Source organism: Pinus tabuliformis, chromosome J (assembly GCF_031772625.1).
Source record: "Pinus tabuliformis cultivar Carrire ecotype Pingquan chromosome J, CPIR1, whole genome shotgun sequence".
NCBI lineage: Eukaryota > Viridiplantae > Streptophyta > Pinopsida > Pinales > Pinaceae > Pinus > Pinus tabuliformis.
In genome coordinates this window covers 936,564,528-936,852,885 of record NC_142295.1, presented here as the reverse complement: position 1 = coordinate 936,852,885, position 288,358 = coordinate 936,564,528, and the positions used below count along the sequence as shown (strand labels likewise).

General features: G+C 38.1%; 1 protein-coding gene and 1 pseudogene across 1 annotated transcript; both read right to left on the bottom strand.

The window, feature by feature from the left end:
- Positions 1 to 48,474: 48,474 nt before the first annotated feature.
- Positions 48,475 to 49,783, bottom strand: LOC149229853 (uncharacterized). The gene is made up of 2 exons (XM_089381143.1): positions 49,038 to 49,783; positions 48,475 to 48,913 (listed from the first exon to the last, which is right to left on the bottom strand). The coding sequence occupies exons 1-2, from the start codon at positions 49,778 to 49,780 to the stop codon at positions 48,475 to 48,477; spliced, it is 1,182 nt and encodes a 393-aa protein (XP_089237269.1). The 5' UTR covers positions 49,781 to 49,783.
- Positions 49,784 to 50,633: 850 nt separating this feature from the next.
- LOC149229852 (protein CONSERVED ONLY IN THE GREEN LINEAGE 160, chloroplastic pseudogene) lies at positions 50,634 to 166,870 on the bottom strand (annotated as a pseudogene).
- Positions 166,871 to 288,358: the final 121,488 nt, after the last annotated feature.

Below are 288,358 nucleotides of genomic sequence, written 5' to 3'. Positions count from 1 at the left end.
AACAGGTTCCTCTGCAACTGCTTCTTCTTTCTTATTCATTTTTGCTGAAAATTCTTAGCCTTAATAACTGTAAATTTGTTTCATAGTGCCGATTTTCTCTCTTGAAATTTGGAGTGGCTGTAATTTTTTTCGCTTAACTATCCATTCAAAACATTCTATTATCCTTTCTTGAGATTCAAAAATTACCATTCCATTCATGCTCTAACACTTCAAATTATTTCATTATGGGAGCCTTTAAACCTTGTAATATCACCATTATGTTATTTCAGAGCTTTTGCCTCATCGAAAATTTACTTCAGAAACACTAAAATGACAACCAAATTTGATTTTTCCCTTGGCCCTTTGGTGCTTAGCTTTTTCTTGTATTTCTTCACATAGGACCAAGGGTTGTGACCTAGTTCTATGCATTAAGGTGCTAAGGCTTTTATTTTATGTCGGGATTATTTTTTTCCCTTTATAAATTGTCTTGGCGCTTGAGCTCTTCAAACTAAAAAAAAAAATGTGCCAAACCCGATATTAGAACTTTCAATCAAAGGTTTTATTTGTGTGCCACTTTATATTATGCGGGGTGTGAAATCTCCGATGTGACTAGACTTTGGGGCTCAGGTGAAAACTTAGGGTTGAAGCTACTTTGAGTGTTAAAACACTTTGGTTAGGAAGGGGGCCGATTCTTTGAAATGTCGAATTATAAAAAATTCCCCCATAGGACCAAACATATGCACCTAGGCTCTTTAGGATACCAAAACATCGCAATCAGAAATTTCCTAGTACTATAATTGTTCTCTCCACCCAAAACTTGCGATCGCTAATGTGCGACGTAGCTCGATTTCACGTAGAAAAAGGAAAGGGATCAAGACTCACGCGAAGGTTTCAACATATAAAACCCTGTTAAACCTTTTCCACCCCATTCATATTTTTTCCTTTGCAATTTCTGATATGTGATAGTCCTTATTCCTCTGAGTCTTCACATGACCACACTCCATCCCTTATCAGAGCTCCTCTCCCGACGATTTCCAATCAGTGGTCTCATTTGGTGTACACATTTCATTTTCACCAATTGTAAATGCCAATCACATTTTCTATTTAGCATTTGGTCTTGTGGCTCCCTCATCACCATAAGCCATCCCTTGTATTGAAGCCCGTCAATAGGAGAGTTCCAAGTGGTGATTCCATTATAATGCAAAACACACCTCCACCTCTAATCACTGATCTTCGATACGTGGCGTCACCACTGCCATCTGTCACCCTGTGAGTGGTGACACATGTCACCTCTTTTGGCCTCTTTTGACTCTTGAAAATGCCAAATATACCTACCACATACATGTCCACCATATGACCACATCATTGGTGACATGATATGCCACATGGCATAATCAGAACCAATCACTAATTGCCACGCGTCCCTTATCGGATCCAACTGTTGTTCGTCACGCGTCCTTTATCGAATCCAATTGATGTTTTCCATTTGTATTGTATCAAATCCAATCTCTTGCTAATACACATCCCTTTGGGAGGAGAGAGAAAAGGCCAAAGCTCCATCAAATTTTCTAGGAAATCCTTTGTAAAATTGTTTTGGCCTTCCCTGACATTTTAACACTGAAGGACTTTTCCCAACATTTTAATTACGTATCACAAGTTTCAAAATCTGTCACTCTCCTCCACTTCAGAAATTCATTGATTTCTAATTACGATATGACCCATACCCTCGCTGACTACTGAGTTTGCCGATCTGCCGATTGCTGACCTAGGATATCACAACCCCACATATCAGCTCTTTAAAAAATGTAAACCCCCTATCCTTGCTCGTAAAACGCTAATTGACAACCCTATCTATATCTTGTTCTATTCACACTGTGCATCAGACCTTCGATCACAGATATGTCATATCAGTGATCATTGATCACAAATTTTTCTTGGATCTCTGCTACCTTTCTCTACATACCTTTGATATGGGGGGTTCAAGACCCATACTTAGGCATATTTTCTTGTTTTCAAGCCTTTGAGGAAGAATTCTCTTTTTTCCATAACTTTTGATTCCGAGGTCCTTTTGAGGAGATCTATAGCTCATTGGAAAGAGGCTTACGAGTATGTTATTATGAAAATATCTTCTATATCATCTACATAATATTGAAAAGAAAAAAGCCTCACCATCTTAAGATTGAGTTGATCACAAGACTTCAAGGACTACATAGCTTCTTTGATAAGTAAATCTTTAGGCTATGACACCTAGGGACTCATAGGCTAAACTTGACAAGCAGATTCCTAAAATAAATAACTGGACATAGACTATAATTACCTATATTTATAGGACCCTAAGATTGGATCCAATGGGGATGGAATCCTCCTTATGTGGTGTCAAGAACACCATAGATCAGTAGCCTTCTCTCTTGGGTAATGGGGTCAAAACTAAAAACCAACTAACTGCAAACTGACTTACATAACTACATTTTTTAAAGGAAATAAGTAAATTTTGGCAGCACATCACCAAATTCTTAGGGCCTTTTCCTTGGGCTTCAAACCATGATGATAACTGTCCACACCTGCTGAAAATATATACACTAGGTGATCTCTTCTCTCCAATATAGTTAGTAAATAAAATGGCTACTTCACTGAGTTCTACCCACAATTACCTGGAGAAGATAGAAGAAGAAAAATAATGGCAGCTAAGGATTCAACTAACTCTGAAAACCAAGATTGGTAAAGAGTACAAGCTTCCAAAAACACTACAACACACTGGCCATTGGATGACAGTCACCTTCTTTTGACAGTTTCAAGAGGGCAACAAAAGAATATTCAAAAAAATAATTGGTTACCTTCACCTAATGATCGGTAATAGGAATTTGTTCAAGAGAAATGGGATCACTTAGTTCATTAACCCTTCCCTCTCCAATTAAGGCATCTAACCTATTCACAACAATAATGTGTACCTTCATAGGATCTGAGACAACCTGTTCTTCTTCAATAGGCTCCTCATTATCTGAATCTGGAGGCAGATCTTCAATTGAGGTCTCCATATCTTGAATAAAAAGAAAGTCTACACTCATGGGCTCTAGAACACCCTATTATTCTTCATAGTTACCCTGAATAATTTCATTGATAAGAATCTTTGTGCATGTGGCTTCATGAATTTCCTCTTCAAAAATTTCTGAATTAATCTTAAAGGAACAAACTTGTTGCATATTATTGCTGAAGATAATGGATGAATCATGAATTTCTTGAGTTTTTATGCTAGCAAACTCAGAATTCCAGGTTTTAGATTTTTTTTCCTAAATCAGAAACTCGGGAGAAAAGGGGAATGCAAGGCAACTAGAATGATCATTTTCATTTTTGAAAATCTGAGAATATTGCTACAAACTATCATTTGTAAGCTTTGTTTCTTCATTACAACTGGGCTGCTTGTTCTCTTGTTCTTCTGAAGTGTATAAAGGTTGTGAAATGTCATCAACATGTTTAAGAGAAAACAATTAGTTGAAACACATTTGTTTCATTTTCAACCATGGGAGAAATAACTACTTGCTGAATTTTTTCTTGAGTGTCATAACAGCCATATTCTACATCTTCTTCATGTTTGAAAGGTCCCTCATGGATAGCCTCAATAATCTCATGATCCATAAGTTCATAATCTTCATAAAAATATTCCAAATCCTCAATAAATTTGTCAAAATGTGTGCAACAATCTTTGACCACTAAAAAAGAAGGATGATGTTCTTTATGTCTCTCATAAAATACTCTATGAAAATATCTACGAGAATATAAACAATTATTTGGCAAGCTTTCATACCATGATTGTGCATTTCCCTCCAAGGACACCGTGAATATCCTCATAAGACAATCTTCATGAAATTTAACTTTAAAATTACAGATATGAATATGAAATTTAATCAGATGCAAGGAAATGTCATCCCCTTTTTTATCTTTGAATGTAGGTAAATAAGTATTCCAAATTACACTAGGCATGCGATTTGGAAAACTTGGAATATGAATGCGATGCATAGGAGCATACCTTATAGATTGAGAACTCATGTTGATTTCTAGATCCCACTATGAGTGGAGTCTTTAGATCAGTTTGAAACTATTTGGAGTCGCGGGTGAATGTTTTTAGCCTTCTTGTCTCTAATCACTGTCCACCATCAGCAATCAGATATGAAACTTAATAGTATTTCATGGGGGATATTAAACCTTTCTTACCAAGTATGGTCACTAGAATGTTATCACTCCGTAATTTCCCTAGGTTGAGGAGAGAAACCTAGAGGTAACCAAAAACCACTTTAAAATATGGGATCTAGCCCTCCTAGCTTTAGAGAGGAATCCATCAATATGTTTTAGATTTCTATTTAAGATTTCATTATGAAAGTTTGAGGTGAAATTTTTCAAAGGTTTGGTTGAAATATGCAGGGAAAGTCCATTGGGAATGGTTTCATGAAACTTTTAGGCAATCAAAACAAAATAAAAAAGTAGCTGTAAAAAGGAAGGATAAGAAAGCTTTTGTATCTTATAGAGTGTTTGTGGAGTGAAAAAGATGAATATGACTAAGACTCAATTAAATATAGAACATACTGAGATGAATTTTATATTCAACATCAGACAGAAAACATTGATATTTTTTACAAGCCAAAGCATAGTACAATTAAGTAAATTTAGCCCTTAATCTTCTTGAAACAATAAAGAGAGACAACATATGGAAAACAAAGAGAAAAAATAAATTCACAAGAGAATATACATCACCAATTTCTTGACATGGGAATCCTAGAACAAAGCTCTCTGTATTACTGCAAATTGATCCCTTTCAGTATAATGCACAACTTGCATCAATGTACAACCTTTCTTCATACAAGTTCCAACCCTTATTACATATTTAGAAACTGTTTAAAAAAATCTTGACATAAAAATTTTGCAAAATAATCACTCTAACTTAATTACATAAACATATATAAATTAAACATCTCTCAAATTCATGAATGCAAAGATGAACTAAGAGATTTTGTATGTCCTAGAATAGTTATGAGAATTTTTATATTATTCAAGAAACAAAAAATAGGTGAGTTGCTTCCTTGAAAATAGGACAGGTCCCTCTATGAATTAAGTATTTCCTCTTATCAAAATAGGTCCCTCTGCAACTGCTTCTTCTTTCTTATTTGTTTTCCCTGAAAATTCTTAGCCTTAATAACTGTAAACTTGTTTCATAGTGCTGATTCTCTCTCTTGAAATTTGGAGTGGTTGTATTTGTTTTCGCTTGACTATCCATTCAATACATTCTATTATCCTTTCCCAAGATTAAACAATTTCCAATCCATTCATGCTCTAACATTTCAAATTATTTCATCATGGGAGCCTTTAAACCCTGTAATATCACCATTATTCTATTTTGGAGCTTTTACCTCATCAAAAGTTTACTTAAGAAACACTAAAATGACCGCGGAATTTGATTTTACCTTGGCCCTTTTGTGTTTAGTTCTTTCTTTTATTTCTTCACATAGGACCAAGGGATATGACCTGGTGCTATGCCTTAAGGTGATAAGTCTTTTATTCGCTGCCGACACTGGTTTTTTTTTTCCTTTAAAATCTATCTTGGTGCTTGAGCTCTTCAAACTAGAAAAGAAGTGTGCCAAACATGATATCAGAACTTTCAATCAAAGGTTTTCTTTGTGTGCCACCTTATATTATGCGGGGTGTGAAATATTCAACGTGCCTAACCTCCAGGGCTCAGGTGAAAACTTAGGGCCAAAGTTACTTTGTGTGTTAAAACTCTTTGCCTAGGAAGGGAGCAAACTCTTTGAAATGTTGCATTATAAAACATTCCCACATAGGACCAAACATATGCCCCTGGGCTCTTTATGATATCAGAACATTGCAATCGGTGATATCATAACACTGTAATTATTCACTCCACCCAAAACTTTCGATCGCCAATGTGTGATGTAGCTCGATTTCACGTAGAGAAAGAAAAGGGAGGGCTCACACAAAGCTTTCAACATATAAACCTTGTTAAACCTTTTTGTCCCCATTTCATACTACCTCCTTTGCAATTTCCAACATGTGATAGCCCTTAGTCCTCTAATTCATCACATGACCACAATCCAACCCTTATCAGAGCTCCTCTCATGACAATTTCTAGTTAGTGGTCTCATTTGGTGCACACATTTTATTTTCACTGATTCTGAATGTCGATCGCCTTTTCTATTTAGCGTCTGGTCTTGTGGCTCCCCTCGTGTCCATAAGACAACCCCCATATCAGAGCCCCTCAATCAGTGAATTCTAATTGACGATTCCATTATAATGCACAACACACCTCAAACTCTGATAATTGATCTCTGATACGTGACATAATCACTGCCATGTGTAATCTCTTTTGGCCTCTTCTAACTCTTGGAAATGCCGGATTCAGCTGCCATGTGTCCACCATACTTCCACATCATTTATAACGTAAAATACCATGTGGCATAATCAGAACCAATCACTAACTACCATGTGCCCCTTATTAGATCCAATCATTGTTTGCCACACATCCTTTATCGGATCCAACTATTGGATTCCATGTGTACAATATCGGATCCATTCTCTTACTGACATGCATCCCTTTGGGAGGAGAGAGAAAAGGCCCAAGCTCCATTGATTTTTCAAGCCAATCCTTTGCAAAATTGTTTTGGCCTTCCCTAACATTTTAACACTAAAGGATTTTTCTCAGTGGCTTAATCACATATCACGAGTTTTGAAATCTGTCACTCTACTCTCCTTTAGAAATTCATTGATTTCTGATTGGAATATTACACATACCCCCACCAAATACCACATTCGCCAATCTACCAACTTTCAACCACAGATTTCACAATCCCACATATCGTATTTTTTGAAATGTAAACACCTTGTCCTTCCTCATAAAACACCAATTGACAAACTCGCCAATATTTTGTTCTATTCATGTTGTGCATCAAACCTCTGATCACCAATATGTGATATTGGCGATCACTGATCACAAATTTTACTTGGACCTCCGATGCCTTTCTCTACAGTCCTTTGATATGTGGGATCTAGGATCAAGCCTTTGAGGAAGGATTCTCTTTTTTCCATAATTTTTGAATCTGAGGTCCTTTTGAGGAGATATATAGCTCATTAGAAAGATGCCTCTGAGGAATTTATTATGAAAATTCCTTGTAGATCAGTTTGAGAAGAAAAATTCATCCTCATCCTAAGACTGATTTGATCATAGGACTTCAAGGACTAAATAAATTCTTTGACAAGTAAATCTTTAGACTATGACTTGACAAGAAGATTCCTGAAATAAATAACTGGACACGGATTATAATTACCTATATTGACAAGACCCTAACATTGGCCAATGGGGATAAGCACATCCTTGTGAGGTGTCAAGAACACCGTAGATCAATATCCTTATCTCTTGGGCAATGGGGTCGAAAATAAAAACCAACTAACTCCAAAATGACTTACATAACTGAAACATTTAAAGGAAATAAGTCAATTTTGACAGCACATCACCAAACTCTTAGGGTATTTTGCTTGGGCTTCAAACCATGATGATAACTGTCCACACTTGCTAAAAATATATACACTATGTGATCTCTTCTCTCCAGTATAGCTAGTTAAGTAAATGGCTACTTGACTGAGTTCTACTCACAATTACCTTGAGCAAACAGAAGAAGAAAAAGAATGGAAACTCAGGATTCAACTGGCTTTGAAAACCAAAATTGGTAAAGAGTACAAGCTTCCAAAAATACCGCAACAGACTGGCCATGGGATGAAAATAACGTTCTTTTGATGGTTTCAAGAGGGAAACAAAAGAATCTTCAAAATATAATTGGTAGCTTCACCTGATGATCAGTAAGAGGACTCTGTTCTAGAGAAATGGGAGCACTTAGTTCATTAATATTTCCCTCTTCAATTGAGGCATCCAACCTATTCACAACAATAATGTGTACATTCATAGGATCTGGGACAACTTGTTCTTCCTCAGTAAACTCTTTATTATTTTAATTTGGAGGCAAACCTTCAATTGAGGTAGCCATATCTTGAATAACAAGAAATTCTACAACCTATTGGGCGTGGAGCCTGATTATCTTCTGTATTCAAATTGTTAGCCAAATGTATACCCTAAGGAAGACTGTACACCCTTCCACGCGAGGGGGTGCGGGGGGGCTAATCCCCCCTAGCTGGGGGGTCCGGGGGCCAGTGGTCCCCCGATGGGGGTTTGGGGGCAGCACCCCTGAAGCCAAAAAATAGATGTAAAATTGCCTTGTAAAAGTCTAGTAATTTCTAGTCAATCTAGGCCATTCATTAGGTGGAAGATCTGACGGTAGAAGTTATGTTTAATTTAGTGTTTTTTGCCCTAGAAGGAAACCCCTCACTATATATGATGGAATTGTATTGCGTCTGTGGACATCTGTATTTTGAGTGAGGAAGAGAGAGGAGATTGAGAGCGAAGAGGGTGTTACAGCGGATCTGATGTAGGTTGCATCTCTTCAGTTTGCTAGATAATATAATAAAGAAGGATTGGCTATTTCTCCGTGGATGTAGCCCAAACTAGGTGAACCACGTATATCTATGTCTCTCTTGTTTTATGTGTTTTCTGTGTTTATATTTCTGCAATATTTTATGTGTTCCATTTCTCTATAATATATAATTTTCTAACAACTGGTATGAGAGCCAAAGGTCTATTTGGCTGATAAACTCGCAGGAGAGAAGGGTTCCTAGTTCGAGTGGGAGCAATGGAAGAAGATGGTAGGTTTAGGGTCGAAAAATTCAACGGCCAAAGCTACCAGCTGTGGAAGATGTAGATGGAAGATTATCTATATTAGAGAGATATGTACCTACCATTGAGCGGAAAGACAAAGAAGCCAACGAATATGACATACACAGAATGGGATATTCTTGATAGAAAGGCACTTGGAACAATACAGTTGTGCCTAGCGGCGTCAGTAGCATTTAATATTTTAAAGGAAATGACGACACAGGGTTTAATGTCAACATTAGCCAAACTATATGAAAAACCCTCAGCGTCAAATAAGGTATTTCTTATGAAGTGTTTATTTAATATGAATATGTTAGAGGGTGGATTTGTTGTTGATCATTTAAATGCTTTTAACACAGTTACAAGTCAGTTAAGTTCTCTAGGGGTAAATTTTGATGATGAAGTTAGGGCTCTGTTATTTCTTTGCTCATTGCCAAAAAGTTGGAATGGTTTAGTTATGGCCATTAGTAACTCTGTCTTTGGATCTAATACTTTAAAGTTTGATGATGTTGTCAGTGCACTCCTTATCAAGGAAATGTGACGGAAAAGCACCGGTGAGACATTAGGTAATGCTTTTACTACAGAGACTAGGGGAAGAAAAATGGAAAGAGGAAAGAGCCCCAGATATCGCAGTAAGTCAAGAAAAGGCATATCCAAGTCTAGATCGGGGATAGTTTGTTGGAAATGCGGGAAGAAAGGACACCTGAAGAAATATTGCAAGTCTCAGAAGGGAAAAGAAGGAGATGCGTAGCAAGAAACTAATCATGAAGTGAATGTAACAGGTGATGTGTTGCAAGATGCTTTGATTCTTTCATTAGAAAATATTATTGATGCTTGGGTGGTAGATTTAGGGGCCTCATTCCATGCCACACCTGATAAGAAACATTTTCATGATTATGTTCAAGGAGATTTTGGACAAGTTCGATTGGGTGATGATAAACCCTGTAAAATTGTTGGAATGGGTACAGTTTTTATAAAACAACAAAATGGAAATCAGTGGCTATTGAAGAAGGTAAGGCATGTTCCAGATCTGAAGATTTTTTTTTTTTCAACAGGGCAGTTAGGAGGTGAAGGTTGTGTAAGTACTTTCACAGATAAAACCTAGAAGGTCACTAGAGGATCCTTGGTAATAGCGAAAGGAGGAAAGGTTGGTACATTGTATTTATGAAATGGTATTTCTAATTCTGTTAATGCTTTAACCTCTACAAGAGAAGATACGACATTGTGGCATCATAGGCTTGGGAACATGAGTGAGAAGGGGATGCAGATTCTTCACTCAAGAAATTTGTTGCCAGGTTTGAAGTATGTTGATTTAAAATTTTGTGAGAATTATGTTTATGGAAAACAGAAGAGAGTCAGATTCCTTAGAGTTGGGAAAGAAAAGAAGAGTGAAAAATTATAGCTTGTGCATATTGATGTATGGGGACTTGCTCAGGTATCATATCTTAGTGGCTCTTGTTATTATGTTACTTTTATTGATGATGCAACCAGAAAAACCTAGATTTATTGTATTTGAAATAAATCTGATGTATTTGATACTTTCAAGAAATGGAAAGCTTTGGTTGAAAATGAGACAGGGAAAAGGTTGAAGTGTCTCAGATAAGATAAAGGAGGTGAATACTACAGCAAAGAGTTTGATAGGTACTATTCAGAGAATGGAATTCGCAGAGAGAAGACAGTTCCAGGAACACCACAAGAAAATGGTGTGTCAGAAAGGATGAACATGACAATCATGGAGCGTGCAAGGTGCATGAGATTGCATGCAGGATTTCCTTTACAATTTTGGGTAGATGTTGTAGACACCATTGTTTATCTAATAAATAGAGGGCCTTCAAGTTCCTTGGATGGTGGTATTCCAGAGGAAGTGTGGATAGGTAAAAATGTAAACTACTCATTTTTAAAGACTTTTGGTTGTGAAGCTTTTGTCCACATTAACAAAGAAAATAGAACAAATCTTGAGGCAAAATCAAAGAAATGTACCTTTATTGGATATGGTGTTAATGATTTTGGTTATTTCTTATATGATTATGAAAATCACAAAATCATTAGGAGCAGAGATGTAATATTCAATGAAAAGGTCTTGTATAAGAATTAGTTGCAGGAAAAGAAACAAGAAAAAGAAAACATAGAATACACAGTGCTTGATGATATCATAGGAAAAGTGATGGTGCCTGAAAATCATAATGATCAACAGCCAGAACAACAACCACAACATCAACAAGCACTTAAAACACCTGAAAGTGGTGTTAGAATATCTACCAGGATAAGTATACCCCCTGAACGATACTCTCCTTCATTATATTATGTATTGTTGACTGATTCTGGTGAACCAGAATGTTATGAAGAAGAAGTGCAGGTAGAAACCAAGAAGAAGTGGGAGCAAGCCATGAAAGAAGAGATGGAATCCTTAGCACATAACCAGACTTGGGACTTAGTCAAGTTTCCTGTAGGTAAAACAACATTGCAAAATAAATGGGTTTACACGCTGAAGGAAGAAGATGGAGGAAAATAGAGGTACAAAGCTAGACTTTTGGTGAAGGGGTTTGCACAGAAGAAAGGTATTGATTTTGATGAAATATTTTCTCCTGTTGTTAAAATGACTTCAATCAGAACTATTTTAAGTCTAGTAGCAGCTGAAGATTTACATCTTGAGCAGTTAGATGTAAAGACAACCTTTCTCCATGGGGATTTGGAAGAAGAGATATATATGCAGTAACCACAAGGATATGAGGTAAAAGGGAAGGAGAAACTAGTGTGCAGGTTGAAGAAGAGCTTGTATGGCTTAAAACAGGCTCCAAGGCAGTGGTATCTAAAATTTGACAGGTTCATGTCTGAACAAGGTTATACTAGATGTCACTTTAATCATTGTGTTTATCTCAAAAGGAAAAATGATGGTAGATATATTATATTGTTATTGTATGTAGATGATATGCTTGTTGCAGGTTCTAACATGTAGGAAATAAATGTGCTCAAAAGGAAATTGGCAAACTCATTTGCAATGAAGGAATTGGGTGCTGCAAAATAAATCCTTGGTATGAGAATAACTAGAGACAGGAGGAATCACAAATTAACATTGTCTCAAACTGAGTACATAGAAAAGGTGTTGAAAAGGTTTAATATGCAGAATGCGAAACCAGTTGGTATACCTTTGGCTAGCCATTTCAAATTAATTAAGGAGGTGTGTCCCAAGACTCAGGAAGAAATGGCTCATATGTCTAAAGTTCCATATGCATCAGCAATTGGAAGCTTAATGTATGCAATGGTCTGCACAAAGACTGATATTGCACATGCAGTGGGAGTTGTAGGCATGTACATGAACAATCCAAGAAAATAACATTGGATGGCAGTGAAGTGGATTCTCATGTATTTGAGAGGTACCACAAATCAAGCATTATGCTTTGGTGGTTCAAACATTGCTCTACAGGGATATGTTGATGCAAATATGGCAAGTGACAGAGGTAATAGGAGGAGCACTACAGGATATGTATTTACTGTAGGTGGAACAACTGTTAGTTGGGTTTCAAAAATCCAAAGTGTTGTTGCACTTTCAACAACAGAAGCAGAGTATGTTGCTGCTACAGAGGCTAGTAAAGAAATGATTTGATTACAAATATTTCTGGATGAATTGGGTAAGAAGCAAGAATTGGGCAGGTTATACAGTGACAGCCAGAGTGCCATACATCTTGCAAAGAACTCTGCATTTCATTCCAAGACTAAACATATACAGTTCAAGTACCATTTCATACGATCAACATTGGAAGATGGACATTTGAAGCTGGAAAAGATACACACTAGCCAGAATCCTGGAGATATGCTAACAAAAGTTGTAACCAGGGAGAAACTGAGAATATGATCAGTTTCAATTGGTCTTCAAGTATGATGAAGAAGGTGAGAAGCAGCCAGGTCCAAAGTGGAATCATTTTCTAGCAAATGAAGCAGCAGTGGAGTTGCTATAATCAATCTCCAAGTGGGAGATTGTTGGGTGTGGAGCCTGATTATCTTCTGTATTCAAATGTCTCAGCCGGATGTATACCCCAGGAAGACTGTACACTCCACGCAGGGGGGTGGGGGGAGGACTTGTCCCCCTCCCGTGGGGGTCTAGGGGGGCTAATCCCCCCCGGCTGGGGGGTCCGTGGGCCAGCGGTCCCCCAGCGGGGGTTTGGGGGCAACACCCCCGAAGCTAAAAAATAGATGTAATTGCCTTGTAAAAGTCTAGTAATTTCTAGTCAATTTGGGCTGTTTATTAGGTGGATGATCTGACAGTAGAAGTTATGTTTAATTTAGGTTTTTTTCCCTAGAAGGCAACCCCTCACTATATATGAGGGAATTGTATTGTGTCTATGGACCTCTGTATTCTAAGTGAGGAAGAGAGAGGAGATTGAGAGCAAAGAGGGTGTTACAGTGGATCTATTGTAGGTTGTATCTCTTCAGTTTGCTGGATAATATAATAAAGAAGGACTGGTTGTTTCTCCGTTGATGTAGCCCAAACTAGGTGAACCACGTATATCTGTGTCTCTTGTTTTATGTGTTTTCTGTGTTTATATTTTTGCAATATTTTATGTGTTCCATTTCTTTGTAATATACAATTTTCTAACACACCCATGGGCTCTAGAGCAACCGCCTCTTCTTCATAATTATCCTGAATAATTTCATTGATAAGAATCTTTGTGCATGTGGCTTCATGAATCTGCTCTTCAGAAATTTCCTGAATTAAGCTTAAAGGCACAAACTTGATCCATATTATTGTTGAATATAATGGACGAATCATGAATTTCTTGAGTTTTTATGCTAGCAAACTCATAATTTTGACTTTTAGAATTTTTTTCTTGAATCAGAAACTCAGGAGAAAAAGGAAATGTAAGGCAACTACAATGATCATTTTTATTTTTGAAAATATGAGAAGATTTCTACAAATTATCATCTGTAAGCCTTGTTTCTTCATTACAACTAGGCTTCTTATTCTCTTGTTCTTCTGAAGTGTCTAAAGGCTATGAAATTTCATCAACAAGTTTAGGAGAAAACAATTCATTGAAACACAAATTTATTTCATTTTCATCCATGGGAGAAATAACTACTTGCTGAAATTTTTGTTGAGGGTCATAACAACCATCTTATACATATTCTTCATGGTTGAAAGGTCCCTTGTGAATAACCTCTATAATCTCATGATCCATAAATTTATCATCTTCATAAAAAAATTCCAAATCCTCAATAAATTTGTCAAATGTGTGCAACAATATTTGACCAGTAACAAAGAAGGATGATGTTCTTTTTATCTCTCATAAAATACTGTATAAAAATCTCTAAGAAAATATAAACAATTATTTGGAAATATTTCATACTATGATTGTGCATTTCCCTCCAAGGACACCATGAATATATTCATAAGACAATCTTCATAAAATTTAACTTTAAACTTATGGATGTAACCCCCTCCTCCTAGGCCTACCCAAAGTAACCATGACATCAGGGGTAAACATGAGACGCGAGGCTACTATGATCAGATTCAACCTCCTATGTGACCTTAAGGAGGTGGAATCAAAGGAACATCACATACAATCATCCAACATCATCAACATAACCCTAAAGGGACAAGTCAACCACTCAAACAAAATGTTCCTGGGTCCCACTACTGTTTTGGACCTCTTAGGCCATAGTCTCTCTCCTGCTATGGGCAAGGGAGCGACCATAAACCCAAAGTCGCTCTCATAGGCCTGCCTTCAAGTGATTGTGGACAAAAATTTCCTATTCTATGCCAACAACCCTAGGATTTAAACCATTTTTCAACCCTAGAGCCTAGGCCACTGCCCAGAATGGAATGATATCTTAAAATCAGGAGATGTATAGGGAAACAATGACGCAAAAGAAATATATAGGTTTATAAAGACCTTAACCAGACCCCTACTAGCCATGACATGCATTTCATCAAACATATTGTGAACATGTAACCTACAAGTGTAAACAACAAAATTAAGTGTAGGGATCTCATACTTATATGAGAATCACTATGAACCATTTTTCCCTCATGCCATTTGTTTCATTATCATCTATTAGGTCATAGACACATTATGCATTATTGTAGAAGTAAAAACATGTTAATAGTCGTACGTAGATGCTATCACAAAATGTACATATAACCAACATAATAGGAACAGAAATACCATAAACATATTAGCCATCAAAATCCATATATACATCAGTACATTTTCCCATGAAAATCAATGGAATTAATTTCTCATTAATGAATGTAATAAAACAACTGTAGATAGGACTACCACATTCCACCTTACCATAGAATGGTTGAACCAAATATCTCTTCATCCGTTCACCCCCATGCCATATTTGAAGCATGAATGTGGGATCTCATATAACACATCAATCAAAACTCATGCAGGGTTTCTAGAGGCCATCCACCTCAACCCATCAAACAGTGATACCGCCTCATGGTCAAACATCGCAAAACCATCATTAGATTGGTCTCCATCCAATCCTTCTAGGGCTTCCAAAGAATTTTTCCAACCAAAGCATCTAGAACTAGTGACTCAACCCACAACTTATACATGGATTTTAAAGTGTTTGTCCAACTAGGGCTTTCTTGTTTTGGAGAATTTAGCATCTACGGATAAATACTAATTCCCTAGATAAGTAGCTGTATCTAGAACAACATTTTAAAGTGTTTTAGACTTTTCCTATAAACAATAGATAAGACGAGAATATAGAAGACCTACCTATAGTTCCGCTTTCCTCTCATCTCCCTTGTACTGATTCCATCACTTCTTCCCTGTAAACACAATAGAAGAGAAAAACTGATCAAAGCATACGATCCATTGAATATAAGTGAAAGGAATCAAATACAATTCACACATATAAGCATTATGAAAAAATACAAACATATGGGAAAAAGGTTCAAACATTTTATTAGATAGAAGAATGAATTACAACCATTGGTGTTTGATTCAAAGCCATTCCTCCAGCTTGGATCCCATTCACATCACATCAAAAGCATGACAAACTTGTAGCATCACAACACTTGCTTCAAAGCCAAATCTCATAGTAGCATTATCTCCTTACAATTCAACATAGCCCAGTCCTTGATCACTTAGATGAGAGGTCAATTTATAGGAGGATGAAGGAGTTTTTGTCATTAATGGTGGCATTAAATGACCTTACATACATAGAATTAGTTCCATGGGGGAAGGGATGAGAGGATAGGATGCACCTTAACTCATTCCTCATCCATTTTTGAGCTCATAGGAGTTGATAAAATAGGGAAACTTCTAGATGACTCCAAAAGATAAGAATATTCCCCAAACCCTATGTGAATTTCACTCATTCTCACCCAGCGCAGGTGAAAGGAAGCCTAAGTGCTCTGTAGAGAACCCTGGCAGTGGACTTAACTGCTCTATAGTGCACCTTCATAAGGGCTTACCTATGCTGGTCCCTCTAGAGGTTATTTCTGGATGTCTTCAAGTCATGAAACTATCTGGGAAGGAGGAATTCAAAAGTGTGACTTGTTTAGGGCATGAAGAAACTGAAATTAGGGTTTGATGAGCCCTAAAACATTGATTTGAATGTTGGGATTTTATGTGCCTAAGTGGATCTGTAATAGCTACCCCCTAAAGCATGAAGTTGGAAAAATGCCAATGTCGAAGGAAATGCTTTACGATATGATGAGGAGGTATCAAAGTGGAAGGTGACCTGCATCAATTACAATACATATATCATGATATTTGATTTTAAATGAATTGTTGAGGGAAGGCATACCCATGCTCAACTTATAAACTTTCATTACATGTACATAAATAGTCGTCTATAGATATAGACCCATGATCAGAATGACCATCAATATATAGCCATTGTACATATGATTTAGTACTCCTGAAATCGCAGCTTGGATGGATGAAACTAGATCTGGGGTCTTCAATCTCGTTCAACCGTTCGCTCAAGTACGAGTCTAACCATGTGAATATGTGATTTGAGGTTGAACATGGGAAAACACCATTTTATTACCAGCCAATGATGTAAGTTGTTAACAGATGCGAGAGAAATCACTAATAATGATAATGATCCTCAAGGTACTGCAATACATTATGCATGGTGCGAATTGTAGGTTTTAACCCCGTACAGAAATTACTTGCATACGAATTCTATAACACAGAAAATAAACAATGCGAGAGCATAACACATAAAACACATATACACAAAGATTTTCCCCTGGATCCAAAAACTGGGACTACTAGCCTGATTTTTCATTATGTTCCTTTCATGTTACAATACATATTTATACATGCCGAAGCATCCAATACCATGGACCAAAAATCATTATGTCAAAAACCATGGACCAAAAACCATCGCGTCCAAAACCATGTGTGAAAATCATTCACAAAACCATAGGTGGGTCCGCCCAACCTAACATAGGGTCCAAAACGAAAATTTTCTAGGGCACTGCCCTGGACCCCATAGAGTGGGGTTACTTGCACCCCTCAAACCCCTTGTGACCCCCCTGCTACGCAATTGGTGCAACGAAGGGGGGCTTTGCCCCCCCTCTAACCCCCTAGTTAACTACATGGGCTAGTTTTGGAAAGAATATAACACAACCCAACATTCTCCCACTTGTTCTTTTCTTTCCACAGGGGGGCACAAGAGAGCTTAGTCATTTATCCAGCCCTGCAATGCCCATTGTTTCTCTACACCAAGAGAACTTCTCAGAGCTCACAAATTTTGTCAATGCATCTATAGTATTCTTCAAAGTGTCCACCTTTACCAGCAACACCTTTTTGTCTTCTATCATATCCCTCACAAAGTGATACTGAACATCAATGTGCTTTGTCTTTAAATGATATGCAGGGTTCTTTGCCAAGAAATTTTCACTTTGGTTGTCACAGTCTATCCTTATAGCTCCCTATACTAACCCCATACTTAAACACAATCTCTGCAACTGAATTGCTTCCTTGTTTGCATGAGTGGCTGCCATGTATTCTGCCTCTGTAGTTGATAGTGCCACTACAGATTGTTTCTTACTCATCCAACTGACTGCACCTACAAATAGGTTAAACACATACCCATTTGTAGATCTTCTTTGATCCAGATCTCCAGCCCAATCTGCATCAAAAAAGCCACAAATATCCAACACTCTATCCAATCCTGGTCTTCCTTGGTAGCACAAACCATAACCACTAGTGCCATGAAAATACCCGAAAACCCGCTTCACTGTTGTACAATGCTCCTTTCCTGGTTTTGACATAAACCTGCTCAATACTCCCATTGCATGTGAAATGGCTGCTCTAGTACAGACCATTGCATACATTAGGCTACCAACTGCACTTGCATATGGAACATAGGACATGTCTTCTTCCTCTTATTGTGTCTTGGGACACTGTTCAGCAGATAACTTTACACCTATAGGAATAGGAACCTTCACTAGTTTACTATCTTGCATATTAAACCTCTGCAGTATTGTCTCAACATACTTCCTCTGGTTTAACCAGAGTTTCCTCTTCTCCCAGTCTCTTTTAATTTCCATGCCCAAAATATAGTTTGCAGCACCAAGATCTTTCATGTCGAATTTGGAGGACAAATGGGTCTTCAAACCTTGGATAATTTCTTTGTCATTTCCAACCAGTAACATATCATCCACATACAAGACTAGATAAATAACACGGTCACCAATTAATTTAAAATACATACAGTGATTTTCTTTGCTTCTGGTGAAGCCAAGTCCCCGTATAAATGTATCAAATTTCTAATACCACATCCTTGGTGACTGTTTTAACCCATACAGAGACTTATTTAACTTGCATACCAGTTCTTTCTTAGCCTTCACCACAAAAACTTCAAGTTGCTTCATGTAGATCTCCTCTTCCAGATCCCTGTGAAGAAATGTTGTCTTCACATCCATCTGTTCTACCTCAAAATAAAAAGAAACAACAACAAATAAAAGTAATCTAATAGAATTTACCTTGGTAACAGGAGAAAAAATATCACCAAAATCAATTCCTAACACCTGGGAATAACCTTTTTCTACCAACCAAGCTTTGTATTTCTCCACCTTTCCTTCTGCATTTGTCTTCTTCTTGAACACCCATTTGCTACCAATGGGTTTCCTTCCAGTTGGAAACTCCACCAGATCCCAAGCCTCATTTTTGTGAAAAGATACCATTTCATCAACCATGGCCTCTTTCTAGCATTTTCCATCCTCTGAATCTACTACTTCCTTCACAGTTCTAGGATCATCATCAGTAATAGATAAAGAAAAATTTGAACAGAAAGCATATGGACTATACCTTTTTGGCTGCTTTCTTTCTCAAACTGATCTTCTCACACCCAGAGTTTGTGGCTCTTCATCTTTTGATTCCTCCTCTACTATAGAGTCTGATTCTTCCTCCTTTAGCTCAAACTCTATCTTCTCAGGTTCCTTTGGTTGGACTTCATGTTTAATAACATCTTCAACCTCTCTGAACACCACATTTTGGATGTACACAACCTTCCTTGTTACTGTGTTCCAAATATTATATCCATTTAAACCATCCTTATACCCAATAAAGATGCACTTTTTAGATTTACTATCCAACTTTGTTCTTTTCTCGTTTGTAACATGTACATATGCATCACATCCAAATACCCTCAGATGTGAAAGAGAGGGTTTCTTACCAGTCCATATCTCTTGTGGAGTCTTATCCTCCAATGCTGATGAAGGTGACCTGTTGACCAAGTAACATGCAGTCTCCACCGCCTCTGCCCAGAATTCATGTCCTAACCCGACACCATTGAGCATGCTTCTTGCCCTTTCCATCAACGTCTTGTTCAATTTTTCTACAACTCCATTTTGCTGAGGTGTATATGGAGTAGTCTTTTACCATGCTATACCACACTTCTTATAGAATTCTTCAAATTCTTTACTACAAAACTCTCCACCGTTATCTATCCTTAGCACCTCTATCTTCTTCTCTATTTAGTTTTCCACCAGAGCCTTAAATTATTTAAACCTATCAAAGACTTCATATTTCTTCTTAAGGAAATATATCCATGTATTCCTTGAGAAGTCATCTATAAATGATACATAGTATACAGACTTACCCAGTGATGGAACCTTCGCAGGTCCAAACACATCACTGTGCACAAGCTCTAATATCTATATTGCCCACTTACCACTCGAGGGGAAACTCACCCGATTCTGCTTCCCATATACACAATTTTCACAGAAATCAAAATCTAGAGAGCTATTACTCATACCTTTACCATGAAGTATTCAAATTCCCTTCTCTCCAATATGTTGAAGCCTTTGATGCCACATCATGGTCTTCTCTCTAGAGACCACTATATTTTCTACTCCACTTTTAGGAACCACAGAATTATTGCACCCATCAACAATCATGCTACCTTGTAGCTTGTACAGAGTTCCAATCTAAACTTCCCGCATCAATACCAGTGCTCCCTGAACCATCTTGCAGGTATCCTTCTCAAACACTGTTTTTACACCTACATCATCCAGCTTGCTTACAGAAATTAGATTTCTAGCCAATGCAAGAATATGAAGAACACCCGGAAGTGTTCTAACCCTTCCACCTTGCAACTTCAACTTTACTTTTCTGCGACCAATGATTCTAGCCTTCCTATCATCCCCTAAGAAGACATCACCACCATCGTATTTCTCATACTCGCAGAACCACTCTCTATGGGGAGTGAAGTGAAAGGATGCACCTAAGTCAATCAACCATGCCTCATGATCTAGATGTGTACTTGAAGAAGCGAAGTACACAACCCCACCTTCATCTAAGGTGGTTTTCGCTTCTGCAGAAGGATCATCGTCAGATCCCTTTCCTTCATCAGGAGCTTTAGATTTACAGTCCCTTTTGTAGTGCCCTTCCTTTCCGCATTTCCAGCACACCATCTTTACAGGTTTTCTTGGAGATTTAGATCTCCCTCTAGATTTAGATCTCCCACTCGATGAATTTTTTTTTTTCTGTTCTATGACCGTCCTTGTATAGACAAGACATCACCATTTTGGCTCTCCATATTTTTCCATCTCATCTCCTCCATCAGCAAGGATAAGGCTATTTCATCAAATGCAAGGCAATTTCATTACTACCTATTGCAATAACCAGACTATCCCACGAATCTTGTAGAGAACACAACAAACTGATGCACTTATCTTCATATGGAATTTTAATATCAACAGATGCTAATTGACTTACCACAGTATTAAATGCATTCAGATGCTCTGTCACTAAATCTCCATCTTTCATCCTTAGGTTATACATCTTTTTCCATAGGAGCAGTTTATTCACCAGAGACATAGATTAGTACAAAGTCCCTAACTTGTCCCACAAAGCCTTCGTCATAGCTTCCCTTGATACATTCAGCAATACTGAATCTAAGACACACAATTTTATTATGCTCTTTGCCTTTCGATCCAACTTCTTCCATTCTTCATCGGACACTCCCATTGGTTTAGCACCCAGATCTACCATGATCCACTGATCTTTATCCACCAACAGATCTTCCATCTTGAGTTTCCACAACTCAAAACTCTGACCATTAATTTTCTCGATCTCTATCTTTCCACTAATCGCCATCTTCTTTCACCACCAGAATCGATCTCGCAGATCTCCCACTAAATAGGCTCTACCACAAGCCTGAGCAAAACCCCTCAGCAACAAAGGCATCTCCTTGAAGCCAAAATAACTCTCATACCAAATGTAGGCTTTAAATTCGTACAAAAATTACTTGCATATGAATTCTAAAACACAAAAAATAAACAATGTGAGACCATAACACATAAAACACATATACACGAAGATTTTCCCCTGGATCCCAAAACCAAGACTACCAACCTGATTTTTCATTATGTTCCTTTCAATGTTACAATACATATTTATACATGCTGAAGCATCCAATACCTTAGACCGAAAACTATCGCGTCCAAAACCATGGACTGAAAACCATCGCGTCCAAAACCATGTGCGAAAATCATGCACAAAACGATAGGTGGGTATGCTGAACCTAACATAGGGTCTAAAACCAAAATTTTCTGGGGCGCTGCCCCAGACCCCATAGAGTGGGGTTACTTGCACCCCTCAAACCCCTGGTGACCCCCCCCGCTATGCAATCGGTGCAACAAAGGGGGGGTTTTGCCCCCCCTTCTAACCCCCCGATTAACTACGTGGGCTAGTTGTGGAAAGAATATAACACAACCCAACATGAATGGATGATTTGATATCGAGCACCATACAAAGTCTTTCAGTCGAAGGCCATTGATGTATGCCTATCATCAGAAGCGAGAAACCTGCCATTGATGCATACAAGCTTCAAGGTACTAAATGGGTGTTTCTAAGTCAACTTCTTGGATAATGTGTTGATGTCGACAAGAAGCGACTCGTCGCAGGAGGGCCTTGATGTATCCCGCATCAATGACATGAAACAAGTGTAGTGATCTTAGAGATGGAATTTCACTGATGACACAAGGTTCATGAATGGCGGTCATGAAAATGAAGGCTTATGGTATTGCAAAAGATGAATTTTGACTAGATGACTTCTCTTGAACATGTCGGCGACACTAAAGTGAATTGGTAGCGTTGACCCAAAACAAAGTGATGGATGGTATGATAGACCAATGGTGTGATAACCATCAAGCTAATAATCCAACCCAAATAGTCATGGTGATGGAGTGAAAGTGTCATGTTCATGAGCGACTTGCTACCATAAAGTGATTTTCCATTTTTCCCATTTTCCCCAGTCATTGCTGACCAGTACCTCTTTATTTTTATCAAGCTTGAGGAGGATAACATATGCTTGTTGTATAATTTCACCCTTCGGGTGAATCCATCAATATTTGATGTTTTAATGAGTCTAGCGAAGGTGAAAATCGGTCTTATCTAGATGCTCAAGTTTGTTGCTATTTGATGTTTTAACGAGTTTAACGACAAAGATAACTCGATCCTTTTCATGTTTAGAGAGTTTGAAAAGGAACAAAAAGAAAACTCCACAAGTTCTCTTTCGTAAATTAATCTCTCAAGTCCAAAAAAGTGTAAAATAATATAAGAGAGATATCATTTCTAATCCGTTAACGAGCTGGAAAGGACAAGTGCTCGACAATCTTTTCATATTTAGAGAGTCTAGAAAGAGCTTAAAGAGAACTCCAAAGGGGTTGCTTTTTCATTTTTAATAGAGCTCGAAAAAGAGATAAAAGTGTGCTCTGTGGTCAAAGGTTCAACTTACAATTGAGCATGTTGAATTCTTGTAAATTAGTTGCAAAACCTGCTCAAGGCATCACCAAATGGATTAAAAATATCTGTTTCATAGGCAAAAATAGGTAAGAAATAATGTTTAATCAATTAATAAACATGAAATAAACATAAAACAAGTTTTTACCATGACATTTTACCATTTGGAACTTACCATTCAGTTTTGTGCTCTGAGCTTAGTTTCTTACCTCGATATTCACCAGCTGATTGTGAAAGATTCTGCAGACCATTTCTTGAGTTGTCTGGACTAGGTAGGAGCTAAACCTCTCTACTTTCTTTTCAAGTCATTCTTTTGTCATTTCACGCAAGTTTTAGGGTTTTTTGGGGTCCTTGGGGTTTCATTTTTTTTCCTTGGGATCAGTGTAGGCTTTCACATCAAAAACTACGCTGAAGAGCACCTAGATAGAAGGCTTCATGCTCTATAGTGCACTGTCTCTGTGTCTAGGCTACGCTGGGTTCATTTCCCAAGTTTTTTTTTAGCTGTTTTCTCCAAAATTTGCCCTATTTTTTGCATGGAAAGGATCCTAATTTAGCTTATGATTGTGTTTCAGGCTTTCATCAAATTAGAATGTCAATTGCATGGCAAGAAAGAGAGCACGAAGAACAAGACATGGTTGCCCTAAACAATCCGGGTATAGTTGAGGCCCTCAGAAATTGCAGGTTACTCAAATACTTTAAGTTGTCCGGAATGAAGAAACAAATAGAACTATTGTAGTTCCTTGTTCATGCATGAGATCCAACAGATTAGACTTTTCACATTAGGGACAAGATGGTCCCTATTACCATTGAGGATATTTACTTTCTTACCGAACTGTCAAGGTGAGGTGCCCCCATCTCACTTTTTGGATGTGCTCGTGGAGGTGAATTAGTGAGAGATTATATCAGATAGTTTTGTTAGCCAGGTACACAACCTAGCAAGGATGGGAAGATAAATATCAAGGATGTAGGTGATTTGCCTTTAAGAACAATCCTCTTCACAATCGCAAAATTGGCTGGCAGTGTGACACTCCATCTAGCGAACAAATCTTATATGCAGTATGCAATGGAGTGTCTAGAACCAAAAGTTTTCAACTGGTGCAAGGTTGTGCTTTCTTTGCTAAAAGAACAACTGACTAATGTAAAAAATGGTAAGACAAAGAATTTCCGCTATGGTTCAGTCTTAATTTCTTTTGCCTTAGAGAGAAACCCATTGATGCAACCACAACATATATCTTTGGGTGTGGCTGGTCCTAGAGATCCACATATGCAGAGATGGGTTGAACTGATGGCTCAACATGCTGGTCAGTCAACAATAATTTTCTCCCCTGCATTTCTCAGCTAGCTTCAACGACAACATGTTGTTATTGAGAAGCATCCATACTCAGGGATGGATTATCGTGGAGATCCAGATTGATTCTACCAGTTGGAGCATAATGTGGTGTTATGGCTAAGTTGTTTGACCAAAGTGTTTTTTGATTTTCCAAGTTTCTACATGCTTTTTGTGTTTTTCAAAGTTTCCAAGACTAAACTAAAATTACTCTTATGCATGTAGATGTGGGTACTATTCGACCTGCGGGACACCAATAGGTTGCAGGTGGGCCAACGCAAAGAAACATCAGGAGAGTAGTTCTCCAGGACTTAGATTTGGCTAAAACCTTAGCAGCGTTGCAGGATCACATAGAGGGATTAACCCTTGGTATTCTGGATATCTGGATCGAGGAGTTACCTATGAGGCTGTAGTGCCACACTATTGGTGTTCCTAACTGTTGGGCTAGGCTTTTACGCATGATAACATAGGCTGTGACCTATTACCATGAGCACCACTAAATCTAATTAGGATGTTTAGTATGCATTTTTTAGGCTTTGGGTCAGATGACCAAATGTGTCTTGGGCACAAATTTTGTAAAAACTTTTAAAACACCTATCTATTTTACTTTCAGAGTTTTTTATGGTTATATGCAATCCTATTCAATTGATGATGTGAATTGAAAATACTATTTTTACATGTGTCGCAAATCTCTATTTAACACATAATTTGCTAGAGAGTTTGTTAATGTGTTAAGATTTCTAGAAATATGTTGATATTGAATGTGTTCAAAACGTCTTTCCAAAATACGAACTCTAAGGAACATTCGAAAAATTGTTGGATTTTGGACAGTATAAATGTTTTTTAGTTGTAGTACAACGAGTTGCGAGTCTAGCCTAATGATGATTCAGTGAATGCCAAGTGAAATGGCATCAGAGAGCAGTTCAATCAATGCGTTATACACAGTGATATTGTTTGTTGATCGACTGATACAAATCCCTTGGAAACTTACTAACTTGCCACTTGGAGCGAAAATAGCCCATGCTGTAGAAGACAAATTCTGTGTACCACGACTAGCACCATTGGCACAACCAAAAAAATGTTTGGAAGATTCCAACATCTACAAAAAATGCAAAGTGGATTACTAACTAGATAAAACTCTCTAAAAGGAACAAACACACATGCAATGAAAGCATATATACAATGAGCTTTACTACAGTAATCAAGCATAGTAACATTTGAGGTACAGCCTGTTTTGGGGCTACGACAATGGAATTCCATCATAATCTACTAACTCGTAGACACCTTTTGCCAGAACACGCTTGAAAACATAAGGGCCCATCCACATTGGTTCAAATTTTCCTGCTCCAAGTTTATCAGCTTGCTAATTGTAAAGCAAGACCAGGTCTCCTTCTGAGAAGATAAGAGGCTTGACATTTCTATCATATTATGCCTTAATACGTTTCTTAAGTGCTTCATTAGCCAATGCGGCATCATGATGGGTTTCATCCAAATGGATTAATTCCAAGAAATGTGCTTCCTCTTCAGAAGTGTCGGGTAACAGGTCAATCACAAGTTTGAGCGATGAAATTGGTAAGAATGCTTCCAAACCATACACCAATTGAAAGGGTGTAAATCCAGTGGAATTTCTCACCGAGGTTTAATATGCCCACAAGGTAGAGTACAGGATTAAGTGCTAGTTTCTTTTATGAACCCCTTTCATTCTTTACAACATCCACTTCAGGACTTTATTGATGGCCTCAACTTGTCCATTCACTTGCGGGTAATATGGGGTAGAACTATCATGTGATAGTCCCAACTTAGCAGTCAATTCAACCATCATGTGATTATGAAAATGCAACCCATGATCTATAACTATGGCTTGTGGTACACCAAACCAAGTAACCACATGGTTAAAAAAGAAAAGAGCAGTTGTTTCGCCACCAGGGAAAATTTTAAGAACCCCCCCCTAAATTTATAAATATAATAAATGGGCGAATCTCCATGGTATATAGGAAAAATGGAAGGCGATTTTATCAATAATATAATATGTATATATAATTTTTTGGCGAATCTCTCACCAGGCATGGCGAATATTTTACTCAATTATAAAATCTTGTAAGATCTTGGCGAGTCTTTCACTAAATAATAAAATTGTGTAAAGTCCTAGTGAATCTTAGCATAGGCTACATGCTAGTTTAATTCCCCCATTTAAATAGGCTACATTCCAGGTGAATACCATGGGTCAATACCATGTGCCATTTTGGTGAATACCATGGGTCAATACCATGTGCCATTTTGGTGAATACCATGGGTCAATACCATGTGCCATTTTTATTTTTATTAATTCTAATATTAGGGTTAATAATGGTTTTTTGCATGGTATTAATAACAATCTAGTCCATTGTATTTGTCCCATAGTATTTTCGCCATAGGTTTCACCTAAATATAACCCATTTTTTGAGTGTTCGTAAATATAAGGTGACTTATGGAGTAAATATAAAAAAATATTTTATTTGTTTACCATACCTCTCATTTATTTATATTTTTATTAATTTACCATACCTCTTTTACAAATATGGTATTTGGCCCATAGGATTCACTTAAATAAAACCTCTTTCTTGAGCCTTCATAAATAGAACGAGGGTTATGGACTAAATATAAAAAGAGGTTTTATTTATTTACGATACGTCTAGTTTATTTATATTTTTATTTATTTACCATACCTTTTGAGTAAGTATAAAAAGACGTTTTATTTATTTACCATACCTCCACTTTACTTATATTTTTATTTGTTTACACCCTTACATGTATATAAGGTGACTTATGGAGTAAATATAAAAAATGTTTTATTTATTTACCATACCTCTCATTTATTTATATTTTTATTAATTTACCATACCTCTTTTATAAATATGGTATTTGGCCCATAGGATTCACTTAAATAAAACCTATTCTTGAAAATGGGCGAATGGAAGATTGTAAGTCCTAATTTCAAGGGCTAAATTTACTTTTTTTACCCTCTCCCTTAAAATAAGGTGGGCTATTTGAGGTGATTTGTAAAAATGTACTATGATACAAAATATTCGCCCACTAAAAATTTAAAACCCCTTAATTTCGCCAAAGGGCGAACATTCGCCCCTAAAAAATTATCCTTGTTCGCCACTGTTGTTCAATGTTGGCATTACCTCCGCCCATTTTGTAAAATAGTCAACGGTGACTATAATATACCCATGCCCCCAGCCGAGGTGGGGTTACATGTCATAAATTCAATGCCCCATTTGGCGAATGGGCCAATAGCAATGACTGGATGCAGTGGTGCAGGTGATAATCTAGGTTTTCAGGTCATATATCTGGCATGCATGACTGCTTCTGGTAGCAATAATACAATCTTTAAATATAGTTGTCCAGAAGTAACTAGCATGGAGAATTCTTTGTGCAGTTGCATATCCAGATAAGTGTCCACCACAGGCATCAGAATGGTAATCATTCAATGCTTTCTAGGCTTCCTCATGTGTGAGGCACCTTCGTAAAACCGTATCAATACCACATAAGTAAAGTGTGTCGCTAATGATCAAATAATCTTTGGTTTGGTAACAAATATGCCACTATTGCGAGCGAGAGGTATCTTGCTAGAAAGTTTGGGTCTGGAGATAGATCATTATATCTCCATACCATGTGTCAGATGACGAAATTAGAAACAAAGACTCATCCAATATTGATGGTTCAAATGTTGAATTAATGGAGGTAGAGGGTAGGTCACATAGTAACTCTACGAAAACTAGTGATTTCTTTAATATGGACTTGATGAATTCCAAATCAAACTCTTGTAAAATAAATATCCATTTAGAGTATTTGTCCCCCAGCAATTGACGTGACAAAATGTATGTCATAGGGTTGCAATTTGAAATGACAGTTGCTTTTCGTAACAAAATATAGTGGCAAAATCTTTGAACAGCTTACACAGCTGCCAAAGCTAGTTTTTCTATATAAGAGTACTTACTTTTTGTGTCGTTGAGATTACAGCTTAAGTAATAAATCAGATGTTCAATCCCATTTTTTTCCTGGATTAAAACCACGCCAATGGTTGTATCAGCAATGGCGAGATACAGGTAATAGTCATTTTGGTAATTTGGAGAATACATTAATGAAGCTCTAATCAAGGTATCTTTAATAACATCAAAGGAAGCTTGCGCGGCCTGATCCTAATGAAAGGGTATCTCCTTTTTCAAAATACGTGTAAAACCTTTAGCCATCTCAGCATAATTAGGAATGAACCTCCTCAGAAAGTTTGCTTTCCCTTGGAGTCTCTATAACTCTAAAAGATTTGAAGGTGGAGGCAAATCCAAAATTACCTGAGCCTTTAATGGATCAAGTCGAATCCCCTCTATAGACACTACAAATCTAAGCAATCAACCAGAACCAATGCAAAACACACATTTGTGTGGATTGAGTCGTATCATGTAGTGTCAGCACCGTAAAAATATTGCTCTCAAATGTTGCGGGTGATCAGTCTACTTTTGTGAATGAGCAGGTAAATCGTCAAGGTAAGGTTGAACAATGTGCTTGATGTCATGGAAGGCATAATTCATTGCCCTTTGAAGAGTTGCCCCAACATTCTTCAAACCAAAGGGGATTTTCCTATAGGTGAATGTGCCCCATGGACAAATAAAATTTGTTTTCAATTGGTCCTGTGGGTGTATATTGATTTGATTGTAGCCGAAAAAACCATCCATAAACGAAAATATTTTGCATATGGCACATACGTCAATAATTTGGTCAATAAAGGGAGTATGATAATTGTCTTTTGTACATGCCTAATTTACATCCCTATAATCGACGCACACTCGTATTGTTCCTTATTTCTTCATGACAGCAACAATCTTGGAAACCCAGTCAGTAAGAGGAACAAGGTAAATGAAACCAACCCGCAAAAGTTTTTCAACTTCTGCTTTAATTGTAGTGGATTTCTTTGGATGAATAGGTTGAAGCCGCTATCGAACTGGCTTGACATTAGGGTACATTTTGATTTCATGTTCAACAATACTTGAGTCAATGCCTGGCATCTCCTCATAAGACCATGCAAAGATATATCTAAATTCACGAAAGAGAGTATGCTAATTATTGACTTCTGATGCAGAACAAGATTAGCCGACATGAATATTCTCTAGAATATTAGGCTTGGTCGAAATATTAATAGAAATTGTTTCTTCAATATTTGACAGATTTTTCTTAGACTCTATTGTGTCTATGAAAACTGAATTCGATAATAAATCAATGACTGATGGGTGTTTGAGTTCATTTGAATAATCTTTGATGTCATCTGGAAGATGGGAACGCTGATAATAATCTTCCCATGGTTCTTCTCCTATCATCATTGATTGGATGATTCCTTCATCCGTAGAATGTGTACATGAAAAAGGATCCAAAGAAGTACCATATTCTAATGAATGGTCTACCCATACAATTGTTGAGTGTGGATTTAGCTTTTCCACACAAGCCCAAAAAATTGATTGCTATGATGATTCAATGGGGCTTAACGGCATCACCTCAATATTACTATCAAATTCAACCTTATTGGTGATTCTCCTTAAATTAGATGAGGTGGAGGAAATCATATTACAAGTCTCTGCTCTTGCCACTTCTGCCAAATCAGATGGTGACGGTAGGGTAAAAGTACCCATTAGGGAAGGATCTTTAAAGAGACCTACTCCAACATTTTGAAGTAACAGCAGGGGTCCGTGTACCAACGGAATGCTTCTCGTAGCCTGTGAACTATTGACAAAGAAGGCTAGCTGATCAATTACTGTGATTCCACCCTTAAAAAGGAATGCAATAGTACGGAAGTACGTGGAAACCACAATAGCCATAGTGTATACCCACAACCTTCCTAGAAAAATGTTGTAATCGAGGGGTCTGTCAACTACCTCAACCTCAACAGTAACTGTTTTGCACCCTAGTTCGATTTGTAGGTTACTCAAAATCCCACAAGGAGTATATGTTCTTCCATTAAAAGCTTTCAACATGGTTGGTGATCATGACAATAGCAATCAAACAAGTGTTTTCTAGCATCTCATTGACATAATGCAAGTAGATGCCCCCTCATCAATAATAGTTCTGTTAACATTATTATCGAGAGATTTTACTTGAATTAGGAAAGCTAACTGCGCTGGTAACTGTGGTGTATATCCCGCATGGTTAAAAACCACAAGATTAGAATACATAGGATCTATCCCGCCTATTACTAACAGTAAAGCCTGCTTCTGGGAGGGACAATTTTGTAACACCTCGAGTGTTGACATAGCAGAAGGTGATTGAGCAAGATCTTCCACGATGTTATAATTTTGAGCTGCTTGAGCTCGAGGGTTAAATGTCGATTTATGCACAACTCCCTTTGGTGGTTTTATTTTCAATTCGGGTACAATAGGCGGGACATTTTTAGATGCAGTCGAAGTCAAAGGATGAGGTTGATTAGTGGCCTGATTATTCAACAATGATAGTGGACTTCCATAATCTTTGTTTCTCATTGACACCAAAACTTCGTTTTGTGGCTTTCTGACAGATAACATGAGTACTTGGGATGTGGAAGCATGGTCTATTGCAACCAAATGAGTCTTCAAGTTTGGAAACAGATCAGTCAATGCTGCCGATGTGTTTGAAGTTTTTAAAAGTTTAGAGACCTCAGAGTGGTGTGGACAATCTCTTGTAAAATGATCGTCATTACATATTAGACATATATAACGAGGTTTCCTTGCTGAAGCAGAGGAATCAAATGATTTCTCTGGAGGGGAATTATCTTACTTCTTCTTGTTTTTTCCCTTTTTCTTGTTTCTCGGTTGCTTTGGATTTTTTCCTTTGCCAGATGACACGACATTAACTTCAGAAGCAAGAGTATTTTCTAATGTATTGGTATTTTGATTGTTAATGACAAGGATTTGACTAGATGGTCTTCCCGCTGTTTGCGTGCTCGAAGAACCAATCACACCATCGCTGGCATGAGAGTCCTTACTCAATTGTGGAGGAGGAGGAATAGTGAAAGCTGGTCAGGGTGCATTGGGAATTTTATAATAAAGCATGCTGAATTGTGTGTAAATCAAATCCAAGTATTGGGCATGAGCAATTACTTGCTATTCTTTGACAACTCCACCTTTTGCCACATCCTCGGTGATTGATGGCAACAAGGATTTTATGAACTACTCAGCTAACAACTGATCAGGAACAAATGTCTTAACCATTCGACAACGAAGCCACCACCCATGAATATGATCTGATATATGGGTAGCATTCATCTGTTTAAAGTTGGTTAGGAGTTCTTTTCTAGTCTCATATTTGATGGGCAACTAGAAGTGGGTCAAAAATATAGGTGGCTAAAGTAGTGAAATTGTTGAAAGAAGCTCTTAATAACTCAATGTACCATTTAGTAGCCAGACCAGTAAGTGTTCTTTGGAAAAGACAAAGTCTAATGGAATCATCATTTAAGGAGTTTGATGAACACCACAAATGAAAGGTCATGACATGATTTGATGGGTCTTCTCCAGGATTTCCATTAAAATTCAGAATGTCGTATGGTAGCTTATGTAGAATTATCGGCCACCAAGGTGCATATAAAATTGGATCATTAGTGTGTCGATTTAAATCTGGTAATTCTAAATTTGCTAAAAATGGAAATTGTCGATTCAAGTCAGGTTGAGCATACTTGGGACATGATGGAATTTCCTGAGCAATAGGTCTTTGCATACCAACATAGGGCATCTGAATTTGGTAAGCTTGGTATGGTTGTTGTTGAAAAAAACCTGCATAAGGTGGTTGTTGATAACCAGTTTGAATGTGTGGTTGTCCATAACCTACAAAGCCTTGCTGACCAGAACCTTGGTAAGCTTGATATTGACCAAACCTAGGTTGAGCTTGCTAAGCAAGTCCAAATTGGGGTTGGATTTGCTGGAATTGGGGTTTTTGAAATTGAGGCTGCCACGATTGTTGAATCAATTGTTGTTGTTGTTGATACAATTGGTGTTGATTTAATGGTTGTTGTTACCCAGCAATGAAAGGCTTGCCAGGTTGTGAATAAACTATACCAATGTAAGCTTCGGTCAACCCAAATAAGGGTATACTAACCTGAGGTTGCCGCTGAACCTCATAAAAAAGTGGTTGGTGTATAGAAACTTGAAGGATTTGAACTTCTTGACCTAAAACCTGTGGTTGCAAGGTAGAAGAATCAATTTGTACCGGTTGAGATACAACAGTTTGAACTTATGACTATGGTACAATAGTAACAACAAGTGTAGTAGGAATAGCTGACACAGTTTGCATTGGTTGTGTTGGATACACAAGCCTAGGTTTAACTGGCATTATTGGTTGCATTGATAAACTCTAATTCCAAATTGACTTGAATACTGCGGGATATTACCATATGATGGTCCTATAGAATAAGGAGGATACAGTGAATAAGCATATTGCTCTCCATATGGTGGCAATCCAGTATTTAATGGATACATAGGTCTTTGTTGACCAGATTTCCCAACTTGATATTGATATGCAAGATCAAATTATTGAGTTCCCGTTAGAGACAAACTAGGTAAAATTCCAATTGAGGACATGGGTGATGACCATGGTGGAGAAGCAACCCCTGAGTGTGTTCCAGATAAAGATTGGTAACCAATCGGGACAGACAGTTCACCATATAGGTGTGACTTAGGTGTGGTAGAAAACATCAAAGAGGTTGCAACAAAAGATTTTGTTGTAGCTGCATCAGATGATACAGTCTGAGATGCTGATGGTTGTTCAGCCATAGTTAACTAACCCAAAAGTTGTCCTAAAGATTCGATGAGCACTTGAAAATAAGCAAGATCAAATAGAGTAGTAAAATGAGTAGTATGAGGATAAAGATAAAGCCCAACTCCAAAATGGAAAGGGGTTCCTAGTGTAGAATCTTCTTCTAATTCTTCCTCTATAGCAGTTAGACCTGGTGGAAGAACTTCACCATCGGGTCAGTAAAATATTTCTAGTGTTGATAAAGTTTAAGTTTCAATAGTTACTAATGTTTGAGGGGTAACCAGCTGATCATCCTTTGGTAAAGTAACAACTTCTGAATGTTCAATTTTGAAGTCCAGATGTTCAGGTAAATGAACAACAGTTTTAGTAAGAGGTTCCTAAACAATTTCAAGTTTAGATGTAACTTACATTTGAATTGGGATAGGTTCTGGATTAACTTCTGGTTGAACTAATTCAAATTTAGAAGTACTTTCTTGTTGAGCAACTTCAATTTGAGGATTAGCTTGTTGTTGAACAACTTTGGTTACTATTTCACTAGGATCAGTGCTAGTGTCCTCAGGTAATTGTGAAACTTCTTCTTCAGGAACAAATGTACCAGAAATTGTTGGAGTAATTGGAGTCTCTGTACTTATTGAAATAGATGATTTAGGTAATTCAAATGAAGAACTAGGAGATCTTGATGTACTAGAATCAGTTAAGCGAGACTGCTTTGTCTAAATAGGTGTCGCTTTGGGTGGAAAAGGTGGTTTTCTCACTGTTCTACGTGAATGTCGAGGTAAGGGTTGATATTCCTTCATGATTGGTGATTAATTTATTATCAAAAAAGAAATAAACAAAAAGGGGTATACTAGGCAAAAGGTTTACGAAGCAATTGTGAACTGCAGAATACCTCCTAGCGAACCAAGAAGTATGGGCATGCAATATCCTTGAATGTTGTGTTCGGTGTATCACAGTTTACAAGGTGGCCGACTCGATTACTTAAGGATGGATAGAAACCTAGAGTTGTCCTCCCATATATACCCGAAGGTACGTGGAGTCCTAGTCCGTATAAGCGTTGTCTAATGCAAAACCGCACAGTGAGAGCATTCCCATATACTTTACATACTATAACACCGCCCTAGATACCTGAAGGTACGTGGACGAGCTATGATATACTCACGTACATGCAATGAGGTATCACACTCGGGATATATTTCTAACAAGCTAGCGACATCTACTTTGTTTTACGGTGCTGGAACACGTCACTAGCCTAGAACCACTAAATGTTCTCATTAATGACAATGCTCCATTAGGTAAATTGATGTTAATTTTAAGTTGATCTTTCTTAGGAATTTTCCTTTCAATTCACCACGTGATGTATTCTGAAATTCCTAGGAATGCAACTATCATTATAAGCATTCTTTCCATTCAATTTAACGATGAAAATCCCAACTACTTAGGGATAGAGAAATCAAATTTATTTTGATCAAACAGAAAAAAGCACAATCTAAATGCAATTTCCTTACACTATTCTTATGAGCACAGACAAACTTTTCAATGCATCATGCATGTATTTATTTTCGATTTCCTTAATGTGAATATGAACAAAATTAAATATGCACATACAATCAATCAATCTTTCATAAGAACAAAGACTTTTATGAAAGTTCTAATTCAAAGTAAGATAAGACTTTACGACACTTTCTTTTGAATGAAGATTAATCAATTATATCCTAACTTTGATTATTGATCGATAATGAAAAAGAAAACATGAAGCAACATTAATAAATCCAATCAAATTCAAGCTAGACCAGGAGATAACAACTCATTTTCTGAGACATAACATTCACTGATTGATCAACAAATAATAAAACAGAGAAAATTTGGCAAAAAACTCTTTCCAAAGGTGGGAAACTGATCCTAGGAGGATCAATGCAGCCCAGAGTGGGAGACAGTCCACTTCACAGTGATGTCCCTAAGCGAGGGGTGCTGTGCAGTGCACTGTGTCCCTCACAAGCTTGCGCTGGTGACAATAAGCCATTTCAAGACGCAACTTGACATAGTTTTGACCAATCTTTCAATGTAAATAGTTGAATTAAAATCTATGAACACAAGTGAGGTTTACAAGGATGTCTTAGGAGGTCGATAGGCCACTAGGAAAGAGGATTCTTCCCCAGCAAAGTTGCCAATTTGTTTTTGAGAATTTAGCATCTATGGATAAATACTAATTCCCTAGATAAGTAGTTGTATCTAGAGCAACAGTTTAAAGTGTTTTAGACTTTTTCTATAAACAATAGATAAGATGAGAATATAGAAGACCTACCTGTAGTTTCACTTTCCTCTCGTCTCCCTTGTATTGATTTCTTTGCTCCTTCCCGTACTTAATCTGCTTGAGAAGTACCACGTAAACACAACAGAAGACAAAAACCGATCAAATAATATGATCATTGAATATAAGTGAAAGGAATCAGATACAATTCACACATATAAGCATTATGAAACAATACAAACATATGGGAAAAAGGTTCAAACACTTTATTAGATAGAAGAAGGAAATACAACCATTGGTGTCTGATTCAAAGCCATTCCTCCAGCTTGCATACCATCCACATCACATAAAAAGCATGACAAACTTGTAGCATCACAACACTTGCTTCAAAGCCAAATCTCATAGTAGCATTATCTCCTTATAATTCAACATAGTCCAGCCCCTAGTCACTTAGGTGAGTGGTCAATTTATAGGAGGATGAAGGAGGTTTTGTCATTGATGGTGGCATTGAATGGCCTTCCATACTTAGAATTAGTTCCATGGAGGAAGGGATGAGAGGATAGGATGCACCTTAACTCATTCCTCATCCATTTTCGAGCTCATAGGATTTGATAAGTCATGGAAAATTCTAGATGACTCGAAAAGATAAGAATATTCCCCAAACCCTATGTTAATTTCACTCATTCTCACCCAACGCAGGTGAAAGGAAGCCTAAGTGCTCTACAGAGCACCCTGGTAGTGGACTTAACTGCTCTCCAGCGTACCTTCATAATACCTGTGCTGGTCCCTCTAGATGCTATTTCTAGATGTCTTCAAGTCATGAGACTTTTTGGGAAGGAGGCATTCAAAGGGGTGACTTGTTTAGGGCGTGAAGCAACTGAAATTAGGGTTTGATAAGACCTAAAACAATGATTTGAATGTTGGGATTTGATGTGCCCAAATGGATCTATAACATTCCTGGACTAATAACTCAACCCACCTAGGGCTTCCAGAGCATTTCTCCAACCAAGGATTCCAAGACTATTAACTCAACCCAAGCATTTACAGAGCTTCCAGAGCATTTGCTCAACTAGGGCTTCCAGGACTAATAACTCAACCCAAGCTAAGGAACATGAGAACCAACCAAAAACAAAACCATGAAAGTAAACCCACAATCATCATGGTTATCTAGGAAATGGAAAGGCTAGGAAATCCACTGTCGATCCAGGCAATCCTCCATGCCAATGACATATCACAACCAAGAAACCACATGCATGTTCCATGCAACCCAGTGAATAAATCATACATGCAAATCGGTACCTGCAAGCAAATTTGATGTAGTTGTTGATCCCAATGCCCTCTTGTGCTTTCCTTCTCTTCCTTTGCCTTCTTGCTCCAAGAATCCAAGTATGCCACACCCTCCAAGAGTGTTCCAAGAAACTATAATTCTCCAAGAGTATGCAAGAGAGAGAGAGCTCCAACACTGAATTGACCAAGTCTTTCCCACTGATCCTCCGAAGCCTTTTTATTAATGATGTCTCTATTTTCTTCATTTTCCATTATTTTCCTTCAATTTCCTCCTCACATGCAACCTGTGACCTTTCACCTTCCTTTTCTTCTAATTTCCATTATTTTGATAAATAAATGTGCCAAAATACCTTTTTCTTCTTTAATGGCTTAGTCATTGCCTTTTCTTATTTCCTTATCCATAAACAACCAAATGAACACCCACTAGGATGTCCTGCCTGCCATTCAACTTGGAATAGGTGTCCCATCATCCACGGTATTTATATATTTTTACATGGAATTTTCACCAAAGTTATTACAGAACCTTCCCCTTGTGGGAATACTGTCCTCAGTGTTCAATGACACCTATAACCAGCAAGACCACAGAAAACAAAACTTACTGCCCATGGAGCTTTATAGAATAGTGCATTGTAGCATTTACAATGACTACTCTTGAAACATGAAAACCATACCATTTACTGGAGCTTTATCATGCAATTCATTATGGTATTTACAATCCACATATACACATATGCAAATTTTCTAAACCAACAAATAAAGGACACAATGTTCGTATCAATCATTAAGGGAATCTAGAGGCTCACACCTCCACCCTCAAAGTATTACCAAGATTTACCTCCTTCCCAAGAAGTCCAGTATCTACTGCCACAGTCAAAGGTGCATCCAATGTCTAGCAATGCAATCCTACACCACTTGTCCTCTCAGTTAATAGTTGCTGGCTTATTATTCCATAACACACTTCCAATGTTCATATGATTCCATCTGTCAATGATCATGACTAAAACAAATCTATCCTCGAGCTTCCCTTCTCTGCTACACAGTCTCTCAAGAAATTCAATCAACCCTTCTGTGAAGTCACTCAGCTTCCAAGTTTTGTTGGCACCCCCATCTTGGGTAGTCCATCCCTTGGCAAGGCTTCCTCGCATCGGAAGATACAAAAACCAAGGCATGTCCCTACGTCAAAATTATTATACCGATCATAGCATGCTCATGGAAATCAATGAACATTATTGGGTACTAGTGTCCCACAATGACCCCGTTCCTGAAGTGCTTTACCAACATACTGCTACATATTCCAATTCTTTTCACTGCTGCTACTGATTCTTGTAGATGGTTTTAACCACCCAACCAAGCATTTTTGTGCTTCTTGTACCAAGAACATAACTTCCATTAGATTCAAAATAAATTTTAATAACTTCAAATCATACCTCATTGGTAGCTTGTTAATAAGATACACTTGCAATCATGTTTACTTCCTGTTACGACAAGTCAAACTAGCATCATGTAAAAAAACATCACATCGGGTTAGTTCAAAACATAACTATCATAGATCAAAATCATAAATCACATGTAACCATCATAAACCAGAATCATAGATCACATGTAATCATCATATACTAGAATCATAAATCATATGCAAAGTAAAACTGAAATACAATACTGATACTTAACCTTCACTGATCCTTACTTCTACCTTTGTTCTTTTGTAAACACAATGGGTCGATTGCCACACCCAAAAAAACATCCAGTGCCTTCTCCTCCACCAAGTGCACATATGCATAGTGTGAATCACACACATACAACCATACATGCCATACAACACCATGCAACACATGTATCTATACCTGACATACAACACATACACCTACACCCAGTGTAAGTATGTATATGTGCACAATGTACATCAAAAGACATTCATCTGCACACAATGTGTGCCACCATAAAATTCATACATTTACACCCGTTATACAACACAACTCATACAACTACACTGAGTGTACAACACAAACACTAGTACAAAATGACTAATTTGCTTCTACAAAACAACTAAAATTTGCATATAAATGACCATTTTTTAGTCGGTGACCAATAGTGGCTAATTTACACTATCTTAACATGACCAATTTTTAGTCATATTTAGCTTAGTCATTAATTGGTTGTTTCAATTTTATCGTCTATTAGTATATTTAGTCATAAATTTGATCATTAATTTAGTCATTAATTTCCACAATTAATGACCAAATACACAACAAAGTATGATACTACATGATCACCTGAGAAAACCAATTAATGAGCAAAGAAATATGACCAAAATGTTGGTCACGTTATAAGATACTTTAAATTAGCTACTAATAGTCATATATATGAAAATTTTAGTCATTATTTAAAATCAATTAATCACCGAAGAAATATGAGTAAATTTTGGTCATGTTATAAGATACTGTAAATTAGCTACTAATAGTCATATATATGTAAAATTTAGTTGTCATTTGTAATGAGAAATTTATCATTTACAATAGTCATTTATCCCTTTTTGTAGCTTCATATTAATTATATAAATGCTTTATATAGTAGTTTATATTCATTTCATTTACTTTCATTAATAATCATTATAAATGACTAATTTAGTTATAGTATATAATTTTATTTGTGCTCATCATTAATCAATATAAACTACTAACTTGGTCATTTTAGATTGATTTTATGTGTTCAATATTAGTATAATATTGTGACTAAATTAGTAAATGTAATACAACGCACTTGTTTATCTAATATGAAAACACAAAGTTACATATGTTAATTACATTACTGAATAATATCAAGTACAACTATAAACAATTTCAACCACATAAATTATATTATATGAAATCTTACAATATGAGTTTCCAACTTATTATTAGTTGGACTACAATTTACAAATGTTATATTGTTTCAACACTTCAAAACATTATCATTGTGTTGCTAAGGCATTGGAGGTGAATTCATCTACTCCAAAGACTTGACCATCAGTTTGTATGTGTGCGTCTCATGCAGGATATTGGCTTTAAGGGTATCACGAGACTTGTTCCCTTCACACTCTCTTTCTCCATTTGTCTCTCCGGTGTTATTGTTCTCCTGTTTCTTCAATTCTTTCTTCTTGCCATCAATATTGAGTTCTTCTTCTGAAAATGAAAGAAGATACAATATAGAGTATAATACATAAAAGATGATGAACACTCAAATATAAAATAAAGTAGACTATAAATCATTTATATGACACATACCTTAACATCAACAATGTTAATGTCATTTCTCCCCAGAAAACAAGTTTTCTTCCGTTGGGTGATAGTGGCCACTATGTGGGCATATGACCTGTATAAACTAAGCAAATAAAATGCCACCATAGAAAAGAACATCTTAGTAACATCATATATAAAAAAAACTCAAAATTGCATCATGAAAAAAGATATAAACAAAGAAAATAAAACATCACCAAAGAAAAGAACACCATAGTAACATCATATATATAAAAAGTTTAAAATTGCAACATGAAAAAAGAAATCAACATAAAAAAAACAAAAAAAGTTGGAAAAAATGTCTAATAATAAACGGGGCACCAAGCTTCCTACGAAGCTTACAAATAAAAAATGGAATAGTCCAAAGTGATGCCCATCAAAATTTGAAAATGACAAGAACCCATATGTATAGAGAGTTGCTTATTAAAAATTGGAAGGATATCAGAAAGCAGGTAAACCTAAAGAAAATGAACACAATTGTAGTTAGTTATATTTCCCTGTCGCAAGAAAAATAGCCTTGTAAAAGACAAGATCAAATAATACACAATTGAAGTTGTTTATATTTACCTCTTTTAGGGAAAATAGTTTTTTAAAGGACAAAATCAATAAATACTGGAAGTTCAAACTTAAAATTTCAATAACCATCTATTTACATATAGCCATGTCCATGTCACTTGTTCTAAGAAAAATCCACTAGACAGATAATATCCAACGACATTTTTAGTCAAATATCCCTACCCTAGTGTGAATGAGAAATCAGTTCAAGCTTATATCATAAAAATCATCTTTTACTATAAAGTAACAGGATATTTTTTAATAATTAAAATAACATTAGCTTGGGATGAGAATATAGTGTGTAATGATATATGCAACAAAGGGAGAGGAAGAGGCAAACTATGGTAATTAAAATATTGCTATAACAAATTAGTATAGGTTGAAGGTTTCGTTGCCAATTTAGAGGCATCTATCAAGAAAAATGTGCCACAAGTGGTCCTATAAAGGGGCACTAAGATTTTTATTAAATAAATTCAAAAAAATTGCAAATAAAAAATTCTCTAATATAAAATATTAAAAAATAAAAGAATGACAGAAGGCAACAACACTAGAGAAAATTTAATAATATGGCAACCAAACTACCATGGGAAACCTGAGTGAAAGATAAATTCATGAAACATTACGAAATTTATAGAACATTGTGAATAGATGTCAATAAAACCAACATGTCTCAAATGCAGGAAACATTCCCAAGCGTTGCAAGAATCAAAACCATTGACTTCATAAATTTAACGTGATTGTATTGTCAAAACCATTGACTTCATAAATTTAACGTGATTGTACTGTTGTAAGTGTCTCGATGTATTTTCTCAAAGAGTGTTTAGATATATGGTATTATGCTATATTTTATTAGTGTTTGGATATTTTCTTTTAAATATAGGCCAATAAAACCAACATCTCTCAAATGCAGATAATATTCCCTACGGTTGGCCAAATGAAAACTAATGACTTCATAAATTTGAAGTAATTGTAGCACTGTAAATTTATTCTTGTATTTTCTCAAAAAGCATGTGGATATCTGCTTTTGGTGTTAAAATGGGATGGTGGACCCTGTGGCCTGTATGTATGCATGGAGATTTTGGTGCATGTATATGTGTGAGAGAGAATATAGATAAGAAATGCCTAGAAAAGATTCATGTAATCAACTGAGGTCAATCGAATGTTGCGGGATGTGAGCATTACAATGAGATTTTAGTTTGCAGTAGTTCCATGTCTTATACTATGGGTAAGAGGCACTGAAAGTGGATTAATAGTCTTAATGTGAGTTGGAAACTCAAAAAGGTATAAAAAGTTCTATTGTGGGAAAGGTTGCACAATATCTAAACATGATACCATTACTGAGATAGGTCCTACTATATATTGGGAAAATAACACAAGGCTGGTAGACTTCAGATAAGGGAAAGACTAACAAAAAACTGTGATACAATAATATGCTTTCTGCAAATGTAAGTGATTTCCAACAAATTTTGTGCAACTTGCTAGAAATTTTTCTTTGTTATAATCAAATCAAAAGCCTTTATGAAGGGAATTTTAGTGAAAAACATGTTAATATACAAAAATTTTAAACATTCAAATAACCAAATATTTTAACCATTCAAATAACCTAAGTGTTGAACTCAAATATAAGCATCCATCACATGTAGAAAATTCATTTTGTAGAAGCCCTAAAAATTCAAGATAAAAATCATGGAAATGAAATTGGAACCTTCTTTTAAACAAATTTGTTAACGACATGACGAGTCGATGGAAGCATTACTTGCCAAGTTAAATACATAATGTCATACCATTTGAAGAAAGGGTGAAACTATTGCAGCCTATGTTGAAATTTCCAGTCTTAAAAATGGCAAAGATTAATTTACCGAGCAAACATACCTTACAAAAAATGAAACCTCTCCCAAATTCTGCAAAACCCTGACAATAACTAGACTAATCTACCCTCAAAACCATTATACTACTAGTTACAACAAAGTCTTCCCAAGTAACTTGATTAGTTTCCCCTTGTAATCATTGTGTCACTCATTACAACAAAGGATGGCAAAACAAACTCATAAATACTCATATTCGAATGATTTTGCTAAAATAACAAAGTATTTCATTCAAACTGCAACAACACCAATAATACATGGAATGCAGGCATAATCAAAGAACAAATACATCAACAATGTAGCAACAAATATCATTTTTACTTGTGGGAAAATATAATACAATATCCTGACATGTATCTCTAAAATATGGGGCAGGTTGAGCTCTAATATGTTATATCTACCACCCATGTGAATTTATAAAAAAATATCATTAAATGGGCAACAACTAAACCCTAGTTGATATTGAACTGCCACCAAATTTTGAACCCTTTAGTCCCATACGTACATGGATCTAGTCTAAGTTGGGAAATGCAACACCCTCCACACCCCCCATGTTACTGGATCCACAAGGTCTTGATGCTAGATCCACGTATCCTCGTTTCAGATACAAATAAGAATATGGATCCACCTAGATCCATGTAGGATCCACCACATAAAAGGATCCTTCAAACCAAGAAATGGATCCCATGCTAGTGAATGGATCCTGTGCCAACTAGCACTCACACGACGGATCCCAAGTATATAACATTAGAATATATATATAGATATATATATATACCACCTGTTTGAAACCTTAAGAAATAAATATTTTATTTAGATTTTTGGTTAGATTACTTGTTACTAATCTATAGGCTATATAGATGAAGAAGTATGTTATAAATTACCTATAGGCTGCATAGCACATGATAATGCTAGCAGGAAAAGTCTAAATTTTAATTTTCAATTTTTAACAATACTAAAAGGAAAGCTTTGAAACAATACATAGATAAAAATATATAATGCACAAAGGATGGTTATGTTATTAACAATTTAATTAGATAATCATGTAGACCCAATTTTGGACATTTATTTAGACATTCTACATCCTTATATCAATAGAGTGATCATTGATGAGACACTCAATTTTGTATTTCCAGTTATCCTTGTATAACACATGATGCATCATGCTTTCAATATTCAGATTTATGAATCATCTAATGATTTCATTTCTAATGTTGTGAATCATGAATGGTTTTGATTTTTAATTTTAAGTATGTTTTTTAAAATTTAAAATTATATTGTGTTTTTTGTACATGATATTTCCCCACCATATCAGGGTCCTAGCTTTTGAAAATTCTTGTGGATCCATATATGTTTATTTTTCTTGGTAACTTAGCCCCCCACCCCCTTGCAACAGTGTTGAAGATGTTCAAGAAGCAGTGTTTCAGGCCCTCATTACATATCTTACAAAACCATCTCTGAAGCCAATTCCTTTAAAAATTTGTAGAAAATTTGTACTTGATTCCATAAGTTACTCTTTCGGCCTTAAACTCCAAGACACTGGCTTTGGCACTGTCCAAAAGAGGATTCAATGAGAATTTCAATAGAATCTGGCCCTACCAAGAAATATGGACGTCTGGATGAATAAAAACTAGGTCACCCTAATGAAAGAAAACTAGAACTTTTTCTGCAGAGGGGGGTTTTGTGCATTTTTATCTCAAATCAAGGTGAATCATGGAACCAGGGAGTGTATCTGAATCATTGGACAAAAAATTTTGATCAGAGCTAGATGTTCTTTCTGCTATCCTATTCTGAATCTGATAGCCTCACCTAACACTGCATTTCCAGAATGAAGAAAGTATAAGATCTTGTTGTGGTGGCTGCAACACCCTCTAAAATTTTGGCCTGCATCCAATTTCAGAGCCTTCCTTGGGTTTTTCTTTGATGTTTGCAAGCACTTGGGCTCATCCCATGAACTCATAGCGAGTCTTTGCACCCTCCTCACCGGACCATTCAACGAACATCTTTTTGCATGTTGGTTACAATGACATGCTTGCAGTCATGTTCTGGTCACACATAAGGTCCTGCTTCATGTGCACACGTTGTATTCGCTATGTAAACATCTGTTGCACTTACACACGAAGTTGTTTGCACTATCGCACAAGCATCATTACAGGTGTTCAATGATCTATCACAAGTGTCACTCTTGTTGCTCGCATTGTCGGTCAGTCACATTGAGTATATATTGTCTTGATCGTTTGAGGTGTCTTGTCATTAAGTCATGTTGAGTGTGTATTCACAAGGTTACGTATGCACAAATTCACTAGCTCACAAACTTAGTTATTTTGTTGAAGTTCTGACAACCAAATCACCCTCCAACAACCAGATCTCCACCCTAGAATTGACTCAACTAGCTGTCACCTAGAACAGCACAGATGTGTCCAACAAGCCATTTCAATTTGTGTTGCTTGCAAGCTAATCAACCAACCCTCCTGCTGGTCAACTGGAGAGCTTGACCGGTCAATGACCTTGGTACTCACTCCCCTCAAAAATTTCACAAAAGATGTAGATCTTGCCGACTCTACTGACAGAGGAAACTGCACAGATAGGCTAGATAAACAACTAGTGTTTATCCCTGTCTCCCTCGAAAAATTGTGCAATTTTTCCATCCAGCCACCCAGTTAGCCGGTCGAATGCTCACCCAAAAAATTGCACAGATTTGATGAGGAGTCCCTCAACTCCCCAGCAACCCACTCATCTTAGAAACTACGTAGAGGTGTTCAGCAGGCCAGCCTCCCAAAAATTGAGTATTTTTTGTCACCAAAAATCCTGCAGACCATTGCCAGCTCCCCTGAGGAATTGCGCATTTTTTTTTGCAAACCCATCATCTGCTACCTACACTGCTTCTCTTAAGAAATTGCACAAATCTGCTCTCCAGCTGAGCCAGATCTCACAAACAGTCACTGTTGATCTAGATTGTCCACCTCAGTCTCCTAGTGACTTCTATGTAATTTTCATCGATAGTGCTTAGAGCCCACATCCCAGCTTGAAATATGCCTTGCACAGTTTCATAGCCTTGTCCTCTCTCCTAGTCACCTACATCCGAAACTGAACAACTATGCATCATGGTAGACTAGGAGTTTTATGGATTTGATTTCATCTCGTCATGAGTGATTGCAAATACAGGTACATGGATGAGACATGAAGTGATGAAAAATAGGATGAACAAGGAGAGCACATGCAAGGAGATATTTTCATGAACAGATGAAGGAATGATGCATGTGAGGATATTTTATCGTGAATGGACAATGCATGCGAGGAGATTTTTTGTGAATGGATGAACATGTGAAGCATGCCAAAGTACAAACAAAGGAGCGACATGCACATGCAACATCAAGTGAACACCAAGGCCATCAAAGACTCTGCACACCTTGCCATGTGGAAGTGAAGCTATGATACACCAAGAGCATATCCATCATTCAGCAAGACTGCAGCTGGAAATGCACACCAACAACAACATGAACATACCAGCATTGTCGTGTCAAGTCGGGTCATGAGTCATGTCAGCCACATCACCACTGTGGTCCATACTAATGTAAATCAATGTAATGTAAGGTGGAAGTCCAAGAGACCCACAGGTCATATCAAGAGTCATGTGAAGATGAAGAGCCAAATAATTCAAACATTCATGAGGGAAGTCGAACAATCACAAGGGCTAGTTTAACCCTTGGCTATAAATACCCCTTCATTTATACATGCAAAGGAATTTTCACCTTGACTCCTCCTACATAGCCTTGAGAGTCTGTAATCTTTTCTTTGAGGAGATAGTAGTGGCTCCAATGCCCCTTTCATGGGGTTAGTGATGTATGGTGTATCAATGTGTCTTGGAACTTTTGCTAAATTCGGAAGCTTCATAACAGGCCAACAATTTTTCACACATGTATTGTAACTGTTTGTAAGACTAATCTTGAACACTTTTAATGCATGTTGCTTTAACCTGTGTTAAACAATTGAACCCTTTCAGTTGCTCTAATACATATATTGATGAAAATGTGTTGTATAAGTTATTAATGACATCCTACGCACATGGGTTGCCTCACTGGAAATCATACAAAACCTTTCCCAAAAACTTGTTATAATGACCATTGCACTCACGTGGACTACTCCATTGGTTGTTGTATGTGCTATATTCTCTTGTGTGTTGTGACTTCTGCATTCATGCGGACATCTCCTCTGGAAGATGTGCATGTCTGATTGTGTTGTGTGTCTCTGAAAGAGTTGGGACTCTTTCCCTATCGAGTAGATGCTCACTTCCACCCTCTCTCTCTCTACAGTGAAAGAACCTTGACACAAGTAACACTTGCACTCACGAGGTACGTGAACCTCAAAGACAAAGCATACCACTCTCATGTGTTGATAAGAAAGAGATAAGGCAAACATTTAAGATAATGGCAACCGGGCCATCATATCGGATGTAACTCCTACACCAAATGGTGTGAGGTCTAGTTGGGACTTCATACCGAGGAGATCCCCTAAATGTTGGCAGGTCCAGCAAATAAAATAGCACACACTCAATATATTCTATATTATTTTAATGAGGAAATTTACACACATATTTATATAAGCAATAGTCTCAAGATAGGAATTCTATCTTAGACGTACAGTAGTGTGGTTGAGAGATTCTCTCAACCACACACTAAGCTAGAAGAAACTAAATTCCTATTATGTAGGAACAAACTCCTCAAATGGAGAATTACAACCATAGACAAGTAGGAATTAATTATTTCTAACTCCCCCCCTTAATGACTACTTGTCATGATAGTCAAATCCACCACCATCAGGTGAATTGCATGTACAGAACCTCCAAAACACAATCTGCCTCCCTCGGACAGATCCACAACTTCTTTGATTTGCCTCCTCTCGCAAATCGTCAAACGAAGATGAGGATTCCCGCGGATCCCCTTGAAGGTGAATTGGCGCGATATTTCCGTAAAATTCTGCACCAGTTTGGTATTTTGGTGTGGTGGCGCTATTAATGGCCTAATAGACGCGCCAGTTGCACGTCCTGGCACGACTGTCAGCGCGAAAAGCGCGCCAATCCCCTTCTACTCAGAAAATTAAAAATCATCTAAGTCCGAGCCAGGTGTTCTGCAGTCCACCTGCTCAATTGAGCACAAAGCTCTCGTGTACACCCGGCCACAAAGGCACCTCAAGCCACAGAGGCGATTCTGCCACAAAGGCAAGCTGGTCACAAAAGCACTTCAGCCACAAAGACTCTATAGATGGTTTCTGGCTCACCACCAACCCTCACTTTACAATGACAAAAGATGGTTTCAGGCTGACCATAAACCATTACAAAGTGGTTTTGAGATCACCACGAACTTTCAGATGCCTTTAAAACTTACATTTCATTCCACATTTTGGAGTTTTCGGGTACATACAATGACCATTACAACAACTAATCTTGCTTATAACATGCTAGGGAGTCTATTCCACAAACCACACTAATTCAAACAAACATCTACTTTGTTGTCCACCATAAACGTTGTCACTGCTGCTTTGCCTCATCTGTTCATTGTTCACATCTTGGGTATCCTTTTCTGTTCAAATAACTTCTTGGAACTCCATGCTTAACCTATCATTTGTTAGAGTTGCAAATTCTAACAAAATAACTTTGCCTACATTGAGTTAGCTAGGCTCAATAAGGCTCAATAATATTTAAACATGATTCCACGAAAATACAACATAAGCTCTTCAAATTTAATTTCTCTACCTCTGCCCAAATATGATTATTTCCCAAACATAGCAGCAACCATTTTTCACCAACGATACCTGTGAGGGGTCTACTGATAAAGAAACTGATTGACGACCTTTCACCTGGACTCAATACAGTGCACTCAAACACTGATGATCCAGACATAGGCACACAGCCATACGAAGAGAACACAATTTTCCTTTCAAAATAATAATCCAGGACTCCATGGTCTAGTCCTCTATCGCATTCAAGGTCAATCTGGATTCCCGGATCTCTCCGATCCCTATTCCTGCAAATTTTGTCAAATGTGGAAGAAACTCTGGTCCATCTCTCTGAACAGCCTACGACTGTCCCTCACTGGATGCCTACGATACATAGGACTTGCAAACTGATCACCGTCACAACCATCTGCGGCTCTGCCATACCGACCACTTCGAATGGGGCTGGAATATCCGCCTCTTCTATCACTATCCTTCAATTTGTACAGCCACACCTTGTAATCCCCCCAAGGTTCCTATATCACATCTGTGACTCCTAGAACCTTTGATGTCGACCGTTGTGCAAAGAAAACTTCGAAACTCTACAACATCCAATGCCCAGCGACGAGCCACAGGTGGGACTACAGCATCCACAAGCCCCAAATCACTAGCCTCTTCAGATTTGATCGGTTTCGACAAAAGTATCATTTCAAGTGCCTTTGAAAGGCCCACTAGGCGTGGAAGCCGCTGCATACCACCAAAACCATGGATAACTCCAAGTTGGAGTTCAGGCAACCAAAGTTGAGCCTGTGGTGCAGCTATGTGTCCATGGCAAGCCATTGCAATCTCAAGTCCACCACCAAGCACAAGACCATCAATAGCAGCAACCGACGGTTTCTTTGCATCTTCAAACAATTCGGTTATGATTCTGACTGAAACTTCTGTCAGTGTAAACTATTCTCATTCACGAGATTGATTTACGAAATGGATCACTCCATATGATAAATTGCTACGCGAAATAGAGAGAGGTGAGCCCGCACCGCCTGAAGTACATTTGCTTCTTCAACTTCACTTGCCCAATGCAAGAAACCTTGATAATCCCAATGTCAGAAATATCTGCAACATGAGTGCCTCCACACGGACAACCCAAATTATCTCCTAACATCACGATTCTAGGAGTTGTATCCTTGGGAATATACTCAGGAAGCTCCCCACCACATAAAGCAGCAGCAGATTCATATGGCAAAATAGCAGCAGATACCTTCCCTCCAATAGCAACTAAACGTTCTGCTTCCTTCTCCAACGCCTCCCTTTTGCTTTCCAAATCATTGGCTGGAATCTTTCCTTTATATTCAACAAAAGCACCATCAGGAAAATGGTGACCCTTTCCATCTTTAAAAGATGCCAGACCTATGTTGCGCATGCAAATATCTAATAGATGCCCTGCTGAATGTAGCCTTGAATTGAGACCTCGTCGATGCTCATCAACAGATAAGATAACTTCTTGTCCTTTTTGAAAGGTACCTTGATCAGATAAAGGAGAGTAAAAATGCCCATAGTGGAAAACCACCCCATTTCTAGAGCGAACGTCTTGAACACGGAACCTGAGCCTTCCATCCAAGTCATGGATGAAGCCACTATCTGCAGGTTGCCCGCCTCCTTGTGGATACAGAATGCTATTGTCCACGATCACAGCTAGTCTCCCCCCATCCGCCACCATTGATATGAAAGTATCTCTCGACTGCAGCTGCCAAATATCATCAAAGTATGCCAATTTTGTGGCTGGATAGTCCATGGAGTCTGCCGTAGATCTTGGAACCAAAAAGGGTATGTGGCTCCTGCTACTGCTACCAAGGTCCTATGCGCAACCACGGTCAAAGGAGGTCTCAGTAGCCTACTCCCTCAGATCCAGAACCTCACTAGTCGCCAAACCCTTTTGAGAAGCAACCACGTCACAAAAAAATTAACAGTGCCCAGATGCCCGATCCATCAACCGCTCATGGCCACCATGAACGTGCACAATCGGTCCACACCACAACAGGTCCACAGGGCTTTCACCACGATGAGATCCACGACCTTTATCAACAGACTCACAGAAAGTTCTGTTATTTAAAAGTCATAACAGCATGCTACTGGCCTAGAGCTTTCAACACAGCCAATGATCTCAGCAGCGATTCTCTCCGAACCAGTAGAGCTCATGATCTCATGATACCAGCGTTGATCGCAAGAGTCACAACTCGCCGCCACGCTGACTGTCTCTCAATCATTTCCTTTGCAAATTCAGGATCAACCAATAGACTGAACAGATCTGGATTCGTGTCATAGGCCTTCTTGATCCGATCGAGGAAAATCGCACGAATGATGCAACCACCCTTCCAGATCCGGGCGAGGTCTCCCAGTTTCAAATCCCATCCCTTTTCTATGCTCTTCGCACGGATCAGATTCATTCCTTGGGCATAACTACATATCTTAGATGCATACAGAGCCTGCCTCACATCATCAATAAGCTTAGTCTTATCCAAATCTGGCACAGTACCCACATCTACATTCTTGAACACCTTGGATGCCTCCACAGCATATGCGACTTTAGCCACATCGGCCCCTGTGGCCTCGCAGAGGGCGGACATGGCATTCACGGATGAAATCCTCTACGCCAGAAGGCCATCGCGGCGCTGAAGGTGGTTTATGCCCACTGGGTACCGGAGGACCGAATCGTAACCATGAATCTCTGGTCCGCCGAGCTCTCGAAGCTGGCTGCAAATGATAAATATCAAGTATAAGGAAATTAGAAACATCCTCTACCTGAATTGATCCCTCCAATGCATAGCATTCTCAAATGGCAGCCCAACACATAGACTCACGTAGCCCCGAACACTGGGTTCTCCTCCTTCTCCCGGCAGACGCACTAGTAGCTGAATTCTTGCACCTCCTAACTGTGACCTCCTCCAGGTGTACGAATCAAGATCAGCACCACTCTGGCAGATCGCTCATTACCCACACAACTGTCGATGGACAAACAAATAATGAAATCATACACTCAATTATTTTCCCTCAGCCCAAGAGGGGCCAGGCCCTCACAGGCTCTGATACCAAGATAAAATAGCACACACTCAATATATTCTATATTATTTTAATGAGGAAATTTACACACATATTTATACAAGCAATAGTCTCAAGATAGGAATTCTATCTTAGACGTACAGTAGTGTGGTTGAGAGATTCTCTCAACCACACACTAAACTAGGAGAAACTAAATTCCTATTATGTAGGAACAAACTCCTCAAATGGAGAATTACAACCATAGACAAGTAGGAATTAATTATTTCTAACTCCAGCACCATCAACATTTCTCATGCTAGAAGGAGGAATGCTAGTTTTTTATGGCTGAATGTCCTCTCACACCCACTCATCAATCATCTGGTCAAGGAAGTGACTCGCACTCCCTCTCACCTATGTGCGACTCTGAAGTTGGTTACTCTTCACCTCCCAGACATGAACACAAAATTTCATCTTAGCACCTCTGCTTCGTCTGTCCCATCACCTGTCAGTTTGCGAAAGTAGTTAGAATGACTCCAGGATTACAACATCTTCCATATGCATCAAGAAAGCCAAAAATCAGTACTCCCAGAGGGGTTGTTGTATCATTGGTGGAAGAAGAAGTTCTTGCCACACTTGAAGGTCTAGAAATTTTTTTTGAGAATGGAGAGGGACCTCGGTTGTCCAACAAGGAGAACGAGACACCCTTGTGATCTTGGGCTCAGATTCTGGTACAAGAGGTGGAGGGGAAGGCAACAAAGGAGGTGGAGGTAGAAACGAACCAACATACTTAGAGACGGAACCATCAAATTCTGAAGAAGAGGAGGAGGACAAAGAAGAAGGAGACATGGCTGACCAAAAATTAGAATGGATGACTCAGGGACCATTGGCTCTCTCAGGTGCTTTGCACAAGATGCTGAAGTGATCAGAGAGAATGCTCACAAAGTTTGACCCTGACAACACAGTGAAGGCAGAAGATCACTTGGACAACTTCTACCTACAACTGTAGACACTTGAGGTACGATACAATGATGTTGCATGTAGACTATTCCCATTCACCTCGGATGTGTTAGAGCCTAGATTTGTCTCAAGCTGAAAAGACAAGGTTCTAGGTCCACATCAAACCACGCTCAGCCTCGTAGCTAGCCCTACGAGGACAGGAGAGGGCTCTCTCCGGGCCAATCTCGGCAAAAATTAATCGATGAGGCTTGAGATGACTAAATTGGCAATTGATCTTAGGCTAGGTATGAAGTACAAGGAGTTTGAGGTTGATCTTTGAGGTTTTTGTTGAATCAAAGGGAAAGGCAATTTTGGGTGCGGGGATGAGACACAGTTTTTGCAGAGGTCTATTTGGGGCAAGGTAGGTGATCGTATTGATGCTTTTAAAGAGAATAAATGGGTATATCTGGCTGGTGAGAAGCTAAGGAGAGCAAGAAGCTTTCAAGGATTCTCCTTAAACAGATGAAAACATGGAAAATCAAACAAATTCAAAGGCAGAGCATAACAATCTATGGATTCTACCTTAACACTTCATTTGTTCAATTGCAGAAGATGAGAGAAGGAAAATGATACACATAACAACTTACAATTACTGAAAGAAGCACACCATCAACACATAAAACCACATGGATCCCAAACAGTGCTGCAAAACCCTGGTCTTTCCTTTGCCAAAAATGCAGAAGTGAATGTACAATAGAGTGTCAAGATTTTCCCAAGAGTCCAACCATGAAAATGACTTAGAAATTACATAATATAGGCAAGCCAACCTCTTCCCTTGCCTCTAGGGGTCGAGCTCATCATTCTAGGAGCTGTTTCAACCAATTCTAAACAAAGCACTAAAATCTAGGCAGTCAAAACAACTTGCCTCTATAAGGTAGGAAACTGATTCATTCATTAAATTTTCACTCTTTGGTGAATGAATCTTCTAGAACAAGTAACTAAGTGTCAAAATTACATCATGTTCAATCAATTACATCAAGAGAAGTCAAAAATTACATCACAAAGCAAAACTAGTCAAACTGGCCGAATTTCTGAGCTGAAAGATGAAAAATTGGGCAAAAAATCTATATGCGTCGCGCTGATTTCTATATGCGCCGTGCTACTTTGCTGCTGATTTTGAGGCACTTTCTGAAGTCCAAATTGAGCTTAGGTTGGCTTGTTGGAAAGCCTTGCCTGTCTACTTTCCAACCCAAGTGGAATTTTCCAATTTGGTGTCCATTTGCCCCTCCAAAAGTGCATTCTCCCAAGACTGCTTCCTGTGTGTCAAAATAGGGGCAGTGAGGTCATTTTTTGCATGTTTTTTGACCTTTTGGGAACCCAGAACGTGCCCAAATTTCTTGTCCAAGTACCAAAATTCATGATTTCTCATGACAAATCCAAAACTGCAAGCCATTTGTAATTTGGAGCTCCCAATCCTAAGCGCCGCGCATCTTATAGAGAAAAACCCTGTTTTTTGTGCCAAAAATTTCAAAATTGACAAAATTTTCTCCAAATTTCTTGAAATTTGGGCTGGGGGTCCCCAATCAAGTACCATGCTCAGCCAAAGAGGCTTCAGCCAAGATTTGGAGTTGATCATGCACTTTTTTCCTCTTTTTCTTTTTGATTGCCTTCTTCAATTTCACCTTTAGATTCTTTATCCGTGCCTTGCAGACCTTGTTCCACGCCATGTAGTGGAAAGCCATGTGTCTCAGCAATGCTTTGTCCCTATCGGCCTTGTTCAGTAGTCTCTTTAACCTCATATCACTCATCTCACTTTGTAGAGTGCCTAGCAAACTTTTCTGGCCTAAAGGCTGTCCTTGAAAGATGAGTGTGCTTGTTGTGTGAATTGAGTAAGAAATTGGTTATTACATGTGAACCAGATGGAGATTGCATTTGATTGCCTGATTGTGTTTGCATCAAGCTTTGATTTCGTGCCTCAAACTGATTTCTTAGCTGTACATGCAACTGATTCGTGGCTGAAGGTGCCTTTGTCAACAATGGATCATTGCCTTGAAGAACAGAGGATGGTGTTTGATTAAAATTGATTTCCTTGCTTCATTGGCAGAGACAGCCTTGATGTCATTTTTGGATATGGGGAACAAGGGGTTTAAGGAATAGTATTTAGATTTTGGGATAACGATTAGGGTTTAGGAATGTGTAGCTAGGGTTTGGGAATTTGCATGTGGAATTTTGAGAAATGAGATTTGGGATATGGGATTAGCGAACTTTTGGGGATATGTGAGTTTAGGGATAGGGAAATCAAGAGAAAAATGGAATAAGGGAGTGGTGAGGGAATAAAGGATGGACTTGGTAACAAAACAACAGTTTGAAACCCTAAGCAGCAATTTTCTTTGAGAAATTTCAAAGGTAGGGTTTGGTTTCCTTTTGAACACTCACCATACACAAACACCATCAAACCACCATCAAATTTGGATAAAAAGCAATAACAGAGGGTTAACCTACTTGAACAAGTGATGATCCACAGGTTTCAGGCGATTTGGAGCAAGTTTTTGAAGTTTTTGATGGCACGGTGCACAGGGAAGGCGCAGCGCATATAGCTTCATTTCTCAGTGCAAAAATACACTGGCGCGACACATATGGAAGGCGCGACGCATATAGCCTGTGCGTAGCACCTTTTTGTAGGAGACTTTTGGAGGCCTTCCCGGTGTTGAAATCAGGCGCAGGATAGCTCGTTGGAAAGGTATTTGAGTCTACTTTCCAACCCAATTATAATTTTTCAATTTGGAGTTTATTTACCCTATCAAAAATCAAATATCCCAAGACTGGTCAAAATGTGCCAAATGAGGCTGCCTCAAGGCAGAGTGCTGTTACAGTCAACTTTTGAATGCCTTACTCAACTCCAAATTGAGCTCATGATAGCTCATTAAAAAGATATTTGTATCTAGTTATCATTTGAAACATCAAGAAAGTCATTTGGCCAACCAAGCTAGGAGAAAACTTGATTTTTGCAAGGTCACTTCAGGGTGCATTCAATTCTCCTGAGGCAACGGTATTTTTGACATTTCTATAAAACCATGACACCTGTGTAAAACATGAAGGAGGTTTTTCTTCATTGGCTTCTTTTGGACAAAAACCTCTCTCATTTTTCTAAAATTCATCTTTTATTGCTCAGAAACATCATTTGAGTGAAACCTATCCCGATGTGTGGAACAAGGGAATTGTCGAAATGAAGCGAAATGAAGGGGATAAGGGGCTTCTAAATTCTTGAGGAAATTTTGGGAAGTAGGGAGGGATGTTAGGAAGTAGGGGAAAGTGGAATCTTAGAAATTGAGTGAGGGGAAGGGGTCCAAAAGGGCAAAACACAGGCCCAACCTAGAAAATTGCCAAATTGTAGCAAGAAACTAGGGTTTGTGCGAAAATGAGGAATTTGGGGGATCTCAGTGTTGGGAAGTGTTTGATAAGGTACTTTAAGGATAGGGTAAGGTTTATGAACATCAGGATACAATTTTTGCTGATGATTTGACCATTCAAGAGAAATTGCCTTCAAAACCCTAGGAGAGGGAAATGAACCTTGCCTAGGTGCAACTGAAGCATGAACAAGGTGTAAAATGACCCAATGGAACCTGACATGATAAAGACAACCCTTTGAATGATGGTACACTCAGCTGAATGATGACATGGACCGAAATTTGGACAACTTTTGAAGGAGTGAAAGCAAACCATAGACCTAATGCCTAGTGACCAAATTTTGCTTGAAGACTCACTGAAATGACAAAATTTGACCTTGACACTCTGAGACCACTTTGTAAGAGCATATTTGATCACTGGAGGAAGGCTGGAAAGACTGACACTAACAGGATGGTCATGCAATAGTATGGTATCAAAACCTTCCTGTCAACTCCATTTATAACTGGGGTACATTCAAATGCATGTTTTTAGAAATGTTTGTTGATGACAAGACCCCAGCCATGTTACTCAAAGAATTGTGAAGCCTGAAGATGGAGGGGAAAGAAAAGGTAAAAGATTTCAATCAAAGGTTTTTGTCCATATTGAATAATTTTGGAGTGGACATGAAGCCTCATGACTCCATCCCTGTCGACTAGTACACGTCCACACTGCTTACCAGCATTGCGTAGTTAGTTAAGTGAGCTATGAAACCAACATTGTTAGAAAACTATGAAGAGGAAATCGTTGTTGAGAAAGACATGTGCATGATTGGAGTGATCAAGCATGATGAACCAACAAAGGACTCCAGAGATGCAAGCATGAAGCCCCAGGCTACAGCGTGCAATGGAAAAGACAAGGAAACTAGTGATATCGAAACCCTTACTCACCTTGTGAAGAACTTGACAACAAAAGTGTCTAAGCTCAAATGACGAACAATCAACACATTTGTGAGCAACCAGCCACCTAGAAAACAATAAGGAAGCATGTCAAGAGGCAACAACCATTTCCCAGCTAAAACTACGCAAAGCTATAGCTTAGTGTTCCAGTTAGAATGGTGCATGAACGATGAATTTTGCTCATTCCATGAAGATGAGAACTCGGAAGGGTCTTGTTCGGACTGGAAGCGAGTTGTAGGCTCAATATGCAACCGCGCACTAGATGTAGTGAGAAGTATGCAGGGACAGCTAAGAGATACAAACGATGATGAAGATGTTGCGCTTGATGAGGCATCAAGCACTGGGCAGGTGGTGAACATGTATCAGTGCTCACAAGAAGCATAGAAGACAAACACCGAGAAGCAGCCCCAAAATAAAAATGGTCGTTACAATCTCAGAAGTCAAGGGGCTCCCCCTACACTTGGGGAAATGAAACAAAAGCTTGAACTATTGAGGAAGGTCGATCCACCAACCATCCAAAAGAAAAAAAACAAAGCAAGCCCAGGAAGACAGTAAAGGACAAGAGTATGTCCATGAGAAGTAAGCTGCAGAACACTGCACTGGACAACACGAACACCAGTCTTACCCCGGACATCTCGATGAGTCTACCCACTCTGGATTACAACATTGTGGAAGACATGAAGAAAACTTGCACAAACATCATTTTGTTCGATTTGGCTAAGATCCAGAGTTAGTGGGACATCCTTTTATGCGCAATGGGGCAAACATCAATGGACAGTGTAGCCTCTACTAGCAAGGAAGTAAGCACACCTCCCAGATCACTTTCAACTATGATAAACACAATTTAGATGGAAGAAGAAAGCTCGGTTTTCCCTCCTTTCTTGCTTTCTTTTGAAATATTTAACTGTAATGTTCACAACTATTTAGTTTATTCTGGTGCAACAGCCAACATCATGCCACTCTTCATTGCTAAAAAGATCAATGTGCAATGGATCAAGACATCAATGCATATCATCCAACTTGATTGGACATCTGTAAGAGCCACTGGTGAACTTTGGGATGTGATCATTCAACTATCTCATGACGGCCGAGTTCACCAGTGCATAAAAATTATTGTTGGGGACATACCAGAAGCGTATGACTTACTAATAAGTAGAGACTGGTCTAGCAAGATGAATGGGTATTTTGCTACAGACTGGTCACACATCTAGCTTTTGTACAAGGGAAAAAATAAGAAAATCCAAGTGTTATTCGAGAGATACATGAGTCACAATGTCACTCCCATCAATGACGAGAATGAATTGTTGGCCTTCACTGAGCTCATGTTCAGCAATTGACTCTTGGAAACAACCCTGGAGTGTTATCCCACACGGTCAGCTCCAACCCCACCAGACACGTAGTTGGGTCTCCTTCCTTTCCCAATAGATGGAAATGAAACATGTATATTGCATTGTAACATTAGTAGCAGTAGCTGTAACGATAACAGTAGCAATATTACAAGCGCGTCAAATGGTTTGTGTTCAGAAGAGATATGGACCATGTATTTTGATGGATCAAAGACACAGGATGGCTCTAGAGTTGGGTGTGCCTTGATTGACCTAAAGCATAGGAAAAAATTGATCTCGAGTCTCTTGGATTTCGAGTGCACAAACAACATGGTTGAATATGAAGCACTCATGTTGGGATTGTAAAAGGCCATTAGCCTCGATGTTGTTGCGCTCAAAGTGGTAGGTGATACATAAATCATGATATGACAAGTATGTAACACCATACACTGTTTATCACCTCATCTCAAAAGTTACCAAGAAGAGGTATGGTGACTAATCTCTAACTTCCAAGCATTCAATATCATTGTTGTGCCAAAGACGTGCAATGCAACTGTTGATACCTTAGCAAACATAGCTGCTAGCATGTCACTGCTTAGGGATAGATTTGACATTTTGTATAAGCCTTCTATTCCTGATAATATAACTAACTATGTTCTTTTGGTGATGATCAATATATACTGCACTTCATGGACAATGCTATTGCCTTCAAGGATGCAACAGCTGATGATGATGAGCATCAACAATCCTTGCAAGCTACAATTGATTGCAAGAAAGGCAACCTCATCCCTAAGGGTGTGGTTTCTCTCAACAAGCTCTATGACTTGTAGAACCACCTTCAAGGGGAAAGAAATAAAAAAACCCATGGTTCCACAATGAGGAATGAATAGATCAACCTGGGAGTGGCAAGTTTTTGTCCGCTTTCTCAAACAGTACCAAGATGTGCTTGCATGGGCATATGATGACCTAAGTACATGTGACATACGTATAATCCAACACAATATTCCAATCAAAGAATGAGTCAAGCCATTGCAACAAAAACTGGGTAACTTGAACCCCTTTTACAGAGAGAACTGACTAAGTTGTTGGACGTTTGGATCACTGACAAAGTTCATTATGTTACATGGGTTTCTAATTTAAGTTATGTACATAAGAAATCTGGGGAAATCTACTTATGCATTGATTTATGAAACTTGAACTGCTCCTGGAACAAAAACAACTACCCTGTGCCATCATCGGAGCCTATGATACATGCAGTATCTGAAGCAGGAATGTTGTCTTCACCTAATGGTCTTTCGGGATACCACCAGGTTTCGATAGTGGAACCTAATAGTCTGATACTAGTTCACGATAAGCTTGGACCTCACACATACTATCTACAATCACTTGATGGGAGGATTGATAACCTTCCTGTCAATGGCTAAGATCTCAAGCTCTGTTTTTAGTAGGGCGGGCTGCGCCTTGCCCGTGTACATAGTGTGTCTTCTACTTATTGTTTTGTTTGATTTGCTTACTATTTTTGTTTTGTTTTTTTTGTCTTGTTTGTTTAGTGTCCTGCTAATTTTAGTTCTGTAAATAAGTGCTACCCTCTACTGAGTTTTGGCTTTTGAATGAGTATGTGGTTGATATCTAAAGAGTCTTGTGACACTGCAACACTTGGCTAGTCATGTGTCCATACTCTCTATGCTTGGTTATAACCTTCTGCCGATGAATTATTGATGGAAAATACAAACTGTCTGTAAGGGAGTATTTGGTCCAACCATGAACCTGTGTCCACATTGGGAAACTCCATGCCTATACTCAGCCTTCTGCTCTGTATAATCAAGCTCATCCAACTAGTAGAAATGAAGAAGGGGGAAATCTAAACGAGCAAACCTATGTCATAGGTCTTACATGCTTATATGAAGGAACAACCTCTTTTACTCTCAATAAGTCGAGATCCCTCTTCCGCCCCAAAAATAAATAAGTATCGATGCATAGTCCTCTTTAAAAAATACAAAGGAAAAAGAAGAGAAAGGATTCCTACGTAGAGAGGTGAAGCATGCAACTCCACCAAGGTACTGACCAGGCTCGGTGGTAATGGAGAAATGTGTGTGTTCTTATGTGACTCCACTGGGTATTTTCTAGGCCTGCTGGCAGTGGAGCAACACCAGAGATGAAAAATTATACTCTAAAATTTTTGAACTCGCAAGCCAAACTACCCTTCCTGATTTCGAAACACTGTGATGAACCTGAAACTTATTGTTGTGTTCAACTGAGTTGGACAAAGGTGAACCATGTCTCTCCATGGGGTAAGTGGGGAGGCCGAAGCAACTCACACAGTGATTGAATAATCCCTAAAAGACCAAGACCTTGTGCTTTAAATAGAACAAAACAGAGGATCTGGGTTCAACCAGTGTGTCGCCAAGTGTTGTAGAGGGTGAAACACCCTCCAAAATTTTGGCCCGCATCCAATTTTAGAGCCTTCCTTGGGTTTTCTTTGATTTTTGCAAGAACTTGGGCTCATCCCGTGAGCTCGTAGTGAGTCTTTGCACCCTCCTCACTTTACCATTCAACGAACATTTTTTTTCATGTTGGTTACAATGTCATGCCTGCAGTCATGTTCTGGCCACACACAAGGTCCTAATTCATGTGCACAAGTTGTATTCACTATGTAATCATCCGTCACACTTACACAAGAATTTGTGTGCATTATCTCTCAAGAATCTTCACGGTAATTCAACGATCTATCACAAGTGTCGCGCTTGTTGTTCACACCGACGGTTAGTCACATTGATTATATGTTGTCCTGACGGTTAGAGGCATCTTGTCGTCAAGTCATGTTGAGTGTGTGTTCACAAGGTCGCATATGCACAAATTCACTCATTCACACACTTAATCAATTTGCTGAAGTTCTGAAAATCGGATCACCCTCCAACAAATGAAACTCCACCCTAAAATTGACTCGACCCTAGAACAACAGAGAAGTGTCCAACAACCCATTTCAATATGTGCTACCCACAAGCTAATCAACCAACCCTCCTGCTGGTCAACTGGAGAGTTTGACCAGGAAATGACCCTGAGACTCACTCCTCTAAAAAATTTCACAAAAGCTACAGGCCTTTCTCACTCTGTTGATTGCGGAAATTGCACAAAGATGCTAGAGAGACACATAGTGTCCGTCCTTGTCTCCCTCAAAAAATTGCATAGTTTTTCTAGCCAACGGCCTAGTCAGCTGGTCGGCTGCTCACCTAGAAAATTGCACAACTTTTATGAGCAGTCCCTCTGTTGCCCATCATCCCACTCAGCTCAGAAACTACGCATAGGTGTTCAGGAGGTCAGCCTCCTAGAAATTGCATAGTTTTTTTCACCAGCAATCCCACAACCTACTGCCAGCTCCCAAAAAAAATGCACATTTTTCCTAGCAAGCCTCCCGCAACCCGTTGCCACCTCTCCTGAGGAATTGTGTAGTTTTTGATACCAAACCCTCCTCTACTGCCTTCACTGCTTCCCTAAAGAAATTACACAGATCTTTCCTCTAGTCGAACCAGATCCCATGGACAGGTAGTTCTCAGAGCCCGCACCCCAGCTTGAAATATACCTTGCGCAGTTTCATAGCCTTATCCTCTCTCTCAGTCACCTGCATATGAAAGTGAATGACAATGCATCATGGTAGACTATGAGATTTATGGATTTGATGTCAACTTGTCATGAGTGATTGCAGATATAGGTACATGGATGAGACATGATGTGACGACAAACATGATGAACAAGGAGAGCACAAGCAAGGAGATCTATTCGTGAACGAATGAACGAATGATGCATCCGAGGAGATTTCCATGCAAATGGACAATGCATGCGAGGATAATTTTTTGCGAACGAATGAACATGTGAAGCATGCTAAAGTATAAGAAAAGGAGCGATGTGCACATGAAAAATCAAGTGAACACCAAACCATCGAACACTTTGTACACCTTGCCATGCTAAGGTGAAGCTATGATACACCAAGAGCATATCCATCACTCAGCCCCACTGCAGCTCGACATGCACACTAGCAGTAGAATGAACATACCACCACTATCGTGTCGAGTCATGTCATGAGTCATATCATCCACATCACCACTGTGGGCCATGTTATTGTAAATTAATGTAATGTAACGTGGTAGTCCAAGAGACCCACATGTCATATGAAGAGTTATGTAAAGCTCAAGAGTCAAATAAGTCAAATAGTCATGAGGGAAGTCGAATAGTCACAAGGGTTAGTTTCACCCTTTGTTATAAATACCCCCTCATTTATACATGCAAAGTACTTTTCACCTTGGCTCCTCCTAGATAGCCTTGAGAGATTGTAGTCTTTTCTTTGAGGAGCGAGCAGTGGCTCCAATGCCCCTTTCACGAGGTTAGTGATGTATGGTGTATCGATGTGACTTGGAACTTTCACTTAATTCAGAAGCCTGATAACAGGCCAACACATTCTCAGACATGTATTGTAATTGTTTGTAAGACTAATCTTGAACACTTGCGATGCATGTTTCTTTAACCTGTGTTAAACAATTGAACTCTTTCAGTTGCTCTAATACATATATTGATGAAAATTTGTTTTATAAGTTGTTAATGTTGTCCTTCCCATGTGGGTTTCCTCACTAGACATCAAATAGAACCTTTCCCATAAACTTGTTATAATGATCATCGCACTCACATGGATTTCTCTGCTAGGTGTTGTTTGTGCTATCTTCTCTTGTGTGTTGTGACTTCCGCATCCATGTGGACTGCTCCTCTAGAATTTGTGCATGTCTTGTTGTGTTGTGTGTATTTGACAGAGTTTGGACGCTTTCCCTATCAACTAGAGGCTCACTTGCACCCTCTCTCTCTGCAGTGAAAGAACCTTGACACAAGTAACATTAGCACTCACCAAGCACACGAACCTTGAAGACAAAGCAGACCACTCTCATGTGCTGACAAGCAAGAGATAAGGCAAACATTTAAGATAATGGTAGTGAGGCCATCATATAGGATTAGATTTCTACACCAAATGGTGTGAGGTCTAGTTGGGACTTCATACTGGGGAGATCCCCTGAATGTTGTTGGGTCCAGCACTGCAAAAAAATCCATTAGCAGCTCAATAGGGAAACAAAATGATAAATCAAAGACAAAAGTTGGTTTGTTTTCATAAGAAATAATTTGTGTTCAAGTTTATCTCTAAAAGGGCTTCCTCCCAAAAAATATCCTTCTAAATCTGGTAAACTATAAGCACATCCAAAAATTAGATTATGAACTATTGTCATTCATGTGCAATTCATACCACAAATATTGTGGTTTCATCAATGACAAAAAAAGAGGACCTAGTGCAAACTCTAGTTGAAAAGTAAGTGCGAGGGAAAATTATTAAGAAGAATATTGGTCAACATCAAGGACATGCACCTACCAAAATAAACTCTATTAGAGACAAAAATCAAATCAAGGCCAAACATTTGCATTAGCTGTTCAAAAAAAGAAAAACTAGAAACTCAACTGATCACTATGACATCTTGTACCACAAAGATTCTTAACCTTCCCCATAGTTTATTGATTTCAATTTTAGATACATCGAGTGGAAAATTAAACAAAGGGAAAATCAAATATAGATGGAACATCAATGCTTAGTAAATACAACGCATTTCTAAAATTTTGCAATTTCTAGGCTTTTCAAATTGGAGCTCCTTCAAGTATCTGAAAAAATGATAACATTAAGCCACCTATCATCCCTTGTTTATAACTTTATTGAGTAATATTAAAAATAAAATGATTTCCTGCAGTTCTCAGTGATTAAACCTGACTAACAGAGTAGTGCTCATAAAATCTCTCCTTTCCTCTCTTCCTCTATATCAATTCTTAGTTCTTTTACAAAGAGATTATAAATTTTATGTCTCAAAGCAGAAAATATAACTCTAAAAAATTTCATCATCAAACCTAGAACATGATCCAAGCTTTGAAGGACAATGACAATTTGGAAATCAAGGATCTTGCTCTCATTAATATTTCTCTTGGTGCAAACGTCCTCTGGTGGCTTGTCTTTGGGATCCACAAATAAAATAATAGTCACAAAAATATTTTTTCCCTAGTAGAAAAAGGTCTTGATAAGACTCTCTTAGAGGAACGAGGGTCTCCAATTTGGTGATTGTAAAGAAGTATCCCCCCTATTACAATGGTTTGAAATGGATTCAGGGTAATAGAAAATTGATAAATATATGGGAGGATAGAGTAATGGGGAGAACCACTGGTTAAGAAAAAACATGAGTTAATGGAATTAAGAAATTAGATGATGGATCAAGGAATCAAAACTATTTCTGATCACTCAATATGGGATGAAGAAGATGAAGCCATATGGTTGGGATGGAGAACTGTTTCCTTCAAATACACTTCTACCTCAATTGGTTGTTTTCCAAATGTAATTAAATGGTATAGCTCATGTAGACAAACTCACTCTTGAAATCCATGGACGGGATAAATTGTACTAACTACATTGTAAAACTGGGTTACATTGCTCTAATTTCAAAGACGTTGTCGCTTCCTTGTACCAAGATACATAATTACATATAGAAAAATGATGGTTTTCCAAAGGTGAATATTTTAACTGACCATATTTCATAACCAACTGTTAACAACAAAGAATTTATAGAAACATGATATCCAATACCCCTCCAGATGTGTCTTGCATAAAAATCTGGAAGAGAATCAAATATGCCTCTTTGATTGTGACTTCACCATTCAAATTTGGTATTATGATTTTGAAGAGATTGGTATCAAAAGGAAATTCCTTCAACATGGGAAAATATGTTCACTTCATGGCATAAAAAATACGAACAAAATTTTGTTAACAAATCCAATTCTAAAACATGCCTCGCAAGACATACCTAAATTCATATGTCTGCAACTGTGGCTAGCTAGAAATAAAGTTTTCATCCATCAAGAAAATAATATGTCAAAACAGTAGTAGCAAAAGTTTAGGGATGTTGATGGGAACAATACAAGTTAATGGAATGAAGAGGAAGAATATCCAGATGCCAAAGCAGAAGGAAAAGAGTTGGATCAAAGATCTATTGCCAAGAGAGATGATGCATCCAAAATGTATCCTCAAGAAACCCAGATCAATGGAGATGTGGAAAATTTGAATGGACTAGGATGAATCCCAAAGATGAAATATCTCAGAAAAAGATACTCTTTCTCAACAATGCCTCAAAGGGAAATTAAGAATTATCCAATGTGTGTGCAAGGGGGAATGTGCTTGATCTTGGAGGGAAAATAGAAATAGTTATGGGTGGAGTCTAGCGAGGCATCAAAAGATTCTTCTCTTATTATGAGATACATGCAAAATTTATCCAATTTAGTGGTTCTTAATCTTGCAAGAATAATCTCAAGTATCAAATGAAAAAAAAAGTTTCATTCCATTGATTTCTACCATGTTCTAAGAGGACTAAACCAGAAGGTAGATCACTCAACAAATGCAACATCTTGCATGGAAGATAGAAAACTAGTTACAAATGGAAGGAACATCACTCCTCACTGTCCCTATCCCTTTATCTCTTAAATATGATTTATTCGAAGTTTAATGTGGAATACAGAAAACCAATATCATAGTTCATATGTCAAGACAAGAAGAGGCATGCAATCTTGTGGCAAGGATGAGCATCAATATTCTTGTATACAAAAGGGTGTAACCATCAAATACTGGAGAAGATTGATGTTAACATTCCAGTTAGATCCATAATGGAAAATGTAGATGGAATTGACCTATTGAATGGGTTTTTTCATTGTCATTTCTAAAGATTCTACAACTCTTCCTGTTGGGAAATATATGGTAGGAAGTATGTCAGATCCTTGACCTTCCTTCTCTAGGGATTGGTGTCAAACCTCAAGCAAGTATATTCATAGGGAAATGACCACTCTGTATTTTAATGGGTGGAAGATAAAGCATAAGACATAAGGAAACTCATCAAGATCCATTCCTTCAACTTCAAAATGACAATCCAATTGATCTTACAAAAGAAGACTCAGTGATTGGTACACATAGAGATGTTAGAAATAGTAAAATTACAAAAAACCCAAAATACTCAGCTACATAAATATCTGCTATCGGATTGTTATGAAAAAATATTGTGCCTTATTGAAAAATGTTTCACAAGGGGCTAACAAAATGTAACATGGGAATACTACCACTATCATGTAAGTAATCACTTCCTCCTTTTAGTGAAATATAAATCCAACAAGGGAGGCTTCCCTAGGAGCCTCAAGGAATCGTTAGGCAAGAAACAGGCAAGTCTAGGCCTTCTATAATAAAAACTTATTACTACCACTAAACTATAACATTCAAGGTAAGGAATCAAATGGTTTGTGAGGGGATTTTGCATATTTTAGCATATGAACATTCTAAGACAATTTTGGGATGTTTATGAAATTAGCATAAGTCAAAGAGTAAACCAAAAACACTACAAATGAAGAAAAATATTGGTTGTTGCAAAACTTTCAATTAAGATAGTATATTTAGAACACAAGTTATCACAACAACAAATAAATCGGCCCTTGAACTTGAATGCCAATTAAAAATAGGGCTCAAAAGAAAAATTAGACTATATTTTAATTAACACACAAATTTTGAAAGTAAAAAGGCATATAAAAGCCCTAAAATGCAAAATGTCTAGCCCTATAAAAGCTGTAAAAGAAATCAATAATACAAGATATAATGAAGGAGTCCATTTTTAACCATACAAATTCTCGTAAACCCTAGACATATAGCTATTCTATGACTGAAAATAAAATTTTAGTTTTCATAAACTCTAATTTAATCTTAAAATAAAAAAAAGAGAAATTTTAAATATTATGAAAATTTTGGATTTTATGATTGAATATTGGGAGAAAGATTAGTATCTAGTTATTTTTAGGGCATATGGGATTAACGAAGGACTCCTTTGAGAGAGTAATATGATCTAGAAAGATATCTAGGTTTGTCCACTACTAACCTTATAATATCTAACTAGTAACTTACAAAACCTAAGAATTTTAATGGAAATTTTCTGGACTAGAAAGCTTCCTAGGGTTTTAAAGAAGGGATTTTCTCAAAAGAAACCAAGTGAACACACCTTTTGCACTAGACAAATACAATTTATAAAGAGCAAAATTTTGAATTTTATGGTTGGCTAATAGGAGAAATATTAATACCTACTTATTTTTGGAGCATAAGGGTTAATGAAGGACTCCCATGGGAGAGTAAGATGATCTAGAAAGATATCTATGGTTGTCCACTTTTGACATTCATCACACAATTCCCATCCCACTTTTGGTTTTTCAAACTATCCCTCTATGTTCTCATCACAATTCCTAACTCTACTCATAATCATGTTTTCTCCTTATTGACACCACTTGAAAATGTCCTCTCCAACTACGTTATTCTTGCAACCTACCACTCTATGTCTCTATAACCATTTGTTTTCTAATGAAATATTCTCTATGATGTCGTGACTAAAATTTGAAAGTTTATGTTTTGCATCACAATTCATTTGCACACTTTAGGATATTTGCACCATCTACATAGGTGAGGCAACATCAATGGAAGAATTTGATTGAATTTTCATTCCATCCAATTGTTGTTCTAAAAGAGTTAGTACGATTGTTACTTGACCAACTACATAAACCTTCACCTGGTTTATTATTATTCTATAAATAATTCTCCAAACATTTTTGCATAGTGCACACACTGACTTTTAACATATGATAATTTTTTGTAGCTAATATTGTTCTTTTTCAAACAATTTTCCTCTTCCTCTCATGTATACTTCTCAGTGCTCATCAATTCAGTTTATTGGTTGCTCCACTGATTTTTTAACATTTTTCCTTGCTTGGATTTTACCATATAGAAACATACTTTCAAATCCCTCTATTTCAAATGATACATGTTGAACAATCTTCTTTTCAACAAATATTTTGAAATATTACAAATTGGAAAACTAATGGTTTGCCTCCAAATTTCAGAGTTTGGTTTGAGTATTTTATTAACATATTCCTTTAATCATTTGGTTTACACTTCATTGTAGGTGCCCTATATGGTTTTAGTCATATAAACAATGCCCTCAACATTACATGTACCAACCAACTTCCAAGAAATAAAAAAATATGCATTCATTGTATGCACTCAGAAATTCATAAATACGTTGATATATGATAAGGCAGCCCATACAATAATTTTTCTCATTGGAATCAAGGCATATAAGGAAGTAATAGGTAGCATGGAACTTAACATTAGAAGCCAACCATTAAAAGGGAAACACACAAAAATTATAACTCATCTGAAATGACCACTGCAGACTTTATTTAAGAGGAACACTGCACATAAATGGAAGCACAGGTCAACATGAGATGGCTGCCTTGCTTGACACTTATTTCTTCAAATCTAGATTGATATAATAAGTAGGTCCTTACAACAACTATCCCAAGTAACCAAATGACCCACGGTCACTTCAAATCTGCTCCAAGAACTAATGGGAAAGATTAGAAATTAAATATGACACCCCTGAGAATAAGATTCCACCTATAATAGCTCATACAGTTTAGCCTCTGAGTGAGATGCAGCCCAAGTTGGATAGAGAACTGAACACACAGTGAGACTAGCTGGGGAAACTTGTTGGGTGATTGAACTATCTGCTGGATGAAGGGAATTTCCTTTAGGAAGTGTTGGAATTAATGTTTCCATGTCATGTGTAGTTGTTTTCATGAGTCCCTAGGTGTCAATCTAGAAACTGTTGATTCCAATGCATGAGTTGGATTCACGATCTAGATGTATCAAAATGACTAATCTATGTCCTATATATTTGTATTGATGGTGATTAATAATAATATTAAGTGTGATTTGTTGTGTGCAATCAATCGCTTTCTGATCTATCTCTATTTTCTATCATGGTAACAGAGTTGGTATCGGCTTGACTCCCTCAAGGGAGGGTCACGAAGATGTGAGGGATCCTAAGTGTTATTATTTATATACAAATATTAGTATATGTGTGTGAAGTGTTTTCTTATGTAGATATGTGGATTTGTGTACTTAGTTATCTAGATATATATGCAACAAGCGAGCCCTAAACTGAAGATCCAAAAGGTGACGACCTTGAGGTCAAGGTCGCACGAGGATGTGAACAAGATGGTGTAGTCCATTATCGACAACAACGATGTGAACTTCCCATGTTTACATTCTCGACCTCGGTGTTGTGGTGTTTTTGTGGCACAAATTATATTGCCATCCTCTCTGATTTCTCTATTTTTGTATTATATTTCCATAAATTCACGTGGCACTACAATTTATTTAATTATCCTAGTCTCTGTGATAGTGACTTCAACTTATATGATGAATCAGGATGGTAGGAGACCTTCCCAAAAGTGTGCCTATTTTATGCCAAACTCAGATCCAATGCTATTGTCGGCCTTGGTCATGCTTGGTTCTGGATTCGACTATGCTAATCAGGTGGAAATCGAGGCACATCTCGCCCAATCATGCAAATATATTCAAGACAGACAAAACTCTGTGAATCAGAAATTTGTAGAAATATTTCAAGATCAAGAACGTTCGTGCAAAATAGTGATTAGATCTAGAGCCATCGTAGAATTGTTTTTATGAGATTCCCTCATTGTTACACCATCTCTGATCTTTTGCTTATTCACCGCATGGGTGAAGTTTTGTTTAAATGAAAACAATTTGGAGGAAATGGCTCTCTATAGGATTTTCAAAGAGGCATTATAGGAGAATTAATCACATGTACTTCTTAATAAGGTCATGCTGGTGTGACCCATCGTGCTCTAGGAGCATCAGTACAAGTTATTTTATAAGGTGAAGTTGTAGAATTGTCTATTGAAGACATTATGTACCCAAAATGCTATCCTAGATAACTGGTGAATATAGAGGAAGGCCATATATTCAACAGATGGTGGTAGTTCCATAGGATGGTTTAGTATTGAGACTAACCTGTTGTGCTCTGGGAGGTTGAGAAGTGTCAATTCTGCAAAGTACATCAACGACGGTAAGAGGCAGTTATGTTTTAAATGGATTTCAAGTGACAGCTCAAAAATATGGTGGTGAAAAAAGAGTGGTGTTTGTGAGATTTCAGAGTGGATGTGAGTGTTGATGAATACCAGTCAAACATATATCATATTCTTGTTGTAATATGTGTTTTTAATGTTTTCCATGTAAGCATTAAGGGAGGGTGTTGGAAGTAATGCTTCAATGTCATGTGTAGTTGTCTTCATGAGTTCCTAGCATCAATATAGAAACTGTTGATCAATCACTCTCTGATCTCTCTCTATTTTCTATCAGGAATCCACCACAAAGGGAATAGGCCCTACAAATGCCATAGTCAACCTCCAATAATAGTGGAACCTCTGTTTTGTCACCACAACTGTATCATTGATTCCTTAAAGTGCAAACTTATAGAACAGTAAGGAATTTTATCTGTGGTAAAGGAACTCATTGCTTTTGAGATGTTTCTCACAAATAGCTAACCATTTTCATCTACATTTAAAATCCTTCATTAGATTTGTAAATTTTATTTCCTTCGTTGCATATCGGTACTCTTTTATGTTTTCTTCCATTTACTTTTCTTCATTTTTTTCACAGCAATTTCACCCTAGAGCATATTTTCACTTCCTACTCTAACTTTTGCAACATCTAGAGCATATAGAAACTTTGATTTCTCTTTCAATTTCCCTTTTGTCTTTGCTTTCCTTTTCCATAATTCTTGTTGTCCAAATATTCCAGTAGGATTGACATGTAAGGTTGTTGCAATCATATGATGCAATTCATTGTCCCTGTATTTAGTTCTACTGGTATCTAAAGTGTCCACGCTCTAAATTATGTTGGATCCTTGACCTTCCTTCTCTAGGGATTGGTGTCAGACCTCAAGCATGTCAAAATGTAGGCACGCATTGGGAGGTCTCCACTCGCTCACATTCTAAGCATAATTGATAGGAAGGTTTTTGTACTTTGACCAGTCATTGAGCGTCTATCTCAAATAAATAAGCTTAGCCTTCAGTCCTTCGCAACAGTTAGCATGCATTGTGAAAACATCATCTGAGTATTGGTTTCTTTGGTAGAAGCCACCAAAGTACTAAGTGCTAAGGAAGATGAACTTCATCCCTCTCTGACCAAAGCCTCTTGTAAACTTGACAATGTTTAAAACTTCCTACTCATTTTACCCAGGAAATAGTCTTCTCGATAAATACCAATATTTGTAAAAGATGATGGTTTTCTCGTTGGAACAAACATACTTGTAGCCTCCATTGGGAATATTATGGACATTAAATGGCCTACCAATATATTGGTAGGAGGCAATTTGAATATTTGCATCTGGGGAGAACCTTGTGAAGGGGTTTGGTAACCACATTATATCAACATCCTATGTCACATACACATATCTTACTATGATTATGAGAAATTATTATTTCTATGATTAGACTATTGTTATTTATATACATAGATAGATCCATCTTAACCTAGAATAATCAATACCTCATACTACTATAAATAGAGAGATAAAGAAAATTCGAAAGGCCAACCTCAATGTTTTTGCTATGCCCACAATCATTAAAAGCTATTTCCCTATGTGAAAAAATAATGTATTTGGGTGCTAACTATAGCATTACATTTAAAGATCCTTAAAGTCTAGAGTCGACCAAGGGATCTTCCTAGGTTGAGTCTTCCCATCTTAGAATGGCATAGTAGATATAATCTAATATGTGCCCATTTTGTAAGGACTTGATAATTAGAGTAAAATATCTACAGAAATTAAATTAATGTTAAAGTTAAAATAAGTTCCTAAAGCATCTTGGGAAATACTTTTATTCACAATAGAAATATGCATATTTACACTTTGTATTACACCCTTAAGAGTAAATCCTAGTAAACAACAATGAGACAATGTTATGTTAAAGGGATTGGTTGTAATAAAATCCTATATTAATTAACACTCTTGTTCAAAATGGATGTTTAAGGAATTTCATGTTATTACATTTTCGCAAACCTATCTAAAATGAAGTCTGAGATGCACCTCAAAGTCAGAAAGCACAAGGCTATATATCTTGAGTTACAGTATCTAATATTTACAACCTAGAGGTGCATATCAAGACCATAATTTCAATGAGTGTACCAAAACACAAACACATGTGCACACATGAAATGGATATCCCTGACCCAGCTAGGACATGAGTGCTTTTGATCAATATAATATATCTTGAGCATTTTGTAGTTTATTTGAAAATACAATCTCCCACTAGTGGTATTGATGGTCACTAAACTATCATGTTTTTATTTGTGCATAAGAATTAGTGGTAAAGTTGTTTTTGAACTCCATAAGCCTTAAGGTTTTTGTTCTTTGTCAGTTCAAAACAACTTGAAAAAACAATTGAGATTTTCATGACATAAATAATAGACACATACAAGAATAACATTTGGATAGAAGCATAGATGATGTGAAATAAAAGAAGTTGCACATCCACAATAACAGAAGCTTGATGAGTCAAATTCTGTAGGTATTTCTTCAAATAAAGTTTGAAGGTAAAACAAGATTCCAAGTGACAGAAAATTGTGTTGTATTTTATGTGACAATATATCACTGGTTAATGCTTGACAGAATGGAGGTGAATGCAACTTGGATAATATATCCCTACCTTGGTGTGAGGAGTTCTTCAGAAGCATGGCATAAAGAATGTTACATAGGCTTGCCAAACATTTTCATGCATCACATGATGGGATACTTACCCAAATCTATAAAAATATGTTATTTCACTATTTCAGACTCTAGAATAGTAGCACAAGGAATAATACATAATGTCAATTTATAAATAATATGGCAAGGGAAATCACCAATAATCAATAAATTTGGACAAACCAGGTTCTTACACACTTTAAGTGACAAATATTCTTTAGTAAAATTCAACATATACCACAAGTATTGGTAATAAACAAAATGCCAATGTCTTGGAGAACATTCAGTGTTAGTGTGCAAAGTAACCTACAAAAGGCATCCAATATGATCACTCCATTAAAATGAAAAAACCCTTCTGATTCAAGATCTTGACAAGCAACAATGGTTTGGAACCCCAGATTTTTACAAGGGCAAGGGTGTAGAACATACTACCAATTTTCGTATCTATATTCACACTAAAAGAATGTGGCTTCTGGTCAGTGTTTTTTCCTCGCTTATAAGCTCAATAACAGACTTAGAAACTATAGAGGAAAGATTTCTTATAATGGGCACTTAATCTTTGTGTAAACAATATGAATAACTGCCAAGAAATGGCATGGAAGATGTCCAAAATGAAATATATGTAGGGACATTGGAATATTTGTGAGTATTATCCTGGCCACTAAAAGTCTTTGTACTCTCACCAGACCATGTGTTCTATCGTTTTCTTTCAATGGTCACTTTGAAAAGGAAAATAAAAAGATCACATCACTAATGACTTTGTCCTGCTATGCAATGTATTTTAGTAAGCCATTTTCTTTTTAATATAATTAAAATATGGTTACCTCATAGAGGGTTACTATTATGTAATCATGTCTCTCTACATATTGAGGTATGTGTTGGCATTATGGCACAGGTTTGGCACTATGGCACAGGTGTTGTCCTTGATGGCAACTCACTCAAAAGCCAGATCATAGTTCAGGCTCTCAGAATGAAAGAAAATGAGGTATACGCAGGTTCATCTTGACAAAGTCGCGTATATATGCAGGTCTACTGATCAGAAGGCGTGTATAAGTATGCATGCAATTTCATGCAAAGAAAAGCACGTACATGTGGGAAAACTTATGGTTGGTCCATGGTATTTAGTCCGCCATATTTGAACCTATGGTTTTGGTCCTTGGTAGTGCATTTAAAGTGTTAAACCTAACTTTTGGGTCCCTAGTATTGGATCTCTATGGTTTTGGACCATGGTTTGAGTAAGGCCTAGACTATAAAAAGGGAAGGAGATCATTTGGCAAGGGCATCAACTTATGCATTGAATATCTGAAGAGGAGCAAGATATGGAAGATTGGTGATTGGTTGGTGAGACATAGCTGAACCTAAATCAAGGAGGAACCTGAGCATTACAAGATGGTTAAGTTCTATTGATGGGTCAAGATCTTAAGACTTGAATAGTAGTATCATTGTGTGATTTTGATCTATTATATTTGGCTCATGATTAGATCTATAAAACTGATAATCTGGGTATAATTGACGTCTGATTAAGTAAAAGGATAAGTTATCTTTATAGATCTATACACAGGTTTAGCACAGCAGAGGCGCGTACACACGTAGGTTAAGCAAGTGAATACTGCATATACGCTAGTTTTTTTTGGCATAGCTGTGTATGTACGCAGGTTTATATTGGTGAAGTAGTGTACATCTCTTAAAATAAGTTTTAGCTACTTGTTTATTGCTACAGTGTTCTGGGTTCAAAATTGGGGTCTGGTTACTAGTACTATTTTCTGGTTACAACATTCAGAGAATTTATTGGTTGATTCAGTATTTGTACAAAGGAGATTGGTTGTTGCAGATCTACTTGATGTTTGTTTGATATTCATGGATCCAGTCTGAAAATTTATGAAAATGGTCCCTGGAAGAAAAGAGAAGGTTGTAGCCTTCTGTAGGTTGAAGCCGGCGTACTGGTATAAGTCTGCACCAGTACAGAAACATTGTAAAAAGAAGTTTCTAATTGAAAGAAGATAGAGACGCATTACAGCAAGTGGTTTTCACCCACATTGGGTTTCCACCTTATATTTGGTGTTCTTATGTGTGAATTCCTGTTCTGTTTTACTGTTCTTGGTTACTGTTCATATGTTTTGATGCATAGATTAATGATCAACATCTGAAGAATAATCTAACTTACAAGTCTACTCATATACGCTTGTTTCCTTAACTGAAGTTGCGTACATACGCGGTATTTTCTAACTGAAGTAGCGTATACAATTTGACTGTAAAATAAAGAATAATTGACCTGATAATACTGATTCACCCCCCCCCCCCCCCCCTCAGTATTATCTTCAACAATTGGTATCAGAGCAGGTCCTACTGAAGAATCTTGATCACTTGAAGGAAGATCTATCATCATGAGCAACTACGAAAGAGAAGCATCAATCAGGTCACCGATTTTTGATGGAAGCAACTTCGTTTATTGGAAGGTAAGAATCACTGCTTATCTTCAATATCTTGGTACAGAAGTTTGGGATATTGTGGAAACAGGATACACTTTTCCATCAACAATTCCTACAGATACGGCTGGTAAGAAGTAGTATGAAACAAATGCAAAGGCTATCAATACTCTATTCGGGAGCCTATCTCAATCAAAATTTGTCAAGGTTATGCAGCTTAAAACTGCAAAAGAAATATGGGACAAGATTGTTTTGAGCTATGAAGGATATGAACAGGTAAAATGAGAAAAACTAAAAACTCTTAGAATTCAATATGAACATATCAGAATGTACAATGATGAAAGTGTGGCTAACTATTTCCTACGTATAGATGAGATTGTCAATTGTATGAAAAATTTGGGTGAAGAATAAAAGAAGTTGTTTTGGTTGAAAAAGTTCTAAGATCTTTGTCTTCTAAGTTTGAATCAAAAGTTTTCACCATAGAAGAAAAACAAAATCTACAGAGCCTTACCATGTCACAGCTACATGGAATCCTAACCGTTTACGAAATGAGAAAAGGGGGACCATCAGACAAGAGAGAAGCCGCATTCAAGCCTCGGGGAAAGGTGAGTACAATGACTCAGGGCATATGTCAGAAGAAGAAGAAGAATCAAATTTTGTCAAGAACCTTCAACGGGGTTCTGGAAGATTCAGAGGTAAGCTACCTTTCAAATGTTTTGCTTGTGGAAGAGTTAGTCACTATGCTACAAAGTGTCCCCATAAAGATAAGATTGACATTGGTAGGGAACTAGTTAGATGGAACAAAAAACAGAATGTAAGTAAGAAGAGCTATTATACACATGAAGACAGTGATGGAATTTCAAATAGCGATGAAGATGAACAAGGTAATGATTATAGACTTTTGATGGCTTTTGAAGATGATGATTTATTGAATGCTATAGATGAAGAAAGTCTTTATGAAGAAATTTCTAAACTCAAAATTTTCTTAGAGGAGAAGAGCATGATTATTTTTACTCTGACATCCCAACTTGTTGAGATGGAGAAACACAATGAAAAGTTAGAATGTGAAATTGTGAGACTTAGAAAGGAGATTGAAAAAACGAAAGCTCTTAATCTTAGATTTTCTAAAGGATCTGAAACTTTAGATCAAATTATCAAAGACAACGTTCTCCTCTAATCAAGACAGATCTTGGGTATACCAAAGAAGCATCTCAAGCACAGAAGCCATCTACCTCCAAAAGTTATCTTGAAGCTGCAAGGAGAAGTGAGCAGGTTGATAATTGACAGCAAAGACCCAATGGAGATCACCAGGGAAATCAGGGATGTTAAGATATTCCAACACATAGGGAATAGTTAAGTATAACTTGGTCTAGTGTAGATTTAGGTAAAGTGTGTTTCTTTACTATGTACTTTTGTAACTTACAATCCGATGGTCACGATATGTAGTGATCTGACAGTTCATTCTCTCCTCGGTATTACCGACAGTTGATCCGTGGCTTAACAACCGATTGGTCCATGATCTCTATTTAAAGAGCATGGAGGGTCATTTGTAGGTTAACTATTCATGAGAGAAGCTTATGTAAAATTTCATTCTTTTATTAATAAATTTCCTGAAGTGGCCATGTTGGCTCAGGCCGTGGACTGTTTCCCTCTTTGAGGGTTTTAACCACGTCAAAATACTGGCGTATTGATCTATGATCTGTTTGTGAGCGGTGTCCTTTTGTGTTCTATTTGAGGAACTTACCCTGTAAATTCCTACATGGTATCAAAGCTATTTGAGGGCCGCGTCTGTTGGTGATCCAAATCTGAAGCCGGTAGAACTGCATCCGACTGTCGTTTCCTAGATCTAATGTTTCTGACTACTTTTGGGCCGAGAGGACTGCTCTATTGTGTTAGGAGCATCTGTTCCAGTGAGGAACCCCTTTTGTTTCATGAGAAAAGGTTTCTGGTAGCCCTAGCTACGTCATTTTTAAGATCTGGAGGTATACAGTGTTTATTTGCAGTTTACAGTTATTTTCTCTCTGTTTATTTCGGTTTCGGATTATTTAGCCTTTTGTTTTTTTATTACCGGATCTATACCTTTCATTTTTGCGTATGCTCTTTGCCCCATGACTCTGTGCGATCTAGGCAAATCAGAAACAAAATGGAAGGATTTTTCTCATGCGTATGCTCTTTTCCGCTGCGCCTTAGTGTGATCTCGGAAAATCAGAAACATTGTGGAAAATATCTAGTTTCCGGCAAAAGCTAACTTCGAGCCATAAGGTTCGTTTTTTTTTTGTATGTTCGTGTTGGGTTTTGTGTTTTTTGGTTTTGTAGGGAAAAATAGCTTTCTCAAGTAAGCACGCAGCCCAAAGCTTCAGTGACTAAAAAAAAAAAAACACAAACCCCCCCTTCCTCTTTTCCAAAAATTACTAAACTTTTAGTTTAGCTCACTTGGTCCAAAGCTACTTTATGAGAGTAGAGATCTTGAGTTCAAGTCTTATTTTTGTTGAGCTAATTAGATTAAGTTTGGAAAGAGGTCTGTTTTTTTTTATATAACATTATCATTCATTCCACACATTCCCGCACTTCGTCGGCATCTTCATCAAATTTTCTTCAAAAAGCCATAACTTCTTCATCCGGAAGCCGTTTTCAGAGCCGTTTTTTTTTAACCAGCCTAATTTTTTGAGATCTTTCCATTGGAACACTTAGTTTCAGCATATATAGCTTTATTTTCTATTAAAATGGAAAGTCCATGCCAAGTTATTCTTGACAGCACCAACTACTTCCAATGGTGGTCCTACATTGTGGATTTACTTAGAAGTAAAGGTCTCTACAGAATAGCCTCAGGCCAAGAAACCAAACCGAAAGATGAAGATAAGGTAGCTAAATGGGAAAATAGGCAAGATCAAGCAGGAGGGTTGATAGGGATGTCTATTTCTCCAGATCTTAGATTCCATATTGCAGAACTTGATACTCCTGATGAAGCAATGAAATAGATTACTAAAGTTTTTGGAATTAAAAATGAACTTAAAGCCCATCAAATAAAAAATGAGTTGCTTACATTGGACCCCAATAATTTTTCTTGCATTGAAGATTTTTTGTCCAAGTTCAAGACCCTTAGACTTCTCTTAGAAGGTGTTAAGGTTAAGAAAGAAGATAGTAACCTTATCTATTCCATTCTTACTAAGTTGGGACCAGCCTACTCTGTGTTTTTTCCACCTTCCATTCTACAAGAGAAGCCTTCATTTCTCAAGGACAAGCCTACAAGTCCCCTTCCTTTGATTCTTTTTGTGACTCTTTAATAAGAGAACAAGAAAAACTCTTACACCTTGGTCTTCTTAATCTTCGAAACTCTTCTAAGAAAGCGTTAGCCGCCCAGCAGCAACCAAATTAAAAGAATGCTAAGAAGTTGTATCCTAAAAGGAATGGTCCTAAACCAAACAAGGGTCCTAAGCACTTTCAGCCTCAAAATGAAAAATCATTTCAACAAAATGATAAGACAAATAAAAACAAAGGGAAGAAGACTGATAGACATTGCAACTTTTGTAATCGAGATGGCCACTTAGAATCCAAATGCTTTAAGAAGATGGAGGCCTTGGAAGCAGCAATGAAGAAGCATAACATCCATTTGGAGCACTCTTCAACTTCAACTTCATCTTCAGGAATAACACTTTCTGCATGTGGTTGTTAAGCATCTCGGTCTGGCTATGCACTAAAATGTATCTTCTTCTTCTCATTCTCATGAGTGGCTCATTGATTCTGGAGCTTCTTATCACATGGCCAAAAACAAAGCCATGTTTTCTTCTTTAAATGATTGTAACACCAAAAATATATATGTTGGTGATGATAGATCTCTTATTGTTGTAGGGACTGGAACTGTTCATATAGACAATGGTCAATTTAATGATGTATTATGTTTTCCAACCTTATCCTGCAACCTTCTATCTGTATATCAGATAACTCATTCAGGTGAAGGTAAAATCATTGAATTTTCACCTCACGATGTTGTCATTAAGGACCTAAGAGATCCTAGATAGATTTTAGCTACTGGCATTGCTGATGATTCTACAAGGTTGTATAAGTTTCACAACTTTGGGTCATCAAATCTTCCCTCGATATTTTTGCTCATAACGATGAAGTGAGCAAATTTTGGCATGAGCGATTTGGTCACTTAAACTATCGCTCCCTTCAGAATCTATGTAAAGAAAATATGGTGACAATTCTTCCAATGGTATCTTGCAGAGATGGTGTTTGTTCCGGATGTGTACTCGGAAAACATCATCGGGATAGTTTTGAAAAACGTGCCTCTTGGCACGCCTCAGCCCCTTTACAGTCTGTGCATAGTGATTTATGTGGTCCACTTCCAGTTGTTTCATTCTCTGGCTACAAGTATTTCTTAGCTTTCATTGATGATTTCTCCAGACGCACTCGGGTATACTTCTTAAAACTCAAGAGTGAAGTATTTAACATGTTCTTGGCCTTTAAGGCCTTTGTTGAAAAACAATCTGGACATCAAATTCTTAAGCTAAGATGATAATGGCAGAGAATATGTTAACAACAAATTCATCAACTTTTGCACTGAGAATGGAATTCAAATGCAACATACTGTTCCATATACTCCACAACAAAATGGTGTAGTTGAAAGGAAGAATCGCACCTTAAAGGAAATGGCTAATTGTATGCTTCAATCTAAAGGACTTGGTCTTAATTTTTGGGCAGAAGCAATTAACTGTGCAAATTACATAATAAATCGCACTCCTACTAAGGTTTTAAAGAATATCACTCTAGAAGAAGCATGGAGCTCAATTAAACCAGATGTAAGTCACTTTCGTGTTTTTGGAAGTGAAGCATGGGCCCATATTCCAGATGAGAAACATAAAGCTTTAGAACCTAAGAGTGAAAAATGTATTTTTGTTGGATATTCTGAAGATGTCAAAGGATATAGACTTATTCCACTTAAGTCCAAGAATGTTATCATTAGAAGAGATGTAAAGTTTGTTGAAAATAAATTGGTCTAAGAGCCTAGTTCAGTGGATGTGCCACCTCTCCCTATCTCTTCTACTTTTGAAAATATTTCTTCTTCAGATGATGAAAGTGAGGATGAAAATCCTCCCCCACCTTCTCAAGATCCTCCTTCAGCTCCTCAGCTTCCAAAATGGGTCCGTGTTACTCGGGATGCAGCAGGTGATCTTGTCGGTGATCCTACAGATCAGCGACGTACACGTTCTCAGTTCAATAGAGCCTCTTCTTTACTGGCTCAGACTTCAGCGAATTATGATCCTGACACCTTTGTAGAAGCTTCAGGCCATCCAGATTGGGAAGCAGCTATGAATGAAGAATATCATTCATTATTGGCAAATGATACATGGGATCTTGTTCCTCTACCAAAGGGACGAAAACTTGTTAGATGCAAATGGGTTTACAGAACCAAGTATGGACCAGATGGGAAAGTTGATAAACATAAAGCTCGTCTTGTTGCTAAGGGTTTTTCACAAGTTGAAGGCATTGACTATACTGAAACCTTCTCCCCTATTGCCAAAATGAACTCTATCTGCCTTGTTCTTTCCCTTGTTGCCTCCTTCAAATGGGAAGTCCATCAGATGGATGTTAAATCTGCCTTCTTGCATGGGGACTTGCATGAAGAAATCTATATGGAACAACCTATTGGCTTTATACAAACAGACTGCAGCCTTGTATGTCGACTTAAGAAATCCCTTTATGGTCTCAAGCAAGCTCCTCGGGCTTGGTATGCCAAAATGGATAGCTTTCTTTTAGAATCTAGCTTTTCTAGGTGTCATTCTGACAATACTGTCTACACCAAGAAAGTGGGCAAGAGTCTTATCATTCTTGTTCTTTATTTTGATGATCTTATCCTCACTGGTAGTGATCCCAACCTTATAAACCATGTGAAGTCTAGCCTTAAAAGGAAGTTTGAAATGACAGACTTAGGACACTTACATTATTTTCTTGGTCTTCAAGTCTTGCAATCCAAGGAAGGTATTTCCCTTTCCCAGTCCAAGAATGCCTGTGATATTCTACGCCATTTTCACATGGAAGACTGTAAGCCAGCCCCTTCTCCCTTTTAGTCTGGAGTCAAACTTTCAGTCACTTGTACTTATCCTGAAGTTGATGCTACCTTATACCGTCAACTTGTAGGAAAAATTTTGTATCTAACCCATACTCATCCTGACCTTTCCTTTGCTGTTGGCCTTGTTGCTCGGTTTATGCAAAACCCACATGAAAGTCATTGGAAAGCAGCTAAAAGAATACTTCGTTATGTTTGAGGTACAGTTCAGTTTGGGATTCATTACAGTGCCAAAGCAGCTCCTCTATTGGTTGGTTTCACTGATTCCGATTGGGCTGGTGACCCTGATGATCGAAAGTCTACTGCAGGTTATGTGTTCACTCTTGGTTCAGGACCTATTACATGGGCTTGCAAGAAACAAGGTGCCATTTCTCTTTCTTCAGCAAAAGCAGAGTATCGTGGTGCCATAGAAGCTAGTAAGGAAGCCTTGTGGCTTTGTCAGATCCTGTCAGAGTTTGGCTTTCAGCAGCAACATCCGACTACACTTTGGTGTGATAATCAAAGTGCCATTCAACTATGCAAAGATCCAGTCCAACATCAGCGTAGCAAACACATTGAATTGCACATGCACTTCATCAGAAAGCTCATTCACGACCATTTTCTTGAAGTGCAATATTGTTCAACCAATGATCAAGTTGCAGACATCTTCACAAAGGCCCTCACAGAGGCGAAGTTTACTAAACTTCGATTTATGGTTGGAGTTCAGGAAGTTGTCACTAAGGGGGGATAGGCTCTAGTGCCTCCTTCCTTCTCCTATTGTGTCATATTTGTAAATCCTTCAATCCTATCCCAAGTTGTTCTTAAGGGGGGATGTTAGGATATTCCGACACATAGGAAATAGTTAAGTATAACTTGGTCTAGTGTAGAGTTAGGTAAAGTGTGTTTCTTTACTATGTACTTTTGTAACTTACAATCCGACAGTCACAATATGTAGTGATCTGACGGTTCATTCTCTCCTCGGTATTACCGACACTTGATCCATGGCTTAACACCCGATTGGTCCATGATCTCTATTTAAAGAGCATGGATGGTCATTTGTAGGTTAACTGTTCATGAGAGAAGCTTATGTAAAATTTTATTCTTTTATTAATAAATTGTCTGAAGTGGCCGCGTTGGCTCAGGCCGTGGACTGTTTCCCTCTTTGAGGGTTTTAACCATGTCAAAATACTGGTGTATTGATCTGTGATCTGTTTGTGAGCGGTGTCCTTTGGTGTTCTTTCTGAGGAACTTACCCTGTAAATTCCTACAAGGGACAATTTACCTCAAGAATGAACAAAGACTACCAGGTAAATCGGGGGAAATCTGCTTCAAGGATAAACAAAAGCTACAACCAACCACAGGTAAATCATTCTCAATTTACCTCAAGAATGGATGTCAATAGAAACTACAATCAATTGGTTGGTAGATTTGATAATCGCAGGAGTTTCTTCAATGGCCAATGTTTCTCTTCTCATAACTTTGGTCACAAAGCAGCTCAATGTGTTGCCTACAAGACAATCATGACTAGAGAAGCTCAAAAACAAAGGACTATGACTGGGGTCATGAAAAGGACCTATAATAACTTTTTTTCTCTTGAGAATGAAATAAAATGTTCTATTTGTAACAACTTTGGTTATGAATATTCTAAATGCAGGAGTAGGTTTTGACAAATAACTCAGAAGGAGCAAGCTTCATTAAGTCCCAGGAACATGGAAAAAGAAAGAACCGCTACTAGAAAGATGTGGGATAGCCTTATATGCAAAAGGATAGGAAAATCAATGGTACATCGACAGTGGATGCTCAAAACATATGACAGGTGATAAAGATAAACTTCAATCATATAGTGCCTTAGAAAAAGAAAAGAAGGTCTCATTTGGAAATGACACCCCTGCACTCATAAAAGGTAAAGGTTCTGTTCTTTTGAAAGAAAAGGTCAAGGATGGAAATGTTATGTATGTTGATGGCTTAAAGCATAATTTATTAAGTGTCAATCAAATGTGTGATCAAGGAAATGAAGTAATATTTCGATCAAATGGATGCATTGTTCGTGAGCTTGATATAGGAGAAACAGTGATCAAAGGCATAAGAACTCCAAATAATTTATATATACTCAAGGGAGGACAACAACAATGTTATCTAAGCAAGACTGATGAACACTAGCTTTGGCACAGAAGATTGGGGCATCTAAGCTTCTCACAGATAAGGAAAGCATGCAAATATCAGGCGGTTCATGATTTACCTGACATCAAAATTCCAGACAATAAAAATATGCAAATCATGTCAATTTGTTAAGCAAACCAGAAATAATTTCCCTGAGAAGGAAGAATTAGCTAACAGGCCACTTGAACTTGTCCATACCGATGTATGTGGTCCATCTAGGAAAAGGTCACCTCGAGGAGAAGAATACTTTATATTGTTCATTGACGACTTTTCCAAGATGTGTTGGATAGAACTTATGAAGCATAAAGATGAGGCTTTCAAAAAGTTCAAATCATTCAAAGCCTTGGTGGAAAATGAATCATATCGTAGAATCAAATGCCTCAGGTCCAATCGAGGAGGGGAATTCACCTCGAATGAGTTTTTCGATTTTTGTGAAGAACATGGAATAAGAAGGGAATTCTCTACTGCAAGGACTCCTCAGCAAAATGGAGTAGTGGAAAGGATGAACAGAATGGTTCAACAAATGGCTCGTGCTATGCTTGATGAGTCTGGAACTCCCGTAACTTTCTGGGGTGAAGCCGCATTTGCTGCAGTTACTATTCTCAACAAGACAAACATCCGGGTAAATAGCACTCAGACTCCTCATGAACTATGGTATGGTAAGACTCCCACGGTAAAATACTTCAAAATTTTTGGGAGCAAATGCTACATCAAGAAGACTGATGAAAATCTTGGCAAGTTTGAACCTAGAGCAGATGAAGGCATTCTCCTTGGTTACTCTCCCCACAACAAAGCATACAAGTGTTACAATAAAAGACTTCGAAGAATTGTTGAAAGTATTGATGTAGTGGTTGATGAAGAAGGAAACACTCCTAGGAAGGTAAAATCTAAAGATTTCGAAGATGATGAGGATTATCCATCAAATCAGATTCATGATAAAGAAACCCATGAGGCACCAGAAGAACAAATAAGGATAGAAGAAAAGACTCCATCCAGGTACGTTCAGAAGAATCATCCAGAAACTCAAATTTTGGGGCAAAAGGAGGCAGGTGTACAAACTAGAAGAACCATTTCAAAGCTTTAAGTTATCTAGCATTACTCTCCTCCATTGAACCACAAAATGTAAGAGAGACATGCAAAGATGAATGCTGGGTAAAGGCCATGGAGGAAGAACTTGAGCAGATTGAAAAGAATAGCACTTGGGAGTTGGTTCCTAGACCAAAAGATAAGAATGTCATAGGAACAAAATGGATATTCAAAAATAAGCTAAATGAAAATGGAGATGTGATTAGGAACAAGGCTAGACTTATTTGCAAAGGGTATGCTCAACAAGAAGGGATAGACTTTGAAGAAACTTTTGCACCAGTTGCTAGACTTGAGGCCATAAGGATGTTCCTTGCTCTTTCTAGCTTTCAGAAGTTCAAAATATTTCAAATGGACGTGAAGTCTGCTTTTCTAAATGAAGACTTGGATGAAGAAGTATATATTTAGCAACCAAATGGGTTTATCCTTGGAAATGATCCAAAGCTTGTATGCAGACTCAAAAAGGCTCTCTATGGCCTTAAACAGGCTCCAAGGGCTTGGTATTATTGCTTGGATAAGTACCTCCATCAACAAGGTTTTACAAAAGGATCCACAGATAACAATCTATATATAAAAGTTGACAATGATAAGTTGCTAATACTTGTTGTGTGTGTTGATGATATCATCTTTGGTAGCAACGAAGAAGACATGAGTCAAAATTTTACTTTGGTGATGCAAAAAGAGTTTGAAATGTCTATGCTTGGTGAGCTCACATATTTTCTTGGTTTACAAGTCCAAAAAAACAAAGACAGCATTTTTCTATCACAAACCAAGTATCTCAAGTAGATCTTGAAGAAATATGGGATGGAGGATTCGAAACCAGTATGTACCCCTATGGTAACAGGATGCAGCCTCAGTGCAAATGATGAATCAGCAGCAGTACATCAGCCAACCTATAGATCCATGATTGGTAGTTTGCTCTATCTAACAGGTACCCGACCAGATATTATGCATGGAGTGGGAATAGTTGGAAGGTTTCAGGAATAAAGAGAATTTTTAAGTATCTTCAAGGAACTCAAAACTATGGCTTATGGTATCCTAGAGGTATAGATCTCACACTTCATGCATATACAGATGCGGATTGGGCAGGAAGCATGGATGACAGAAAAAGCACTAGTGGTGGTGCATTCTTCATGGGTCCTAGATTAGTATCTTGGTTTAGCAAGAAACAGAGTTCTATTGCATTATCTATTGCTGAAGCAGAATATGTAGCTATTGCATCTTGCTACACACAACTCCTTTGGATGATGCAAACATTGCAAGACCTTCAAATCACTTGTACTCCACCTATCTCCATTTTTTGTGATAATACAAGTGCAATCAATATCTCAAAGAATCCTGTCTTGCATTCAAAGACTAAGCACATACCGATCAAGTATCATTTTCTCCGGGAATAAGTGCTTGAACAAAAGATCAAATTGGAGTATGTTCCCTCTAAGGAACAAGTTGTTGATATCCTCACCAAATCACTACCCAGGGAGACATTTGAATACCTCAGACAGAAGCTGGGGGTAGTTGATGCATCATATCTCTATTGAATCTTGTCTATTTAAGAGAAAAGTAGTTGTACGCGAGTTGAATAAGGAGGATCCGCGTACATACACCGATTTATTAAGGTACAGTCGCGTATATGTTGGTTTGAAGAAAAGCAGTGGGGCCAGGCTCAGGATGAAAAGAGTCTGATATGGGTCTGACAGAGACCATCTGGCACAGGTTCAGGGGGAGCATATATTCTTCTAATAATGCATTGTTGGCATTATCTTGGTTCAATTTCAGTTGGTTTGATTTCAGGTGGAACAGGTGCAGAAGGAGAACATGGGTGCTGGTCTGAATAATGATTGACAAATGCTGCTGATATCTGTCAGAGTCTTGCTGTAGATATTTTGTCTCTATGTCTTATATTTCTTTTATCAAGGTCATGTAATGGCCTATGTTGGTTTCCCCACTATGCCTGGGATGAATGATGTAATGTACTTATTTGTCATGTGTAATCTTCTGGTGTATCCCCACTTGGTTGGGTGGATGAGTCAATTCTGGTATATCCCCATTTGGTTGGGAGATGGATGTATGTATGAGTCTTTGGTGATAGGAAGGTCAGTTATAATGTATAAAGTCATGTTTTTTGTGTAGATCATCTTCTTGCAGACCTTGCCTATAGTCAGTGGGAGCTTGGACAGCACAGCAAAGCAGAGGATTCAACATGTATTCAGGGGGAGCACATCCCTTTGCCCTTGATGTCAAAGGGGGAGAATGTTTTTGAGTGAATTGGGGTTGCCATCAAGTCCAAAGGGGGATATTGTTGGCATTATGGCATAAGTTTGGCACTATGGCACAGGTGTTGTCCTTGATGGCAACTCACTCAAAAGGCAGATCACAGTTCAGGCTCTCAGAATGAAAGAAAATGAGGTATACGTAGGTTCATCTTGAAAAGTCACGTATACACACCGGTCTACCGATCAGAAGGTGCGTATACGTATGCACACACTTTCATGCAAAGAAAAGCGCGTACATGTGGGAAAACTTATGGTTGGTCCATGGTATTTAGTCCGACATATTTGAACCTATGGTTTTGGTCCTTGGTAGTGCATTTAAAGTGTTAAACCTAAGTTTTGGGTCCCTAGTATTGGATCTCTATGGTTTTGGACCATGGTTTGAGTAAGGCCTAGACTATAAAAAGGGAAGGAGATCATTTGGCAAGGGCATCAGCTTATGCATTGAATATCTGAAGAGAAGCAAGATCTGGAAGACTGGTGATTGGTTGGTGAGACATAGCTGAACCTGAATCAAGGAGGAACCTGAGCATTACAAGATGGTTAAGTTCTATTGATGGGTCAAGATCTCAAGACTTGAATAGTAGTATCATTGTGTGACTTTGATCTATTATATTTGGCGCATGATTAGATCTATAAAACTGATAATCTGGGTATAACTGACGTCTGATTAAGTAAAAGGATAAATTATCTTTATAGATCTATACACAGGTTCGGCACGGCAGAGGCGCGTACACACGTAGGTTAAGCAAGTGAATACTACGTATATGCTGGTTTATTTTGGCATAGCTGCGTATGTATGTAGGTTTATATTGGTGAAGTAGTGTACATCTCTTAAAATCAGTTTTAGCTGCTTCTGTTTATTGCTGCAGTGTTCTGGGTTCAGAATTGGTGTCTGGTTACTGGTACTTTTTTTTGGTTACAGCATTCAGAGAAGTTATTGGTTGATTCAGTATTTGTACAAAGGAGATTGGTTGTTGTAGATCTACTTGATGTTTGTTTGATATTCATGGATCCAGTCTGAAAATTTATGAAACGTGGTCCCTGGAAGAAAAGAGAAGGTTGTAGCCTTCTGTAGGTTGAATCCTGCATACTGGTATAAGTCTGCACCAGTACAGAAACATTGTAAAAATAAGTTTCTAATTGAATTGCACTAGGAAGCGCAAGACCCTCCGGACCTTCCCTCAAACGTGCCTATTACGTGATGAATGTGAATGGCTCACTGACTTCCTTGCCCTCCTATTGTAAGGCAAGCCATTCTTCCTTCGATTGAAGAGAGAGTACAGATGCGATATTCCTTACCGATGAACTGCTTTCAGTGCGGAACAACTTCTGGTTTCATTGCCCACAGGAACAACGAGAAACAACGAGGTTCACTGCCTACTGACAGGCTTTGAGGGGAAGAAATAGAAGTTGCCCAAGCAGCATAAGCCGTTGATCCAGTCATTGATCCAGATCCAGTCGATTAAGCAGTCGATCCAGTCATTTCCACGTGTCGATAGCCAGTCGCCTGGAGGTGGTCACGGAACCATATCCCTCTACCCTCTCTATACCTCGAACTATACCTCGATGGAACTCGATCCTCTACCTCTACCCCCTCTACCTTGACCCTCCCTATACCTACACCTCGAAACTATCTACCCTGCCGACAGACATACCACAGGGAGGGGGCCACCCCACATAGCCAATCATAGCCACCCGACATAGCCATCCTACCAGCCGAGGAACCTTCAAAATAGACCCGTGAGAAGGAAGTGAGAAGGAAGGATCACATCAATGGCCAAGAGGATAAGAGAAGGTCCCATGTTCCCAATTGCCAATCATTGTAAGTAAGAGCACATGTTCTCTACCTAGCAACTGAGTCTTGAAAAGCGCTTCACGTCCACTACTCTCCCCTTATCGCACTCCTTGCTAAGCTCATTCGCGCCATAATGCAGACCGACCTAGGCTACCGGCTTATTACCTACAGTCTTTGTCTACCCTCGGTGTTGCGTTCTTGAGGGCCCCAGGGTGTTGCGTGGGTCCGTCTGGAGTGTCGCGTTTATAAATGATATGGTGGGCGCTTTTTTCCCACTTTTTTACCATCCTATGCTAAGACTGGCACATTCACAGGTGCTGGGTTTCAATCTCTATCTGGGACCGGAAATGGGACCGGGTAAATCGCTTATGGGTAAACGTGTGCTGCTGGGAGCTTCGGTGAAAATCCCTCTGCCCTCGCTGATGAGTCAACTTCAATGGGTTATGGGTCAACTTCAACCGGATCTCCATATAGATATGTTACCGGGGACTCTTCAACTGGTGGATTCGCTGCTTAAACTCGGTTTCAATTTATATCTCCATAAAGGTGCGCTCCAGAAGATAGAGACGCATTGCAGCAGGTGGTTTTCACCCACATTGGGTTTCCACCTTATATCTGGTGTTCTTATGTGAGATTTCCTGTTCTGTTTTACTGTTCTTGGTTACTGTTCATATGTTTTGATGCACAAATTAATGATCAACATCTGAAGAATAATCTAACTTACAAGTCTGCTCATATACGCTTGTTTCCTTAACTGAAGTTGTGTACATACGCGGTATTTTCTAACTAAAGTAGCGTATGCAATTTGATTGTAAAATAAAGAATAATTGACCTGATAATACTGATTCACCCCCCCCCCCCCCCCCCCCCTCAGTATTATTTTCAACGGTATGATATCTATTGTAGAGCTTGCATAACAAACAACTGGAGGTACCTAAAGCAACCTTGAGGAAGAATTATGTGTATTTTTACAAAACTATTAACAAGGATCCAAATAGATTTCGATGAAAAGCAAAAGATACCCATTATTCTATTGATGCCAAATTAATATATGTCTGAATTTACTCTGATTCTACTAAATGCCTCTGTTTGTTTTCCATTTTCCCTAAAGCAGTCAATAAAGTGTGAACAAATTTCGAAAGTATGTTAACTGTTATCCAACACAAACGGATTAAATTCTAAAACCAAAGAAGGGCTTCCGTTGGTATAGAACTTCCAAGTCTGGGAATAGAGAGATTTTCATGAAAGGTAATGTAAAAAAGTGGTATCTTGCATTGACTAGTCTTGGATTTGATTCCTAGGCTGTCCAAGTTTTCACATGGTATTATATTCCGTTAATATGGCTAGGAATTCCAAAGCCTATTAATGTAGCCTGAAGGGAGTGTTCTAGTAGTAATCCATTGTTTGGAACAGGAAACTAGTATGAAAAGGGAATGTATCTCAGTAGTAGAGAACACCATGCACTAGCTAGGCCTGAGTTTGATCATTAGCTTATCTGGAGTTTTGAAAACTTTCCTAGTATATTTTATAGATGAATGAAAATAAAACAGACGTAGCGAGAAAACAAAATTGTAACCGCGATTCAAAATGTCTCCCAAGAATCCAAGCCCCCTCCACATAATTTTCATGTAATCATCACTCATGAACACTTTCTCTACAGAGAAATCAACATCCCTTGTCTTAAAAGTGTAGCAATGTGGATGAATTCTGACATACTTTCATGAATTTTGCCTTTTCTCTTTCCTTTCCTTTTCCCTAATTATTTTTGTCCAAATATTCTAGTAAGATCAACATGTGAGGTTGTTGAAATCATATGATGCAATTCATTGTCCCTGTATTTAGTTATGCTTTCATATAAAGTCTCCATGCTCTAAAATATGTCAAATCCTTGAGCTTCCTTCTCTAGGGATTGGTGTCAAACCTCAAGCAAGTATATTCATAGGGCGATGGCTACTCTGTATTTTAATGGATGGAAGATAAAGCATAAGACATAAGGAAACTCATCAAGATCCATTCCTCCAGCTTCAAAATGACAAGCCAATTGAACTTATAAGAAGATACTTAGTGCTTGGTACACATAGAGATGTTAACAATAGTAAAATTACAAAAAATTCAAACTTCTCAGCTACATAAATATCTTCTGTGAGATTTCTATAACAAAATATAGTGCCTTATTGCAAAGTGTTTCACAAGGGGCTAACACAATGTAACATGGGAATAGTACCACTATCACGTAAGTAATCACTTCCCTATTTTATTGAAATATAAATCCAACAAGGGAGGCTTCCCTAGGAGCCTCATGGAATCCTCAGACAAGACAAAATCAAGTCTAGGGCCTTCTATACTAACAACTTATTACTGCCACTTAAACTTAACATTCAAGGTAAGGAATCAAATGGTTTGTGAGGGGAATTTGCATATTTTAGCATATGAACCTTCTAAGACAATTTTGGATGTTTATGAAATTAACATAAGTCAAAAAGTAAACCACAAACACTACAAATGAAGAAAAAGCTATGGTTGTTGCAAAAATTGCAATTAAGATAGTATATTTCAGAACACAAGTTATTACAACAACAAATAAATCGACCCTTGAACTTGAATGCCAATGAAAACTAGGGCTCAAAAGAAAAATTAGACTAGATTTTAATTAAAACAAATTCTGAAAGTAAAAGGGCATATAAAATCCCTAAAATGAAAAATGTCCAACCCTACAAAGGCTGTAAAAGAAATCAACAATACAAGATATAATGAACGAGTCCATTTTTAACCATACAAATGCTCATAAACCCTAGACATCTAGCTATTCTATAACTGAAAATAAAATTTTAGTTGTTATAAACCCTAATTTAATCCTAAAATATAAAATAAACAGTAAAATTTTAAATTTTGTGAAAATTTTGGATTTTATGATTGAATATTGGGAGAAATACTAGTACCTACTTATTTTCAGGGCATATGGGGTTAACGAAGGACTCCTTTGGGAGAGTAATATGATCTAGAAAGATATCTAGGTTTGTTCACTACTAACTCTAGAATATCTACCTAATAACTTACAAAATCCAAGAAATTTAATGGAAAATTTCACCGCTAGAAATCTTCCTAGGGTTTTAAAGAAGGGATTTTCTCAAAATAAACCAAGTGAATGCACCCTTTGCACTAGAAATTACAATTAATAAAGAGTAAAATTTTTAATTTTATGATTGACTAACAGGAGAAAGATTCTTACTTACTTGTTTTTGGAGCATAAGGGTTACCGAAAGACTCCCATAGCGGAGTAAGATGATCTAGAAAGATATCTAGGGTTGTCCACTTTTGAAATTCATCACACGGTGCCCATCCCACTTTTGGTTGTTCATACTGCCCCTCTATGTTCTCATCACAATTCCTAATTGCACTTGTAATCATGTTTTCTCCTTCCTCATTGACACCACTTGAAAATGTCCTCTCCAACTACATCATTGTTGCAACCTACCACTCTCTGTCTCTCTAAAGCTTTTTTTTCTAACAAAAGATTCTTTGTGATGTCCTGACTAAAATTTGAAAGTTTATGTTTTGGCTCATAATTCATTTGCACACTTGAGGAGTTGTGCACCATCTACATAGGTGAGGCAACATCAATATAAGAATTAGATTGACCTTTTATTCCATCCAAGTCCCCTATGTCTTCTTTCTGTTGTTTTGTTGTGCTAAAAGAGTTAGTATCATCATTACTTTACCAACTACATAAACCTTCACCTAGTTTATTATTATTCCTTAAAGAATTATCCAAACAATTTTTCACACACTCACTTTTAACATATGATAATTTTTGTATCACCAATATTGTTCTTTTCTCAAACAATTTTCCTCTTCCTCTCACATATACTTCTTAGTGCTCATCAATTCAGTTTATTGGTTTCCTCCACTGATATTTTTGACATTTTTCCTTGCCCGGTTTTTACGATATAGAAAAATACTTTCCAATTCCTCTGTTTTAGATGATACATGTTGAACAGTCTTCTCATCAACAAATATTATGAAATATTCCAAACTGGAAAACTATTGGTTTGTCTCCAAATTTTAGAGTTTTCATTTGAGTATTTCAGTAATAGATTCCTTTAATCATTTGGTTTACACTTCACTATAGGTGCCCTATATGGTTTTAGTCATATAAACAATGCCCTCAACATTACATGTACCAACCAAATTCCAAGAAATAACAAAATATGCATTCACTGTATGCACTCAAAAATTCATAAATATGTTGTTATATGATAAGGTAGTGCATAGAATAAACTTTCTCATTGAAATATAAGCATACAAGGAAGGAATAAGTAGCATGGAACTTAACATTAGAAGTCAACCATTAAAAGAGAAACATACAAAAATTATAACTCATCTGAAATGACCGTTCCAGGATTTGTTTGAGAGGATTGCTTCCCAAAAATGGAAGCACATGTCCACGTGAGATGGAAACCTTGATTGGCACTCGTTTCTTCAAATATGGACTAAGATAATAAGAAGGTCCTTACAACATCCATCCCAAGTAAGTGAATGACCCACAGTCACTTCAACTTGACTCCAAGAACTCGTGGGAAAGCTCAGAAATTAAATATGACCCCAATGAGAATAATATTCCACCTACAGTAACTCATACACTTCAACCTATGAGTGAGACAGAGCTGAGTTTGGACAGAGAACTAGACCCGCAGTGAGACAAGCTTGGGACACTTGTTGGGTGATTTAATTTTCTGTTGGATGAAGGTAATGAACTGCTAGTTCCTTTAGGAAGCCACCACGAAGGGAGTATCCCCTACAAATTCCATAACCGACCTCTAATAATAGTGGAACCTCTGTTTCGTGCTCAGAACACAGTTGTATCACTTCTTCCTTCAAGCTCGAATTTCTAGAACAGTAAGGAATTCGATTCGTGGTAAAGGAACTCATTCCTTTTGAGATGTTACTAAGAAATATTTTTCCACTGTAATCTGCATCTAAAATCCTTCATTGGCTTTATAAATTTGATTTCCTTCGTTGCATATAAGTACTTTTCTCTGTTTTCTTCCATTTACTTTTCTTCATTTTTTTCACAGCAATTTCATCCTGAAGCATATTTGCACTTCTTACTATAACTTTTGCAACATCTGAAGCATCTTGAAACTATGATTTCCTTTTTAATTTCCCTTTTCTCTTTTATTTATTTTCCCCTAATTCTTGTTGTCCAAATATTCCAGTAGGATCGACAGGTGAGGTTACTGAAATCATATCAGACAATTCGTTATCCCTATATTTAGCTCTGCTGGTATCTAAAGTCTTCATGCTCATCCTTGATTTTGAAAATAATCTCTAAATGCATCTATGGTGTCCCTATTTATCGATCAAGATATTGTTTTAGGTTTCTAACAACTCCATTTCTAGTTATTGTCACACTTATCAATCTTTGACACATCAACACACTCGTTGCTTCTACTTTGTTTAAGTGGCTTTGTCCTGTGTCAATTTAATTTCCATGCATGTCCTGCATGGTGATTTCAACCTAATCTGTGTAACTGAATTCATTCTCATTTAGTGAACCCTATAATAAAAGCTATTTTTATCATTGAATCCTTTAGGATATGTCTCTATTTAAATTTCTTTATTGATATGGCATTTACTTTCATCCATGCACATTGTCAAAACACTTGAATGTCGATTAGATACATTTTCCTCTCCTCGCTTTCCAAGTGATTTTTGAATATCAAGGGTCAAGTAACATGTCGATTGATTAATATGGAACTGATCTCTCTAGATTTCCAGACACTCATGATCCTCTTCAATGTTCTTTTGATTTGTGGTTCCTCCTCCAGAACCAACATCTCTGTTGAAGAACTACTACTCCCCTCCTTGAAAATTTAAACTATAAATTCAAATTCACTAGATGCTAAAATAGACTCTAGTTCATGTGAAACATCTTTATTATGCTTGGTATTCATTTTTTTCTGCAAAATTTATACAACTATTAGCTGTAGGAAATTTTACCTGCTCTAGTTGCCTAGTGTCGAAAAGCTTCCCAGATTGCAGCCTTCATAAACCAGTCTCTCTTTTTTTCCCTCCCTGACTCTGGAGTACCTCAGTTTCAATTTTTTTTCAGTCTAATTCAATATGTAAAGAATATGGCTTAGATTTTAGAGTCTTTCCTTTCTTCTCTGAGCCTTGAAGTTTTCAAGATCACCTCATATGGTGGACCTCACAGTCTTACATATTGTACTGCACTTTCCAGTCATCTTATTTGAAAATTATGAATTTCTCTTATTAAATAATAAATCTTGAACTATCGGTTTATTATATATCTTTCCATGACCTGTGCTTCTAGTGCTTCAACCAATAATTTCCCCATCAATGTTTTTATTTGACAAAATGTGGGTAAATGCACAATCTGTGTTAGTAGCTTCTGAAGGTGATTCATATTTTATACGACCCTCGTTATTTCCAGTTGTTTGTAGTTATGTAGAAAACACTAAACCATCGGAATATGTTAGTTCTTCAATGATGCTATATTCTGAACATGTAGACGAAGCAAGCCCTTCAGAGTTATTTGTATTCAGTGGATCAGCTCCACCAACACTTGAGGGTACAAATTCTTCTAAATTCGGAGAACCACACGTTTTTTTGAGCTATTGGGAATTTTATAATGATCCACAAATAATTGGTTTAGCACATGTTTTAATGGGTTTTGTGTCAAAATTGCATCCTCCTTATTCATCTTTATTTCCCCTTTTGTTTGCAAAGAACAATCTTTTTTTCCAATATATATCAAAACAAAGATGTCTCTGGTTTTTCAACCACCACCTCTAAATCCTTGCTAGTTCCTTTAAGAACAAGCAAGGTGCTTCCTACATAGAATGCATCTCTTTTTCTATCATTTGAGGAGTCCTTTTTAATTTCAAAATATTCAGCACTCCCCACATTACTTATTACTTGATTTGAGCTCCTTTCCAAAGATATGTCATGGCATAGTTCTGCTTTCGATTTTTCAACCAACTCTAAGTCCCTATTAGTCTCTAAGAGAGCAGGCCAAACTACCTGTGAATTAGATAGCTGATTTTGTCTAACCATCACAACTTTCCTCTAATTCTCAATTTCATTCCTTTCTATAGATACTGCATCAAATCCCTTATCCTCTCTTGCATTCTTCTTGAACCTCATTATCATCACCACATGCTGCATCAGATACCTATTCCTCTCTAGCATTCTTATTCTATTTTTCCTACATAATTACTTCCTCTCTTGCCTTATATTGCGGTAACAAAGAGACTGATTTCTGCTCAGACCCATCCATATTAGGCACAAATTTGACAACCTACCCAAGATCGACACTGATGTTAGGCCGGGCATCATAATGGGAACTAATTCTAAAAGGATCTATGTAGCACTCAAACATGTCGAAAGGTTTCTTGGTTTATATTAATATTGGATACTCATGATCTGAATAATAGTCATAAGGAATCACAGTCTTCATTTGCGCCCTCAATTGGATAGAATCAACTTCACAGTCACATTCACCTCCATAGTTAACTTGTTGAACACCTAAAACATCCTCCAATTGATGGCAATTAAAACTCATTAACAACAAAACTGCAGAGTCTGAAACAAGGGGGTCTCAACCACTCTAGAAACCTTGGATTTCCAATGTCCTTGATATCCCCCTTTTTGCCACCTCACAAAGCAAGTGCACCTGTGACGTTGATCTATACCCATTCTTCACATCCAAATAATTCTCTACCATTTTTACCTTATAGAAAAATGATGAAAAAACCCTAGAAATGGGTGCAACAACTTCAGTTAAAGGGCAGATCATGACACTGGGGGCCGACATAGAAACCCTTAACCATATCGTTCGATTTTAGTGGGAGAAAACAATTGGCTAAGAAATTGTTTGATTTTTCATAGTACCTGAACAAGACCTACCTGTGAACATAGTGTGTCCAAGCACTCATCTACCATTTCTTCACCTGCATCGCCTCGCTCACATGGTCTGGGTTTAAATGGGATGCATTCCTCTTTTAAATTTTCAAATTAGACCTACAGTTCATCAATTACACTTCATCGTTTGCGTTACAAAATCCCACTTCTACTTACAAAGAAGCTATCATAGTCGTGGTAGAGTTAGCACACTTTTTATTTCTCTATACATTGAGCCAGTTTCACATTTTAACAACGTGGCTAGTAAATATAAAAATATTTTCATTTAAAGATTATTTTAAAGTAATATTTTAAAATGTTAAATTAGTAGAATATATATATATATATATATATATATATATATATATATGAAAATTTGAATTATATAGAATATTTTATATGTACATTAAAATGCATAGAGTCAAAGTCGAAGAGTTTGGATCTCAAACATGTTATAATAGTTAATATTGGGAATATTTTTTGTTATACTAGCCTAGATTTATCTTAATTCATTATCTATCAAGTACTAAGAAGGATCAAATTTCTTGAGGTAGAAATTTCCTTTAATGTGAAAAGAGATTTCATCCCTTTAGAAGCTTGATAAATCCAAAGTTAAGATGGATCTAGGATACTTATATATATATCTATATCTATATCTATATATATATATATATATATATATATATATATATATATATATATATATATATATATGACAATAAATTGTGGTAACAAAGAGACTGATTTCTACTCAGACCCATCCATATTAGGCACAAATTTGAAAACCTGCCCAAGATCGACACTGATGTTAGGCCGGGCATCATAATGGAAACTAATTCTAAAAGGATCTACGTAGCACTCGAACATGTCGAAAGGTTTCTTGGTGTATATTAATATTGGATACTCACGATCTGAATAATAGTCATAAGGAATCACAGTCTTTGATTGCGCCCTCAATTGGATAGAATCAACTTCACAGTCACATTCACCTCCATGGTTAACTTGTTGAACACCTAAAACATCCTCCAATTGATGGCAATTAAAACTCATTAACAACAAAACTGCAAATTCTGAAACAAGGGCGTCTCAACCACTCTAGAAACCCTAGATTTCCAATGTCCTCGATCTTCCCCTTTTTGTCACCTCACAAAGAAAGTGCACCTGTGATGTTGATCTATACCCATTCTTCACATCCAAATAATTCTCTACCATTTTTACCTTATAAAAAAATGATGAAAAAACCCTAGAAATGGCTGCAACAACTTCAGTTAAAGGGCAGATCATGACACTGGGGGCCGACATAGAAACCCTTAACCATATCGTTCGATTTTAGTGGGAGAAAACAATTGGCTGAGAAATTGTTTGATTTTTCATAGTACCTGAACAAGACCTACCTGCGAACAAAGTGTGTCCAAGCACTCATCTACCATTTCTTCACCTGCATTGCCTCACTCACATGGTCTGGGTTTAAATGGGATGCATTCCTCTTTTAAATTTCAAATTAGACCTACAATTCATCAATTACACTTCATTGTTTGCCTTACAAAATCCCACTTCTACTTACGAAGAGGCTATCATAGTCGTGGTAGAGTTAGCACACTTTTTATTTCTCTATACATTGAGCCAGTTTGACATTTTAATAACGTGGCTAGTAAATATAAAAATATTTTCATTTAAAAATTATTTTAAAGTAATATTTTAAAATGTTAAATTAGTAGAATATATATATATAGTTGAAAATTTGAATTATATAGCAATATTTTATATGTACAGTGAAATGCATAGAGTCATAAAGTCGAAGAGTTTGGATCTCAAACATGTTATAATAGTTAATATTGGGAATATTTTTTGCTATACTAGCCTAGATTTATCTTAATTCACTATCTATCAAGTACTAAGAAGGGTCAAATTTCTTGAGGTAGAAATTTCCTTTAATGTGAAAAGAGATTTCATCCCTTTAGAAACTTGATAAATCCAAAGTTAAGATGGATCTAGGCTACTTATATATATATATATATATATATATATATATATATATATATATATATATATGATAATAAATTGACCAATAAACCAAATCTATGGACCATGCATTCAAATTCCAGCAAGATAACCACACATACAACCCGTTACCTTAAAACACTCATGTTGGTTGTTCTTTCCTTACTTGATTTCTACTCTTGCTTACTATCGTCCAATCTTCTTCTTGCACTCCCTTACATTCCCTTACTTGTTCCTTTATTGCTTGTTTGTTTCTTCTTAGTGTCCAAGTTCTCTCTCTATTTCTCTCCTCTGCTTGTCCAAGTGAATGCTAGGATGTCGAAGAGTGTTAGAATGTTCTCTCTCCTCTTTTCTTTTTTTCTTACTTTTCCTTTTTATTCAATTTTATTTGCATGCATATTCTTGTCTCTTCATCTTTATTTTCTCTTATTTTCCTTTATTTCTTGAAATAATTGCCATTTATTTCCTTTTTCCTTTTCCAATGCTAATGGAAATGCTAAAGCATGGAGCCCAATGATAAATTGACTATTTTACCTCATTTTTTTTGTAAGTTCAGCAACAAAGTGGCTACATCGTGGTCATGGCCAAGAATAACACCTGAATAGGGAAGGGAATTGAAATAGTGACTTAGCATCTCGGAGTGCATTAAAATCACACCCAATCACTGTCTATTCAACACACGTGGACTATTTTACCTCAATTTTATTTTTCTTAATTTTATTTATTTTATTTTTATTTTTATGTATTTTGACCAAGTCAAATGTTTACATAAAAATAAAAATTACTTAACAGAACATTACAACATTCTCCATATTGGGTTGGAGAGTCACTCTGAGGGAAACAATTCAAAACTATTTGGTAATGTATAAAGTTTCTAGTAACTTGTTAAAAAAAACAAAATTTGCATTCCGACGGTAAATTAATTTTTTAATTTTGTTGTTAATAAGTCCTTCTTGTCCTCTCATCCTTTGTTTGCATTTCTAGGTTTGGGAGCACAGAGGAACCTCCATGTGGCCAACCCACATTTCTCATAAAGGCATGTTATGCTTTTGGGCATGACGATATTCTAGTTATTTAAGTAATAAAACATTTATTTGTATTGTTTTTTTTGTAACTAGGGAGAGCCTAGGCCAAGGCCAACCTACTTATTAGTTGGAAGAAGATTGATCCACCCATAATGGGATGCTTATCTCTAGGATTGTGTGAGACTTTGGTCAATCCTGGACACCCCTTGGGGAGCTTAATCCGCCCAAAGTGGCTTCCACTCCTAAGCCCCTCCCCATGAGGTTTGACCCTATGACCTGGCAGGGACTAAACCACACAAAAACCAACTGGTCTACACCTCATACGTTGTACTTGTTAATTGGTCATATTTTTATTCTTGGACTATAGTAGTCATTTGCACTAATCATTTTTAATTTGTCACTTATTATATAGTCATCTATTTTAGTCATGGACTAAATTAGTCATTTAAGTTAGTTGCTTTTAGTTGGGTCGGTTATTATCTAGTTGTATATTATATCCCTAGACTAAATTAGTCATTGAAGTTAGTCACTTTTAGTTGGGTCACTTAAAAATTACTCAAATTTAGTCGTAATTCACTTGAAATAATTGTGGTGACTAACATTTTTAGTCATGTAGTCACTAATCTCTCATTTTGTACTAGTGAACACAATACATATGCCTACATCTGGTGTACAACACAATACATGCACCTACACCTAATGTACAACATAACACAAATACGTGTCTTGAGTGCAACACAATGAATGCATATCGCATGATACCATGACCATAAAATGCACATACATAGTACTGCATGTCCACAACACAACATGTACGACATGCACTCAATCCCACATGTAAACCAGTACAACATGTACCAAGAACCACCTACACAACATATGCACAACATGACATGTACACTGCACCACTTGCACAACGTGTACACAATGCCATATGTACACTGCACCATTGTACAACATGTACACAATACCATATGCACACAGTACCACATGCACAACATGTAAGTGACACCACATGTACACATCACCACATGCAAGACATGTACACAACACCACGTGCACACCGCGCCACTTGTATGACATGTACACAACACCACTTGTACAATCATGCACACCACACCATATGTATATAGCACCACATGTAAAACATGCACGCAACACCACTTGTACATAGCATCATCTATACACATCACTGCATATCCAACATGTGCATAGAATCATATGCACACAAAATCGCATATCCATCATGCACATAGTACAATATGTACACAATACCACATATCTAACATGTATATAGCACCATCTATACCCAATAATGAATATGCAACATTCACACCACACTATCTGTACTATACTATGTACATAACATTACATAATCAACATGTACACACACTAATATACACCACACTGCATGCACAAAACATCACAGGTGCAACAAGTAAAACATATACAACTTATGCACAACAATCGTACCACACACCCAAAACCACATTGACTCTTTACCAAGAAAACTTTCTTCTAGTGTCTTATCCATGCTTGTCCCAACATGCTGCAGACCACACTGCTTTTATGTTGCTGATTTATCCCTCGGTATAACCTATCCATAACATAAGCATAGCCATAATACGAGCATACAATATAAATTCATATTCACATGATACTGATCTCATATGTTTTTCATGACTAATCTTCCCACTTGATTCCTCATAGACCAAGAACATCTTCATGTCATTTTCCTACATAAGAAATCTTTCCTCCATAAGAATGATTCTGGATGTCCCTATCAAACAGTGACATAATACATGTACACATACATACATCCTAAAATAATAATGATCCCATCAGTCAACGTCATACATACATACATAAGTACATATAAACATTAGCATAAAATAATCATGATTCATGATCACCCTGTCAGACATGAAATACATACATGCCTACATGTATACATATATAAACATCAACATAATCATGATCATAACAAAATTTCCAACTATTATAAGGTCAAGGTTAAGATAAATTCCTTTATTCATGTAACACATATGCAATATTGATAACAACAGTCCCAACATAGCCAAGGCATCCAACACCTTAGATCCATTTACTTTAAATTTTCTTGATTACCATTCCCATGATTGTTCTCTCATCATCCATTTACCACAATGGATCCAACCAATCCAACTGACTATCATAGCCTTACCTTCTGTTATGATTACTGATACACCTAACCTCATCCGTATCTTACATTACCTGTTGGGTACCACACATATCTCCCTGAGCTCCATCAATGTTTCCTCTTTCCCAACCAATTCCCCAGACTAAAAACATAAAAGGAAAGAATGAAAACAATAACAAGAAAAACACCATGAAAACCAATAACAACATGAATCCACAAACAAAGAGGTATGACCATACTCTAGACATAAATAAATCTACAAATCAAGCACAAGACTAACAACAAACACCATGGTTCCTAGGGAAACTCAACCAGAGCTTTCTTCAAGATTTCATGGCAACCTCTCTTTGCCATGCAACCCACTGCATCATATTTCCATAAACACATAACTGTCAGTGTATAAATAAACATAACAATACATCAGTTATCTTATCTTGTTGTGCCAAGCACGTTTCTTGCAACTGAACACATCCATGCCATCTCTCAAGGGACTCCAATCCTTTGACAAATCCACCTGTAACTAAAGACTAGCTAATATACATGTCAAGTACATTTTCATGAATCTAGCACATATCCACATAATTTCAAACAAAATCAAGGTAAAGAATACTCCTTGTATGCAAAGCACTCGTTCGTTTGAAATTAGGGTTTACAAACATAGCCAAAGGAATTGTTACCTGATTCCTTTCATTTACCTTTAACCTATTGCAACTGAATCTTACTATATACTATCACGTCACCCAACTGTTAGTTATATAAACACATCAATTACTACCTCATCATGCTAATACCATGCATGTTTCCTGAAACTACTCACACATGTCAACCACATGTTCCAAATATCAAGACAATCATATCTATCAATTTGAGATCAACTTTTACAATAATCATGTCATAATCCATAGTCAACTAATAGTCATTAGACATAATTCTACAACTATCACCTACTACACTCAAGTACATATCAATTGTCTCAACACGTATGTGTTAGTAAAAACATCTTAAAGCAAGATTATTGGAACGCATACTCATATTATGAAATTGATCAAACATTCAATCAACTTGAAAACATACCATGTTAAATAAATCAACTAGGAGCCAAACACTCAAACACCAAATAGATGTCATAATCAAACAACAAAGCACTAAATATATGACATAAGAAAAGTCATACCTTTGTGTATATTAGTGGAGGCTGTGTTGTGTACACAATAAAGCTAGGTTAGCACGATACAGCTTCACAACATATCGAATCAAACATAAATCATGATATCCATAATAGTAACTAACTAACATGTTCACATCATAAGCTCATAAGAATTTGTCATTCATGCATAACAATCACATATGTATAATCAATCTAGATTAGTACAAAACCATACCACAAATATGTTGGCTCATACCTGAATATCACAACCATAACTATCTGCATAGGTCAAACTAGGTTAACACAATACATGTAACATCAAGATCTTTGATGCAATGAACATAACCATCATGCATATGACGAATCCAAAATACAACATCAAAGTCTCAATGAAATAACCCTAGTCATCAAGTTAATAGCACACAACAACAATAAGCTATATATCATGCTCATCAACAACATAAAACCTAATCGTCAAGCTAACTGTCATATAAAAACAACAAGCTAACCTATAACATGCTCATCAATAACATGTTGTATAGCATAATCATCAAGTTATCTAACCTAACCAACAATTGCAATGCTTACAACCACATGTTACTATCATTCTTCACTATTTGAATCATGTGCATATGACTATGTTAATCAATTATCACCTATCAAGTACGTAACCATAACATCAAAAGAAATGTAACCCTAATTCATATAACAATACTTAACCTACATACCTACATGTCCAACATACAAACTTGTATGATGAAATGCTCTCGCGTTGAGGTCCAATGATGCAACTTCACTTTGATGATCTACATCTCTTGCTTTACCGCAGTAACCACATTAGCATCATAACATACCAATAGCACCATAATGACCTAAATTTCATACAATGACTTCAAAAGGCATGTTTGACCTACTATTCAAACTATAACCAAGACCATACATGTACAACAACTATATCTTGACATATAACAAATGAGTACCAAACCTTACACACATCATTCTAGCTAGAGTCCAGCCATCAATGCATGACCATATCAAGTACACAAACCATGACCTCATGCATAATAACAACCATTACTCCATTGTATACATTTCCACATGCAACCAACAATATGCATAAGCAATTCCTAACCAACTACACATACACATAAGTGCATGTAGTTGAGCATAAGAAATCAATTCTTGTAATCAACCTACAAGACTGATACATGTAATCCAAAACATTCAAAACTTTAACCTAGCATACAAGGATGTAAGTAGGCGATATGAAATCAACATGTAAGTGCCATATAATCCATATACAACCAGCCACATACTCATGACCAATACATTTCATGAAATAAACATCAAATTCTCCTTGGAAACCACACTACAACCCTAATCAATCATTAAGCAAATGCAACAAGAACATGAAATGCAAGCATAGGAGACACACATGAGACTAACATGCATGCTTTACTAACACATTCAACCCATCTAGGATGAGATTTGAACCATGCTCTGATACCACTCTGTAATCCCCTCCTCCCTGTGCCCTGGCCTACCCAAAGTAATCGTGAAATCTTGGGTAAACATGAGATGTGAGGCTACTATGATCATATTTGACCTCCTATGTGACCCTAAGGAAGTGGAATCAATAGAAAATCACATACAATCATCCAACATCATCAACAGAACCCTTAGGAGACAAGTTAGCCACTCAGACAGCATGTCCCTGGGTCCCACTGTTGTTTCGGACCTCTTAGGCCATAGTCACTCTCATGCTATGGGTAAGGGAGCGACCAGAAACCCAAATTCGCTCTCATAGACCTGCTTACCAAGAACTGTGGACCATAATTGCTCGTTTTGTGCCAGCGACATCGCGATTTAAGCCATTTTTTTAGGAAAAGATCTTAAGCCACTGCCCATAATGGAATGATAGCTTAGAATTAGGGTATGTATAGGTAAACAATGATGCAAAAGCAATAAGTTTATCAAGACCTTAACTAGACCCCTACTAGCCATGACAGGAATTTCATCAAACATATCACGAACATGTAACATATAGGTGTAAACAATAGAATTAAGTGTAGGGATCTCATACTTATCTGAGAATTGCTATGAACCATTGTTCCCTCATGCCATTTGCTGCATTATCATCTATTAGGTCATAGACACATTATCCATTCATGGACAAGTAAAAACATGTTGAGAGCCATATGTAGTTGCTGTCACAAAATGTACATATAACCATCATAATAGGAACATAAATACCATAAAAATATCAGCCATCAAAATCCATATATACATCAGTATATTTTCACATGAAAATCAAGTGAATGAATTTCTCATTAATGAATGCAATAAACCAACCTGAGATGGGACTACCACGTTCCAGTTGACCATAGAATGGCTAAGCCAAATATCTCTTCAGCCATTCACCCCCATTCCATATTCCAAGCATGAATATGGGATATCATAGAACACATCGGTCAAAACTCATGCAGGGCTTCCAGAGGCCATCCACCTCAACCCATCAAATAGTGATACCACCTCATGATCGAACATCACAAAACCATCATCAGATTGGTCTCCATCCAAGTCTTCCAAGGCTTCTAGAGCGTTTGTCCAACCAGGGCTTCCAAGAGTAGTAACTCAACCTGCTTAGGGCTTCTAGAGAGTTTTTCCAACCAGGGCTTCCAGGACTAGTAACTCAACTTGCCTAGGGCTTCTAGAGAATTTTTCCAACCAAGGCTTTTGGGACTAGTAACTCAACCCAAGATGTTACAAGGCTTCTAGAGTGTTTTTTCAATTAGGACTTCCAAGACTAATAACTCAACCCAAGCTAAGGAACATGAGAACCAACCAAAAACAAAACCATGAAACTAAACCCACAATCACCATGGCTATCTAGGAAATGGCAAGGTTAGGAAATCCACTATCAATCTAGGCAATCCTCCATGCCAATGACAGATCATAACCGAGAAACCACATGCATATGCCATGCATGCCAAAACTAGTCAAGAAATCAAACATGCAACTTGGTACCTACAAGAAAATTTGATGTAGCTGCTGATCCCAATGCCCTCCTCCACTTTCCTTCTCTTCCTTTGCCTCCTTGCTCCAATAATACAAATATGCTACACCCTCTAAGAGTGCTCCAAGAAACTCTAAGTCTCCAAGATTATAAGAGAGAGAGAGAATAATGAGAGAGAGCTCCAACATTGAACTGACAAATTCTTTCCCACTGATCCTCAGAAGCCTTTTTATTAATGAGGCCTCTATTTTCTTCATTTTCCATTATTTTCCTTCAATTTCCTCCTCACATGAAATTTGTGACCTTTCACCTTCATTTTCTCCTAATTTCCATTATTTTCATAAATAAATGTGCCAAACTACCCTTTTTCCTCTTTAATTCCATAGCCATTGCCTTTTCCAATTTCCTTAGCCATAAACAACCAAATGAACACCCACTAGGATGTCCTGCCCACCATTCAAATTGGAATACGTGTTCCATAACCTGTTTTATTTATATATTTTTACATGGAATTTTCACTAGTGTTGTTGCAACAGATATGCATATGAAATTTAATCAGATGCAAAGCAACATCATCACCTTTTTTTATCTCTGAATGTAGGTAAATAAGTCTGCCAACTTACATCAGGCATGTGATTTGCAAAACTTAGAATATGAATGCGATGCATAGGAGAATACGTTCTATATTGAGAACTCATTTTTATTTCTTAATCCTCCTTCTAGTGGAGTCTTTAGATCAGTTTGAAATTGTTTGGAGTCACCAGGTGAATGTTTTTAGCCTTCTTGTGTCTAATCATTGTCCACCATCAGCAATTATAGCCAAAATCTGATAGCCCTTAGTCCTCTAAGTCTTCACATGACCACACTCCAACCCTTATCAGAGCTCCTCTCCGGGTGATTTCCAATCAATGGTCTCATTTGGTGCACACATTTCATTTTCTCCAATTATGAATGCCGATCACCTTTTCTATTTAGCATCTCATCGTGTGGCTCCCCTCATGACCATAATCTAGCCCTCATATCATAGCCCCTCAATCGCAGAATTCCAATCGACAATTCCATTATAATGCACAAAACACCTTAGCCTTTGATCGTTGATCTCCGATATGTGATGTCACCATTGCCACATGTCACCCTGTGATTGGCAACACTTGTCACCTCTTTTGGCCTCTTCTCACTCTTGAAAATTCTAGATCTGCCTTCCACACATCCACCATATCACCACGTCATTACTGACATCATATGCCACGTGGCATAATTAGAAAAAATCACTAACTAACTCACGTCCCTTATCAGATCCAACTTCTATTCTCCACACGTCCTTTATCAGATCAAATCTCTTGCTAACACACATCCCTTTGGGAGGAGAAAGAAATGGGCTAAACTCCATCGTTCTTTCAAGAAAATCCTTTGTAAATTTGTTTTGGCCTTCCCAAGAATTTTAACACTAAAGGAATTTTCCCGATAGTTTAATCGCATATCACAAGTTTTGAAATCTATCACTCAGCTCCACTTTGGAAATTCACCAATTTCTAATTGTGATATGATCCATACCCCCACTGAATGCGTTCATCAATTTGTCAATTGCCGACCTCTGATATCGAAATCCCACATACCGGCTCTTTCAAAATGTAAACACTCTCTCCTTCCTTGTAAAACGTCAATTGACAATCCCGTTAATATGTTGTTCTATTCACATTGTGCATCAGACCTTCGATCGCTGATATGTGATATTGGTGATATCTGATCACAAATGGACCTCCACTGTCTTTCTCTACATACCTTCGATATGTGGGATCCAAGACCCATACTTAGGCCTATTTTCATGTTTTCAAGCCTTTGAAAAAGAATTATTTTTTTGCCATAAATTTTGATTTTGAGGTCCTTTTGAGGAGATCCATAGCTTGTTGGAAAGATACTTCTAATTAATTTATTATGAAAATAATTTCTAGATCATTTACATAATATTTACAAGAAAAAAGGCCTCCCATCCTAAGACTAAATTGATCATAGGAATTTAAGGACTAAATGACTTCTTTGAGAAGTAAATCTTTAGGCTATGACACCCAGTGACTCACAGGCTAAACCTGACAAGACGATTCGCAAAATAAGTAACTACACATAGATTATAATTACCTATATTCATAGGAGCCTAACAGGAGCATTTCAACTCCACCCATACAATGCCTCAAAAGGACTCATCCTTAATGATTCTTGATAACCATCATTGTATGTGAAATCAACCAGTGGAAGGTACTCTTCCCACTTCTGCTGCTGATGGATCACATACAACCTCAACATGTCCTCCAATATCCTATTGACCCTCTCTATCTTTCCATCTATCTACAAATGATAAGCCGTGTTGAAGTCCAACTATGTTCCCAAACCTGCAAACTTGGAAGTGAACTTCGCATCCCTTTCTGACACAATCCTCTTTGGAACACCATGCAATCTAACCATATCTTTGATGAATAACTGTACTACATCGCTAGCTGAGAATGAAGATTTCACTAGAATGAAGTGTGCAACGTTTGTCAACATGTCCGCAACAACCATGATGGAATCATGATGTCTCACTATCTTAGGCAACCATGTGATGAAGCCCATCGAAATGACCTCCAATTTCCACTCTGGAATCATGATTGGCTATAGCAGTCCACCTGGGTGCTTACACTCTGCTTTCACACGCTAACAATCAAAACACTTAGCCACAAACTCTACTACATCCCTCTTTAGATTCACCGAATAGTAAAATCTCTTCACTTGTCAGTGTCTTCTGATAACCTGGGTGACCTGAGTAGGATTTCACATAAAAATATCTCAAGATAACCTTCTTGAGATCACTGTTATCGACATGTATATCTTGTCTCTGAATCTGACCAATCTGTTGGCTTGAGGTGGCTTGACCCAGGTTCAGCATTAGTTAGTCAAACAAATCCCTACACTACTGGCCCTTTCGGCATCAGCCCACGGAGCGCAGACTAAAGTCTCGCCTGAAGCAGTATGGGGGGATGCTAGAACTAAGTTTATGCACACTTGAGATGGATGTGATGTCAATTTATCCTGGCTATACCTGCCTACGCACATGTTGCTTAGCCCTCTGTTCCACCCTTTAGTACCTTCGTGAAAGGATAAAATCGGCTTTTGCACAACCCTAAACAGGGGCTAATATACTTTCGCGCTACTAGGGTAGCGAACTGTAATATTTCCCAAACTAGGCTAAGTGTCTTACTTATCTTATTAACACATCTTAGTTAGCTTCATGTAAGCAGATGTTCTTAATTACGTTCAATTAACCAGTACATTCACATACATTCACGCATCATATAAGCATTATAAGTAAAATTCATACCCAATATAACAGATGCATAAACAGGAAATAAAGATGTAGAAATTGTAGAATACTTCTCTTTATTAATAATTCTGGACAATTCTAGACTTGACCAGCCCTACGCACTCAGCTGTAGGGGTCTGTAGGGGTCTGCGCACTCAGCTGTAGAGACTCTACCTATGCTACGACCCAAAGCTTAGACTTCTACTTCAGAGCTATCTCACATACATGTTCGATCTTCATTGCTTGATTTCATTCCATATTGCCTCTAACTACTTAGATCTTAGAGCTATTTATACAATCCCATGGTTCGCGGACCATGGGTAGATATTTTACAACCGACATTACATTTCCAAAATAAGGGCGGAAAACCCTATGACTCTTTAACATCTACATGCTCCACAACCACAAAATTTAGAGTCTTTACATTTGGATTACAAAATTTGACCAAAATATGGGATTTTAGCCCAATACCACCCTTGGGGGATCCCGCGCTCAACAGGGCCCCAACACAAACATCGTGACTCTCCCTCGAGTCACTTTGCAGGTGCGGAGATCTTAGTGTGAAGACCTCTCAGCTCCATTTGGATGACCGCAACGTCGGCAGCGCACTGAGTTGTTGCCTGCTAGACTTCTTCCACTCATTGTTCAGTGACTGCTGTTGAACTACTGCCCTGAATCTTATGCTAAGTTGCCAGCAGTTTCGCGAGCTTTCCTTCAAAAGAGGTTGTGATCGCATAAGCCTCATCTATCCATGGCTGTAGGCATGCTTTTATGACCATTTCTTTATGCCGAGCGACAACCGCCTATTCCTTGAGCGCCTTGGCCTCCTGCATCCATGTGAGCCTCTGTGTAAGGGCAACCGTCTGTGTGGTCCCTTTGAACATGTCATAATTTTGTTGTAACTCATGCACCTTTATCTCCAAGCGCTCTACATTCGGATCCTCCTGCAAGGTGGTTAGGACCTCGAATGATTGTTCAAAAAGTTGTATGCAGTCTGCCAATGCACTGTCAACCGCTATTATTGTTGTTGTAATAGCGGTAGTACGTTGTTCCCTTACTTCCGATGGAGTTGAAGGCTGAGCCCTCAACCGCAATTTTGCGATCTATAGGTTCAGCTCTAGCTGAACCCTGGACATCTTTGCTTGAGCGTCATGCACCTTTGTGGCTAACTTGCGAACACGTGCCTCCACTGTTTCTTCTACCTGAATGTGCAACTCCCGGACCATCCAACAGGCTTCCTCCACTACCTGCATTATTTTCTTGTTTTGCTCCACTGCCTTATTACGCTGCAGGCCCAACTGCTCAATGTTGTTGTGCTGCTCACTCATCACTTGTAGAGCGCGACTCTCCCGGGCCCTGATTTTTGTAGTGACTCCATCCCTCAAGAGGTAGAGCATCTCCTAAGGGAGCGTGGCCATGTTCTATCCTACCCCTTTCAAACTGCTAACCGTGGGCCTGTCGGCCTCCTTCTCTGTAGTAAGTGCCCCGTCTAGTAGCACTATCATGTTGGTCACCCTTGTGCATAACATCTCCTTAGCAGTTGAAGTGCTGATGGCGAGGCTAGTGGACACTGTGCCAGCCTGTGGAGTGCGTACCTGCAACTCCTTCAACTCTGTCCAGAGAGCCCCCAATACCAACTGCTACTATTCTTCAAACTGTTGGAGGGCCTCTAGGGTGACATCCCTCACTGTTTGTCTAATATCATGTAAATCCCCTTCCTTGAGGGTGATTGGCTCGAAGGACGTCTTTGATACCTTGGTCTTCTTTTGTGGCACTACCCACTCTCATGGTTGTGGACACTTAAGTTGGGTGGACGTCGCCTGCAGGTCTACACCACCTTGTTCTGTCTTTGTTTTTGCCTCAGTGTCAGGCGAAGGTGACTTCTATCCTTCGTACTCTTCTCCTCCTGTTTTCTATTGTTCCTCCAATTTTGCGGCATCACGTGCTTCCTAGGCCTTAGCCTCTGCTTCCTCCTTTCTACGCTTCTCTGCTAGCTACGCCATTTAGAGATTTATTTCTTCCGTCTTGCACTGCATGGTGTACTTTTCCGTTTCCACCACGGAGCTTGCTGGAGCACGCCATTCCGGCAGCCAAGACTCAAGGACTACGAAAATTACATCATCAGTTGCCAGGTATGGTAGGTTATGCCATGTCTTCATAGGGTCCTTCTGTACCCTAATAAAAGCATGGTGGAAATCCACTTTTAATTCTGCAAAGCTCTATAAACTGGCATATACTATGGGCAACAACCACGGCTTACGATTGATCCCCATCTGGATATTCATCTCCATTAAGACCCAAAAGATATTACTTTCTTTTATTCAGTGCACATCCTTGGTTGCCCACAGTGAAGCGTACTTTGCTGCCTCTGGAAGGTCTGGCATGACCGAAGTGAATTGGCTATCTTCGAGCATCTCCCATGCCACCAGTACGATCGACAACAGGAGCGATGTGTAGTGAAACGTTTTTCCTTACTCCTATGCCTCACGACAATTTGCCAAGAACTTGCTACATAGATAGTTTTCCCAGTTGAACTTGACTCCTTCTGCGCATTGGGCCGCTACTGCAATCACAGGCGCAAACACCTCATCCCCATGACACTTCTACATTACTTTCCCTGCTAGTATTTAAATCACTACCTTGACTGCATGGTTGTTAATACTGGAGATGTCATATCCTCGCTTCTTCTTCTCCAATTTGAACTTCTTATTCATTGCTTCCACGAGGGCCAACTCGCCACCTTTTCCTTCTGATATATTGGTTGGATCCTCCCCTGAGTAAGGCAGTTGTGTGATTCAATGAATCAAGTGGTATGTGATGGGAATGGGCTCCTCTAGCCATAAACACCCATCATGCACCAAGAAAATCAGTTGCTGACCCTGTGACACTTTGCTTCTTCATTCAGTATTGAAATCACACAGCTCCCCTACCCGAGCAGTGTAGTTTATAGTCCCGTGCCTCCTTTCAGCTGCCTAGAGTGCTAAGACTATGCTTTTTTTCGGCTATTCAGATGATCAGGCCACCTATGTATGGCTTCAATCAACTGCCATTCACCTTTCCTGGGAAGGGATCTCCATTAAGTCTAACCAACTGGACCGCGCCATTGTCGGTAATTTCCTTAATAACATAGGGCCTTAGCCAATGCATTCTGAATTTCCCTGGAAATTTGTCAAACTTACTGTCATACAACAACACCAAGTCATTCACCTTAAAGGTGTGCAACTTTATATGTCGATCATGCCATGCTTTTTCTCGTTGCTTTTGGACCTATTAATGAAATCCAACCAAAAATATCTCTTCTTCGAGCTCATCCAACTGCGCAAACCTCTTTTCCAGGGCTCTGCGATCTCTCATACCTGTGGGTGCTGCTATACACAAACTAGGCACGATGTGTTCCATAGGCATCACCGCTTCAACCCCGTATACCAACCTAAAGGGTGTCTGTCCTGTTAACTTCTTGCACGTCGTCCAATAAGCCCATAACACTACAGGTATGCGTAGGTCCCAGTCACTTCGCTGATCATTGCATACGTTGGCCAGCGCATTTTCAAGAACCTTGTTGAACGCCTCCACTGTCCCATTGGCCTGTGGGTGATAAGGTGTGCATTTTTGGTGATACACCTGAAATTCTTCCATCAACACACTAATTGTTTCATTCAGAATGTGTGTACCTCGATCACTCATCAAAATCTTTGGAAATCCAAATCGTGTCAGTACATGCTCAAATAGAAATTTTGCGGCAGTCGCATCTATGCAATCCTTCACCAGCTACGCTTCTACCCAATGAGTCAAGTACACCATCGCAGTGATAATGTACCTCATGCCTGTCATTCCTTAAGGCTGAATGGGTCCTATAAAATCTATTGCCCACTTTTCAAAGGGTTGCAATGCCATTTGTGGATTCAAAGGCATTTCATCCCTCCGTGATGGCTTGCTTGTTCTTTGACATACATCACATGCCTTGCAATATGCTTTTGAATCATGATGAAGGGTTGGCCACCAAAACCTTGCACGTAGAATCTTCTACACGGTTTCTCTTCCTGCATAATGTCCTTCGGCGACACCCCCATGAGTGTCCGCAAGGATGCTACTTCGTTCAAACTCAGGTACATACCTTCGTAGTATTTCATCATTCCCCATATTGTATATATGCCCAGCAATGACAGAGAAGTCTTCCATGCACACCACTAATTCCTTTTTTTGTTGGAAAATGTATCCTTTCGGCACAGTTCCAATGTTTAGGAAGTGTATTATATCCTTGAAATGTCCATCCACGACGCACACAACAAAGCGCTGTGTGTCAGGTAATCCTTCCTCTAAATTAGTAGGTTCCTCCCCTGTCTCAATGTGCGACAGGTGGTCTGGTCCTACGTTCAATCATCCAGGCTTCACAACAACTTCAAAATCGTATTCTTGGAACAATAAGAGCCATCTATAGATTCGACCCCCCAACATAGGCTTATTAACTATGTAATTTAGAATGGAGTGATCCATATACATCTTAAAGTGGCCTCCTAGCAAGTAGTGTTGGTAATTTTGGGGCACACACACCATAGCTAGACCTTTGCGCTCAGTGGTGGAATAGTTCTTCTCTGCTTTGGATAATTTGTAGCTTGTGAACGATAGGGTGGTCCAAGCCTTCTCCACCATCCTATGTTAGTGTTGCCCCTAGTGCTATACATGACACATCGAAATGTACATGAAACTCTTTCTTCCAGTTCGAGAAGACTAGAATCGAAGTGATAACCATCTTTTCTTTCAATATATCCAAGATTTTCTTACAATCATCATTCTAGTAGAACGTGACATCCTTCTCAACAATTTTTCCATTGGTGTGGTGATCTGGGCATAGCCCTTGATAAACTTTCTGTAATATCCCATATGTTCTAGAGTAGTGCACAGCTGTTTCACACTCCTTGGCACTTCCAAGTTCAAAATCACCGCGATCTTCACGGGGTTTACCATCAGCCCTTGTCTGTAAGCCACATGCCCCAATAGGTTCCAAAAAGGAACGTAAAATAGACTCTTCTTGAGGATGAGTGCGATTTGATATCTTCAACAGGTATCCAGTATCAAGCGCAAGCTCGCTACATGGCACTTAACCAGTCCAGTCATCAAAATATACTTCCAGGAACTTATGAATAAATTCCTTGAATGTTGAAACAACCATGTGTGAAAAAATAGCAGGTGCATCTTCAACCCAAATGGCATTACAGTATATTGAAAACAACCCCACTCAGTCGTGAAGGTTGTCTTGCTCTTATCTTCCAGTGCAATTTTGATTTGATGGTACCCAAAGAAGCCATAAGTGAAAGAGTATGCTTCTTGGCCACCTACATTGTCCAACACTTCATCTGTGAATGGAGTTGGGAAAGGATCATGCACACAAGTGTCATTCAACTTTCTAAGATCCATGCATATCCTTATCTCATCCTTCTGCTTCTTCTCTTGCACCACCATTGGGCTTACCCAATCGGACTCTTCCACAGGCTCAATGATGTCTGTTGCTAGCATTTTGTCTAGCTCTAAGTGAACCTTCTCCTTGTATTTCGGATTTAGGCGGTAAGGCCTCTTCTTAACTAGCTTCATGTCAAGTTTTAACGTGGCATTCATCACTCCTAGATCTCCGATTATTCCTTTCAAATCCGTAAACTTGGTAAGAAATAAGTCCTGGTATTCATAGAGCAATTCAATGACCTTATCCACCATCACATCATCCCAGTAGTCTCCAATCTTCATGAATTTGGGTTCTGCCTCCATACCAATGTTCACCTATTTAGTTCTCATCGATGTGGTTATATCAGGGTTCTCAATCTGTGGTCCTTGAACCTCGCGGTGGCCTTCTATTTTTGGAATGTTAATCTTCTATAGATGTTCATCCTCCTCTTTACTAGTTACATTATAACACTCTAGCGTGCGACTCAGTTGAGTAGCCCATTTAGGCTGCATCAGGTCTAAAGGATACTACGGTATCCTGAAGAATGCTGCTTTCACCTCTTGCAACACTTCATCAATACTGTCAAACCCGTCCTCAAAACTGAATGTCATCATGAATCCTTCGTGCAGGATATCCCATTCACCTATCCCATGGTAGACCTCTCTTTCTATATACCAATTCATTGGGATAACATCCAGCGTATGATAGCATAGGTGAACCCACTCAGGTTGTGGCTTTTCTCCATAGGCCTGTGTCCATTTGGCCAAATGTATGTGTGGATCATTCTTTCCATCGTACTTGTCTATTAGTTGCATCTTAGGTTTCCCAAATTGTTCTCACATCATTCTCCTACATTCGTGCCAATCATCAAAACTCCCCTTGTGTGTACCCCACCATCTTGCAGGCATAGCATGCAGTGCCCAATCCAAGGCCTGGAAGCATTCTTTTTCTAGAAATTCCCTTTAAAATGCATCCAAAAAGGTATCTACCTCATTTAGACCATCATAAGTGGGAATATTTCTTTCCTCTGACGACACACAATGCAGCGACTGAGTCATCATGTTGTAATTCAGCGTGGTTACTTCATGTAACCGATTCTGCCAACATTCTATTTCTTCGTCAGAATCCGAAGTGTAGGAACTCTCGTGCTCCCATGTAATCCATCCATCCACGGTGGGATTCACCCAGTCTAGATCATTGTCACTCATAATCATGGACTAGTTCCATCTAGCGCGATCCTTCAGCAAGATCCAGTGGTATTATTACGCGTAGTGATTTCTTCTCAAAGATCATCTTTCGCTTCTTCAGATTGATTACCCTATTCATATCAGTAGCCCAGTCAATTCCTAGGAGCATAGGGTAGGGATTGTTGTCATCAACAATCTCTATTACTTCAAAATCTTCCAGCACGCTCACTCCCTCAATATCCACGGTCAATCCCTGCAGTCGCCCCATGGGTATGGTTTTATGCTAATTCTCCATACTTAGTTGAATTGGCGACCATTGCAGCGCAATTTCCCCATTCATTCCCATGTCTATTTCGTTAGAATATTCGCATCTAATCCCAAATCCAGAATGACTTGATCCATTTTGTATTCTTCGATCTGCATGGTGAATCTCATTTCTGATCTTATGAACTATTCATGGTTCACTAGGCATGGTCCCAACACATCTATTGATGAGTTCTTGTAACCCTTTCATAGCTTTATTATCGCGCAGTAACTTCATACAGGTTTTTAGGAAAGTTGTGAGCATATAAGGGTCCATCTCTAGCTCTATTTTATCCTTTCTTCCTAAAGTGGAGGCCTCAGCGAAGCTCTTCTTAGCTTCCATGAATGCTTCATGAGCACGCTCCAAATCAAACTCAGGCTCTTTTGTCGGGGCTTTGCGAACCCATGTACTGTCTTCTGGCTATTTCCCCTTGTCATCTCCTATCATGATTCCACTTTGGAGCACTATATTTACATTCAAATCTTCCTCACGCAGCTCAAACCTCATCATCTACAAGTTCTGAGTCGGGGGAGGTGGTAGTGCTCCTTTGTCTCATATCCTAGCTATCAATGTAGGACAATATTATATTTCATGATCAAACAGTGTGAAATACTTGCATGGCAAGCATGTTGGATTAATGCAATCGCGGGCATAGTGCCCTGGTCATCCGCAATTGTAGCAAATCAACTGTCTGTGACCTCTACTAGGTCCTCCTCCACCTCAGCCTCATCCACGCCCCTGAAATCCTATTTGTGCCATCCTTGCATTCTGGTCAAGGGGTCACGTTTCGGTCTGAACCCAGTAGGTGGGAGTTCTATCCATCATCAATTCATAGCTCCTACAAGTATTCTTATCATGTCCTACTGATATACAAAAGTTGCAAAACAATTGTTGTAATGTTTGCACATACTTTTGTAACAAGTGACAGTTATCTGTGGCATGTTTTCTGGCTGGTTGACAGATAGCACACCACAAAGGAGGCACCGCGCTAGGTCCTGCTTGATCTTCTACCCTTAAGGCATCGATCCTCCTCCTGCAAGGTAATTTGTAAATACCGGGCAGTGGTCTTTTTCATGACCCTGACTCTTGCATTTCACGCACCATACCTCTTCACATACCTCTGGCCGAACCATCCTATCCCGCTTCAAGCTTTTCATCTCAAGGCACAGATTCTACAGCTGCACATGGATCTGCTGAACTCCTAGATTAGGATCTTGCATCAGAGTCTCATGTAGTCTCATGGAAATCTCTAAGGCCTATGCCTGAGTTGTTATCTTCTATTGTGACAACGCACTCCTTAAGTGTGGTAGTAGCGAAGCCACAAACCACTCGCGATGATGTCCATTTGTCAAATTCATGTTGGCTTTGCGGATCGTACATTTCAACATCCGATCTAGATCCCAAGGTGTCTCACCTGGTAGCATCATGATCTCTTTGAATCCCACAATTGACTGTGCTTCAGATTTAGGCCTACTAAATTCCCTATTCAGTGCTGCTTGGATGTCCGCTACTCTAGAATTCGGGTTATCACTGGAGTACTTAATATATGAGGTTAGCACGCAATCTTGCAAAGTGCTAATTAGTGTCACTTTATTTATATGGTCATCTATAACAACTTGAGCTTCCCATACAGCCCTCACAATGAACCAAATTGGTCCAAGTCCTCATTTGCCAAGCCTTTGAACAAAGGCAACTTCACTATGTTTGCCATACTGAATCACGGTGGAGGTGGTATGAGTGAAGTTGGAGGTGATGGCAGTGAAGTCAGTGGTGGTGTGGGTGGAGGTGGTATTTGTGGGAATCCTTGTTTTATCAGCTAAATAGCACTTCGCGGAGAGACCTTCGCGATCCCTTCTTCGTCCCCTCGCAAAGGTGAAATCAAGGGCTATGCTCTGGACCCTTATTTCCTTCGTTTCTGTAAAATCTTCCACTTCACGTAGTCCGAACATCAAGGTAGCTGCATAACCTATTTTTCATACAACAACATCTTAATCCAAGTATTTAAAGATTTTACATACTTACTTCGTGGTCCTTTGAAAAAGCATCGCTCTACCTCACTATAGTTGACTAAGGTGTCGACCGTGAATTTAGTCACAAATCCTCTATGATGTAATCAAGCCAATGATCGACAGCACGGGTGATCTTATCTTCTGATGCTTCCAACCTTTGTACTAGCTCTAGTGTCCACAGAATAGGACCGTCAAGTTTCCAGCTTCGCTGGCTATCTGCTAGCTTTGTGATCCACTTGTATAGCTCAGTAGGAAACGAGGCGAAAAAGATTTCATGGATCTCCATATACAGGTATCGGTCCAACCACTATTCTTTTGACAGTTGTGGGTTTCTATTTTCTTGTGCCGCGAACTTGTGAATCCTTCTGTCCAAGTAGCCTTTGATTTTTTTCTTAGTTGGATTCCAGTGATACGACATCACACATCTCTTATGTAGATTCCAGTCCCAGCAGTGGAACCATTTGTTGGCTTGAGGGGGCCTGACCCACGTTCAGCGTTAGTTAGCCAAACAAATCCCTAGACTACTGGCCCTTTCGGCATCAGCCCGTGGAGCATCGAATGAAGTCTCACCCAAAGCAGTATGGTCACATGCTAGAACCAAGTTTCCACACTCTTGAGATGGATGTGATGTTGGTTTATCCTGGCTATACCTGCCTGCATGTAGGTTGCATAGCCCTCTATTCCACCCTTCAGTACCTTCGCGAAGGGATACAATCAGCTTTCATGCAACCCTAACCAAGGGATGATATACTTTCACATTGCTAGGGCAGCGAACTATGATATTTCCCAAACTAGGCTAAGTGTCTTACTTATCGTATTAACAAATCTCAGTTAGATTTGTGTAAGAAGATGTTCTTAATTACGTTCACTTAAACAGTACATTTACATACATTCACACATCATATAAGCATTATAAGTAAAATTCATACCCAATATAACAGATGCATAAACATGAAATAAAGACACATAAATTGTATGATACTTCTCTTCATTGATAATTCTGGAAAATTACAGACTCAACCTGGCCTACACACTTAATTGTAGGGGTCCGAGCGCTCAGCTACAGACTTCTAGGCCTCTGCACACTCAGCTGCAGAGCCTCTACCTACACTATGACCCAAAACTTAGACTTCTACTTCAGAGCTATCTCTCATACATGTTTGATCTTCATTTCTTGATTTTATTCCATAATGCCTCTAACTACTTAGAGCTTAGCCCTATTTATACAATCCCATGGTCCGCAGACCATGGGTAGATATTTTACAACCAATGTTACATTTTCAAAATAAGGGCGGACAACCATATGACTCTTTAACATCTACGTGCTCCGCGACCACAAAATGCGGAGTCTTTACATTTGGATTACAAAATTTAACCAAAATATGGGCTTTTAGCCCTAAAACTACCCTTGGGGGATCCTACGCCCAAAACAATCCATCCATTGGAAGACAATAATCTACACATTATGCACATGCACATATACCTGTACTCGTACCTATGTCTATACCTATACCTATACTTGTGCTCTGCTATAACCTGTGCAAAACCTCCATATATGTGACATCCTTTTGACCTACCTACAAGATCCTAATCTCTAGATCTGTCCCATAGGAGCTCATAATTGCTAAGTGATTTTCCTGCACCCGCATGCTGAGGGCATCTATCACCCTCTTCTCTTTACCATTGATATACCTAATCTCGAAATCAAACTCACTTTCATGGCCAACCATCTAGACTTCCAAGCATTCATATTCGGCTCGTCAAACAAATATCTCAAACTAATATGATCACTCATTAGTACAAACCTCTTGCCAAGAACATAGTACCTCCACATATTCAAGGCATGTATGATTTCTGCTAACTCAAGGTCATGTGTTAGGTAGTTCTTCTCATGCTCATTTAGTTTTCGGGACTCATAGAATACCACCTATCCATCCTTCATAAGGACTCCACCAAGTCCTCTCTTGGAAGCATCTGTGCATACTACAAACTCTTTGTCTAGATCTGCAATCTGTAGCACTAGTGCATGTGTCAACAACTGCTTAAGCTGATCAAAAATAGTCTCACACTCTATCATTTCAAACTTATTACCTTTCCTTTGCAATGATGTGATAGGAGAAGAATTTGCGAGAGGTTCCTGATGAAACTCCTATAATAGCCTGCCAAACCCTTGAAACATCTCACCTCATCCACACTCTTAGGAGCTACCCACTCCATGGTGGTCCTTATCTTCTCTGGATCTATTGCAATGCCCTCCTTGGAGACAACATGCCCCAAGTAGTGTACCTCAGTCTGAAAGAAACTACACTTGTTGATCTTGGCATACAAATGATGCTCCCTTAACAACCACAATAGTGCTACTAAATGCTTGGCGTGGTCTTCCTAATTTTTAGGATATACTAGTATATCATCAATGAACACAATAACAAAATTATCCAAATATAGACGCAGCACACTATTCATCAAATGGAACAACAAAAACTCACAATTGCCATAAGACAGCTCAGAGATTAACTCAGCAAAAACCATGGATTTCTTAGACTTGGCGGACAAGAACTCAAGATCAAATTATTGTATAATGACTATCCATCAATTATATTTTCCCCCAATCACTCGCCTACTGAGGACAAATTGAAATGGATTGATCGCTGCTAAGATAAAAGTTTTGCGTAGCAAGATATAATGACGGAGCCGCTGGACATCATGGACAACTGCCAAAGCTAACTTTTCAACAGGAGAATAGCAAAGTTCAGGACCTATCAAGCCTCAGCTCAAATAATAAATCACATGCTCCATAAGAGCATCGTCTTCCTAAATGAGAACCATACCTATGGTTGATTCTGCTGCAGCGAGATATAAAAAGAAGTCCCTACCATAATCCAGTGGACTCAAAAGCGGGGCAGAGACTAATGCCTTTTTCAAGGCATCGAACGACTGTTGCGCAAATTCCTCCCATACAAATGGAACTTCTTTACGTAGCAAACACATAAATCCTTTAGTTATCTCGACATAGTTCACTATAAACCTTGTTAATAAATTAGCTTTCCCTTGAAGACTTTGAAGTTGTCGAATTGAGGACAGGGGAGGCAACTGAATTATTTCCTCAACCTTGAAGGGGTCAACCCAAATCCCTTCATTTGACATGATGAACCCTAATAACTGACCAGATGTAACCGTGAAAACGCACGTATTGGGATTCAACCGGATCTTGTAAAAATGACATCACTCAAAAACCAATCGAGGATGACTAGGATGATTAGTTCTCTTTCGAGAACGAGCAGCTAGATAGTCCAAGTATGCTTCGATGATATGTTTAATGTCATGGAAAGCATATGACATGGCCTGCTGGAAAGTAGCTCCAGCATTTTTAAGACCAAAAGGAATCTTTCTGTATGCAAAGGTACCCCAGGGACATATAAAAGATATCTTATGTTGATCTTGAGGATGGATAGAGATTTGATTATAACCAGAGAAACCATCCATGAAGGAGAAAATCTCATTGCCTACACACTCATCAATAATCTGATCAATAAATGGTGTGGGGTAATTATCTTTGGGAAAAGCTTTATTTATGTCCCTAAAGTAAATGCATATTTGGATTTTTCCTTGCTTTTTATCCACAGGGACTGGATTAGAAACCCAATCGGTAAGAGGAACGAGATATATAAAACCTGCCTTGAGCAGCTTCTCTACTTCAGCATTAATGGCTGCTTCTTTCCTAGGATTAACCGGCCGAAGCCTTTGACGAACCGGTTTGGCATTTTCATACGTCCTTATCTCATGTTGAACTATAGATGGATCAATGCGAAGCATTTATTCATAAGACCAAGCAAATACATATCGAAATTCCTTGAAAAGGTCGGTGTAAACTTGAATTTCTTCAAGGGAACATTCGACTCTAATGAAGAGATTCTCAATCATGTTAGGGTTCCTAGATATGTTTATAGATATCATTTTTGAAATCACCGACATATTACCTTTGGCACGAAAGTGTGCTGGAGCCAAAGGATTTGATATCGTACAAACATCACTAGTAAAGAGTTTGGAGAACCTAGATTCTACTTCCTGCAATGGAGGAAGAAAATATGAACGATGGTGTAAGTCTTCCCAAGGTCGATCTACACCCATCATTACTTCTAGGATTGCTTCTTCGGATGGTAAAACCATATCTAAGCAATCCATGGTAGAGGTAGAATCAAGGGTCCATGCCGGGGTCACATCACCATCTAGCTCCTCTTCGAAGAAAGGAGTAGCATGACTGTCTATAGAGTTAACAACAGACTGATATCTAAGCTCTGCTGCAGACATACGGAATGCCATTCCACCAACTTGTCCTTCAGCTAATGTGGTCGTAGTTGAGGCAAGGTCCAAGGTTCTAAAAAATAATGAGTTTGAAAGAACCCTTCTTGTGAGGACTGCTTGGTTGATGAAACAACATTGATTCTAGCGATAGGAGGGGGAAGATCAAAGGTACCCATCAATGACGAATACATCCCAACTCCTAGATTCTCAGTAGGCGGACAAGGGTTATCCACTAAAGGAACAGTAGAGTCTGAAGTTGCTTGAGGATCAACTGGACAATAATCTAATTGATCAACCTTAACGATTTTCCCTTCATGAAGAAAGAAAATGACACGAAACAGAGTCGAAACAATGACGTCCATCTTGTATACCCAGTTCCTTCCTAAGAGGAGATTGTAGTCTAGGTTAGCATCAATGACTTCTACTTCAATATTAACGACCTTCCCCCCAACACATATGGGAAGGGCTGGGATAATCCCATGTGGCTTATGAGAATGTCCATCAAATGCAGTTAGGAGGGTAGGTGAAGGAACAGCTGAAGGCGATCCAATAGCCTTCCAGCATGACATTGACATGACGCACGTGGAAGCTCCCTCATCAATAATGGTACGAAAAATGTTAATTTTCCAGTATGTATACTTTATTTGGAAAGCGATATGATGAGGGAGTCGCTTTTTGACATTTAACATGTCAAAAGTGAGCACTAAAGAGTTAGTTGGATCAACTGCCCCAATCGCTGAAAGTAAAGCACTTCGTTGAGCTGCAAAAGAATGGAGAACCTCTAAAGTGGACATGGCGCATGGAATCTAAGCCAGATCTTCAAGAATGGAGTGATTTTGGGCGGTCCTAGCATTAGGATTAATAGTCGCGCATTTAGCGGAACCTTTTGGTATCCGTGGTATAGTCTCGACAGGGGGTCGCTCAATATGAAGGTCGGTATTTCCGGGAGTAGTTTTGTCCTTGGAAATTTTTGCTTCACCATAATCACATGATCGAGTGGCCACATGGAAATTAGAACCCATCATGAAAACATTTGATGACTTTTCCCCTTCCTGGTTGCCCCTGGGGAGGTACCAGGGTTTGAATTCGCACCAGCAAGAAGTTACTGCCCTTGGGGAAAAGGGTTGATTAACACAGCTTGAGAGCTAGAAGTCCCTTGCTACCCTAACAAGTGTTGAGTGTCTTGAATCTTTGGACAGATATGAGTTAAATGGTCTCCACTGCATAACTTGCATGGAAACTTGACTTTCTTTTTAGACTCATTTCTACCACCATTAGCATTATTGCTGGATTTATTTGTGTCAGCCTTTTCATCTTGACTCTTTTTCTTACCTCGTCCTTTCTTCTTCCCATTTGAATTTTGATTTCCTTTGGGGTTGGAAAATTGGACGGCATTAACTGAAGAGGGTTAAGAAGACGAAGGGTTAGACGATGTGACCTGGTTGTTAGAAGCAGTTTGTAAAGACAACTGCTACAGTTGGCTCAACAGGTTCACCGCATTTGTGTCTACCGACCCAACAATACCATCTGCATGGTGACCTGGCTTCGACTTGGCTATATCAACCTTAGTCCCGGGAGCATCAGGCAAGATTTTTTGTAGAATCCCAGACTGAGAATGAATCAACTCTAATTGCTGGGCTCTAAAAATAGCTTGCTCCTCAGAATAGACTCTGGACAGGTAGACATCCTTAGAGATTTCAAATTGCAAAGATTTCAAAAAACATTCGAGACGGTATTCTGGAGGAATCTTGGCTTTAATGAGCCTCTTTCTCTGTCTCCATTCTTGAATATGATCAGAAATGTGAGTTGCTGTATCCTGATGGAAATTGGCCAAAAGTTCAGTTCCAGCATCATAACGAATGGGCAGCTCGAAATGGTTTAAGAAAATATTAGCTAAGTTGGTGAAAGATGTAAAGCTACCCCCTGGCAACTCTATATACTTCTTGGCCGCATTACCAGTCAAGGTGTGTTGAAAAAGTCTCAACCTAATCGAGTCATCAATAAGGGAGTTTGATGAGCACCAAAAATGGAATGTGGTTACATGGTCGCCTAGGTCTTCACCGACCTTTCCCTCGAACTTTGGAATGTCTGAAGGGAGTTTGGTTAGGACCGGACGCCAGGCTGGATTGTATTTGATTGGATTGTTTGTTAATATCGTGAGATCTAGCAAATTCAATGTTTCCAGAAAAGGAAGCCTAGGAGGACCTTGGGGGTTCCATCCAGACTGGGCGGAATTCCCAAAGTTCTGAAAGGATTGGCCTGGATTTTGGAAGGCACCAGGATACCCAAAGTAACCCGCAGAACCAGCTGAACCAAAAGGCAGGCCTTGTGATTTAGCAAAACTCGGAGTTTGACCAACTCTGGCCAAAAAACCTCCATAACCGGCGAAGCTCCCTCCTAAAGGATTATAAGGAGTCGATAACCCCTGATAAGGATTCCAAGCAGAAGCTAAGGGAGGAATACTTCGAAACATACTAACTGTGGAGTATGGCCTATTCCCTTGTTGGCCAAAAAATAGATTCCCAATTCCCATGCCACTAACTGCAGGGTTAGTCCAACCTTGAAAGGGATTACTACTTTGTCCTGTGGTGGAAAAAGGCATAGATCCTATTGTTGGGTTGGAATGTGGTATATGACCACTCCCAAAAGGAAAACCCTGAAATGAAGCTGATCCAGCCATCATGGATGTGGAGGCACTAAATGGAACTGACGGAATACCCTGTGAATGGGTGCCAAATGGGAATAATCTAGTACTAAATGCATTGGCTTGGGAATTTCCACTCATAGAAGGAATGGAGGTAGACCCAACTAAAGATGTGCTAGCAAAAGACCCAAATAAAGATGCAGAGGGGATGGAGATAGTTCCTCCCCCTTGTACAGATGTTGGAGTCTGCATAGTTGTAGCACTTGAGGTAGAAGCCATGCTTGCAGTAGTAGCCATCGATGCTAAGTGTGTAATACAACCTGGACTTGATGGTCTATGCGTCGGAGACCCAACGTATTGTAATACTTCTGGGTAGCTAGAAGGTAGGGGAGAATTCAGAGCCGCTAATGACTCTTGAAATTATTCTACTTCTATGTTATCTTTCGATTGAAAGAGAACTCGAGAAAGAATTGGAGTGTTCCTCTCTTGTTCTGCAGAATTTCCGAGCCTGTCTTGAACACTAATGTCCTTGAGAGGAGGATCAATCCCCGATGCATTAGTTGCCACAGGATGAAACCCACTGGCAGTATTACCTCTGTGCCTTCTAGGAGAAGGCTCTAAACTTGGTGGTGAAAGACCACAAAGTCTTCGAGACCATCTAGGTGATCAATCAGCCACTTTGAATTTTTTATTAAGTTCTAGCTAAAGACTCAAGAAAAAATGAAAGCTCGGGCAACTAAGAGCACAGAGCACACAGCCAGTCAAACAATTTTTGAGTATTTCTGCTCTAGGTGATGAGGATTGGACACTAAAATACAAAAAAGTGAAGTAAGGGGCCTTTTGAAGATAGTCTGGGATAATGACGGCCCAATCCTACCAGTGAAGGTAACAAAGGAAGTTACTCTGACCTGCTAACAATAGCCTGCGTCGGTGCAAGCCCCCAAGCTTCGCAAGGGTGCCCTCCAGTAGTACCGTTGAGAGTGATACAACATCGACCTCAAGTGCCACGGGATTCCCCTCCACAGCCACCTATGTAGATCCCTAAGAGTAGCAACTAAGGTCACCTACTTGTATTAGAAGCTAGGCGGAACAGTCTTGAGGTAAGATCCGACAAGCAGGAGAGGGGGTAGCTCTCTTCCTTATCTTGAAAAACCTTCGTGCTTAACTCCCAGATCTGGAGCTTTCTTGGTCTCCCTAATGCTATTGGATTTGCACTCACTATTCAGACTCTTATGTTTGATAGTTTAAATGGCCTTGGAGAATTTTCTCTCCACTCACCTAATCCAAGGCCCTAAAATATCCTAAAACTTGTTGGTGTGTCTAACTTGACAATTATGAAAAGTTCTAGTATATTTTAATTAGTGCTTGTTTTTAAATGGGTTGTTCTCAAGTCAAGGGATAAGTGGAAATGAAACTTGTGGTGTTTTGATGCAAAAGAAATTAATAAAAACCAAACTATATGCAAATGCACTCGTTTTGTTCTTCGATGAAAGAAATTTCTACTAGCTTCAGTGGAACTTCAAAGAAAGCAACAAATTTTTCTTTTATTTTCTTTTACTCAAGCTTCACACTCACAAAAGTTAACAAAACTATGGATGTCCTAAAGATATGCACAAATTTATCCTAATGCAATGAGTACATGCTGATGCAAGACTTAAGACTACTCTAAATCAAGAAATGAAAGTAACTTGTTTATCAATATTAATTTGCCACTTAAAATGTTTAGATGGAATATGAGTTGCTAATGCTCATTTTCGTCTCTACACTAAAAGCAAGTTTCAAGACAAACAAAAATGCACTTTCATTCACACAAGGAAACTAAATCAAAACAAAGTTCAAGAAAGCAAAACCAAGTTTTCAAGAAGTTTTCTTCAAAAGCAAAAACAAAAACGTCTTTTCAAAAGTGCTCTCAACGAGATTGAAACTTTATGATTGAAAATTCGTCAACAAAACACTTTGCAAGTTGACAACACACAATGGATGAAAACTAAAAAAAAAATGTGTTTCAAGATGCTCTTAACAATCAAAAGCAGCAATAAGAGCTTGGCAACAAAGACCAAAAGATCAAAAAGACAATTTTCAAGAAAGTGTCAATCAACAATTTTCGGAAAGCAAGAAAAGTAGATGGTCACAAAAATGTAGTTTTGACAAGAAAACAAAAAGGTCACCAAAACAAGATTTGACACAAAGATTGAGATCAATCTTCCTGGCCTGAAAGATCAGAGCAGCCAAGATTCCCAACAAGAAATCTTACGTGTTTAAACAAAAACGATGACGCTTGCAAAAAAAAAAAAACAAGACCAACACTTCTCACAACTAGAGAGAGTTTGAAATCACGTACTTGCTGCAAAAATAAAGACTGACACAAAAAAGTAACTGTTCAGGACTGATTCAGACCAGCAGACAGATCTTCAGAAACAAAAATACTTGAAAAATCTTGAAGATTTTAAGATATACGCGATTGTGTCAGTGCACATCTGCGTGTATACGAAATTTTGCCTAAGGAAATATGCGTATAAGTAGTTTTAATTAAGGAAACATGCATATATATGCTTCTGTAAACTGGAAAAACAACGTATATAAAATATTACAAGAAAAATCAAAAAACAGTTTGAAGAAACTGATCAAACTTACAATTCAAGTTCCTACAAGAACAGCCTACACAGTAACAACAAGCAAATAGATAGCTAAGCCCTGATTGGCTTGAATAAACCCAAACTAGGAACAACAATACTGTTGTCCCTAGCAGAGTTGCCAATTCTGGTAAGGGATAAATTCCCCTAGGGTCTTGGGTTGTTACCCTAGCAGATTAGAAGTTATCTACAAAGAGAAACACACATTCCATACAGCCATGATGCTAATATAAACAAATTACATGAAGACGGGTGCACATGGGGGTCCTTCATTTGAGAAGATCCAATTAGGGTCCAAATCCTCTTGGAGTTCCTTTTAGTCCTTCAACCTGCAAAACAAACAATTCTAGAAAGTACAACAGTATATTGACCAAGCATCATAAAGAAATCATATTCATAGCATAAGGAAAGGTAGTTAATTATACAATTAAAAACAACCATTCATATGTGAATCATAACATTGATATCATAAACATGAAGAAGATTTATATCAGGAACAAGACAAGTGTTTCCTTTACTATAAATAACTAAAGTATAGAAAGGAATAATTTCACCTGAGTCTTCCTTTCGCAGGCTCCAAGCAGAACCATCCTCCGGATTTGTCTAGTCTCAAGCCTTCAACAAACTCCTTCCATGACTTACTCCAAGATATCTCAAGTAGTAGAAAGACATCATAACACAAGGAAACAAGGGTTTCCTGCAAATTGGGGAAGTGCTGGAAGCACAAGGATCTTCAGACCTGGTCAGGGAAAATATTATCAGAGTGATCTTTCTCTCTCTTCTCTCCTCCCGTAGGCCTTCCCATTGAAGCCTTTTATACTTCTCCCAAAGTAGTTTTTTAGTTGGGAATTCGTTGGGAACAGTTGGGCCATGGGCACTAATAGGTATTCAACAGGTAAAACCCGCGATCTCCACCCGAAATTAAGGAGTTTTACTTTTTTTAAGTGTTTTAAGACATACACACAGGTTGGGTATTCACAGACCCGCGTACATACATGTTTATCTTAGGGCAATGTCGCGTATAGGGAGTAAAACACTATTTTTTGAATATTTGGACCAGGTCTGGAAGGAGGGGTTGCCCTAGGCCATGAGTGCAGCATCACAAACATCAAGAGTGAGATTTGGAGCTATAACACCATGTGGTAGGGAGCAAGTCCCTATATTATCTCCTCTTCGAAATCTTCATAATATGCCCAATATTCTCGCAATATTATTTAAAAATAAATAATATTAGGCACATAATATGAAATCATCTCTAAACCATCCTAAGAACATATTAAAGCTAAAAAAATTATTATGAGTAGAAGGAGAGGTTTAATATAGACTTCAAGTTCCTAAGAAAGGTTAGATGGGCCTTAATATGTGTCTAATTTAGAGGCCCATCATACCCCCCTATTGAAACTGTTGCTCATCCTCTGAGCAACCTATCCATCTTCTTGCCCTGTTGTTCTTGTATTTTGTCTCAGATGAGTTTCATGATGTCCCATACTAATGTGGATGTAACAACCCCTGTTGGATAGGATTTATGTTTATCTCAATTTCCCGTCATTCCTTTAATTCTCCCTCTTGGTTTTAGTATTTCAGAAGTATCTGGTTATTCTCCTTCTCTCATGACTTCAATAAACTTTTATCAATGTGAAACTATAACAACCTTGGTGAAAAATCCATGTAAAAAATATATATGGCCATAGTGATGGGATACATATTCCAAGATGAATGGTGGGGGAAACATCCTAATGGGTTTTGATTCGGTTTATTATGGCTTAGGAAATTGGCAAAGGCAATGGATAAGGCTTTAGAAAGGCAAAATGGCATTTTTGGCACATTTATTTATGAAAATAATGGAAATTACGAGAAAAAGAAGGTGAAAGGCAAGAAGTTTCATGTGAGGAGGAAAAAGAAGAAAATAAAGGCCTCATTCATAAAAAGTCTTCTGAGGATTAGTTGTTAAGATTTTGACAAGTTTTGGCGGAGCTCTCATCTATTTTCTCTCTCTCTCTCATACTATTCGATACTTAGATTTTTCTTGGAGTGCTCCTGTAGGGTGTGGCATACTTGGATTTTTGGAGGAAGAAGGCAAAGGAAGAGCAGGAAAACACAAAAGGGAATCAGGATCAATAACTACAATAATTTTTCTTGCAAGTACCAAGTTGCATGTATGTTTTCCTCACTAGTTTCAGCATGCATGGCACATGCATGTGGTTTCTTGGTTATGATATTTCATTGGCATGGAGGATTTCCTAGATTGATAGTGGATTCCCTAGCCTTTCCATTTCCTAGATAGCCATGGTGATTGTGGGTTTACTTTCATTATTTTTTTTTTTGGTTGGTTCTCATTTTTCCCTAGCTTGGATTGAGATATTAGTTCTTGGAAGCCCCGCAATAGCTTGGGTCGAGTTAATATCCCTGGAAGCCTTGGTTGGATAAATTCTCTAGATTCCATTGGTGGGTTGAGTTACTAGTCCTAGAAGCCTTGGTTGGAACAAACGCTCTGGAAGCCCTGGAAGGCTTGGATGGAGACCAATCTGATGATGGTTTTGTGATGTCCAGCCATGTGGTGGAATCACTTTTTGATGGGTTGAGTGGATGGCCTCTGGGAGCCTTGGATGATTGTTGATTGATGTGTTCTATGAGATCCCACATTCATGCTTGGAATATGGCACGAGGGTGAATGGATGAAGAGATATTTGGCTCACCCATTCTACTGTTGGGTGGAATGTGGAAGTCCCATCCCGGGTTTGGATTTTGCATCATTAATGAAAGGTTATATCCCGTGGTATTTCTATGAGTATTATGATGGATTATATGTGGTGTATATGGTTGTGATTTCGTTGATTTTTCTTTCCCTATTATGTTGGTTATGTATATGTTTTATGACAGTAGCTATGTATGGCTCTCATCATATTTTTACTTGTATATGAATGAACAATGTATCTATGGTCTAATCGATGGAATGGAAGTTAATGTGTTGAGGCATCAATGCTTCATGGTGAATCTCAGATAATTATGAGGCCCCTATGCTCAAATATGTTATTTACACCTATGGTTTACATATTAGTGATATTTGACGAAATTCCTGTCATGGCTAGTAGGTGTCTAGTCGAGGTCTTAAAGAAGTATTTCCTTTAGTAGTGTCATATCCATGTTATTTTACTGTTATGAGAATATGGTTCAATTTTGGGTAGTGACATGTTCTCTAGGCCTAAAAAAGTGGCTCATATCTTGGGGATGCTCGAATAACACTGACTAAATGAGTCTCTAGATGTTGGTAGGCAAGCTTGTCAGACGGACTCTGGGTTTCTGGACGTTGTCATGATTATAGCATGATAGTGACTGAGGCTTAAGTTGTCCAAAATCTCAATGGGACCCAAGGGAAATAAGTCTATTGTAACGACTACAACCACCCTCCAAAATTTTTCCTTAGCTTCGTTTTAGAGCCTTTCTACCAACCTTCCTCAACAGCATGTCTTACACTATCAAGTACACAAGCTTTAGTGGTCTTCTAGTAGATTTCTAGCCTGTGCATGATAGCTTGTTGCATCCACCTCACAGGTTGTTTCTCCAGACTTGGTCCAGCTACAGGCTGAGCAAATCCCTCAAGAAATTGCATAATTATGGAGGGGAACCAGCCTTCCCTCTAGAAATTTTGCAATCCTATCTCACAACCTGCTTAGCTCTAGAATTGTGCAATTCTGCCTATCAACCTTCACTAGAAAAACTACGCAATCCATCCCAACAGGACTGCTCAGCCCAGAAATTGCGCAATCCCTCTGGGACAGCTATCCCATCAGCTAGCAAAAATTGCGCAAATCTAGCTAGGCAACCTACTAGGCTCAGAAATTGTGCGATGCAGGCAGACAGGCTTCCTTGAGAAAATTGTGAGGTTTGACCCAGGATAGCTGCTCAGCCTAGAAATTGCACAATCCTGGGAGACAGTCACTTGTTCCTCCCAGAGATTACGCAATCTCGTTGGGATAGCCATCTCTGCTCAGCCTAGAAACTCCACAGATTTTCATCCCAGGCTCATAGACTGATGCATGTGCCTTCAGTTTGACTAGTTCCCTCCAGGAAAAATCAAAACTGATTTACATGCATGGACTTCTTCTCCCAAGGCAACATGCAAAGGCATCCATTGATTCAGGAATCTATTTTTAGAAGCTAGAGGCTACATGAAAGGACCATTTCAGAAACCTCCTTCCAGGTGTCGCTTTTCGTAGATTTGTAGCATGTGCGTCACAACCTCAATTTTATCAAAACTCATCAATTAGACATTGCAGAGCTCATTCCTTGCATCGACCTTGCCACTCTGACATCCCACATTGCATCTAGGATTTGTCAACACATTCAACTCAGTTGTTTCAGCATAAGCCTGCTCTTCATGTCTCGCACTATGTTTTTGTCGCTTTTTGTGTTTCACTTTGTGTGAGTGTTGTTTGCTTCATTTCAGTGAGTTCTTGTTGTCTTTTTGATGTATGTTAGCTTGTAGAAGCACCATTTCTGTTTTCGTTCGCATCTCACTATTGTTGCATTCATGACACTATTTTGTACAAACGATTGCCATTATGGCGACTCGCTTCACACACATGCATGCTTTCCCACTTTTTGAATCTTGGACTTGTAGTTTGCATGTATGATCATTCATTCTTGTTTGCACTCATCTCATCATGCATTCAAACTTCTCATGTTTTCAGTCGCCCGTTGGCCAGCTTGGGCTGCATAGGCCCAAAATATGCCTTGCCTAGCTAGCACTGTGCATTTCCAAAAGCGAAGGCTCTAACTTCCCTTCAGAAATTGCATAATCCTAGCCAAGCACTGACCTACAGGCTTGCATTGCACAATTTTTGGATGTAGTGCCCTACTGGCCCCAGAAACTGCGCAAAGCAATTTGTTGTTTGCATGTCACTACTGACTGAAATTGTGCATTACGTAGTTTCAATCCCTAGCAGGCAAGGGTAGACTATGCATTGCGCAGTTCCAGCAATCATTCAACCTCCTAATAGCCCAGATTGTTGCTTGCATAGTTTTGGCAGTCAGTCTCCCGACCTCCCAGCAAAAATTGCGCAACCTTCATGATCAATCACACAGGTATTTTGCAAGTTAGTCCTCAAGCTTGTTTTGGTTTTCGACTAAAACATTGCTTGCCATGGGTGTTGCTATGTCTCCAAGCATCATAAGTGTTCGTCTATCTCTCAAAAACACAAGTGAAATGGACTTCAGGAGAGCAGAGTTAAAGGACACCGTTGAGAGTAAAAATGGGTTTGCAGCCAAGTGAGTGTATATGAGCTTGCCTACCTATGAAGACATCAATTTGTTCATAGACAAGGACATCAAGATGATATGGTAGCAACATCATAGCAAGAAGCAGAAGGCAACACACCTGCATGCAATGAACACAAGAGGAAGGTTGTTCACATCATAGAGGTGGAACAAAGCTTCAAGTTCAAAGTAGATCCACTCATGACAAAAGAAGCTTTAGAGATTGAGGCTATGAGGTGATGACATAAAAAGATGATCATGTCAGGGCAGAGAAAGGAACATAGAAGGAGTTTCATGTGTTGAAGTAACAACTCAAGGAAGAATAGGAGTTGCACAAATGAGAGAATGAGTTGTAGCAGGAACAGGTACAACAGGGGCGCAACATACATAGAAGGATGAAACTTCTCCCATATAAGTTATAGATCCATCCCAATAGCTACCACGGAGTAGACAAGGTGAGAAGTATTATTGATCATATGCAAAGGAATTCAGCAACCTGCATGTCATTGTGTGTAGCATGCGATCCCATCCATTTGGCACACTCACCGAGGTGAAGACAAGAAGTGATTCTGAAGGGAGCTGAACATGTATCTTAACAAGTTGATTTGCATGGTCATCAGCACACACTCGGAGATCAGCTCAGAAACCATCCATCAGTGTGTTGCTGGTCTAGCTGCACTCAAGACAGTGATGCGCATATTGTTAGACAATTTGGATGGAAGATCCATAGCATCATACCCGGATGCAACGTAGGCAAGGGTTCACTTTTAGCAGGATGTCACCATTAAGCGCACAAACACCATCACGGACGGCCAAGCTTGGCATCAATTCACCACCAATGACCATCATAAGGATGTCAAAGAGTTGGTCTCACCACAAGATTCCAAGTGTTAGGGATGTCTTGCATGGCTTTCGCAAGCCATTTTGTTTCACATGGATACATGGGCAGAATGTATGTAATGCCTTGTCAAGTGGAAGTTCAAGTTTCGATAGTTGAATATAACAGTCATAGAGTATATGAAGAGTTATGAGGGTAGATGAACTATCACAAAGGGGAATGTCAAGGGCCACCCTAGCCTTTGCTATAAATAGTCCCTTATAACTCATTGTAGAGGCTTTTGGTCAGCCATGCTTCCGATAGGAATATCTTAGAGAAATCTTGGACAATATTGTAACGCGCCTTCGCTTCTCCACTATGCAAAGCTAGCATATCTCTTTGGAGGAGCAGGAGGTTGTGACTGTAATGTTTCATTATCAAAACTAGTGGTTGGACATGGATGTATTGTATGACTAGAACTTACACTTCTTGATATAACAGAGCCAACACGTTTCATGCATATGTCATATTGAATTCCATCTATCATGTTTACTCTAAATGATATATGTATTTGTTTCATTACGCATGCCTATATGGACTTTCTGTATAAGTATTTATGAATCTTACTCAAATGTGCTAATTGGTTTAACCATCACTTTGGATTGCTCACTAACTTTATTTCCTTTTTGTGGCACATCTTCGTTCGTGTGTTCCCTTCCAAGCCACGTGCTATCACAGGTTTCCAAGGGGCCCACTCACCCCACTTTCCATGTGTTAGAACCATTCATGCACCTTCCTTGACTTGCCGCAACTGTCACACCCTTACTACCAACAAGGAAATATTACTTTCCTCTATGCAAAACCGTGGTCAAGGTGATACTGTACGACCCACTGCTGGGACTCCTACACCAAATGGTCTGAGTTCTAGTTAGGACTTCTTACCAGGGAGATCCCTTGAAATGTTGGTGGGTCCAGCACCATCACCATTTCTGGTGCTAGAAAGAGGGAGAGATGAAAAGTTGTGTCCTCTCATCCTATTTTCAACCTTTCCACACCTATCATGGATGATGTTTTTCACATGCCGAACCTGTCCACATCACAAGGGAGTTTTTTGATATCTTGTCTACTTACATGTATGATGGTGAAGGTGAAGTGGCTTGGCTTGTGTTCTTACATGACTTCCTTGCGATTTTTAACAAGGAAGCTGGATGTTTTGATGGACAGGCTAATCTGCTGCTTGCAAACACACTTCGCGAATCCCCACATCGGTGGCTGTGTAGCCTATCGGCTGACAACGTGCACTCACATGGCTGTGATCTCAATGAAGATACTTTCTATCATTGCGACCCAGAACATCTTGACCACAAATTGTTACAACAACGAAAGGCTCCATATGAGTTGCCTATTGATTTTTGGCAGTGCTTCCATGATTTGCAGTTTCAAGCTCCAAAGAGCCATATGAAATTTCCTTATCTTTGGGATAGATTTTAGTATTGTTTGAACAAATCAGTCCATCCCAGGAAGAAGTACGAGCCCAAGCCTTGCTCATCATACCTCAACAATGGATCTGCACAATCATAGATGGATATGGCCACTGTCACAAGTGACTATCCACCATCCCCTCATCAAACAACTCCACCACTATAGAGTGATGCGAGAGCATAGGCACACACATTTGTTCAGCTGTCACATCCTCCCAACATCACTTTGCTTAATTTTCACGCAGATTTGGTTGTTAGTCCATCGAGTTGTCATATTCATTTTGTAACACAACCTCTGTCTTCATACGTGGATGATCCTACGAATGATATTGTCCTTTGTTCTTCCACTCCGGACTCTACACTTGTTGTGCACGAGGATCAAGAAATCAACAAAGTTGGTGTTGCACAACCAACATGTCTTGTCATTCATGAAGAGTATGACTGGGAGCTTGAGCATCAACACTCGATGAAGGATGACTCCCTTCTGTCCGAGCCTCCTCTGTTCTTTCCTGACATCTTTGGTGAACCTGCCATCCATGATTTCACATGTGTACCTTCATCTATGGATGCACCCATTGTTGATCACTCGCAGGACACACTGGATGTCAGTCCATCATCCGACAATGGAGAGGATAAATTACTCATTAAAAATCCACTTGACCTATCATATGCCTTTTCTGGAAAGACAGAGGATGAATTTGTTTGATTTTCATCTACCACTCTGTTTGATTAATCGGATCATGAGGATGTTGATGAAATCATTGATTTTTCTGATTGTAGCTATCATGATCTATTTACTCCCATATTCGATCATGATCATGATTCTATCACAGTTGATTTTTTGAAACCACCTATTTTTTATGATCTATCTGATGACAAAGTTGAAACCCCACAGACTATCGAGGCACTTCAACCCGAGATGATGGTTATGTGAGGCCCTCACTGTCCTGAGGTTGGTTTCAATCCCAATCAGGAAATTGTTCAATCACCCGAGGCTCCTCATCACTCATCCGTATGCAGTGAAGATCAATCTCACACACATATCATACTTCCTCCACTCGAACTGCACGATCCCATCACTCATGCACTGGAAGAATCTTACATTGCAAGCACATGTGCATGACGCAAGTTGTCTTTCTTTCTTTCATTTTCTTGAATGTCACAGTCAAGAGTATGCATATGATTCACAACTGCACACAGTGTCACATAGCACCGTGAAAATTCCACAGACCACATGTCATGTACTTGTGCACTCACTTATGTCTTGTTGACACTTTTAAACATGAAGTGTGTTTGCCTTGATTTTTATATCTTTCTTGTTTTCCGGTTCACACAATTGGGTTTCTCGCGGACCAAGCCTTCACCAACATGGGTCAACCAATGCATCGGTGGCTGTATTGGAAATATCACTTCACGTGATTTGGCCCATGCACCATTATCTTAGGTGTAGGAGTAGTGTTTGCTTTCAGTTTTTTTTCTTGCATGCTTGTTTGTTTACTTTCTTTGCATGTTTGTTTTTTTGCTTGCTTATTTTCTTACTCGCTTTTCTTTCACTTTTTATTATTCTTTCGCTTTGTTTTCATTTGTTTTCTTGTTTTGTTCATAGGTTAGTTTCACATGAAACCATGCATGATTCTTGAAACAAGCTAGGTAAAGTACAAAAGGCCTTGTGTAGGTATCACTACTTGGTTATTTGTCATCCTACCTCTGTATGAATAACTTGTTAATTTTAGTCCATGATACGTCGATGGAAAATATGTACTATTCGAAGTGAACCTTATTGAAACACAACACTTGCATGCTAACTAGTGTCACCTACTCTAGTCAGTTTTTTTTGAGTTAACCCTTGGTAGCTCATTCAAAGTTGAGTAAGGTGAGAGGGAAAACCTTAACAGGCATGTCATAGGTATATATAAACTACTTCTCTGGGAATAATCTCTTCTGCTCTTAATAATTTGGGATCCCTCTTCTTCCTCTGAAATGAATAAGTGCTATGCACAGTTATGAAAAATGAAAAGTAAACAAATTTCAAAATGCAAAAGAATAAGGCAAAAGAAGAGAAAGGCTTCCTGCACAGAGTGGTGATGCAAGTAACTCTACTGGGGTACTGAAGGCTAGCTAGTAGTGGATCGATGCTTGTGTTCCTTCGTGACTCCACTGGGGTACTGTCTAGTCCTATTGGCAGCGGAGCAACACCAGAGATGAAACTAAGGCTCTGACGACTAAACTGCTTTTGCACCAACATACGCCTCCACCCCAATTGAAACAACTTTTTTGCCTTACCTTCGAATGTGTGTCAATTGAGCAAGATATTGGTAGATGCTACATCTTGCAATCAAGAAAGTGTGAAAACCAAGATGAATTGAGAATTGAACAATACTTCCAGAGGTGTTAGACTTGCGTTTCACAAACAAGGTCCATTCAAAGAGCTGGAGTTATACCAGTGTGTCACTAAGTGTTGTAGCGACTATAACCACCCTACAAAATTTCTCCTTAGCTTTGTTTTAGAGCCTCCCTACCAACCTTCCTCAACATCATGTCTTGCACTATCAAGTACACAAGCTTTAGTGGTTTTCTAGTAGGTTGTTAGCCTGTGCATGATAGCTTGTCACATCCCCCTCATAGGTTGTTTCTCCAGACTTGGTCTAGCTGTAGGCTTAGCAAATCCCTCAAGAAATTTCACAATCCTGTCTGGTAGCCTACTCGGCTCCATAATTGTGTAATTCTACCTGTCAACCTTCACTGGAAAAACTGCATAATCCATCCTAGCAGGACTGCTCAACCCAGAAATTGTGCAATCCCTTTGGGACAACTATCCCATTAGCTAGCAAAAATTGTGCAAATCCAGCCAAGCAGCCTACTAGGCTCATACATTGTGAGATGCAGGCAAACAAGCTTCCTTGAGAAAATTGCAAGGTCTTACCTAGGACAACTGCTCAGCCCAGAAATTGCACAATCCTAGGAGACAGTCACCTGTTCGTCCCAGAAATTACGTAATATCGCTGGGACAACCATCTCTGCTCAGCCTAAAAACTCCACAGATTTTCATCCTAGGCTCGCAGACCAATGCATGTGCCTTCAAGTTGACCGCTTCTCTCCAGGATAGAGCAAAACTAATTTACATGCATGGACTACTTCTCCCAAGGCAACATGCAAAGGCATCCCTTGATTCAAGAATCTAGTTTTAGCAGTCAGATTCTACATGCAAGGACCATTTCAGAAACCTCCTGCCAAGTGTCGCTTTTCCTAGATTTGTGGCATGCGCATCACAACCTCGATTTTATAAAAACTCATCAATCTAACACTACAGAGCTCATTCTTCACATCGACCTTGCAACTCTAACATCCCAAACTACATCGAGGAGTCGTCGGCACATTCAAGTCACTTATTTCAGGGTAAGCTTGATCTTCATGTCTCGCACTGTGTTTTTGTCGCTTTTTGTGTTTCACTTTGTGTGAGTGTTGTCTACTTGATTTTAGTGAGAGCTTGTTGTCGTTTTGATGTATGTTAGCTTGTAGAAGCACCATTTTAGTTTTCGTTCGCATCTCACTGTTGTCGCATGCATGACACTATTTTGGACAAATGGTCACCGTTGTAATGACTCGCTTTGCACACATGCATGATTTCCCATTTTCTGAATCTTGGACTTGTTGTCTGCATGTATGATCATTCACTCTTTTTTTCACTCATCTCATCATGCATTCAAACTTCTCATGTTTTCAATCGCTCGTTGGCTAGCTTGGGCTGCCTTGGCTTGGATCATGCCTTGCCTGACTAGCACTACACATTTTAGGAAGCGAAGGCTCTTCCTTCCCTCCAAAAATTGCGCAAGACTGGCGAAGCACTGACCTCTAGGCTTGCATTGCGAAATTCTTGGAGGTAATGTCCTGCTGCCCCTAGAAACTATGCAATGCAGTTTGTTGTTTGCATGTTACTGCTAACTGAAATTATGCATTGTGCAATTTCAGTCCTCAGTAGGCCAGGATGGACTGCGCATTGTGCAGTTCCAGTAGTCAGTCAGCCTCCTGATAGCCAGGACTGTTCCTTGCACAGTTTTGGCAATCAGTCTCCCAACCTCCAGATAGAAATTGTGCAACCTTCACGATCAATCACACAGGTATGTTGCATGTCAGTCCTCAAGTTTGTTTTGGTTTTCGATTGACAAATTATTTACCATGGGTGTTTCTATGTCTCCAGGCATCATAGGTGTTCATCTATCTCTCAGCAACACAAGTACAATGGCCTTTAGGAGAGCATAGTCAAACGACACTGTTGAGAGCATAATGGGGTCTGTAGCCAAGCGAGTTTCTATGAGCTTGCCTACATATGAAGACATCAAGTTGTTCATAGACAAGGACATCAAGATGATATTGTAGCAGCATCACAGCGAGCAACACCTTCATCACCAACAGAAGGTAGCACACCTGCATGTGACGAATGCAAGAGGAAGGTTGTTGACAACATAAAGGTAGAATAAAGCTGCAAGTTCAAAGTAGATCCACTCATGACGAAAGTAGCTTTGGAGATTGAGGCTATGAGGTGACGGCATGACAAGACGATTACATGAGGGAAGAGAAAAGAAAAAATAAGGAGTTGCATGTGCTGAAGTAGAAACTCAAGGAAGAATAGGAGCTGCACAGATGAGAGAATGAGTTGCAGGAGGAACAGGTACAAAATGGGGCACAACATGCACAGAAGGATGAAACTGTGCCCATACAAGTTATATATCCATCCTAGCAGCTGGCACGAGGCAGACAAGGTGAGAAGTACTGTTGATCTCATGCAATGGAATTCAACAACCTGCATGTCATTGTGCGCACACATGTGATCCCACCCATTTGGCACACTCACTGAGGTGAAGACAAGAAGAGAGTTTGAATGGAGATGAACATGTATCTTGAAAAATTGATGCACATGGTCACCAGCACACACTCAGAGATCAACTCAGACACCATGCATTAGTTTGTTGCTGGTCCAGCTGCACTCAAGATAGTGATGCACATATTGTCAAACGAGTTGGACGGAGGATCCATAGTAGTGTACCTGGATGAAATGGATCCAAGAGTTCGCTTTCAGTAGGATGTCACCATTGAGCACATGGACACCATCACAGATGACCAAGCTTGGCATCAGTCCACCACCATCGACCATCACAAGGATGTCAAAGAGTTGGTCTCACCACAATGGTCCAAGTGTTAGTGATGTCTTGCATGGCTTGCTCAAGACATTTTGTCTCACATGGGTACATGTGCAGAATAATGTAATGTCTTGTCAAGTGGAAGTTCAAGTGTCGATAGTTAGATGTAACAGTCATAGAGTTGATGAAGAGTCATGAGGGTAGATGAATTGTCACAAAGAGGAATGTCAAGGGCCACCACACCCTTTTCTATAAATAGTCCCTCATGACTCATTGTTAAGGCTTTTATTCAGCCAACCTTCCAATAGGAGTATCTTAGAAAAATCTTGGACAGTATTGTAACAAGCCTTGGCTTCTCCACTGTGCAAAGGCAGTATATCTCTTTGGAGGAGAAGGTGGTTGTGACTGTAACGTTTTGCTATCAGAACTAGTGGTTGAACATGGATATATTGTATGATTAGAACTTACACTTCTTAATATAATAGAGCTAACATGTTTCATGCATATGTCTTATTGTATTCTAGCTATCTTGTTTACTCTAAATGATATATGTATTTGTTTCCTTACGCATGCATGTATGGACTTTCTATATAAGTATGTATGAATCTTACTAAAATATGTTGATTTGTTTAACCATCACTTTGGATTGCTAGTTGACTTGCTTTCCAGTTTTGTGATGCATCTTCTTTCATGTGTTCCCTTCCAAGCTGCGTGCTATCACAGGTTTCCAAAGGGCACACTCACCCCACTTTCTATGTGTTAGAACCATTCACGCAGCTTACTTGACTCGTCACATCTGTCACACCCTTGCTACCAACAGGGACATCTTACTTGCCTCTATGCAAAACTGCGGTCAAGGTGATACCGTACGACCCACTATTGGGACTCCTACACCAAATGATCTAAGATCTAATTGGGACTTCTTACCGGCAGGTCCCCTAACATTTTGGAGGGTCTAGCACCATCAACACAGTCTAAAGTGTTGGATTGGTTCCTGAGCATCCTGAAGCTGATATTGAATGTTTAAATGGTGTGTTTCCATTGGTTCCACTTGCTTAACATGACTTAGGAGGTTGAATCATATAATAGTGGTCTGTCGTCAAATTTTTACCCCGGTTGGCCAGTTGCTTGGGTAGATGTGGGAGGAGGGTGTTACAGATGGTATGAAAGTGTTGTTGCACTCTCCTTGGGTTGTGTGTTGATCATGCTTTCGTGTTGGTTGCATATGTGTTCCTTATGCATGTAGTCCACGTGCTTGTTGCATTTACATGGGGTTGATCATGGTTGTAGTGATGTTGCCATGTGAAGATTGAAGGTGTTGTCGTGGAGTATGTTTTCATGTGTGTATGGTTGATTATGCATTGTTATGCACATCAATATTCACATGTTATCAAATACATGTGAGGTGGATGTTGTTATCATGCATGAGGTCATGGTTTGTGTAGTTGATATGGTCATGCATTGATGATTGGACTCTAGCTAGAATGGTGTGTATATGGTTTTTCACTCATGTGTTATATGTCTCAATGTAGTTGTTATGAATGTATAGTCTTGGTTATAGTTATGCATGAATAGTAGGTCAAAAATGCCTTGTGAAGTCATTGTATGAAAATTTAGGTCATCATGGATCTATTGGTTGTTGTGATGCTAATGTGTTGGCTGAGGTAGAGCAAGAGATGTAGATCATTAAAGTGAAGTTGCAGCATTGGACCTCGAGGTTAGAGTAGATCATCATACATGTATTTTATGTTTGGCATGCAAGTATGTAAGTTAAGGATTGTCATATGCATTAGGTTTATATACATTAGGCTTATTTACATGTTTTTGATGTTACAGTTACATACATGATAAATGATAGTTGATTAGTATAGCCACATGCACATGTGTCATGAATGATAGTAACCTGTGGTTGTATGCATTGATATTTTTGTTTTATGTTAGATAAATTCATGATCTTGTTATATGTTTTTGATGAGCATGTTATATGTTATCTGATTGTTGTTATATGTTAGTTAACTTGACAATTAGGGTTATAACATTAATATCTTGATGTTATATGTATCATGCTAAATTGGATTGGACTATGAAGATGGTTACGATTACGATATTCAGGTATGAGCCGACATATTTGTGATGACTTTGCACATGTGGTTGTTATGCATGAATGATAAATTCTTATCAGTTTATGATGTGAACATGTTAGTTAGTTAGTTTTATGGATATCATGATCTTATTTATGTTTGAGTTGACATGTTGTAAAATTAAATTATATCTTGCTAACTAGATTGATTGTGCAGACAAGATAGCCTCCCTGAGGTACACTAAGGTATGAGTTTGCTTATGTAGTATATTTGGTGCTTCATTCTTGATTATTTCATCTCTAGTTAATGTTGAGTCTTTGGTGTATATCATGTCCTCTAGTTTATTTATTTAATATGTCATGTTTGCAAGTTGGTTGAATGTTTGATGAGTTGCATAATATGAGTATGTGTTCCAATGATATTTTTTTTGAGATGATTGTATTAACACATATGTGTTGAGATAATTGATATGTACTTGCGTATAGTAGGTGACAGTTGTAGCATTATGTCTAATGACTATGAATTGATTATGGATTATCACCTGATTGTTTGTAAAGGTTGATTTCAAATTGATAGATACGATTGTCTTGATATTTGGAACATGTGATTGACATGGGTATATAGTTGTAGGGAACATGCTTGGTATTATCATGACAAGGTAATAGTTGATGTGTTTATATAACTAATAGTTGGGTGATGTGATAGTACATAGTAAGCCTTGATTGCAACAAGGTAAAAAGAGTAAAAGAAAGAAATTGGACAAGAATTCCTTTAGCTAGGTTTGGAAACCCTAATTCAAAACGAATGAGTGCCTCACATATAGGAAGTCTTCCTAACCTTGATTTTGTCTGACATTATGTGGATATGTGCTATAGTGATGAACATGTACTTGACAGGTATATTAGCCAGTCTCTAGTTGCAACTGGATTTGTTAAGGGAATTGGAGTCCCTTGAAAGATGTCATGGATGTGTTTAGTTGCAAGCAATGTGATTAGAACAACAAGGTAAGGTAACCAGTGTATTGTTATGTTTATTTATGTATTGATAGTTATGTGTTTATGATGATATGATGCAGGGGATTGCATGGCAAAGAAATTTCCATGAAATTTTTAAGAAGGCTCTGGTTGAGCTTTCCTTGGGAACCATGGGGATTGAGTCATGGTGTTTGTTGTTAGTCTTGTGATTTTGGTCTTTTGTGATTTGTTGTGCTTGATTGGTGGATTTGTTTATGTATAGTGTATGGGCATACCACTTTGTTTGTGGAGTTGTGTTGTTATTGATTTTCATCATTTTCTTCTTGTTTGTTTCTTGTGCTTGCATTTTAAGTTTTGAGTCTTGGGAATTGGCTGGAAAAGAAGAAAGTTGATGGAGCTCAGGGAGAAATTTATAGTACCCAATGGGTAACGTAAGACATAAATGAAGCTAGTGTAAGCACACCAGAAGGTAAGACTATGATAGTCGGTTGGACTGGTTGGGTCCATTGTGGTAAATGGACGATGGCAGTACAGACATGAGAAAGGTAACCAGGAAGGGTAAAGTAAATGGATATAAGGTGTTAGATTCCTTGGCTATGTTGGGAATGATTATTCTAAATGTTGTGCATGCTATGGAAAAATAAGGAAATTCTCTTAACCTTGACCTTACGTAATTATGTTGTGATCATGATTACATTGATGTTTATACGTATACATGTATGTATGTATGTATATCGTTGTTTGACATGACCATGATTGTTTTATTCTAATGATGATATATATGCATGTATGTATGTATATATGTCACTGTCTAAAAGGGTTGTCAGGGATTGTTCTTGTGGAGGAATGATTTCTTACGTAGGAAAATGACATGAAGAGGTTCCTAGTGTTATGAGGAATCAATTAGGAAGAGTAGTCATGAGAAATATATGAGGTCAGTATCATGTGGATATGAATTGATATTGTATGTTTTTATTATCCCTATGTTTATGTTATGACATGTAACACTGAGGGATGCATCAGCAAAATGAACGCAGTGTGGTCTGTGACATGTTGGGACAAGCATGGATAAGACACTGGAAGCAACGTTTCTTGGTAGAGACAATGTGCTTTTATATGTGAGGTAATATTGTTGTGAATCTATTGCATATGTTGTACATGTTGCATCTGTGATGTTGTGCACATTCGATGTTGTGTATATATAGTGTGTGAACATGTTGTTTATCCAATATTATGTCCAAGGTGGTATAGATAGTGTTGTGTGAATGTTGCATATGCAGTGCTGGGTATATATGATTCTATGTACATGATGGATATGTGGTGATGTGTGCATATAGTGCTGTGCACATTTTGGATATACAGTGTTGTGTATGGTGCTATGTAAATGTTGTATATACAGTGCTATGAACATATGGAATTGTGTGGATGTTGTACATATGGTGCTATGTACATATGGTGTTGTGTGCATGATTGTACAAGTGGTGTTGTGAGCATGTGGTGCCTTGTACATGTGATACAAGTGGCATTGTGTGAAGATGGTGCTGTGTACATGTCGTTCATGTGGCATTGTGTACATGTGGTGTCATGTACATGTCGTGCATGCGGTACTATGTGCATGTGGTACGATGTACATGTGACATTGTGTATACGTTGTGCATGTGGTGCAATGTGCAGGTGGTACAATGTAAATGTTGTATATATGGTATTGGTGTACATGTGGTAGTATGTGCATGTTGTGCATGAAGTGTTGCGGGCATGTGGTACTATGTATGTGTAAAATGTAGTTGTGGTAACATGACATGTGTACTCGTTGTGTTGTACTTTGTGTAGTACATGTATTTTGTTGTGTTGTACGTTGGGTGTAGGTGTATGTGTTGTATGTCAGGTGTAGATGCATGTATTGGATAGTGTGGTATGTCATGTGTGGTTGTATGTGTGGGATGTACACTCTGTGTTTGTCCACACAGTTGAGGAGAAGGCACTGGGTCTTTGTCGGGTTTAGAAACCAATCCGAAGTGCATACGAAATAAGGATAAAGGTAGAAGAAAAGGATTTATTAAAGGATAAGTATCAATATTTTATTTCAGCTTTATTATGCATGTGATTTATGATTCTAGTTTATGATGATTACATGTGATCTATGAATCTGGTTTATGATGGTTATGTGTGATTTATGATTTTGATCTACGATGGTTGTGTTTCGAGCTAACCTGATGTGATATGTTATACATGATGATTTGGTCAAAGGTGTTAGTTTGACATGTTGTGATAGGAAGTGAACAAAATTGCAAATATACCTTATTGACGAGCTACCAATCAAGTATGATTCAAAGTTATTTCAATTTATTTTGAATCTAATTGAAGTTATGTGCCTGGTATAGGAAATCATGAGCATGCGCAGTTGTGTGGTTGAAATCGACTACAAGAATAAGCAGCAACAATGAAAGGAATTAGAAAATACAACAGTATGCTAGTAAAGTATTCAGGATCAGGGCCACTGTGGGACACTGGTACCCAATAGTATCTATTGATTTCCATGAACATGCGATGACCAATATGATGTTTTAAGGTAGGGATATGCCTTGGTTTTTGTATCTTCCGATGTGAGGAAGCCTTACCAAGGGATTGACTTCTTGAGATGGGTGTGCCAATAGAACTTGGAAGGTAAGTGACTGCACAAAAGGGGATTACCGAATTTCCCAAGGGACTGTATAGAAGAGAAGGGAAGGTATAGATGGATTTTTTTTGGTCATTAGCATTGCTAGATGGAATCAGGCGCACATTGGGAGTGTGCCTTGGAACAATGAGCCGATAACTATTCACTGAGAGGACAAGTTGCACAGGATTGTAGTGTTGGACATTGGATGCAGATTTGAATTTGCAATGGACTGTAGACTTCCTGGGAAGGAGGTGAATCATAGTATTACTTTGAGAATGGAGGTTTGAGCCTCTAGATTCCCTTGTTGTTGATGCATGCATTGTATCCTTTTATTTTCTAGTTGAGAAAATGTGCATATGTGTATATGTGTGTATTATTGTAAATATTGTATTGAGTTGGTTTATAAATCTCCATAGACAGTATGGTTATTTGTTGGTTGAAGAAAATGTCTATGTGTATATGTGGTTATTGTAAATACCATAATGAAGTATGTTATAAAGCTCTAGCAAATGACATGATCGTCATGTTTCAACAGTGGTCATTGTAAACACTGCAACATGATGTGTTATAAAGTTCCATGGGCAGTATGTTTTGTTTTCAGTAGTCTTATTGATTGTAGGTGTCATTGAGCATAGAGGACAGTGTTCCCCCAATGGGGAGGATTTTATAACAACCTTGGTCAAAAATCCATGTAAAATATATATATGGCCATGGTGATGGGACACATATTCCAAGCTGAATGGTGGGGGAAACATCCTAATGGGTTTTTATTTAGTTTATTATGGCTTAGGAAATTGGCAAAGGAAATGGCTAAGGCTTTGGAAAGGCAAAATGTAATTTTGGCACATTTATTTATGAAAATAATGGAAATTAGGAGAAAAAGGAGGTGAAAGCTCACAAGTTTCATGTGAGGAGGAAAATTAAGGAAAATAATGGGAAATGAAGAAAATAGAGGCCTCATTCATAAAAAGGCTTATGAGGATCAATTGGTAAGCTTTTGGTAGGATTTGGTGGAGCTCTCTTCTATTCTATCTCTCTCATACTCTTTGATACTCATAGTTTTCTTAGAGCACTCTTGGAGGGTGTGGCATACTTGGATTTTTTTAGCAAGAAGGTAAAGGAAGAGAAGGAAAGCATAAGAGGCCATTAGGATCAACAACTACAATAGTTTTTCTTGCAGGTACCGAGTTGCATGTATGTTTTCCTCACTAGTTTCGGCATGCATGTGTTTTCTTGGTTATGATCTTTCATTGACGTGGAGGTTTTCCTGGATTGATAGTGGATTTCCTAGCCTTTTCATTTCCTGGATAGCCATGATGGTTGTGGGTTTACTTTCATTGTTTTTTTTTGGTTGGTTCTCATGTTTTCTTATCTTGGGTTGAGTTATTAGTTCTTGGAAGCCCTAGTTGGACAAACGCTCTGGAAGCCCTGTAACAACTTGGGTTGAGTTACTAGGCATGGAAGCCTTTGTTGGAAAAATGATCTGGAAGCCCTTGGTGGGTTAAGTTACTAGTCCTGAAAGCCTTGGTTGGACAAACACTCTGGAAACCCGACAACAGTTGTGGGTTGAGTTACTAGTCCTGAAAGCCTTGGAAGGCTTGGATGGAGACCAATCTAATGGTGGTTTTGTGATTTCAAACCATGAGGTGGAATCACTATTTGATGGGTTGAGGTGGATGGCCTCTTGAAGCCCTGTATTAGTTTTCATTGATATGTTTTATGAGATCCCACATTCAAGCTTGGAATATGGCATGAGGGTGAATGTCTGAAGAGAGATTTGGCTCAACCATTCTATGGTTAGGTGGAATGTGGAAGTCCTATCCCGGGTTTGGATTTTGCATCATCAATGAAAGGTTATTTCTCCTGGTATTTCTATGATTATTATGATGGATTATATGTGGCATATATGGATGTGATTTCATTCATATTTATGTCCATATTATGCTAGTTATGTATATGTTTTATGAGAACAACTATGTATGGATCTCATCATATTTTTACATGTATATGAATGAACAATGTATCTATCATCTAATGGATGGAACACAATTAATGTGTTGAGGCATCAATGCTTCATGGCGAATCTTAGATAAGTATGAGACCCCTATGCTCAGATCTGTTATTTACACCTGTAGTTTGCATATTCGTGATATGTTTAATGAAATGCATGTCATGGCTAGTAGGGATCTAGTTGAGGTCTTAAACAATTATTTTCTTCAGTACTATCATTTCCATGTTATTTTAATGTTTTGAAGATATGGTTCAATTCTAAGCAGTGAGCTAGGCTCTGGGCCTGAAAAAGTGGCTCAAATCCTGGGGACGCTGGCATAGCACTGACTGAATGAGTCTCTGGACATTAGTAGCAAAGCTTGGGAGAGAAACTATGGGTTTCTTGACGTTGTCATGCCTATAGAATGGGAGTGACTAAAGCTCAAGTTGTCAAAAATCCCAGTGGGACCCATGGGCAAGCTGTCTAAAGCGTTGGATTGGTTCTTGAGCATCTTGAAGCTAATTTTGAATGTCTACATGGTGTGTTTCCACCAGTTCCACTTTTGTAATTTGACTTAGGAGGTCAAATCATATCATAGTGGCCTTTCGTTGCATGTTTACCTCAATTGGATGGTTACTTGGGTAGATGTGTGAGGAGGTTGTTACAGAAACAAGGATTTTCTCTTTTATACTATAGGAGTGAGATTGTTTATGGAAACAAAGGTGGAATAAATGTTATTTTGATGATGTAAAGGAGAAGGTGGAATAAATGTTCTTTTTATGAGTCTGAGGAGAAGGTAGATTCAACATGCAACCCAAGGCACTTTATCATTAATGAAAAAAATTCAATGATCTTTCTTATTGATATTTAAATATGTAGCAGATACAAAGTATGTTTTAGATAATTGAGAGAGTTTTAAGGGTTTTCATGGCAAGTATTGGTGGATAAAATTTGTACTTACCCTTTCCCTCATGATTATTTCCTCCTTCTTAGGGTTTGAGGGAAATTTTGTCCACTAAGAAGCTTCCTATAGCAACCAATTACTTTCTTATAACACTTTTTGCAGACCCTATAGGTTCCTATGCAATGGAGATTGTTGTAGTAGAAGATTTTTTTGACAGTCTTGTTTCAAGGCTGAGGAAAGAAAAATTACAACATGCACCCTTGCATTATTCAACACATCATATTCTTAGGAAAATGCTTAACCAATCCAAGTTTTTTCTCTTAGTAGAATCAAAATTGTAAATTTGCAGAGTACTTTTTCTTGATGATTAAGGTGCTTTTGGAATCCTTATGCCAAATTTTGGAGAGAAGGAATTTTTACTTACCTTTCCTTTGAATATTTCCTTGCTTAGCAAGGATTTAGTGGTTGTTCTAGATGAAATTTTCCTTTTGGTAGCACTCTGTTAGCTTCTTGTAGAAAATGTGTTCTTCCTGTAGCACTTTGTTAGCTTCTTGTAGAAAATGTGTTCTTCTTGTAGCAGTGATGTTCCTTGCAGTAGCAGTGACTCCTTACATGCCAAGAGGTGGTCGGTCCACCTTTATATTCTTTTATTTTTATTTTTCATTGATTTTTTTCATTATTTTTTCTTTTCTTAAAATTTCTCTCTTTTTTTCATTGCATGCAAAATAAAATAAAAGTTCTTTGAGTTAATTGAGGTCACCCCCAACTAATTTTTGAGCTCCATGATAACATCCCACTTTCTTAAGTCTTTTTTCACTTTTGTCTCATTTATCTCCCACATGTGTGGTTGTACTTTGGATAAAAGTTAAGTGACTTGCCCAAATTAGACCGAGGCTTCTTGCTATTGATTTTGGATATAAAATACCTCTCCTTATCACAATTTTAATATTTTCTTAAGATATAATAGTTTCAAAGGGTGAGGTTACAGAGCTGCATGTTGTGTCTTACCATGAGTGTCTTTTTTTCTATGCAGGATGTTACTGTAGTTGTGGAGGCTACCTTTGATGATCCTGAAGTTGAATGTGATAATATGCTAGAGTTCCTCTAGGTTTTATTCCTGCTGTTATTGATCTACTCCTGAGATGCTTTTGATGTGATTGTTGTAGTTAACCATATGTTACTTCTAAATAGAGGTAAGGTTGTTGTGCATGTCTTCTGAACTAGATTGCACCTTGACTGATGATGTTTCTATGTGTGTCCAAGTGTTTCTCTCATGAATGGGCTGAATCTTTTGGTGGAGTTCTTTTCTAAGAGTGATGAGTCCCTTCCTAGGTGCAGGCATTTCTCCCTCATGCTTCTTGTTGGTGGGGAGAAAAAACATCAAAGCTTTATTTTAACTGCGCAATTTTCTAGAGGAGGGGTTTCTTCCTATAATGACCTTTTGATCCTTTCTTATAGTCTTCATTTGGCATGGTGGCGCTGATGAAAAGCCATGTAAACAGGATTGGATTCACGAGGAGGTAGTGTGAAGAATGAAAAAATGGAGAACAATGGTCTCTGTGTGTTTTTTTAGGTAGGATAGAGTGAAAATTTTGGGCAAGTTTAGGTGAAATGGAGTGGATGAATGATGGATGGGTGATGAGTAAATAATTGGAGGGCCTTATTCATCATTTCCTTGAGGCATCATGGCCTTTTGGGTTTTTCATCTCATTTGATATCCCTCCTGCAGCTGCACAAACTCCTCTTGTAGCATTACAAGACCTCATGTAGTATTACAGGACCTTCTTGTAGCATTACAGTGAGGAGGTGAAATTTGAATTTATGGTTGATTAGAGGGTGGAGATAGATGGTTCTATGAGTGAGGGGTATGAATATGAGATGGTATGTATGGAAGGATGGAGGAGACATTGTAGGTGATCTCTTGTAGCAATTATGGTCCCTTCTGTAGCATTTCAAGATAGTCTCCTATAAAAGAATTGTTTTATTCATATCTCTCAAATGGTAGACTGGATTGTCCTAAAATGTTTTGAGCATGTTTCCATCATCCTTATGCACCTCCAAATAAAACATATTTTCCAATGGATGTATGAATATCTAGAAAACTTAAAAATGGTTGTAGGTGATGGAGGATGATTTATCGAAAGATGTGCACCAAAATTTTGTTGAAATCACTTGAGAATGTTCCATAATCCAGATGCATCTACCCATGAAACAAATCGACCAATGGATGAACAATTTTCAAGATATGATAAAAACAATTTTCTGCTTTGTGTATTTTGGCCTCTTGTAGCAAAACATAACCCTCATGGAGCATTTTAGGACAGCAAGGAAAATACATGAGAAAGTCTTGGGAATGATAGGGGGATGTTGTAAATGGATGAGGGTCATGGATTGACATGTCATTTTTCCTATTGCAACATTTGAGAAAAGGAGGAGAAAGCCCAAATTTGACTTCCTTTGACTAGATTTTTGACCAACATTTTATTTTGGTGCTAACTTGTTTTTGTTGCTTGCAAAGGCTGGTGAATTTTTTTCATTTTTTCATGGTTTTTCTTTTTTTTTAGGCCTACTAGCTACTTCAATTAGGTTTTCAACTAGTAGGTTTTCCTAGGTACCTCAAAGGAAGTTTTCACCCAAGATCTTTTATTTTTCTCCTTTTTCTCATTTTCCAACCCATTCACCACCTCATGGAGGTTTTCAATCAATGATCCAATCTCAGGTGCCTCAAAAGAGGGTTTCACATGAGATTGTATTTTTCATCTTAATTTTTCATTTTTTTTAATTTCCTTTTTCCATCATACTCTACTTGAAAAAAAATATCTTTCAAGTATAGGAATACCTCCAATGGAGCAATGTGCACATCGAGATGACAAACAAATTGATGTGTAGGCTTGCAATATATGCTTTGACATGTACCTAAATTTCAAAGAACAAATGCTTTGACTTTGACTATATCAAGCATAGTTGAAGAAGAGTGTGATGCTCCATCTTGTTAATTTTTTGGAACCAAAACTCAATATAGATTTCATGCCCTTGGTTCGCTTTCTCATCTAGATCATTACTCATCTCTTCTTCTACCATGACATTCAAATCTTCCTCTTTTTGTAGATTATTCTCTTGAACTCATGGAGGATATGATGGTAAACATGAGGGTGATTTCTCAATCTCTTATTCCGATGTCTACTCTTCATCAAGTGAATCCCATGATTCTTTGGTATTCTCATTTGGATATTGTTTCTTGAATGTTTTCCTTCAATGACACCAAGAGAATCTCTTTTTTGTAATACTCTTCCTGAGCTAAGATTAATAGAATTGAGATCAAGAGGAGATGTTAGGAAGTCTTGTACCTCAACATTGTAAGTGGGTTGAACTACTTCCTTGTGTGGGTTTGAGAATGGTGGTACATGTAGTTGAGTGGGAGTGGATCTTTGAGATGGATGTGGTTGGGATTGTGGTTGTCGTGGAGGTGGATGGTAGGGATAACATAGAGTTGGGTATGGGGGATATTGAGGATATTATGGATTTCTCCCATAATGTCCTTGCAAACCTTGTTTCCAAGATTGGTTTTAGGGTTGAGATGACCAAAGTTGCCAAGGAAAGGGTGTGTTCCAATTACTTTTAGATGGATGTGCAAAACCTTGAAATTTTGAATCACGTTCTTGCATCATACTAGGTTGACTAGGTTTCCATGGTCCTCTTGGAGTTACATAACATATTTTCTTTGGTGATTGAATTTCTCCATTGTCCTCTTGGTAAACTTCCTTCAACCTTGGCCATGATGGGCAATATTTAATATCATGTGATTCTTCATGGACAACACAAATATCAACATCTTCCTTTTCCTCATCTTGCACTTTTAACATTTCTACTTGTTTTCTTAGATTGCTAAGAATTTCTATTTTAAAGTCATCAAACAAATTTCCAAGTTTAGCTTGACTTACCAATCTTGATGTTGATTTACTTAATCTTGCCCTTCATCTTGATATGTGTTTGCATGTTTCACAAATATATTCAAATGATAATTGGTATACATCACCTCTACTAATGAGATCAAGGAAATCAATCCACTCATCCCTAATTGTTCTAAGTAAGAGGGGTTTTAGTGTGTCAGATCCTAAATAATGTAATTTCCCCCCTCAACATTATACATGAACCTCTCTATTAGATCCTCAAGGTTCTTATCTTCTTTTTGATTCATTCTAAATATTTATTCATTAAGGTCACGATCTTTATATTTTTGTAGAAATATCTTTTGCATATCATTCCATGATATTATTGAATTATTCCCTATACTCATGAACCATTTAAGAGCTCTATCCTTCAAAGTTGCCAAAAACAGTCTCAAATTTTGAGTGTCTAGTAAGTAACCATAAGATCTACAAAGGTTCAAAGAGAAAGGTTTTCGGATCCTTTGACCTCATACCATGGAAGTTGGGAAGGAAACATGGAGGGATGTGCTTCATATGAACATTGGCATTAGTATCTTGAATGGGAAATGCAAGAGGTTGATACGGATTTAAACAGGAATGTAACAAATTACAGAAATAACTATAAATATAGAGATGCAACAGAAATAACATTTCATTTCATTAATGTAAAATACTGAAATATTCTTACAAACAAAAATGGAAATAAACCAACTAGGGCAATGGTAGCTATTCTCTGAGAAGAGATGTGGTGGCTACATGCCTCTAAAATTTTTTACAATGAGGCTCGAAGGCCTATTTATTATTGAGAAATAATGGAAAACCCTCAACATCCAAAAACCTAACCCTAGGAGATGAAGCGCCAAACTATGGGCCCTATTTTGGGTAAATTGGTACATCAACTTCTCGAGGTCGTAACTTTGGCATACAATCTTCGTTTAGGGCCTCAAAATGGCTTCGAAAGTTCAGGACCCGAAAAACTGCAAAAATAGTAAATTGTGATACAATGAAGGAAACTAAAAAACTGGAAGAGATAGTTGTGGGGATCCAAGTGGGCTAGGAGGGTGGCCACCAACATCCACTTGGATCAAAGGCTCTTCTTCATTGTTATCATCTCCATCCATTTCTTCTATCTTCTTTGCCACCTCTTCTTCTTCTACCTACAAAAGTGGATGGTGATGTGGTTCTTAATGCACCAAGTGATCAATTGGGGGGAGAGTGGGTGCTGGTGTTGGATAAATAATTTTTTATAATAAGAATGCTAATGCAATGCACTTTTTTTATTTTGAAATGAAAAATGCCCAATGAATTTTTTTCTTGCAGAAAGTAAAAGAAATGAATCAACTACGGTAGAAAACAATGCATACTTTGACGCCTCCTTGATAAACGATTCCAAAAAGTAATGAGGCCCAATATTGCAATAAGAATGTTGTAAATATTGAGGCTAGCAACTTAAATTATCAACCCGGGGTTTGTACAAACTTAAGAGGTGTTGGCACTGTACGTGCAACATGCAATGTGTCCATCTTTCATTGATCTAATGAAGTGAATGTCATAAAATCTAACCTAAACTAGTTGCAGAAATAAACCATGCTACTCTAATTGAAAAAAAATGAAACCAATTATTCTACTTGAAAAATGGAAATCATTAATCTAATTGCAAATTGTTTGGAAATAAGAAAGTTAATCTACAACTTATAACTAGGAAATTCAGAAACTAATTCTACTTCTCTTGCATTGAAGAATTTCAAATGTGAAAATTGCTTCCTAACTCTATTTGTTGTTTTGTGCTTGTAGTGGAGGAAGGAGGGGTCTAGAGTAGTCCTTATGTCCCCCTAATGGATTTAAAACCTAGGGGTCTTTATTCATCTAGACTGATTCAAATTTGTAGTGGGGATCAAAATTGGTGAAGGAAAGTGATGCTATAGGTTTGCCACAAGTGATTGCTATAGGAGGCCTGTAATGCTACATAAGCGAGAATCTTGCTAAATTCCTAAGTCAAAATAAAATGGGATGGAATTTTTATTTAATTTTATTAAGTAGGGAGTCTTAAGTCTTGATTCCAAGTGGAATCACTCCAAAATAACCCTGTTAACATGTGCTTAAAAATAACAGAAAATTACTACTCCAAAAACTGGAAATTCAAGAACTAGTGAGCTAGTTAACCTATCAAATGCCTAACCTAATCGAGTGAAAATGCATTGAGGTAATTTTTTTATTAAATTTAAATTTTTTATGACCGAATATAAGTGGAATAAACTAAGCTTAAGCTCATCAAAACGTTATAAAAAATAGCATGATATTACTACTATTTTTCTACAAGGGACTTCCAGAAACTTTAGATTTGTGAACTAGTAAACTATCCAAGTAAGTCAACGATGAAGATGAATTTTAAAAATTGTTATAAGGATGCATAATTATTTTGAATTTATAAATATCCTGGAAAATAACTTCAATAATCTAACCCAATCCTACAACAAAAGAAGCATCAATACTGAATGCAGAAATAGGAAAAACAAGAATGAGTGATGCATGTGAATAAGAAGAAAAGAAAATCACAAAAAAGTGCTTTGAGGCTCCTGGGATGGCCAAGTCCAAGGAAAATCATATTCCTATGAAGGATACCAATATTTAGAAGCTAAAAATGACACCAAACTTCATTATTTGAATCAATCCAAGTACATCCCTGCTAGAAACGAAAGTGGAGTTGCAAAAATACAAGTTTTCTCCACAAGAAGACTAATAAATACACACCCCTAGAGGAAAATTAGAATTGGTACTTATACAAAACCATGATAAAGCATTCACCTTGAAAGGAGGAAGCTTTCCTCTCCAAAATCCCTCAAATAGTGGATCTGGTTCCCAACACTAGGAATGTGCATTAAATGACAAGGAACACATTCCTATATTTTCTCAATCATTGGAGCTCCAAAATTTGTTAATAATTTCATGATATTTTCTTCATTTATTATCCAATATTGGTCCTCCTGTAGTAGGAAGCAAGTCCCTAGATTATTTCCTTCTCCAAATCTTCATAATCTTCCCAATAGTCTCACAATATTCTTCAAAAATAAATAATATTAGGAACATAATATGCAATCATCTCTAAACCTTCCTAAGAACATATTAAAGCTAAAGAAAATTATTAAGTGTAGAAGGAGAGGTTTAATATAGCCTTCAAGTTCCTAAGAAATGTTATATGAGCCTTAATTTGTGTCTAATTTAGAGGCCTATCAATGATCACGTCTCATTGAAGATAATTACTATTCGATTTATGGTGCTCCTTTATGTCTTTACTTTTTTGTTTAGAATTATGGATCTGATTATTGTTTTGATCATTACTTATACTTCCTGTATGTATATTTGAGAATTTGATGCTCCTAACTTCTTGATGGGATATGATAATTGGATCCTTCTTGAGGATCATTTGAGATGCGAGAAAGATGGCCAGTGCAGGAAGAGAAGGATTAGCATTGGAAAAGGTAAATAGGCACTTGATGGAAAGGTGACAAAGTTCTATAGTTGCCGATGTAAAATAAGAAGGTGCAGAGGTATCTAAACACTACAAGGTATGTATGGTGTTGTTTCAATGTTATGTTTTAGATGCAATATTGATAGGAAGGTAAGCCCTAATACATGATGAGTATATCACATTCACAAATGGCTCATGCATATGAAAGTGATTTGGATTCAAGGTTCTTATGATGAAATAGTGCACTTGGTATTGAATGAGTATGTTACTTCTTGAATGTCTTGATTCTATGAAGCTACTTAATATTGATCTTTCATATATTGGTATACTTGATTTTTGGCTAACATCTATCATTTTTTCATAAAGAAGGACTAGCATCTTGATTCTAATAGATGGTAACTTGATACTATTGATAACATTTGTGAAAAGCATGTTAGCCATGATGATTGAAGTGTAATAATGAGATTCATATTCAGGAAATTTTGTTTTTTTTTTTTTTTTCTATGTTAAGACTAAACTAAGTACCCACGGGGAATTGAACCGGTGACCTATCGCAAGGAGTGCCTTAACAACGCACCCATTCACCATCAATCCAAAGCCCCGTGGGCTATTCAGGAAATTTTGTTAACCATGGTTATGTTTTGATTTTCTTAGTAATTATGGCATATGGTAAAATGGCATGCCCTGATTTGGTGGATTGAGTTATGCTTGATCTGAGTTGGCTCAACTTGCAAATTTAACCAAGATATTTTGCTTCCGTGATGTAGTTAGAATTGCATTTTATAAGTGCATAAATGAACATATATGCATTATTAAACAAATGGAAACATAATGATGATCAAAAAATCATAAATAAGAGACATTGATAATGGAGTTCGTCTAGTGTGGACTACGTCTCCGGGCCCAGTGTCAACATGGTGTTGGATGCTTCATTTAGTGTTGGAAATGGTGAAGATGCACATGGACTATGTTTTCTATCATACAAGGATATGTGCACTCTACATGAGTGGAAAAGTCTCTCCATGAGACGTTTTGCTATAGGAACTATCACTCAGAACATAACTCCTATTAGCATGACATAATCTCACACATGGTGGCAATGAGTATATTAGCATCATGGCAACAAAGGGATATTGACCAAAACACCCATGGTGACAATGAGTATCCCGCCATCATGGAAATAAAGGGATCTAAATCAAAACATACATAACAATCCATGATGAATACATCTCACATGAAAAAAACAAAGATTCTGCATCATCCATCAAGAAGGAATCAAAACAACACAATACATCTCACAAAAAATGATCAAATAAGTACATGACAATAAAACTTCATATACCTCAACTCTGAAGCTAGATGAAGAATATAATACTCAGCTGTTGGACATGAATGCACCATTGAAATCATGGCATTGAATGGCATAATATTGACTGTCCACACTCTGAAATATGACACCATCACTCCAATCTGGAAAATGGCCGAAAAATAGAAGGATCAGCTACAAAAACTTGCTGCACCACTGAATTTGTGTCGTCGAGAGGTGTAAAATCGACTATCCATTTTCTGAATTCTAACACCGTTAAAATCTGGGCCCGTTGGAATCTTTTAGATTCCCTCGTGATTCTCCAAAGATTCCCTCCTCTTGGTTGACTGGAGATATGAAACTCAAATTAGAAAATTGATCTTACCATTGAGATCATTGCGAAATTCTGAGAAGAATGAGTGTAAGGTTGGCTGCATTCTGGATCTGGGAAATTTCAGCCTCCAAGGAATCTGAAAGATTTGCTCAAGATTCTTGTAGATTATCCTCCACTAGGAATCTACAAAGATTCTACTCAAAATGTGATTCTGACCTCGCCATTGTGTTCCCTGCAAAAATCTGAGAAAAATGACTGTAAACTTGATTACATTCTGACAAAATGAATTTTTACCTCCCAAGGAATATTTTTAGGATCTTAATATTCTCCGCAAAATTCTATCTCTAAAAGCATTCCATCATGGTTCTGCCTCTGCGGACTGTGTCATGGTTCCACTACTCATCCATTTCTCTATTCCTCTCACCATTCCCCATTCTGTTCTACACTCTCCTCCATGTAAATGACTGCGTAAGGGTCTTATACACAATGGGTGACAGATTTACTAAGAGAGCACCATTGGCGCTGATCTAGGTCTGGGTGTGAATAAGGACCTTTCCAAGACCTTTTACTTTTGTGATGTGTTAAAATTGCATTTTAAAATAACATTAACAAATACAACTGCAAACTGTAAAGAAGAGGAACATAACAATCATCAGCACATGAAAAGATAAGTCGTTGATAATGGAGTTCGTCCATGAGGGACTATGTCTCCGAGCCTCAGTGTCAAGATCGTGTAGGCCGCTACATTAAATGTTGTCAATAATGATGATGTACATAAGAGATGATGTCATGATCATACAAGGAAAAATTCCCTCATGCAGGAGTGGCTCTAAGAGATGTTCCACAGCTAGAACTCTCAATCAAAAGAATTCTATCAGTATGACACAAAAACAAGCATGGTGCACATCCCGCCAACATGGCACAAAAGGGATGTCAAAGAAAAACACATGCATGATGACAACAAGAGTATCCCAACAACATACAACAAGGGATCTCAAAGCATAACATGATAAGTTATGACAGAAAGTACATCACATAAAAGATTCCGCATAACATGAAGCAAGGAATCATGACAACATAAAATAAACAAGATCCTGCATAAACATCAATCAAGGATCTGTGCAACATAATGTAGAAAGAAGAAGTACATGAACACATCATATACCTCACAACCAAGGGGCCATCTGAAGAAGTGTATGTCTCCCTGCTGAAGCTACTTGGATCATTGCTCTCAAGGCATCGATCTCATGAAGATGGCTGCTCGCACATGAATGTGAACATCTACACTAGCACTTGGAAAAGTGACGAGAAGAAGAAATCAAAGAATAGGAAACCTGAAGGCACCATCAGATTTGCGGCATCGAGTAGTGCTAAATCGACTGTCCAAAATCCAAATTCTAAGAAGTTGAGATTTCTGGGCTTAAGGAATCTTCTAGATTCCCCCAGGATTCCTCAAAGATTCTGTTCCATGGATGAACTGTAAATATGCAACTCAGATGGCGAATCTGATCTCGCCATTGCGATCCATGCGGAAAACCATGAAAAACAAGTATAAAATTAACTATATTTTGAAATGTCAAAACTTTACTTGGGAAAATTTCATGGCTCATGGTTCCACTCCCTGTTTTTGCTAAAATAATGGTTCCACGTGCATTCTGGAACTAACTAGAAAATGTAGACCTCTGATGAAGAAACAAACAGCACCATTGTGTTCGTGGCAATGAGAGGTGTAAAAACCATATAAAACTTGTCAAATTCTGACAAAGTGAGAATTTTGCCCTCCTGCAAAAATCATGGTTCCCACATTAAAATATTAATTAATATGCTACCTTGAAATTCATGCCTACATTCTGCCTCAAAATCAGTTCCTATAGTCTCTCCTCCTTGAAATACGTGTAGACGAAATTTTTTGATTTTAAATAAAACTCATCGACAGATTTACCAATGTCAGGTGGTTGGCACGCTGGTTAAAAACGATGAATGGTTACAGAGAGGTTGAGGGATCAAATCTCGCCTTCTCCACATATAAAATTTTTTAAACCACAATGATGCATAAACGGGGGTCAGGTCTACATTGGGCGGCCTGCCCCTTAAACCCCACATTAATCCTTATCGGCGCATATATAAATACATATGCATATATCAGCACACATATAAATTGCAATCGGCGGTCGACAGGGATCGGCGCTGGCACGGTCATCGGCATATATATCGGCGCAATCCTCGAAGTATCACCAATATATATGTCGGCTATTGGCACCAAAAATAACGGCAGATTAACAGGAGTCGGGGTGATCGACGATCAAGGTGTGTCGGCGGTCGGCGCAAAGATCAGCCGATACATATGATATGTATATATGATTGATTTGCGATTGTGATAAGGCTGGCAGGGGTTATGGCCATCAACCTTAAAATATATATGTGAAATGCTATTTTTTTGTAATATGGTTGTTTTAAAAGGGTTCGGAGGGGTTTGTTGTCGCCGATCCCGAAACCATGTGTGATGTTTTTATGTAGTTATTTTAATAACTATATTGTAAAAAAAAATTCATTATATGGTTATTTAATAACCATTTAAAAATGATTTTTGTTTCTCATGCAGGTTTGGGAGACAAATGAGAGAATAGTTTCAATGGCTGATGGGCTGACATGTGGGTCCCACCTGCTTAGTGGGATGCCATGTGGCGTGTTGTGGGCCTCACTTTTCCCCTATCATGTCAAACTTTGAAGAACTCTATCTTTCACATACGATCTTGGTTTGACGAGCCATTCGCACCTCCATGATCAGGACAAAAAGGTCTTTGATCTGGTCCTAGTTCGAGGAGAATATAAACACTTTGATTTTTTAGCCATTTTTGTCTTGTGTGTCTCTTTGGAGCCTCCTAGATCAAGCGCGTTGGTTAAGGCAGAGGCACTAGAGGTAGGAGGTCGAGGATCAAATCTTGACTCCACCAAGAATGCACACAACGGTTTGATTTTTTTGTTTGACATACCCATTACATGTTAAATATATGGCACATGCATTTTTACCATGTGGTTTTGGTGTTAATACATGGTGTGTTGTGTTAAAAGGTTATGTGTGTATTGGTGTGAGGGCACCTAGGAGGTGGGTCGACCACACCATCCAGGTGGGTTCAAGCCTCACCACCCTTGGAATAAGTGTCATAAGTAGGGGCGTATGGTGGTTGGGTGTGGCCCGGGTCCACCAGAGGTGGCCTGCCCACCTCGGTTTTTAATGTATGCAGTTATATCATATGTTGTGTGGCAATTGGGGCCGGCGGGGGTCACGGCTTGTCAGCCCATTTAAAAATTAAAATTTATTTTTAATATATGCATGGTTTCGGGGGGGTAGTGGGGGTCATGGCCTGCCACCTCATCACATTATATATATATATATATATATATATATATATATATAATAGGTCCCATTTTCAATTTTGTATAATATAAGGGTTACTAGACAAATTATGCATCCAATAAATTCACCCACTCCTCGGGAGTTAGATTCCATGTCCCAGACTCGATCAATTTGTAGGACCATTAAACCTGGCCCACATGGCAACTTTGACCAAAACTTTGACTGGCTATTTCTCCCTCATATGAGCTCAGATTTGAGTGTTGTTCACACTGTTAGAATTAGGGCGGCGAGCACTTCGATCTGGTGCTAGTTTCAGAAAAATATGACCACTTTGAATTTTGACCCTTTCTGAGTCCTCTTTGACTTCTACATGTGTCTGGAGCCACCTGGATCAGTGATAAAGAAGTGATGTTGTGATCATTATTCTTGACATATACACCTATTAGCTATTTGACACTAACCCTTGATAAAATATTGATGACATAATGAAATGGTGAATTAGTTTATGCTACATGACATGACCATGATAAAATGTGATATCATCTGACTTTATGATCTAACGAATTTGTTGATGCATGACATTATAGACAGGTTGATGACTTGAATGAAGATGACTGAAATGGCTTCCCATTCAGAGGGATAATATATCCATAAGATCCTTACTCCTATTATCATTTGCATTATATGTATAGAAGATTATTTATTGTTGAACTATGATTTATGGACATGATTAGACAAATATATGATATTGTGGGTCTGCACCAATGTTTTGGTGTACGAAGAGAAATTTTTCCTTAATCTAAGACTCATTGACATTTAAGTAAGCCTAAAGATGCGAATATAGCCTCTCAACTGCATAGAGGAAGGCCTATGAGTGCGGTTATGCCTATAGGACACAAAAGTGAAGCTTTTTGCATGAAATCAGAAATTCACCTCAAGGATGTCAGTCCTATAGACATGGAGAAGTCAACAGAGCTCTATTAGAAGGGAAGTCTGAATGTTTGAATTATTATAATGTTAATATGTTGACTAAACTTGTGTTTTTAGGGGACTGATATATGCATATCAATATGTCACTATGATTTAACCGTTCAGGCTTATGTATGATAGTATTTGATAAGAATTGCAAGGGTTTGACTGGATTTGGTTGATTGATATAGATAAGAAGTGTTTGGAGTTGTGACACAATTCTTGATAATGATTTAGAACTTTGAATTGATTTTGAGATATGTTTTGGGCTATAGATCTCACTGTGATAACAAATTTTGGATTTACCATAATGGCTAATGATTTGATATGACGACTGATGGTTTTCCTTGATAACAATGATATATGGGCATAGTAAGTTTTAGTGACTTATGTTGGTATCCAATAGATATTTTGTGTTGACATCATTAGCTTTGAAACAGTGGTTGAAGTATGAAACAATCTCACTATGAATGGATGAAACTTATCTGAATGAAACTTACAAGTATCCATTCATATTTAGCAACATAAATTATTCATACTATGATCATGAGTATGGATTGATAAAGTTTGATTAGATAGTGCTTGGTAAATAAAAGGATGTTGTATCTTGATATTTGGATATGATCTCTACCTTTCACTTGGTCCAAAGAATTTCTTACAATGATATTGATGATTTTGATATTAGTTCTAATCTGGCTTCTAAATTTTGATGAGTTGAATTAGTTGATTTAATTTCACAATATTGATTTATGTAAGGCTGAGCATATTGGTTTGGTAAAGTGTTATGTTTGCAGAAAGTATTGTATGAAGCAAGCTCCTCAAGACTAGCTTGTCCACATTGACAGTTATCAGTGAAGCCAAGAAGATGTGTTGATCCAAACCACTAGTTCAAAAGTGGTCCAAGGTATGATGTTGATTTTGGGTTTTATATATTGATGGTCTACTCTTGACAAGTAATGAGCCTCTGATGATCAAAGTAAGAGGGATTTGGCTTCTGAAGTTAAAAATAATGAATCACGGCATGATGAATCAATTTCTAATGTTGGGAAAATAAAATATATATTGTGAAGCTATTGAAGAGTTTTTGGAAAGAGGAAATGTAAATCCTTGGACACTCCGATTGAATTTCAAGAAGTTGTGAAGAGATATTGTTGAACTTGACCTAGAAACCAACAATTGATTGAAGAATCGATTTTCCATTTGAACACTCATTAATATATATGTGTGTGTGTGTGTGTGTATGGATGGTGTATAGAACTTGAGTCAATCCATGATTGTGCAACTTCATACACATTGATTTTTCACTGGGCACCCTTCGAGATATTTGCATGGGATGATCTATTTTTGGTCTGAGACGTTCTTCCCGTGATATGTGACTGCATGGATGTATTGATGATGTTTGGGATTTTTATTGATGAGCACATTTGATCCAGATGCATTTTTGTGGCCACCCGCCTATTCCACCTAGACCCCCCAATTAGTTTCATCTGTTTCCTTGTTCATTTAAGCATTTACTATGTTTAGTAGTTTTTTGGGTCCTGAACTTCTGGAGCAGTTTTGACCCCCTAAACAGAATTTTTTGGGGTCTGTAGCAAGTCTGTGGCTATGGGAAGGGGCAAGTGGAAAAACTGTAGTACTCGGCGAGACCTTTCCAACAAGGTATCATACACGCCACCTGGACATAATATGAGCAAGTTACGACCCCAGGAATTTGGCTGCCCAACTGTTGGGACTCATAAATGTCATATTTTCATCCACCTTTTTCTTCACTATTCCTTACATTTCATCATCCCATTAACCTTTTATCATATCATTTTCATACATACATTTGGGTTTCACCTCCTTATTTTCCATTTTATTCATTTTTGTATTATAAGTGAATTTATGATTAATTATTAGAAAATGTACATATTTTTATATATATCTCAAGAATATGTGAGTTTTGTGATGTGTAGGAAATATGTGAAGAATTAATATCTCCTCCACCATATCAAGGAGATAATTATGCAAGCCTTTTCCTAAGGAGAAAATCATGGAGGCATATCTTATCCAATTCCTAAGGAGAAAATCATGGAGGCATATCTTATCCAATTCCTAAGGAGAAAATCATGGAGGATTTGGTTGGCATATCTTATCCATATCTCCTCCACCATATTAAGGAGATAATTAGGAGAAAATCATGGAGGATTTGGTTGGCATATCTTATCCAAGATATGTGAGAGATTTGTGGGGGATTCAAAGGGATCATATTTTGTAATAACAGGGAAGTAGTTAAAAATGCTTGAGAGATTTGTGGGATCATATCTTGTAAAAATGGGAAATTAGTTGAGAATGCTTGAGAGAATATTGGATATGTAATTATGGGAAGGTTATCTTCCTCATGTATATAAGAGAGTGCTCTCTGTTCATTTTAATAATGAATAATGAATAATGGAAAGGAATTCTTAGTTTTTCATTTGTATGCTTTCATGATTTGTAACTTGGTTCTTGTAATATAATTTGACATAGTTTTATTGTTGTGAGCTCACATATGTTGTTTGTCATTCAATTCTTCACATGTTGTATTGCTTTTCCTTTATGCAATTTCCTGCTTTCATAGTTAATGTTTCAATGCCTTCCTAGATTAATTTGATTTCAGTAATTTAGATTAGATTAGTTCCACTTCAGTCCTGCATATATAGTGCATGTGTCTCGTAAGTCTACAGACCTCGGATTGACAAATTAAATAGTTTGGCAAGTACTACAACAAAATTAAACGAACATAGTTTCACCCAACATTTTGGTGCCGTTGCCGGGGAGGCACGATGGATTGAAGTTTAGTTTGATTTTTCTGCAAGTGTGTTTAGACATGTTCCTAACTCCGAGGTGTTAAGGCGGTAAGACGTGGGGAACAGCCTATGCATCGCATTCGAGATACCGTAATGGGATCGACCTCTTATGGATCAGGGCATGTAGGGTGTGTTTACATTTATGCAAGTGTGAATTTCATTTTCTGCAGGTGTGTTTGATTTTCACAACTGTGAAGAGTGTTTGATGAATTCATGGTTCATGGTTGTAATTGAAGCATTCGATTACTCAATTAATGAGAAGTCCTTGTAAGAGGGTTTAATTGAGTATTGAATTCAAGATTATTTTTGTGGTCCTTTTGTTTTAGTGTGCTGATTTTTTTGGTTTTTTTCAACATGATTTAATAATGAGTTTTAGCTTGGAACTACTCATTCAGATCCTAGCAGAAGTCGGGATCTCTTCTTCCTTGGAAGAGGAGATCTTGACAAGAATTAAAGGTTCAACTACTCCCCAAGAAATAAATGAATATTTAACATTGAAGAATCCTGCGTATCTAATGGCGAACAATCATTCGAACAGGAGAGCGAGGAAGAAGAGCAGCAGATCGGAGAAGAAGAACAGGAGTTACAACATGATCTGAGTGAGAGAAACTGTGCTTATCAAAGCTTTATCGAACAATGGTTCCAGGTAAGTACTAGATTAGATTCATATTTTTATTTTTATTTAGTTGATTTACAGATACAACCACTAGACTCATTCACTTTCGAATATTTTCATTTTTCATTAGAAAACTTGCTACTGAATCTATTGTTGTCACTGCTACGCGAATGGCTTCATTGGAAGTTTAACTACACGTAACTAATTTGTAAATTCTAATTAGTATAGAGTAGGTAGGCTTTCAGTTTTAGTTTTTGCTTTCATTTTCAGTTTTGCTTTTACCTAGAATAAGTATGCTCTCCTCCTGCGTCTTTGTACGATCTCGAGGATCAGAAAATAGGGATGATTTAGACTAATTTCAAGAATAAATTCATGTTTTGCATATTTCAATATGCAAATCATTATGTCCATTTGTTAAAAAAACACTAAGAGAAAGTTTAGTTTCTTTCTAAACTTTATTTATTCATTAAATTAAAAAATAAATAAATAAATAAAATAAAAAATAAAATAAAATTGTTTTTTTTTGTAATTCAATCACTGCACCTACACATTTAAAACAATTTTTGTCATAGCGTTCTCATACATATGCCTTGGGACTGAGACTTGGGGATTGCAGGTTATTTTGTCCATAAACAAAAATGTAGGAAGAACGTCTTGCATTGCTTGCACAAAGGTTGCTATTTTATATGTGAAAAATCCCACGAGCACTGGGATCCGATCAAGGTGAATGAACCCAAAGTTCGGTACTAATATCCCATTCGAACGGTTATACATCATCACTAAGACCACTGGTACCAGTAGCCGTGGTTGCCTGAGAGCTCCTCTGACAGTCCCCTAAACACCCTTCACCCCATATGAATTCACACTGATGTAAGCAAGCGAACCAAGAAGTCCAGCACCAAAGCTAGCCGCAACCTCTGGAATATAAGCACTCACAGTACCAAGGCCTCCCAAACCAAGAGTGATGAGTTGTAGCCTTTTTTTCCACTGAATATACTGCTATTTTGATTGAGCTGCACTGATAGCAGGGTCTTCCCTACTTTTGTTTGCATTGCGCAATAATATATCAATGCCCCCTGTTGTAGCCTTGCTGGCCCGGTCCCATTGCTGCTGCTCACGCCATGTAGATATTACTCTCCATCTTCACGGTATAGATACAAGCCAAGGCCAAATCTAGCACATGCTCCTCCGAATGCCATTGCCTCTGCCACTTGCACGGGATCTTCAAATTGATTATCATCCAGGGATATAGTTCCTGGCGACTCCCGATATGCCTCTCCATCGGATCCTCGAATTGTGACACGGGAATGTAATTAGCTTCGATGGCGACATCATTCTTGATGACCTTGTCCGGGACCCTCTTGTTCAAATCCCTCAAGATCTCAGCCAATGGGCGCGTGATGCACGACGAGGCAGGCGGGATGTCCAACGGAACCACATAATTTGAATTGGGCACTGCCTTCTTTGATGAGCTGCTGCTCTCCGCCGACACAGAGATCGTCAGCGCTCCCATTCTTCTTGAAGATGATGGGATCGGGTTTCGAACCCGACATCTCAAGAGTGGGTAGCTGGGAGATTGGCCGTTATGAGTGCAGAAATCAACGACTGGGGAGCAGTGGATATGCGAATTGTAATGGTGGATGCTGCCTCCATCGAAATATCTAGCGCAATGCAAAATAGCGAGAGGTTATTTCTTTGACTTGTATGCATCTCTATATGCTTTCCTACGACATCATTATAATTAGAATGTATCCTTTGGTTTGTGTTACATATCCATGAGAATTGATTGGCAATATTTTGACTGAGACTGTTATGGCTCTGGATCCCCTTTCCACGTGTTGATCCTCTTGCCTATCCATGGTACGAATTGTAAATAAAAACATGTCATAATTTTCTTTGGAAGATAACTCGTTTATATCGACATAAATAATAAATTAAAAAAAAAAAAAACTTTTGTTTTTTTTAATTTGTTATTTATTAATATATATATATATATATATATATATATATATATATATATATATATATATATATATATATATATATATATATATATATATATATATGTATGTATGTATGTATGTATATATATGATCCAGGGAGGAAAATGGCTCTGAAACCGCGCTCCGCAGAAGACCGCGACGGTTTCGGTTGAAGACATCTCAGCACGGCCGCAGGACCACAGGGAACGGTCGTTCTGTCGGGCGTTAAGGGGTTTTTTTTGGAACAGGCGACAGCACGACGGCGACGGGAGCAGTTATGAACTCGGACGGCATGGAGGACTTTCCGGTAACGGACCTCGTGGACTATTCCGAGGATCCGCTATCTGGACAGTCAGTGTTCACCGAACCCATTTTCACATCTTCGGTTTTCGCAACTAATCCTGCAAATGACCTTCTGACTAGGGTTAACCTGATGTCTATTGCCTCGCCGGATCGGGATCTCGAGGCTCCGCCGTTATCTCCCGGGACCGCATTCTTGCTTGCATCTTCATACCCCGAGGCTCTGACTCTCGAAGATATCCCTCCCACACCGATTGTTTTACCTTCCTCGCTCTCGGAACCTAGGGTTCATGTGCCCCCGCAGTCGAACCCGGCTACCCCCTCCGCGTCAAAAGGGCCCAAGCCCTCAGGATGTTTCGGTACTCCCGTGGTAAATTCATTTGCTCCAGGGCCTTCCTCGGCGGGCAATTCAACCCTCTTTCAGATCATCCATCCGCCCCGAGAACAAAGAAGCAGAAGGCAAGATGCGTTAGGGCTATCAGGAAGGAAACCACAGTCACTTTCGGGAATTCGACAAGTTTCGAGGAAACTATGGCGCTCGCTTGCACCGTCTTGGTGGGTCACGTGCGAGGACGCACATTCTCGGCGGACCGCTTGCTTCGATGGGTTAAGGAAATCTGGGGCTCCCTTCTCCCTCAGCTCGCTGAGGTTGAGGTACTCCCCCGGGGATGGTTCACCCTCCAATTCGCTAAGGAAGATCATACGAACATTGTACTTGAGAACTATTGGCACATTGAGACAGCTCCCGTACTCTTGAAGCGATGGACCCCTTTATTTGATCCTGAAAGGGAGCAGATCGCTGCTGGACCTCTGTGGGTAAGGATACCTGGACTCCCCCGGCAATATTGGAATGAGGAGGCCTTCATCAAAATTGGAAACGCTCTGGGGACATACTTGGATCACGATCACTCTTATGTAGATACTCGGAGAAGAACCATGGCGCGCATCCTGGTACATCTTGACACCAGGGAAGGATTAGAGGAGGACATCACCCTGCAATGGGGAAGGCACAAGCGCATTCAGATACTGGATTATGAGGGTGTTCCATTTCGGTGCAACCGGTGTCACCAGGTAGGGCATCTCTATAAGGATTGCCCTCTCAATAAACGCGAGAACAGCCCTCCTAAATATACTCCTATTGTTCCTCGAAGAACTGCGCCTCAGATCTCCCCGCCTCAGATGGTTACATCAACTCCACATGGAGCGCTTCATCATCCTCCGTCTACTACTGAGGGCACATCCACTCCTCCCATGACTAGAACAAGGGCAGCAGCTGCAGCAATACAGAAATCGGGTACTGATCTATCTCCTTCATCTCATACTCTTTCCCTATCATCTGATTGCATTAATTCTATCTCTGTATCAAAGGCTCAGTGCTCTATCCCGCCGCCCCCTCCTACTTCTGCTACAATCCCTCCTTCCCTTACCCTTGATCATTCCTCGTCCCCATCTCGCCCTATAGTGCCTCTCCCTGAATCAAATCCGCCTCACCATTATTCTCTCCGGCCCCGACCCTCTCAATCTGTCTCTGATGGTACCTCGGGGCTAAGCATTATTCCCCCTGATCCTGGTCACACCTCATCCAGGGGACGAAAATCAAATTTGAACAAAGCCATTCGGCGTGCTGGGGCTGAAGTTGCTTCGGGACGTCAATCCACCATTGTCGGGGCCCTTAGAGCTACAAACCCCCTACAGCGGGGTCCCCCATGAAGTGCCTATCCTTTAACTACAGGGGTTTAGCTAGCTCCCCCAAAAAACTAGCCCTAAAACGACTTTTTCAGGTTGAATTACCAGACATCATTTTCCTTCAAGAGACTTTGGGTTCTGCAGAATCTATATCTCTTGCCCTAAAATCGATTGCGCCAAAGTGGCAGTACATTGGGCTGGATGCTATGGGCCGTTCGGGTGGAATGGCCATTGGACTCAATCCTTACTCCATCAGACTGGACTCTTCATGGGGAGGGCCAGGATATTTGGGTGCTGACATTTTTTCCAAAGACCTTGGGCTGTCACTGCGTATCATCAACATCTATGGACCCTGTCAGCAGAGAGAAGGATTTTGGTGCACCCTCCTTGATCGATCATTGATGCAAGAGGAAAACCTGATCATTGGAGGAGACCTAAATTTCTCCTTGGGATATGGTGAATCATGGGGCTCATCAGCACTAGCAGACCCCATATCAGACTTCATGAGGAACCTGCTCGATCAACATGATCTCATCGACATCCCCATGAATCACCCTCTTCCCACATGGAGAAATCGAAGGATCGGGCCAGCAGCTTTGGCTCGTAGACTTGATCGTTTTTTGATCAAAGGACCACTGCTTCGCCATCTCCATCATTATAAGCAGTGGGTGAGTACTGGGGGAATTTCGGATCACTCTCCCATTCTGATGGAAATTATGGGTCCTCACCCTAAACCAAAAGCCCCTTTCAAATTCAACCATCTATGGTTGCAGGACCCTGGTTTCTCTAAACTGGTCACGGACTTTTGGGCAGCACACCCTATTAGCAGGGAACCCTCTTTGGCTAGGGGTTTTGTCAAAAATCTGACGGAACTTAAACATATTGTGATTGAATGGGCAAAGATGAAAAAAGCCAAGGAAGATGAACTGCTCACCTCGATAGAAGCAGACATTCACGCTCTGCTGGATGAACAAAACCTGGGCTTTATCTCTGTGGAAAGCAAACACAGGCTGGTCGAACTAGAGAAGCAGAAGAACAGTATACTCAAGCTCAGAGAGGAATCGATCAGGTTGAGAAGTAGAGCTACTTGGCTCAAGGCAGGGGATGAAAAATCCAGATTTTTTCATAATTTTGCAAATGGGAGGAGAGTGGCAAATACCATTTGGAACCTACCCTATCCTGATGGGGGTCTGGCAGACTCCTTCAACAAGCTCTCCAGTCTAGGCACTTCCTATTTCAAGGGTATCTTCAAATGCCCTGAGGGAACCAACCTTGCTGAGATCATCCGCGTAGCATCCCATTTCCCGAGGTTTGTTAACAATGAAGACTTGGAGGATCTTAATGCACCGGTCACCATGATCGAATTGGAGAACACCATAAAATGGTTTCAGAAGGAAAAGAGTCCTGGCCCCGATGGATGGACCATTGAATTCTATCTGGCCTTTTATGACATCATTGGAGAAGACATCTTGAAGGTGGTGGAAGAGAGCAGAACCTCTGGTCAGATCTATCATGCTATTAATACCACCTTCATTTCTCTCATACCTAAATCAGACTCTCCATCATCCTTCGCTGATTTTCGTCCCATTTCGCTATGCAATGTTCTCTATAAGATCATATCCAAGATCATTGCAAATAGGATCAGACCCATTTTATCCAAACACATCGCTCCACAGCAATTCGCTTTCTTGGAAAACAGGCAGATTCATGAAGCCATTGGCTCTGCACAGGAAGCCATTCACTCTATTTGGACTAAGCACCTCAAGAGCATTCTTCTCAAAATTGATCTCTCTAAGGCTTTTGATAGAGTCAGCTGGCTTTACATCAAGATGATTCTCATCCATCTGGGCTTCCCGCATCAGCTTATCACTTGGATTATGGCATGCATTACTTCACCAACTTATAGTATTCTGATTAACGGCGCTGCATCCCATTTCTTCCACTCAGAGAGGGGACTCCGTCAGGGATGCCCCCTTTCCCCCCTCTTATTCCTATTGGTAACAGAAGTGCTCAGTCGACTCATCATTTCTGCAAAAAGGGAAGGAACTATCCGAGGCTTAAAGATCTCAGAAGCATGTTTTCTAACACACCTTCTGTTCGTGGACGATGTCCTTATTCTCCTTGATGGAAGTATCCGGGACACCTCATCCTTCAACAGAATCCTTAAACTATTTTCTCATGCCATGGGAATGGTGGTAAATCAGGAGAAGTCCTCCATCACTTTGGTAGTTACTTCTGTAGCTGAATCATTTTCGGCTATGCAGGCTTTTCCATTTATCACTCAGCCTCTGGATCGAGGTCTTAAATACCTTGGATATTGGCTAAAGCCTACAAATCAAAAAATTGCTGACTGGGTGTGGCTTGTCACCAAGATTGAAAAGAAAATATCATGTTGGTACTTCAGATACCTCTCCAGAGCGGGAAGGTTAACTCTGATCAAATCAGTGCTGGAAGCGACCCCTGTATTTTGGATGGCATTAGCATGGATCCCCCGAAACATCCTCTCAAAGATTCAGAGACTAAGCAATAGATACTTGTGGGCTGGAAAGGAAGAGAAGCGCACCTTTGCTTGGATCTCCTGGAGCAAGATTGCTCTCCCCAAGAAATGGGGGGGATGGGGATTAAAGGACCTGGCATCCTTTGCAAAAGCTCTTGCTGCAAAGATGGGTTGGGCACTGCTGACTTCCCACAGTCTATGGACTGACATAGCATACCATAAGTACATCTGGCCTCTCGACATCATCGATTGGGCTAGACTTCCAAACTGGAACAGAACGGGCATCTCTTCCATATGGAAAGCCCTCCTACACTCCCTCCCCCTTCTCAGAAGCAAGATCGTGTGGCGCATCAGAAGTGGAAACAGAGCTCGCATAGGTATGGACCCATGGAGCAGATGCGGAGGCAGACACAGGCTCCCACCAGATCTGATTGCCCTCCTAAACTCCCGTGGCATCAGGGTGCTTGCACAGATTGCTGATCCTGAGGGCTCTGACATACTACACCAGGCTTGGAAATCTGGCACTCAATTAGATATCCTGATCAGATGGCACGAACCCTGGAAAGAATATTGCGATGCCCTCTCTGAATCCCATATCAGAATTGTGGAAGGGCCAGATGAACTCATCTGGCAGATTGCTGATAGTGGGATTTACTCTCCTCGTGAAGGATATAAACTCATCATTAACCACAGAAAGCCGGAAGTGCTAGACAGATGGTGGCACCAGATATGGAAGTTAACTGCATCGCCCAGATCCAAATTATTTTCTTGGTGTGTCCTCCGCAATCGCATTCCCACTGATGAATACCTCAAGCGTAGGGCAGTATCGGGACCCTCGCGTTGTGTGCTGTGCAAAGCTGACACAGAAACCACTGAACACTTATTCCTAAGATGCCCCATTGTTATACAAATATGGCATAATATCAAATTTCACATACAGTACTCGGGAGACTGGTCTGGTACAGACCTTATCAGCGCTTGGATAGATTGGGGGAACAAACACAGTGGCTCGAAAATTGTAAACCTCCCTATCATTGTTAACTGGTCTATTTGGAAGTCCAGAAATAGAATGATATTTGATGGATGGGAGGCTAGGTGGCCTCTCGTAGAAGCTGGCATCATCTCAGCATACAACGAATTACCAAATCCTCCTCCCACAAAACAGCGACGGCCGACCCCTCCTCCCAATATCGACATGGGCTCGCCATGGGCATATTTCGACGGGGCTGCAAACGAAAATGGCTGCGGAGGGGGTATCATTTTACACATATCCTCGAGGCACTTCTTTCATATCAAAGTAGGATTGGGGGCTGGCACAAACAATTATTCTGAGCTCATTTCTCTCCGACATCTGTTACATTTTGCACTCAGTCACCAATGCACCAGCATCAACATATTTGGCGATTCTCAGATTGTTATTAACTGGGTCAATAGAGATACCACATGTCACTCACACACTCTAAATGTATTGCTTGATGAAGTATTTATACTAAAGGATGCTTTTAACTTTTTTCACATCTCTCATATATACAGAGAACATAACCAGACTGCTGACAAGCTTTCCAAGGAGGCCGCGGTGATGGAGAATGGGTTATGGGAAATCACTGAATTTTTGGATCAGCAGGAGCAGAAATACTACCATCGGCCATATATAGACCCGACATATCCTACTGCGGGTCAACAGGCGACATAACAAAACAATTTTATGAGGATTGGACTGCACAACATGATATAATTTGAAATAGATTGAGGATTGCCAAAAATGGCACCAATTTTGCACAATTTTTGAAAATGTAACAGACAGATATACAGCACAGACATGCAAATTTTTTGTGAAAATGTACAGAACAGTTGGCATATGCTTCAAAGCATCTACATATGTAATCTTTCATATTTATAATGAAATATTACGGATTTTTCCAGTGGAAAAAATGTATGTATATATATAAAATAAAAAAAATTAAAAAATTAAAAATAAAAAAAAAATAAATAAAAAAAAATAAATAAATTTTGCCCTCATTCCTAACACCAACTACTTCCCCAAAAAGATACAAAAGCCAAAACATTTTGAAAAAGTATTGCACAATCAATGAGTACATTGCATGGGGACATGCAATATTTCTAGTTGGGGGGAAATAAAAGTATGTTGGAGTTTTTTTTGTGAATTTGTGGGCAAAAGTTAGGATGCATATACTAACAAGTGAAATGAGATTGGTGTTATGTGTAGGACAATGAGAAGCTTATGAAGAAAGCTCAACATTATGATGCGACACCTTTTTCATCCACAATTAGAGTTATTTCGAAAAATAATTAAAAAATGGACATTTTATAAATTCTTGAAAATGAGCTAATTTGTTTTTGAGTCACTTGATACAGGAATGATCGATGGAGATGGCACATAAAGGTGACAATTTTTATGCAGGAATGGTGCTAAAAGTTGAAGACAATCTAATGCAAAAGTGATTTTTCGAAATCACTATGAAACATGCATCATTGGACGCTTGAAGGAACTAATTCTTCACTGCACATATCATGACATTTTCCACTACATAAAAATCCTTTTGCATCATGATTACTTCCCTTTTTCCTTCCAAACGCCTAGACCATCCTTGTGTTGCAGCCCATATTCCATTTCCTTATCTTTCACGACTTCATGCACGCCTATTTTTCTGAATCGCATACATCCCTTTATCCTTTCTAGTTTATTTTTACCTTCTAGTTTGCCTTCTAAATATAACTCATTCCCTTTCCATGATTACATTGCCTTGATTTCCTAGCCATGCTGATCCACACTGCTTGTCCGTGGGTTCTTTCCATTTATAGTCCTACCAAATATTTTTGTACAAACTCGCGTTGACTGATGTGGGATTCCTTAAGGCCCACCTTTCAACAAGTCTTGCCCCATCGACATCAGCACCTTATCTGGGAAATAGACTAGAGTTCCTTTTGAGTACCTAGAGGCTTTCATGCCTTAATGGCAAGCTCTCTTGCTAGCAATCGTGGGAATACATCAATGTCCCTTGATCTTCAGATCTTGCAAGTGGCTCGACCTCGACACATCCATTCACACTTCACAAGATGTACTCCGGTACCTTGGCACTCATTGACATCAATGGTGAGTTGCCTCGCATTGGTTAACGACATACATAAATGGCCAGTAATCCAATGATTTCTATTCATGCTCGACATCGACACATTCATTCGCATGTTTAGAATTGTACCATCGGGTTTGTAGTGGGTGAAGACTATACACTTTTTCACGACTCCCTCAGCAGTTGCAACAGTATGCATTCTGATCTATGAGAGTACCACAGTGACACTTTCAGCATTTATCTTTTCCATGATTCAACATCAACAGTTCAGATTCCTTCATTTCCCAGGATCCAGTTACAACAACATCAGTCACATTTTCCTGATCTAGCAGCAGCAACAGTTACATTCCTATTGCATAATTCATCATTATTGGGTAAGTAGAGGTATGTTGTTTTCTAATCTTTAATCATGCAATTCCTTATATGCTAACTTGAATATTTTAGAAAATTCCCTCACCATGCTACATTTCCTTTCATGAGCCATGTCAGGTTGCATGAGGACATGCAACCAATTTAGTTGAGGGGGGGAGAACTACATTCACTACATATTCACTTCCATGATCCATTTCTTCACCACTATCACTCCATTTACCATTCACCAACATTTATTTTCCAATGATGCTTTGTTGCACTTTGCTTCATACGCAATATTGGCATGTTTCATTAATATTACAAAAAGGCTTTCTTATGCACATTATGATTTCGAGTGAGTGCTTACATTATTATTGAAGAAAAGAGAACAAAAAATGAAATGAATGTTGTTAACACAAGAACCAACATTCTTTGTATTCATGGTTGTCACACAAGAACCAACCATAAGAAAATGTAAATTGTTACTCATGTCTTTCACATATCCTGGAAACATTCATTATTAAAAGATATCATCATGTAAAGCCAAAGTTCAAGATGCCAAATGTTCTTAAAGAGACCCATGCATGGTTGCATGAGGACATGCAACAAGTTCAGTTGGGGAGGATGTTGGGACATCCACCTTTTTCTTCACTATTCCTTACATTTCATCATCCCATTAACCTTTTATCATATCATTTTCATATATACATTTGGGTTTCACCTTCTTATTTTCCATTTTATTCATTTTTGTATTATAAGTGAATTTATGATTAATTATTAGAAAATGTACATATTTTTATATATATCTCAAGAATATGTGAGTTTTGTGATGTGTAGGAAATATGTGAAGAATTAATATCTTCTCCACCATATCAAGGAGATAATTATGCAAGCCTTTTCCTAAGGAGAAAATCATGGAGGCATATCTTATCCAATTCCTAAGGAGAAAATCATGGAGGATTTGGTTGGCATATCTTATCCATATCTCCTCCACCATATTAAGGAGATAATTAGGAGAAAAGCATGCAGGATTTGGTTGGCATATCTTATCCAAGATATGTGAGAGATTTGTGGGGGATTAAAAGGGATCATATTTTGTAATAACGGGAAAGTAGTTAAAAATGCTTGAGAGATTTGTGGGATCATATCTTGTAAAAATGGAAAATTAGTTGAGAATGCTTGAGAGAATATTGGATATGTAATTATGAGAAGGTTATCTTCCTCATGTATATAAGAGAGTGCTCTCTCTTCATTTTAATAATGAATAATGAATAATGGAAAGGAATTCTTAGTTTTTCATTTTTATGCTTTCATGATTTGTAACTTGGTTCTTGTAATATAATTTGACATAGTTTTATTGTTGTGAGCTCACATATGTTGTTTGTCATTCAATTCTTCACATGTTGTATTGCTTTTCCTTTATGCAATTTCCTACTTTCATAGTTAATGTTTCAATGCCTTCCTAGATTAATTTGATTTCAGTAATTTAGATTAGATTAGTTCCACTTCAGTCCTACATATATAGTGCATGTGTCTCGTAAGTCTACGGACGTCAGATTGAAAAATTAAATAGTTGGGCAAGTACTATGACAGAATTAAATGAACATAGTTTCACCCAACACCAACTAACCCCAACGGGGCCCACAAACTCTTGGTGTTACATCTCTTGGGGTTAGGATTTTGGTTGTTTAGGATTTTCTCATGTTTTCCAATAATAGATAGGCCCTTAAGCCTCATTGTAACACAGTTCGGAGGCATGTAGCCACTACATCTCTTCTCAGAGATAAGCTACCATTACCCAAGCTATCTTATGTCCATTCTGTTTGTAAGCATAGTTCAATATTTTTCTATTAATGAAATAAAGTGTTTTTATGTTGGATCTCTGTGTTTATGATTATATATGTATGTTGTTTTCAGATCAGTGTTATCAGAGTGGTCTGCTCTTTCTATTTTTTTCTTTGCATGTCCCCAACGAGGTCAGGGTATAAGGAGTCATGGCTTGATCTGGTTGAACCATTACAAGATTAGCCTCACAAAACCCGACGACCTCCCATGGCAGAAGAAAATAAAGATGAGGGGGCTGGAGATCCTTTCAAAATGTTGCTTGAGGAAGCCCTCGAGTGACAGAGGGACTCAATGAATCATGATGGATATGTTGGCCCAGATCCTTTAACAGCTACCCACAGGTGATGCATCTTCATCTAGCAGCCACTCTTGATGCACCACTCCTTTTAAGGTACAAGTCAACTTTGATATTCCCATATTTGAAGACCTGATAGATGCAGATGTTGTAGATAAATGGTTAAATCTATTGGAAGGATATTTTTTAGTTCATGACTTTTCCAATCGGGAAAAGATTACTTTTGCACTTCTCAAAGCTTCCATACATGTCAAGAACTATTGGGAAACCTACTATGAACAAAAGGACAAGAGTGAACCCTCACTATTTTCAGCTACACCCACTTGGAATTATTTCTGAGATGCCATCAAGGAAAAATATTACCTTGCTGGGAGCTATGAAGGCAAATACGTAAAGTGGACCATGGTATGATAGCGAAGGGACCAAGATGTGCCAGAGTTCACAAATATTTTTCATACCCCTTGCACGAAGCTAGGTATCAAGGATATTGAGCAACATTTGTTTCTCAAGTACCGCGGCTATCTACACAAGTACATCCAGGATGAGATGGAGTTCTTGGACATTTCTTCGCTTGGCACGGCGTATCGTTACGTTGTGAAGATTGAGCAGAGGTTTAAACAGAAGAAGCAAGACCTTGGATCTACAGATCCAAAGCAATAAAAAGGCACCCCCAAACCACCAAACATAGGACCAAGCCAAGGAGGGGCTACCAAGGACATCCCATCGAAGCCCCAAGGAAAGAAAAACATCATGAAGATGAATAAGGACACAAGAAAATGGTGTGAGTTCCATAAGAGCTCCACTCACAATACAAGTGAATTTCAGGCCAAGAAGTCAATGGTGGCTGAGTTGAAGACTTCCGAATCAGACATAGGTTCTGACTTTGAATCAGAACCCGATAAGGGAACTGAAAAAGGGAAGTAGATCATTAATGTGGAGCCTAGTGCCACCATGGCCATAACCAAGATCTAGAAGATTGAGCCTGAAGATCCAGAGGAGGGGGAACGCCTCTTCCACTGACAGATGTGGATGAAGGATTCTCTGCTACAGTTCATTGTCGATAGCGGGAGCCAAAAGAACCTCATTTCAGCAAAGGTCGTGGAGTGGCTTGGCTTAAATACTACAACACATCCACAACTGTACACCATCGGGTGGCTTCACCAAGGACAGGATATTCACATCAGCCAGCAGTTCACCTTCCCTACAGCATCAAGCCCCTCATGAATGAGGTACTGTGTGATGTTTCTCCTCTTGAAGTTTGTGATGTATTGTTAGGAAAACCATACTTGTGGAAGCGAGATGTTGTATATCAGTCTAGACCTTGCTCTGTGATTATTACTTTGTCTAATAAGTTCTAAAGGATACCAGAGGTAGCCCCACCTACCACCATCTCTTTGATCACTTCAAAGCAATGTAGTAAGATCACTTCCCAAACCAGGAAATTGGTATCCTTATGATTCACCCCCAGGGAAAGAAGAAGGTTGTGGCCATGACTTCTAGGCATGGCTCCTCTACACAACAACAATAGATAGACAAGGTCATGGAGAAGTACAGGGATATTTTTGCCTCACCCACAGGGTTACCTTTGCACTTTCAGGTCAAGCACTCCATCGATCTAACCTCGGGTGCGCCGCTGCTCAATGGATCGATCTATCGACAGTCTATTCTAGAGAATGATGAGATCAAGAGGAAGATTTAGGAACTATTGCAGAAAGGGCACATTAGGCCAAGCTCGTCACCTTGTGGGAGCTTGAATGTATTGGTACAAAAGAAGGATGGGAATTGGAGTCTTTGTATTGACTATTAGGTGCTGAACAAGATCACTGTCCAGAATAGGTACCCAATCCCACAGATTGATGACCTTCCAGGCTAGCTCAAAGGGGCCAAACATTTTAGCAATATTTACTTGAAGTCAGGTTATCACCAAGTTCCTATCAAACCCTCCGAAGTGTGGAAGTCTGCCTTCAAATCCAAGGAGGGCCTTTTCGAATGGTTGGCCAAGCCATTCAGATTGATGAACACCCCTGCAACCTTCATGAGATTGATGGATGACATATTTCCACCCTTCATCAATGCATTTGTGGTAGTGTATTTAGATGACATCATGATATTTAGGCAGAGTTGGGAAGAGAACCTCCACCATATTCGACATGTCCTTCAAACCCTGCAACAACACAAGTTGCATGCTAACTTGGAGAAATGCACCTTTGGCCTGACATAGGTTCAATATCTGGGATACATCATTGATGAGAAGGGTGTACATGTGGACCCATCCAAGATACAAGTCATTCGGGATTGGCTAGCCCCAACCACTCTAACAGAGCTCCGCAGCTTTTTAGGTCTTGCCAATTTCTACCATAGGTTCATGTTGGGGTTCTCTCATATCACTTGGCCTTTAATTCAAGTCACCAAGGGCGGAGTGAAAGAAAAGTTTTTTTGGTTGGAAATGCAACAAAAGGTGTTCTCCAAGTTGAAGAATTGCCGTTGTTCTGCACTACTACTCACATTACCAAACTTGCAACAACCATTTGAGATTGAGATAGATGCCTCCGACTATGCTATTGCTCTAGTTCTTACTTTGCATGGGCATCCAATGGCGTACCACAGTGAGACACTTTCAGACACAATTCGGAAGTACCCCACTAATGACAAATAAATGTATTCCATTGTGTAGGTTTGTTGTCAATGGAAGCATTACATTCTGGGGAAAGAAATGGTCATCCATACAGACCACTAACCTCTATAGTTCATATAGACATAAGGGAATTTGCAGAATGTTCACCATCAGAAATGGTACACCTATCTGCAACAATTCCATTTGAACATTAAGTATAAGAAAGGAAACACCAATAATGTCATTGATTGCCTCAACTGACCACTGGTCATGGCGCTAAACACTGTGTTCGACTCTTGTGGGAACGAGAAATCGAGGTGGCGACATCTTTATAAGAGCGATCCAAAACTTGACAATGTATACCAGACACTCCTGGAAGGGAAGCCAGTTCCAAATTTTTACCCTCAGGATGCACTGTTATGCCACCTGGGACACATTTTTGTTCCTTCAAGTGAGCGTGTCAAGATGATATAGGAGGTGCATTACAATCAGGTCACTAGAAATTTTGGAGTAGAGAAAATAGTGGCAGTATTGTAGAAGTATTTTTATTGCCCAAAACTTCGTCAGGATGTTGGGAAGTACATTAGATCCCACATCACCTATGCCATTGCCAAACCAACCATCAAGAAGAAAGGCCTATATACTCCTCTACCTACTCCTAGCTAACGTTCGGAATATATCTCCATGGATTACATGCCAGGCCTTCCTTCTAGTAAGCATGAAAATGATTGTGTTTTCATGGTCGTCGATAGATTCTCTAAGATGGGCATTATGGCCGCCAACAAGAAGAGTATCACAACATAGGCCACTACTAAGCTCTTCTTTGAGCGAGTGTGGGTACACTTTGGGATCAAACAGTCCATTGTCTCAGATCAGGACAATAGATTCCTGAGTGCATTTTGGTCAACTCTCTGGTTGATGCTGGATACAAAACTTACTAAGTCAAGGTCTTTCCATTCCCAAATTGATGGCCGAATAGAGGTTGTCAATAGGATGTCCGTACAAATTCTACACATGTACAACTCAAAGAATCCATGCACATGGGATGAGAGTCTCCCCTATGTCCAACACAAGTACAACAAAGCTCTCCACAGCTCAACAGGCCACAGCACCTTTCAGGTAGGGTTGGGATTTTAGCCATTATGCCCCCTTGATGTGGCCATACCATTTGCTGCCACTCAAGTAGATTTGGCTAACATTAATTCTAAAGTGGAAAGGGCTAACAACTTCATTGAGCACATTCAACACATCTACCAATAGTTCCATGATATATTGGACAAAGCCAATGCTAAGTACAAGCAGTGCTATGATCAACATCAGGTGCCGCATAAGTTTCAGGTGGGTAACAAAGTTTGGCTACATTTGTAGAAAGAGCGCCTTGTTGGACCCTACCGTAAGATTTTCCCTCTATGATTTGTGCCATACACTATCACCAAGTTCTTCGATGACAATGTCTTTGAGCTCAACATCCCACCATTCATTGGTCTGCACCTAGTGTTCAATGTAGATCGCCTTTGGCCATACTTTCCACCATTGTTGGACACATCTGACATTGCAGAACAACTCACACCAACAAAGCTCAATCTGGACTACATGGAACAAGCCACAACTGATCTTACCATGGACACACAGATCAAGAAAACTTGCCAACAAAGGATACCACTATATCGAGTTGTCAAAGCAGGCCAACTCCTTCACCAAGGCAAGTGGTTCACTAGGGACGAGGTTCAACAGAAATTTCCTCACCTCATGGATGCTCTCCATGCAATGGGGACCACTTCTTCCTAAGGGGGGAGGAATGATATAGGTTTATATTGGTGAAGACTTTCCTATTACACCTAGACCCCCTAGTCAGTTTCATCTGTTTCCTTGTTCATTTCAGCATTTACTATTTTTAGCAGTTTTGACCCCCTAAAGAGCATTTTTTGGGGTCTGTTGTAGGCCCATAGACATATGCAAGGGCCTATGGAAAAACTTGTAGTACTCAAAAAGACCTTTTCGACAAGGTATTTTATGTGCCAAAAAGAGATAATATGACCAAGTTATAACCTCGGGAAGTTGGCTACCCAACTAACCCCACTAGGGCCCACAAACTCTTGGTGTTACATCTCCTGGAGTTAGGGTTTTGGTTGTTTAGCATTTTCTCATGTTTTCTAATAATAAATAGGCCCTTGAGCCTCATTGTAACACAATTCAGAGGCTACACATGTAGCCACCACATCTCTTCTCAGAGATAAGCTACCATCGCCCGAGCTATCTTATTTCCATTCTATTTGTAAGTATAGTTCAATATTTTTCTATTTATGAAATAGAGCGTTTTTTTGCTACATCTCTCTGTTTATGATTATATTTATAAATTTTTTCATTCCTATTTAATTTCGGATCAACATTTGGGTGTTGCCTTAGTATGATATCTTCCATGATATTTTGGATGAGAGGTCCATAGATTTAAGCATGACCAAGGTTGAGTACGATGTTTCTAACATGGTTATTTGTGAGGAAGGATGAATAAGTTCTTTGGAAATCCATTTGAGAAGGTTCTAGATATGGCATGGATACATTGCGATGACAAAGAGTGGGAACTGATTGGAAAAGAATTTCATATATCGTTGGGACTGAGATAGCTTCACATATTGAGAGGGTGCTACTCTACAGGACAAGCTTAGGCTTGTGGTTGCTGCCTCCATGAGAGGGAGGATGAACATGGTATCATTTTTGTGATATATATATATATATCTATATATCTATATATATATATATATATATATATATATATATATATATATATATATATATATATATATATATATATATAGATATATATATATATATATATATATATGATATTTGATTTGATATCATGTATGTACAAGAGACAACTACTATCAGTACATGATGATTACCAAATATGAGCATGATGATATGTTTATGATCTACAGAGAGCATCACGGATCAAGGACACTAAGCTAGCTTTTCCCTCATATCTGAGATCCCAAGGTGTGGAATTGATATGAAAGGCTCCTAGGGTTGAGGGATCTCTGGAGAGTAGGGTATAACCCCTATCTATAGCCCATAGGGTTAGAGATGTTTCTCCCTTATCTTGGTCTTTGTAAAGTATATCCCAGTTGGCATGATACCCACAATCTAGGAATTTTGGGATTATCCCTCCCCTTTTGGCCAATGGGTTGAGGAGGCTTGGGGCATGTGATCCTTACATTTTGGTAAGTTGGGTATTTTTCCCAAGCTTGGATTATGATGTAGGTGCTCTACCACATGACCCTTGAGGGTCATTGGAAGGGTTGAGATGTGCTCCCCTATATCACATCTTTCTCAATATGGGATTGTAGATGTTTAGCTCCCCCATGAGATTGTGGGTTGAGATGTTCTCCGTGATGTGATTTTGAGATGTGCTCTCCAATATTGATGTGGGTCATAGTTTTTTCTCCCCACTGATGTTTCCCGGGTGGTAGCATTGGGCTCCACACTGGCAGTGATTCTTGGTGGTAGCTTAGGCTCCCCTCCGATGTAAAATACTTCTTATTTTATATTCAAGAATGTTCAGCATATGAACAGGGTCAATCAAGAGATAAGCATGAATAAGAAAGAGATGAATTGAGATGAACAATGACTATATGTGATGATGAGACACTTGAGATTGGATATGATTTGATGACAGGATACACATGACATGATGTAGGTGGAATCATCCCTAGTTGAGAGGGAGTGTTAAAACTAAAAACTAGGGCCAAATTACACTTTGGACAACTCATTTTAGGGATATGATAATTTCATTGAATTCCTCTCTTTGAGAGGACCAAAATCGACCTAAATATCATCAAATTTGGATAAGGGAAAGTTTACTTTTGAATTATAAGCCCACTTGTGAATATTTGATCAGGTTGGCCCTAAAGAAATTTGGACACCCTTGGAAGGCTACAAATACAAGTGACCTCAATCTCATTTGGATATCAACATGATACATTATTCTATTCTCTCTCTTGTTTTTGGCTCGCACAGGTCTGAGATAGATCCACGAAGGAATGGGTTCACATGAAGGTGAAATTGTGGGGTCTAAAGATTGCATCATAGTTTTAGGGTTTTGGGCCTAAGTCACAGGAATGTCACAGAGAGATCTTGGTTGCAATTGTTCATTGTCTGACTCATCTGTGCTACTATCACGTGGAGTGATTTCTTCTCAAATATCATCTTTCACTTCTTTAGTTTGATTACCTTGTTCATATTGGTAGCCCAACCAATTCCAAGGACTGTAGGATAGGGGTTTATGTCATCCACAATTTCTATTACTTCAAAGTCAGCCAGCGCGCTTGCACCTTCAATATCTTTAGCCACCCCTTGCAGCTGCCCCATGGGGATCATCTTCTGCTGATTCACCATCCTTAGCTGAATCAGATACCATTGTAGTGCGGGTCTCCCCATCCGTTCCCAAGTCTACTTTGGTAGGATGTTCACATATGACCCTAGGTCCAAAATAACCTGATCCATTCCATACTGTCCTATCTACGCGGTCAGTCTCATCTCTCGTCTTGTCCTTGTTTTATGCTTACCAATCTTTCGTACTACGCGCGGATCACCTGGAGTGTTTCCAGCACATCTGTTTATAAGCTCCTGTAGCCCCTTCACAACCTTACTATCACGCAATAACTTCATGTAGGTCTCTAGGAAGGTTGTAAGCATAGAAGGGTCCATCTCCTTATCAGGCTTATCCTTGCTCCCTAAGGTGGAAGCCTCAGCAAAGTTCTTCCTTGCTTCCATGAATGTTTCATGTGCATGTTCCAAATCGAACTCAACCTCCTTTTCCAGAGCTTTACGAACCCATGCACTGTCTTTGGGTTGTTTTCCCTTGTCATCTCCTCTTGTGATTCCACTTTGGAGCACTATATTCACATTCGGGTCCTCTTCGCGTGGCTCAGACCTTATCATCTGTAGGTTTTGAGTCATCTGAGGTGGTAGCGCCCCTTTGTCATATATCCTCGCTATCAGCGTAGGACAGTGTTCCATTTCATGATCAAACATAGTGCAATATTTGCACAACAGACGTGTTGGGTTAGTGCAATCGTGGGCATAGTGTCTTGGTACTCCACAATTGTAGCAAATTGGTTGTCCCCGACCTCTGTCAGGTCCCCCTCTGTCTCGGCCTCGTCTGCACCCTTGAAAGCTTGTCCACGCCATCCTCATGCTCTGGTCAGGGGGCCATGTTTCTACCTGTACCCTATAGGCAGGTGTTCTATACATCATCAATTCATAGCTTTTGTAGTTTTACTCATCATGCCCTACTGACCTACAAAAGTTGAAGAACAATTGTTGTGGTGTCTATACAAACTTTTGCAACAAATTACGGTTATCTGTGGCATGTTTTCCTGCTACCTGACATATAGCGTACCACAATGCAGGTCCCACACTTGGTCCTTCCTAAGCTTCGAGCCTCAAAGGCATTAGTACTCCTCCTGCGAGGTAGTTCTAAAAGAATGGGCAATGGTCTTTGTCATGCCACTAACCCTTGCATTTCAGACACCATACCTCTTTGCACACTTCTAGTCGAACTGTTCTATCTTGCTTCATCTCAAGGAAAATATTTTTCAACTACGCATGAATCTGTTGAACCCCCAAATTTGAATCTTGCATCGATGTTTCATCTAGTCTCATTGAAATCTCCAAGGCCTCTGCCTAATTCATTATCTTCTATTGTGACAGCGCAACCCTTAGGTGTTGCAGGAGTGAAGCCATGAACCATTCGCCGTGCTGTCAGTCTGTTAGGTTCATATTAGCTTCATGGATTTTATACTTCAACCTCTGATCTAGTTCCCAAGGGGTCTCGCCTGGTTGCATCACGATTTCCTTGAACCCCACAATTGATTGTGCCTCATATTTAGGCCTACTGAATTCTTTGTTCAACACGATCTAGATGTCTGCCACTCCAGCATTTGGGTTATCATTAGAGTACTTGATGTACCAGGTTAGTGCGCGATCCTGTAGAGCACTAACCAGCGTTGCCTTATTCATGTGATCATCTATGATGGCCTGGGATTCCCATACGTCTTTCACAACGAACCAAAATTGGTGTGGGACCTCATTTCCCAAGCCTTTAAACAAAGGCAGCTTCACTGAATTTTCCATAATTAATTGTGGTGGAGGCGGAGGTGGTACAGGTGAAGTCGTAGGTGATGGTGGTGAAGTTGGATGTGGCAGTCGCGGGAATCCTTATCTTATTAAATGAATAACACTTTGCAGAGAAGCCTGCACTATTCCCTCTTCGTCACCTTGTGGAGGTGAAATCAATGGACTATACTCAAGACCCTTTCTTACTTCGTTCCTATAATTTTTTTTCTTCACGTAGCTCCAAACATATAGTTAGCTGCATAACCTGCTTTTCACACAATAACATTTTAATCTAGGCATTCAAAGATTTCAAGTACTTACCTCGCAGACCTTTGAAGAAGTTCTTCTCTGCCTCGCTATAGCTGATTGAGATATCAACCTCGAATTCAATCACAAATCCTCCTATGATCTGATCGAGCCAATGATCGACAATGCAGGTGATGTTATCTTCAGATGTTTCCAATTTTTGTACTAGCTCTAGGGTCCAAAAAATAGGATCGTCAAGTTTCCACCTTCCTTGGCTATATTCTAGCTTCGCGATCCACTTGTATAGCTCAACTGAAAAGGAGAAGAAAAATATCTCATGTATTTCTATATATAGGTACCTGTCCAGCCACTATTCCTTTATCAGTCGCAGGCTTCTGTTCTCCTACGCTGTGAATTCATGGATCTTCCTACCCAACTAGTCTCCGATCTCTTTCTTAGTTGGATTCAAGTGATATGACATCACACATCTCTTATGTAGATTGTGGTCCTGGCAACGGAATGATTTGTTGGCTTGAGGGGACCTGACCCAGGTTGATCGTTAGTTAACCAAACAAATCCTTACACTATTGGCCCTTTCGGCATCAGCCCGTGGAGCATGGATTGAAGTCTCACCCGAAGCAAAATGGGGGGATGCTAGAACCAAGTTTCTACACCGTGAGATGGTCGTGATGTCAGTTTATTCCTTCTATTCTTGCCTTCACTTAGGTCGCTTAGTTCTAGGGCTTTCCAGACTAGCCCTCTATTCTGCCCTTCAATATCTCTATGAAAAGGTACGGCTGACCTTCGCGCAACCCTTACCTTCGGTTCAGATACTTTCGTGCTGTTAAGGCAATGTATTACATAGATTCCCTATTTCCCTTAAGGATCTTACTTATCTTATTAAACAATCACAGTTAGCACCGCGTAAATAGATGTTATTACTTGCGTTCAATTAAACAATGCAATTACATACATTTGGGCATCATATAAGCATTATAAATGAAACTCATACATAACATGTCAAGACGCATTAACCGAAACAAAGACACAGAAATTGCAGAATACTTATCATTATTGATATCTTCAAGTGATTACAGACTCTATCCTCCCTACGCACACAACTACAGGGGTACGCACCTCAGCTGTGGACTTCCTCCCTAGGCCTCTGCGCACTCAGCTGCAAAGCCTCTACCTATGCTATGACCCGAAACTTAGACTTCTTACTTCAGAGCTATGACTATCTTAGCCACCATTCAACTACTTAGAGCTTACTTACTTAGATCTTTTTATACAATCCCATGGTCCGCGGACCATGGGTAGATATTTTACAACCAACTTTACTTTACAAAAATAAGGACGAACAACCCTTTATGACTCATGACACCTTCACGCTCCACGACCACAAAATGTAGAGAATTTACTATTTTATTACAAAATTTGACCCAAACATGGGCTTTTAGCCCCAAAACTATCCTTGGGGGATACCATTCCCAACATTAACACTTCCAAGATTATTCATAACAAAAATTTTGGTTTTATTGGCTTATCCTCAACCATGCTTTATGTTTACTCATATTATCCTCATCCATGATATTAATACTCTTAAATTGGATTCTGAAGGAGCAAAAAAATTGTAGGAATAGCTATCCATCTGTTCCCTTTCTCTCACAAGCTTCATTAGATTTTGACATGGTTTTCGCTTACCAAAAATAACATCTAAATTGGCTTCTTTCTTACTTAGAACATGGCATTAAATGGCTTTTAGCCAACCAAAAACTTCACATACAAATAATTTCATCTTACCACAAACCTATGCTACAAAGTAATTTTAATATTACCATGAACTATATGGGTGTACACATGCCTCGTCAGGATTACATCACCGTTGACTCAAGTACATACTATTACAAACTCCACTCATAAAGATACCAGGTAACAACTAAAACATTTGAACACACCATACACCTAGTACAAATATAATATGTGACTAAAAATATTATAATCTCATGAGTTTATTTTATTCAACACAATTCAAATAATTGTACCTTAGTTTTTCAATCACCATCCAACCTTTATCGCTATTGCTCCAACCAATACCCTCTATTGCACTTGCTTTCCTTGGACCAATCTCCAAAGAAATCATTTTTGTATCTTGGACCTTGTTCACGATGCTGGAAATCCATCAACCAAGGGGTCTCCCCTATTTGAAGTCTGAATTAGACCTCACACTATTTGGTGTAGGAGCCCCATCTAGAATATCTGGTTAGTTTCCATATATCTCAAAGATATGCATAGGCTCTAACTATAAGCACGAGAGAGGGAATGGTGTCCTTGAAATGCGAGGAGGTGTGCCTGGTGAGTGTTCAGTTGTAAATGTGTCAAGGTTCTTCTACTACAGACAAGGGAGAAAAGTGAGCCTCTAAGTGAGAGGTAGTAGTACCACCCAGGAAGAGACATACATGCACCAGAAGGATCCATCTAACATCCAGCAGAATAGTTCACAGAGGATGCGATGGTCATTACAACCAACAAATAATGAAATATTTTTCTAATATCATGCAGAATTGTCCACAAGGATGGGACAACAATAAAAACCATTATAGAACATTCTCAATAAGTTAAGTACTAAAATAACCAAAATAGTTCAACTATATTAACATGTGAAAGTGAACATGAAATAAAAACATCCACATAATATTATTACAAAAATTCATAATCCATTTATGAGGAACTTGTTGGAATCAAAGGATTTTGTTGTTAAATAAAAGTTACAAGACACATGTTTACAATGTACATCACTAGCTCCAGTAGTGGAACATTGGAGCCACTCACTCCTCAAAGAATCACTTGCTCATCAAAGAACTAGCTTATCTCTCTAATGTCTTGCAAGAGGAGCCAAGGTGAAAAGTCCATTGCTCATACAATGAGGGAGTATATATAACCAAGGGGTGATGCTTCCCCTCCTTGTGACACTTTGACTACCCTCATGACTATTTGATTTCCTATGACTTTTCAGCTTACCTGAATCTCCATATTACATATGTGTCCTTTGGACTTCCACTTTACAATGAATAAAATATACATGGTCCACAATGATGATGTGGCATATGACAACTCATGAAAAGACATGACATGGCACTATTGATATGAACTACTTGAAATATTTGGAAATGTTAAGTCACTAGTCCTGCTAAGTGTTGGATTTCTTCTTGGATATGATTTCTCTTCACCTCCGCATGGATTGGTGATGCAGAATCTTAAATTATTTTTAGTCTTGGATGGTTGTTTCAAACTTGTGTCCATTCACTTTCTCTCAATTGATCCACTTGTGATTTTAGCTACAGGAGAGTCTTTACACATGCTTCCCTCCTTCTCCTTCTCCATCATCTTTCCATGACATGATAATGTACTTGTCCCTACAATTCACTCATGACGAGATGACATCAGTCTAAAAACCCCCTAGTCTAAGATGATGCACTCTGATCCATCAACTGAGCCCAGGACAAATGACAGGCTAGGGAGAGGGGCTCAGTGACTATGCATTGTGAAGTTCTAGTAGTTAGGGGGCATAGCTTGAGCTCTGAGAATACGCAATGCACAACTCAGGGAGGCTTGAAGGACATGATTGCACAGTTTTTAGAGGTAGTGGAGTTAGGATAAGGGAAAGGACACTGAAAAATCCAACTGCATGGTTTTGGATTTCAAGGGTGGCTAGGCTGCTATGTATTATGATATTCCAGAAGCCAAGGGAAAATTTTGAGGGTTGAATATGCGAAGTGCGCAGTTCAGGCCATGTTGTGGGAAATATCTACGTAATTCTGGGGGTCAAGGTCGGGAGCTGGGCATAGGAATTGCACAAAGAAATAGCCCGGGGGATAGGGAATCCACATTACGTAGTTTCAAATAGTAAGGTCACAACTTAAAGGGATAAGATTATGCATTGTGTAGTTCATTTGGGCCTGATGAAGCTAAGTTGCCCAGTTAGGAAGGTTTTCCAACAATGTCTAAGTGTGAGATATGTAATGAAATGTAATGAACCTTGACTGTGATAACACACTTAGCATAATTTGATGACACGACAACATAGATCATTGGAACACATGAACAAAGTATTTCCCTTCATGTGGCTGCCTCATGATAAGATAAAACAAGTGTGACTCTTAAGGTAGGCTTTAGGACGACCGTGAAGACACTTGTGTGACAATGTTCAAGACTTTGTGTATGGATGCGACATATGTTTACATGGTTAGGAAAACTCATGTACAAAGATAGACCTTCAAATCCATCATAATAGGCTTGCAAAAAACAATCAAACATGCCAAAAGATGACAATTAACCCAACATGAAAAAGGGACCAAAGCACTTCATGAAATCTCATGAAACGAGCTCTTGTGTTTGCAAAAATAATATAACAGACCAAGGAATGCTCTGAAATTAAGTGTTAGACAAAATTTTGGAGGTTGTTGCAACAACTCCAATACTTGGTGACAAACTAGTTGAACTCTAGCTTCTTTGTCTTGGTTAACTTTTTCGATGTAGGGCCTTAGTTCTTCAGGGAGTATTGATTTATGGTGCATATTACTTTGGCCTTCCCACTTACCCCACAAATAGACATGGTCCCCTCTATACCTTATTGGTTGAACAGAACATAAGATTCAACATAATCATAATGTTTTGAGTTGGGAAGGGTAGTGTAGCTAGCGAGACTAATATTTTTAGAGAATAATTTTTCATCTCTGGTGTTTTTCTGTTACTAGCAGACCTACACAGTACCTCGATGGAACCACGTAGGAACACAAATATTACTCTGCTTCCAACAAAGCTAGATGGTACCCCGACAAAGTTGCTTGCTTCACCTCTCTGTGCAAGAACCCTTTCTCTTCTTTCGCATTTATTTATTTATTTATTTAAAGATAATTGTGCATTGGAACTTATTTATTTTGGGGTAGAAGAGGGATTCCGAATTATTGAGAGCAGAACAGGTTTTTCCTTCAAAGAAGCACATAGATACCTCTGATTTAGGTTTTATTTTTAGACTTTTGCCCTTCTCCATTTATACTTGTTGGATAAGCTTGAAGACACCAAAACAAAAAAAACGAGTATAGGCATGAGGTTTCCCCCCCCCCCCTTTTTTTTTTCCCAGAAAATGTTGACAGTTTCAGTGTCAGCATTTTAGTTCTAATAAACATAGAAACCACCGATATCAGGGCTATCAATGTCTTAAGTATTCTCATTATATTTTCTGAAGAAATTCGTTGAGAACAGGTTCATCAACATTTTTGATAAAATCGACAGGCCAAATATCAACGCCAAAAAAAAAAAAAATTTCAAAATTTGGAATTACGCTAACCACTTAAGCGTTAGTAATTAGATTTGAAAAGCATGCCATGGGTAAGTATGAGGTTAAATCATATTTTTATTTCTAGCCGTCATTGTATGGTTCGATGAATGATTATGGGTTAAAATGTGTCTCCTCCAAACATAATCATTTTTCCAAATCGGGATGATTTCCCTTGTATGTCATTAAAATCATTACATTTTTATAAATCCATCTTTCCATTTGTAAGTTTTGTTATTATGTTTATTTGTTAATGAATTGGCAAGATATCATCCACTTTCTCCCATAAGGATCTAGGTTCAAATCCCAGGGCTTTCAGTTTCCAACCAAAGACTGAGATGGGGAAAGGTGGAAAAGCTAATTGGGATGAGCCTAAAGCACTGGATTTGTTGGACATATATCCCGATATCCAACAACAATTTTAGAATGCCGGTTGGAGTGAGTTTTTCCATTGCTACACTGACTACCACGATGTCGTGGCTCTATCATTCATTCAAAATTTTGATGGGAATTGGGTGGAAGTCGATGGGTTTTCCTTTCTGGTTATAGAGCAGCTAATCTTAGAAGTGACATCATTGCTAGTAGATGGAGAATGAATTTTAGAACCCATGTGTTAGCAGGGGTCGATGTGTCCTTTTTTCTAAAGGAGAAATTCAAGAATTGCAATTGGAGAACCGATTTTAGAGGGACTCTCAGTAATATTTCACCTGTGAGGGAAGATTTAAATGGGTAAACCTCTATCATTTCTATTTTCTTACACATTTGGCTAGTCAAGATAGGATGAATGCCTGTTTCTATTTACTAAAGAGTCTCAGGCATATGGTAGCTCATTTTAGAGCAAGAACCAACCCTTCTCCCCATTTTACCATAAATCCCTCATCAAACTATTGGTTGAAACCCATTTGGCTAAGACAAGAAGAATGTGTATCCACTTCCTATTTTGGGGAGGTTTTCAACCTCAATGCCCTAAAAATCGAAGAGGAAGGCATAATACTACTAAAAAGGGAAAACAAGCTCAAGAAAAATCCCTTGTTGAGACAACTCCTAGCTAGAAACATACATAGGCCCCATCTACATCCTTTGACCCTAAAATACCCAAATTCTACCAATGAAAGAGTGCCAAGCTCAGTAAGCAAAATCTTGCATCTCCTGTAAACCTACATCTTGATATCAGTCCTCTCTAGGTTGCGAGTTCACCTATTGAAGCCTCCCTTGCATACACAGATACACCATAAATTATTAAAGGTAAGGAGGTTGAAATTGAGACCCAAGATGAGGAAACATCATTTGAAGTTTTTAAAGGTGGAAAAAGGCCCTATACAAGGGAAACAAACAAATTAAGGTATAAAATTAAACTTAGAAGTAACCTAGATTTACCCAAGGAGGTGATTGATGTAGACAATGTGCCACTGAAGGAACTTATCATCAACAGGAAGAAAGTTGTAGGCTCTAAGAAGAGCAGGGACAAAGAAACTATGAGGAAAGGTCCTATGGAGACAAGACAAAGCAAGAAACAAAGGTTGGAGAAGGTGGATGTGCTTCTTAAAGCAGCAAACACCCTTGGCTAGGAGGCTTGGGGTCATTTTGAAATTTTTGCTTATGAAATTAAGAAACAACATTTTCCCATTATCATTGATATTATGCTTAACAACATTTTATATACAATAATACATGGAGTACGCTGACATTCAGTCTATTAGCAATTTTGAAAGAAGCAAGGAGCGCTGACATCTCCGGTGTTAGCAAAATTTTGACAAGTGGAAATGTTGGCATTCCCACTATCAACGATTTTGAAACATGTAGAAAAGAAATGCTGACAGATAGTCTGTTAGTGAAATCTTCAATCCATAAAAACACCGAAGTTGATAGTAGCGGTATCAACAATTTTCACCAAGAAGCCTGGTGGAAAAGAATGATAATAGAGAAACAATTTTGGTGAGGATTGAACCTATTGCAGAGGGACATGTTTGCCAACTAAGATTTAGTTCTATCAGTTAGGGAATTGTTTCTATTTTCAAGGAGGATATTCTAAAAGATATTTTTCTTTGCCTATATGATAGCATATATTCTAGTAGATATTTTATCTTTAGAAAAAAATTAAGTAATTAAAAATACTTTCCACATGCATTAACTTAGAATGTTTGGACATTTTTGGATTATTGTAATTAAGTTTGGGACTATAATCTTGTGATCAATTTATGTAATGTCTATAAAGACAATTTTTGAAGAAAAGAAAAAGGTTGGCTTTTATTGTAAAAATATTAGCACTCTGGTGTATTTGAGCAGATCTTAAATATATTACAGTTTGATGAGCATTTTCAAAAAACTCATGTGTTGTAGTTCCTTGTCCGTTATTTCTTTGTTTATGAAAATTCCTCAGCATGTATAGAAACTTTAGTATCTGAAATTGAGATTCTTTATGCTCTGGTTTCATTATTTCTTAGTCATTAATACTTGTTTCTTCTATCAATTATAATACTGTTTTATTCAGTTATCTTCTACCAAATTACTCAAATTGTCAAAGGAGTTATTGCTACCCTGATTTTTGTGCCTTGATCATTATATATGTAGCATTATTTTTTAAAACTGGACTCCATGTCCAATGGTGTGTTTTAGATAAAAACCAACCAAATTTTCATCCTACAAACTAAATTTGGCCACATAACTCAATTGAAAAACGTACTACTACAATGAACTAGAGTAGTTGAGTTTTAGGGAGAGATCCCTCTCTAGCTTGAAGGGTGAAATTTCAACCTAAAAGAGGTTCGAGGTTACCTTGGAGGTTTTCTCGTAACCAGGTTTCATCTAAGAGATAAAATTTTGACGCCGTTGTCAGGTAATGAATGACATATTTTTTCCCCAAACAATTTGATTGTTTAAGATTAGATCTCTAAGGGAAAACAAATATTTGTATATTAGTTTAGCTACAAGATGTTTGCTCTAGCAACTCCAAATTACAATCTGAAGTGTTGTTGTTGATGTAGTTCTAGCTCATACAGGCATTTATATTCGAAGGAACCCTGATCCAAATCCACCTCAGATTTTTTCAAGCCCAGAAAAGTTGTTCAGGAAAAATCTCCTGAGGAAACAAGTAAGTCAATTTAGAAAGATCTTTTTGTCTACCTACAAAGCTTGAAGCTTTTTAAGACTTGGTGTTAGATATTAAATTTGAAAGTAATTTCCTTAGATCTAAGTCCAAAAGTAGTCTATCAAATATTGTTCTTGATCCAACAGATCATAAGAACTTTGCTCCTAGGTGCTCTATCTTAGAAGTAGAACTGTTACCACAATATTTTGAAATTTGGTCTCATTTTCAGAAATTAGAACATAGAAGTATAGGAACTGTAGGAAGCTACTGCTAGATCTCCAAATTTTCCTTATTTCATCCCATATTTATTTTCCTCAACTACTCACATGTCCTCTATGGGTGTCCAAAATCCTATTCCATCAACTGTTATCACAACAATCTCAGTGCCTTTGACATCCGTTGTCCTAACTCTTGTTGTTAGTGTAGTTTCACGTCTTAGCTCTATCACTGCCCTATATGCACTTGGATCTTGGAAGTCAAATACATGACCTCCCTTTGAATTATGGACAATGTTTGATTTAGTTTGATAGTACTGGATATTATACGACTCAACAACATCTAGACAATCTTAATGACTTTATAGATTTAGAAGAGGTTGACCATGAGGATGTCAAATTGAGACTTTTTGCAAAAATTCTATCAGGAGAGGTAAAGAAATGGTTCAGATATTTACCTGCAGCAAGTATCAATACTTTCTAGCACTTTTAATAACTTTTTCTCACCAGATGAAAAGTGAAGAAATTTTACCTATAGATTTTAGCCGAGTATGATGCTCTTAAAAGGAATTCAGGGGAATCTGTCCAAGAATTTACTATTAAGTTTAACAAGATCTATAATTCGATACTTTCCAACAATTTTAATAGTTTTTTCTCACCAGATGAAAAGTGAAGAAAATTTAGCTATAGATTTTAGCTGATTATGATGCTCTTAAAAGGAATCCAGGGGAATCTGTCCAAGAATTTACTGCTAGGTTTAACAAGATCTATAATTCAATTCTAGTTGAGATCAAAACTCCTCCTCTATTAGATTTATTACACTATCTTGATGGATTTCATGCCGAGTTGGCTTATCAGCTCCATAAAATGAATCTTGCTACTTTAGTGGAAATGCAAAGTAATGTGATTGGAGTGGAGGCCAATTTATTGGCAAAGAAGGAAAAAATGAAGGTTGAAAGGAGAGTAGGTTTCAAAGAAGAATCATATTCATCTCTTGACTTAAATTTTGATGTGATGCTGAAAATAATGGAGAAGTTGGTGGATAAATTAACTCCTCCTCAAAATGAAAATCAACCTCAAGTCAGGAATCCAAATTTCAAAAGATCCCAAGCTGCTCAAAATCGTCCTAGAGAGTAGAAAGGTCCTGAAGAACAACAACCTATTGTTTGGCCTCCTTTTCCAGAATATTTCATTGATGAGGATGCCATTGATGAAGAAGATCATCAGATTGGGTGTTTCGATGATAAAGAAACCCAAGTATTTTCCACCAAAGAAGAACATGACATTTCTGTTGGATGCTCAGGAGAAAAATACAACATTCATCTTTGTGATTCAGTTGTTTATCAGCAGGGTTATAATAATGTGGTGGAATATTTTCAAAGGTAGTACAACCTTATAAACCAGAATGTCCCTATCAAGACTTTGCCACAAAAGACAACAACTGAACCTAGAAAAGAGATACTGAAGAAACCAAAGGAGCATAAGAAGGACAATCCGAGAATAGTAGAAGAAGAAAAAATGGAGACCAAGGATTCCGAAAAATCACTATCATCCTATAATTTGGAATCTAAAATCAGTAAGTTGAAACTATCCATTCCTTTTGCAAAACTTTTGAGAAATTCCCAATATAGGAAATTAATTTTTACTATGGTTAAAAGTTTAGAAAATGATCAAGTCAACATAAATTCACAAGATTCTTTAAACCTAGATGATGATGGTCCTGAATTTGTTTTTCATCCACATGTCACTAGTTTGAATGATGATGATCCCCCATTTTATGTAAGTCTGAATATACATGATATGATTCTTCACAACACCATGTTAGACTTTGTAGCTTCACATAACCTCATGCCTAAGTCAATCATGGATCATCTAGGACTCCAAATTACCAGAGCCTACAAATATTTGTTTTCTTTTGATTCTAGAAAAGAAAAATTCCTAGGGATGATAAAGGATTTAGTTGTCACCTTAGCTGAGCTTCCAGCTAAGATTATATTGATGGATATAGTGCTAGCAAACATTCTAGCTAGATTTTGCATCTTGTTATCCCAATCTTGGGTAGTAAGATTGGTAGGAACTTTACATATGGACATGTCCTATGCTTCCATCCCATTGTCTGGTGAAATGAAAAGACCATACTAAGAGGTCCAAATGACCTATATAGTGAGCAGTAGAACCCAGCCAGATAATCATCCCATCTATGTAGTAGATACAAAAGGATCACAAATATTCTTCAATGATTGTTGTTTTTAGGGAGAAACATTAACAAAAAATAAAACTAATATTCAACAAGAATAGGTTCATAAATTTTCAAATGAATTCTAGAAACTACACTTTGATGGCTCCACTTGTGAAAAGGGTTCTGGAGCGGGAGAATGGAATGTTTCGCCAAATTATACAAGGAAACTACATTCATTTAAATTTTATTTTGACTGTACAAATAATGTGGCAGAATATGAAGCTCTCATTATTAGGAAAAATCTATTAAGAGAGAAAAAGGTGAAGAAAATTCACATTTTTGGAGATTCAAAGCTGCTTGTGAACCAAGTCAAAGGTAACTATCAAACTTAGTATCCAAGAATGAGAGCCTACAAGAATCAGGTATGGGATTTATTTTCTAACTTCTTTTCTGAACATGAAATTTCACTAGTACCAAGGGAGGAGAATGGAATCATAGACTCTTTAGCAACATCTGCTAGTGCATTCAGGATTCCAATTTATCCTAATGAAAAATATGGGATAAATGTTAGACATAGGCCTTCTATTTCGGATAATACAAATCACTGGTAGGTGTTTGAAGATGATCAACAAATTAAAATATTTCTCGAAATAATAGATGAATTTCTGAGCACTCCAGTAGACAAGCATGAAGATGAAACTATAGATAATTTTTTTGAATCAATAGTCTTTTTGAACACTATGGCTAGAAAAGAAATTATTCAATTAAGTAACAATCTAATTCCTAGAGGCTTGGTTCCTTTAGAAAGGTTGTTCGATTCTAATGATGTGGAAATTAAGCCAAGAATTCTGCCAAGCGATGGTGAGATGACAAATTACAATTTGGGAACTAAAAATGACCCAAAGGTAGGCAAAGTTTATACCACTTTGAAAAAGGAGCAGAAACCAAAATATGAAGAATTGTTGAAAGAATTTTCTCATATATTCACTTGGAGGTACGAAGTTTTGAAGATTTATGACTAGACCATCATGCAACATACTATACCACTTAAGGAAGATGAGAAACCTTTTAAAAGAAAGTTAACAAGGATCAATCCAAAGCTACTACCACTTATTGAGAAGGAAGTAAAAAGACTATTAGCTGCAAAAATAATTATTCCACTTAGATTTTCAAATTAGGTAGCAAACTTGGTGCCAGTGAGAAAGAAAAGTGGGGAAATTCGCCTATGTGTGGATTTCAGAAATTTAAATAAAGTCTCACTAAAAGATAATTATCCTTTACCAAAAATGGATCACATTCTACAGAAGGTGGTTGGTTCATAAAGGATTTCTATGCTGGATGGGTTTTTAGGGTATAATCAGATCCTGGTTGACCCAAAAGATCAGGAAAATACTGCTTTCACCACGCCATGGCATACATTCATGTATTCTAAGATGCCATTCAGACTCATGAATGTCGGAGCTACTTTCCAACATGTAATGGATATAAATTTTGCTGAAGAAAGAGATATGTTTGTGGCAATTTATCTAGATGACATTACCTATTTTCTCAAAATTTGAATCTGCCCATTTGAAACATTTGAGGATAGTTTTCAACAAGTGCCATAAATTCAGAGTTTTTATAAATCCAAAAAAGCCCCATTTCGCAATGAAGGAAGGCAAGCTATTGGGACACCTAGTATCAAGGGAGGGCATCCAGATAAACCACAACATAGTGACATCAATCCAAAATATTGAGTAACCAAGAAATAAGAAGGAGGTGAAATATTTCTTAGGTAAAGTAAATTTTTTGTGGCGTAAAGAGATAAGAACCAAGCGCTCAAACTCTTGTTTCAAGAAATCCTGATTCATGTCTTCTTTAGAAATTTCACAACAAAGGTGAAGGAATCGATCAGAAAAATCCTCAACTAATTCATTAGGCTTCATTCTTAAGAGATTGATTCTTTTACAAACATCTCGGTAATTATACCTATCAAAGACTTGATGGAGCTCCCTAAGGAATTGATGAAGGGAATGGATGGATGCAAGTGGCAAGGCATGGCACCATCTATTAACATGACCTCCAAGGGTGAGGAAGAAAAGCACACAAGAAAGTTCGTCATCATCAATTTCGTAAGATTCACAAAATTTAATAAAATAAGAAATGTGTTTGGTTATAGGTGTTCCATCCTTAACTGGGACAAGTGATCAAGAGGCTGATCAGGGATTCAAAATTGATAAAGGGAAAAATTGGAGAAACACCCTGGGAGTAATATTTGTGTATGAGCCATTTTAGATAAGAGATTCAAACCAGATACAATGGGATGAGATTGTGATATGGCCCTCATTCTAGTGCCAATGTTGATAGTGCTGGAAATTCGTCAAACAAGGGGTCTCCCTGATGTGAAGTCACAATTAGACCTCACATCATTTGGTGTAGGAGCCCCATTTGAAATATCAGCCTGGTTTCCATATAACTCAAAGATATGCCTTGGCTTTAACTGTCAGCATGAGAGAGTGATGCAATGGTGTCTTCAAAAAGCAAGGAGGTGTGCTTAGTGAGTGTTTAGTTTTAAATGTGTCAAGGTTCTTCTACTGCGGACATGGGAGAAAAGTGAGCCTCTAAGTGAGAGGTAGTAATACCACGTAAGAAGAGACACACATGAACTAGAAGGATCAGTATAACATCCAACATAATAGTCCACAAAGGATGCGACAATCATTACAACCAACAAATGAAGAAATATTTGTCTAATATCCTACAAAATAGTCCACAAGGATGGGATAGAAATAACAATCATTACAACACATTATAAATATGTAAAGTACTAAAATAACCAAAATAGTTCAACTATATTAGCACATGTGAAAGTGAACATAAAATACAAACATCCGCAAAATAGTCTTACAAACATTCATAATCCATGCATGAAGAACATGTTGGCCTTGAAGGATTTTGTCATTAAGTAAAAATTCCAAGACACTTGTTTACAATGTACATCACTAGCTTTAGTAGTGGAACATTGGAGCCACTCCTTTCTCCTCAAAGAACTATCTTATCTCTTTAATTCCTTATAGGAGGAGCCAAGGTGAAAAGTCAATTTCTCATACAATGAGGGAGTATATATAACCAAGGAGTGATGCTTCCCCTCCTTGTGACTCTCTAACTACCCTCATAATTGTTTGACTTCCTATGACTTTTCAGCTTACATGACTCTCCATATTACATATGTGTGCTTTAGACTTCCACTTCACAATGAATACAATATACATGGTCCACAATGATGATGTGGCATATGACAACTCATGACAAGACATGACATGACACTATTGATATGAACTGCTTGAATGATGTGGAAATGTCAAGTCACTTGTGTTTCTAAGTGCTGGATGTCTTATTGGATATGCTTTCTCTTCACCTTCGCATGGCCTGGTGATGCAAAATATTCAATGAATTTTTGTCTTGTATGGTGGTTGCAAAATTGTATCCCTTGAGTTTCTCTCGATTGACCCACTTGTCAGTTCAGCTACAAGAGAGTCTTTAGGTATGCTTCCCTCCTTCTTCTCCTTCTCCATCATCTTTCCATGACATGATAGTTTACATGTCCATGCAATTCACTTATGACGAGATGACATCAATTTGAAAACCCCCTAGTCTAAGATGATGAACTATGATCCATCAACTGAGCTTGGGACAAGTGGAAGGTTGAGAAGAGTAGCTCAGTAAGCATGCATTGCATAGTTTTAGTAGTCAGGGGGGAGATCTTGAGCCCTGATTCTGTGCAGTGTGAAACTCAAGGAGGCTTGAAGGACAAGACTATGCAATTTATGGAGGCAGTGGAGTCAGACTGAGGTAAATGACACTAGAAAAGACAACTTGCAAAATTTTGCATGTCAAGAGAGGCTAGGCTTTTTCACATTATGTAGTTCCAACAGCCAAGGGAAAAGGTTGAAGGTTGAAGATATAGATTGTGCAATTCAAGTTAGGCTATGGGGCATAACTGCGCAATTCTGGGGGTCAAGATTAAAAGTTGGGAACAAGAATTATGCAGAGAAGCAGCCCTAGGGGACAGGGACTGTGCATTGTGCAGTTTCAAGCAGCAAGGTCACAACTTAGAGAACTAAGACTGTGCAGTGCGCAGTTCAGTTGGGGGCCGGTGAAGCTAAGTTGCTCGATCGAGAAGGTTTTACAAAAATGGTTGTGTGGGATAAGTAATGAACTGTGATGAACATTTATTGTGATAAAAAACTGAGCATACTTTGACAACATGGAAAAATAGGTCATCAGAACACCTGAACAAAGCATTTCTCTCTGTGTGACTACCTCACGACAAGATACAATAAGTGCGACACTTAAGATAGGCTTTAGGAAGACCGTGACAACACCTGTGTGATAATGCTCAAGTATTTGTGTATGAATGCAACAACTACTTATATGGTTAAGAAAACTCATATACATAAAGATGATCCTTCGAAACCATCAAAATAAGCTTAAAAACATTGCACGACAACCAAACATGCCAAAATACGACAATTAACCCAACATACAAAAGGGAACAAAGCACTGCAAGAAAGCTCATAAAATGAGCTCTAGTGTTTGCAACAACAATATAAAAGACCAAGGAAGGCTATGAAATTGAGTGTAAGCCAAAATTTTGGATGGTGTTGCAGTAGCTACAATAAAACTCTATGTTCTCCCTACTACAAAATCATCATTCCACCACAACACATTTATCCTTCAATTAACACTTCTTTTCTCAATTGAGAAAAATGCAACCCACTTTCATCTTAGAAGGTGTCCATTATCCTCCCTTCACCTAATGAGTTGTCATTGAATACTAGCTGGAAATCACTTAAACAAATAATATCTTAGATTAAGTGGAACATGTTACACTACAGGCCCTAACATCAATTTGACAATCAAGACTAATTAACCAACGATCCTATGGACCTACTTTCATCTACTAAGATACATGTGTTTCATTCACTATGATTTCCAATTATCTAGAAAAGTAGTGTGGTTATAAGATGTATCCATCTCAATACTACAAACTACACATTCCAATGAGGCCTATAGTGCACCACTCAATAATTAGTTCAAGGAGAAAAACTAGTAGCTAGAACTAATTTCTGGCTACAACACCTTCGAGTAAGTAGTATCAACAATGAAATCTATGAAAGAAATGATATATTCCTCCTTAGTTACTCACGTACTAGGAATTTTCTATTACTTTCCATAATTTTCATGTCATTATAAATCTCATTAGCATATATTCTTGCAATTAAAAATTATCTCTTTTTGGAATGACTAGTTCCAACATAGACTCATATTCATGATAATAGTTAGATAGATTAAATGCCACAACAATAAACAAAAAATTCCTTCAAGAAAACTTATATGAATACATTTTTCATGACTTGTTGTACTCTAACTAGTGTGAAGGGTCCTAATTATAATAAACATCACATTCTTGGAACAACATTTCTGGTCCACAAATGTCAACTTCATATAACTGTGAAGTCAAAAGACAATGTTTTTAATTTTTAAAAATACCTAATCAGGGTGTTACAAAAGGAGCCAATGATATAAGGCAGTGTGTGAGGGGATGCATTGTTGGAAATACTGAGATAGGGGGTGAATCAATATTTCTTTTCAATTGTTACTTTTACTAGTTAGATCACTTATATTTAGAACACAAAATGAACAACAATAAGAATAAATGATTTTATTAATTTCTTCAATAAATCAAGTAAAATATATGTAGGGCTCCAACCCTAAATGAAGAAACCGATCTTCAATCTCCCAAGCTACAACCTATATTTTCCAAGCACCAACTTGGACTTCCAAGGCTCTAACCTTGTCAATTATGAGGCACCAACCCCAAGGGCTCCAACCCTATATCTCGTCCAGGCTTCGACCTGGTTTCTTGAGGACTCTGATCCTCTAAGGCTCGAACCCTATCCTCCAACACACCAACCTTGTATTTTCAAGGATCCTACCTCTTGGGCTACAAACATTGCTTTAGTTCATCAAGATATATTTACCTGTACTTCATGACTCCCAATGTCTTGTTCACCAAGTCCTGTCAATCTTCAGCAATGCCTTCACTTAGTCCCCACATCACATCATCAATGACAACCTTGTTCTTCACATGAAGGTGTCACCACTAATCTTCATGTTACCCAAACAAAACTTCTTCAATGTCACCTCATGATGGCTTCAATGCATCCTGGTCTTCAATGATCTCCACAAATATTCAATATGCTACTTCACAAAGTTCTCCAACTCTGCCCTGTTATGTTCTCAAGAGAAGACTTCAACAAGCTCTATTTTTCCAATCCCAATAAATCAACACTTCGACCACGACAACTATCAAAACTTCAACCACGACAGCTTAAACCATGATAACTACAACAACTTCAACCATAGAAACTACGAAAACTACGACAACTTTGACCACGACAACTATGACAACTTAGACCACGATAGCTTCATCCACGACAACTAAGGAAACTTCAACTACTGTAGTTGCAACAACTTTGACCAAAACAACTACAGAAACTTCAAAAATGGCAACTACGACAACTTCGAACAAGACAACAACAAAAACTTCTCTGCTCCTAGCTTGAACTTGTGGGAGACCATTTAACCCAAGAACAATTCCACAAACTTGTCTTCCTCACTTTTCTAGGCTGCGGCTTCTTCTCTACCTTTTGTCTTGTCTCCATCGATAAATCTAAGCTTGAATGGACGAATTTAGGTTTATATTTATAGTAATTTAGTTTATAAATGATGGGACATGTCTATTAGAAGTGAGGCCGACTTGTATGACCAAGTGTAGGTCAGCTCAATGCTAGGAATAATTTCCTTAACTTAAAAATTCAATATCTCACAAACTATTGAGAGTTTCAGGGAAAATAAAGGCTCGTTAGAAAGAGGAAGAAATCCTCTTTAAGATGGTCTAGGATCCATTTTGAAATGATGCCTCCAAGGCATTCAAAATGATTTTTCTTTGTGACTGTCCTTCAATTTTATGCTTAAAAAATTTGGGACAACATGAGGAATGTTTGTGACAACATGGCTTCTTCATTCTTTGGATTTTTCATTCTTATCAATGTCATCACAGGATCATAAAGTCATTATGTAGGAGTGCAGCATCCATGTAGCATGACGCAAAAACAATGTCATCATATACTAGTGCAGTCATAGTGCAACATCATTAGGAGAGCTCCAAAATAGTCTTCCAACCATCAAATGATCTCCAACCATGTTATCAATACCTCATCAAGTTCCATCATCAATTGTGGTCATTCATCAAGAGTATGAAATCGTCAAATGTAGTCCTCCATATGTCATCAAGGGCTTCTAAATAGTTGGCACTTGGCACTTATGAAGACTTCTTCATTAGCGACTTGACATACTAATTGATGACATTCTTATCAAAAAAGAGTTATGACATCATCATATGGAATGAGGCATCTATCATCTTCAACCTTGTTAGCTCATTCTAGGGTTTCATGATATTCATTAGGCATCTCAAGAATATTTTCCATCTCAACCAATGACAACATTGACTAACAATATCCCCTTTTGTCATTAATGGCAATATTCTTTCCCTTCCAACATTCTCTCCCCCTTTGACATCAATGGAAAACGAGGTGCCCAAGTAATCCCCCTGTCAAGCTACTTCTTTTCTTCATCAATAGTAGTTCTTCATAGGTATGTTACTCCCCCTGTCATGGTGCTCTTCCTTCTAGAAATGGGTCCATTATAGATGTGTTTACATTTCTTCATGTGATGAACCAACTCCCCCTACCTGCATAAACTCCTCTAGCTTCTTTAGATAAGAAACATTTCTGGCTTGTGATCAAGTGGAAGAAACCTTCAACAAGAGTTCATCAGATGAGTAAGAAATCATGTTTTTCAATGGAGTTTCCCCCAAGAGATGAACTATCAAAAGATGATTGACCATGTGTGACTCATCAAGAATTTCATAGGGCTTATTCATGAAAAGCTTCTGCAAGAATGATTAACAATCATAAACCCCCCCTAACAGTATGCATGGTCTCCTTTGGCAGAGTCTCATTATCAAACACTTGGAATATGAAGGATGACTTTATTAGATCAACAGCATGTGTTGTTGACTGGAGTGTTCAAGAGACTTTTGGATTTAGTTTGCTTCCTTCTCCATACTTGTGTAACTTTCTTCTCTGGCTTGGTTTTCATGGTTTTAGCTTGTTCAGGGACCCAAGTCAAGTTACAATCACATGCCATATGTCCAATGTTCTGGCAATTGAAGCAATCCATCTTGTTCATGAATGAGAAATCATGACTTGTTGAAAAATTTCTTCTAGGAGATTGATGGGGAAAATTATATTTTCCTTTGTGATATGCCCTACAATCTTTTTCCATGTGCCCAAAGTTTGTACAAGAATAGCAATAACCAAGGAATATACTTGGGTACCTCAGAGATGAGTATTTTCTTGATGTACTTTTGAAGTCTTTTTGCGTTAGGATTCTTTGATGATATTCATTGCCTTTTGTATTATTGACACCATCTCCAAGTCTTCTTGGAGTAGGATTTCTACTAATGTTGTCTTGATTGTTCTCCTTGACTTTGCTAAAAATGGGAGCATCAACATTTCTTCTAGGCTTCCTCACATCTTTGAAGCATTATCATTCTTGCTTGAGGATTCACCTGCATAGCCAAGACCTGATTTATCTAGGGGATACCTTTGATGACTTAGGATGTCATCTAGGGTTTGAGAGCTTTTCAAGTTCTTATTCAGCAAGTCAACTTCCTTTTTAAGAAGGACAATTTCTTCCTTCATTTTCTTGCATTCTTCATCCCTCTTTGATAGAATGATCTCCATTTCTTCCTTCACCTTTGTTGCTTAACATGATTGGGCCTTAAGAGAAGTGATTTCTGATCTTAACTTGGTGATATCATCATCCTCTTCTTCTAGTTGGCATATCATGGTGTTTCTCTCCTTTTCTACTTCATCAACTTGTCCTTCTATGAATGCCAAAGCTTCCATCACCTTCTCAGCTCCTTGTGGTTGTTTCCTTTCTTCTTTTAGTCAAGATCTAAGGGAGGAGACCTCTTCCTTATATTGACCAATCTCTGCATCAATTTTGTTTAAACTCTTGAGTCTTTGTTCAAGATGGTTTGAAAAATTTTCTTCCCTTTTCTTTGCCTTATCCAATTGATCTATCATGGATATGACTTCTTCATGATGATTTCTTTTATTTTGATGTAATTCCTCCTTAATTTTGGTGAGATCCTCATCTCTTTCTTGTACTTGAATCTTGGAAAGGTCAACTTCCTTCCTTGTCTTGTCCTGGTCACCATCTTATTCTTTCTTCTTAAGTGCCTCATTTTGTTTTTTCAAATTATTAATCTCTTTCATGTCAGCTATAAGTTTAGTCAGTAGATATTCTTCAAATCCTTCTTTTCTTTCTTCTTCTTCTAGGTCTTCTTTGGCCTTGATGTCATCATTATTATTTTTAGCTTCCTTGATGGGTTCTGTATTTCCTTCTTTCTTTCCATCATCTTCTCGACTAGAGGTCATAGTCAATGCTCCTTTTGAGTGAAGGTCATGAACTTTGTCCCACATATCTTTTGTTGATGAACATTTTTCCAAATTGGCCTTTATAGAATTTGGTAGTCCATTCAAAATTTCCTTCATTGATCTTGTATTTTACTCCTTGGATTCATCATCCATCATGTTATCAGTATTCCCTGATTCCCATATTCCAACACCTTAAGCCATTAAGAAATTTCTCATTCTTACTGTTATGAAACTAGCTCACAAAAAGATAGAAAAGATAGATCAACACCTTAGAAATAAGCCTCTTCAAGGGGGCAAACTCCTTTACATTACCCAAATGAACAATTCTTAGATGATACAAATGACAAGACCTCCTTTCTATATATAGGAGTCTAAGGGGTCATAATATAATCAAAGTTGACATAACAATAATAATGTAAGGGAACAATAATAACAATATGGGGGCTACATGGGCACAACAATATAATAAGGGGGTTTTACTAATAACAATAAGGGGTTACACTAGTAGTATAGGGACCTAACATTCTCCTCTCCTTCAAAAAGTGTTGTCCTTAATGCTTGAGTAGTTCTTGATGCTTCTGTATAAATTCTTGTTCTCCCATGTGGAATCTTCATTAGGTAAGTTCTTCCACTTGATGAGATACTCTGAAATTGATCTATTTCATAGCTTTTGATTTCTCGGTTCTGTGACTGCTTCAGGTTCCAATATGATTTTTCCTTCCTTGTCAAGTTCTCGCAATACTGTTTGAACTGGGATCTTATGCAACTTTTGAATGAGTTCCCACTCCTTTGGGCATATGGATATATGTAAGACCTAATGTTTGGAGGAAAACTTTGTGGAATCAAATGAATAGCATGATCATGATCACGAATAGTTGGAGGCCTTTGGGAGTTTGAAATACCTTGGAATGATTGTCCAAAATGTTTTGGAGATATGGAGAAATACATGATTTTGATGTGGGATCCTCTAGTGAACATAATTATGCAATTACACCCTATTGTTCTTTATTTAGAAGCTTTTTCATGCTATTAGAGTTGATTATTTTTCCAGGTTTTCCTTCGATACCCCTCAATTCAACTTCCTTTCCTTTCCAAAAAAATTTCAAGAAAAATTCTTGGAAATTAAAAGCTATTGTACCCAAAGATTGTAGCCATTGGACTCCTAGTAAAACATCAGCACCATCCATTGGAATGGAAAGCATTGGGCTATTAAATACATATTCTCCCATAGAGAGCTTGATATTATGGCACTTTCTAGAGCAATTTATGGTTCCTCCACTTGCAACCATCACTTGACACTCCAATGTTGGATATAGGAAGCAATTCAATTCGTTGGCTACCTTACAATCAATAAAATTATGTGTACTACCTGAATCAATCAAATTAATTGTTGTTTTCTTTCCACAGGGGGGCACAAGAGAGCTTAGTCATTTTTCCAGCCCTGAAATGCCCATTGTCTCTCTACACCAAGAGAACTTCTCAAAGCTCACAGATTTTGTCAATGCATCTGCAGTATTCTTCAAAGTGTCCACCTTTACTAGCAACACCTTTTTGTCTTCTATCATATCCCTCACAAAGTGATACTGAACATCAATGTGCTTTGTCTTTGAATGATATGCGGGGTTCTTTGCCAAGAAAATTGCACTTTGGATATCATAGTCTATCCTTATAGCTTCCTGTACTAACCCCATACTTGAACACAATCTCTGCAACCAAACTGCTTCCTTGCTTGCATGAGTGGCTGCCATGTATTCTGCCTCTGTAGTTGACAATTGTTTCTTACTCATCCAACTGACTACACCTCCAAATAACTTAAACACATACCCACTTGTAGATCTTCTCTAATCTAGATCTCCAACCCATTCTGCATCAACAAAGCCATGAATATCCAACACTCTATCCAATCTTGGTCTTCCTTAGTAGCACAAACCATAATCACTAGTGCCACGCAAATACCTGAAAACCTGCTTCACTGTTGTCCAGTGCTCCTTCCCTAGTTTTGACATAAACCTGCTCAATACTCCTACTACATGTGCAATGTCTAGTCTAGTACAGACCATTGCATACATCAGGCTATCGACTGCACTTGCATATGGAACACGGGACATGTCCTCTTCCTCTTCTTGTGTCTTGGGACATTGTTCAACAGATAACCTCACACCTACAGGAATAGGAACCTTCACTGGTTTACTATCCTGCATATTAAACCAATGCAATATTGTCTCAACATACTTCCTCTGGTTTAACCAGAGCTTCCTCTTTGCCCAATCTTTTTAATTTCCATGCCCAAAATATAGTTTGTAGCACCAAGATCTTTCATGTCGAATTTGGAGGACAATTGGGTCTTCAAATCCTAGATAACTTCTTTGTCATTTCCAACCAACAACATATCATCCACATACAAGACTAGATAAATAACACGGTCACCAATTAATTTAAAATACACACAGTGATCTGCTTTGCTTTTGGTGAAGCCAAGTCCCCATATAAATGTATCAAATTTCTAATACCACATCCTTGGTGATTGTTTTAACCCATATAGAGACTTCTTTAATTTACATACCAGTTCTTTCTTACCTTTCACCGCAAAGCCTTCAAGTTGCTTCATGTAGATCTCCTCTTCTAGATCCCCGTGAAGAAATGTTGTCTTCACATCCATCTGTTCTACCTCAAAATCAAAAGCAACAACAACAGATAAAAGTAATCTAGTAGAATTTACCTTGGAAATAGGAGAAAAAATATCACCAAAATCAATTCCCGACACCTGGGAATAACCTTTTACTACCAACCGAGCTTTGTATTTCTCCACTTTTCCTTCTGCATTTGTCTTCTTTTTGAACACCCATTTGCTGCCAATGGGTTTCCTTCTAGCCAGCAACTCCACCAGATCCCAAGCCTCATTTTTGTGCAAAGATGCCATTTCATCAACCATGGCCTCTTTCCAGAGTTTTCCATCCTCTGAATCCACTGCTTCCTTCACAGTTCTCGGATCATCATCAGTAATGGACAAAGAAAAATTTGAACAGAAAGCAGATGGACTATACCTTTCTGGCTGCCTTCTTTCTCGAACTGATCTTATCATAGTAGGAGTTTGTGTCTCTTCATCTTTTGATTCCTCCTCCGCTGTGGAGTCTCATTCTTCCTCCTTTAGCTCAAACTCTATCTTCTCATGTTCCTTTGGTTGGACTTCATGTTTAATAACATCTTTCACCTCTCTGAACACCACATCTCGGCTGTACATAACCTTCCTTATTACTAGGTTCCAAAGCTTATAACCCTTTAAACCATCCTTATACCCAATAAAGATGCACTTTTTAGATTTACTATCCGACTTTGTTCTTTTCTCCTTTGGAACATGTAGATATGCATCACATCCAAATACCCTTAGATGTGAAATAGAGGGTTTCTTACTAGTCCATACCTCTTGTGGAGTCTTATGCTCCAACACTGATGAAGGTGACCTGTTGACCAGGTAACATGCAGTATCCATCGCCTCTACCCAAAATTTCTATCCTAACCCGACACCATTGAGCATGCTTCTTGCCCTTTCCATCAACGTCTTATTCATTCTTTCTGCAACTCCATTTTGATGGAGTAGTCTTCTGCCATGCTATACCACACTTCTTGCAGAATTCTTGAAATTCCTTACTGCAAAACTCTCCACCATTATCTGTCCTCAGCACCTTTATCTTCTTCGTTGTTTAGTTTTCCACTAGAGCCTTAAATTCTTTAAACCTATCAAAGACTTTAGATTTCTTCTTAAGGAAATATATCCATGTATTCCTTGAGAAGTTATCTATAAATGATACATAGTACACAGACTTACCCAGTGATGGAACCTTCATAGGTCCAAACACATCACTGTGCACAAGCTCTAATATATGTTTCGCCCTCTTACCACCAGAGGGGAAACTCACCCGATTCTGCTTCCCGTATACACAATTTTCATAGAAATCAAAATCCAGAGAGCTATTACTCATACCTTCTACCATACCTTTACCATGAAGTATTCGAAGGCCATTCTCTCCAATATGTCTAAGCCTTTGATGCCACAGCATGGTATTTTCTCTAGGGACCACTAGATTTTCTGCTCCACTTTCAGGAACCATGGAACTGTTGTACCCATCAACAACAGTGCTACCTTGCAGCTTGTATAGAGTTCCAATCTGAACTCCTTGCATCAATACCAGTGCTCCTTGAACCATCTTGCAAGTATCCTTCTCGAACACTATTTTTACATCTGCATCATCCAGCATACTAATGGAAATCAGATTTCTGGCTAATGCAGGAATATGTAGAACACTCGGAAGTGTTCTAACCCTTCCACCTTGCAACTTCAACTTTACTTTTCCATGACCAACGATTCTAGCCTTCCTGTCATCCCCCAAGAAGACATCACTACCATCATATTTCTCATACTCACAGAACCACTCTCTATGGGGAGTGAAGTGAAAGGATGCAACTGAGTCAACCAACCATGCCTCATGATCTACATGTGTACTTGAAGAAGCCAAGTACACATCCCCATCTTCATTTGAGGTGGTTTTCGCCTTTGCAGAAGGAGCCTCATTAGATCCCTTTCCTTTGTCAGGAGCTTTAGATTTATAGTCCCTTTTGAAGTGGCCTTCCTATTTCCAGCACACCACCTTTACAGGTTTTCCTGGAGATTTAGATCTCCCTCTAGATTTAGATCTCCCACTCGATGACTTATTTTCGTTTATGTTCTAGGACCGTCCTCGTATAGACAAGGCATCACTATTTTGGCTCTCCATATTTTTCCGTCTCATCTCCTCCGTCAGCAAGGCTGAGACTATTTCATTAAACTGTAAGGTAGTTGCATTGCTACCTATTGCAATAACGAGACTATCCCACGAATCTGGTAGAGAACACAACAAACTGATGCACTTATCTTCATCTAAAATTTTAATATCAACAGATGCTAACTGACTTACCATAGTAGTAAATGCGTTTAGATGCTCTTTCACTGAGTCTCCATCTTTCGTCCTCAGGTTATATAGCTTTTTCCACAAGAACAGTTTATTCACGAGAGACTTAGATTGGTACAAAGTCCCTAAATTGTCCCACAAAGCCTTTGCAGTAGCTTCCCCTGATACATTCAACAATACTGAATCTGAGACACACAATCGTATTATGCTCTTTGCCTTCTGATCCAAATTGTTCCATTCTTCATCGGACACTCCCGTTGGTTTAGTACTCGGATCTACCATGATCCACTGATCTTTATCTACCAACAAATCCTCCATCTTGAGTTTCCACAACTCAAAACTCTGACCATTAAATTTCTTGATCTCTATCTTTCCACCGCTCACCATCTTCTTTCACCACTAGAATCAATCTCGCAGATCTCCCATTGAACAGTGTCTACCACAGGCCCGAGCGAAACCCCTCAGGAAAAAAGGCATCCCCTTGAAGCCAAATATGCTCTAATACCAAATGTAGGTTTTAATCCCATACATAAATTACCTGCATACGAATTCTAAAACACAGAAAATAAATAATGCAAAAGCAGAACACATAAAACACATATACATAGAGATTTTCCCCTGGATCCCAAAACTAGGACTACCAGCTTGATTTTTCATTATCTTCCTTTCAATGTTATAATACATATTTATACATGCCGAAGCATCCAATACCATGGACTAAAAACCATTGCGTCCAATACCATGGACTGGAGACCATTGCGTCCAAAAAACATGTGCGAAAATCATGCACAAAACCATAGGTGGGTCCGCCGAACCTAACATAGGGTCCAAAACCAAAATTTTCCGGGGCACTACCCCGGACCCCATAAAGTGGGGTTACGAGTGCCCCTAAAACCCCTTGTTAACTATGTTGAAAGAATATAACATAACCTGACAGCTATCGTACCCAAAGATTGTAGCCATTGGACTCCTAGTAAAACATCAGCACCACCCATTGGAATGGAAAGCATTGGGCTATTAAATACATATTCTCCCATAGATAGCTTGACATTATGGCACTTTCTGGAGCAATTTATGGTTCCTCCACTTGCAACCATCACTTGACACTCTAGTGCTAGATATAGGAAGCAATTCAATTCCTTGGCTATCTTACAATCAATAAAATTATGGGTAGTACCCGAATCAATCAACACTCTTACCTTTTTCTTCTTGATATGTCCTTCTATCTTGATAGTTTTAGGAGTGGTAATTTCTTCCAATGCATTACAAGATATGGTTAGATTGATTTCTTGAGACTCGATGTGATCTTTCAATTCTTGAACACTTTTTTTCTTGATATGTCCTTCTATATTGATAGTTTGAGGAGTGGTAATTTCATCCAATGCATTACAAGATATGGTCGGATTCATTTCTTCTTTCTCGATGTGATCTTTCACTTCTTGAACCTTTTTCTTCTTGATATGTCCTTTTATCTTGAGAGTTTTAGAAGTGGTAATTCTTTCCAATGCTTTACAAGATATGGTCGGATTCATTTCTTCTTTCTCTGGGGTTGGTTCCTGGTGTATATACTCTTCTTTTTATGTTTCTTGATCCTTTTCTTCCTCCTTTCCACAATCAATGTAAAATAATTTCTTCTCAGCACACTTATGACCTTTAATGTATTTGTTATCACAATTGTAACAAAGCCCTTTTTCTCTTTTTTCTTCCAATTGTTGTGGTGTAACCCTTGTAGGTTGTGGAAGGCTAGGAGAAACAACACTTCCATATTTATAGTTGTGAGGGGTATACTTCCTTGTTTCCACAATTTTTCTTTCCACTTTGTAACAAAGCCCTTTTTCTCTTTTTTCTTCCAATTGTTTTGGTGTTGCTCTAAAGAAGGTGTTGCTCTTTGTATCCTCATAATGTGTTGTCATTTCCTCCGTGAAAATCAACCACGTGACAAGTTGTTTACAAGAACAAAGCCCTTTATACCATAAAAATTGATTTGGTTCTAAATATGAAGATGCAATACATACCTTCTGTAATAGTGGTACACCATGTAGATCAAAATATTGCTCCATCTGTAGTATCCAATTTACTGGATCTTTTCCATCAAACTTCCTCATATTGCCTTTTCTTGATTTCAGGAGCTCGATCTTGAAACGACTGTAGCTCTGTACTTTCAGATCTCAAAGTTTTGAAATTCTCTCCTACAGTATCCCTCTAAGTCGTCTTTCTAACCCCACAAGTCTGATCAAAATTTGATTCTCCAAGAAAGAGTTATCCACAACCTCCTAAGATGACCTAATTATATAAGGATTTAGTAGAGCGAACTTGTATGACATGCCAAGTGTCATTGTTTCGACCTTCGAATCTGAAAACTATGCACAGAAAAGAGTCCGTCCTCTTTCTGTAACTTCTTATAAAATTTCAATTTGTTTCTCAGAGAGAAAGTTATGACAATTTTCCCAAGGTCACCTATTTAGGATGTAATTTGGGAGTCTGCAAAAACCCTAACTTCCTCAGATCATATATCCGAAAATATAGCGAGACAAGATCTGAAATTTAGGCCCGAGATTCAGAGTGATTTCTTCTCAAATGGGTTTTTTCTTTAGTTTCTAAAACTTTGTAGTGAAAAGGTTATAGCAAAAATACCATGATGACCTGTTTCAGATGAAATTATGGAGCTTGCAAAAACCCTAAGTTACTCATATCATATGTTTGAAAATATAGCACAACCAGATCTGAAATTTGGACATGTGGTTCAACAATATTTCTTCTCAAATGGGTTTTTGTTTTAGCTTCTGAAATGTCATGGATAAAAATTTATAACGAAAATACCACAATGGCCTATTTGGAGCAACGAAACCCTAGAATCCAAAGCTCTGATACCAAATGTTATGAAACCATCTTACAAAAAGATAGAAAAGATAGATCAAAACCTTAGAAATAAGCCTCTTTGAGGGGGGAACCTCCTTTACATTGCACAAATGAAAAATTCTTAGATGATACAAATGATAAGAGCTCCTTTCTATATATAAGAGTCTAAGGGGTCATAATATAATCAGAGCTGACATAACAATAATAATGTAAGGGCACAATAATAACAATATGGGGACTACATGGGACAACAATATAATAAGGGGGTTGTACTAATAATAATAAGGGGTTACACTAGTAGTATAGGGACCTAACACTTACCTTCCATACATCAAATTTTCCATTGAACACTGGAACTTCCTCAATTTGATTGTCTTCAGTTTTCATGGTTGAGGAAGAGACATATTTAGGAGGATTGGAGGCTTTCTTCCTTGGCTTTACCATTTGTGTTCTAAGGATCAACCTTAAATATGCTAGGATTTGAGTGAAGGTATTGGCTCTAATACCAATTGTTAGAAATACTGAGAGGGGGGGTGAATCAGTATTTATTTTCAATTTTTACTTTTACCAATTAGATCACTTATATTTAGAACACAAAATGAACAAAAAGAAGAATAAATTATTTTATTAATTTCTTCAATAAATCAAGTACAATATATGTAGGGCTCCAAACTTGTCAATTATGAGGCACCAACCCCAAGTGATCCAACCCTATATCTTGTTCGGGCTCCGACCTGGTTTCTTGAGGACTCTGATCCTCTAGGGCTCCAACCCTTGCTTTACTTCGTCAAGATATATTTAGTTGTACTTCACAGCTCCCAATGTCTTCTTACACCAAGCCCTATCAATCTTCAGCAATACCTTCACTTAGTCTTGACGTCACATCATCAATGACAACCTTGTTCTTCACATGAAGTTGTCACCATTGCTCTTCATGTTACCCAAACAAAACTTCTTCAAGGGTACCTCATGATGGCTTTGTTGAAAATGGCAACAAGAAATGCTAAAAATAGAAATGTTAAAAATAGCATTGCTATAAATAGTAGTTCGGGTACTAATGTTAGACATAGAAACAAGAAATGAAAAATGGAAGTGCTATAAATAAAATTTTGGGATAGATTCCAATTTTAGTTAGTCCCTGAACTAAAATTGAGAAGTAAAATTCGAATTTGATCTTAGCATCTGTTTGAAAAATAATTAATTAATTCATCTTGAGTTAATTAGTTGTGGAAAATCAAACATGAAGTCTATGTGAAGACATGCAACAGTTTCTCCATTGATTGAGGAAGTTATCCCTTGATTAAACGAGATCAGGATGAGTTGTACTTTGAGTTGCAATTAGTTAGCTTATTTAACTGAGTTAAGTCCAATTAGATTAGTTCCAACAGTTGGAGGAACTGATTGTGAGTTCTGTTAGTTAATGCATGCATGCATGTAACTGCTGCACTTCAGATAACTGAATATTCTCTTATAAATAACTCATGCATGTCAGTTCAGTCAAAGACCCAGTTGAGATCAGAGGAAGGGACAATGTACTATAATTTGGAGGATTTTTTCTATATAGGAAACTCATCCATGCAGAAGCAATTATCTCCTTCAAGACTGCACAGTTAATTTTGAGTTTAATGTGTCGTGTGAGAGGTAAATTCACACAAGTGGCAGCACTGGACCCCAAGGAAATCTGTGCAAGGAAACAGGAGGCTTGGAGGGTAGAGGAGAAGGTTTGTGAGAAGCCTTTGATTGTCTATGAGCAACATAGGGTTTGTACTAAGAGCAGGATAGCTTGTGAGCTAATGCTTTGTGTAATCCAGATATATTTCGACTTGTATGATATTACAGAGATCGGGGTTTTAGGCTAAGGCTTTCCCCAGAGTATTCTTCTGTGTTTCATGTGTGATTGATTCTTCTTCTCTGTTATATGTGTTCTGTTTGATCTTGATCAAAATTGATTATGCTTTCGCAAGTTTGATTGTAGAAGTAGATTAAGTATTTTGCTTTAGTACATTGCATAATCAGTTTAATCTACGATGAAACTTCTATAGGCTTCAATGCATCACAGTCTTCAATGATCTCCACAAATATTCAATATGCTGCTTCACAAAGTTCTCCAACTCTTCCCTATTATGTTGTCAAGAGAAGACTTCAACAAGCTCTATTTGTCCAATCCCAATAATCAACACTTCAACCACGACAACTACGACAGCTTCAACCACGGCAGCTTCGACCACGACAACTACGACAACTTCAACCACAAAAACTATAGTAGCTTCAACTACAACATATTTGACCACGACAACTATGGCAACTTAGACCATGGTAGCTTCATCCACGACAACTAAGGCAACCTCAACTATGGTAGTTGCGATAGCTTCGACTACAGAAACTACGACAAAGACAAATTCAACATCAAAAACTTCTCTGCTCCTAGCTAACCTGTGGGAGACCATTTAACCCAAGAATAATTCCACAAACTTGTCTTCCTTGATTTTCTAGGCTGTGACTTCTTCTCCACCTTTTTTCTTGTCTCCACTGAAAAATCTAAGATTGAATGGATGAATTTAGGTTTATATTTATAGTGATTTCATTTGTAACTAAAGGGAGACATCTATTTGAAGTGAGGTTGACTTGTATGATTGAGTGTAGGTCGGCTCACTACTAGGAATAATTTCCTTTACTTAAAAATTCAATATCTCACAAACTATAGGGAGTTTCGGGGAAAATAAAGGCTCGTTAGAAAGAGGAAAAAATCATCTTTAAGACAATCTAGGATCCATTTTCAAAGGATGCCTCCAAAGTGTCGAAAATAATTTTTCGTTGTGATTGTGCTTAAATTTTATGCATAAAAAGTTTGGGACAACATGGCTTCTTCATTGTTATCAATGTCATCATAGGATCATATAATCATTATGTAGGAGTGCAACATCCATGTAGCATGATGCATCAACAATGTCATCATATAATAGTGCAGTCATAGTGCAACATCATTAGGTGAACTTCAAAATAGTCTTCCAACCATGTTATCAATACCTCATCAAGTTCCATCATCAATTGTGGTCATTCATCAAGAGTATGACCTCGTCAAATGTGGTCCTCCATATGTCATCGAAGGCTTCTAAATACTTGGAACTTGGCACTTCTATAGAATTCTTCATTAGTAACTTGTCATATTAATTGATGACATTCTTATGAAACGAGAGTTAATACATCATCATCTAGAACCAGGCATCTATTTTCTTCAACCTTATCATCTCATTCTAGGGTTTCATGATATTCATTAGGCATCTCAAGAATATTTTCCATCTCGGTCAATGCCATATTGACATCAATGACAACATTGATTAACATGCATTCCACCTCAATTTCTCTCCTTATATTAAAGAAAGGGGGCTACGTGGCCATCCCATTCCATTGAGCCACACATGTGAGCCACCTCACCAATGTACACTACTATGATGGCATAATTGACCTTTGTTGGGAGTTCATTCTTTGCCTATTATGGACCCGTGTTTTTTAGCATTGTAGGTAAGGAATGCCCACTATGTGTGGGAAAATTCCATAGTGGTGTCAAATTTTGTAGATTACCGAGTCCTAAAGTCCTTAGTCCACCTAGATTGGACTCTGTCAGTAGCTTCAACTCTATAGGAATTGGCAACAGGAAAAAGGATGAAGTTGTGCAAGGAATTGGACTAGGAATTCACATTTTCCAAGAGAAATAAGGGACGTAAACATTCCTTTTTCAATCCTACTAAGGTGCAACGTGTAGAAATTCCCACTGTAGATCACTTGATAATACAATATACTAAAGCAAAATACTTGATCTACTTCTACAAACAATTATACAGAAGCTTAATCAAATATGAGCAAGATCAATTGAACACATATAATTGATAAGGAGAAATCAATCACACATAACACAAAAGAAATAACCCGGGGAAAGCCTCAGCCTAAAACCCCAACTCTTTATTATCATACAAGTGGAAATATAGTCTAGATTACAAAAAGAATCAGCTCAAAGGCTATCATACTCTCTCTGCAATCCCTCTTTTGCTCATAAACAGTCAAAGGCTTCTCACAAACCTTCTCCTCTGCCCTCCAAGCCTCCTATTTCCTTGTGTATTTTTTCCTGGGGTCCAGTGCTTCCACTTGTGTGAATTTCCACCTCACATTGTTCACTTGGCTCAGAAATAACTGCACAAACCTAAAGGAGATAATTCCTTCTACATGGATGAGTTTCATTTATAGGAAAAAATACATCCAACTGATAGTACACTATCCCTCCTCTAATCTCAATTGGGTCTTTGACAGAACTTACATGCATGAGTTATTTATGAGATAATATTCAGTTATCTGAAGTGCAGCAGTTATATGCAAGCATGCATTAACTAACTAAACTCACAATTAATTCAATAAACTCTTTAATTAATCTAATTAGACCTGACTCAGTTAACCGAGCCAACTAATTACAACTCAATATTACAACTCATTCTTATCTCTTTAACTAATGGATAAATTCCTCAATCAATGGAGAAACGGATGCATGTCCTCACATAGACTTCATGTTTGATTTTTCACAATGAATTAACTCATGGTGAATTAATTAATTATTTTACAAACAACCGCTAAGATCAAATTCAAATTTTACTTCTCAATTTTAGTCCAAGGACTGACTAAAATTGGAATCCATTCCGAAATGCTATTTATAGCAATGCTAATTTTAACACTTCCATTTTTCATTCCTTGTTGCTATGTCCAACACTGGTACCCAAACTGCTATTTCTAGTAGTGCTATTTTTAGCATTTCTTATTGCCATTTTCAACACTCCCTCTCAACAAGAAAGGCATTCAACTCGAACCAGATCCTATACCTTTGAAATGTTCTGCATGCAACACTTATCCCAAGTGCTATTTCTCCAGCAACTCTAGAAACAAAAAAATCCCAACTGATCTCTCTGTTGGGCTAGAAACATACTCTGATGCTGAAGCTCCATCTGCCGCTAACAAGTGCTCCCTCTTTGACCTTTGAGCTACTGTAACACTCCATGCATATCGCACTGTTTCACACCTCTCTATGCCATCTTGTACTTGTGCAACACTCTTGTGCCTCTCGCATTGTTGCAACTTGCTAGCTCTACATTGTCTTGGGACTCCTGCACTGTAGCTCTCTCTGCCGCTCCATCCGCATCTGTCTCTACCCACTCAGCCAGTCTTGCTACTCCTAATTTGGGCTCCTATAGCAAAGTTGAATCAAAGAGGTTGGGTACCTCAAGGATCTTGCCCCTATTCCAGCCTTCTTGGGACTATCACTTCACATCACCTCACCTCCTACCTGGAGGTATGGATGCATGTGATCCCTCTGCCCACCTGGCTCGAATTTTTCCCCTACTATAGGTATTTGCATGAGTAAATGTCTCTACTCGCTCTCATCTTAGCTTCTCTAGTTGTGGCTGCTCCACAACCTCCTGAAGTTGCTTCACCAATTGTGGCTCCTCCACAATTGTCTGAGACTTCTCCTGGTACTACATGTTGAGAGGTAATTTACTCTCTCTCTCAACTACAAAGTATCTAACCTTTTCCTTGCTTCTGAAGGCTTTGCATGCATCTTGTACCTCAAGTGCATACAGGTTCTTGGCTAGCACACCAATCTGTTTCATCTTTCTCGATGTAAGGAAATTTTCTGGAAAAAAGAGCTGATTTCAAATCAGCAACATCTCCCTCATCCGAACTCCGATTCAGCCTATTTTTTTATTTTATTTTTTTTAAATTTGGGTCTTTTTCCACAGGGAATCCAGATCTACTATTTGTTTCTGAAAATTTTGCACAAAAATCTTCAGACTTGCTCTGAAAACTCGCGGCCCAATTTTTTTTTACTTCGAATTTTCTTCTTTGTATACTGTTCACTGTTTCGATCACCTTTGCTCTGATACCATGTAGAAATTTCCACTGTAGATCACCTGATAATGCAATATATTAAAGCAAAATACTTGATCTACTTCTACAAACAATTACGCAGAAGCTTAATAAAATATGAGCAAGATCAATTGAACACATATAACTGATAAGGAGAAATCAATCACACATAACACAAAAGAAATAACCTGCAGAAACCCTCAGCCTAAAACCCCAACTCTGTATTATCATACAAGTGGAAATATAGTCTGGATTACAAAAAGAATCAGCTCAAAAGCTATCCTGCTCTCTCTGCAATCCCTCTGCTGCTCATAAATAGTCAAAGGCTTCTCACAAACCTTTTCCTCTTCCCTCCAAGCCTCCTATTTCCTTGCACAGTTTTTCCTGGGGTCTAGTGCTTCCACTTGTGTGAATTCCCACCTCACACTACTCACTTGCCTCAAAAATAACTGCACAAACCTGAAGGAGATAATTCGTTTTACAGGGATGAGTTTCCTTTATAGGAAAAAATACATCCAATTGATAGTACATTGTCCCTCCTTTGATCTCAATTGAGTCTCTGAAAAAACTGACATGCATGAGTTATTTATGAGAGAATATTTAGTTATTTGAAGTGCAGCAGTTATATGCAAGCATGCATTAACTAACTAAACTCACAATTAATTCAACAAACCGTTTGAATTAATCTAAATGGACTTGACTCAGTTAACTAAGCCAACTAATTACAACCCAATATTACAACTCATCCTTATCTCTTTAACTGATGGATAAATTCCTCAATCAATGGAGAAACTGTTGCATGTCCTCACATAGACTTCATGTTTGATTTTTCACAACTAAGTAACTCATGGTGAATTAATTAATTATTTTACAAACAATTGCTAAGACCAAATTCGAATTTTACTTCTCAATTTTAATCCAGGGACTGACTAAAATTGGAATCCATCTCAAAATGCTATTTATAGCAATTCTATTTTTAGCACTTCCATTTTTCATTCCTTGTTGCTATGTCCAACACTAGTACCTGAACTGCTACTTATAGCAGTGCTATTTTTATCACTTCTATTTTTAGCATTTCTTGTTGCCATTTCAACACAACGAAATGAATAAAACTTCCTACATCTAATATTTCTTATACTTTGAGATAATTTCTCTCTACATGGTGGAATTTAGAGGTTTGTTTGTAGGGCGACCTCATGGCATTAGAATATCTCCAAGTAATATAGATTATTTAGTCTTCCATCCACACCTAATGCATACCCCTAATGTAGGCCTCTCTATGGCTAATGCCTCACCATGTCCCTCCACTTGTCGAAGTCCATTTCATAACCATATTCTTAACTTTCCCTAGTTGCATCTTGTTGGTATGCTATTGAATTTCATCTTTTTTTCAAGGATTTTTATTTCTACTGTCGACACTCTCTTTGCTTCCATGTCACATGAGAGAATGAGATCTCAACAAGGTGTTGGAATTTGTAAACCTTCTGGAAAGTACTAATCCTAGACATAGACACAATTTTCTACCACTATATTCCACTCCACCATACCCCAGGAAATCCACAATGAGATTCATCAATTAGAAGCCTTAAGCACCATTGTTCATCATCCTACTTTGACTCAAAATTCCAACCTGAAGTTACTTGTTGGGTGCCTAATCCTAGTCACACTAGGGGAAGGTGAAGTTAATATTTTAATTCTATTACTCTCTATTAGAAAATAAAGATACTCTTGCGCCATGTGCTAAAAAATAAATAAGAACACAATAATATCGTTACATGCCTCAATGAAATTTGTAGAATAAAACACCATCAACACTCTTGCTAGGATAATAGGAAGCTAGTATGTTGTCATTTTGTAAAAGATTTTAGATGGTGTTTTATTAGGCAATTAGCTATATCAATGTTTATCTTTAAAAAGATTTGATGTTGGGCCGATATGACATCATCACTCATCGTCATTTGTTTGGCTTCCTTATAGAAAACCACAATGGTGACCTCGTAGCAATTTGATTTTTATAAGTAAATGGTTATGCCTCAATAAATGTTTCTATTAAAAAAGAAAAAGAGTTAATAAAAATCTAATTTGAATTTTAAGTTGGGCGCGATAATATTCAAAGTGTTAACATGAATCGAAACACTAAAGTTATAGGAATGGAAGAAATTTCTAAAAAGGCATAACAAACAACGACTGTATGTAGCCAGGATTCCTCGCCTCAACATAAGTTTGTTTTGGCATTTTTTAAGAAAATAAATGTTAATTTGCTTGATATGAAGTCTGTTATTTTTTAATATCACCGTCCAAAATATTTTAGTTTACAGCATAGCATGAGAAATATACTATATGTCTTGATTAACTCTAAAGGTTCCATCCCCTCAATTCTACAATGCTTGAACATATAATAAAACCTCTAAAATATTGTCAAAGTTTTAGAAAATATATAAAGTGTAGTTCTATAGTGAAACAAACTTGGGATTTTCGAAAAGTGTACACCTAGACAGTGATATAATGTGGGATGCAGAAAAAACAACCATACGACATTTAATAATCTAATAAATGTCCAACCTTGGTTACCATGTTGCATAGAAAACAATTGTAATCTAGCTAAGAACAATCATCCTCTTTGGAAGTGGGAAGGAACATCCTCAACATTCATCGTCTACTGAAGCGGGAAGGAACATCCTTGAAAGATTGATGCAGAAATTCAAGTTGATGAGATAGTTAGGTAATGGATGAAATATTGAATCAATGCTCATTTACTGTGCTACAATTAAGGTGCTTACAGTTGCAGCAAGAGAGGAGACTACCAATAACAATTATTAAAAACGAGGTGGTCGTAGTTATAATTTCTAATTTTCGAAAATACTTCCAACTAAAGGAAAAAACAAATTTTCCCGTGAGAGAACCGACAACAATAACAACAATCAGAGACAACTATATGTAAAAAAAAATTGATAACAACAATAAGAGGCAACTATATGCATAAAGCAAATTGATAGATTGTAGAGCCATTGCCTTAACAACATCAGGAGCAAGTGAAGTTTATCCACCCATAGTGAATGATAAGGAAAGAGGATTTTGAAGTGTGGAATACTGCTAATTTATCGTGAAACCTTTAACTTATTTTCTAATTAATTTCCCCTGATAAAATAATTCTTCAAAGAAATAAACTAAGAATTTTCCTTAGCAGAATACAGAGAATTCATAATAAATAGAAAGAAGAGACTAGGAAACTAAATAATAGATCTTTCTTGCATGCATACTTGCATGTTTGACTACCTTTCTTTCTTCACGGTCGTCTTCTTGCTATCTTCTTGCTATTTCACTCACAGGAACATGGGCTATATTAGTTATAAGTTCATGGGGTTTTCTTCTTTCTATTTCACTCACAGGAACATGGACTATATTAGTTATAACTTCATGGGGTTTTCTTCTTTCTATTTCACTTATAGGTTCATGGGATATATTATTTACAGGTTCAGGAAAATCAGGCCTCATACACTATCAGTTTCTCTTCATCAACCTAGCAGAGCAAATAAGGAACTGGAATGAAAGGTGTGAACTTGGTTAAATGGCTTACCCTACATGCATGGATAGAGGATGAAGTAAACATATGGGATCTATCTATTGTTCATAGATGGCACTCTTACTTTTTTATATAATTAATTATCACATATATCCATTATTTATTTTATATAAATTCCTGATAAATTTAAGGAATTATGCGTACCCAATCACATATATAACTCAAAATAAAAAATAGAAATAAATAGCTAGATTAGTTTGTCTGCCATGTTGGGTGCATGGAGCCCACCTGTCTTAACTATCTTATTTTCATTGGAAATGAGTAAACGAAATCTCTCTTACCATGAAAATTGAACTTGTTTGATCAGGAGAGAGGAAGATGTAGCTGGTATTCCTCTATCTATAGAGAATACAATAATGGAGACCCTGTAAAGTGTGATCAATAGGAAACACAATAATGCATACAACACAATGATACAAAACATGTTGAAGTGTAAATTTAGCCCAACACAATCGTGCAAAACCTGTTCAAGTATAAATTTAGCGCCGCAACTTCGAGGTGAATTTACCATAACCTTACTCAAAAAACCAACAGAAAATGCATCATTTTTTAGTGCTTTAAATGAATTTGACAGAGGTTAATATATATTTCCCATTTCAATCGGTCTCGTCACTTCAGTAGCGAGAACCCATTGCACATTGTTGCAAGGTATCCTTATAAAGATTACAGATTCTGTATTGCAACATTTTTATATAAATTGCAGATTTTGTATATCAAAACACTAAAAAAATTACATTAGTCCATAAGTCTGCAATCCACATAAAGTTAAAAAGTAAACAAAAATAAATGGCTGAATTGGATTGTGGCCAAAATTGCTATTGTTTTCGTATGTCAGTTTGGAATTGGGTAATTAGTAACTTGAATTGGGTTGTTTTTCTAGGATTACGAGGATACAAATTGCTCCTTTGTACTCTAAATATTTTTATCATATTGTTTTCATTTTTGGTTGTATTATTAAAAATATATTAATAATTGCAATGCAGTATAGTCTTTCCTTTCCCTATTATAGCTAATTAATTGAATAAAGATTGTACAAAGTGCATAAAAACTCTGCACAATAAAAACATAAAGATCTCTCCACAATGAAAACTCTGGGCATAATGAAATATTACTGCACAAGATTAAACAGGTAGTTTAATTGTCACACTTACAACAACAACTAGAATAAGCATAATTGATCTAAAAATTTAATGGTGAAGAAGTGCTGAGGAAAGTGTTGTCAATATGTAGCATCTCTTACTTAGAGCCCCAATCCACACTAGGAAATTAACCTTAAAAATATTTATTATCATTGTCTGGAGCTTTGCTTGTGCGTAGTTCTCACCATGCGGGCAAGAAAAGCTCCACACACTACCACGCTTCTTTACATGGAAATCACTTCTTTACATGGAAAGCTCTTCACACTGTTTAAAAACATTAAATACTAGGTGTTAACAAATGTTTAAGTTTACATGCCTTTTTTTCAAAATAAAAATAAAAACCAACACCATGTGTTCCTAAATGCTTAATTTTAATTGTTTTGAAATAAATGATTCGCTGGTAAAAATATGATTAATTTCATGAATTTAATAAACATTTAAAGCTATAGTTTCAACAATTCCATTATCAATGTGGAAATTTGTAGAAATAATAGTAGTCTCTTACTTAGCTCCCTATCCTACACTAAGAGATAAACCTTTAAAAAAATTATTAGACTTGTGATGAGCTTTTACATGCAAAACTCTACATATTGTTTAAAAACCTTAGTTTGAATGCCTTCCTTTCAAAAAAAAAGAAAAAAACCAACCACAACACCAAGTGTTCCTAAATGCTTAATTTTTCATGCTTTGAAATAAATGATTAAATGATAAAAATATAATCTATAATTTCAATAATGCCATTACCAATGTGGAAATTGTAAATACTTCATTTACATGACCATTGTCCTTGGGGGCTTAAATGCAGGTCAATATTACTTAACTTTACATCCTGATAATATTTTTTAAAGTTACTTATCAAATTTATATTAAAAATTGAATGATTACACATTTATTTCTTATTATAAAATATCTAATTCATTTAATTTTAATCACTTTTTCTTTGTAAACATTGAAATATTTTAATATTGTCAACAAATGCATATATATTCTCTCTCTATGTATATATGAAGTTCATATTAAACTATAATAGTTAATATGGATATTCAAATAGTTTATTTAGGTTATATATATATATATATATATATATATAAACTTTTAATTACTTTATATAAAATTATATTATGTAACATAGACATCAAAATATTTTATTTATAGTTGAAAAAGTGAAACTGAAAGCTCATAGAAGTTGGCTTAAGCTCCTAGCAGACTTGTGCCAGCTGATCAAGTGACAGCCTGTGGCAAGAGCTAGTACTTGTGCATATAGCACCATCGCTTCCAAGTTTGTTACGAACTACCAGGTTGATAAAAGTAAAGAAGGGAGTCCCAGGAGTTGCAGCATCTTTGTTACAATACTGGAGCCCACCATCTTTTTGGCGCTGTTGCCAGGGAAGCATAAGAGTATTTGTGATTGTTGTTTTTCTTCTATTTTCTACTGCAACCTTCTACTAAGTATTTTAATTCAACAAGCATAGATTAGACATTTCCCACTTTCATAGATTAGCATTTCATTTCTGCAATTTCAATTCTGCAAGCGTAGCCTAGCATTTCATTTCTGCAATTTCATTTCAACAACATATATTAGTCTTTTCCTGCTTCCATTTCAATTCTGCATTTTCATTTCAGCAATATAGATTTTCGTTAGTTGCAGTTCAATCTATTTTAGTTTTTGTAGGTACAAGCAGAAAAAAGAAACAAAAAAGCAACCAAAAAGATTTCCTTTCATGCCTCGTAGGAATAGAGACAATTCAGGAAAGTTCTTACCCAACACCCCCACCACATCACTGAGTCACCCTTCTCTCTTCTTCGGTGGCAGTGATCCAGAAGAACCTATAGGTGAACTTCCAGAGATATACGAAGATCCTATAATAGAAGAAGAGCAAGAAAACATTCCTCCTGAGACCATGGCAGAACACAGAAATGCTATAGGAAATGAGGAGAGAATAGAAGGTGCCTTTCCCATCCGAGAGACCAATGGGGACTCAAAAATGAAAAACATCAGTCCCTCAGCCTTACCTCACTTCCATGGATTGACCAATAAAGACCCTAATACCTTCTTGTTTGAGTTTGTTGTCCTTTGTCGAACTTATGACTATGCAGAAGATGAGCAAAAGTTGAAACTCTTTCCCTCTACCCTCAAGAATGCAACACTACGCTGGTTCATGGGATTACCTGGAAATAGTATCACAACTTGGGCTCAGTTGCAACAAGCCTTTAACAACAAATACCAGGATTACTGTAGTTCAAAGGAAATGAAGGGAGAAATCTTTTGGATGATCATGCGAAGTGATGAATCCTTAGAAGACTATGAAGAAAGGTTCCAACTCAGTTATAAAAGGGCTAGGTGCACGCTTGACCCCAAATCTCTGAAGCTGGTTCTGCTCCGAGGAATCCCTGAAGACCTTCTAGATGTTGGAAATAATACTGAGAGGAGGGGGTGAATCAGTATTATTAAGTCAATAAAACTTTTTCATTTCCATACTCTGATTCATATATGCTGCTTCAGTTAAGAATACCCGCGTATATTCAGTAAACTTATGATTCAGTTAATTGATCTTCAATGAGTGAATTAGAACATTATTAACCATATTAACAGTAAACAGGTGCAGTAAAATAGAACAGATCATCCCACATAATCCATACACACATGAACACCATGATATAAGGTGGAAACCCAATGTGGGAGAAAACCACTTGCTGCAAGTCATCTCAATCTTCTTCTTAATAAGAAAATCATTTTACAAAAGTTATGTACTAGTGCAATCCTTTACCAGTACGCAGGCTACTACCTACAGAGAGCTACAACCCTCTCTCGTTCTCCAGTCTCTCTTGGAAGGGAGCTACAACCCCCATAGTTCTTGTACTAGCCGATCCATTTACTAGTACGCAGGCTACTACCTGCTACAATGCTCCAAAGTTTTCAACTGCTACGGGAAGGGAGCTACCACCCCCTTAGCTCTTGTACTAGCTAAGATACTAGTACGTAGGCGCCGACCTACAATCTTTTCTCCTCCAGGTACCACGTTTCATACATTTTCATATTGGATACTCCTAAAGCACAACACATAATCTAAAATGCCACGTTTCATCCAATTTTCACACTGGACCCATTAATATCATTGAAGCACATAATCAATCAATCTTCTGAATCAGCCAAACCCAGATCAATACATATACAAGGATAATATGTGAGTTAGCAACCAGATCTAGTCCATCAGATCACATAAAGATAAGTCATTAAGAACTTGATCCATTCAACCATCAATACTGAAGGTAAACATAATCATGCTGTTATCAGAACTCAATACCAGTAACCAGACATCAATTACGCACCCAGAACCCTGCAGAATAGTCAAAGGCAGTTAAAACAAATTTCAAGCAGTGTCTGAAACTTCACCAATAGACATCTGTGAACATCTGCGCCTGTGCTGCTTTCTGATATGTGGGTATCCGCACTTGCACAGTCTTCTGCTCTGCGGGTATCCACACCTACGCACTCTTCTGCTCTGCGGGTATCTGCACCTGCACCATCTCGCACCTGCGGTTTTGCAGCTACATCCGCACCTGTGCACTCTTTTGCTCTGCGGGTATCCGCACCTGTACCATGTCGCTCCTACGGTCCTGCGGCTAGATCCACACCTGCACACTCTTTTACTCTGCGGGTATCCACACTTGCACTACGTCGCACCTGCGGTCTTGTGGGTATAGATAGATTTTCAGTCTTCAAGCCTACCCCAGACTATCAGATCTACATATCTGATCATGCGCCATGGAGATCTTGACCCATTCAGATCCAGCTATCACTCAGATCTATCTATCACTCACCAACCGATCACAAGTATTTCAGATCTAGCTCACTTTAAGATATTCAACCCATAAGTGTGCACCCAAATGATCTCCTTTCCTTTTTATAGCCTTAGGCCTTTCACAGTACCACGGACCAAAAACCATAACAATTCAATACCATGGACCCAATACTTGAGATCAACACTTTTGGATGCAATACCACGGACCAAAACCATAGAATCAAAAACTGTCGGACTAATACCATGAACCAATCATGAAAGTGTGTGATCTTTTCTCTACATAAAAGAAACTTTTCTCTGCATGAAAGTGCGTGAATGTTTCTCTATATGAAAGAAACTTTTCTCTGCATGAAAGTGCATGAATTTTTCTCTACATGAAAGAAACTTTTCTCTGCATGAAAGTGCGTGAACATTTCTCTACATGAAAGAAACGTTTCTCTGCATGAAAGTGCGTGAACTTGAAAATAACTTTTCTGCACTATATTTTATCATCTGTGTGATTTGCTATCAAGGACAACACTTGTCTCATAATGCCAACAATCTCCCCCTTTGGACTTGATGGCAAAGCTAACCTGAGAACTGTCATCTGATTCCTTTGAGTTGTCCGACATCCCATGCACTCTGTCACATCTGATATCTCTTCCGTAGATTCATCTAGATATATATAAGTGAGTTGATCTTCTACGAGTTGGTTGCCATCAAGTACAACACATGCATCATAATGTCAACAATCTCCCCCTTTGGACTTGATGGCAACAATACCAAATCACTCTCCCCCTTTGACATCAAGGGCAAAGGGTGGACCAAGATAATCTCTTCCTTTGCTGTCCATACTCCCCCTAAGTACCTGCTGAAATATCTGAATGAGCTCCCCCTTTGTATATGCCATGATGCACCAATCTGTCCATGCTCTTTCTGAGAACATGCTGAAATCTCTGCTCTGCTGAAATATGCTTGTTCATGCTCCCCCTTACTGTAAGTAAGGTTTGCAAAAAGATGTTCTACAACATGATGTCTATACATCATAAATGACTTTCCTATCACCAAAGACTCATACATACATCTATCTCCCATCACAATGGTGATATACCAAAAGTTTACATATGATAACATAAGAGAATAACATCATTCATCCTAGGCATAGTGGGGAAACCAACATAGGCCGTTACATGACCTGAAGAGATCTCATCAAATGACTACAATAGATAGAGACACACTATTACATCATGAGTCTTGAAATGACCTTTACATCGAATGCTATACATGACATTTATAACAAAGACCAAACACCTAAATAAGATCATGATAAACATCAGCAACGACACTGTATGATCTGCTCCATAGCATCTGTCAACAACAACTAGACCAGCAACTTGTATTAGTGCATGAATCATCAAGGTATGTCCGTATCAACTCATCCTTTTATACATAATCATTCTATCATATGTGAGAAACACCATAGCCATCCAGATTTGCATGGACCAAGTATCATCAATTGGGAATATCTGCATCAATCAACATATGTACGAAACAACCTATCATCATATAGGTAAGAACTCATCATCATCATGTCTCCAACAATGCAACTTTGAATAATCATCCATGTATCCAGCCAACAATCCTCATCCATATGTGTGCCAAGAACAATAGGAATCCGGCATCATAACTGTAATATATGATCTTTATGCATATGACGACAACAACATGAGTGACTCATCATCAAGTAAAGAAGATGTGAATTCAAGCTATGTACTTCTCCTTATCCTTATGAAGATCACCATGTAAGCACCATTAGAGAATCAATCCACAAATCTGATCTAAATATCAACTATGTAACCCCAAGAATCATCTTAACAACTCATAACCATATCATAGCAAGATGAATCATTTATCCATATAAGCATCATCACCAAGGACTATTAACCATAATGCCAACAATGCATTAAAAGCATATGCTCCCCATAAACCTGTGCCATCTTATTTACTGTCAGATCTGATCATGCATATTAGCAAGAAGTATCAATTCATCATCATTATCAAGTTAGAAACAAAACACTTCTAACCATCAAGTCATTTCCACACATAATCAACAAATTGTAACCATTATCAAACAACGCAAATAATAAACCGAATCATAACTGATCCTTTTCCTGAACCTGTCCCTACTGCCTTTCCTCAAATAATCGTATACGCGACTATTCCATAACCAACTCACGTATATACGTGACTTCTCTTTAAGAAACTTGTGTATGAGATTTAGGACACTGAAGTTTTACACTTCCAGCTCCCTCTGATTCTGTTATGTCTGTATGTTGTACTGTGCCGCCTCTTTCTGAGTGTACTTCTTTCTTCTTCCACATCTTCAAGTGTGATGATGATGTTTTCTCCTTTTGGTATGGTGCCCATACTTTGTTCTTGCATTCCTTAGCTACATGTCCAAGCTTGTTACATGTGTAGCATCTTACATGTCTCATATTTCTTCTATAGCAATCAACAGCTCTGTGACCAAACATATTGCAAGCAAAGCAATATCCATTAAAGTACCTTGAATGTGATGATCTTTTTTCATGATGGTCTTGAAACCTTCTTCTTCTACATCTGGCTGCAACATGTCCAACATTATGACATACATAACATTCAACATTATTCATAGGAGGAGTAAAGATTTTCTTTGAAGAATTTCTTTCCTTGGTTGATGATGAGATTGACCTTTCATCTCCTTATTGAGCATTTCAGATTTTGCAGTCGAGTCCCTTGTCTTACTTTGTGAACCAGATTCACCTTCAATAGATTCATGAAAACCAAGACCAGTTTTGATAGCAGGAGACCTTTGACTATTAAGAATATCATCCAAGACTTTAGTAATATCTTGAAATCGTAACAGTTTATCCTTTTCTTCTAATTTATCTTTTAGAATATTTACCTCAACTTGATGTTGCTCTTCCTTTTCAAGAAACTGCTTCTTCACGTTTTCTTCGGCATTTATTTCTTCTTCCAACTGACGTCTTAGTTTAAGAACTTCATTTCCATGAGCTTGGAGTAGTTCTTTATTCTGCTTCTTTGATTCTTCAAGATCTTCTTTTAGCGAGCGGATCATGGCTTCAAGACTTTCATAGTAACTGGATCTATCTCTGAGTTTCTTGATGGTTGTGCTTCTTTCATTGACTTCATCTCTTAGTGATGTTACTTCATCATGTAACTTTTGATATTTGTCCTTGAATAACTTCCTTACCTTGTTTCCTTCCTCTATTTGAGCTTTTAGTTTGGCAACTTCTTCTTTGAAGACACATTCCCTTTTGTTCAATAGATCTTGTTGATCTCTAATTTTGTCTGTAAGCCTTTTAAATTCTGCTTCTATTTGATATCTTTCTTGCTCACCCATAAAAGCAAATTCAGTTGTTTTGCTATCACTTTCATCTTTTCCAAATGGATAGATAGCTGGGACATCAGAGGATAACAAATTCATACTTGATAGTTCATCTTCATTCTGAAATGATTTTGAATCTGAAGTTCTTCTTCCACATAATCCCCAATCGATTCTCCTACTGTCATAGTTCTTCTGAGATGTCTTCTTTTGCTTAGGCACTTTCTTCTTAAGCTTCTTTCCCATTGTTCCACGGATCTCCTTTAAGCGATCAAGATTCTACAAAAGGACCTGCTCTGATACCAATTGTTGGAAATAATACTGAGAGGGGGGGTGAATCAGTATTATTAAGTCAATAAAACTTTTTCATTTCCATACTCTGATTCATATATGCTGCTTCAGTTAAGAATACCCATGTATATTCAGTAAACTTATGATTCAGTTAATTGATCTTCAATGAATGCATTAGAACATTATTAACCATATTAACAGTAAACAGGTGCAGTAAAATAGAATAGATCATCACACATAAGCCACACACACATGAACACCATGATATAAGGTGGAAACCCAATGTGGGAGAAAACCACCTGCTGCAAGTCATCTCAATCTTCTTCTTAATAAGAAAATCCTTTTACAAAAGTTTTGTACTAGTTCAGTCCTTTACCAATACGCAGGCTACTACCTGCAGAGAACTACAACCCTCTCTCATTCTCCAGTCTCTCCTGGAAGGGAGCTACAACCCCCATAGTTCTTGTACTAGACGATCCATTTACTAGTACGTAGGCTGCTACCTGCTACAATGCTCCAAAGTTTTCAACTGCTGCTGGAAGGGAGCTACCACCCCCTTAGCTCTTGTACTAGCTAAGATACTAGTACGTAGGCGCCGGGCTACAATCTTCTCTCCTCCAGGTACCATGTTTCATACATTTTCATACTAGATACTCCTGAAGCACAACACATAATCTAAAAGGCCACATTTCATCCAATTTTCATACTGGACCCATTAATATCATTGAAGCACATAATCAATCAATCTTCTGAATCACCCAAACCCAGATCAATACATATACAAGGATAATATGTGAGTTAGCAACCAGATCTAGTCCATCAGATCACATAAAGATAAGTCATTAAGAACTTGATCCATTCAACCATCAATACTGAAGCTAAACATAATCGTGTTGTTATCAGAACTCAATACCAATAACCAGACATCAATTATGCACCCAGAACCCTGCAGAATAGTCAAAGGCAGTTAAAACAAATTTCAAGCAGGGTCCGTAACTTCACCAATAGACATTTGCAAACATCCGCGCCTGTGCTGCTTTCTGATATGCGGGTATCCGCACCTGCACAGTCTTCTTAACTGCGGGTATCCACACCTACGCACTCTTCTTCTCTGCGGGTATCCGCACCTGCACTATGTCGCACCTGCGGTTTTGCGGCTACATCCACACCTACGCACTCTTCTGCTCTGCGGGTATCCGCACCTGTACCGTGTCACTCTTGCGGTCCTACAGCTAGATTCGCACCTGGACACTTTTCTGCTCTGCGGGTATCCGCACCTGCACTACGTCGCACCTGCGGTCCTGCGGGTATAGATAGTTTTTCAGTCTTCAAGCCTACCCCAGACTATCAGATCTAGCTATCACTCACCAACCGATCACAAGTATTTCAGATCTAGCTCACCTTAAGATATTCAACCCATAAGTGTGCACCCAAATGATCTCCTTTCCTTTTTATAGCCTTAGGCCTTTCACAATACCATGGACCAAAAACCATAACAATTCAATACCATGGACCCAATACTTGGGATCAACACTTTTGGATGCAATACCATGGACCAAAACCATAGAATCAAAAATTGTCAGACTAATACCATGAACCAATCATGAAAGTGCGTGATCTTTTCTCTACATGAAAGAAACTTTTCTCTGCATGAAAGTGCGTGAACGTTTCTCTATATGAAAGAAACTTTTCTCTACATGAAAGTGCGTGAACTTTTCTCTACATGAAAGAAACTTTTCTCTGCATGAAAGTGCGTGAACATTTCTCTACATGAAAGAAACTTTTCTCTGCATGAAAGTGCGTGAACTTGAAAATAACTTTGCTGCACTATATTTTATCATATGTGTGATTTTCCATCAATGACAACACTTGTCTCATAATGCCAACACTAGATACCCTCCGTTTGCTGGCTGGAGGAGACATCTACCAACTACCTTATGTTAGGCCCCTATACTACTAGTGTAACCCCTTATTATTATTAGTACAACCCACTTATTATATTGATGTACCCATGTAGTGCCAATATTGTTACTATTGTGCCCAGTAGAAACCCACTATTGTTATTATTGTGCCCCTACATTATTATTGTTATGTCGGCTCTGATTATGTTATGACCCCTTAGACTCCTATATATAGAAAGGAGGTCTTTTCATTTGTATCATCCAAGAATTGCTCATTTGTGTAATGTAAAGGAGGTTGCCCCCTCGAAGAGGCTGAATTATAAGGCGTTTATCTCTCTTTTCTATCTTTTTGTGAGCTAGTTTCATAACATTTGGTATCAGAGCTTTGGATTCTAGGGTTTCGCTGCTCCAAACAGGTCATCGTGGAATTTTTCCTATAACTTTTTTTCTACGATGTTTCAAAAGCTAAAAGAAAAACCCATTTGAGAAGACAACGCACTGAATCATGGATCCAAATTTCAGAGTATTTCGCACTATATTTGCGGAGATATGATCTGAGAAATTTGGTCTTTTTGCAGACTCCTGAATTACATTCCAAACAGATGACCTGGGGAAAATTGTCATAACTTTCTCTCTGAGCATCGGATTGAAATTTCGTAAGAAGGTACAGAAGTAGGATGGATTGTAGTTTCTTGTATATATTTTTGAGAGCCAAAGGTCGAAACAATGACTCGTGGCACGTTGTACAAGTTCGCTCTACTGAACTAGTCTATAATCAGGTCATCTTGGAAGATTGTGCATAACGTTTTCTTGGAGAATCCAATTTGTATAAGACTGGTGGAATTGGAAAGAGGACACAGAGGGATACTACAAGTCACAATTTTAGAACTTAAAGATCCGAAAGTAAAGAGTTAGAGTCATTTCAAGATCGAGCTCCTAAAATCAAGAAAAAGCAAGATGTAGAAGTTTGATGGCGACGATCCGGTAAATTGGATACTTCAGATGGAGCAATATTTTGATCTACATTGTGTACCACTATTACAAAAGGTATGTATTGCATCTTCATATTTAGAACCAGATCAATTTTTATGGTATGAAGGGCTTTGTTCCCGTAAACAACTTGTTACATGGTCAATTTTCACGAAGGAAATGATAGCACATTATGAGGATACAAAGAGCAACACCTTTTTTAGAGCAACACGACAACAATTGGAAAGAGTAAAAGGGCTTCGTGACATAGTGGAAAGAAAAATTATGGAAACCAGGAAGCATTCCCCTCACAACTATAAATATAGAAGTGTTGTTTCTCCTAGCCTTACACAAGCAATAAGGGTTACACCACAACAATTGGAAGAAAAAAGAGAAAAAGGGCTTTGTTACAATTGTGATAGAAAATGCACTAAAGGTCATAAGTGTGCTGAGAAGAAATTATTTTACATAGAATATGAAGAGGAGGAAGAAGAGGATCAAGAAACATCAAAAGAAGAAGATATATGGCAGTACTTCACCCCAGAGAAAGAAGAAATGAATCAGACCATATCTTGTAAAGCATTGGCAAGAATTACCACTCCTCAAACTCTCAAGATAGAAGGACATATCAAGAAGAAAAAGGTGCAAGAAGTGAAAGATCACATCGAGAAAGAAGAAATGAATCCAACCATATCTTGTAATTCATTGGTTGAAATTACCACTCCTCAAACTATCAAGATAGAAGGACATATCAAGAAGAAAAATGTTCAAGAAGTGAAAGATCACATTGAGCATCAAGAAATGAATCCGACCATATTTTGTAAAGGATTGGAAGAAATTACCACTCCTCAAACTCTGGAGATAGAAGAACATATCAAGAAGAAAAAGGTTGAAGCAGTGAAATATCACATAGAGCATCAACAACAAGTTCTACAACTTTTAAAGGATAACGCCACTTTGGTGCAAAATCAAACGAAACAACAAGTAGATCAACATCATAGTGAAAAATGTTTTGATGTAGGTGATTGGGTATTTTTACTGCTACATCTCAAGCATGCTATTTATGAGAAGGAAATGTTGGCAATACTACATGCACTTAAAAAATGGCAACCTTACCGAATGGGAAGACTCTTCAATGATGAGGATGTGGAAGCATTGTTTTGTGCTATTTCTATTATCCAACCAGATTGGATAAACGAAGCAAGGGATGAATGGAAGAAGGACGAAGAAGTATGGCCACTTATTCAAAAGTTGCAAAAGATCCCAATTCAAACAATATTGCCAGAAATTGAATAGGAAGGAAAAATCATATTGGAACCTGGAGCAGTCATAGAAAAAAGAACCCGACAACTACGAAATTGATCAATTTCAGAGTATCTCATCAAGTGGAAGAACTTACCTGCTGAAGATTCCACATGGGAGGACAAGAATTTTATACAGAAGCATCAAGAACTACTCAAGCATTGAGGACAATGCTTTTTGAAGGAGAGGGGCACATTAGGCCCCTATACTACTAGTGTAACCCCTTATTGCTATTAGTACAACCCACTTATTATATTGATGTACCCATGTAGTGCCCATATTGTTACTATTGTACCCCATAGAAACCCATTATTGTTATTATTGTGCCCCTACATTATTATTGTTATGTCGGCTTTGATTATGTTATGACCCCTTAGACTCCTATATATAGAAAGGAGGTCTTTTCATTTGTATCATCCAAGAATTTCTCATTTGTGTAATGTAAAGGAGGTTTCCCCCTTGAAGAGGCTGAATTCTAAGGCGTTTATCTCTCTTTTCTATCTTTTTGTGAGCTAGTTTCATAACACCTTATGATGACATAAAGACTGTTTTTAGAAACCATTCTAGGGTAGCTCGGAAAAGAGGTAGGGCAAATCAACTTTTAGCTAGTGCCACCTTCTCCAAACATGAGTTTACAAATCAGATGGAAGACCTTAAGAGTGAAATGAGACGGACCATTGCCATGCAACTAGATACTTTCCAAATCCAATAGAAGAAAGAGGAAGCTAAGAAGGCTTTGGCCATCTTTTTGTCCCAGATGTACAAGGAAGCATCCTCGGAACGAGTGTCCATTGCACTCAATAGAGGTATGTTTCATTTGTGAGGAAGACCACCCTACAAACCAGTGCCCAACCTTACCCGGACTTAAAGCTATGTACCAAGGGGCTGAAGGAGCCACTCAACCACTCTATTTCCTAAACCAAAGGAGGCCACATGGATCTAGACCTTACCAACAGGGGATGCAAGGGACATCCCAAACTTATTACAACCCCAACCAATCCACTCACATACCTTCTTGGGGTCCCCCTGCTCATCCTTCCTAGTCCACACCCCCTCCTTGGTCATATCCATCTTAATACCACACTCAACCTACTGCTGATTCGTTTCATTCTCATGTTCAGCCAAAACCTCAGTGAAATGCACCTCAACAAGGGTGGAGGCCCCAATACAACTCTCCTCCAGCTATTTTTCCCCCACCACCTGCTCAACCACAACCATTACCTCTTGCTCCTCTGAGACAACCCCAGATGCCTGCTCAACCGAACCCGAACCCCAATAACCGATAGGCCCAGCAGGTATATACTGGAGAGATGACATGCCCTACCTATGCTACGGAGATTTAGGAGATCAACCTATGATTTGGGAAGGTCCTCCCAGATAGACAACCTCCTCCTAAGGAGGATGAGGAAGAGAACCACGAAAGCGAAACCAAAGCCATTCCACCATTTCCTGAGAGACTAACTGGAACCACGCAACCAAACCCAGAAGAGACTGAACTTTTGGGCGAGCTTAAATAGTTGTGTGTAAAAATATCACTTCTCTAAGCCATAAAAGATGTACCAATCTACAACAAATTGACCAAAGAGAATTGTTTTAGGCACCCAGGCAGGTGCAAGAGAGATGCCCCAACTATCAATGTCATAGGACAACTGTTCGACTTGATGTTGGGACAAGTAATTTGTCCAAAATATCTGGACCTTGGGAGTCCTGTAGTCGATGTCCACATCAATGGCACCATAATCCCCCATAACTTGATCGATCTAGGGGCTGCCATTAATGTGATGATCAAGGACACCATGCTCAAACTAAATCTTTAGAGTTCCCTAAGAAAGACCTCGACAGTACTGTAGTTAGCAAATCGCTCCATCGTGACCCCCGAAAGGATTGTGGAAGATGTCATGGTCTCCATTGATTCTTGGGAGTACCCTGTAGACTTCTTGGTCCTTCAGCCAAAGGAAAAACTCACTAGATACCCCCTCATTTTAGGAAGGTCTTGGTTAGCTACTATAGATGCTACATCAGTTGTCGAGCTAAGAGTATGACCATTAAGAATGGGCTTATGTCCAAACAGCTAGTCCTATATGCCCCTGCCCAACCTCTACTAGAACATGACTTACCTCTCTGATTGGAGGAGGAAGATGAGGATGAAGTCTACTCTACACCGTTGTGCACAGTGGTAGCCACCAGGGGAGGTCCTCAAACCAAGGATGACCTTATTGAAAATCTGATTCAAAATCCACCTCCTAGTGTGCTACCATTAGAAGAGTTGGTAGGAGAAACCCAAGCCAGTGCTTTAGTGGATCTCTGTGTGACTGATCCGACCTCTCCCCGAGTTAAGAATATGGAATTTGGCCCCGAGAGAACCTTGAAGATCAACTCATCCCTATCCCGCTATTAGGAGAAAGAGCTGCATAGCTTATTGAACAACCATTTGGATGCTTTTGCTTGGAGCTATAAGGAGATGAAAGGAGTCCATCCTTCAGTCTGTACCCATCACATTTACATTAAAGAGGATTTTAAACTAGTCAAGCAACCTCAGAGGAGGATGAATCCAGCCCTCAAGGACATTGTCAAAGAAGAACTATAAAAGTTGCTGGATGCAGGATTCATCTACCCCATCTCCGACAGCGAGTGGGTTTCTCCTTTGGTGCTTGTGCCCAAGAAGAAGGAGAAGTGGAGAATCTGTGTAGATTATCGAGAACTTAACAAAGCTACCAAGAAGGACCATTTCCCATTACCTTTCATAGATCAAATGTTAGATGGCCTAATAGGGAAGAAGTTCTTTTCCTTCCTAGATGGGTTTAGTGGGTATAATCAGATCCAAATCAGCCCGAAAGACCAAGATAAGACCACTTTCACTTGTCCATGGGGTACCTTTACCTACCGGGTCCTTCCGTTTGGGTTATGCAACACTCATGCCACTTTCCAGAGAGTAGTACTGAGCATATTTGTTGAGCTGGTTCATGATTCGGTGGAAATCTATATGGATGACTTTACTCCTTATGGGTCCAACTTCCAAGAAGCATTGACTAACCTGGGAAAAGTTTTAACCAAGTGTATTGGAATGAACCTATCCCTCAGTCCTGAGAAATGTGAATTCTGGATGACTGAAGGGACCATGCTAGGTCACACAATTTCTCAGCAAGGATTACAAGTGGATCCCAACAAGATTGCTATCATCCAAAGGGTTTCACCTCCTCAAAAGGTAAGAGATGTTCAGAGTTTTCTAGGCTTAGCAGGATATTATAGAAGATTCATTAAATATTTCAGTAAGCTGGCCTCTCCATTGTTTGGTCTTTTCGGGAAAGATGTTGAGTTTATATGGATTGATGACTGTCAAGAGGCTCTGGATGTGTTGAAAGATAAGCTGGTAACTGCCCCAATCTTGAGAGGTCCAAACTGGGCCCTACCTTTCCACATTCACACAGGTGCCTCGAACAAAGCCATAGGAGCAGCCTTAGGACAAGTTGAAGAGAAGCTACCGTATGCCATATATTTTGTCAGTAAAAACCTGTCCAAGGCGGAGCTAAACTATACTGTAACTGAGAAAGAGCTCCTAGTTGTAGTCCATTCCCTAAATAAGTTCAGACACTACATCACTCGTTATCAAACATTCATACACACTGATCATGCTACAATTAGGTATTTGATGAATAAACCTGATGTAAATACTCGTATCATTAGATGGTTACTTTTATTGCAGCAATTTGATTTGATCATTGTTGATAAGCCAAGTAAGGAAAATGTTGTTGCTGATTTTCTGTCTAGACTAGATTTGTCTGCAGGTGAAGAATGGATGGTGAATGATCAAATGCCAGATGAACACCTGTTTGCTATTTCAGTACTCTCTCCATGGTTTTCTGATATAGCAAATTACTTGGTTTCAACACAATTCCTGCCACACCTATCCTCAAAAGAGAAGAGCAAGATTGTGAGGAAAAGCACCCCATTCACTTGGATTGGGGTCAACCTGTTTAAACATGGCCTGGATCAGATTTTGAGGTGTTGTGTCAGGGAGGAGGAAGTTTTTGACATCCTCCTAACCTATCATGATGGGCCCTATGGAAGCCACTTTGCAACAAAAATAACTGCTTTCAAAATTCTACAGGCAGGCTACTATTGGCCCACTCTTCATCAAGATGTCAGGAGATACATCATCCAATGTGATTGATGTCAAAGGATGGGGAAACCGACTCCAAGGGATGAAATTCCCCTCCAACCTCAAGTGACTTTCGAGCCATTTGAGAAGTGGGGCATGGACTTTGTGGGTCCTATCAACCCTCCTTCAAAACAAAAGTCTGACATCATTGTGTGCACGGACTACCTGACAAAGTGGGTAGAAACAAAGGCAATCAAGGCAGCAACAGAAGAAAAAGTGGCTGAGTTTTTGATGGAAAATATCTTCTACAAGTTTGATTACCCAAGAGAGTTAGTCACAACCAAGGAAGTCAGTTTACCTATAACCTGATTGAAGACCTGCTCACTCATCACCGGATTAAGCACAGAACTTCCACCCCTTATCATCAGCAAGCAAATGGATAGGTGGAAGTCACTAACCGAGCATTGGAAGAGACTTTTACTAAAGTGGTGAACAGTAGCAGAAAAGATTGGGCAGATCACTTGGTTGAGGCCACCTGGGCCTACAACACTACTTGGAAAACTACAATAGGTTTCACACCTTATGAGCTGGTCTATGGGAGGAAGGCTTTGTTGTCCATAGAATTTTAATATAACACATTGCGGTTGGTAGCTCAACTGGACCTAGATCTCAGCCATGCACAATAGGAAATATTACTTCAGCTGAATGGACTAGATGAATAGAGAATGCAGACCCTTCTCCACTCAAAGGTGGTCCAACTTCAAAGGAAGATATGGCATGACCGACACCTTAAAGAAAAGCAATTTCAGCAAGGGGATTGGGCACTGTTATATGATTCAAGATACAAGAATTTCAAAGGGAAGCTGAGGACAAGATAGTTGGGACCATATAAAGTGGAGAAATGCAACGACAATGGTTCAGTCCTTATCAAGACCATTGATGAAGAAGCCATCCCCATGCTCGTCAATGGGCATTGATTGAAAATCTATGGGAAGCCCCTTTCTAAGCAGGAGTTCATTGAAACTTTAGATAAATCAGTGTTGGTAGTGGAGTAGGCCCCTGTCTCCATTGCACCCACACCTTGAAGAAAAGAAAAAAAAGAAGAAAAAGAATAAAAGATCCTTGGGTGAAAACCTCTTAGAGGCACCCAGGGTAGACAGTGAGGGTGAAAACCTCCTGGAGGCACCCAAGTTGTCTCAGATTGATCCATTCCTCCATGACCACTACCCTTTCCTAAGATTTGATCTCATTCAGGCTAAGATTTCACCTTCTACAGGAAGTTCTATGTCTTCTAGAGGAAGATCCTGTAGAACCTACAGACGAGCCAAAATTGATCTCAGAAGAGACTTCGAAGGTTGGGAATTTGCCTATGCGGCTTGTCAACATCCCTGTTTCCACCTATCACCATATGTTGCCCTTTTCCATCTCTATACACCTCCATTGCACTCATTTTTTTATGTTCCTGCACAGTCACACACAGAAATCCTGTTTTCTTCATACTGCCAGCAAAAACTTTTTAATAACAAATCAAGCAATAGTTTTCCACTCACCATACCCTCCAGCTAGACTCCTCATCAGCTGAGACCCTCATCAACAGTATAGCCCTGCTCATTCTAGCTTGCATTCCAGGAGGAGAAGCAGCTACAGGACTTGCTACAGGAATCCTGTAGCAGCTGATCCCTCTGAAAGACTTACTTCAGAGACAGGGACATCAAAGTATGGCAGAAGAAGCATGCATGGAGCTCTATCTGAACGTATGAACATCAGCAACAACCAAGGCCAAGCATGCAATATGCATGCAACAACAGCAAATGAAGGAATGGGTTCCAAAACCTAAAATCTGCATAACACGGACGCGACCACACAGGTAAGTGCCTAAACTCGTTCTTCAATTGCATAAATTATATTTTAAAGCTGCATGACTATGGGAATGGTTTGGATTGAGTGGAATCAGTGGCCAGTCAACTGGCCACCCTCAGCCAGTTACACATCCTCGTGGAATCCCAATGAGCTCCGTTAAATTCAAAACTACCAATTATATGTGTAGCCAGCACATGTAGAGTGTCCATTCAGGAAGAAATCGTCAGGATTGGTAGTGGTGGCGACGGATAACAGGAGAGAGGAGGTGATGGCGGTCAGAAATATTCGGAAACATTATGGCTGTGACATCGGATCAATAGTCTGGTCTAGCCACCTCATCCCCTCACCACAAATCATGCTGCAATTAAACGACGCTTAGTTGAATCATGCACCACCCTCTGTTCATTTTTCACTCACAATGCTCTCGACTGGAGTACGCATCCACCACTTCTCGAAACGTTAACCAGTCATCCTCCACCAGTTTTTCTGCCTATTTTCAAAAATCTCCGGCCTATCGGGCTCTGTCGAAAGTGCAGTTTCATTCTACAGGAACCAAGAGCTTTCTACAGGAAGGATTCTATAGGAAAGGCAGAGAACAACTCTATGGAAGGGAAGCCCAAAATTTTCGTCGAATCTCAAGCTCCAAATGAGGTAGGCTCGAGAACACTCCTCTATGCATGATTTGTTTGAGCAAGGTAGTAAATTGAACACAGTAGTAGATTGAAAAAGGAAGAAAAAGTCTGCCTATGCATTGAAAAGAACGTAAAAGTTTGCCTGCACATTTCACCAAATTTACCCAATTATTCCTCTGCATTTCGAAATCTCCTCATTATTTTTAAATTCTCTAGTAAGGGAGATATATGCAGCAGTAGGGGCCAGCCGTGTGTGTGAAAAAAAAATTGAATTTACATACCTATATATGTGCTGAAAAGAGAACCTGTGTCTTTATGCTCTGTTCTGTAAAAACAAAATTCTTCTTTTCATAAACAGAGAGTCAAATTTTGGGTGTCAGAAGTCTTAAAACAAGGGAATTATTGCTAGTTGATATTAAGCACATGAGAAATTCCTTCTTGGGTTCAGAAGAAACTGAATTCAGTCATCCCTTCTTTCAGTGATTGGCTGTTGTTTTCCTGAGCATTTTCTTTTTTGGTTGAAACATAAAAGAGCACTCAACACCATGCCAGGAGGATTCATAAGGAAAGAACCCTCAGACTCTAGCAAGTTGCACGAGCACCCTAAGGTGGTGGACCTGTTCACCCGAGAAAATTGGATACCCTTCTTTGACAAAATTTAGGGTTATGATGAGGAAATAGCTGAAGAGTTTTTAATGTCCTTGAGACCACATTCAAAGACACATGCCACAGTTAGTTTTAGGGGTTTGACCCTAGAACTCACCCCTGAGCTCGTCAGTGGAGTTATGGGTCTACCATTGGGGCTCCCTTGGAGCAAAGAGGAGAGGTCATTGGGCCAAATTGCTAAGAAAACATTTTTTCTGCCCGAGGAGAATCCTGTAGAAGACAAAAATGGAGTTAGAAGAACCAGCTTGCCTCCTCTCTGGAGTGAAGTTAGTTATCAAATTATGAAGTACATCACATGTGAAGGGAGGTTTAGCATCATCTATGGATATCATTTCAGGTTGTTGTGTGAATTAAGGCATGGGATTGACTTGCCTCCAACCAAGAAACTGAGCATCCCATATTTCCTTCTTCAGTCCTTAATTGAATGTGGTACAAAGCTAAATGAAGGGATCCCAAATCAGTTGGCCCATCATGAGCTCATCAAACTGTTAGTGGAGGACGCTTTATACACCTATACTATCCCCATATCTTGGGAGACCTTCAGAAATATGTCTAGGGAGGATAACATTAGAACTTTGGTTGAGAACATCACCCCATCTAGCAGTGAAGAGGGGGAGCAAACTAAACAAATTGAGGAGAACAATGATGAGGGAGCACAGGATGTTCAAGAAAATGGAAAAACAGAGGAAGCACAGGAAGAACAGAAATAAATTGGCAAGACTGCTGAGCCTAAAACAGAGGAAGAAACAACAGCAAAAACACCAAGGGAAAAGAGGATGTAGAGTAGAAAGGAAAAGGCCAAGAAAGCCCAAAAGAAGACTGCCACAACCAAGGCAGGGACCCAGAAAGACAAGGGAATGACACACCCCGAGATATCAACAATATAGACAGAAACAGTGTACACAGAGATTTCTATAGGAAGCAAAGAAAAAGAATAGCATGAAGAGAAATCCCCTGAGACATTGGCAAGGGAGGCAGTAGTTTTGCTTGCTGCGCTAAGCACCCCTACAAAGCAAGAAGGAAAGAGAAAAAGGACCTCCATGTACTTCAAAGCTAGAAAAAGCACAAGGATCAAAGTAGGCAAACCTCAGCTGCCATCCAAGGAACCGATTTTCATTGAGGACTCACCCACTAAACAGAAGGAAGAGTCTCCTTCCAAGATATCCATTACTTACGGAAGAGGAAGCCCAAAAACCTCTACATGGAAAGAGAAAATTAAGTCAATGGACTCTAAGGCAACTCTACAGGAAGCTGCAATATCTTTACAGGAAACTCTAGCCAAATTGAAAGAGAGTGAGAAATTGGAGGAAAAGGTAGCTAAACAATCACAAGGGGAGAGAAAAATAGCAGAAATACCTGAACCTACCCCTCAACCTGACTTGGGCTCATATTACAATCTGTTAGAGGGTGGGAAAATCATACCATAGAAATTTGTTGTACCATTATTTTTCAAATTATAGAAAGAGAGGATCAGAACACATGCATGGATGAAAATTGCCAAATCTAAAGGAATTGAGGACATAGGCCACATGGAGGAGAGGTTAAAATAATTAAGAGGAGAATTGGCCATGGTAAGACATGTAGAAAGCTGGAAAAGAGCCAAGCTACAGGAGGAGAATGAGTTGCTGAAAAAACAGTTGCAGCTATAGGAAGTCCACAAGGAAGATAGGCTGTCCATTTTGGGAGGGCAACAACAGCAGGGAGGACCTCCAGCAGACAAGGACACAACTAAGACACAACAAAAAGAGGAAGAGCTACAAGCTAATGTGGAAATGCTAACAAAACTGCTGCAAGAACAGGAATCTCAGGCAGCAAAAGAAATACAGGGTTTGAAACAACAGTTGCAAGAGAAAGAGGCCCAATTGGCCTACATGGCCAGTTGGACAATAGAAGCCTTACAATGTAGGAAACCTGCCAAATCTTATGCATTATACCTTAAAGACCAATGGTTGTGTTGAGCCCCAAACTTGCATCTTCCCTATACACCTTTCTAGCCTTTTTCCATTTACCTGGACCTCCTAAGCTGCCAAATCATTGCATATTAGTTTAAAAAGAGCATATAAAGTGGTTTCCTAACTATGTCTTGTGTCTGCTGTTTGAATTAGATTTTTGCTCATTCAGCTGCGAAATTTTGTCACTTTCCGCAGCCAGTTCAACTTTCCACAGCCTTTTTGTTAAAGTCTTTGTTACAGGTGTCTTCAGGCAAATCTAGCCACATGGGCAAGTTGCAAATGACGTGGACATGGACCGTGTCCTATTGGTTCAGTTGAATTCACCAAAGAAGGCCGTGGTCAAAGATAGTCAATCGGTGGTAAACCTAAGTGTCCTACGATGACAGAACTCTATTTTTCACCACGTGAAGACTTGCGTGGCCGTTCCTAAATCTCAAGAGACATGTTAACACCTGTGGACTGCTACATGAACCGAATCCAACAGCCACCCTCCTTATATTTAATCTTCACAGCTGCCATAATGCTAGATTCCTGGACGTGGTTGTTCACGTGTCTTTTATTAGCGCAAATTTTAGGAAAGTAGTTATTTCATCCTTTGTTATAAATAAAGCATTCTCATACGCATAGTAGCTAGCTTTTGTAATGTAATTTTGACTGTCAACGAGCCCACTGTGCCGTGACTTTATTTCTGTTTTATGACTGCATTTTAATACATGAGAAGACTCTGTTTATAAGCTCAATTCGTGGTTGATTGCTGACTGCCCGAGGTTGTGTAGGGGGCCCCTGTACACACCGAGGTTTTGTTAATTGCTGTATAGTTTCATGCTTTATTTCTTTACGTTCCTTATGCCATAATCATTTACTTGTATCTATTGCACTACTTATTGTATTCACGTTGATTATTGTCCATAGTTTGTATGCTTTCTAATGTTGTTAACTGATCAGTGTCTTTGTTTCAGGTTACAATAGGCAGCCCGGGCATTTGCAAATAGTTTTATATTGACTAATGACATGGAATTATTCTTGTCCTTCTGCTGATTCATTTTTCTTAATTCTTAGTTCCAGCACTGTTTTATTTATTTTAGTTTTTCTCATTTACTCTTCTGCGAGATAGATATTAAATTACTCATGTCATTTTCAGTTACCTCCGAAAGCTAGAGCGAGACAAATGGTGAGGGATTGAAGTATGAGTGCATAGTTTGATATTAGTTTATTTTTCTGCAAGTTAGTTATTGAATTGCTCATGTCATTTTCAGTTACCTTCGAAAGCCAGAGTGAGACGAATGGTGAGGGATTGAAGTATGAGTGTGTAGCTTAATATTAGCTTTATTTTCTGCAAATTAGATATCAGATTGCTCAAGTTGTTTATGATTACCACCGAAAGCCAGAGCAAGACGAATGGTGAGGGGTCAGAATATGAGTTGATGTAATATGATTTTAGTTTACTTTGATTGTAGTTTTTGGATTTCTTTGAGTTTAGTTTCTTTTATATTTATACAGCAGCAAGGATGCCGGGTTTCATGATCAATAGTTCACTATTTGTTTAATTGGAATAGTGTCATATTTTCATTCTCTCTTAAGAATTAATTTCATTATTGCATGTTTTAAAACCTTTTTGAAAATTTTGAAGTTTGGAAATCATTTTAAAGGACACCATTGCCTTGAACACTTATATCCATACTTGTCTTTTAGGATTGTCATCTTACAATAGGGAACCAATGAAGATAAACCCAAAAACAAACTAAAAAAAACCAAAAATGACAAAAAGTAAGAAATCGGTTATCTTGCATATATAGTGTGCCTCACTTCAGCAGTTTACGACTCTCGGATTGACAATTAATATAGCAATTTAGGACACTCTAAATTGACCAAACATTTTGGCACCGTTGCCGGGGAACTGGAATTAGGTAGCCAATTTCTTAAAAAAAAAAATAGGAAAATTTCAAGGAAGGTAAAAATTGATAACTTCTCAAAGTATGCTCTCCTCTTGCACCTAGTGTGATCTAGAGGATCAGAAAATAGAGTTATTGGTTCAATAATTTCTTGAGTATGCTCTCTTCTTGCACCTAGTGTGACCTAGAAGATCAGAAAGAGAATTATCAGCCTGACTTGAAGAAAAATAAAAAATGACATGCATAGAGCAAGAGATTCTAGGGGAAGGTTTATAGCTAGGGCCAAGAGTTCGATTTTTACAACTCCATCTACTTCAAGGCATAGACAAGATACACCTCCATCATCTCCAACTCACACTCCTAGCCTTAGGATTCCTGGAATTCAAGGGGCAGCAGCTGAATTAGGAGACTCTCCCACACTATCCACCGAATCTGACTTAGGAAAAGAACCTTTCTTTACTTCTACAGGAGAACAAATTGTAATCAAGTAGAATCACCTGAAGAAGAAGAGAGAGAAATTCATGCTTGTTCGCCATTAGTAGAAGAACCACAAGACTCTGAAATCTCTGAAGAAACTATCATGACAGAGGAAGTAGTCAACAAATTTGGAGGAGGAGGTAGAGGTAGAGGTAGAGGTAGAGGAGGAGGAAACAACGGAGGAGGAAGAGGTAACAATGGGGGAAATAGGGATGGAGATAACTCATTTGGATTTCTTATAGTTGATGAGGAATCTCGTACAACAATGAAAAACATCTCACCATCTGTCCTCCCAAACTTTTATGGGTTGCGAAGTGAGGATCCTGAAACATTTCTATTTGACTTTGAAGTCGTGTGCCGAACTTATGATTATATGGAAGACTCTCAAAAACTCAAATTATTTCCTTCAACATTAAAGGGAGCTGCTTTGAAATGGTTCATGGGATTAGTCACTCAATCTATTAGGACTTGGAATGATATGAAACAAACATTTTTGGATAGATACCTGGACTATTGCATGCCCACCAACCATAAGGATGATGTATTCAAAATGGTGCAAAAAGAAGATGAAAACTTGGAGGATTTACTTGAAAGATTTCAATACAACCTAAAAAGAGCAAAAATGAGTAACCTAGATGAGGAGACCTTGAAAGCCCTTCTATTAAAAGCCATTAGAGATGAATGGATAGATATTTTAAACATGATGGGAAATGGAGATATTTCTCAACTTCCACTTCATGATATAGCAGAACTATGTGTCCATCTCTCAAGGGGAAAATCTAAAACTGGAAAAGGGCCTAGAGATCCTTGTCTCATTAGAGCAAACAAATCTGCAACTGGATCAGTAAGTAGGGCTAAGATTGGAAATATGCTTGATGAGTTCAAAACTGATATTTTAGGGAGCCTTAGTGAGCAACTAGACACCCTTAAAATACAAAACAAGTAGAAAGCAGAAGTTGAAGCTTTGGCCATCTTTTGTCCAAAATGTAGGAAGAAACATGCTCTAAGGGAATGCCCCTTGGATGCAAAAGTTGTAGAAACATGTATGATTTTATCATAAAGACATGAGACCAAGGATTGTCATTCAATTCCTGGGCTCAAAGCTGTCTTTCAAGAAGATCCAAATTCAATTGAGTCTCCCTGCTTTGTTTCAAGGAGACGTTGGCAGGGGCAACAAAATCAAGGGTTTAACAACCCCATGAACTTTCAACCCCCACCAAATTGGAATCCTTGGCAACAACCTTGGTCCCAACGTCAAAATCCATTTCAATCATGGGTACAAGGTATGCAAAATCCTTATGGGAGATTTGCTCAATTTTATCAATATCCTCCATCTTTTCAAAATCAACAAGCTCCACAACTTTTATTGCCATTTCCACAACAACAATAACAACCTTCTCAACAAAATCCAAATTCTCAACTGTTGCTTTCATTCCAATAGAAGACAAATCAACTACCTTACCAGCCATTGCCAAATCCCAACAATAAAAATCCTCAAAATGCTTACATGGTAGAAGGACAACAATTTCCTACCTATATGATTGTTCCTCTCAATGATGTACAACTCAGATCTGGTAGAGTTTTAGAAAAGCCTTCTATAGATGCTCAAAAGCAAAGTATTTTTGAGGAAGATTCTCTTGAAGCCAATAAAGGTTCTGAAGCATCTCTTCAAAACCCAAACACCCGAAAAGAAAAAGAAAAAGAGTCAACCCCCACAACTCCTATAGTTGAGCAACCTGCATATTCATCCACACCTCCTTTTCCTGAAAGATTACAAATTGACAAAGGAGTGGAAAAACAAATCTTGTTGCCTGACTATGATTTCCTAGATGAATTAAAGAATGTCTGTATCAAGATTCCCTTGCTACAAGCCATTAGAGAGATTCCTATTCTAGCAAAAACAATAAAGGAGTTGAGTCTCAAAAGACCAGGAAGGAAACCAAGAGATACAAGAAGAATCCACCTGGTAGGAAAAATTGCAGATATCATGATGGGAAAAATTACCATGCAGAAGTATGTAGATCCTGGTAGTACAATTGTCAAGACACATATCAATGGGGTAGAAATTCCAAATACTTTGATTGACTTAGGGGCTGCTATCAACATTATGAGTAGACAGACTATGGAATAGTTAAAACTTCCTAATCTTCTTTTTACACCTACTCTACTACAACTTGCAGATTGATCAATTATCAAACCAGATGGTGTATTAGAATATATTTCAATCTCCTTAGATTCTTGGGAATATCCAATAGATTTCATGATTTTGACTCCCAAGAGTAATCTAGGAGGGCACCCACTCATCCTAGGAAGACTTTGGCTAGCCATAGCTAATGCTTTCATTAGTTGTAGATCTGGGGATATGTACATTTCTGATGGTAGTTCGACAAAGAAATTCAATTTGTATCCTCCTGCAAAAGAAATTACAGAAGTAGGAGATAATGAGTGGGTCGGTGATGAGGACACTATACAACCTGTATTTACCATTTCTGAAATCAATGAAGATAGTCAAATTCTGAACACATTAGAAAATTTTGAAACATCTTCAGAGTATGACCACACACAATTTTAGTTAGATTCTGACATTGAGTATCTATCATTTAGAAAAATGTCTCTTTATTCTATGGAAGAGTTTGGTAGTTCCGCCATTGAGATTTTTCCAGGTAAAACATTGAATATCAACAAAAACTTGGAAAAATCACAACAGGGAGAGCTAACCAAAATCTTGCAAAAACATTCTACTGCATTTGCATGGGAGTATACTAATATGAAAGGTATTGACCCTAAGACTTGCATTCATCACATCTACATCGAGGAAAACAGTAGACCAATCAGACAACCTCAGAGAAGGATGAATCCAAACCTTAGGGAAATAGTGAAAGAGGAGCTCCAAAAACTACTCAATGTAAACTTCATTTGTCCAATTTCAGATAGCCGATGGGTTTCTCCTTTGGTTATAGTACCTAAAAGAATGGTAAATGGAGAGTATGCATTGATTACAGGGAATTGAACAAAGCAACTTTGAAGGATCAATTTCCTTTGCCCTTTATCGATCAGGTATTAGATACACTAGCAGGCAAAAAGTACTTTTCATTTTTGGATGGTTTTAGTGGCTATAATCAAATTCAGGTAGCACCTAAAGATCAAGATAAGACCAAATTTACCTGTCCATGGGGAACTTTTGCTTACTGAGTACTTCCTTTTGGATTATGCAATGCACCCACAACATTCCAAAGAGTAGTACTCAGAATCTTTTCTGATCTAATCCATGATTTTGTAGAGGTTTATATGGATGATTTTATAGTTTATGGTAATTTATTTGAAGAGGCATTAGAGAATTTGGAAAAAGTCCTTATAAGATGTAAATAAACAAACCTTTCATTGAGTCATGAAAAATGCTTTATGATGTTTACTGAAGGTATTGTTTTGGGACATCACATTTCAGGGGATGGGATTAAAGTTGATAGATCAAAAGTTGAAGTCATCTCCAAGTTGCCTATTCCAAATTGTCAAAAAGATGTTAGAAGTTTTCTGGGATTTACTGGGTACTATAGAAGATTTATAGAGAACTTCACCAAAATAGCATCTCCACTCTTCAAATTGCTTACAAAAGACTGTGAATTCAAATGGGATCCTGATTGTCAATCAGCATTTGAAACTTTGAAAACAAGAATATCTGAAGCACCCATCTTGAGAGGGCCAAATTGGAAACTTCCTTTCCATATTTCTACAGATGCTTCAGATACAGCTCTAGGAGATGTGTTGGGTCAAAAGGATTTAGTTCCTTCTACCATTTACTATACCAGTAAAAATTTGACTCCCATTGAGTTGAACTATACTGTGACTGAAAAAGAGTTCTTAGCTGTTGTTCATGCAATCAATAAGTTTATACATTATATAACAGGCTATGAAACTTTTGTCTATACTGATCATTCTGCGATTAGATATCTAATGAACAAACCTGTTACTAATGGCAGAGTTACAAGAGGCTCTTACTCTTACAGGAATTCAATATTACTGTGTTGGATAGACCAGGGAAACAAAATACAGTAGCTGATTTCTTGTCTAAGATCCAAAATACTAAAGAAGATTCTCCTGTAGAGGATAAGTTTCCAGATGAATATTTATTTGCAGTAACTACTAAGACCCCTTGGTATGCAGATATTGCTAACTATTTGGTTTCAAGGAAACTACCTCCACATTTATTTCCTAATGAAAGAAGAAAGATTATTCAGGAGAGTTCAAAATATTCATGGATTTCTAATGAATTGTTTAAAACAGGCCCAGATTCTGTGATCAGAAGATGTGTTAGGGAAGATGAAATGCCTGAAATCCTCAAGGCATGTCATGATGAATCATGCGGCAGACACTTTGCTGAAAAAAGGACGACATATAAAATCCTTTCTTTAGGATATCATTGGCCTTCCCTCTTCAAAGATACAAAAGAATATGTCAAAAGATGTGACAGCTGCCAAAGAGTAGGGAAACCGACTCTTTCAAATGAAATGCCATTACAACCATAGGTACTCATCGAACCCTTTGAAAAATGGGCTTTAGATTTCATTGGACCTATTAATCCACCATCTAAACAAAAGAGGTATATATTGGTATGTACTGATTATGTCACTAAATGGGTAGAAGCCAAAGCATTACTTTCTGCTACTGAAAATTCAGTTGTTAGTTTTCTTTATGAGGATATTTTTATTCGTTTTGGTGTCCCAAGAGAAATTTTGACAGATCGAGGAAGTCAATTCACATCCAACATGGTGGAGAAACTGATGGAAGAATACAAAATCAAGCACAGAAAATCTACTCCTTACCATCCACAAGCAAATGGCCAAGTGGAGTCTACAAACAAAGTTATTGAATGCATCATCACCAAAACTGTTCATCTACACAGAAGAGATTGGGCAGAAAGGCTTCCTGAAGCCTTATGGGCCTATAGAACTACATGGAGGAATACAATAGGACATTCTCCCTATGAACGTGTTTATGGGAAAGAAGTCCTACTCCCCATTGAGTTTCAAGTCAAAACTTTCAAGATGGTAGTTTAGTTGGGGATGGATCTATCAGAAGCCCAAAAGCACAGAATGGAGCAGTTGAATGAGGTGGATGAGATTAGACAAGAAGCAATCCTAAAAACTGATCTAGTTCAGTATCAAAGAGCTAAGTGGCATGACAAATACATCAAAGAGAAAAAGTTTCAAGAGGGAGATTGGGCATTACTATTTGATTCCAAGTTTAAAGACTTCAAAGATAAATTTCAGACTCATTGGCTCGGGTCATATGAGATTGACAAAGTCTTTAGCAATGGAGCAGTAAGAATTAAGACCATTGATGAATTTCAAACTCCTCTTATTATGAATGGCCATAGATTAAAGATCTATCATAAGCCACTCTCAAAAGAGGAATTTTTCAAAATGTTTCAGGAGAATTCTGCAATAAGGCTGGTGAAGAAGAATCCTCTCCACCAGCCTAGCCTTTGTTCCTTTCTAGTCAAAAAAAAAAAAATGTATAAACCTGAAAACCAATCATTGATTGGCAGTCTTATACAAAAAATATAGAGTGGAAATCAGGAACACTTGACACCTTATATTTTCCAAAAAAAAAAAAACTTTTCCATTTTCATTTCACTTCATTTTCATTCCACTCCATTTTCATTCCACTCCAATCCATCTCATCCTAATCCATTTCATCCATTTCATTTCATTTCATCAATAAAAGTTTCTTTCATGACCATTTTTCATTTAGTTAGTTATTATCTATCCATCTTCATTCAGCCAAGTGGTTTCTGTGTCAGTTTCCGCAGCCAGAAGTAGTTTCCGGAGCCACCACTCTGTTTTTCAAATTGACAGTCAAGATGTTAGTTCAATAATCATGAAAGCAAATGAAGGTATGACCGAGGATATATTATGAAGACATGGAGCATCTAAAGGCATCAATAAGGAGCAGTTGATCAAGGGCTAATGGACAACAAATGGAAAAGATTCCAAGGTATGAGTAAAAATTTCTTTCAAATAGCAATCAAAAGCACAATTTTTGGCATAGTTATTAAACCATAGCTCCACTATATGCAATGATTGCCATGATAGCTCCATAACCATTCCACTACATTCCTCCACAAACCATGCATTTATTGTCCAAATGGTCTCATGATTAATTCTTGGGTTTAACTTGTATTTGACTGCACTTTCATACTCCACCTGTAATCATGGGACGTGACCGATTTAATTACGGTTCCTCTCCACCGCATAATTTCCACAGCCATTTCATAAATGTGTTAACATCTCCTCCGCAACCGTTTGGTTTAAAAATTCTGCCGGGTTCACTTCACTCCCCTGCCATTTTATTGAAGCCACAGCTACATTACCACCTCATTCACATACGTCTCCACTCCATTTCGTGAACTCACCTCGGTTGCCTGTCCTCTGTTTTCCGCTTACAATCCATGAACACTCCCACTATCTATTCTCCAGTTTCCATTTTCAGCCACTATTTTCTTCTCCATAAACACCGTAACCTAGCCGTCTTACCTATGCTAAACTCCTCACACGCAGACAACTTTCAAACAGTAGAAGGATGGGTCGGTTATTGAGGGCAGAACCGGAAGGGCCCAAGCTTTTAGAAGGATATCCTCAAGTGAAAGACTTACTGAAGAAGGCAAAATGGCTACGTTTCATTCAGAAATTTAAGGGCCATAATAAGGAGATCACAAAAGCTTTCGCAAGGTCTTTTAACGGCCAGGTGGTGGAAATTGGGGATGTTAAGTTTATAGTCACCGAGGCATCAATAGCAGCTGCTACAAAACTGCCCCAAGAAGGTGAATGTTGGTTCAAGAACAAGAGTTTTGACGAGCAGGCTTGGAGAGTCATATTACGCAACCTAGGTATGGACATAACTGTATTCACAAGAGGAATTCCTGTTCATGCTTTAAAAGAGGAGTGGGCCAGCTTACTGTTAATCATTCAAAAGTTCATTACTTGTGAAGGCCGTTTTGGGGCAATGTACATGTATCATACTCGGTTATTGATGAACTTTTTAGAGAACCAAACCCTCAATCTACCCTACTTTTTATTGTTGAGCTTGAAAAAGATGTGCACAACAGTCCAAAAGAACATAGAAGACATAGAACCTCATTTGTATCATCATGGGCTTGTGAGAATTCTAATTGAGGACCAATTGAAGAAAAATAGGGATACCTGGGAACGATTTTTGGTGAAAAACTACTTTCAAGAGCCATCCGAGGCATCTGAAAGTAGTACACCAAGACGGAGTAGGAGAAAAGAGAAAAGTACAATAATTCAAGACCCTCCTATTAGAAAAACCAAAGAAGTAGATCAAAAAGAGAGCGAGGAAAGAACCAAGGATAGAAAACAGAGAAAATTGAAAGGGAAATGAAGCATAGAGGATGTCTACCAATCACCAGAACCTTCTGTAGAAGAAGACTATCAAGTGTTGTCTGAAAGACTAGTGCATCTTCAAAAACAAGCGACTACAGTCAAAAAGAAAGAAAAAGGAAAACAGAGTATGGAAGAAGAGAGTACTAGCCCACAACATTTAAGAAGAAGCAACAGGCTTAAAGGAAAGTTTAGGAAAGCACAAATAAAAGGACTGCACTTTATTGACTTGGGTGGGGAAACACCGGAGAAACCTCCAGCTAGCCATAGCCCACCTCATCTTCAACCAAATAATGAAACCAGTCCTCCAGATGTTGATATGAGTCCTTCTCGGCCAAAGTTAGAAATCAGTCCTCCTCAACATGACTTTGGAGTCAGCCCAAGAAAAGCACCCGAAATAGACCCAAATCAGCAAGAGGTGTACAATTATCTAGAATCCTTAGAGAAGACAGCTGCAGACCCGAGCACGTCATCCACTCTGCCTCACACAGCACAAGAAGCACAAGTCCAATCATTGAAACAAGAAGTGTTTGACTTGGAGGTCTTAAACAGACACATTAAACAAGAAAATGAAGCATTAAAGGAGCAAAGAAAATTGGACAAGATCATTCATGACAACACTATGTTACATCTGGGACTGTGGCAAAAAAAGAATAGGAAATTAAAGAAAAAGTGCAGGAAGTTGAGTAGGGAATTGATCAGTCTCAAATTCAGATGTTTGGTGAGGAAGCCTAGGATGGTAGTAGTACCAAAGAAGAGGAGAAGAGGACTGGATGTACTGGTAGAAGATTTAGAGCACATGGACGAAAAGGAGGACGATCAAAATTTTGGTTGCATGAGGACATGCAACACTTTCACAGTGGGGGTATGTTGAGCCCCAAACTTGCATCTTCCCTATACACCTTTCTAGCCTTTTTCCATTTACCTGGACCTCCTAGGTTGTCAAATCATTGCATATTAATTTAAAAAAAGCATATAAAGTGGTTTCCTAACTATGTCTTGTGTCTGCTGCTTGAATTAGATTTTTGCTCATTCAACTGCGGAATTTTGTCACTTTCCGCAGCCTTTTTGTTAAAGTCTATGTTATAGGTGTCTTCAGGCAAATCTAGCCACATGGGCAAGTTGCAAATGACGTGGACATGGATCGTGTCCTATTGGTTTAGTCGAATTCACCAAAGAAGGCCGTGGTCAAAGATAGTCAAGCGGTGGTCAACCTAAGAGTCCTACGGTGACAGAACTCTGTTTTTCACCACGTGAAGACTTGCGTGGTCGTTCCTAAATCTTAGGAGACGTGTTAACACTTGTGGACTGCTACATGAACCGAATCCAGCAGCCACCCTCCTTAGATTTAATCTTCACGGCTGCCATAATGCTAAATTCCTGGACGTGGTTGTTCACGTGTCTTTTATCAGTGCAGATTTTACGAAAGTAGTTATGTCATCCTTTGTTATAAATAAAGCATTCTCATACACATAGTAGCTAGCTTTTGTAATGTAATTTTGACTGTCAATGAGCCCACTGTGCCGTGAATTTATTTCTGTGTTATGAATGCATTTTAATACATGAGAAGACTCTGTTTATAAGCTCAATTCGTGGTTGATTGCTGACTGCCCGAGGTTGTGCAGAGGGCCCCTGTACACACCGAGGTTTTGTTAATTACTGTATAGTTTCAAGCTTTATTTCTTTACGTTCCTTATGCCATAATCATTTACTTGTATATATTGCACTGCTTATGGTATTCACATTGATTGCTATCCATAGTTTGTATGCTTTCTAATGTTGTTAATTGATCAGTGTCTTTGTTTCAGGTTACAATAGGCAGCCCCGGTATTTGCACATAGTTTTATAATGACTAATGACATGGAATTATTCTTGTCCTTATGTTGATTCGTTTTTCTTAATTCTTAGTTCTAGCACTATTTTATTTATTTCAGTTTTGCTCATTTACTCTTCTGCAAGATAGATATTAAATTACTCATGTCATTTTCAGTTGCCTCCAAAATCCAGAGCGAGACAAATGGTGAGGGATTGAAGTATGAGTGCGTAGTTTGATATTAGTTTATTTTTCTGCGAGTTAGTTATTGAATTGCTCATGTCATTTTCAGTTACCTACGAAAGCCAGAGCGAGACGAATGGTGATGGATTGAAGTATGAGCGTGTAGTTTAATATTTGTTTTATTTTCTGCAAATTAGATATCAGATTGCTCAAGTTGTTTATGATTACCTCCGAAAGCCAGAGCGAGACGAATTGTGAGGGGTCAGAATATGAGTTGATGTAATATGATTTTAGTTTACTTTGCTTGCAATTTTTGGATTTCTTTGAGTTCAGTTTCTTTTATATTTATACAACAGCAAGGATACTGGGTTTCATGATCAATAGTTCACTGTTTGTTTAATTGGAATAGTGTCATATTTTCATTCTCTTTTAGGAATTAATTTCATTATTGCATGTTTTAAAACCTTTTTGAAAATTTTGAAGTTTGGAAATCATTTTAAAGGACACCATTGCCTTGAACACTTATATCCATACTTGTCTTTTAGGATTGTCATCTTACAATAGGGAACCAATGAAGATAAACCCAAAAACAAACTAAAAAAAACCAAAAATGACAAAAAGTAAGAAATCAACTATCTTGCATATATAGTGCCCCTCACTTCAGCAGTTTACGACTACCGGATTGACAATTAATATAGCAATTTAGAACACTCTAAATTGACCAAACAGGTTGCAGTTTCAAATTAACACATTGGCCCAAAGGGGAAATACTCCATTTCAGAATTACAATCAGTTCATGTATTTGTGTGACAACAGCTTAGCTGAAGATAAGGCCAAGATATCAAAATTCTATTTACACAACTTGGCGCTTTCGAACATGAATCTATGGGACCCCAATACTGCATTGGGATATGTACAACTCATGGCCATGGCTTCTTGGTTAAGCCATAAGGAAAAGAGGGCGGCAGAAATTTGGAAAGTTATGGACAGGGTGCTAAGTGAGCCACTCTTGATCAGGGCAGAACCAGAAGATCCCTCAGCTTTATTATATGCCCATCAGCACCTTGCCAACAACCCTCAGGCTCTTCCAGACTACATTGAAAGGCAAGCTTATGCCATTGCTCACTTTGAGGACATGGAAAGACTGTTGGGTGATAACTGCATCTATGCTTGCACAAGAAGATGGAACACCTTGTCCCACAGTCTGAAAATAAGAGAATACCACTCCCCAACAAGGATGAGGGATGCTTTGGCAAGAGTGCCACTTTATAAACAGTCAGTGCAAAATTTGAAGGCCAACTAGATTGGCCTAAAGTTCAGTCCTCCATTGCTTTTGGGACTACTGGAAGGGGTCAAAGAAGAAGAAGAACGCAGGAAATGGGAGGAAGTAGAGAGAAAGGTAAGGTTTCATGACCGAGAAAAGGACATCACCTCAGAAGCCTGGGATGTCAGAGAGGCAGTCAAAGCAATCAAATATGATGAGATGGATTAGTTGCTTAGGGGATGAGCAACACATTCAACAGGGGGGTGATGATGAGCCCCAAAAATGGGTAACTTTATGGGCTCATTTTGCCTATTACTCTTGATTAATCCACCATTCTTCATAGTTTAATGCATGCTTTTGAATATATTTATGTTAGTTGATGATTGAGAATAGTCACTCGACCACAAAAGTCTAATACGTGCTTATTACAGATTTTTAGACATCTTTTGGACCAAGGACAAGCATTTATGAGAAAGTTGACAGCCAAATACGAAGGAACAGGCTGAGGATTTGTAGGAAGGGTGTCTCCTATACTAAATGACCCCTTCCTTGAGTTCTCCACCATCAACTCGAAGTTCAATAGCCCACCAAAGTTGATTTCAAGGGGCAGCCGAGCAGATTTTGTGAAGTGGCTAATTAACTGTAGTTTTGAGCAGCCAAGACCCTAAAGTTAAGGAGGGCTATTGGGAGTCCTCATGGTACATAAGTAGGAAGGCTTCAAGCCTTGGTAGTTTAGCTATTGAACAGTTGTTTTTCGTACTTTAGTGCAGCTCTGCCCTTCAGCTCATTTTCGAGCTCTTACTGTAAACAGTGTTGTGACATGATTATTTTTTTGAGTAATGGAGATAAATTTCACTTTGTACTAGCTCTGAGCTTTCTTAAGAGGCTATAGTTCTTGGGGTTGGGCCCAACCCAAGTACCAGTACCTCCTTTGTGTACTTTTATGTGTTTTCCTTGCATTCATAGAATAATTTCTGCTATTTAGGTTAAGATCTTGCTTTGTTACTTAGGTTGTATTTTATGATTAAAATAGATTTTCATGCTTCAGGTTGATTTGACAGTTTGGTAACATAAAAGCTCTACAAAAGGGCCATCAAGCAATCCTTGATCTCACCTCTCCCTCCTTGGGACCATGAGTTGAGACCAAGGCATACTTGCTGCCACAAAAACATTGTTTTTGCCTTTCCATGCAATTGCTAGTGTTAGATTATTAGTTGGAAAAGTTGATACCAGTTGTACTTGCATGTTTAGATCTGTTCTTGATTAGTTTCCCTAGTTAACTTACATGATTTCTTGTCTATAAACTTCTGTTCATCATGTTTCTGGTTGTTAGGTCAGATTAGGTCAAAGTAGATAGATCTTTAGTTTTTCTAGTCTTCATTTAATCAATCTTGTAAAATAGTGTGCAAAGTATCTGTAATACATTCCTACCTGCCCTTCCTCCATCATCCAACCTGTTCCAGCCCCTAATCCAATATTCCTACCCTCCATTCACTATACTTTCCCGATTCGCCCTAATTTCTATATTTTTGTGCAACATTGCTTTCTCCATCCTTGAGCAAATGCAACTATCTTTATCACTTATGAGCTTCATTTACCAAGTCCCATACCTTTTAACAACCTTATCCACCCTTCATTCCCACTTCCCTACCATATTTTCTCCATCAATCCTCTAAAATCCTCTTTCGGCTGTTCTTGTAGGACTTCCTGTAGAACATCCTGTAGAACCCCTGCAGACTTCCTGTAGAAGTTCACGTGAGCAGTTTTTTGAGATCTGATCACTATGAAACTCTCTGGAAGGATGCTAGGGACCCTTTAGGCCCTATTCTCACCTTCCCAGCCTCCTGCAAGTGCCTACTCCATTTCGTTTTGCCAATCAACCTTTGCACAATAAAAAACAGTTAAAGCACATGCATAATAATTATGCAAGATTACTCAAAAATACAAAAAGTTTTTTTTTTTTTTTTAAGATTTTACTTCAGGAGTAGCTTAGTCATATGCATTTTACCTTTCCAAGAGTCAATGGCATCCATTTCAGCAACTTTCATCTCTTTTCTTGCACCAGTAGGGTTAGTCTGTAAAATTAGGGTTTGCTAGGGTTTGCATTTCCTTTCAGCTTTCAGCTTCTTTCTGCAAGTAGATTAGCCTCCTTCAAGTTAGCTTTCATCCATTACAGTTAAAAGCTTCTTCTAAAAGCTCATAGAAGTTGGCTTGAGCTCCTATCGGACTTGTGCCAGCTGATCAAGTGATAGCCTACGGCAAAAGCTAGTACTTGTGCATATAGCACCATCACTTCCAAGTTTGTTATGAACTACCGGGTTGATAAAAGTAAAGAAGGGAGTCCTAGGAGTTGCAACATCATTGCTGCAATACTGGAGCCCACTAGTAACCTTTAGACCTTTCATCATATCCAATGAAATATCCACTAATGGTCCCTGGGTCCAGCTTCTTCTCTTCTGGATTATATATTCTCACTTTAGACGGGCATCCCCAAACGCGCATATGTTGCAAACTCGGTTTCCAACCTTTCCATAATTCAAATGAAATTTTAGGAACAGCCTTGGTTGGAACCATGTTTAATATATAAAATGCCATCTTAAGCGCTTCAGTCCACAAGGATTTAGGAAGATTGGAGCTGCTAAGCATACTCCGCACCATGTCCAATAATGTTCGGTTTCTTCTTTCTGCTACACCATTCTGGTCGGGTGAACCAGGCATGGCGTATTGGGCAACAATCTCATGCTCTTGAAGAAATTTTGTGAATGCCACAGGTGCTTGTCTATCTTTTGTGTATCTACCACAATATTTTCCACCTCTATCTGATCTCACGATCTTAATTTTCTTGCCACATTTTTTCTCTACTTCAGCCTTAAAGATCTTAAAGGCATCTAATGCTTCATTCTTTTTATGAAGCATGTAGAGATACATGTATCATGAGTAATCATCTATAAAAGAGATGAAGTATCTCTGATCATGTGAGTCCATGTCAGGACTACATATGTTAGTATGTATGAACTCCTATTGGCACCTTTCTTTGACTTGTTGGACTGCTTTCCCTTTATGCAGTCAACACAAGTCTCAAAATCAGTAAAATCCATAGTATTAAGTACCGCTTCATTTACCAATCTTTTAATTCTTTCTCCAATGCCATAATTTAGAGGAATCTTCATTAATAACACATCTTTTAGTGCCAATGTGAACATGCATTGAATCATAAGTGACATTGTTTTGTAAATTAATGCAGTAAAGACCATTAGATAAAATACCATTCCCAACACAATCAGATTTATAAAAGAAACCGAAGGATGTTTTTGAAAAGTTAAAGGAATATCCAAAAGGTACAAGTCTTGAAACTGAAATCAAGTTTCTAGAAAAACTTGGAACATAAAAGGTCTCTTCTAATTCTAAAACAAAGCCACTACTTAAAGTTAAATAACATGTTCCTATTCCTTCCACATGCGAGCCCATATTGTTTCCTAATAAGATGCTTTGCTCACTTCCCACTGGCTTCCTTAGGTTTTGCAAACCCTGCAAGGAATTCAAAATGTGAATTGTTGATCCAAAATCAATCCTCCAGGTGTTAATATTGACATTAACCATATTAGGTTCATAACAAACAAATGAGATTGAATTACCTTTATCCACAAGCCATTTCTGAAATTTGGTGCATTCCTTCTTCATGTGTCCCTTCTTTTTATAGAAGAAACACTTGGAATCCTTCTTGATATCAGCATGGGGAGGTACTTTACCTTTCCCTTTCTTATTGGCTTGAGATTTTCCCTTTCCACACGTTACCGGCATTGCACTTTCTCCTAGTTCCATCACCAGTCTCTCTTCCTCTTGAACACACATGGTCATGAGTTCATTAATTGACCATTTATCCTTATGTGTGTTGTATGAGATTTTGAAGGGTTCGTATTGGTGCAGAAGGGTGTTCAGAATGTAGTGTGCTATGAAGGACTCCGATTTTTCAACCTCAATTTTCTTCAATTGAGCCACAGTGTCCCTCATTCGCATGATGTGCTCGCGCACACCTTTCACACTGGTGAGCCTTATAGATGAGAACTTCATGATTAGGGTGCTTGCTAGTGCCTTGTCTGAAATGACGAATTGATCATTGATGGCTTTTAGCAAGTCTCAGACCTTTTCATGTTGATCAACAGAACCACGAATACGAGCTGAAATTTTAGTCTTAATGAACATCATGCTTAGGCGATTAGATCTCTGCCATCATTCATAAAGCGTGATGTCCATTGCAGTGCTGGTATTAGTGAGTGTCGGTGGTTCATATTTCCTAATAGCATAGTCTATGTCCATCCACCTCAAATGAAGGAGAACTCTCTCCTTCCAAACCTTATAGTTATCTCCCTTAAGTTCAGGGATATCACAACGAATTTCAGATAAATTTGTAGGTTTTACAACTGTATAAAGTTAAAGATCACATGCTTATGTTAAATTTGAGACCCAAAAATAAAATTTCATGCTTTACCAATGTAAATCATGCTTAAAATTGAATCTAATGACATAAAAATTGCCTATGGGCTAAATTTCCAATTCAAGCAAATTCAATTATTCTTTATGATAGAATTTATCAAATTATTCACTTAATTCATAATTCTAAGGGTATATAATTTGATATAAATTCTATCTTAGTTTTGAACTTTATGATAAAACTATTAATTCATAACTCCTATGGGTAAGTTATGAATATTTTATCCTAATTAATTATATAAATATAACAAAAATTCCTGTGGGATAAAATTTATTATATTTAGTATAATTAATTAAAATTAATGTGTAAATATTCTTTATGTGATCCTAATCAATCATAATATATAATATTATTTAATTAAAGATGCTGTGGCTATTCACTAATCAATTAAAATGATATGGATCACTAGACATTATTTCTTCCATAAAAATTAACTTGATATGAGAATAATGGTAATTTGCATAAATAAAACTATAATATTCATGCATAACATTTAACGATAGGTCTCGTATACTCATCCAAAATCGCATGTTTTAATTATAGTAGAAATAATCAATTCATGCAAATTAAATATGAGCATAATTAATAAATTTGCACAACAATTTCCAAATTGCATATAATTAAACCCAAATAAATATTATAAGCATAAAAATTGAGCAAAAATTTAGACATATTTCCAAATAAATGCCTTAATTCAGAAAATTCTCAAAATATGAAGAACATTTAGCCAAATAGAACATGTCTATAAACACCAAGGCAAAGATAAAAAATGCTCTGATACCAAATGTTAGCTTAATAACAATTCTATAATGAGGAATAAACACTTAAAAGAATCAAAAAAACTTTAATACCCAAGAAAACATACCTTTGGCTATTGATGCTTGCTCACACTCTGATATCAAATAAAAAGCAAGATTGCCTGTAACTTGATCTTTCACAGCTAAAGATTTCTTTAGCAAGTGTAGTTTTGCCAATCCCTCCAAGCCCCACAATTCCTATAACTCTAGTTACCCCAATTTGCTGCTGCTTTTACTGTTAGAGGTGCATGCGGGAGTGGTCCGAGAGCCTGCCTATCGGGTGCTGAAGGTCACAACCTTTGCTTCAAAATCAAATATGTCCAACGGCGGCTTTTAAACTTTGCCAATACCAATTGCACGACCTCATTCACCAGTTGCCACTCCACACTCCATTAATATTCACAAACAAAATTACTAATTAGCCGTAAGCAAAGCGTACATAAATAATTTGTCATATACATGTCAAACTAAACAATATAAAAAGAGGAACTAAGTAGATCGTTGCCAAATCCCATTTTGCACTTCTAAGCTCTACTCACTCTAATTTGATGGTGTAAGGCTGAAGGGGTTGAGTTTGTGAGCTTGGGGACAAACATAATTATTTATAGCCAAGCTTCCATCAAGCTTCTATTGGCTATGTGTCAAGTGTTCCACAGATCATGGTAGAGAACTGCAGAGGGAGTAATGGACCACTCCAGGAGCTCCCAACAAGAAATTAATTTAACTGCAGATAGTTTTTGTAATTTAAGGAAATGACTGCAGTTGGTTTCCATGATTGAAGGAAATGACTGTAGTTTACTTCCATAATTGTAGACGACAGTTGGGAAAATGTAAAGGGAGCTTAACACATTCGAGATTCTGTTATGAAACCAGCTCAAGAAAAGATAGAAAAGATATATCAACGCCTTAGAATTCAGCCTCTTCGAGGGGGCAACCTCCTTTACATTACATAAATGAACAACTCTTGGATGATACAAATGAAAATACCTCCTTTCTATATAGGAGTCTAAGGGGTCATAACATAATCAGAGCCGACATAACAATAATAATGTAAGGGCACAATAATAACAATAGTGGGCTTCTATGGGGCACAATAGTAACAATATGGGCACTACATGGGTACATCAATATAATAAGTGGGTTGTACTAATAACAATAAAGGGTTACACTAGTAGTATAGGGGCCTAACATGCCCCTCTCCTTCAAAAAGCATTGTCCTCAACGCTTGAGTAGTTCTTGATGCTTCTGTATAAAATTCTTGTCCTCCCATGTGGAATCTTCCGCAGGTAAGTTCTTCCACTTGACGAGATACTCTGAAATTGATCAATTTCGTAGCTGTTGGGTTCTTGTTTCTTTGACTGCTCCAGGTTCCAATATGATTTTTCCTTCCTCTTCAATTTCTGGCAATATTGTTTGAATTGGGATCTTTTGCAACTTTTGAATAAGTGGCCATACTTCTTCGTCATTCTTCCATTCATCCCTTGCTTCATTTATCTAATCTAGTTGGATAATAGAAATAGCACAAAACAATGCTTTCACATCCTCATCCTTGAAGAGTCTTCCCATTTGGTAAGGTCGCCATTTTTTAAGTGCATGTAGTATTGCCAACATTTCCTTCTCATAAATAGCTTGCTTGAGATGTAGCAGTAAAAATACCCAATCACCTACATCAAAACATTTTTCACTATGATGTTGATCTACATGTTGTTTTGTTTGATTTGTCACTGAAGTGGCGTTATCATTTAAAAGTTGGAGAACTTGTTGTTGATGCTCGATGTGATTTTTCACTGCTTGAACCTTTTTTTTCTTGATATGTCCTTCTATCTCTAGAGTTTGAGGAGTGGTAATTTCTTCCAATCCTTTATAAGATATGGTTGGATTCATTTCTTGATGCTCGATGTGATCTTTCACTTCTTAAACATTTTTCTTCTTGATATGTCCTTCTATCTCGATAGTTTGAGGAGTGGTAATTTCGACCAATGAATTACAAGATATGGTTGGATTCATTTCTTCTTTCTCGATGTGATATTTCACTTCTTGCACCTTTTTCTTCTTAATATGTCCTTCTATCTTGAGAGTTTGAGGAGTGGTAATTCTTGCCAATGCTTTACAAGATATGGTCTGATTCATTTCTTCTTTCTCTGGGGTGGGGTCCTGGTGTATATCTTCTTCTTTTGATGTTTCTTGATCCTTTTCTTCCTCCTCTTCATATTCTATGTAAAATAATTTCTTCTCAACACACTTATGACCTTTAGTGAATTTGCTATCACAATTGTAACAAAGCCCTTTTTCTCTTTTTTCTTCCAATTGTTGTGGTGTAACCCTTGTAGGTTGTGGAAGGCTAGGAGAAACAACACTTCCATATTTATAGTTGTGAGGGGTATGCTTCCTAGTTTCCATAATTTTTCTTTCCATTATGTCACAAAGCCCTTTTACTCTTTCCAATTGTTGTGGTGTTACTCTAAAGAAGGTGTTGCTCTTTGTATCCTCATAATGTGCTATCATTTCCTCCATGAAAGTTGACCAAGTAACAAGTTGTTTACAAGAACAAAGCCCTTCATACCATAAAATTTGATCCAGTTCTAAATATGAAGATGCAATACATACCTTTTGTAACAGTGGTATACCATGTAGATCAAAATATTGCTCCATCTGAAGTATCCAATTTACCGAATCCTTGCCATCAAACTTCCCCATCTTGCTTTTTCTTGATTTTAGGAGCTCGATCTTGAAATGACTGTAACTCTGTACTTTCAGATCTTTATGTTCTGAAATTGCAACCTGTAGTAGTCCTCTATGTCTTCTTTCCAATTCCACTAGTCTGATCCAAATTGGATTCTCCAAGGAAGAGTTATACGAAATCCCCCACAGTGACCTGATTATAGACTAGTTCAGTAGAGCGAACTTGTATGACGTGCCACGAGTCACTGTTTCAACCTTTAGATCTGAAAAATATATACAAGAAACTACAATCCGTCCTCTTTCTGTACCTTCTTACGAAATTTCAATCTGATTCTCAGAGAGAAAGTTATGATGATTTTCCCCAGGTCACCTGTTTGGAATGTAATTCAGGAGTCTGCAAAAAGACCAAATTCCTCAGATCATATCTCCACAAATATAGTGCAAAAAGCTCTGAAATTTGGACTCGAGCTTTAGCACGATGTCTTCTCAAATGGGTTCATTTTTTAGCTTCTAAAACGTCGCAAAAAAAAAGTTATAGTGAAAATGCCATGATGACCTGTTTGGAGCAGCGAAACCCTAGAATCCAAAGCTCTGATACCAAATGTTATGAAACCAACTCAACAAAAGATAGAAAAGATAGATCAACGCCTTAGAATTCAGCCTCTTCGAGGGGGAAATCTCCTTTACATTACATAAATGAACAATTCTTGGATGATACAAATGAAAAGACCTCCTTTCTATATATAGGAGTCTAAGGGGTCATAACATAATCAGAGCCGACATAACAATAAGAATGTAAGGGCACAATAATAAAAATAGTGGGCTTCTATGGGGCACAATAGTAACAATATGGGCACTACATGGGTACATCAATATAATAAGTGGGTTTTACTAATAATAATAAAGGGTTACACTAGTAGTATAGGGGCCTAACCAATTCTCTGAGTGTTAAAGTACTCCTACAATTCATAAGATTAATGCTACATTTTTTATTCAACGATCAATCATCCCAACATGAGATGTGGAAATCGTGGTAGAATTTGGAGCCTATGCTGTCGTGTTGTTGTCTGTGTTACATGAGATGGGAGAGTCGAGCACCATCATGGAAGTAGCTATTTGCTAGACGAAATATCGGGTATGAGAGAAGATCCATCGAGTATGTATTGTCTCTGTGTGTCATTATAAATCTCTGTTTTGGGATGAATGTTGCTGCTAGAGAGAAATGGTTAATGGATTGTCTATGTGATTTCTTATTTTGAGAGTTTTTGAGTAATTCCGATATTGGAATAAGGATTGTTGGCATTGAGAGTCTGGACAATTGTGTTGAAGATCTGGCTGTTGATAAATGCATTAAGTCATGAACTTCGTTGAAGATTTGGCTGTGGAGAAATGCGTTGAGACTTGAACTGCGTTGAAGATCTGATTGATAGGGTTGCGTTAAGGAAGAAGGTGAGGCTATAAAAATGCAAAGACTTTGAAACATTATCTGTTTCTAGTGCGAAGCTTGGAATAGTGCGTGCCTGCAAGAATGCAGTGTAACTAGTGTTTGAAGGTATGAATCAGAGAATATGTGTGAAGTGTTATTTTAAAGATCCATGGAAGCGTATAAGAGAGGCTACGTGGGAGATTACTTGCGTGAGAGGTTCCTCAAATGAATCGCTACATTTTCCTGGATACAGTGCTTTGCATAATGATTGATCATTTAGTCAAGGGATAAGGCGTAAGAGTGTCACAGTCTTGCTAAGTTTGGATGGTTCGAGCCAGGTATGTCGGGTTGAATTTCTTGTAATCTGTAATGCTTGTAACAAACCAGCGTGGAAAGAGAAGATCATGTGGAGGCGACATTAGGATTGATCGTGCGTGCGAAGTTCTATCTCAAGAAAAAGAACTCACCACATTTTTGTCATCTCATAAGCTCTCCAAAACACATTTCCATGAAAAAAATAAAATTGGATCGAAAGCGTGAATGGTAAATCTTTTATCCATTAACTTAGTGAAAAAAGAGGCTCCGTTATCAAAGTTAAAAGATATATGAATTAAATATATTATTTGATTTTAAAAGTAAAAGAAAAGGCCATTTTGTAAGTGAAATTTATTTAAAGTAGAATGAAATCATAAGCCAATATGTAAGTGGTGAGAAAGTCACAAAAGTGCATTGGTGAATCCAAAAAGTGTGTTTGTAATGAATGAAATTTTTGTGGAAAGTCATGAGTTGTGGTAATAGTAATAATCATAAAATCCAAGGGAATATTGATTGAGTTCTCAAATGAAAAAAGATCTTTGCGTAAATGAGAGAGTCTTTCAATGTAAAATTCAATGTAATCTTTGCATAAATGAGAGATTCTTTCAATGTAAAAGTTAAGGTTAAATTAAGAGTTTGTGTCAGAAAGTCAAGTCAAGTAAAGTAAAAAAATTGAGTCTTTGAATGTATTGGGTGTATGATCTGCGGAGCCCAACACCCAAAGTCTCGTCAAAGTGTTGAAGAGCTCCTTCAGTTGTTGTTTGAAGAGGAGCAAGGTGTGCTTATGAGTAAGGTTCAAGTGAAAGGAACCATTGACCAAGTTCAGAGGAGTTAACTTGGTAAAATTACAGGTTACAGTGAACAAGGTGAAGTTCATGACAAAAGATGCAAATTCCATAGAAATGACATGATAATGCCATAGCAATTGGCATTGATAATGAAGAGAAAGAGATTGTTGAATTAAAGGTACAGCTTGACATATTGCTAGAACTATTACAAAGACAGAGACACAAATGGATTATGAAAAGAAAAGTCAAATGGCATAGATTGCAAGTGAAGTGGGAGCATAGATTGAATGCTCAACTAAAGGAAGAGTTACTCAGAGTAAATGAAGTTTTGGTATGTGAACTAGAACATGGCCCATTGCTTTTTGAAAGTAATGAAGATACAAAGGAGAAATCTACAGAGAATCTTCTGAATCATATGAAGGATTCAGAGCAGCAAGAAGACCTGATGGCTGAAGCATCAATTGAGACCGCAAGGTTTTATGTTTTTAAAACTGACAATTTGTGTATGATTGCAGCTATTGCAGGAGATAGGCAACTTTTTGAAGATGTCTTCAGGACAGGTGAAGATCTTGAAGTAAAATATGATGAAGAAAACCTCTTAGATGAGGAAGGGCAGCTACTGAAAGACCTTAAGAAAGAAGAAGAACCTATTGAAGACTATAAACAACATCATGATGAAGTACTTGTGAGGTGTCAAAGAGAATTGAGTTGCTGGGGTATTTGATAAAAGAACAAGAGTATGAGAGTGTAATTGAAGTTTGAAACGAGTAAGTGTCTCAAGCTTTGATTGGGATAGAAATATGTGCTAGTTGCCAAATTTCTAATGTACTGGCTAATAGAGAAGAAGAGGTGGATGAGTATGTAGTCAAAAAGATGAAAGATAATTTATTTCTTGAAAGTAAAGTTGAAGATAAGGAGCAACAAATGGAAATTGTAGAGGAAGATGTTTTCAAAGATATTAAGGATGAAAAGAGAAGCCAACAGATTAAAAATGAATGTGCAAAATTGTAGCAGAAAAATGAGCTTAGGCAAGTTGCTAAGACAAAAGGATTCCATGAGAACGTAGAAATTGATTCTATGATTGAAGAACTGTGGAAATTGATGATGAGACAGTCTAGATGGAGACAACTAACAATAGAGGGGATGATCAATCAGAATTTGAAACTCATTCAAGAAAAGAAAATGAACTAGAAGATAACAAACATGCAGCAGTAGCAAAGGTGCTTAGCATTTGAACAATTACAAATTAAGGTTTGGGATCTAGGAGGAGTTTTATCATATATTAAAGATTAATGGTTGGGAGACCATGATTTTCTTCTACCTAGGGAGTCTGATGCAGGAGCATCTAACCTAGGTCAATCATTTACTAGAGGAGTTAGTTTGTAAAGTAGGATTTAATTAATTAATGTATATTTTTAATAGTTTTAAGAGAGAATGAAGATTATTGTAAATAGGAGAAGATTCAAGAGTATTGTGGAAGGTTTGAGAGGATTATGGATTAGTTAGCTCTATTATAGGGATAAGGATTTGGATGAGAGATTTTAGGGATCAAGAGATTTATTGTTGGAGTTTGTTAAGTGATCTAGAACCTACTTGGGTTCTAATCCATTTGTATAAATTAAGAAGAGCCTATGAGGCATGTATGCATGTAGAGGTGTGTGAGTGAGTGAGAGGATTGAAAAGCCATGAATAGGCCATGATTTCTCCTGTATATATTTTCTTCTTTAATTAACTATTCTCATATTTTTATGTGCATATGCTTGGTGTGATCTTGTGTTTAGTTTTATTCTTATTGTGAAGACTTATGGTTAGAGCTGTTGCACCACATGTTAACCGCCCAAGACCTAGAGGCATTTGTAGAAGTGAAATCATGCCCTCTACAGATCACCAACGAGTAGGTGGCGTGGTTTTTTGTGAATAATGATGATGATTTAACCTACATTTCTCACTACTCGTTTGAAAACTGAATTATAATAGATTTTCCCACCTTTGAAAAAAACCACTTGATAAATAATCCAAAATTAGAAATATGAAATGGTGGTCAGATATTCCACTATCTTAGCCATCACTGGTAAATGAATAATTATTATTTAATATTTAAGTACAATCACTTAAATGGAAAGAAAAGAGTTAAAATCTATCAAACATGGATAGTTGTTCATATGAAAGAGGACTCGAATCTCCATGGCATAAAGCGGAGGCGTGGTTTCTTACCCACGACTAACGTGCCGAGCTTATCTCAATTGCAGATTGCTCAAGCTGGTTGACGTGGCCAGTGGGCCCCATCCGTCTCCATTACCAATTCCGTTAATACCGTCAATATTCTGATACTCCACAACTCCATTGATTTCGGCACCTCTGACAAATGACTCCCATAAGCGAATATAGGTGGTGGATAAGACATGAAATTAAATTCATTCAATGTTACCTCCACACCAAAGGATTTCAAAATTCAAATGCTTTCCCGCTTGGGATTTTAAATTGAAAAATTGAGCGCTGAATTTCTGTAGGGTGTTGAATAGGTAATAAATGCTTCTCTGCTTCATTTTGAGCCTCTCCAGCACCGGTGTAAGCACCGTCCCTCACTGTAACAACATCCAAGGTAACTCCATAATGGAAATAAGCAAGAGGCTCCTCATGGCGAGATCTCTTCTCCATCTGAAGGTTGTGGCTGTGGGTGCTATTTCTCAAGTAGGGGTTGTGAAAATGATTTGAGATCAAATATTGGCATTCAAGTTATGTAAGCTCCCTTCACAATGCCACTAAAATCCCCTCTAATAACATATTATGATTTCAACACTTTTAAATTAAAGTTTATATTGGGAATAAAATACTAATTTACTTGATTATGTTCTCTTTTAATTGATGTTAATTTGTAGGCGATGCTACACAACAGTAGCATTTAAGGTAGAAAATACGATTAATTTGAGCAAAACCAAAACAAGTTGATATGGTTATTAAAAGAGGTTTTGGAGATCGGATACTGTAATGGATTACCATATCACGGAATATCACTTTGGTGAAGCCGATGTAGCTAAACAGAATATTCTCAAGTTCGATTTGACTAATTCCAACCGAATACCAAATTAAGGCTATTGGATTCAATTTCAAATATAAAGCTTTCATGATGTGCAAGTCCAACAAACATTCTTGGTAGGAAAAGATGCACTCTGGATGCATTTACATATCATTTGTATCATTTTATTAAGTTGTTGTTTGAGATAAACTATTTTGTGTATGAGTATATTACATTTAATCTATAAAATTAGCCTTAATTTTCAGAAAAAATAAGTTCATGTTGGTTTTCCAATAAGTTTTTAGTTAGATTTGTTGACTACTATAATCCTAAAAACAAGAGCTAGTCCTGAATACAAGCAGGTTATTGATGAATTCTGGAGCCCAGTACAAATGTGTAAATTATTCACAATCCATTGAAAATTTACTAAATCACTCTCAAGATCAGTTGTACACTATAAGATTCCATTCACATCATATTCTTATGTTGGTGGTAGGAATTTCTCTATTTAGTTGGCAACATTTTTTTGAAATTGTTGGTTCAAATAATGTGTTAATTTTTTTAGTCGAGAGAGAATACTTTAATATACTAGATGTTTTAGTGATTTCTATCAAAATTGACCTCATGTATGTAAGAACCTAGCCTCCTTGATTCCAGAAGTTCAAAGTAATATTTTTGACAAATTAAATATATAATAAATTAAAAATATTCATTTACTACCAAAACTAACTTAGCTTTGATTCCATAACTTCAAAGTAATATTTTTGACACATTAAATATGCAATAAAAAAACTATTCATTTACTTTTATGGCAAGAACTATGACTAATAAATGAATAAAACTCAATCCACCTTTGATCAACGAATGAATAAAAGGAATGAATCCAAAATGCAAAAGTTCTAATTTTCCTTGAAATTTGTAAGACCTTTGGGCGGGTAAATAAAACAAGGGATTTTATTTATTTTTTTTTATTTTTTTTTACGACGAAATGGAAAAAACCAAGATGAATATTTCTTATATTAAATCATTTATTTATTGTTTATCTGTCAAATATATTATTTTGAAATTGTCTTTTGAAATTAAACTTTTTTTTAAAGATCCTATTACATTATACATAGTCATAAGAATATGCTTAGTTAAATTTGTTTAGCCTCCCAATATGTTTAGTTATAAGATTTACATTATATCTAGTTATATATCTAGTTATAAGAATATATTAGACAAGGCTTTTCAATAAATAAGATAAATGGGAAAATAGTTTAACTATTAAAGGAGGGTAAAATATTTATGGATTTTTAATTGAAATATGCCAAGTCATTCTATAATACTCAATTTATTTTTGTTAGTTTGACTTTAGAAAAAAAGACATAAATTCAAAATAAAAATAAAAATTGTTAATACATTGTTGTATGGCAAGGTTCTATGTGGTGATAGGAATGTAAAGATCTTGTTTGGTAATTACAAACTCTTCAACTTGATTGGTATTTAAAATAGTGAAGTATTTAAATTGTGTCTGACATATTGTGAACTATAATTGTTTTAATTGATGAGTTTAAAATTTGTAAAAAACTTTATAGTAATTCAAATTAGTATAAAACTTAGATACCAACAAATTTTCTTGTTGAAAACATACCATTAGAGGTAAAATAATTAAGAAAGAAAAAAAATCATATAAATTTAAATAATTTAATAAATGTCTTGCAAAATAAAGATAACTTATCAATTAAGTATATAATAAGGATATAATATTTTCTTTTTAGTTTTTCTCTATTATTCTATATTTCTCTATGTGTGGGGCCCTAGTCATGGAGATGGATTCCATTATGTTTAATTGGGCATGTGGTATTTACAGGCCATAGTATTGTAAAAAAAGCTATTTACAAATTAAGAATTTTTATAATAAAGTAGAATAAATACTTACGGATAAAAATAATATTACATGTTTTAATATGCATATATGATTAACTAATTTATTAGTTCTTTTTATGAGTAATAATAGTAATAATTTAAAATAAAGTTATATTTTAGCTAAATTTTAGGATTTAAATATTGAAAATGTGAGATTTATCATAGTGTAAGTGTTTTGATGTCTATATTGTGAAAAGAGTTGCTTACAAATTAGAAATTTCTATCAAAAAATGAGGTGAATCTCCCTGGATAACAATAGTGTTACATGTTTTATAATGGGTATATGATTAAATCATATATTAATTCTTTTTATAATTAATAATAATAATTTAAAGTAACTTTATAATTTAGTTAATTCTTATGATTTAAATTTAGGCAATGTGAGATTGACTATAAAGTAAGTGTTTTGATGTTGATCACATTGATGCCTATCATTGTTTACTAAATTATTTCGAAAATATTAATAAAATAAGAAATACTAAAATAAATATGTTTTGGAAATATAGATTTATTTTAAGATATTTTTAGGTAAAAGTTTATTTTATTAATATCATTTGTAAATATACATTCTTATATGTTCTAGACATTTATATCTTAGTCTTACTTGATACTAATAACTATTATTTCATAGATTAAATCAGAATTGATTCACGATCTCTATTTAAAAAGAGTGAAGGGATAATATATGGGAGGTTGGGAGGAATCATTTTATGTACAATTTTTGTTTTGTACTAATATATTGTTTCAAGTGACTATATTTTTTTTTTTTCTCGATAAAGACTAATTCTATTAAGTAAAATATAGTACAATCAAGAGAAGCAAGAGACTGGTAGACCGGAAATGATGGATCCATCAACCTCGGTCCCGGAGGAAAGATTCAATCTCAGAGCTACATCAAATAACTTGAGAGCAAAGACTGACTAACAAACTTTTACCCCACAGGGGCAGAAACTACAACACAATGTTTTTTCCCTTTCTTTTTGTTGACTTTTTTCCAGCCATCATGGGGAGAATCAGCTAAAACAACTTGAAGACTGGAATTCTCTATCTTCGGGACCTCCTTTTCTGATTCAGAGGAGGAAGTCTCATGGGCGCGTTTCTGGGAGATTGCTGTGACATGGGTGTGCCCCTTAGTATCCGTGGGTGGATCCATCGGCTGAGGCGCCTGGTCCGGTTTTGAATCGCTTTCCTCATCCTCCGAACTTGGGGAGCTAGAGCTCCCTGCTGGCGGCGGAGGACAGGGAGCCCAACGCTTGGGTTTGGTTTTAGCGAAAATGCCCTTTTTCGTTCTTGCTGTCAGCGATGGGCAGGAGTTCTGCAGGTGCCCTGTTAGGTGACAATGGCAGCATCGGAAGGCAGTGTTTTCGTAATCTAGAGTCTGGGTCCAAACAGTGTCATTGATCTTGAGATTGATTTGCTCTGGCAGTCCCTTGCTTAAATCTAGCTCCACACATAATCTAGCATATGTGTAGAGACCTTGCTGTTCCCTCTCGTAATCTCCCATTAAAAAGCAACCCAAGGTGTTGCTTATTTGCCTGTATACTTCTGTGCGCCACAGGTGTATTGGGAGATTTGGAAGTCTGATCCAGACAAGGGCCTTAGTGATGACTGTAGAAGCAGGGTCAAAGTCTGGGAACCATGGAGTTAAGAAGAGGCCTGCTGAACCCATGAACCAAGGGCCTTCTTCTAAGGCATTTTCGTAGTGCTCGGGATTATCGAACAGCACTATAAAATATCCCTTTGCACAGAAATAAACCTTGCAACGTTGAGTCCAGTTGTCATTGATCCAGTCATAAAGATCCTTTGAGCGTGGCCAGAGTCCATTGAATCTGCAAATGATGGCCCTTTCAGCGAATTTTTGGGTGTCGTCTGCAAGGTCAGGGTAGGAGATCTCAACAGAGGGAAACTCCTCCAATTTATCAACCAAAAAAGGCTTGGGTTTGGGAGGTTCAGGGGATGCGGGTATCTCAGAGCGGACTGCGGCTTTGTAGGAGTATGGAGGAGCCGAAGAGGATTGACCTGCAGCTCCACCTCTCAAGCGAAAGGGAAACACTAAAGAGTTGTTGTTTTTTATGCTGTAAAAAGAGAGAGGAAGAGGATCATCGAGCTATTTAACTTGGAAAATAAGTCTCTGTAGGGCTGAGGGGATCCCAAGTCTGTGCTCCAGATTTGCTTTGAGGTTCTGCACCAGATCTGTAGGGTTTACCCATTGCAGAATGGTCTTGCCAAAGATCTGTGCGATTTGAACCTGAAAGGGGGCAGAGGAATTTTCAAAAGAATTCTGGAGTAGCATGGGGCCAGAATCTTTTGAGTCTCCCATATTTTGACGCAAAGGAGGCAGCAGGACAGAAGAAATCTTCTGCCTAAGGTATCTTTTGCTCCAACTCGGATCCGCTGCTAAGGGAAGGGCGACCGATCTGTAGAGAGGCCCCTGATCAGGGGAGGGGCCAGAGCTGCCATGGCTATGCGTGCCTGTGCTCAACGCATGGAAGTTCGCCTCTTCCTTCGGCTCAATCTTCACTTGGAGCTTCAACTCGGGTTCGCGTCTCCGATAGATCCTGAATCGAGCCTCCCTTTCAGCAGCAAGTCCGCGCATAGGCCAAGCGGCGGCCGAGGACAAGGAGGCGACGGCGGCGGTAGCTTCGCAGTTAGGGTTCGGCTCCGGCTCCGGATCTCTGCTCAATGCCTGCTTCTCAAGTGATGAGGAATGCTCCAGTCTTCTGATCTGGATTGGATCTTCCCCTTCAACGGCAGAGAGCCGAGGCCAAACGGAGGCCGAGGGCGCTGAGGCGGCGGCGGCTGTAGGGTTCATCTTCAAGAGCTCTCTTCAAAAGCCAATTAGCCAATCAAGTGACTATATTAACTATGTCCATAGATTATTTTCCTCTTAAATATTTTAAATTAAGTATTATGATATTTGATTTGGCTATGTGAGTGGTTAGTTAATACATTCACATTGTGTGTAATACATTATTAATAAAAAGGTTTCTTAGGATTTGGTATTTATATACTTTCTGTAACTATTTATGAAATTTAAATCCTATGCTAAGAGAAAGCATTATAACTATTTTCCCAAGGTGACATGTTTGAGATCAAATTTAGGAGCTTGCCAAAACCCTAACTTCCTCAAATCATATATCTAGAAATATAGCGAGACACGATCTGAAATTCGGTCTAGAGGTTCATCACGATTTCACCTAAAATGGGTTTTAATTTCACCTTCTTAAGCTTCTTAGAAGAAAAGTTAGAGTGAAAATTCCACGATCACTTGTTAGAAGTAGTGAACATAATTTAGTTTTATGTATATTGGTTTTAGGTCCGAAGGTCGAAACATTGACACGTGGAAATTCATACAAGTTCGCTCTAGTGAATGAGTCTATAATCAGGTCATCGTGCAAGATTTGAGATAATGATTTCTCGGAGAGTCTAATATAGATCAGAGTTGTGAGGTTTGAAAGAGGATTTAGAGGGATATCGCAAGAAGAAATTTTAGATGTTGGAGATCCTAAATTACAGATATCCAACGTATTCAATATCGAGATCCTAGAAAGAGAAAAATGCTGTGTACTATTTTTTTAAAAATTGCGTAAGTTTGGTTTGAAGTGATTCGAAGGGAACAATGAAGCATATTTATCATTAATTGGTACCATGAAGAAAGAAAATGGAAACACCTAGTAAGTAACCAAAAATATGTTGAATGACTCATGAATAAGAGGAAGAAATGCAACATGATATATCGAAATTACGAACCATGTGCAACAACTTCCACTCTCACAAAAAGTAACAGAAGCTAATATGGATGATGTAAAGAAAGGTGTGGAAGCTACGATGAACAAAGTGGAAGCTAGGATGGATGGCATGGAAGCTAAGATGGATGGTTTAGAAGTAAACATTGAATATTTGAAGAAATACATGGAAGGTTTGACAAAGTTGCTAAAAGAAATGCTTCCTAATGGCCAAAGGTATTAGATGAAACTCACGATGAGAACAAAAGAAATGTTAGTCACGATTTCATAGACTTTAGCATTGGATTGAAGACCCACCATGTTACAAAGATTGATATGAGGAAGTTTGATGGCAAGGATCCTGTAACATGGATACTACAGATGAAGCAATATTTCAATATCCATAATGTGAAAAAACACACAAAACGTACGCATTGTGACTTTATATTTAGAACCCAATCATTTTGTATGGTATCGATGGCTTTTCTCTCATAAACAAATTGTTACTTGGGCAATTTTTATGGAAGAATTGATAGTACATTATGAGGATACAAAAAGCAACACCTTTTTTGGCCAATTGATAAATCTCAAACAAAAGGGTTCAGTGGTGGAGCACATTGAGGACTTCCAAAAATTGAATATAAGAGTAAAATATATTCCAGAGGAGCATAGGATTGATGTGTTCATAGGGACTTTAAAGGATAACATCCAACATGAGGTTCGCCTTTGGGAACCTGATTCATTGGAGAAGGCATTTAGGGTGGAAAGAAAAATTGAAAGCAAAATTATGGCAACAAAGAAACCTATGTATCTCAACCATAAAGATGTAATTGTTGTTTCCCCTAGCCTTCCACAACCTTCAAGGTTTACAGCACAACAATTGGAAGAAAAAATAGAAAAAGGGCTTTGTTATAGTTGTGATAGAAAACACACTAAAGTTCATAAGTGTGTTGAGATGAAATTATTTTACATAGATTGTGAAGAGGAAGAAGAAAAGGAACAAGAAACATCAAATGAAGAGGATACACATCAGGAACAAACCCTAGAGAAAGAATAAATGAATCCGACCATATATTGTAATGCTTTCGCCAGAATTACCACTCCTCAAACTATCAAGATAAAAGGACATGTCAAGAAGAAAAAGATAATAGTGTTGATTGATTCTGGAAGTACCCATAAGTTTATTCATTGAAAGATATTGAAGGAATTGAATTGCTTGCTATATCTAACATCGGAGTGTCAAGTGATGGTTGCAAATGGGGGAAACATAAATCACTCTGGAAAGTGCCATAATATCAACCTATCCATGGGAGAATATGTGTTGAATAGTTCAATGCTTTCCATTGCAATGGGTGGTGCTGATTGTTAGAGCCTGGATTTACCTCAGGCTGAAAAGGTAAGATTCTAGGTCCACATCAAACCATGCTCAGCCTCATAGCTAGCCCTACGAGGACAGGAGAGGGCTCTCTCCGGGTCAATCTCAGCGAATGATGATCTATGGGGCTTGAGACGACTAATTTAATAACTGATCTTAGGCTAGCTACGAAGTGCAAGGATTTAATTTTAGTTTTTGGGGGGTTTTGTTGGAAAAAAAGGGAAAGGCAAATTTGGGTCCGGGGATGAAGGCCAAATTTTTGCAGAGTTCCAGTTGGGGCAAGGTAGGTAGTAGTTTTGATGCTTTAGATTAAATAAATGGATGGAAAAGACCACTGAGGAGATGAAGAGGGCAAGAGGCTACAAGAATCCTCTCCAAACAGATGAAAACATGTAAAACTAGCCAAATTTTAAGGCAGAGCACAGCAAGCCAAATGAATTCTACCTTTGTCACTCAATTTGTTTAATTTTAGAAGCAAAGAGAAGGGAAATGGCATACATAAAAATCAATGAACTTATAATTACATGAAGAAAAACACCATCAAAACACAGAGCCACAAGGATCCCAACAAGTGCTGCAAAACCATGGTCTTTCCTTTGCCAAAAATGAAGAAATCAGATGTACAATGGAGTGCAAAACAATCCCAAGTGTCCAACCTGAAAATGACTGAGAAATTACATGATATAGACAAGCCTAACTCCTTCCCATGCCTCTGGGGGTTGAGCTCATCATTCTAGGAGCTGTTTCAACCATATCTAAACAAGGCACTGAAAAATAGGCAATGAAACAACTTGCCTCTTGTTGTGGTCACCAACAACCCCCCTCTTTGTTTGATATTAGCAATAACACCAAGCAAAGGGGGACCCTTAGCAAAAAATCCCAAAAATATTTTTATCAAAATTTTTGTATTTAACTCCCTAAAAGCTATATCGCATCGCAAAGAGAGAGTGAAGCGTTTCCTATGCGCATAAATAAGCTGCGAAGAAGCGACGCGAAATTCATCGCATCGCATATATTGAAAGCGCCCTTAAATAAAATTTCTGAAGGAATCGCCGACGGCCGATATGCGACATCGCATATCGCAATCGCATATCGCAACATCGCATAAGCAGCACACAGCGATCAAATGAAAAATGCGATCTTGCGATTTGCGATCTGCGATCTTACAAACTGCGATCTTGCGATTTGCGATCTGTGATGAATGAGACTATCAATTGTTGCGATGACACTTCTCGACATCGCAATCCTCGATGCTGCGATACGAATCGCAGAAACCAATCATCGCAAGATTTCTATGACATAGTCTGTAAACCCAAAATTGAGCGCGCACCTTAAGGGAAATTAATGATTGTACGCCTGAATATCCAAGAATGATTGTGTTGCATTTTTCGAAGAGTCAAGTCATTATGAGTGTCATGATTATGCATTCATTAGAACTTAATGCTTTCATGTCAATCTTTTCATAATTCTTCTTTTCCTTTGCGTAAACTGTAAGGCAGCAACTAATATAAATCGATATGCAGGAAACATCTAAGGAAAAGGGGAAAGCGCCAATACTAGGAGAACAGAGAGGAGATGCCTTCGCAAATGGTTTCCACATGCAGCAGGACCACGGATTCCGGAGTATCACTCAATAGATACTGATGGAAATAAACTATCCAAGACTCAGAGTCAAAGGCGCACAAAAGCAGCATGTTTGCAAAAGATCCTGAAGCTCAGACTGGGTAAAGCAAAAAGAAAAACGCTAAAGAGGGAAGATGCTCCAGAAAAGCCTGGAACAAAGAACGGAAGCAAGTTTCAATACAGAAGATTGTTCAGGCAACGAAATCCCTAACTCATTGAGTCATTCACACGGCCGGAAACCGAAATAGCAACAGCACAATCAGTTTGAAAGAAATCTGAGTTACACTAAGTATACACACAGCGAATACACCCAGCCAGAGAAAGATTTTCAAAAATATCTCCTAGTTTGTTAGAAAAAGGTGCCAGCTCTTGTTATTTCTACTTTTATCGCTCGAACGAAAGGAAAAGACAACCAGCCGACTCTTTCCAGGCGAATGTTGCATTACTTACAACACTAAGGAGTAGATACAGAAACGGTTAGAAATTAGATTCAATTTTTAGAAATAAATTTGTTTTAGTAAAAGGGCGGTCATTTGAAGCCGTTTCCTAAATTTTTGTAATTAAGATTAATTAGTTAGTAGTATTTAACCCTTCTCATGGCATTTGGAAATTTGTCAAAAAACTTGTCCTCAGAACATGCACTTTTGCACCCTCGGACGGGGTTTTTGATGAATGGATGGATCGAGATTTATTTATGTTTGCATTTTAATGTCTGCTACTGATGTTGCACTTCTGTACTCTTAGTAGACGTTAGAAGTAAGTAGAGATAAATCATTATTGCTTGAGGTTTGTGAGTGAAAATCAGTCATAAATGGTACTTTTATCTCTTGACGAATTTATGCTTATATTCTTAGAGTGATATGCAGCTGAGTTGTTGATATGTTAATGTATGAATGTGTGGGTTACCATTTGGCACTTTTGTATGGTGGAGTCATTTATTTGTGCTTGACATATGAATAACTTATTATGCGATATGCTGTTCACAACTGTTTTGCCTAACTTCTTATGCAGAATGGTTTATCTTAATTGATTTATATTCTTATGATAGCTGAATGATCTTTATTACCAGTTATTGTATGAAATCTTTTTAGATCGCATAATGAAAGAATTCTACCCTGGGTTAGTGTAGATTAGATGTTTTGTTTTTTTTAGATTACAGTAGCATAGAGTCAGTTTAGAGTTTAGAATTAAATTAGCTTAAAATTACTTCTAGATTAGCATCATCAAAATCTACACACACACACATCCTTTAGATTGGGAAGCTGGTCCCATTATCCCCAGTCAGACCCGCTACACCAAACGAGCAAGGAGCCGCCAACCAGGTTCCGGACCGGGTGGGTATCCCCCTTGTTGTTGACCCGATTTTAGGGCCCTCAACATATTTGGCGCTAGAAGGAGGGCACGAACTATGAATGGCACCTAAATCAAAATCTAAATAACATTCTGAGAGTAAATCACCCTCATCAACTCCCCCGACTTCTCCAGTACGGTTAAACCCGGAGTTAGAAGTCGCTCGAGTATCCACCGCTGCTACATACCCTAATATATCAGACCAACTTATCATTGAACCCCCTGAAATTCAAACTCTGATTCGTAAACTCCAGGGATTCTCTATTTTCAATCAGTGGTCTGATAAATCTCAAAGCAGCGTGACTTCGCAATACAATCCTGCTCATCCCCTGACCAGATTGAAGAGTGAAAAGTTTGGCATCCAGCCAACTGAACTTCCTCTCCCCACAAGGAAAAGAGTAGGGAAAACACCACCAGAGTCTGACAGTGAGACTCTTTCATCTACTTCGTCCATTTCAACTCCCTCACCGCGAAGTCAACCACCCACATCTTCATCCCAAATCACCCATCCATCTTCCACAACCCTTCCTCTTCAATCATCAAAGATCATAATATCTTCATCTTCTCAGCATAAGGGATCATCCCCTGCACTTTCATTAACTAGCAGCTCAACAATGGCCCAGTCTCCATGGAACAACCCTGGGGCGGTTTTAATGCCTCCACCCCTGAGTCCAATACCGGCCCATCCTGAGAAATGGCTACCTAAATTCAATCCAGAAACAGGCATGCTAGCTGAAGAGCATATCAATAATTTCATGCTTTCTGTTAATCTCAATGGAGTTACCAACGAAGATGCTGTTGTCCGGCTTTTTCCCTATACAATGCAAGGAACAGCCGGGTCATGGTACTTTTCGTTACCTTCCGGGTCCATCACAAGTTGGGACATTTTTCAAAGTCAATTCCTTACCAAGTTCGGTGATGATAGATCAACAGCGACATTGATTAATGACCTATCCAATCTTAAAGCTGAGGCTAGAGAACCCATTAAAGATTTCAATTTACGGTTCAATAAGATCCTCAACAAAATTCCCGCTGCTTCTCAACCCAGCGAGGAAGTAAGATGTGAATGGTATATCACGGCCTTACCATCAAACTTGGCTATCTTCGTAGATAGGGCAAACAAGACGACCTTAGTTGAAAACTTGACAGAGGCGTTAGCAGTAGAAAAGCACGTAGTGGCCCTAGAAAAGAGATCTGCAATAGAAGAACGCAAATCTAAGAAAATCTCTTTCAAAGAAGACACCAAGAAGAAACAAACGAAAGATCCTTTCGATTTGGAAGGATTACAAAAAGTGTTAAAGGCCATGTCCAATGAGATGATTGACATAAAGAAACAAGTAGCAGAAACTTCTTCAAAAAAGCCCTACAGAGCTTTTAAAAGCAATCCTCCCATGGATGTCAGACCACCCAATGCTGTCTCAAACGTTGAATCTGAAGAAGAACAAGAAGAAGAGAATGCCACTGAAGGGCAGACCGATGATGAAGAAGTTGTGGAACTACAAGGAATGTGGGATTTCATCCTCCCACAAGAAGAAGATCAAGAAGCATTCCCGGTTAGCACACGAAGCAAAAACCAGCTTGATCATCCCCAAACTACCCCTAAACAGAAGGGCGCAAGCCCTGCAACAAAAGATAAGGTCACAACAAAGAAAACAACTGCTAGAGCGACCCAATTTAGCCCAGTCCAATCAGATCAAGCACCTCCATCAAGAACACTGATAGTGTCAGATGAAATGGAGTATAACATTATCGATGACATGAAAAAGACTAGGGCTAATATCACTCTTTACGAGTTGAGCAAATTGAAACATCAACAGAAAATAATGATGAAGGAATTACATGCCGTACCTACTACATCTTTACCTACAGCCGTAGCTTCCCACAACATGGGAAGACCTCCAACCAACATGATCAATAAGATTGATCCAAATGACATCGCCTTGATTGGAGGAAGATCAAGATCTCATACTCCTCCTTTTCTTCTCACTTATGAAATTTTCAATAAAAACGTGCACAATTGCTTGGTTGATTCTGGTGCTTCAACGAATATTTTACCCAGATCAATATGTGTCAAATTGAATGTTCAACCACAAAAATCCGCAGTGCGCATAGTTCAACTTGATCGATCTCAAGTCGAAGTGATTGGTGAACTTAATCAAGTGACGATAAGATTGTCGTCTAACCCGAAGGTATGCCAAGTTATCGACATTCTAGTAGCTGATATCCCTGAATTCTATGGTTTGATTCTTAGCAGGGATTGGTTCGAAAAACTCCACGGATATTTCTCAACTGACTGGTCGCACATGTGGTTACCCTACAACGGTAAACCGAATCAAATAAAGGTTGAACGAGAGTTGCACCAAAAATACATAGTGACAGAATTGGAAGGAGAGAATGAAGCAATAGCATACAATAGCAGCATCATAGGCAATTACTCGGTAGATTCTTTCCTCGACAATTTCAATGCTCACAACTCACCTTACTTAGAAAATTCAGTTTTGTCCCAAGTTGAAAATTTTTCCCAAACTGATGATTCAAAGTGTTTTAATTTTTTAGATAACCCTGTAAATACATCTTTGTTTTGGAAATTATATTTTGATGGCTCCAAATCTAACGAGGGAGCAGGAGCAGGATGCGTTCTGATTAGCCTAGACGGAAACAAGATCATGCTTGCATGCAGACTTGAGTTCGATTGCACAAACAATACAACGGAGTACGAAGCCTTGGTGAAAGGCCTATACAAAACAATCGGGTTGAATGTTAAGTATCTTCAAGTCTTTGGAGATTCTGAGATTGTCGTCAAACAGGTACGTAACACCATACATTGCCTGTCAAGTCATTTAAAGCACTATCAATCTTTAGTACAAGATCTGACTTCACATTTCATAGCATTCAATATTTCGTCAATCCCAAGACTCCAAAATGCGAGCGCAGACCTGTTAGCTAACGTAGCCTCTAGACTTATTCCCTCCGAAGATTTTAGCCCAGATAGGTTCTCAATAGAATTAATCTTTAGACCATCCATCCCTGACAACATCAACAACTGGAGAGTATTCAACGACGATCCTGACATTGTAAACTTCCTCACTTCTGAAGGATCCTACTCAAATCAAATAATTGACGAACACCATCATGATCACCAAATACAACAAAATAGCACTGATAATGCTATACCTAAATCGGTGGTTAAGTTAGAAGACTTATATGATTTGAAAAGTTGGTTTAAAAGGTCCGCCAATTCTAAACTCTACAGTTCTACTCTGAACTATGAATTAGTGAAACTAGGGACCGATCAGAAGCCACAAAACGTTAATCTAGGCCACGGCCTAGCCCCTGAAGAAAAATCAGCATATATCCGTCTTCTGAAACAATACAAAAACGTTTTTGCATGGAATTACGATGAGCTGAAGACATACAACACTTCTATCATTCAACACACTATGCCTATGATTGACAATGAAAAACCTGTCCAGCAGAAGCTCAGAAAAATCCACCCCAACTTAGAAAATCAGATAAAGACTGAGTTAAATAAGTTGTTGAGAGCCAGAATAATTTTCCCCGTCAGACATTCCAAATGGGTATCCAATATGGTGCCCGTTAGAAAGAAAAACGGAGATATTAGGATCTGTATCGATTTCCGGAATCTCAACAAAGCCTGTCAAAAAGACAATTTTCCCCTCCCACCTATGGAGCAAATATTACAGGCAGTAGCAGGCTCAAAATTAATGTCTTTTCTGGATGGATTTTCAGGATACAATCAAGTGCTGGTACATCCCGATGATCAGTTGAAAACCACATTCCGAACCAAATGGGGCACATATGCATATCGGAAGATGCCATTTGGTCTGATCAATGTCGGCGCTACCTTTCAGAGAGCCATGGACATCGCGTTTAAAGGTTTAGTCAATAAATCGGTAGTGATTTACCTGGATGATATAACAGTGTACTCCAAGAAGCGAAGCGACCATCTCAAAGACTTGAAACAAATCTTTCAAAGATGTTTAAGGTATGGGATTTCACTTAACCCAAAGAAATCTTTTTTCGCATTAAGTGAAGGGAAATTGCTAGGATTCATAGTGTCGAAATCTGGTATTCACATTGAACCTGACAGAATCAAAGAAATTTCCGAAATATCCATGCCCCATAACAAAAAGGCCATGCAATCTTTCCTTGGACAAATCAATTTTGTAAAAAGGTTTGTCCCGGATTTTTCACGTATTATTTTTCCTTTACAAAATATGATAAAAAAGAATTCAAATTTTAAATGGGGTCAAGATGAGCACGAAGCATTCAACTTGATCAAACAAGCTATCATTAACGCTCCATCTTTAGCTACCCCAAATTTTTCAGAATCTTTTATCTTATACACTTTTGCCTCAGAGAAATCTTATGCCGCGATTTTAACTCAAGCAAATCAAGAGAAGGCGGAAGCTCCAATCGCATTTTTTAGCTCGAACTTACAAGGTGCTGAACTCAATTATTCAGACGTGGAGAAACAGGCATATGCTGTTTTCAAAGCGATCAAGTATTTCAGACCTTTCTTACTTAAAGCCCATACTAAAGTTGTAGTACCGTTTCCAGCGGTAAGAAACCTTCTGATACAGAAGGATGTGGGCGAAAAGAGAGAAAATTGGATTACCGCCTTACAAGAATATGATCTTGAGATCAAGCCAGCAAACATCGTAAGAGGTCAAGGTTTCTGTAAGATGTTAGCTGGAGCATTGCAAATTCCTGAGAACTCATCTGAAGAGGTACATACGTATGAGGTAAGCCTAAACGACGCAAAATCCTTATATGCTGACACCATTTATTATCTTAAGAACGGGTATGCTCCATCACACCTGGACCACACCAAGAAAAGAGCTCTGAGATTGAAAGCTAAACAATACCAGCTCATAAATGATGTTCTGTTTAAAAGGAATTACGATTCTGTACTTCTTAGGTGTCTTGAGAAAACTGAAGCCGAAAAGGTTTTGCAGGAACTCCACGATGGACCAGCAGGTGGACACTATGCTGGAGAAGCTACTGCACATAAAATTTTACGTGCAGGATATTATTGGCCCACGTTGTTCAAAGACTCATACAATTACGTAAGGAAATGCCAAATCTGCCAGACTGCTGCAGGGAGACAAAAGAAATCGTCCATGCCACTGCAGCCGGTTAACATCGAGCAACCATTCAGCCAATGGGGCTTGGACATAATAGGTGAGATCGTTTCTCACTCTTCTAAGCAGCATAGGTATATCCTCACGGCAACAGATTATTTTACTAAATGGGTAGAAGCAGTTCCTCTCAAGACAGTTAATTCTGAAAACATTATTGAATTCATAGATCAATTTATCATCACTAGGTTTGGATTGCCAACGGCCTTAATGTTTGATAATGCCTCATACTTTTCTGGAAATACAATGACTAAGTTTGCACTTAAAAGAGGGTTCAAACTGAAGTATTCTGCCAACTACTATCCGCAAGGTAATGGGTTGGCTGAATCGACAAACAAGAACCTAATCAGGATTATTAAAAGAACAATCGACCAAAACCAAAAGAATTGGCACAAAGCGTTGGTAAATGCTTTATGGGCAGATAGAATTACGAAGAAAGCTTCAATCGGCACTTCTCCCTTTAATTTAGTTTATGGGAAAGAAGTGGTTCTTTCAACTCACCTAGTCATTCCCTCTTTGTCTTTAGTACAACACATTGATGAAGTATCTACTTCCTCCTTACAATTGAGACAAATGGAAATAATCAAACTAGAAGAACAACGAGAACAAGCTAAGAAAACCCATGCTCACCACCAAGCGCTAATAAA

Bases quoted from the DNA above. Each gene is read 5' to 3' on its own strand.
- LOC149229853 (XM_089381143.1), bottom strand. From the start codon at position 49,780: ATGGACTATCCAGCCACAAAATTGGCATACTTTGATGATATTTGGCAG. The intron at 48,914-49,037 runs GTACTTCAGGCG...AGTTTCAGTCAG, and splicing joins GTGAAGTTGAAGAAGCAAAT to AATCATAACCGAATTGTTTG.